Here is a 288358-nt window from a genome sequence, read left to right as displayed (position 1 = left end):
TGGCAGAACCCAATACATTTAACCTGGACAAAACTTTCAGGGTTTTAGCCCTACTTGAATATTAAAAATAAAACAACAACAACAAACAAACACAAAAAAGTAAACTAAAATCCTGAAACTTTTTCCTACATGTACAGCTAAAGTTTTCCCATAGTCATGTCTTTTCTGCCAATACTCCATACAATAAATAGACCCTGTAGTCCTTCATATCTAATAAACCTGTCAATTATTTTTAAGTGAAGTCTTAGCAGCCTAAAAATTTGTAGTTACAAGAGTATCATGTTCTAATATCAACAAGTTCCCTCTTCCACTGGAAAGACAACTGGAGTGTAACATTAGCAAGTAGTAAGAAGAGCACATATTATAGATGCTTGTAACTCCTGAAAGAAGTGCTTGCGAATACAACCAGCGTCACAGTGAAGTCCTCTGCAATTATCTACATACTTCATGGGTAAGCTACTCACTGGTGATGAAGCCCACACTCCCTCCTTTTCCATGACATTTGAGCTGAAATTGAGAGAAACAACCACACACTATTTTTTTTTTTAAGTGGAAAAGATGTTACTCAATTCATTCATCTTAACCAGTAATGTACCACAGCTTCTGAGTATTAAAACACATTCTGTTTCAGGCTCTAATCCCATAAAATCTAGAGCTGCAAAGCCCAGAGAAACTTTACCGATCAAATTCTATAAATGGTGCAACGCCTCTTTCAGTTTTGCTAATTCTCAGTGTGGGTGTTACTTTCAGTGAAAGAAAGGGAAAAAGCATGAGGAACAGATATGTAATTCAACAGAACAGTTTTTAATCCTCAAAACATTGACAGCTATTACGTGCTCCAGAGTCATCCGCCAGCCTACGGATTCCAGTGAAAAAAAGACACCAACTTCTTACCCTGTCTTTGGACAAATGAACTAAAACCACCACGTGTGCAGGTCACATTTTGAAAACACTGGCAGTCTAGGCTTCATTTAGAGGTGAAATTCGAGCAAGAGTGCTCCACAGCTTCTTTACAGGACCAAGCAGATACTTCCATATACTTTCAATACTGAAGGACTAAGAAGAGTGCCACTACCTCATTTTCTGATGGTTTAAAAACACAGACCGTCTTAAACAGGCTCTCCAGCAAAAGCTGAACTCTGATAAACCAGCATGAGTACAACCTTAACCAAAATATTTACTGAGCTTATCTACATAGACCTCTATAAGTAAATCCTTAGCATGCTGATAACATTCATCAAGTCCTCTTTAAAAAAAGATTTGTGCCTTGATGTTAGAAGGACTGCAGCAAGTTGTGAAGGAGATGTGAGGAAATATATCAGTACTTCCAATATCTGGAAATGTGTGATCTAGCCTGTAAGGTAAGGGAGGCCGGATAACTGCAGCAAGTATCTCTAGGTGGCTCCATTCACATACTTCTATATTCACTTGTATGAGTCTTTACTCGATCTCTTCAGTTTCTCTTAAGTAGAAACCATAGGGCTGCCAAATTCCATGTTTTAGTGAAATGATGCTGATATACACTGATAATTTTTAATATGAAAGCCACCTAACAAGATTCAAAAGGTACTGTGAAAAAAAAAACAGTCTTTCACACTATTGGAGATTAGTGAGCAATTTATCAGGTTGTTACACTCATTATTAGCAAGTTTCCCCACCTGCTTTTGTAGGCCAAGCTTAATCGCTGCTGATTAATTGGGTTGAAATGGAGAGATGATTAAATGTTTTTCAAATATGATAAACATCCATAGTTATTTCATGGGAAACTTGATTTTCAAGAGGGAGGGAAAAGGTCAGCCAAAAAGGACAGGTATTGATATTTAGCAGCTGTAGGAAAGAAGGTCTGGCAAAACCCAAACTCTAAGCTAGTAATACACAACGCAACTTCCTTTAAAAGAGGAAAAAAGGCACACAACGGGCTCTAGGGATACCGAAGCACCTACACAGGCCACCCCACTTCCCCAAGCAGGTAAACACACGCAGCTCCGCAGGCCGGCACCGTCCCTTCCTCATTCCCCCGGCACAGCGGCAAGTGGGGGAAAAGTTCAGCGGCGGCACCGTCCACGCAGCCGCCCGAGCAACGGCCCCCGGTCCTCACCGTCCCCAAGGAGCCGCGGGGAGCGGCTGGAGGGCGGACGAACCCGCGGGGGCCGGACGGGCGTGTCCCGGGGAGTTACCCGGTACCGCCACCCTGCACCCGAGTGTCCTTCCCCGGCACGGGGCGGCCGCTTGCCCGGGACGGGGGTAGCTCCTCAGGCGACCCCCGGCGGAGGGCAGCGCCGGGGGTGCGCGGCTTCGCGTCTCACGCCCGAGCGAGGCCGCCGCGGCCTTTCCTCCAGCCCCGCTCGCCTGCCGCCGGCAGAGGGGCGCTGGGGGCGTTAGAAAACAAGAAATAGGCGGCGGCGCCCCCGCAGACCCCCGCCGCGGCGGTCACTGCGCGGCCTCGCCCCGCTCCCCCCGCTGGCGCTACAGGTACTGCCTGCGAGGACAGGGGCTGCCCCCCGCCAGCTACAAGCCGGAGGACAGGGAAGCCAAAGGCACCGCTCCCCTGCAGTGGCTCCGGTCTCCCCCCCCGCCCCTTATAACGCCGGCGGTGCCGTCGGGTGGGGGTGCGGGAATCGCCCCCCAGCAGCCAGGCAGACACCACAGGAGCGGCCCCTCCTGGGAAAGGCGCTGCTCAAGGCATCGCTGCAAGGGGCTGTTTTTTGGCTGCGGCGGGGGAGGAGAGCAGGTGCCCGCCTCCACGTTCGCTCCGGGAAAAGGGACGCAGACGGTTTCAGGCAGCAGGAAGGGGGCGGGCAGTGGGGGGCGAGCGGAGCGGCGGTCATGGCGGGGAGGCACGCCGCACACCTGGCAGCAGGTGCATGCAGGCGGGGACGCCGGCGAGGACGCCCGGGAAGGGGAGGAAGAAACTAGCAAGGCTTGTTCGGAGAACAGCGAATGTTGTGCAGCCGTGGGGGGGACGGGACACGCAGGTGCCTGTCACCAGGAAGGGGGCGACGATGCAGAGGAGGGAAGAAGGTAGATGCAAGCGCTGTTTCGCAGGCAGGCGAGCCAAGCGCACGTTACTCACCGGCAGCTCCACGTTGACTTCGGTCCCGTCCAGGAGCAGGACGCGGCACTGCAGCACCGGCTTACTGCCGCCAGCCGCCGGGATGTGGACGGGGGCTCCGGCGCTGTGCACGACCCCTCCGGGGTGCGGCGAGGAGGGGAAGCCTCCCGAGCCGACGGCAGCGGCGGCGGCGGCTCCTCGCAGCCCCCCGTCCCGCTCGTCCCCCTCGCCGCCGAGCCCACTTCGCCCGGCTCCTCGCCCGTAGCGCTGCATCGACCGCCGGCCAAAGGTCCTGCGCAGGAACCGCAGCATCCTGGGGGCGCCCTGCCCGGCCGCTCACACCCCCGAGCCCGCAGCTCCGCGCCCGGCCCCGCGGCGCCTCCCAGAGCAACGCAGCAGCGCCGCCCGCCGGGAGCCAGCCCGCGCCGGGCGCCGGCCGGCCCGCCCCTGCCGCCCGCTCCGCCCTCTGCAGCGCCGCCCGCCGCCGGCACGGCCCCTCCTGCCGCGCTGAGGCGGGTGAAGCCGAGCGGCGGGCAGGGGGAGCTGCTGAGGCGGGCCACGGGCAGCCACCTGTGGTAGTGGCCGCGGTGGTGGCGGGGCCGGAGGGCTCGCCCTCGGCGCGCCGGCTCCCTCCGCCTCAGCTCGGATCGCCGCCGGCCGCAGCGCAGCAGCGCGGTGCGGGGAAGCGCCAAGCCGCGCCGCGCCGCTCCTCCTGCAACTGCCCAGGCTCCGCGGCAGGTGGGACGATCGCTCCGGCCGGTGGGGCGGCGTCTGCGCGGTGGCTGCCCCTCGCCACCGCCCCCGGGATGCGACAGGGGCGGCGGGGAGGGGGCGCTCCCGGTCTCACCTGCGGAGCTGCGGGGCCTCCCCCGGCCGGGCCTGCCGCCTGCCCTGCGGCCTCAGGGCGCCCCCTCTGCTCCGGAATGCGGCCCGTGGGGACCCGCCGCCCGGCCGCGCACGCACGGGGGCCGGGAGCGGCCCGTCCTTTACACCGAGCTCGCTGCTCTGGCTCCGCTGCCCCACGTTTGCCCCCTGTCTGCCGCATGCGGCCCTTGGGACGGGCCGGAGAAGGGCTGCGGGAAGTTAACAGCCAGCTAAGAAGCGACACGGGGTGGACGGCGAACTAACGAGCCCGGGCGCAGCCAGCAGGACACGTCCCGCATGTGCTGGGGAAGCCCGAAGCGGCGGGTCCCGAAGGGAGGGGCTGGAGCACCTCTCCGGTTCCCCCGCCGTGCACAAACACGGCTGCCCGGTGGGTGAAAGTGCTCCCGCATTTGCCTTTGAGATCACTGTGGGCTGGTGGTTTAAGGAAACAGATATGAGAACGTGGCCCTGTGGAAAAATCAGACCCTCCAGAGCTTCCAGGGGTTTTGCTTCCTTTCGTTTCTGCAGCCATAAACGAGGCTGAGTATGGGTTTATTTAAGTGTCATAGCAAATCCATAGGTACAAATTGTCACACCACGTAATTGGCAGTCGCTCAGCCAGTAAGTTAAATATTTATGTATTCTGGCTCGGGTGGGAGCACTTGTGCTGAATTGCTATGTATAAAATACTTGATGTGAATCATGTCTCGTGGAAACAATCAGTGGGACTAATTCTGTCACTCGATGGTCAGATGTAATCTAAGGGGCTTTGAACTGAAATAATTTGCTGCTTCTGAAATTTTCTTCTGTTGTGGATTTATTTCCCTTAACCTTGCTTCCAGGCCAGTTTACACAGGCATTGTCCTATTAGGTATTCTGAAAGCCTGCCAAAATGTCTCACCTTGTCATTTTTTATTGAGACTTGATAGTATTAGGTAACTGCCTGCTGCTTCTGCATCCTTTTCTGTGTTTCTTCAGGGCACTGGATCAGGTCTGAAGTATCTCATCAGCCAAGACTGTCACTAAACTGCATGATCTTTGGCACAGTTACATCCACAGCCCTTCTGCGCTGTATAGCAGCATAAAAGAGCTTATAGAAACAGGTTGAAAAGGTGCTAATCTTTGCCTGCTATGTTCACAATCCAGAGCAGACTTTTTTTTGTTGTTGTTGTTAACAGATTTTTTTCTTTTGCACTGGAAGCAGAATTGGAAATTTCTTTCAGATCCTGAGTGGTGCAGCATACCTTGGGGTTCTTTTACTGCTTTGAACACTGTAAAGGTATCACAGTCCCATGAAGCTCGCTTGTGTGCCATAAGCAGCACAAATGATCTTAAGGGCTGGAAATTCAACACACATACCGTTGTCTCTTGAGGGAGCTACAGCAATTCTGGTGCAAAGGAGAGTGGAGTGTAAAGGAGGTCTGGCATTACTCAGGACTGGCCTGGCAGAAAACCGAGCAAGTCTTTTGCAATGCTATAGTCTTTACTCAGCTGTGAGGCTTCAGCCCTTTGTCTTTTTCAACATCTGACATGAAGACAGAAGTTTAATACTTTAAAATACGTAAAGCTAGGCTTGCTTGACTTGTATTAACAGTACACAAATAACGCAGGCCAGTGGCCATACCAGAGAAGCAGTCCCGTGTTTAGATAACAGCCATAGAGAGTCTGAGGTCCCATTAAATCTCATATTAAGCAATAGAAGACAAGGCTCACAGTAAAGGATCTTCTGGAAGGAGGTGGTGTTGGCAGGAAATAAAGCTGGTTCCTTAGTACCCAGCCTCTCTTGGAGTAAAACAATTCCACTGTTATTTTGTCTCATGTTACCAGCAGAGCTATCTTTAGCCCTGAAAAAAGATCCTTGAGCAACTGTGGGTCCTCAGGATGCCGCATTACGTTAATTGCAAGATGAGAGGTATTTAACCTAGTATTTACATTTGGGTTTGTACTTTTACATTCCACCCATCTACATACTCTCTTGAGATGGGCAAGCCCTAGAGCAGGGGTGTCAAACTCATTTTCAGCAGGGGCCATATCAGCCTCGCGGTTGCCTTGAAATGGCCGAACGTAATTTTAGGACTATGTAAATATAACTACTCCTACATTTGTACAGTCCCAAAATTACATTCAGCCCTCACCTGTGCTGTAGTTACGAGCATTGCTTTTCAATCTTTGTCAAAATAGCCCTCCACTCCAACATCTACCTCCTGTGGACTACTCCAGTCTCCCCTGGGAGTCCTACAAGAGGAAAGGTGGTGACCTGGGTGAACCATTTGTACTAACCCATACTGCAGTTGTGGTAGCAACCCCTGCAAGTAACCAGCCTTACCCATGATTTTGCCATAGCGCTAAGCAGGATGTAAATGGGAGAGTATTTATCAAAATCATTGCTGACATTTGTGTAGTAGCAGCAAGATGGAAGATCTGTAACTGTTGTAGACACTGTTGCTGGTCGTGGCTAAATAACTCAATAAAAATGTGATAAGCGCTTTTTTCTTGCCCTCTCATTCAGAGTTTTCGTTTTGTTCAAATCTTGTCAGTTTGCTTTTGGAAACCTTTGTAGTGGAGGCAGCCACCTAATGGGGATGGGGAGCAAACCACTGACCATCCTGCAAAGAGACTTCTCCTGCGCTGGGTGCACACGTGCTGCCTGGACATCAGAGACCTCTTTCTTATTTTACTTTCTGTCACTGCAATCATATTTATGGATTTTTCTTGGTCTGCCAGACTTTAACTATCTGCAAAGGAGAGATCTAAATTTAATTTGCGTGCAGATAGATTTCCTGCAGTTTTGAAGAAATGTTATCTTTACTGAGTAACTTAAGCAGGCTTATATTTTACAAGCCTCTGCTGCGATATATTTTATTACAGTCATTACTAAAGGAAACTTATATAAGAGGATTCAAAGAGCAAGTATTGATGTGAACACAAATGTCTCTGTTAATTTTGGGGAAAAAGAAACTTGAGAAGGTATGACATACATTTACCAGGCTTTGTTTCCTGAACCGATAAATTAGATTAAATTGTTTTGTCAAAAATTCATTAAAGGGGATACTTTTCAGCACGAACATTCCTTGGATTGCAATATTCATATAGCAGTTGGCAGTCCAATCTGTTCATTTTCCCCAAAAGCATATCAGTTATATGAGCACACCTAATGTCACTGTTTTCAGGATTGCTTTCTATAGAGGTACAGATCAAGAACAAAATGCAAAGGTAATTCTGAGTTACACAGCTGAGAATAATTTGCATTTCTGTGCCATCTTTCAGCTAGAGAAATCCCAAAGCACTTTCACTAAAAAAGAGGAAAATAATATGTAGAATTGTTTCACCAACACTGAAATGCAGCAGCTGTTTAACAGCAAAGAAAAATACTAAGATTCTCTCTTATACAATTGTAATGGAAATATGAAAGGGGATAGGCAGAAAGTTATTATGCAAATCGTGTGGCCATGATACTGGGGCTAGTGGATGTGTTCCTGCAAAAGGCACCACATGATCATAGGTAGTCAGGGTTTTCCTTTGTAGTACATCAACTGCCTCCTTGAAGTATTACAAAATAACTTCATGAAGAAAGACATTTAATACTTCTCCATTTAGAATAATATCAGTCTTACAGTAGGCATGAATTTTGGAAGATATTGCTGTTTATGTTAATACTTCTATTCTGGAAAAAAAAAATCTGCTGGAGTAAATAAAAAAAGTAACTCATTGCAGAATAAGTGTGTCCACTCCAAGAGCTGTTCTAGTATATGCAGAGAGGTTTGTTGATAAAGATGTAAGAGCACTTTCCATTAGAAAATCTACAGAAAGAAAATGCTTCTTGCTGAGTGAACACTTTGCAATGCATCCTGACTACCTAATAAGCAGGTTCAATATGACTGAATCAGATATTCTTTACTTTAGTTGGATTTCATCAGGTTTGTACTGGCCTCGATGCATAGAAATTATTTCTATTTGAACCTATTATTAGGTTTAAAGCATTAAAGAAAACGTTTTCAATGCTGTGTTAAAAGAAGCTTTAGTCAAATGCTCAAGAGTTTTTACTCCCCTACCACAAGGTTATGCTGGCAGCAGAAAGGAGATCCTCTCCTCATGCAGACGGACTCTTCATCTCTTGGACTTCTTCAGAGTCAGAGAACAAGGGACAGAAGAAGGACAGGGTGCTGTACTTACAAGAGGAGGAACTTGTTGGAGACAAGACAGTCAATAAATGAAGAGCTGAGTCAAGAAAAGTATTTCTAAGGGAACAGAAAGGGAAAAGCAACAAAAAAGGAAAATATGCAGCCACTGACATGGCTACTGAGTCAGTTTATTTCTCCTGTGTCTACCACTAACAAGAACACAGGAAGGAAAAATCAGGACTGAAAAACTGAACCGTCAGTGCCCATAGTTTAAACAATTTTTTTTTTTTTTTAAATAATACCATGTTTATTTCCAAATGGTAAACTTATATTGTCTAGCACAGTCTTTGCTGAAACCCGAGGGATGTGGAACCAAACTACTGAATTATTGAAAAGGTGCTTCATAAAGTAGAAATGTTCTGTAACTCTTGTTTTTTAGAAACTGAATTTTCCTAGACAGTATACAGCTCCTTTTAGAATATAAAATATATATTAATTAAAATGTAGTCTGTATCTGTCTGATAACCTGAGTATAAAATGAAATAACACCATCTACTCCCCACTGAACAAGAATCTGCCACACAGGTAGAACTTTCTTTGATGTTTAAAAGAGGAAAATCAAAGGTGGACTGAATCACTTATTCACCCCATAGCACTGTTTTTCATTGCTGTTGCATGGCATATTGATGAAGCAGCATACAGTCCTCTCTTGTGTGTATATGGACTTTAACTTCCCAGATTGATTGTCAGACACAAATCCAAGTTTATTTTACAGTAAAAAAAAACCATGGTAGGGTTGGAGAGCAGTATGTCTTTGTAGTATATGACCTGGAGGGGAAAAATATTTTAAAGATGTTAAATGACGTAACAGCTACTTGTTTTCTGACATGCTGCTTTCCGACTGTGTTTGTGGGGGTTTTGTTTCATAAGAAGTACAGCGCTAGCTGAAGGAAGCATTTTCTGAATCCTTCTCCTTTCCTTCCTCTCTTCTGTCAAATATCAATATGTACATAAACTGTCAACAGAGGTTCCTTCTTGCCCAACATTTTCCTCTTGTTCTTTCGTTGTGCTGTGCTATGCACGCTGTCCTATGCAGTCTTGGAAGAATGGCATCAAAGCGCTCTAATGCCCTTCTGAGAATGTTTTCTTTCTCTGGTCCCATAAATGCAGTTTTATTCTCCCTAGATCTTCTGTCAGATGATGGCAGTGTAAGGTGGAGAGGTGATTAGGCCACAGAAAGAATCATGATGCTGCTGGGGGTAGAAAAGGGTTCTTCTTCCTCTTGAGATCTTCCCATGCTTATGGGAAATCATACCATACTAGTTGGAGTCATTGGGCAAAACTTCTGGCAGATTTTCAGAAGCCCTTTCCCAAAAGCAAAAGTTGAGTGATGTAGACTGGCTGGAGCATGCAGAAAGATCAGAAAGATCCTCCTTACATCACTGGAAGGAAATATGTACCCCATTAATTTCATCAGGAGAAAAGGCAGTGAGTCCCGAGCATGCAGAGAAATTAATTTATTTGTCTTACCTTTCAGAAGTCAGAGTGTGATAGAGAAAGACATGTTTTCTCTAAAAAACAAACGTCGAAAGACATTTGATGAAGGACTGCTTCTGGTCAGAAGGCATGGTGGCATAATGGCATACAGCAAAGTGCTGGGTACCACATCTCGATGAGGGCAAGTTAAACAAAAAAAAGGATGATTAATTGCGGATGGGTTTCTATTAGATGGAGATTTGTTACTGAACTAGCCAGGCCCAAAGGAATTTCAAGACCACCTCGGAAAGCTGAAAACAGGACCTGCTGTGGTGGTGAGGCAGTTCTACAATAACAGGGCCTCAACACGACGTAAATCAATGAACCTATCAGCAGTGAGACTCCAGTGCGTGGACAGCTCGTGAACATAGATGATATCCAATTAGCGAATGCATGCTTGGAGCGTGGACGCGTGATCAGAGAATAGTTGCATATATAAGGAGGCTTGTTTCTGTAATAAATGGCTCTAGCGTGATTCACATTGAATCAGAGTGCAGGGTCCTTTATTCGCTCCAACAATTAATGTTATAGATATCCCAATACTCAGTTATAAATAAATGCTTTTATTATATTTTCATAAGAAAGCTTGATAACTTTGACAACATTATAACACATTGCTGAAAAGACAGAAACAACTATTTCTGTGTTTGCCTAAATTTCTCTTAGGTGTAGTTCAAGTCAAGGCATACAAGAAATCTGTCTAAAAATGAAGTCACTCTAAAAAACCCCATGGCTGACAAAGCAAATTCTGCCTGAAATGAAGAAAACCATTTACACACCTTCATTTTTTATAAGAACAATAAGCCCCATAGGTATTTTCTCTGAAATACTTGGCATTTTTTCAGCCGCACCTGAACTCAGTTGACTGGGTGCAGATATATTTCAAACGCAGTGGCCTGACTCTTTTACAAGTTTGAACATATGAATTCTTCTAACAGCTGCAGTGCAGAAAACATCTGTCTTAAACCCTGATAGATGGGGCCACTTACAGATGTGGCAAAGTCACTGCGTGGCTTGAGGTGAAGCCTGGAGATTCAAGGAGCATTCTTTTCTTGTTCACTGGTGTGAAGCCATGCAGAGAGAAGTTTGCTGGGCTAGACAGGATTTTTTTTACACTGGCAGCTCATGAAAGAATAAGACATGCGTCATCCAAATTATTAATATATAGTGAAAATAATTGTAAGCCTATTTAAATGTAGGTTCTTTTATATTGTGTGTAGGATCATTGTGTTAAAACACTTAGCAATTAAAAAAAAAAAAAATCCAAGCCAGAAATAAAGAAAATGTTAATAGTTGTGCATCACTGCAATCACTTCTCCTGCTGAAAGCACAACAGATGTTTGATTCCCATGTTTACAGTTTTGGAGGCAGGCATAAAAATGTTGTCCTAACAGGCAGGCAACCAAAAGTATTCTCTGTTTGTATATTTAAGTATTCTCACCATCACAGCTGAGCAAAATGAAATGGGAAAATAGACTGGGCTGTAAACATTTGTCCATTGAGGCTGGCCTGCATGGAGCAATGCAGAGGATCGGTGATACACAGCAAAGATTTCTAGTTGCTTCACTGAAACAGAGCCTGTGGCAGGCAGTGAGGGTTATTGGCTGCTCCCCTCCTTTGCTCTGGGGAGATGAGGGGGCCTCTTGAAGTGGGAAGAAAATGTCCCAACCTCCATTGTATTCAGACTGGGATCCTATTTAATGGAGAACTGGAGCCAATATATTTTATTTGACCTGAGTGAAAAAGTTTCAGTGTGCTACTGGTATGTCTCTTGAATGTGGGATTTTGGAAAATGGACTTTTGTCAAGAGCTCTAGTGTCTTCTCAGGCTTTGCTGGGAGATTAAATTTAAAAATGAAAAAAACAGAGTTTTGTGGTTTTTCAGTGTCTTTTGAAACGGCTGAGCAGGTTTATACAGTTATCCCGAAAATGTAAACAGAAAGTTGCTGATTTACGTTTACATGTAGACATTGAGATAAAGCATTACGATTAAAATCTTGCTTTCACCATCTCTCTTAAATGTTAGCAACTGGTGTTGTGTATTCTCAGCAATTAATGCTTCACTGCATTTGAAAACTGGAGCACAGAGAATCTCAAACACAAGGCTGCAACAATTACGCAGTATGACAGAAGCCACAAAAACCCAGGTCAGAACTGAAGCAGAGACAGAAGCTGATCACAGTGATGGGGTCAGAAACGGTGGCAGAGCACGGGCTGGAGGCAGCTGTTGGATGTGGTGGTAGGCCGGAATCGGGATCAGAGTGTGGGAACACCAGAGCTACCTTTGCATAATGGTGCAAGCTAATATTAGGAGCAGCTGGGCTCCTGAGAAGGAGTTTACCCAGGGTTCCATCACTGTGGGAAGAAGACTTACCTCTCAGGTTAAAAAAAATGCAACAGAGATGTGCGTTTACTTTTTGATGCACAAGTTCTTTGAAAGACCAGCTTATCAGAAAATTGTGTTTCGGATGAATGTGCCCAGCCCCCTCAGTCAGTCAGTGTCTGTGAAAGACCTGCTTAGGCACGGAGAGAAAAGATGTTCCCATTTTATTTTCCAAGGGCAACAGAAGAAAGGGGACTGTGCCTAGCCCTTACCTAGTGCCCAAATCACTGTGCATCTGTGTGCTCTCTCTGAATGTTGTGCTGTGGCCTGTTGTGCATTGCCCTTCCCTCAAACACTGAAACTAAGCATGCATTTATTCTTTCTGTGGCCCAATGATCACAATTTGAGTTTTTCATTAAGGGTGAAAACTCATTGAACAGAAACATCTTCCTCTAGAGTCAGATAACTCAGATAGGAACATTGCCTGAACTGAGATGTAGCTCTGGAAAACTGCCTCTTATCTATCTACATAACAAGAGCCATCCCTCTCTTGCACAGTGAAGTAACTCCCTGCTTGCCAAGATCAAATGTGTAGTTGAGTTATATATTCAGTTCCTAAAGTGTGCCTACACCTGCCTGGAGGCACATCTACACAGACCATGGAGCTGTTTACATAAAAACAAGGAAGAGCACTCAGAGTGATATAGCCTCCTCTGGTAACATGTCAGACAAAAAAATCCCACTTACTCATAAGAACCGAAAAACCTTCAGACCTGGCTTCAGGCAAAACACCTCCAAAGATAAGATAAACCTGGCAGCAGTCCCAAACTGGATCCCAAACTGGAGCTGTGCCCAGCCAATTGGGAGAGCTGGGAGCCATCCAGGGGTAATACCTCCCACTCTGAGATACAGAGCTAGTGTCAGGAGGAGTGAGAAGAGCTCCCCGGCTGCTTCTGCAGCTGGCAGGGGAAAAGGGTGAGCAGAGAGGTAGCCACAGTGCTGATCATAAATAACCTTACTACAGAGTAAAACCACCGATTGAGCACATACTACAACCTGTGAGACACCAATGCTGATTTTTCCACATCAGGAGTACATAATGACAGACAGGCAGCCAGGCTGCTGCTGGTCTATGGGTGACCTTGAAATCCAGTCCCAGGTAAAGTGCATCCCCAATGACAGTGCAGGACAGAGCTAATGATCATGCTAACAAGGATGACGCTCTGTATTTGGCTTTCTGACTTCCGTCTTCCTACTGCCTCCTTTGGCAAGCATAGTTAATAGTGTAATTATAGATATCAGCTAATGTATAATTTTACAAATCTCAATCAGCGGTTGATGAGAGCCCCACTGCCAGCATGAAACCTGGCTCTCCACCCATCAAGCAGCAGGGTTGTCTAACATGCCACATCACAGCAGGAAAAGGGCCCCTTCTAGTCTTCCTGAAACAGAGAGATTTGGAGGAGACATTTGGAGGTATAAGACCATTCAAAATGAAAGAAATTAAAAATAATTCAAAATAAAATCCCAAATAATTTGAAATAAAATTATCACACTATTTTAAAAATAAAATAAAATAAATTAATCTGACAGTATGAACATGGCAAAGAAAATACCAGAGCTCATAGGACTGCTTTCTATTCTCCCTCATGGCTACCTGGTGTTGTAGAAGCATGGAAGTGAGTTAAAGCCATGCTGGTCTCCCTCCCCAGAAGCATCAGAGGATATGGGTGCCTGTCCCACCCCTGTGCCTGTAGGGAGCTGAACTGCTATTGCTTCCCATCCATCCAGAGGTGGGCAAGGTCCAATGTCCCATCTACAAGCGGATGGGGATGAGTCATGTTCAGCTTGCTTGCCTAACAGGATGGCCAATCACTTTTAGTTGGTTCAGAAACGTCTTTATTCGTTCATAGGGAAGAGGAAAGGTTGCACCCTGGGAGCCTGGTTGGTTGCTAGCTTGAAGCTGATGCTGACCCTGAAAGCAACATGCTGGGGTGTATCTGCTCATCAGACCTCTCTCTGGGGGAAGGCTGGTTCTCTGCCTCCCCCTAGCTCTGCTTAGGAAGACCAGGGTGTTTTGTGGGTTGCTCTGTCTCCCCTGTGAGGGGAAAGGGCTCCCATGTGTGGCTGTAGAGGAGTTACTGTTCTCTTCTCTCCCACAAACATAAGAATTGATGTAGGGAGACATGTTGTGGGGTGAAGGCTACGTTTGAATAGTAGGGCTCTTTTATCAAATACAAAGCAACTACAGCTTTGTTATACTTCCATTTGCCTTATTTAGATGGAATTAACAGAGTTCATATGCACCCCCCTCAGTGTATTTCTGGGCTGTGTCGATGTAACTAAACTCTCACACAGGTTTGGGCCCAGATCCCATAAGAGTATTCTGGCCAGATTTGAAGGTTAGGTGAAGGTCACAAGGAAACAGAAGTAAATATACAGCCAGGAGCATGCTGGTGACAGAAGAATGGACTGAATGCCTTTGCTAATGATGGGATCTGCAATTTTATCTGGCTTGGCTGTTCAGGGAAAAGTAACAGGAATGTTTGAGAGCTACCCACTCAGTATGCCAATAAGCAGACACCTTTGTTTTTCTGAGCTAGGGCTCTGTCATCTGATGACACCCAAAAATTATAAAATAAAATGAATCAAACCCCAGATATAAAAACTCACAGCAGCATTGAACTTTGCACAGTTTAATCAAAATGCCTAATTGGATTAGCAAGCAACAATTTGGATTATTGGATTTGCCACACAATAGTTTTCAAATGCATGACAAATCTCAACAAGTGCAAATACTCTCTGTTAAGTGGGGCAGCAGTTGGAGTTCTCTTATTCTTCCTATATCTTGGAAACATTTTCATTAAAAACAAAGAAAAAAGAGGAGCAAAGTGTTTCTCAGGAACACTTCAAACAAACAAACAAAACCAAAGAACAACAACGACAACTTTGCCCTAAGTCTGTGATTATCAATTGCATCTACTAATTTGTTATGCCTGACTTGTAGCTCACTTCAGCAGCTTGATATTTCAGGCTGGACTAAGCATCTCTCACACATGTCCATGTGTAGGGATCTAAACTGAGCAGCGACATCAAACATTTAAAATCATTAGTCTTGGTCTGCAATCATTGCTCTGACTCTCGATCTGCTGCTCTGAACAATGTTGCCTAAAAATTAAAAAAAGATGTGCTAATGCTTAATCTTGAGAATACTTGGGAGTCAAGGGATCTGTAGTAGAATCAGCAAATAAACAGCATGGATTTAGCTAGATAAGTGGCTGCTGATTTTTCCAGACAATAATCTTTCATATCTAAAAAAAAAAAAGAAAACTGTTTTAGATGTCTGACATTTTGCAAACATGGTTAAAATTTAAAGAATGGAAAGCCAGGGAATAAGTCTGGCACTTGTCAGAAGAGAAAACCCCAAAGCCAGTCGGATGTCTAATTCCTAAAGAAATGCTTAAGAATTAGAAATGCTGCAGATTGATTTGCACCATAGAAGCTTGCTGAAAATGTCACCAAAATATGATTCCCAGTAATGATTTGTAGCCCTGGACAAGTATCATTGTTCCTGACCAGCAGTGTGAAAGTAACATAAAGTGAATATGTGGAATTCTGTCTAAAACAAACAGCTCAACATTATTTGCTCAGCTAGAGAGGAGCATTGTTCCTGCGAATACCAGCTGTAATAGAAGTGTGAGCACAATATTTCAATAACAGCTTAAATAATCCTTGATCAAAGAGCAACGAGTTGGTATTAAGAGCCAGACTGATTAAATCTTTCTCCAAGAAGCATATGGAGTCCCAAGCCTCACCACTGCTCCAGATGAATTAACTGGAGGGTCTGGTCCTTTCTCATGCTCCTGGTGAACGAGCAGGGAAGGAGAAAAGCAGAGCGACTGTCCCTGAACAAGGCTGCAGTGCCACCTCCACCTCTGTAGGTGTAGAAGAAGGACAGTGACGGGTCCCCACAGAGAGGCATGTTGTCCTTGTGATGGCCTGCCTCCAGCCATTTGAGGGACCAGAGGCACAGCTTCATCCTGAATTACCTTTGGCTGTCAGATTGGAAGTGCTGGTCCTAGTCCTACTTGTTGTGGGAATGCCTTGCTTTGTCCACTTACTCAATTGTTCAGTGCAGCTCACAGCAGTAAAGTCTTTCTTAGCCCCAAAAGTACAAAAGGAATTGGAGGAAAGATGTGAGGATGACAGAGTTATCAAACACTGCCTGCTGTAAGGTGCAAAATGAAAGGCAGTGTCTGGGTAGACTTATACCTGCAAGACACTGGTTTTATGCTATAGCCACCCCTCTGCTGAGTGCTGCCAGAAGCCCAAAGCCTTGCTGGATGGCTTCCCAGCATAATGAAGAGAGTGACATGAATGCCAAGCATATATGAAGAGTCAGAGACAGCAGGCAGGGCAGTCCCTTCCATCTCACTGCAGCCTACTGTGGAGAGCCGCTTATGAGAAACTGTCTCAGCCACCTTACCTGAGTTACAGCCCAAGGCAGAGAAGGGTCCATGGCTGTGTGGTGACAGCGAAACAGCCATGCAACCCTAGGATTAGCAAGCAACAATTCCCACTAAGGAAAAGGCGTTTGGATGCAATGTTGTCACCTTGTAATACTCCCATGGCAATACAGAAATTGTTTTGATTCCTGCCTTTAATGCATATGTACCTGTGGCTTTCCTTATATTCAGAAACAGGGGATCAGAAAAGACATTCTGCATTCAGTCCTTGGTACTGCAGACTATCCCACCATCTGGCTTTGTACCTCATTTTAAGTTGGCTTTTGGTAAATTGAAGTTGTTTGCTGTCTGTGAAATACAGGAAAAGAAAGTGGGCAGTGAATGTAAGTGCTGTGCACCAGTATGCTTAGGAAAAGGCACTCCCACACTGAATCCTGCCTGCCCAAGACCCAAGCCCTGCAATGCTTATCTTTGAAGGCATACAAAATGACAATCTGTAGTGTGTACATACACATCCTGAGTTATTCGGGCAAGTCTGGCAGTACCGCATCAGCCAGCTTAACCAAATAATCTACTCGTTCTTAGTGCTTTCCCTCATTAAAGCATTTTACAAACCCTGCCTTAATTAAAGTTCACAGCAGTCCTGTGAGTTAGTAAAATGTCATTATCCCAATTTTACAGATGAAAAAATTGCAACAGAGAGGTGAAATGCTGTGCTTGAGGCCACAGGAGACAGTTTTAGGGGCAGAATTAGCCATTGGGAGCTCTTTGTGCAACAAAGCCAGCCTCTGAAGGCGCTGAACGGACTCTCAGAGAGATGCTAAAAACACTGCTCCCGCCTTAGGGTTCCATTACAACCTCTGTATTCTGTCTTTAAGTTGACAAAGGCGACTGATCTGGGCTCTGACATCTCTTCTTATCCCATATTCATTTTCCAGAAGTGCGCCATGTCGGGTGTGTACTACACAGAAGGAAGAAATCAGCAATGTGACCTTGCTCAGGCTATTGTGGAGTCTCAGACAGCTGCCCTGTGAACAAAAATGGGCCACAAACAAGTTACAGCAGCCTCTGAGGCTGGACCAGGCCACAGCAGGCACTGTACCACCTTTGACCGCTGCTGGGTTCAGGGGTGGCTCAGGACTGAATTCCCAAACCATGCTGCCTCCCTGAGCCAAAAACATAATGGTGAGCGCAAACCTATCAAGGATGCTTAACAAGCTGATGCAAACGTTGACCCAATGGTGTGCCGTTTGCAGCTCATCTGGAGTGATGCAGGATGCAAACTTCTACTCTGACTCATGAAGTAGAGACTTGAAGCTGGGTCTCACACCTTTGAGCCACCACCCTAGCCAGAAGGCTCAGATGGGTGCAGCTGACACTCCTACACCTCCCATTTTCATGTAAATGTTCAAAAGGTTTCATTTTTCCCAATAAGAAAGGAAAACCCCTTTCCACATGTTAAAAAAGGAAACCACCACAAAGCAGGGTCATCACCCACCTACTCAGATGAAGGAAAATATTTAGGTCAAAAGACACAAAAGGTCCCACCTCCTGTTCCAAGCAGGGTCAGCTCTGAGGATGGAGATTGCATAACAACCCTGGGCAACCTGATCCAATGCCTAATTTTCTTATGGTGATTCGTTTTCCCTTATATCCAGTTGGAACCAGTTGGACTGTTGTCCTGGAAAGAAGCGTGTCATTTCACCTAGTTGTGGCCACCCTCAGTAATTTTTTCCTTTGTTTAAAAATAATGAACAAAAAAAGACCACAGAAACTTTTCAGTATGGATTTTAGCACAGTAGCGCACTGTCAGGATCTCATGTTGCAGGCTCATGATTACATCAGAAATCTGATAAGAACGGGGTTTTTTTGTTTGGTTTTTTTTGTGGTTGTTGTTGTTGTTGTTTTTTTTTTGTCAGCAGAATGCAGCTGCTTTTTAAAGACTCAAGTGTTATTTCCTTTTTTCCCCCTTGTTTTAATGAGATACTGCTTTCAGATACCTGTAATCAGACATCTCTAAATCTCTCAAGTTTACATCATGTCTTAATACCCTAAGGCATAGGTATCATGGTTGTGATTTACTGCTGAAGTTCACCTATTATATTCATGTTGCATTGGTAATATTAGTCACCGGTTACTTTCTGGAAAGTCTTTTATAAAAACATAGTTCTCAAATTTTCTTGTGGAGTTATTTCTGTATTTACTTTTCTGACCTGGAGAGGGAGGTGGAGGGGGTAGAAAAAAATGTAGGGCAGGATCTCAACTTCACCTGTATCACCCCTTGGTAGTTATACTTAAACCGAAGCCAGGAGCTCAGTATGCCATGGTCTCAGGTGAGTGAAGGAGGAACATGGGTCTCATTTGTCTTTGACTGTTGTAACAAACTGCACCATAATTCTGTGTCTGAATAACCCTAAGCATCAAGCTGGTTGTGCCTGTAACTGCATATCTCATAGCTGTGAAATACTCCACTGTGTTTACTTTGTCCTGTGTGCCCGAATCATAGAATCACAGAATAGTTTGGGTTGGAAGGGACCTTCAAAGGTCATCTAGTCCAGCCCCGCTGCAATGAGCAGGGACATCTTCAACTAGATCAGGTTGCTCAGAGCCCAGTCCAGCCTGGCCTGGTATGTTTCCAGGAATGGGGCATCTACCACGTCTCTGAGCAACCTGGGCCAGTGTTTCACCAACCTCAGGAGTTACGGTACCACCTGCCAGCCTGCCTGGGGACCCACTGGCACCTGAGCATGCACAATAGCTGCAGCCACAGCTCCCAGTGGGAGGACCATAAGGTTTTTCACTTCCATGGGATGTTCAATGCTGATGTTTGGAGAAGTGCTGAAGGGAGAAAAAATTACTTGTTTAGCCCCCTGGTATTTTCCTTTGTCTGGTTAACAAGGCCAAAATGGTACCAGAAATCAATGGACGTGTAAGGAGTTGGGTGTAACTGATGCAGGGGGGAGACAAAAATGAGGACAGGCTATTCTGCCATTGATATCTTCTGGGACAGGGTTAATGAAAGGATACTTCACATTAAATGAAAAGTGGAGGGGTACCGTGCTACAGCTAGCATGGTTCAGCCTTCAGACGCTGCTGTATGCTCATATATCTCAAGGTCCATGGTCTCCTACACCTCAGATGCTGAAAATGAAAGACTAGTAACCAGTGGCCACACTTACCAGTGATTGCTGAAACCCCAGCATGAGTCATCCAAGACTTTGCTCTGCTTTCTCCTCCCTTGTGAGCTCCTCTCTGCTGCCACTATCTTTCCCCTCTCTCTCAGCTTTCATTTGATCTGCTCTGCATCAGCAGGAGAAAAACATTCAGGGCAGCCAGCTCTGCCACGCCTGGAAAAGAGAAATGAAACAGGGAAGCCTGATCAGACCAATGAACTGATGACCCTGAGTAGCAAAGGGAGTTAGAGTCCTAACCTGTGGCTCACCCGTTAGCCCGAAGCAGCTGCTGTGACTGCCCTTGTTCTGGAAAATACTGATTTGTATAATATTCACTGTTCCTTTTCACCCCCAGCCCTCCCTGCACCCCCCCCATTTTTTTTTTTTTTCTTTTTTTCTGTTTGCACTGGTTCTTCACCTTGGTTAGAGTCAGAGAGACAAAGCTATGAGCTGGCTTAGGCACTCTTTGGACCAGAGGTGTGGTGATGATGCTGCCCAAGGACCTGGCTGATAGGAGAGAGAAATCTGCACTGAGCTCCCTGCTGCCAGGTCAGGCCTGGGAGCAGAATCCAGCCAGTGAGGTGAAGCCTAACTCAAGTTTACTCACGCGACCTGCAGTGACTGCAGCGTAGACATATGGTCTGTTTTCCTGGAGGCCAAAACTTAACATTATTTATATCTCAGTCTTAAGCATGAGACCAGACTCTTATTTCTCACCGAAATGTTTAAGATGGAACAAGAGGCTTTTATGCTCATAATATTTTTCCTCCTCTCCCTTTCCAAAAGAAGGATTTTAATTGTTTTCTATTATGTTTGGTTTGAACAATCATGTGGTTTCAGTGTGAAAGCGTCTGATGTGAAAAATACCTGTCTATACTCTGACAGAAGTTGACTAATATCTCAGTAGGATGAAGTCCCTGCATTTGTAAGCACAGCATTGGTGTTTTCTGTTAAAAGTTGCACAGCCATATAACCACTAGTGTTTCACTGAAAATTAATATGGAAATTCTTACCTGCTTCTGTGCACATGGCAACTTTGGACAAAATGGTCGAGGAGAGCCCCCATCTTTTAAAAAGCAGGCAGTTGCTCCATTGGAATTACATCCTGGTAAGTGGGACACAGAGTCTAATCATTTTGTTATCCTTCTAGAGAGAAGTGAAATTGAATAAAGTGCTGAGAAGAAAAAGAAATCAATAGAGTATTGTGGACTTTCCCCTAAATTTAGCCGGAAGGTTCTTATTTGTGCTAGAAGCTTCAGCCTGCTGTCCCAGGCATCTCACTCCAGTGCCCCAAATGCACTCAAAGCACAGGAAAATCTTCACTCAAGCTTCTAAATGGGGCAGGGCAGCACATTGATCAGGACCTAGAAATCTACAAGAGATAGGAATGGTGTACACAGCATCTTGCAAGAAATGTGCTACTGGTGATTCTTGTAGCCTCAAAAGAAGAGTTGATGTTGATTTTCCTCCCTCCTATGTTAAGAAATAGCTAGGAAGCAGCACCAAACACACTGATGACTGTCACCCACAGAGGTGCACAGGGCTTTCCCCAAACACAGCTCAAATGAAATTTTTGCTGTGATTATATAGGTTGTGCCTGAAGCCAGATTTTGACTGCTGAGTGGGTACGTGCACTGTGAGCAGACTCCTTGAAGTCACCAGGAGTCCACACAGAGTAATGTGTTACCCACCATGAGTAAACATATCACAACATGTTTCAAATAATATCCAAGGGCCCAAATCCAAAAAGTACATCTCCAGCTGCTAGAAACTGCATCAGAACATAAGTCTCCCTGATTTCAATGGCATCACCTGCAAGGATAGAATTGCCCACATCTGTAAGTCAGATCAGGGCTTTGAAGCATATTTCTCCTGGGGCAAGGAGTGCATGTCTGCATTTTGTGAGCAAAATTGGATATTCTGCCTGTGCTGAAATCACAATAATAGACCAAATCTCTCAAATCTGGAAGAAGACTCGTAGGTCTGCTTTCTTGTCTTTATTTTTGTAGGCCAAACACCTGCTATAGGAAAAATACGCAAAAAAACCAGCAAAAGCCCATAACTTCCACTTTGAGTACTGCTACAAATGTTCCAGTTTTCAAAGGTTTGCTCCATAAATAGTAATTAGGGGCATTCTCAGTCCATAAGATGTGTATTGAAAGCAAGCAAATTATTTGTCTCTCCACAAACATAAAGGTTTTTTTTTCAGTAAGCAAACACATCAGGGTTTGAATCCTACCACTATTTTATTAAAAACGTTATTTGGATTCTATATTATTTTCATATCTGTGGTGAACTATTTTTAGTTAGGAAAGAAGATTTATGTAAGCAAGAGCATATACTTGTAAATCCATAGTGTCGGGGCATATAGGATATATTAGACACTTGTTCATTGAAGTTACAGATTTTCTCCCTCAGTCTGAGGAAGGCATGTGTTGGGAAACAGTTATCAGAGAAAGTATCTATCACAAAACAACATCTCTAATACTAAAACACTAGCAGTTTCAACAATGAAGTTTGAGAAAGATGATTTCCTTTTCTTCCCTTTCCCAAAATTGCCACGTATTTAATTCCTGTTCAAAGGTGGAAGGTATCAGCTGGCTTTGAACTCTAACAGGAAGAACTCGGAAGCAAATGAAAAGATATAAAGGACATGTTTAATAGATAATTAATGTATCCTCAAACAGGTGGAGCCTGGAGAAGCACAGGCCAGCAATGAGCGTGAGCTCTAGAAACTCCACCTTCCTGCAGTGGTACATAATTTGCATTAATTTTGTCTGTAGCCATCACACCTGGCACTAGCTTGGGCTTGTCTAGGCAAATGGGGAGATAACATAGTTGTATCAAGAGTTTTGCTTTGTCTGTCAGTGAATTGGGCTTTGTATTTGAGCAGAGTGACCTTTTATCAGGTGTTCAATGGTCATGTTTTTCAAGGCTGATTTCGCAGCGAAGGCTCTCTATTTAAAATGTTAAACATTTCCCATGGAGCATTCTGCAACCTGGAAGTGATTACACATTTGAAGGCATTTAAACAGTGTTTGAAATGCTGCGTCGCATTTTGATATGTAAGATTTGCAAGTTGTGGTTAGTTATACATACCAAAAATAGCTTTTCAAGGATGTTCAGCCAAATGGTTTGCTTTTACACTAAAATGTAGATGGAGAGCAAACCAACAAATGTTCAAATTTAGTTAGGAAGTTATTGCTTAAAAATAATGCAAAAATTTCATAACCTGCAATGTGAGATAAAGAAAAAATCTTGATGTGATTTTGCTATGAAGCTTTCTTAGCAGTTCTTTGAATTTTTTCCTTCTCCCCATGGATAACTGTGAAGTCCTGCAAAACATCTGCCTTATTATACTGGCAAGTGTCCTGCAACACACCATCTGCACTGGCCTGCAATGTAGAACTTCTTGGGACTTTCTGCTCTGAGGCAAAATGACTGTAATAACAATTTACCTGCTTCATGGTACATTTTATATATTTAAAAAAATGTGTAAAATGTATTATATAATTACATAAACTATAATATATAATGTAGTCTATACAAAATATAGGAAAAAATATGGAAAACTGAGTATGCTATCTGCAGACCTTCTAAAGGGAGAGAGTGTTCTGACACACAGGAACTTAAGGAATCCTCTGTTCTTTAGGTATCTATTTTCTAAACATTTGAGTGGCTATTTCCACAGTGATTCTCAGGCTAAAAGTGGGTAAAACGTAACCATTTTTACTACTACCCGAAACAGAATAATTGTTCCTGATCCATTTAATATATTCATGAATATGTGTGCACTACTACTTCATTCACAAAATAGAAGAAATGTGAGAAAAATAACTTTTGTCTCCAGAATACGTTAGATATTTCACTTATGGGAATCTGTAAAGACAGATTTTTTTTCTCTCCTGGATTCTACAGATAACACAAATTGGTTCAGTGCACACTCTTCAGAGGAAAGGTGTTTGGCATAGTTGCAAAGCTGGTCTGTCTAATAATAATGCATACATAGATAATGCAGATGTGCATATAGACATATAATAGAGTGCCATTGGTGGCGAGAGCTATTGGAAGCATATTCAGCATTTCACTTGGGCCTGCCTGACCTAGTGCTGAGAAGAGCTGCCAGAGATGTCAGGAAGTGAAAGAGAGAGACCCACAGAGAACTGCAAAACCACACACAGCGCCATCTATCAATTAGCCCTAGTTAGTTATGCATAATAAAGAGGACCGTCAATCCTACACCCGGTTGTATCAGTGAGCATCAAAGTCGATCCAAGCTGATGGTTTGAAGAAGAATATGTTCCTTATGGTTTTTAGTTCTTCCTATCTGCCAGTTTTCTTCTCGGCTCCCCATCCCCAGGAGACATTTTCTGGTATGGGAGAAAATTGTGCTGCTGTTGCAGGAATTGAGAAACAGGCTGTCACCCATCCCAGTAGGAGCTGCTGTTGCCTACCTGACCAGCCTACCAACCAGTGGGGACATGCAGCATGTTTTTAGTGCTGCTGCTATCAGTGCTGACTGCCTCGCTTGTTTAAAAATGAGCCTGCAAAATCTATTAGATGGAACCATCTGCTTCTCAGCCATTCTCCTACAATAACCCTGACAGTGGCTGACTGCAGAGAATTTACAGCAGTGGGTGTGAGTCAATTGTAGTTCTGATCTCTGATCCAGAGCTGCTGGAGCCCTTACAGTGCAACTTGGAGTATCTGGTAACACACCTCTTTTGAACTTTTGGCGTGTAGAGTAAATATCCACAGTAACTTTTACTTTGCTCCTTGCAAGAGCCAGGAAAGGAGTTAAAGGTTTGTAATTGCTATTGTTAATCGAGCTAACAAAGGAGGAGCTTCACCTTAATAGCCCTGTGGTTTTCTTTTGTTTTTAAAAGGAACCTGTTCAAAGATCATTTGGAACTTTTTGAGATGCAGCTGCTGATTTCAATAGGTTTTGAATATGGCTGTGAGTGTATGTTCTTTGAATGAGGAGTTTTCATTAACTGATTCCAGCCTGAAACATGCCTTTTTTGGTTATAAACGTATAATCTTTATGGCAAAATGACTTTTGGTTGTGAATGCTTCTTTGACTATGTTTATTCCATTACTAACGAAAACTGAAAACATTGTGGTTTTTTTTTTTTTCCTGATGTTTACCTGATGTGAAAGTCAGCTGCAAAAAATTAAAAAGTTTTATCAAAACAAGAGAAGAAATCACTTTGATTCACTTGTATTGCAAAAGAAATGTATTAATTCCTTCCACTCCAGATCTAAAAAAGAAACTGTATGTCCTAAACCTGGGCTAATTTTCAAGCGATACCAGTTGATATAAGAATAATACTTTTGCCTGCAAACCTCAGATAGCAAAATATGGACTCTCTTGAAGTTCATCAGTGATTTAAGGCAGCAACATAACTAGTTTGTTTCAGCTCTCTGACAAACGAAACAGGTGCAAGAAGTTGCTACCATTTCTAAAAGCAGATTCACATGTCCGCAGGAGTTAAAGGTTACCTGCTGCATATTCTGTGTATATTCTTGGTAGGTGTTTGTGGAGGAAGCCATTCAGGAGCAACAAGAAGCACCAGCAGCAGCTCAGCAGAGAGAGAAGCCCTTGGGCTAGCTGCTGTGTGAGGCTCTCATTGAACACGGGTGCCTACCCTAGAAGTGCTCACATGCTCGGTGGTGCACACAAGTTCTGCTAAATTGGATCTTCTTCCATCAGTGGACTGCATCAAAAGAAGCGTGGCCAGCAGGCTGAGGGAAGTGATTCTGCCCCTCTGGTGACACCTTGCCTGGAGTCCTGCATCCAGCTCTGGAGCCCTGAGCACAGGAAGACATGGACCTGTTGGAGAGGGTCCAGAGGAGGCCACAAAACTGATCAGCAGGCTGGAACAGCTCTCCTATGAGGACAGGCTGAGAGAGTTGGGGTTATTCAGCCTGGAGAAGAGAAGGCTCTGGGGAGACTTGTGGCCTTCCAATACTGAAAGGGGGCTGATAAGAAAGATGGGGACAGATTTTTAGCAGTGATTCTTATGATAGGACAGGAGGTAATGGTTTTAAACTAAAGGAGGGGAGATTCAGGCTAGACATGAGAAAGGAATTTTGTACAATGAGGGTGGTGAAACACTGGAACAGGTTGTGCAGAGGGGTGCTAGATGCCCCACCCCTGAAGACATTCAAGGTCAGGCTGGATGGGGCTCTGAGCAACCTAATCTAGTTGAAGATGTCCCTGCTCATTGCAGGGAGGTTGGACTTGATGACCTTTGAAGGTCCTTTCCAACTCAAACTATTCCATGATTCTATTCTATAATTAGCCTGCCTGTCCTTGCCAAGGGCCTGTCTTAACCCTGGGCTGGCTGGCTGCCCCTCTTCTCCTGGCAAGCAGCAGGCCACTGGCATCTTACTGGTCAAGCAGCCACCAATGACTGGCTGTGAAATATAACTCCTCCTTGAGCTGTGTACATCCCTTTGCATGGCTCATGGGCTCTATCTGCCTGATGCCTTGCTGGTGCTGCTGGCAAGGCCACCCACGGGCTGGAAAACAGAGAGTGTGGTTAGACCGAAACTGGGCAGCGCCCTCTCTGTGTTGGCTGCCACCACCATGGCCTGTATGACCAGTGCTTGCTTTCTTGGGGGCTTGTTTCATATGCCACTGTGTGGTCAGCTGCTCTTCTCTATTTTAGAATCCTCTGTGAGTGGTAGCTGAGATCATTCACATTTAAGAAGATATAAGTCCCAGGCAGGGCAGCGCCCAGGTTGACTTAGTGACCCATACTGCAGCTGGTGGGTGTTGGAGGAGTCACTGTGCCTACCGAGAAGCTTACAAAGTAACCCAAATAAAACATTTAGGAGAGGGAATGCTTTAAGCCATGTCCATCTCAGGGCAGAGTGCCAGGATCTATCACTCTTAAAAGTTTGCAAGACTCTACTATCTTCTGGAAATGAATGCTTAAAATTGTGTTTTCCTCCCTTTGGTATTTTTGAAGTGTTTTGGTGTTTTGAATATGTCAGTAGCTGGCTCATGCAGCCAGGTGGCAAAAGGCTCCCCTGCTCAAGATATCTTAGGTCAGTGTCTCCTGCGTCCCCAGGCTGTAACACACAGAGAGATGGGACTTGGTGCACTCACGCCTCTCCTGGAGAAGCTGTCACTCTTTTCATGGCATTGCTAAACACCAAGTGGAAGAGAGAAAGAGTTCACGGGTGACCCAGAGACAACACAGCCACAGCATTCCTCTGGGGTCAGAGGACGGGCTGCACTCCAAGCCCTTCCCCTGGAGCACATCTCAGATCCTGTTTCCCCATGCACAAACTCACCAGCTGTAACTCTGGCTTTGTGGCAAGTTCATTCTTGTGCTCTTTCTTGCCCTCAATAGGCATTTATTTGTTCCATACAAAGGGGACCAGCATTAATAGGGGACTGTGCTTTCCTGTAGAAAGGTGATGTACACCTGGCTATTGTGGCACTTTCCTGGGCAGGAGATTGATGTTGCCCTTGAATTAGGCTCTGCTGGTGGGACAGGCAGAGGAGCACCTGGCCGGTGACACCCCAGGGAAGCAAGGTGTGAGATAAGAGACCAGCCCTGCGCTGCTCAGCATTGTCAAGACAGGAGCACAAGACAGGGCGTGCTGAGAAGCAGAACATGAAGACCCTGAAAAATGCCAGTTTGGGAAATACTAACATATTCAAAATGGAGATACTACATCAATTTTGGGGAAAAGAAGAGCTACAGGAATAGTTCATCTATTGTTTGAGAGTAGTTTGTGGTATCAGGAAGTGCAAAGTAGATACAGTGAAACCAATAAGTATTTGTACATTGTTAGATTAGGTCACTAGAGAACGTGAGAAAGAAACATAATGTTATACTGAGCAATGCAACTGGGTGTTGATTATATTTCTAAGCCTACAAGACACAAATGAGTGATTTATTAAAGAAAGAGAAGAAAAATCTTATCTGTTGGAATTGCTGCAATGTCATGAAAGCAATTTGCAGAACTACCCACAACTCACCAAGAAATATCGCCTGGGTATCATCCCATCCATAGCAGTAGAAAGCTGGCATGTGTGAGAGTTCTTGTTAAAAGCACTGAGCACATCCTCCTCCTTGTTCTGCCTAGCCTGGTGGCATAGCGAAGCACTTTTAGCTTTTACCAAAATCAAGAGTTTAGATCATTTAACATTTACCTGAACTGTTTTGCATCTTGCAAAATTAGGTACTATGGGCTTTTTAAATTATTATTTTGTGGTACACTCTGGAGCAGCTCTAGCTCCAGCAATATGTGTTTTCTTTTTATAGCAGCACCTTTCCCTGTGGTATCTTAGCACTTGCTAAGAGGTAATCTCAGAGAGTAAATACATGTCCACTTCCCTGAGTTTTTCCTTTAATTCCATGTTCTGGTGGGATTGCTTATGTAATGGATTTTTTTTCTTAGTTAAAGTAAGGTTATAATTCCATGGTATGGAGAATTAGACATACATTTCATGTAATAAAACTACAGCTTGTGGGTGTAATGGGCTTTGGGCCAGCATCTCTGAACAGTATTTTTTTTTTTTTTTTGTCATTTTAAAGAGTTAGAAAATCAGACAGATTGCACAGAGATGAGAAATAGTAAATGTGTTTCATTAAAAAATATTTTCTCAAGATGGTTACAACAAAAATATTGAATATTGGAAATGTCATTACACCTTTTTCAGCATTGCAAATTTAGGCCACGAGACTTGCTTTAAAGGACTAAGGAGGAGGAACAGAAAGAAAAGTACATAAAATGCTTCCAAAAATCCCAAATGTGTATATATTTATTAGACAAACAATCAGTTTAGCACACATATTGGTGGAGAGGATGATTTCCTACAAAAATAAAAACACTTTCTGTTCAGAAGGACTTTGCATGCACAGTTCTGAATGGCTGCATAGTGTCATTTTGGTGTCTTGTGTTGGGGGGGCACACTGAGGAGCAGTGAGAACCACCTGTGAGCAAGCCGGTGAGCTGCCCTCACTGATTCTTCCCGGAAATGCTCATCAGGCCGTAGGGTAGTGTCCTCTTTCTGTAGATCTGGCAGCATCTCCAGAGTCTAAATGGGAGCAGCTCCCCATGCAAAGAGAGACACCCCACCAATCCCTGGCAGGATGTTTTATTCTAGTACCCCTCTTTTATCCATTTTCTTTTTACCTTGGGCTTGGAGGACAAAATTAGCACAAACCAGACAGTCCCACTTGCCCTTGCCAGCCCTGCAACTAGAAAAGTCAAATCTTTGGCTCATGGTAGAGGGGCTCTGTGGCTTTCCTCTCCTCAGTGGCTTCGAGATCAGCCGTCCCACTCAGTTGGGAGGCCGTATGACTAGGGTTGATGGCACAGGGAGCCAGTGTCACCTCCCAGAAACAGCCAAGCCAAAGAGGCACATGAGCGGATTTTTAAGTGGTGTGAAGCAAGGCCAACACTGCCTTTCAAAGAGAAGTGATTAATTGGCTGCCCAGGCAGCGTTTGTTTACCTCTGCAACGTAATCTCTCCTTCAGAGCTGGGAGACACACTGCTGATGGTGCTTTATCGCTCATTCAGGATGCCAATGTACAGGCTCACCGCAGCCCTGGGAGGACAGCTGGGGCTTGGGAGGGTGATGCCAGACTCCTGCACTGTTGTTCAATCTCCAACAAGTTTGCTGTGGGGCCACAAGCTGGTCACTTCCATCTTTCTGCCTTCATTTGCCTACCTGAATGTGTTAAAAGATGGGCTTTGTGGATTAGTTTAATAAATTCTATTGTGCTTTAAGTGTGCAGCACATGATTTAAGCATCCCTGTGGCTGCGCACATTCATTAAAAGCCCAGGAGTGGTTGTATTACAACAGGTGAGTGTATTTTGGCAGCCCTAGTTCCACAGATGCATCAGGTTGCAAACAGAATTTAATGTGATTTCAAATAAACCATCTTAAAATGTTACTAGCTCTCCCATTTGTTTGGATTAGCATAAGCTCTTCTTCCTCTCATCTCATTTCCTGCATGTTTAAACTACAAATACAGCTGAATTTAAATGTAATCCTCATGTCTTTACCAACTCATCTTCACTGACAAAAGCACATCATTAAGAAATAGTGTAAGGGGGGTAATAGCCCCCAGTTTCCAAATGTGATAAAAGCAAACCCATCCAAAACTGTGCTAGTGATTTAAATTTATCCCTAAAGTGCAATAAAATCAGTATCACAAAGCTAGCAGATAAAAAAACCTCTAGGTTTAGGTTTAACCAAAGCATTTCTGTAGTTTCAGGATGCCTTCCTCATTATGTGTAAGCAGACCCAGTGCCTGAAGAAAACGTGCAGTTTAATCTATTATTGATTATTTTTACAAGCTTCAAAAGCAGCCAGAGTGTATCTTGGGGCAGAAACAGAGAAGCTGAATATGCAGTGCATGCCCTGGGGAGCTGCCAGTGCCAGGTTCACCTGTGAAGTAACAAGGGATTGATCCAAGCCCAGTGCTCCTGGGACAGGAGAGTGGTCGTAACCTGATAACCTGATTCAGTAGCAGTGTGCAGTCAAACAGCATATGCTTTTGGGGGATGTTGGGGTTTTTTGTGGTTGGTACAAGACAGGGTCCTGCAAGAGCCATTACTTTTAGCTGGACGATTGTCTAGGACCTGAAGCAACTCATCACTTGGAAGCTGTGGAGAAAACCCTGAAAAATGGTCTGTCTGTGGCTTGCTTTGCACTGACAGAGGCTGGGACTGTGGGAACTACAACCAAAGTGCCATCAACCAGACCTGAAAGTGGTTTTCAGAACAAGGGGAGGAAACTACGAACAGGTGGAGGAAACTGAGAATCAATTTTCAGGAAGACTTCCTACCAGAAAGAAGATGCAAGTGCTAAGATCTTTAGAAAAAAAACTCTCTCTTTTTCTACAATTTAGATACTCAGTTTCCTCTCTGTTATTTCCTGCCCTGCCTTGGAGAAGATAGTGACCATTGGAAGAGACAGTCACTGGAGGCACAGAAACATGTAGTTTGATCATGACCAGGTGTCTCAAGAAAAGCAGAGACAAGGAAAGGACCAGGAGTGACCTGGTGCAGCTCTTGTGCTGTGGCAACAGGAACTTATGGAGTACTAAGGAAGCTGAAGGAATACTAAGAAAGTTTGCCAATGACAAAAAATTGGGAAGAGCTGTTGACACTCTCGAGGGCAGAGAGGCCCTGCAGAGGGATCTGGACAATCACCCATCGCATGAAGTTCAACAAGGGCAAGTGCCGGATTTTGCACCTGGGACATGGCAACCCTGGCTGTACATACAGACTGGGGGATGAGATGCTGGAAAGCAGCTCTGTGGAGAGGGATCTGGGGGTTCTGGTCTATGGCAAGTTGGACATGAGCCAACAGTGTCCTGGGGTGCATCAAGCACAGCATTGCCAGCCGGGTGAGGGAGGTGATTGTCCCGCTCTGCTCTGCACTGGTGCGGCCTCACCTGAGCACTGTGTGCAGTTCTGGGTGCCACAGGATAAAAAATATATAAAGCTACTGGAGAGTGTCCAGAAGAGGGCTATGAGTTGGTGAAGGGTCTGGAAGGGAAGCTGTACAAGGAGCAGCTAAAGTCTTCTGGTTTGTTCAGCTTGGAGAAGAGGAGACCTCATCACGGTCTACAGATTCCTCACAAGGGGAGGAGGAGGAGCAGGTGCCGATCTCTTCTTTCTGGAGACCAACAACAAAAACTGAGGGAATGGCAGAAAGATGTGCAAGAGGAGGTTTAGGTTGGACATTAGGAAAAGGTTCTTCACCCAGAGGGTGGTGGAGCACTGGAACAGGCTCCCTAGGGAGGTGTCATGGCTCCAAGCCTGACAGTGTTCAAGAAGAGACTGGACAATGCTTTCAGACACATGGTGTGAACCGTGGGGTTGCCATATGCAGGGACAGGAGTTGGACTCGATGATTCTTGTGGGTGCCTTCCAACTCAGGACATTCTATGATTCTATGACTGTGGCAAGAGGAAATGTACAGGGAAACCTGTGGCATGTATACATTGTCTCAGACATCAGAGTGGCCGTACTGAGTCAGACTATTTGTCAGTTTCGCCCAGTATTTAGCCTCTGATCACGGTCGTAGCGGACACATAAGCAAGAACAGGTTAGGCATGTTTTCCCAGAATATTCTTCCAGCCTTTGAAAATTTGCAGCTCCTAATCCAGAAGGGTTATTCTCGTATTGAAATGCCTGCAGTGTATGTTTGTGAATCCACCCAGTTGTTTTTTATCGAATGTGAGTGTTTTACCCCATCTCTGTGAAGAGTCATTTTCTTTTGCCAGTTCTGTCCTGGCCACCCTCTGGTGTCACCAGGTCGCAGTGGGACATCAAGTTCACATGGGACAAACAACAGTCATTCCCTACCCACCTTCCCATGCCACTTGGTGGACCTCTAGCACATCTATCCTTGGACATGTCCTTTCCTCGACTGGAGACTCCTGGTCTCTTTGGCTACTCCTGGTGTAAAAGCCATTCCACACCTCTGAAGATCCTGGTTACCCTTCTCTGAATCTTTTTCTATCTTCTCATGTTTGTGATGAGGATGGATGTGCCCTCTGCTGAGTGATACCACAGTTATGAGGTGTCAGCACTATCTCCATAGATGTGAGACCAGCCTTGTGTCCAGGATTAGTCAGAGCAGGCCTGCCTGACTTCCTCTGCCCCACTTCTCCTCCTCTTCCTTTCCTCTAACCATTCTGCTTTATCTGTGGCTGGGAATGCTGCACTTGGATTCCTCTTCCTGTCACCTCTTCTGATGATGCCCATCACCTCTGCAGCTGAGGACCAGAGCACAGCCGGGCTGCAGGGCACTTACCAGCCCCCCTGCAGCAGCAGGTGCCCCGGGAACCCTGACTGGGGTGGACAATTCTGCCACTACTGCTCCTCCTGGGATGGAGTTGACCCCAGGAGCAGTTGACCCCAGGAGCAGGTCCCTTCTCCCAAAATTGGAAGAGCTGTGTGCAGGGGCAGAACTCAGCAAGGCAGGTGTGTGAGAGAGAAAACCTTCACTCTGAGATCACCATCCCCTTCTTCACAAGTTTAATACTTGATGGCATAGCAATGGTCTTTTTTTTTTTCCCCAGCATGTCAGTGCTGTGAGGTGAATGTCACCATTCTCATGTTGCCCAGACTCACAACCATAAGCCTTGCTCTTACAAACTGCCCTGTCTTTTCGCCATGCCACACTGTGAGCTTACAGATGGATCCCTGGCTTTGCCCTACGTCATCCCCTCCAGCACTTTTCCAACATTGCTGCTTTGCAAACACCTTCAGCTCTGTCAAACAGCTACACATTTCTTTATTTCTTCTGCGTGTATTAGCTTGTGTTGTCCAGGTTGGATTTTATTACTATATCCTCCAGATAAGGCTACTGCCTGCATGATAAAGTCTTTGCCTCCTACTATGAGATTAGCAGCAAATTTAACTTGAGAGCTATTCATCCCCTCTTGATACCTACCATTAACAACAATAAAAGTAGAATTCAACAACTGAGATTCCCAGCACCCTTCGGGTACATGTCCTTATTTCAGTACATGGTTGTTGATTGTTGGGTTTTATCTATTTACAGTCCTTCAAGTAGTGTTCAGTATACAGAGCTGCTCTCTGACACACTATTAATCACCTTCTTTGAAATGACTGTAGAAAAGATATTGGGCTGTGAGCCAGTACTTTTGGGATCATGTTAACGGTTTACTGCCGTATTTCAATCACTTGCGCTGTGCAAAATAACCCAAGACGTCCCTCCCTCAGGGTATTAAGTAAAGATTGCAGCCCTTGCGATCAGGGAAGATTCTGACAAGCATTAATCTGCAGGGAGCGGTTCATCAGGAAATAAAGGGCAAGAGCGTCGTCAAATGGCCTTTTCTTGTGCAGGGTGTGCTTTCTGTTGGTACACACAAATTTTTTGAGGAATGCTGTTTCCCCAGCATTCTCTCATTACTATGAATATCAGGGTGCATTTGTGTGGTTTTCGTTATCCAGAGCTTTCAGTTTATGCAGATTTAGAAAATCCTTAATTAAAGAACAGAAGGCATATTATCCTGTCTCCTTTCATCAGCTTGGTATCCATCAACTACAGCTGGCACAAACCAATTATCCCTGTGGCAACCACAGCTTTTGACAGCTCTTGACACAGACCGCTTTCAAGTTGTAGGCACCCCATGCTATTTTTGTGCCTGTGCAGATGACTGAAGGCTGTGCTGTGTACCTCCTTTTCTTTGGGGAAGAGTTGCTGGCCTTCTACAGTGATGGCAGTCAGAAGAGGGCCTTCAAGACTGCTCTTAACCAAGAGCAGCAGCTGGCAGCAATGGTGCACCATAGGAGAAGTTTGCCATCGTCATACTTGGGAAGGAGGATGTTTTCATCAGGTTAAAGGTGATGCTCCAGCTCTCTTATGGTGGCTGTCATTCCCTGCAGCCCATTGCTGCCAAGATTGGTGATGGATACCCTGAGATAAACCACTGTTGTGGGGCAGCCCTCCTGTTGTACCTTAGGAACATGATGGAAATGGAAATGTATGTATCACTGGAAATGTATGCATAAAGACAGTCCTACCGTGCAGGCTCTGAGAGATGGGATATTGTCTCAGGCTGCCTACAAAGTGCTGTGATCACCTGTAGTGTGTGGAACAGTACACAAGGCAAGAGAAAGCTGTTGCAATGTGTGAGAGGAGGGGGAAAAAAACATATAGTACCGGGAAGTCTTTCAAGGCACCAATGTCATTTCATGACTAATTAGAAGGCAGGAAGCTTCCTGGGCTGGTGACCAGACTGTCTCTGCTTCACAGCTGCTCTGCAGCTGAGAACACACTGTAGGTGTCGGGAACCTCAGGCACTGGTCTGGGTATCTCCACCCTGCTCGACAGCAAAGCTGACCAGCAGCCTGGCACTTACTTCCCACACAAAGATGGTCTCCTGTCTCAAGAGGGGATTTAGAATTTTTCTTAGTTTGATCCACTTATCCCTCTCCAAGAGCCTGAGCCAGAAGGTATCGACTTAAAGGAGCTTTGCGTCTGTTTCCTAGTTTGTTGGAAAGAGGCACAGATGAAATAGTCCCAAATGTCCTCATGTATAAAAATATTACTTATTTTCCCTCTGTGCTTAATTTCATGGCTGATCTAAAAAAAAAAAAAAAAAAAAAAGTAAAGCATGTAGTAGGACATAGTCACTGTCTTAAGGACAAAAATTTGTATTTTTCTTCACAACACCTCCCCACATTTTTATTCCAAATCTCCTCTCTCTCATGGAAATCAATGTGCATTTTAGAAGTGAGATCAAGGAGGATCCAGAGCAGAGTCCCTCAGCACTTCCTGTTTACCTCAATAAGCTATGCCTCTGGTCTGCAAACCTGGTTTTAGGTTTGCATACTTTTCTCCATTCTTTTAACAGAAACCTTTGCTGGCATAATTTCTGGATAAATCTGCAATATATAGGCTTTTGAAGAATCAGTCTAGATATTGTCAAAGTGTCAAGAGTCTGACTTCCCCCACACACAGATGTTAGGTTTTTTTTTGGGGGGGGGATGAGAAGCAGAATACCCAGTACCTGTCAGAGGGGTAGGAAAACAATTTTATAACTGAATGAAGAACATTATCAAATTCCTGAAGTTTACATTTAAAAGCAGATGACTAAGAACTTGAGGTTGGTATTTTATATGTTGCATTGGGGGGTGTTTTCTGAAAAGAGCTTCTAGGGAAATTTTTCCCAAAGTACCTCATGTGTAGTTAACTGAAACGGCCTTTTAAAATTGTCTCTTCTGTAAAAAGGTAACATTTTGTTAAATTCTATGTTAAAATTGTATGGATTTTTGTGAAGTCTGGAGACACCATCAGATGTTTGGATACCTCCTTAAAACTCTGGTAATTTAGGCTCTATAATTTTAGCCACTGGAGGGCTCCCCAATTTTTTAATTAATTTATTAGGACATACACTATGAAAGAATGGAGGAAGCAGCTAAAGCAGGGTGACCCTAGTGTCTACTACAATCTCTACAAATACTAAATTTAATGCAAATTTCAGATATTCTGCTGTGTATTTCTCAACTGAAATAATGGAAGAAAATAATTTCAGTATTTCTAAGAGAATAAGAGTGTGTGTAACTGGCTAGCCAGATACGCACAAAAATACAAGAAAATGAAGGTTTCAGGATTTGGTAGCATCACACAATCAGTCAAGTTCCTCAACAAATTTTACTTTAATATATCAGTCACCTATTTTAATATATCATTTTTTTCCAGTGAATGATTTACATCATCATTGTAAACAGCCCCATACTCACAGCCTGCCAACTCACCCCTGTGCTGCCATTTGACTGATATGATCCTCAGAGGCAGCTGGCCAGAGAAACTGTCTTGGGTTTTTTTTTTTAACAATTACATACATTTTCTATACTGAAGATGGTTGCTCATGGCCGGATCAGGTTGCAGCACAAAACAGAGTCTACTCCTGCATCCTGCTCTGGCCATTGTGCTCTGAGCATTAAGCAAACCATCTTCCAAGAGCCTGTTCTTCACACACGGAATTGCTTTCCTTTAAATGGAAGAAATAGAGGAGAGCAAACAGAAGAAAAGAGACATCCCAAGATGAAACCATATTAAGAGTGCCTGGTGAACCAAGAACATCCTGCTTTTCCAGAAGTGGAGATGTCCCAGACTGTGCAGGGCACAGACTCCTGCAGTCACATATGCAACTTCTGTTCTGTTGGTACATGGGTGACTATGGAGGTGGCACCACTGTTTCACCCCTCTGGATGCAAAATCCACTCAAGAAACTAACTGAAAGCTTGGCTTCAGCTTCACAGATTTAAGCCACAGAAAAAAGCAGTATTTCCCCCAATAGTGGTGCTTACCTATACCTGCTGTGTTCAAGGGACCTACTATATCCATGCCTGATCTTGTCAGAGACCTGGTGGCCTGCCTCTTGCCAGAGCTCACTGCACTTGAGTTCCCTACAGAAGGAGAGGCCAATAACCCTTTGCAACGAAACGTGCTAGTGAATACAGGAAGACGAATTCTGTGCACGCCTGTCCCACTGCCAACCACCTTGTCGGACCTAGGCTTGAACTACTTTTATATATAGTGTTGCAAACCTCTCCATCCTACTGACCTGCCAGCTGACTTGCCAGCACCATCCTGATCAGGCACAGACCCAACAGTCTGGTGCCATTAGGATGATGCAGCTACATAGAGCTACATAGAGGCTGGTATGTACTGGGCTACAAGGTTGGCATGTATTAGGACTATGAAGTTGGTGAAGGGTTTGGAGGGGAAGCTGTATGAGGAGCAGCTAGTCACTGGGTTTGTTCAGCCTGGAGAAGAGGAGACTAAGAGGAGACCTCATTGCAGTCTACAGCTTCCTCACAAGGGGAGGGGGAAGGTTAAGCGCCGAACTCTTCTCTGTGATGACCAATGACAGAACCCAAGGCACTGGCAGGAAGATGTGCCAGAGGAAGTTTAGGTTGGACATTAGGAAAAGGTTCTTCCCCCAGAGGGTGGTGGAGCACTGGAACAGACTCCCCAGGGAGGTGTCACAGCCCCAAGCCTGACAGTGTTCAAGAAGAGACTGGACAACACCCTCCTACACATGGTGTGAACTGTGGGGTTGTCATATGCAGGAACAGGAGTTCGACTTGGTGATCCTTGTGGGTGCCTTCCAACTCAGGACATTCTATGATTCTATGATTCTACTGCAGAAAGCAACATGAATGGGGAAAATGATGAATTACGTAGCTCAGACTTGCAAATCAAGAAACAGAGAATGCAAGCTCCCACCAATGTGGATGTGTTCAGTCCGTCCTTAAACAAGAAGAAACGAGTGGCATCTACGTTTCCCTTGATTCTTTGTCTTTCGTACTACCTTTGTGCAAGGCCATCCATAGTCCGGCTCTCACCATGGTGAACAGTAGTTGTAGACTCCTTAGAAGAGAGGCATATTTGCTGCTAATAAAATATTAACCCAGATGAAGGGCTGGTAAAATATTTAAATATAAGACATTCCTCTACTCCTCAGCTTCCCACTTAGCACTAATCACTGCCATGATTTGGAATCTGATCAAACATGTTTCATAGGTACAAAGAGACTCATTTATAAAGAAGGCTTAATCTCTCTACAAGATCAGGCTAGCTGGAATTTCTCTTTCCCCTTTTCATGCTGCAAGGCTCTCAAACATGACTTACAGCCTTTTGAGGCCACGTGTTGTAAGTGAGAGACCCAGCAGCTGAAAATTCCTATTTATCCATGAAGCAAGTACTACTTTGCCCGTGGCACCATGAGCATCTTTGCAGTAACCCTTCAACATACTTCAAGCTTGACCCATAGAAGGGCAGGCAAAGTCACAGCAAGCCCTGGGACCAGAAGAGATGAGTAGCAAAGGTGGCAAGTCACACCACATGTAGTGCAGATACCTAGATGTGGAGCAAACAAAGTTCCCTTGGGGCACAGGAAGTGAGTAGAAACAAGAGGAAGTCACGACGATCTTCACCTCATGTAATGGAGGTACACATACCATGGTAATGAAGGCCACATTCCAATTACAGGTGGTGTGGAACAGTGTTACTTTTTGTTTTAAATGGGCTGCCTCATCATTTTGATGGGTGCCCCTTAGCACTACGTGAGAAATTGTGAATTATCATTTCCTATGCCTCTTTCTCCCACATTTTCTGAGCATGAAGGCTTCTGTCACTTTTTCCTCACTTCTCCATCAAGAATCCTCATAAATTTTGTATGTCCTCACTGACAGCATCAATACACTGAGAAAATACAACTGAAGTTGTAACAAAGTGTTTCGGCACTGTGGAATCAGAGTTTGGGATTGATTGTTTTCTCTTACCCAGCTTATCTCCTTAAATTACTATTTCTCACTTCCAACAGGAGCTAACTGACTTCAGAGCAAAGCTGTGTTAAGCCTGTTGAGCTCACCTGCAGAGGCACAGCCCATGTGTTACAAACTTTTTCATCTAAATAACCAGAGACAGAGGGTGGGAAAAGGGAAGCAATAGTATAACTGCTCTGGAAGGGGAAATGGCCTCAAAACTGTGCGAGAGGTGATTTGCTAGATCAAGCTGTAGAAGTTTCTGTGGATCTTTATCTGTTGAACAACTCTCCCCACGCACACTCTCACACCCCTTGCCCAAGCAAGGGGTTCCCTGCTGCGATGCCTCCCCCTGGGTCCCTTGCCTGCTGTGCCAGCTCTGCAGGGAGTTCCTTCTGCCCCACACCTCAAGCACAGAGATGGAAATCCCTCTACTTGCCCCATCCTGGTGTTGCTGGTTGACCTCCCCATCTTCTCTCCCCTAAACTGAAAGGAGCCAACTTAGCTGACACTGAAACACCAAAGACACCCAGCAATGCTTTAAGCAAAAGCCATTTCTTCTTTGCTGTGGGCATGTCTGGGTCTTTTCTTGCATTTTGAAGAAAGATGCCCTCCCACTCTGTTCTGGAAGCAGACCCAGTTGGCACCAAATAAATGATATCGAAGTAACTCTGTGATCTGGAAAGGGGTACTCTTCACCTCATCCAGAGCCAACTGCCTACCCAGATTGCCCAAGTGCCCTGGGACAAGCCCTGTGTCCCACCACATGCCTGATTTTAGTCATCACCATAGTAGACGCCCCCCCCCCACCCCGATGCATCTTCCAGACATGTGTGTTGATCATTAGTTAAATAAATTAATTTAAACAACAATTTGGCATTAGAACTATCATGGAACTTTTAAATCATTAAGTGTTCAATTATTTCCTAGGAAAGCTTTGAAGTGGTGCTTTTAAATTCAGCTCTCCAGCTGCTATCAGTGAGCTGCAGAATAGGGCATTTGCATACCATGGCTTGGATGCTGGCAGCCTTCCTGTCTATTATTTTATTGGGTCTTGATGCAGATTGTGACAATAATGTAAAGGTTTGTCAAAGTGTTTTTTACTGTTTGGTTTTAAATTTACATTACAAACGCCTCTTAAAAGAGATCCACTTAATCTCAGCTTGGCCTGTTGCCTGGGAAATTTTCTGTGTGGTGTTTAATATTAAATATAGCTCTTCAAGATTTCTTTGTTTGTTGAAGTGTTTGTAATTATTTCTGTTTTAATCACAGTTTGAAATTGGTTATTTAATGAATACACAGGTAAGAATGAGATTCTTCCTATGCTTCATGCAAAAATCACCATCATTTTGTTAATCATTAAAAAGCTATTGCTAATACATTAGCCTGCAGAAGATGAGAACGGGAGAACTGAAAGGTTTCTGTAAGACTGCCTAAAGAAATGGCAGAAACACGATACAGCTTTCAAACACAGACAAGGCTTCATTCTTTCTGTCTTGTTTGATAAAAAATGAACTACATAGTGAATGCTGTAGCTTCATGTTACTCCTGTCAAATCGTTAGTAAGTGGGTATCCAGGGAATTAGATCATAAGCGGAGGGAATGTTCCTCTCATTTGAAAGGTTTCTTATTGTATTTATTAATTTAACCATTGATGTTAAGAAGGCAAAATGTGCTGTTTTCAAAAAGATTCAATGAAGTGAGATCCACCTGACCCCTTTATAGGCTATTCTAAGAGATGCTTATCCTATGTATCAATGGAAATATCCAGAGAGAATACATGTAATATAATTATTCATAAAAGAGAACTAAATCACTGAGCAGTTACACATCACTTAGGCTGAAAATATCTTCAATTAAAGTAGGAATGAAGTAATATCACATTTTATGCAAGTTCCCATCACTAAGGCTGACACATGCCAGCTCCCATTTAATAACATATTTTACTTCTTATAATTCTCCCTTTTTTCCTGGTTCAAAAAATGTGCTTATAGGAGGAATTTAAAATTTCATGTTTTAGGGTAAAGAATAATCCCCATCTGAGGAGGCTAGGATATGTTTTCCCATTTGGAATGGAGTACCAGCATCACTGGGATGCCTCATCACCAGACACAGGAGATGGGACAAGAGGGAGCATTGGTTAAAACCAGCTTGACAAGTCCTGTGATTCACACACCTCCGTTTCTGTCCCCAAAACATTTAGGAGGTCCTTTCTGTCTGAGCCAGTGATGGTTGTCTCCTATAAGTAAAGTCAAATATGTATGCAGTTCTGGCACATAAGTATTTTCCAAGTGTTAGGTTTTCTCAAATTACATGAAAAAAAACCCACACAATTTTGTCCTGAGTAGCAACTGGGGAGAGAGAGGAGTCAAAATCAAGGTTCAGGAGATGGGTTAGGACGGTGGGGTCATCCTGAGTGGTGGGCTTTGGGCAACCAGAGCACCATTTCCAGCCCAAGCAAGACACTGCAGTTGGTGAGCAGGACAGATGAGGCTCTTTGATGCTGTTGAGCATCATAAATCCTGCTCTGTGTGGACTGCAGGGATGCGCTGCACGTAATCCCAGCACCTGGATCTCAGTGTCTGCAGCACAGAGAGAAACCAGGCTGGGAAGGGAACCAAGAACACCTAGGAGCTGTTCCCGTGGGGAGCCTGATTAAATCCAACCCCACACAAGCACACTCAGGAAAAAGAAGGGCTGTAGCTCCTGTCAGGCAGCTCTAACAGCAGTGCAGAAAAAAAGCCAAGCCATGGAGCAGCAGCACTTAGGAAGCAATTGCAAGGCTGCAAAAGCGGCAACGTGGGCAGCAGCAGCTAGAAACCTGAATTTCCACGTCAATGTCTCATGTTTCTCTCCCTCCATTATTTCCCTCAGTAAGGGGGTTGCAAATTAGGGTTCAGCCCTTCAGGTGTTTAGTGCCGTTTCAGGCACCCTCGGGTAGCAGAGAGGTCTGCACAGCACTGGCAGGTCCCTGGAAGCTCTGCTTCTCTGGACCAGCCGCTGGAGGCAAGGTGGGAGAGCAGAAAACATCCCAAAAGGCATTGCGCCCCCATGTCAGGCAGCTAACTCAAGGTAAACTCAGAGAAATCCAAACAGATGCACAAATCTAGAATTAAAGGAACGAAAGGTAAAATCCAACAAATTATCAACTCTGCCCTAAATGTAGTTTGTATAAGCATACACATACAAATATGTTTGTATACATTTGTACAAAGAAATGAAAATGAAAAATAAAATATTTTTATAAAGTGGTGGATTGTTACATGTTGTGAGAAATAACACTTTAAATCAGTTGGGTGCTCTCTGAGCAAATTCCACATAACAAACACCTTTACTGAGATGTTTTCTGATGCACTGAACCAATTCTGGCCTTCCAGGAGACACTCAGATCTGGCAACCTATGTATCAGGAATTCTTTTGTTGTTTTTTATGGCTATTTTTTGTGTATTGTAAAATGACAGCCCCAAGTACATCTTCACCTCCCACCTTCACCCCCACCACACAGGAATAAACTTACTTCTCAGTTGCAATCACAGTGCTGTGAAGTTTCTTAGGGTTTTAAGATTTATGAAGAGTGGAAGCAGAACCTGAGCCTTTCTTGTCTTGTTAAAACCTATTCATATTGCTACACTCTGCTTTGATATTGCCCTTCTCTATCTCGCTGAAATTTTCTAGCAGACCAGTTCTCCCAGTGCTCATAAAGAAAAAATGGAAGCAAGACAGACCAAGGAAGCTGCAAATTAATACTGATGAAAACTTTAGAGGACAGAGGGTCTTGCCGTAAGTCTTTCCTATTCCTCCCAGGATGTGCTCCAACAGAGAACTAACCTGACCCTCCAAACTGCAATCTAACAAATGCAGGATTTGTTTCTGACTATACCCAGAAATCCAGAACTGTAACTCTGTTATATGCATAAAAGATATCATTCTTCAGGAATGTGATGATTTCTTACGTATATCATTTGCAAGAAGTCAAAAAGTTTAGGCAGAAGAGATTCCCACTGAATGTTTTATGGGAATTTACATTACATTTTGTATGACATAACTGAAAATGAAACTAACCACTAAGGTAAAGAAAAAAAAGGGGTTTGTCTTGCTAAAACATGACTCATAAGAAAATTATTAAGTACCAAGTCAACATTTCCCAGGAATTTTAGGTAGTGTTAAATTTGAAATTTTTGTCTCTTGGTTCCAAATTAGAAGGATTTTTTCCCTGCCTTAAACGTCTGTCCTTGGAAAAGACGTTCAGGTCACTCGCAAGCTCTGCTATTGCATTGTTCACCTGTACTTCCAGCCTCCTGAGCTAAACAAATACAATTTTCTTTATTGACTCTGCTCTCATTGGCATAAGTTGGTTGGCTTCAGCTGTGCAGGAGCCACTTAAAAAGTGTAAGCTGTCGCTGAGCAGAGGCAGTGACTTTCCTCTACCATGCATTACACCACATCTTCATGAAGGGCAGAGGAAGCAATTTCAGTATTATACTTCTTGAATAACATTAGAAAGCTTTATGGTCTGCAAACGTACACTCACCTCTCTCTGTGCAGCCTCTGGATACAACTTTAACAAATACACCTGCATTTACTGGCCTGTAAACTGGCTTAAAATACCCTCAGATAACCCCTCCCAGCTGCCCTCCATCTCTGTTCTGTTATATTCATGTGGTTTGGAACAAATGCTCCTGATTTCTCTGGAGCTATGGAATCTTGTAAATGAAGTGTGAATGTGATTTTGCACCAAATGTTTGATTCTATAAAAATAGTGACCTAATGCTTGACATTTGTTTATATCTGAAATATATAGGCCTTTACACTGACAACATGGACAAAGCCCACCAGGATGAAGGCCAGTGTGTTGTAACATGCAGCTCTAAAGAGCAAGGCTGCAGAAATGGGGTTGCTGTTAGACTAGCTGGGAAGTCCTGGAGAGAAACACGAGGGCACATGCAATGCACCCCATGAGCTGTGGCCTGAACACAGTTCAAATGCACTGGCTTGACTGCGTTTGCAGGTAGTGCATGACACAAGCTGTTCATCTGATCTGCCTGTCCCTGTAAGCTGATCAGCACATGCAGAGCTTGCCTGTCTGGTGTTTCTGGACCTCTGCAGGCAGGTCACAGCAACTGCTACCACTCCAATTTCCCAGGTGTGGCTGGACAGTGTGTCCAGATTCTCCAAAGGATGCTCAGAGTTTGTGACTGGACACGTGCGGGACAGTTCAGGCAAGTGGTAGCACTATAGAGTTGCCAACAAAATGAAAAGTAAATTATGACATATGAAATCTCAGGCTAGATGCCATCATGCTTAATGTAGGGACAGCTGTGGCTGCGGTCCTGGTTCCTGGATGGATGACCCAACTCTGTTCACTAATGGTGTGGGAGAGCCGTCCAGTGGGAATGGCTTACACTGGGCTTCATACAAGATGGGGAGGCAGCTGTGCATCAGGAAATGCCGAGGATGTGCATAAACTCTTCAGGGGAAAGAGCATAAACTATTGCAGGAACCCACAAGACACTTTTCACATGTGTGAGGAGTTGGTGCTGTGCTCTGCCACCCTGCACCAGTGAGTTTTTAAGCAGCCTGGACAGAGAAGCAGCTTCAATCCTGCCAGCAGCAGATAAAATGGGATGAGTGGAATGACTCCCTTGGAGCTAGCTGTCCTGCTCCTCTCTCAATGCTGCCCTGGCAGGGACAGGGAACGGCTCCCAAATAAGCTACTGAGTGGTTGTGAGTTTTCAGCCTAGCCTGATAAAGCAAGATGTGAGGGGCGACTGGGAGGTAAAAACAGCTTCACCTTTAATGTGCTGCTGGTGAATGAAAGTGGGACTCCCAAGGCAAGCTCTTGGTTGGAGATTTTGTCACGGGACCCTCCTTGTTGCCTGACTGCAGCTGAAGGACCTGATATTTGTTTCTGTGGAAAATTCTGCCTTGTCAGGAGCTCCTCATCCACAGTGGCTGCCTTGGCTCCAGCAAAAAGCTTTGCATTTCGATGCCAGGGGAATTGGCCCTCAGGGATACAGGATGCTGGTGTTGGTGGCCCTCATCAGGGGCTCAAATGGCCAAAAAGCCAAAAAAAACAGAGAGCATGTGACTCAGAGTTTAAAACCTCTGTGGTTCTGTAAGGTAAACATTATTTTTAATGTAGTGACTATTTTTTCATGGGCAGTACACACTCTGAGAAGTTCCCATATGAGTCCACTTACCACAAATTGTTGCTTTAGTTCTGATGCAACATGTTATATAAACACAGTACAAACAAAATCTATAGTGAGAGAGTGCAATGTTATAAGTTTTACGATAAAGGAAAGAATTAATAGGAACACCAAAACAACTCTTTAAAAACCTCCTAAAGCAAAACCAGATTGAAAAACCTTAGTTAAAATACCAATTCAATTCCAGTTTAACTCCATTATAACTGAGAAATTACCCATAACTGACAAAGTGTTTGTTGCACACCAGAAAGTTCAGATAACATCAGGTTATGTTAGCTTTTCTCACATTATCTATATGGAATACAGCTCAGCCTTTTAATGGAGATGAGGTCTGACCCCGACATTGCTCAGTTCCAGACTACAATATCTCCTGTTGGTGTGTTGTAATTGCTAGGTATTTTTCACTGCAGATACACAGTCAGTTCCTTCTACATTTACATTTAAAGTTTTTATGGACAAATACAAAGTCTTATAAAATGGTACTATAGAATCTGTGATTGCATGTGAGTTCACACATCCCCTGATTAACAGTGGAAAGTATTTGTTTGAGCTTCAGCAGTCTCTGACATTATTCATTACCTACTGGCAGTTTTGTTTGCGCTGTATCCTAGAGTGTGCAGGAATGCCTGTTTTACATTTTCCGAGAGGCTGCATTTTTATTTCAGCACACCTATACACACTGTCAAACACCCAAGTTCAGCTTGAATTTTTTTTCATATCAGTGAGTTTTTATTTGTTTCCTTTTTTATAATAGTTCAGAAGAAAAGAAAACAAACAAACAAACAAACAAAATCCCACCCAAAGTGCACAAAATTATAAAATAGGCATACATAACCACTTGTATCTTGTCAAGATTAGAAAGCAAGCTCCCAAAAGCGTTTGGAAGGAAATAAAGAGACAAGGCTATCCTTGAATCAAATTATGACTCCTTTCAGCAGGGTTAGTAAGTGATTTTCTGCAATATGAATAGTTTCCCCTTTTCCAGGACCATTTTTTAAATGTTTGGTTCTGCTCTGAAAAGTACCTAATATTAGGCCTACATCCAATTTATCCAAATCTAATCTCTCTGTCACTGATGTCACCTGTTTGCTTCAGGAAAAAAAATAAAAATCTATGTTTTGAATAGCGGGCCTCTAATTTGAACTTAGAAAAGCCTGCTCTGCACGCCTGTGTGTGTGCAAACATGCACACGTGCCTGCACTTAGGTGAGGGGACATGGCCAGGAAGGCGATCAGATAATTAAGCAGCTGGGGAAATATCTCTAACAGCCCTCCCTCAGACCTTGGCCATTTCCCCACTGCCACTGAAGCCCCCGGGGTACTTGTCAGAGCAGTTCCCCCACATTGCTGGGAGCAAAGCTTACCACAGGCTGTCAGGAAAACTCACCTGCAGGCTGGGGGAGTGTCAAGAGCACTGATGGGAAGCCCACAGAGAACCCTGTAACTCTGACCAAGGCTTCAAGCCAGGATGAAAACAGAAACTGGGTACAAAATCCAACTCTGAATTTGGTAGTTAGTGCAAATGGCATAAGCTGACGCTGGTCAGAAACATGTCATGTCTCCAGCTGGATATTAAGTTCCTCTCAGGGACATTTACACAGACTGAGAGGGAAGGGTGGGGATCACCTGCAGTCACTCAGGGAGCGCCCTGCTGAAGTTCAGAGGGTGGGCATGAAACTTGGTAGGATTTTTCAAGTACTGTGAAGGTCCTGTTTATGGGGGCAGGTGTGCAGTGACGCTGCACACCCTACCTGCATCTGCCATCATCCTCATGGGGGCAAGCGTCTGTCTGGCTCCATCAGAGGAGGACCAGGCAGCAAGTCTTCCCTGAGAGGGGTTAACCCTCTTTAAGCTTTTGATTTTGGCCCAGAGCTTTCCTGGTGGTTTCACTGGCAGCACTGGGAGGAACAGTGGGGACATAGTATGTCATATGATGGCAATCAGCTGCCTCTTGTTGGATCCCATGTCAGCTGTCTCAGTTCTCAGTATTGCATCAGTTGTTTCCTGGGTGCTGTGGGAAAGGGAAGCAGAGACCTGTGGCTCATGGCTGCTCAGAGAGTTTGTGTGACCTGTTCTAACCTCCAGTAAAGGTGTCATCCAAAGGTGGGCTGCTGACAGATCGTGTGTAGGGAAGGTACTTGGAGCAATCTTCATCTTAAATTAAGATTTTTTTTTTTCCTGTAATTATCAATTACCATAACAAAGAAACTGAAGGGGCTGATCTGATTTGTATTGAGAACAGTTTTGTTTCCACCTCTTTTCTCTTGTCTTGGGAATAAAACATTCAAAGTGTCAGCAAAGAAACTTTCTAATAAATTGTTGAATTATAACTAAGCATCTGAAAGATTACATACATATCTGTGTGCACATGGATATGTATGTAGGAAAGCACAGAAAAGCATGAATTTGACAGACCGTATTTGTCTTACCTTATGACTAACAATCCCCCTGAAAAGTGACAAGCTGTATCTTTTTCCCTTCCTGTATTTTACCATCATAATTTCTCTTACCCTCAACTGCCTGCCCCTGCAAGCCAAGCTAGTGAGCCAAAATCTGGAGATTGCCAAAGAATCCTAACCATTGTGCCCCACTGCTCAGGGCAGACAGTGAGACACTTGCACTTTGTGATGCTCTTTGGGTTTTATCCCAATTGTTATAATGGTAGTAACGTCAGAGTCTTAAAAACACAGATGAGGTAATACCTGCCTTCTCCTTTTCTTCTGCTTAACTTGTGATCAAAGCTGTTCCAGTTTCTACCCTGACTACTCTTAGGACCTCTCTAATATGGCACATGTGCCATGGAGCTGCTGCATGCTGGCACCCTGCTGCCAGCTGTGGTTTTCTGGAAGTGTCACATCCATCAAGCAGGGTGCACAGTAGCTGTGCAAGCCACCACTGGGTTTATGTGGCAAGGTTTTTGTAGCAGGGGGTGGGTGGCAGCATCAGCTTTCCATGTGGTGCCACCAACCTGGAGTCTGCAGGGTCAGGAACCTTGGGGATCCTGGTGCCTCTGGTCAAGCCAAGTGGAGTCCAGAAACATTGAACTGTTAAGCTGTAACAGATTTTTAGGAAGAAGAAAGTAAGGGGTATACCCAGGGAAACATGGGCTAATCTGTGATTTTGTAAGCTGCAGTTTCTTCCTCCTGGCTTTCTTTCTTTATCTCTTAGATGTTTGAGCTGCATCAAGGATTTCTTTCGATCGCTGACTTTTTCATTTCACTTCATAGGTCATTTTAGGCCCGTGAACTAGTTTCCCTTTTTCTATCTAACATTTGACATAACTTCAAAGCATTCAGTTAGGTTTCTGTTCTTATATTCTCTATCATATTTTTTCCAGACTTTTCTAACTTCTCACTGATGCCCTAACTCTTCCCCGATGCCTCTTATAGTGGCAGTGCCCTCCTTGGAAATTAGCTCCTGCCATGTACCTTACCTGTTTTCCCCTCTTCTCCCCGTCCAGTTCTAGTAAATCCACTTTCTTTAGGATGTATTCCTGTGACAGAAACTGTGCCTCTTCTTTGCTCCTCAGCATTATATTTCTTGGGCTTCCTTCTATCAAAAAGTCTTCAGGGGAAAAAGCTTCTCTTCACTGCTCTGTGCACTTTAGTCGGTAAAGCTCCAATTCACACCTGCTTAAAGAAGTTTAAGTAATTCATACACGGGCAGCAAGAGCATTGTAAACATCATTTTTCATAAAAATGTGCACGAGGGAATACAAGGTTCATAGGTAGCTCCGTATTTACATTATTGGGAAAGTGTGCTTAAAGGAATGAGTGATAAATACTTACAGTGCTGTTATGAACTCTGGCTACAGTAAGAAGTACTTATTTTGCTGCACTGATATACCCATGCTGAGCAGCTGAGAATGTAAACTTGACTGGGTGTGGGTGTGTCGATACCAAACTCTGTCTTCTTGTTTGTCTGCAGAGACTCATTCTGGAGACAACTAGCTTTTCTAAAATAAGTTATGAAAGTAGGGAAAATATCAGTTTGTTTGGCACCAAGAATTAAAAAAAAAATAGGCATTTTTTTACAATCTTAGTCAATTTAGCTCTGTTTTCTTTTGAAGGTTCTCATTAACTAGTAACCACATTTGAAAAATAGTCTGATTAAGAAACATCCACGAATTAGAGGGGAGAGAGAACGCTTTGAAACAGCTGGTAATTGTTAATAGTTTTTTTACAAGCACATTTTAAGTCTCTGTCATTTGCCACAGCTGTGGAGTTGTAACATCTGAGCCTTGACTTTTACATGAGAAGCAATCCTACCTTCCATTCTTGTATAGGTGGTGAACAGTCCATTTTAATTTCTTTTGGTAGCTGACCAGCAGTCCTCCACACAGCCAAGGGGCTATTACTTATTCACTTTAGCTACACCCATTTTAGATGTGAGGAACATGCTTTCTGCTCCTGAGATTTGAGACCAAGAACTTACAGGCATATTGTGAAATAGCCTCTTCAAACACTTTATCTGCTTTAGACAAAGAGGATTTTAGAGATTACTCCAAAGCCTACTTTTTGTATTTCTGCAGTTCTTTACTACTTTTGCTATTCTTCCTAGGCTACTTACACTTCATTTTCTCAAACAATTCTATCCTTTCTCACAGTTACTTTCCTTCCTCTTCTTTCTTATCCTCTGTATCCACCAGCTATTATCCCCATTAACATCACCCACCTGATATTGGAGCCTTCTTTTGGGGACAACAATTAGGAACATACATAAATAGGAGGAAAACCCATGTTTTTGTGATGGTGCCTGGTGTCATTATATGTATATATTTGTCGTTGTTGTTTATTTTTTGTGAACTCTACATATTGTTGACAAATGCCATCTCAAGTTCACCATCACATTTATGTAGGTCTCACTTCTGTTTGTGAGTCAGAAATCAACCTGTCAGGCGTTATGAAGATGCTACAAAACCACTGGAAATTAGAGCTCATAAAACAGTTGGGCCACTCATGGCAGAGTGTTGGGACTCTCTGTTTCTGGTCATCCTTTTCCCATTCCATGCTGAGTCAGGTGGACTTGTCAGGACACCATGAACTTCTCTTAAGAGATTTTCTGATATTTAGAGCTGTTCTATTTTAGAAGGAGATTTTTATTTTTTAGGGGCAGCATTTCAGTATTTTCGAGGTTTGGTTGTTCATCTCCTTTCAGGAACAGCTCAGAGTTAGAAAAAAAAACCTCTCCAGAGGGGAAATACAGCACAAGGGATTTCTCAGCTATCCCTTGTGTATAGCATCTAAGAGGAATCAGAAAAAACAATTGGAGAAAATACTGTTTGCTCTTTTGTGGTCTACCCAAATATATCTGTGAAAACGGGGTGCCAAACTAAATGGCATATGTATGCAGCATATATGAAGTAATACTGGTACGTAGTTATTTTGTAAGTCTTTTCAAAGAAAATCTGTCAGCTAGGTGAAACAGAAAATTTCCATGGAAAGGTTTGTTTAACTCAGTGTATTGATCCAAAAGGCTTACTAGGCCCAGAAAAGATTCCAGGGGTAAAAGAGACTGAGGTTCATATCAACTCATACTCAAGGGTTAAAGCATTCTTCTGAGAAGCAGAAGACTCAAACTGAAATTCACACCTCTGTTTTTAGACTGATAAATATGTGGTTAAATATATAAAATAGGATAATTCCTTCTGGGAGAGAAAGATATTTCTTCATATACCTGTTTGTCCAAAAAGCTGCCTGGGTCTTGGGGAGCACAGCCAGACATTTATGTTACCATCTCATTCAGCTGATTTCTGTCCACAGAGTAATTTCCAGGTTATCATTGTACAGGAGGACATTCTTGTATTCTGTTACTTATGTTCTCTTTTCTAAGAAAAATGGTTTTCTTTTCACTCTGTTCAGAAAGGAAAGTGTTAAGCTCCCAATTTTTTAAACAAAGCAAAGCTCCTCAGTTTTCTGGCCTGAGCCAAGTTAGATCTACCTGAATATCTAAAGCCACCAGAATACCACATTCTACTGGTATACCGCTCACAAAGCTGGACCTACCAAACCTGCATAGTATGCCTATATTTTCTACAAATGTGCTTGAATTTGGATTTCTATGTTTTTCATAATACTTAAAATATTTTGAATTTTACTGTTCTTCATTACTCACAGCAATTTTATGTACTGCTTTTCATTTATCCTCTGGCCAGGATGAAATTCTCTGATAATGAGAACGAGGACTTTGTGATCCTTTCTGACAGCTGATGCTCCCAGTTCCACATATGGCCCTGAGACATATGTCCAGAGAGAGATCTTGTAGCAGGCATACACTCACAGGAATGCCCAAATATCGGCAGCTCGTGTGAGAGAATGCATTTGAAAACAAGATGGGTAAACCCATACTGGAAAAAAAACTGCACTATTGGGGACAAACACCTTCCAAGAGCTAAGGAGTCTTTGGCCTGAGTAGCAACGATGCATTTGGTTGATATGCTCTTACTTGTCCTAGATAAGTCCTCTAAATCTATTAACTGAACCTTTGTTTTCAGTGTTAGCATTAAAAGACTTAAATATGAAATGAGGTAAAATTAGTTGCTGACACATTCAGACACTGATCTGTTATTGAAATACGTGCCTCTCCCCAAGTCTAATTGGGAGTCATCATGCATTTCAGAGGTAAATATCACCTGTGGTGAACACTGAATCCAGCCAGCAGGAGCAAAGAGTGTTTATTAAGTCAGCAAATGTGTTGAGGTGCTTCCAGCAAAACCAGATAAATGAGGCCGCTTGTCCTTTGTGGGACCTCTCTTGAGATCCTCTCTTTGATGTGCTCTTAAAGACCTGAGTTATTATAATGACCCACACAATCTGTTGAATTTGAGACTTAGTATTTAACTGTATTGACTTGTTGGTAGCTAAGTCACAGGCAGATCCTTGATCCTATCTTGACAATGGGAACTGGAAACAAAAAAAAGGATGGCTGAGATCCATTTGATAAGAGTGTCATCTTAAACAGTACTTGTGTTTGCATTTTTAGAATGGGGAACATTCTAAAGTCCATCCTCCATTTTAGAGATCCAGGATGAACGATGCTACTAAAGCAAGAGCACGTCTCACTGTACACTGGCTGTGAACTTAAACCCTACCTGCATTGTAGTAAAATTCGCCTGTGTCTCACCAGATGGCAGATTTCTACATGTATTGACATGGAAATAAAGTTTAAGGAGATACATGTTATACTTGCTTGTACATGCATACACACATTGCTAGAGGAACTGAATTCTGCTTTCTAAATGCTGTATTTAAAGTAAGCAAGCAGAACCATAGCACAGCTACCAAGTGGCTTAGTGAAGAGCATACCAGAAAAGCAGAAGGATATCTCACCTCCCAATTTGATTCTAATTTGTCATAGAAGACTTTGAATGACTTTAATCAAATTGCTACATCTTTCTGTGCCTCATATTCTCCATCTCTATCAAATGTGGTTAAAGACATCTCCTGTAGGATGTTTGAGGCACAGATTTGCTGTCAGTCTGTGCATTACTTCATTAGGAAATACTGTTATTTTTCAAAAATGAGCATTCGAAGTGTGTAAACATTGTAAGTTCCTGTCAAAAAAAAACACAATCAAAGAAACAGAAAAAAATATTTCAGAAATATTCAAGACTTTTATAGTGCTGGAGTTGCTGTGAGGATGTGGCTGGGTGTACTTTTAAAGACCAAAGCTTTGTGCAATGCTTGACAAGTCCCTTATTTCTTCACGACTATGATTCTTACCTTGATTTGAAACTAGTGGTAATTAAGTATCAGAGCATCATGTTCTCAGGGCTGAAGGTGGCTATCCCAGAGTACTCAGAGATCAAATAGCACAGCTGATTGCCTTCATTAGCGAGTGCAATCTGACATCTCCAGCAAGAGACCACCTCTGGTTTCAAGACCAGCAGTTTAGCAAGATATGATGGAGAAGAAATGGTGCTTTTTTCATAGCACTGCTGTGTAACCCCTGTGTTGCTGCATCACGCATCCCTCTGGTCGTCTCAAATCATGCGGAAGAGTTTCAGAGTGATGGTGAGCATGCAAATGTGATGAGTGGGGAAGGTTAGCCTGGGTACAAACAGGTGGGGACAGGTCAAAGGGAAGTCAGGAACAGCAGAGAAGGTAGGAAGGGGACACTAAAGCCATGCAAGGAAAGACTTCAGGTTGTTGTTCCCTTAATTAGAGTGGGAGCTCACTGACACAAGAACTCAGTGAGTCACTCACAAGATAATTGAGCTGTTGTAGGTGGCAGATTTTGGAAGAGGTGCAAAACCTGTTTCAGACCACAAGCTGATTTTGGATTACTGAGGGCCTGCACCTAACATGGGTGCACATTGCTCCAGGTTTACACAGTTCTTACACACCAAAACCACATTACCTCATCTACAACAAGACCCTAAACCAGAAAGATAGCTGGATCTATCCAGCCAGATCACTCACAGAGGTTGTAGGAATAGCATTTTCGGCAGTGAACATAAAATTTGGGTGAGTAACAGAATTGGCTTTTGTCATTAATTGCAATGAAACCCAGGTGACTCAACTACCCTCAAAAATTTATTTCTATGATACTCTCAGTGTCATTTTCGATTGTGAAAGGTTCAAGTGAATCATTTATGAACATATTCTAGCAGCTCAGCCAAAGGTTATTCTTCCAAGCCTGGTTTCTTGATAAGACAGAAGTGGAAAATGAAAAACCGTATTCTGATCAACAAAAGATTCATCCAAAATTTCACCTGAGCCCAGGAAAATACAGTTCAAAGTTCTGCTCTGGTCTGGAGCCAGTGATTCAAACTTAATGTCTCTGCCTGTCAGAAAGGATAACGTATAATTATCTACCTCACCAGGGTTTTGCAAAAATTAGTTACTATTTGCATAGAGTGGTTGAATAATTTAAAAGTCTCCATCTCTGCTTTTGTGAAAGACTGTCTTTCTAAAGCAAAATGAAGTATTAGTAATTTCAAAGTGGTAGTAGGGAAGAAGGCAGACTCCAGAGCACAGCTTGAGTAATTCAGTGATGCCAAAAAAGAAACAGGCAGGTGCTGGGGAATAGCTGTGATACATCATGCAGCAGGCCTGGACAGCAGGCTTCTGTAGCAGGCTTCTTCTGACAGGGTCTGCAACTACCTATTTGTTGTTCAGATGGAAGGTGCCTTCCATCCAGTCAAGGCACGCTACACAATATTTTAAGAAGACAGAACCAGTAACTAAAGAAAACATCAGGAAGTTTTTTTGTTCAGTGTTGTTTTTTCTTTTCAGTCCAACTTTTATCAGAGCTTTCCCTCTTTTCTTGGATAACCACGGCACCCCTTTGCCTTCCAAGGTTACAAAGGATGCCTATGCCCCAACTGCAGTGCGAAGATGTGCATCCTCTGCTCACCTCCCTGGATATTGTGCTGCTTTCACCTGACACAGCAGAATTGCTGTGAGAGGGAAGTTATAATTTGGCTTTGGTATTTAGAATGCACTTATCAAAACAGTTAATTTGCATTCACAGTCTCACCCTTGATTGCACCTGGCATTTTAAGTCCATTATGTTTGAAAGTGTCTTGTCTGTCATTTGCAAGATAGGAGAAGCAGGGTGTTCTCTGTTCCCAAAAATTGCAAGGCAAAGGACACTTCTGTCCACATTCTTCTTCAATTCACTGTTAGCTTGCACTTCCATCAGCTATAATGGATCTAACACATCAGAACTGAGCAGAGCTAAGCAGCAGAGATCTGCTCCAATTATTTTTTAAGTGCTGTACTGCAGCATCAGCAACTGTGATCAAGACCCCATGCACTGTGCACCACATGCACACATGCCAAGGACACTGTTTGTGCATTTGTTTCTTTGGGGTAGGGGCTTTCCTGCTGGGATGTATCTGGGCTATACAGTGGCAAGAAAGACTTACTAGAATTTTTTCCTTGGTTTGTCTGATTTGAATGGGAACACTCATAATTTGAATAATAAGACACCTCTGCTATAAATCAAGTTATTTAAAATTGGTATCCAGGTTTCCTCCATCTTTAAAATAGATGGCCCCTTGTCCACACAGGGTGTGACCACTTGTTTTGTCAAGTTGAGATATATTACACAAGATTGCAGATACAGTGCCTTGGATAGGTTTGCAAGAAGAAACAAAATGATGGCCAAACCCCTAACAAAGCTTTTTCATTTATATTTTATTGCCTGAACGTTCCCTAGCTACCTAACCACTCTTAAATCCCTACATAAAGGGTGAGGGAAGGAGACCAGAATAGGATTACCCTGAAGATATGGTGTTGAGGAGTCTCCCTGAGGTCTGGGAATGACAACTTGGTCTCTTAGGCTTGTGCTGTCCATTCAAGTATCACCTTTTGTGATTTCATCTGCAGAGCCACTTGCGTCTTTAAGAGAGAAAAAATATAGTAAATACAGATATTTTTACTTCCAAGGGAAGGCTCACAGGTATGGTTGGGATTGATCATAACACACATTTATTTGTATCAAAACATCCTTCTGGTTAGGAATTTCCCAACTGAGACAGGCATGTATCATCATGTACCACAGTGTAGTGAAGCATCCCGCTATGAGCATGCATGCAGTCAGTGTGCTTGAACGGCTGCATTTGTGCTTCGCTCTTCAGTCCAGGATTTCTCGAAGAAATAACAAGATGAATAAAACAAGGAAGCAAAAGGGAACATAAGGAGAAGAAAAAATGAGTTGTGTGCTAACCCTGCCAGCCACTGGGGAATGTTCTTTCCTATTTGCATAAGTATTAGTTTTATTATTTTAACTCGCTACTTCTCTCTCTCTCTCCTTAGTTTTGTTTGGGGTTGGGATTAATTAGCATAAAATGTTACAGAATATGAATTGCAGCAGACTTCTGCTTTGTTCCTCAGCTGGGGTGACCAAGACATGAAAAAGCAACTTCTCATTGATACTTCTGGGAAAAGATTCAGGAAGTATTTTAACCTATGTACTTTTGATGTGTAACAGGAACTAAAGGAAAATGGATTACATTAAAAGAAAAAGATGGCCTTCTCTACCCACCCAATCTTTCAACAGTTCATTTCAATTATTTATATAATGAAAGACAACAGTTCCAACAGAGAGGGCAATGTACTATGAATTTTTCACTTCTGCGTATATGCCTCCTGTGGTGAAATTTGGAGCAATGACAAAGAAGCTACTAAAAAAACCCAACTTTTGGTCTAATTTTGTGTTTTAGTTTTGGTTTGTTTTTATTTTTTTTTTTTTTTTACATTCAAAATATAATTTATAACTGAAATCCCTTTGAACGTTATTAAGGCATTCCAGCAACCATTTTTGCTACAGTTTCCTGCTGACATCAGCCCAGACTAACAAATTAGAAGCAACTACCTTATGCATGTAAATGTCCATGGATAGACTCATTCACATGAGAGCCCTGGCTCTGCAGGAATATAACCAACGGACAATAGAATGGTGAAAAGATCTGTAAGAGTGCTTTTTGAAAAGCAACAGCAGCTGAATGTGTTCTCGCTAATAAGTGTTTGAAGCTAGATTTCAGAACTAGAAGATCTTCTGAAACTGTCTTGGTTACATAGAGATCTGTGTGGCTGGTGAAAAAGAATGTGGGAACCCCAAATGTCCCCTTCCATAAAAGGTCCCCTTTATTCTCTTCCTTTTGTAATAGAAGATGCTCCCTTTTCTTTTTTCTTTTTTTTTATTTTTTTTTTTTCCAAAAGCCATTTCCTCCCTCTTCTTTGTATCCACAAGTGAAGAATGCACTCATTTAAAGCCACGAGATCTACATTTCTTCATTAAAAGTGTATTAAAAAACACATACCAGAATTATATTGTGCATAATGCAGTCCTTATCGCATTATAAAATGCCAGCAACAAGAAATATTGTCTTCAACACTATCTTATATTCATTAAACAAATACTGCTGGAGACACTGCTCAGATTTTCTTCATTTTTATATTATATGATCCATCGGACTTTATTTTCTTGTGATTATGGAAACAACTGAACATTACACCTATAAGTTCTAGTTGCTTGCTCCATCATTTTCTTTTAATAGGTTTCAACAGCAAAGAGAAAATTAAACCAGGGAAATCTTGTAGCAGAAAATGAAGAATACCTGATTGTGTGCATATGGCAAGTACTGAGGGAGAGTAGCTCATTTTAAGCTATGCCTGTAGGGCACTTTCACCATTTTAGTTCCTAGGCACAAAATTTACTACTTACTCATGTATTGTGGACACATTTCACACAGAAGTCTGACTCCTCGCAAGATAGTGCTTTGATGCACACTTATCCAAAAGGGAACAGGGACTGGATTTGCATTTTATCCAACAAATGCAAATGGACAAAGGCTGCAGCACTTCAATTCAGCTACAGCCAAAACGATACCTCTGACACCCTGACTGTCACTGCCTTGAAGGTGACTGGGTCTACCCTGTCTGACATGAAAAACTGCTTATGCTCTGGACATAACCCTGTGCCACAAGGTGCTCCTCTCTTGGCTAGGCTAAGCAATCATGCCCTTTGCTTCTGCTGAAACCTACTGAAATCTGGGAGCTGAGGGTGCTTCTGCCCATGGGAAGGGATGAGCTCCCTCCAGTCATCATTGCCTGAGCCTGCTGGACCGAAGGAACAGAGCACAGCACAAAAACCAGCAGCTGACATTGAGAGCAGTGGTACGAGTTGTTGCACTGTCCCTTTCCATGCCCCTAGACCTTTCCAAAGTGTAAAGGTCACAGTGTTTGCTTAAGAGTGGGACAACTGCCCTCAGGGATTCAGTTGCCAACAAGAGCATCTCAATCAGCAGGTTGCACCTCCCTGTCGAGGCTGTGCCATCTTGCTGGGAAAGAGTTTAAGATTAACCAAAATGGGGAGCATGCACAAGTCTGTATTGTCAATGGGGCATTCAGCTGAGAAGTTGCCTTTGATTCCTGAGGACTTTGAGGTTTACAGTTGGACTTGATGATTTTAGGGGTCTTTTCAAACCTAAATGATTCTATGACTGCTACTGTATTTTATGTAGTAACAGCAAAAATAATCAAACACACAAAACCAACCAGCCAAAGAAAACCCTACCACTAAGCAACTCTTGCTCTGCTCTAGGATTTTCTTTCATAAGGCATAGATATAAGGTGCCTTCACTCATGATAATTTCCTACACAGCAGATGGAACTTCTCCCCTGTAGCCCCTGGTCAGTGCCTAAAGCATTGGCTGACTGATGCAACAGGATGCAAAATTGGCTGGTTGTAGGTGACTTTGCTGCTCCCCACTCAGGCTAGGACAGATGCTATTAACTCATCAGTGTAAGAAGGATGGACACACAGGTCTCTCCTCCAACACAGAGAGGTTCTTGTATGTTAGGTGCTGCAAAGGTCCCATTTAGCCTTTGTTCTCTTGCTACTAGCCTCTGGGGCCTCTCTGGCAGCACAGAAGTACCTTTAAAAGTGGTTGCAAGTGAAATTTCAGTTCCTTCTGAGTAGTTGCAGCAACATAAAGAAGACTGACTCTAAATGAGAGCCAGGCATAAGAAGACACATACACAAAAGCTTTGCAGATAATAAAAGCATTCTTTGTTTCCACCACAACAGCTGGAGATGAACTACCACCGTTCAGTTCCTTCCAGGGCAAAGATAGCCTAGTTAATCTGAGCTGCCCTCAGTCCATATCCCAGATGGAGATATTGTGCTGTAAGAAATTAAAATGTTCTGTGGAGTATAAAATAATTGAGCTACACATTGACCTGTCTCCATAACAGCAGCTACGTGCTGATTTTTCCCTCTAAAATTGTCAGTGTTTTAACATCTACCTAGAATCACTAAATGAGCATCATTTGGGCCTGTAACTGGAAAGAACAGGGTCTTACTTGCTTCATGCAGAGGGAACACAAGGCTCTTTGTTGCTGGCAAATGTCTCACAGATGAGAAGGACATGTTGTGGTGCATTAAGAAAAGTGTGACCAGCAGGTTGAGGGAGGTTCTCCTCCCATTCTGCTCTGCCCTGGTGAGGCCACATCTGGAGTATTGTGTCTCAGTTCTGGGCTCCCGAGTTTAAGAAGGACAAGGAATTACTGAAGGGAGTCCAGTGGCAGCCACAAAGACGATTAGGGGCCTAGAGCACCTTTCTTATGAAGAGAGACTAAAAGAGCTGGATCTGTTCAGCCTGGAGAAGCCTGAGAGGGGATCTCATAAATGTTTATCAATGTCTCAAAAGTGTGTGTCAAGAGGATGGGACCAGACTCCTTTCAGTGGTGCCCAGTGATAGGATGAGGGGCACAGACTGAAGCACAGGAGGTTCCATCTGAATATGAGAATAAACTTCTTTACTTTGAGGGTGCCAGAGAACTGGAACAGGCTGCCCAGAGAGGTTGTGGATCTCCTTCTCTGGAGACCTTTAAGACCTGCCTGTACACATTCCTGTGCAATCTACTCTAGGTGAACATGCTTTAGCAGGTAGGTTGGACAAGGTGGTCTCCAGAGGTCCCTTCCAACCCCAGCTGTTCAGTGTTTCTGTTGTCAAAGTGACAGACCAGATGATAACCCCATGTCCAGAAAAACATGCCATAAACTAACACTGGTCAACTTAAAGAGACAGCAAAGAGAAGTTTGTGCTAAAGCAGCTTGCTACTGTACATCTCAGATTGCCAATCCCACTTTGAACCCTCTGTGAGAAATGAAACTGCATTTCAGTGGTGCTGACTAAGACAAAGAACAGCTCATGGATAAGCAGCCTCACACTGAGAACTTTTTTGACCACCTCACTGGTGTAAGGCAGATTAGCCTGAAACCCCACAAAGACCTTGTGTACCAGTGAGAGTGTGACCAGAGTGACCTAGAAATCCAAATGCCACACTACAGCCTGGCTTTAGAGAAGTGCAGTGACCTAAGATTAAGGGGTCTTAGTGCATGTTTTGTAAGATTTCCCACCCTGTCTTTGGATGCTGCAAGAACTCCAACCCTCTGTCAGGCACATATCTCCAGGGGGTGTTCAAGGACCATCTATGCAGGCAGTTTCTTTACCAAACTGCCATGCTTTGCAATCTGGGAGAGCTTGTTTCTTTCTTTATTTTCCCCAATAGGGAATTATTCATGCACATTACTGTGGTCATGTAAGAAAAGGAAACATTCAGCTCCAAGTGTACATGCACCCTTTCCTCTGCCACTGGTCTGCATGAGTGCATGACCCACTATTTCTTTTAATCACATATGACCACAGGCTGCTCCCCAAATGCTGCCTTTAAAATCAACTTGTGCGTGTGGAGAAATATAAGGTAAGCAGCACAGCCAGATTTACTGGGAGGGTTGTAACTAACTACTGGTGAAGTAATCAAACTTCAGCACAGTCCCCTCTATTCTGCCTCTTGCCTCTGTTGCAGCTTAAGCCATATCCTGCCTCCTGCTCTGTTGCAATGCCAGCTTCAGTCAGAGGTTACCTGTATGGTAATTCACAGCTAGTTATGGTAGCAGCACTACTTTTGTAGCATAACATAGCATGAATCCTAGCCCCATGATAGGAGCAGATGCACAGTGAAATCATGGAAGTTGTTTTGTTAAAAACTAACAAAAAGTAACATGTGCCATACAGAGACCAGATGCATCCAGTGCCTGATTTTGGACCTCAAGCTTTCAGCATGACCCGTGAAGGTACACTGTCTCAGACCACACAGGTGGCAGAATGTTCTCTCATTTGAACTCTGGAAGATCAGCAGATTCCTAGAAATTCCTGCCTTATGTGTTTTGTCTTGTTTCTATGTGCCCCATTGTTCTTTCTGTTTTGCTTTTCCATGTCCATTTGTATTCCTTTATCTAGAATATTTTTCCACAATTTCTTATACATGCCAGTGGCCAGTGCATCATAACAGAGCTTGATCGGCCCACAATCAACTCTTCATAATAAAAATCACATACTGTTGTCTGATATGTTGTAAGTCGTAGACTGTGGAGAATAATTCACTGCTTTTTCTCTCTGTCATGCCAATAAATTTGAGGATGCTTTGGTACTCCTGCCGTAACGCTGTGTATCACTTCAGAGACCTTCAGAGACCACTGAGTTACAAATAGCTGCCAATTTGTAATACTTGAACAAGCTTTATGTAGCAGTTTGGCGTGTAGCATTACTGCAATCAGCACTAATTTAACCTATAAACAGGTGCTGTGACCCATTCTTGAGGGATTTCTTTGGTGGGAGGAAGTATATTAAAAATTGACACTCTTAGTTTTGCAATTATCTCAGAAATCAAGTTCAAAATACATTTTTAAGAGTAGCTCTTTAGTGGCAATGGATTTTGCATCAAACTGTCTCCTCTGTTCTGTGTAGATTCTCTATTTAAGCAGTGTAGTATGGTATCACTTTCTGAGTTAACTGAGATTTTTGAATTAAACGTCTTTGCTGCATAAACTTCCAAATCCTCCTCTCCATTTCCTTGTCCTAGTGTTCCTACAGTACAGGCTGCCTTTTCCAGCAGGTTGCAGTCTTCAGCAATCAGATCATACACTTCAGTGATACAAAGCCCCAGCGCTACAAAATTCAGATGTAACCTTGATGGTGTGAAGATGTATCAGTCTCCTTTAAAAAAAAAAAAAAAGTCAAACTTTACACCAAACAAAGCATTCTTAGCTTGGAAATTCGTACTAAAATAGGAGAAACAAACCTTTGCCCCTCCAAGAGTGCTGTATTACTTGAAAGCTGCCATTACCTAGGGAGACAAAGGAGTTATGTTTTATCCCTCATTGCAAAGACCACAAAGGCATCTCAGTGTGAGATTCTCTCTTTACAACACTTTTGCAAGGAGTATTGGTAGATCTTTTTCCACTAATTCCTTCTTCAGTGGTGCTGCTGTCACTTCTAGGAAAAGTGTTGAGCTGACACCAGACTTTAAAAACTAACCTCGCTAAGTGCAATGCAGTAAGGTGAGATAGGAAGCAAACTTGTCTTCTGGACATTTAGTCAGCAAGAGCAATACTGTGAGAAGAAAAAGCCAGGCACCAGTCATTATGGCTTAGCATTATTCAAAGTGTGAAGTAAAACTGGAGAGTTAGCCAAGAAGTGAAGTCATGCTGAACAGCACAAGGTCACCTTCTAAACCAAAGCCTTATATGACACAACTGTTAGTATATCCCATCCAGATAAAGTCCTGGAGAACTAGCCCACCATCCTATCAGTAGTGGTTTTTCTTGATCCCATGCAGGTCAAACATTTTATACACAATGAACAGGACTAATCTGACTCATGAGCACTAACATGACGGAGCTTTTCAGATAAAGGTTTCTAGAATTTCTGTCTCACTTTTGGAAATGGCTAAACTGTATCAGATGAGATTATGTACCTCCTGTCTCGAAACAAGTAAATACAAACAAGTTAATCTGAGGCATCCTTGTAGCATGGAAAAATCTCATCCCCATATTTACTGACAGGGCTAAAATAATTGTTCATATCAACACTAGCAAGAACCTAACCAGTAGGATGTGCCTTCAATCACAATTGCTGAACAAGAAGTCCATCAAACACTGCTGCAGCTAGGGTGAACATTCAACATAGAAATGTCTCATATTCCTTTTTTTCTCAGTTTCCTCTGTGCTTAGGCCAGCTTGTGGTTTGGTTTGGGGGCAGCTCAGTCCCAGTATTAGACGTACACTGACCAAAGCTGCCCCTGTAACTCAGGCAATACCATCTGGCTTTGCTGTAATGATTTTTGGCTTGGGCTGGTGGCTGAGTGGAAAGGGTCCCACTTGAATTAACTTGTCTCTTCTGCTATTCTCTGAGGCACCAGGCAGGATCCTGCTAGATCTGACACTCACTAAAAGAGTCATCTCGGTGCCGCCTTCCACCCCAGATCCATCCAAGATCACAGGTCCTCACTGAACACCAAAATCATCAGGAATCCAGGATTTCAGTCCCTCTTATGATTAGTTAAGCTACTAAACCAATTCTGATTTTGCAAATATTTCTGATATCCCCCAACACAACAAGCAAGAGAGATTCTGGGGAAAAAAAAGATGTTTTCTGTAGTTGTCTTGCTCAGTGCTCACCTGTTGTGGGAGGCAACGAAATCTGTATTTCTATAGCTTCAGGCCACATGGCTTAGCTCAGCAGTCAGCTTTCCAAGTCACAATGATAAGGGTTGCTAACTAACTATTCATTGATATTATCTGTCACTAGATGCTAATTTGGGGTAGAGCTTGTACATTAGGGTTTTTTTGGAGGATGCGAATGATACAATGGTAGGGGAGGGGAAGCTTTTGATGCCACAATAACTGAAGAAATAGAAATGAAGCCAAAATGTTGTAAACCAATAATAAATCTAACAAACCAACACAATCAAGTGGAACAAAAATCACTTAGGGCGACTTTGTATTTGCATTCACCATCAAGGTCTTATTCATGCAATTATTATTTGTAATACTGTATTAAACCTTTTGCAACCTTTTGTAGTGAACCTTTTTGAACCTTCCCTGATTTTTTTTAAAAAGAAGATTATAAAAATGTAAAAAATTAATACCCTTGTAAACAGGGAATATTTAAAAAACTTTTCACCATCCTGAAGGCTAGAGCTCAACTATTTACCAGTAATGGATCAGATACTAAAACTCACTCTGGCCATCCAAATCACTTATGAGAAAGAATGGATTTGCACAAAATTTCCTTCCTTTGCCTTAGAGCTGTTTCCTGCATTGTATAGGCATGTGTAGATATAAGAAGTGGACAAGATTTTTGGAAGCACTGGTTTCCTAAAGAAACTGATTCTGCATTTAAGGAGGTTTTCTGAAATAGCTTGTAATTTGTTTCTGTGGGTTTCAGCTCAATGTGATACCTCTGCAGACCTTACCAGGTATGTATTTGAATCCCAAATGTTCTCGAAAATATACACCAGCCACCTCTCAGTTTGTGACACTGGGAATTTTATGATTTATCTGCATTTTAAACTCCTTACCACACACTTTAATTAAATTCATTTCCTTAAAACAGGTTTCAGGGATGAGATAAGTACATTTCTGACAAACTGTAAGAGGTTCCAGGCAGATCTGTCTCAAACAGATTATTCTGGTTTTCTTTCCACATGGGAAAATGGTACCAGTTTGTCGTTTCAGGCTCTGCTGGTCTTCTGAGACATGGAGAGTTTGTGCCCAACAAGTATGCAGTGCTTGCCACTGATTCCACAAAGTCAGCATATATTTTACAATTTTTAACACAGGTAAACAGAACAAGCTTTTATGGTATTCCAGCATGTCATAATGCAAGTCAGCCTGTCAATCATGCCCCCACACAGATTTATTATGCCTTTTGATTGCCAGATACAAGCAAATTGAAAACAGAGGCTCCTAAAATGGTTTCATTGCTCTTCTTGTAAGTAATCGATTACTCCTAAATTGCTTAATAAAGATATGATCTTATGATGTCTCTTTAACCACCTCCCTCTCCACTCTGTCCAAATGCTCAAAATATACGGCTTCCCTATAAATTCCCATCCTTGCAGGCAGCACAGAATGATCTTCAACCAGCAGCTGATTGCTTCCAGCACAAAGTAATCTTGATACAGCAGTGGGCTTTGGTAGTCAGCTCTGATCCAGGTAGTCCCAGCAATCCCTCTGTGCACTGAAATCGCTGAATTTCAGACAAGGCTGTGAGGAACTTGATTATTGTTACAATATACTCAGCAGCCCCTGACAGGAACAGAGACGGCAGCGCTGTGATGGCAATGAAATATCGGTACTTTGATTAGGCATGAACAGAACATTCTTGTTGAAAGATAATTGGTGAAATAGTTGTAATCCAGCATGTAATGGACAGATCAAAACCTGAACTTCATATTGTTTGGATGTGACTTGCCCCACAAACAAGGTCATAGCTCGAATGGACCGATTCTGCTAAGTATATGGGAATAACTTTGTATTGATGTGGAGGCTGCAATTTCAGTTTAACCTCATCTAAGGCTGCTGAAAATAATGTCTTGTTCCCTCTTCCAACTTGTGGTTTCAGGTCTCTGTGCCTGCCTCACAGTCATGCAAGTAGGAGGGCAGTAAAACACGAGGGGACACCCCTTCTGACAGTGCATCTCAGTGCAGAGCAATAGCCAGGCTGCCTGCTGAAGTGGCAACCTGGAGGGACAGAAGTCCTCTGCTGTCTGCAGGCCAAAGAGGATCAAATACACAGAGAAGAATCTTACTGAAAGTCTTCAAACTAGTAATAGCACAAATTAGTGGATGCACTGCAGGAGCAGCACAAATCTTTTCTAAGCAGCGAGCACTCCTGCACGTTTTAGAGGATGTTGGACAGGCAGAAGTTGTTTCGACCAAGAATCAGAGATTTAACAGCAGCAGGTAGACACTGAACCTGACCTCTGTAAATAGATGAGACCTAGTTAAGATTGATGGCTGAAGCTCAGCCATCTTCTTGTGGTTCTGCCTGTGAAAGTTTCACGATGGGAAAGAACAGCAGGTAAAATCCAAGCTACACTTAGGCAGTGTGATGCTAAATTATTCTATACAAAGGAAATTAAACTCCTTCCCAAGTGCTGATCCATGAACATGTCCAATTTTTGTCCTCCTTCTAATGCATGACTTCAGAATATAGCCATGCCTTTCCACCTCCTTGGTCCTCTGCTTTGTGATTTCCCCATGTTGTGTCTGCCTAGTGTCCACACCCCCAGGGTGAAGCATTTGTGAGAGTTTAGTCCTGACAAAGGGTCATGCAGAGCAAGCATGGGAACCATGCTTACTCCCTCACAAGGGACCAAGTTAACATATGTGAGCAGCCCCGTGAGAAATGCCTGCAGTACCTTTCTCTTCACCTGGAGAGTACCTGGGTAAGGTAATTTAGGAGCTGAACTACTTCTCTGTCAGCTCAGAACAAATGCTGGTGCAGGGCAGTTTTGTGGGATGATATAACTCAGCGGGGTGAAGGCTACATGGGGTTTCATACAACCACAGAGACAGCCTATGTCTGCTTGAGACTGGCTTTGGGACAAATCCCATAGCAACAGTTTGAAGGCCTCAGTGCCATGGGCACTAAGCTTGAACTTTGCACTGGCAGCACATCCAAGCCTTACCAGAACATGGCCTTCTTGACTCTCTCATGAGATAAATGTCAGGTATTTAAGTCACCAACACCAGCGTCTAGACTTTCTCCTTGACGAAAAAAAAAATCGACAGCAAATATCCATATTCTGGAAAGATTTCACAGTGTCTTAAATGGCAGCTCAGGTGCTCATTGTATACCAACACATGGAGCTGTTGTAGTAGTTGCCGAGCTTTCTGTTACCTGGCCTGGTTTGCTGACCCTTGGACTTCAAGAGCTTGCTAAGTTTGCCTGTAATACATAATCAACAAGAAAAAAAGGAGAAACAGGAAAGCAGCTGCAGTTTCAGGGAAAGGTTGAAATCCACAGCAGCAATGCAGAGTCTCTGATGCTGTTTCTGAGTCTGAGGTGTTCATTATCTTGTTCTGCACAACAACATCTTTCCTATTCCTACCTGCTGCTGCAACCATTGCCTCTTTTATCATTCAGTTACTGCACAGTCTTTAGGAAAGGATGTTTATGAGATAATGCATCTTTCTTCATAAGCATAACAAAAATAAATTAATAACTACATTAATAAAGCAGCTGAAGTATTTTAAGTTATTTTCTTTGTTGTTAGTATAAATCATTAATACCCACCCCCTGCAATTATTCCTCATCAACTTCCAGAGTTCCATACCAACAGCTGGAATTTCTTTCATAATTACTTCCTGGAAAGTATTGTGAATGATGACTGTAGAAATCCTGTAACATTGAGAACTTCGACATGATGACAATTAATCTTCAATTTAGGAACACTGAAGCAAACAGTTGGGGAATGTTGGGCATGAGGTTTGAACTTAGGACTAGCATCACTTTTTCCCAGTAGTAATACCTGTACATATAGAGAAGAGAAACACACTGAATTCTTAAATATTTAACATTTGCAAATAGATATAATGCTCCTTCTGTGTGTTTTGGTGTAATTCCAAATGAAGCTACCAAAACCACTTCTATCTGGTGCTCAGGATATTTTACCTGCCTTTGCTTCTACATAGTGCATGACTGCTAGTCCCAATGCTAGGGGTGAGGGCAAACCATAAAATCTAGAAACATATTCAATTTTCCCCTTTGCTCTCTCTTTTAATTCTGGAAATCAGAAGGGTATTTCCTTTTCTTGATTTTCTTTGCCTGTGGCCAGTAGGTAAATCTATTCCAGCAAAAGAAGACATTTCACACACATTAACTTAATTTCAAGCATAATAATTAAATTTTTGGTAAAAACTGTATTAGTGAAGAATTTAATGACTGATCTTATGCAATGTGGATAGAAAAAAAATCCAAGAAATAACAGAATCTTTTCCATTAGTCAACCAGGATTTCTGATTTGGCACAGGAAGACAGTACATGACTACATTGTAGGATGTGTGGTATTCAAATGCTGAAATACTTGGAAAGACACAATGTCTGGAAACAAATTTATTTGCAAGTTAAGGGTTTTCACAGTCATTTGTTGCATGCCCAACATACTAAACCCAGCCTTTTGACATCTGCTTGGGAGAATGTGCCATGTTAACTCCTTTTCATTTTAATTCAGTCATAAATGAGTTTACTGGCAGCCAAAGATACCTAACATTCTGTTCTCAACTAGGAAAGACCCATTGAATTTGAAAGCCAACAATCTGCTGTTGTCTTTGAAGGTCAACGGCATGCTGGAGTTAAATGGGTAGCTATACCAAATGTCCTTTCCTTTCCTTTCCTTTCCTTTCCTTTCCTTTCCTTTCCTTTCCTTTCCTTTCCTTTCCTTTCCTTTCCTTTCCTTTCCTTTCCTTTCCTTTCCTTTCCTTCCCTTCCCTTCCCTTCCCTTCCCTTCCCTTCCCTTCCCTTCCCTTCCCTTCCCTTCCCTTCCCTTCCCTTCCCTTCCCTTCCCTTCCCTTCCCTTCCCTTCCCTTCCCTTCCCTTCCCTTCCCTTCCCTTCCCTTCCCTTTCCCCCAGCTCAGCCTGGTAATTGCCCAAAGTGGCAATGCCACACCTAGGTGCTCAGGAGGGCCCCAGATTTTCAGCAGGTCATGACTTTAGGTCTTATTTCTCTGATATGCTTGCCTTATAGGCAGTGCCTCTCTAGCACTCTCTTCTAATTCCAGCTTCTCCCCTTGAGTCTCAAGCAGAGAAGGAAAAGTGAATGAATCCTGCCCTTTGACACTGAAACTGTGATGCAACTTCCCTCAGCCAGGAAAGAGCAGGGAGCTCTGTGAATCTCAGACTCAGTCTCATTTTTCTCTACCCCTCTTTACATCAGAGAGGATGACAGTCAGCAGGGAAATATTTGCTGTCAGGTAGCCCTGGGCAGCTTCAGGGTGCTCAAGCCTTGCAGGATCTTTTCTTCTCGAGAGGCTTTGGCACTCACTCTGCCCCTCAAACCCCTTGGTCTACTTCTGTAAGGGAAAGGAATGCAAACGTCATTTCTCCAGAAAGAAGGCAGAGGGGAGAGGAGGTGAGAGATGGCTTTCACAGCTTCTTGAGGCCAGCCTTGAGGACAGGAGAGAGAGGACTGAGGACAGCCTTGCCATCTGTTCAGCTCACTCAACAGGCACCGACATATTGTGGTGGGATATGTTGAAATGAAAATACCTTTCATCTATTCTTCTAATGCAGTATGTTATGGGATCCCTCATTCCACCTCCACTCTTCCTTTCCCAGGAAAACGTAGGAATGGGCCTCACCAGCATGAAGGCTGTGTAAGGCAGTTTACTGCTTGCTTAATGGATTTACCTTACCTATAATGAGTTTAAGCACCTCTTCACGGAAGTTTAACTTGATCTTTTTTTCTTCAGGTCACTAAACCAATAAATGAAGATAAAGCTCAAGTACTAGAACCGTCAGTGAGCTGGTCATGGCTAAATTGGAACACCCATTAAAACCCAAACTAATGGCTTCAGGTAGGACTTCTAGTTATAGAACTATTAATTTAAGCATTTTGCAATGCTACCAAGGCCCATTTTTTCATGTACATAATAAAAATGAATCTATTAATCTTCAGGGTGCATATCTCCAGAAAGAAATGAACAGGAACATTTTAATTTTCAATCAGCATTTCTGGTGGATGAACACAATTAAGTACTATCATATAAAATATCTGTGATAGCTTAAGAGTTCAGAGTGAAACTACATGAATAAATTAAAGAACCAGTTAATGAATCATAAAAACTTACAGCTAAACCACAGAATTCTTATTTAAAATAATAAATCATCATAAGCACATGCACATATTTGTGTGCATGTATCTGTGTGCTCAACTTGCATTTCTAATCCCTTCACAAACATCCACCTCTATTTGAACCACCATGCACACATACAGTTGTGTGATGCTATTCCTGTGTGGCAGGCAAGATGAGGACAGAGTATGGAGATCAGATGAAGACTGGATGGGATTCACCAAGCAAATGTGGATCAAAGGCAAATGACAAGACTTGAAAAGATTTCTGTAGAGAGGTCCCACCAAATGAAGACGTGTTATAAGATGATGGTGATGGTGAAAGAAAAAAAGAGATAAATCATATTCCTAAGTGTAAATTTATTCAGGTTTCACAACATATATTTAGTAAAGGTGGGATTAATTTGCCATTTCTGTTGAGCACTTGGATTCATTCCTTTTTTTTCTCTTTTTTAAAGTATTTTGGTGCGTAGTATTAATTCTCTGCATGCAGAAATTAACTGCTGAAAGATAAAAAGTATGAGCCAAAAAAGTGTTAATGAACTCCCCAGAGCTTTGAGAAAAAGTGAGTAACAGCCACGAAAACAAATACCATCCGCTGAAGAATATTCTTAAACCAGCTTGTTCACTGAAGACTTTTCCTAGTCATATTTATTGTAAAATACACTATGAAGTTGTTTGTTTGGATTTTGAAGGGAAATGGCCTGAAAGAAAAATCATAACCAAAAGTGTAATAAAAAGATTAAAATTGTTCAAACAGGCCATATTAAAACTTCCTTATTACATTTTAGGATCATCAGAAAGCTGTTTGCTGCATATTTCTTCTCTTCTGATGATAAATCTACATTTTATTTTTCCTTTCTGTCAAATCTATTTCACTCACAGTCTTTGTAGCTGAAACACTTTCTCAGCGGCAGCGATTTTATTAATATTTCTCTGTTGTCTCATTTTTTGCTTCCTTTCAGGTGCAGGTTTTACCTGTGACAGTGTAAAGCCAAATGTGCTTGAAGGTTGTTTCATAAGATTTATGGGTGGTTTAGATTTTAATTAAAGGTTTCTTTATTCTGCTGAATAAATGTACTATTTCAACAGTTTGAGAAAAAATTCACGCATACACAAAACAGTAGAAGAACCACTATCAATATTTTCATAATTAAGAATGGATTTGTGATGGGCTACTCAAAATAACTATTTGCCTTATTTTTAATAGTGTGAGGATGCTTAAATTTACAGGTCTGTCTTGTATTGAATTGACTAAAGAGTAATATTTCTATAAACAAACAAGATACTGATTCTCGAGTTGCACAACAAATCAAAAGTTCTTGTTCAAGTTCTAGTAGTGCAGGAAATGTAATCAAAGATATTTTATACTTTATGACATACACAACAACAGAAAGTAAAGTTTTCCTTAGTTAAAAGTCAAATCTTCTAGTTCCTGGTTGGAACATGCACATATACCTAATATGTGCAGCAGTGGCAAATGTCACAGTTTAATATTTAATGATCTCATGTCAAAATGGTTTTATATGTCCCATAAATTGCATTAATTATCATTAATTATTTTTAATATACTTTTTTAAAAAAAAACAAGTTACTAATGGGTGACGATGTCTATCAGTGCACTGTATATATTTTTGGGGGTCAACATTTGATGGCCAGTAGTGATGAGCTGTGTGCTACAGGAGACATGTTGATACTGAAAATAGAAACAAAGCTCCACCAAACTCTCCTCAAGTGGAGAGGAAAATTTGACACTGTCATCTACTGTCAGAAAAAATGATCTACATGTGAAAGGATGTGATGGGAAATGAAAAACAAAACAAAACATAAGAAAACAAATCAAAACAAAACCAACCAAACCAACACCAAAACAGGGAGTGAAATAAACGTCACTACTAGTTCTGATAAGAATGTCTTATTTTCCTAGTTTTTGCTGCTGGTTATTCCTTTGCAAATTTATTTCCCATCAAGACATCCTATGTGGAAGCATCTTCCCTGAAGTTGACTGTAAGAGTTCTTCACTCCAGTGGACAACATGGTCAGGAAAAGGAGTGGAAATATGACATGTCCTACCTGTCCACAGCAAAATTAGGAGTTCCCTAGGTGAAGTATTCTTCATCTAAACTAGAAGTTTTTTGAGTGTTGCATTGTTTGAAATGATAATATGAAATCTACTTACCTTCTGCCAAAGTCAGTCACTTGTGGAGCTCTGCAGCTCTGACTTGCCAAACACTGACTCATTCAACCTTGCAGTAATATCCCTGAGACAAGATCTCCACAGAAATCATAACAGCTTTGAAATACAGTGTTATGCTCCTCCACAAATATCATTAAAGCAAATGGTCTGTGCATCTCATTTCAGCAAATCCTCAACAACAACTTTGGGGCCTGAAGTGTGGAAATGGTCTAACAAGCAGCTCTCAATTTGGTATCCTCGGCACTGCTGCATCTTCCCGAAGGAAGAAGTTCTCTGTCTCACAGTTACCTTTGTTTTTGTTTCTCTGAATGGCAAGTGGATGCAATGTCCAGTGTGAGCAAGATGTGATGCTTGGGCTGACTGGCCATTTGCAGGTGGACTGTGGGAGCAGCAGGAGAATTATCCCACACTGCCCCTTCATGAACAAAATCACATATGAAGCCATAATGACAGTACAGAAAACACAAAGCCCATGATGAAGCGCACTTGACATTTCCAGAAAGATGAGGTGAAAGCCCCGGCTCCCAGGAAGATGCACACTATTGCTGAGCACACACACAGAAATGAGGCATTAGACAAGGAAGGGGGTTGTGTGGTGCTTGTACCCAACACAGGTGTGTGAAGGAAATTGCTCTGTAGGACTCACGCCCATCTCTCTCCAGATAAAATTTGATGGAGAAATTGCCTCCATCCCCCAAGGATGGAAAAATTACATCCCCTCCCAAAGATGGGGGGGAAATATGAATGTGCGTCTATAATTTTCACAAGGAACTGACAATTATTAATAGTTAGACTTTAGATAGCACTTTACAATTACAAATCTCAGTACAAACTGTATTTAATTAATGATAAGTCCTTAAATACACTGGAGTTGAACTAATGCAGCTTAGAATGACTGATGCATGCAGACAGAAGAATCGTTAACCTTAATGAATCATGTTTGGGACAGTGGATGGAATATGTATTAGAAATATACTTGGACAGTGTGTGACAGGCTGGTAAGATAAAAATCTAGTCATCTGACACAAGCTGTTTTGTAGTCTTCCAGCTTGCGAGTGTTTTCTTGGTAGATCAATAGCCATGAGGGAAGATGGAATTGTGCTGTGCAGTGATAAGCAGATGCACAGTGCTTCCTCATGGTGCCACAGGCACTGGTTTTCTTTGAATAGTACCAGTACTGCCAACAGAGTTACTTACTGTTCCCTGGTGGTTTTCACAGATGCAGAAGCAAGCCTAAGAGTAACCACCAAAACACAGTCACTTTCAGGCTTCTGAGAAGTGGCACAGTGTAGTTTTAGTAATTAATGGGTAGCAGAGCTTGAATGAAAGACCTGGATGAAGACGATCACCTGCTCAAGCAGATGACTTCCATGATTTTGTGGCATGAAATTACTCGGGGTGAAACAGTAACATCCCAAGTCAAGCTGAGAGTGATTCTCTTCTGGGTAGAACATCACTTCAAAAGCCTTGACTATCAGCATTGCATCCTCACAGAAACCCTGCAACTCACTGGCTCTGTGCCCTGCATTTCTTTTTGGAAATACCAGATGCTATCTCAATATAATGCATTTGCATTTTGAATATCTCTACAGTGACTGGCAGACAGATAATTTCTTTTATAAAAGTGACTTTTCGATATTAAAAAACTCGGACTTAGCAGTCTGCATTTAAATTTTCCTTTAATATATTGCTCTTAGACTTTCTGTGTCTGCTTCAGTACTATTATTCCACGTCCACATAAGCACCATTCATCTTCTATTATGTTTTCGCATCCTTAACCTCTCGAATTGAGGGAAATGGCTGGCACAGCTGCTTCAGAGGTAGCCAGCAGAGGCTGCAGCAGAGGAACAGGTCATCACCCATCCTTGCACTCGCGGGGTGCCTGCAGGGCTCCTCTCAACCTTTCTGCTTAAGCTTGCTTATCGCCACTGAGGCAAAAGCTGGGTTTGAATGACGTGTTACTGACTCCAGAATTCTTGCATCAGCATGAAAGTCCTCAAAAGGCTGTAAAAACAAAACCAAAACCAAACACTTTCTCAGCTGCACAACTCTTATTTAGCCGTGCAAAAAGAAATTACCTGCACCAGGACAACAAAGTGCAGGTATAACCATACAGAATATTGAGGTTGTGTGTCTTCCTGTGTGTCAAACCTATATGCTATTACTAATAATATCATAAAGTATCTTGTCATTATTCTTGTTTCTTAAAATGATCTGCCACATTAAAACAATGCTTATTCCTTCAGTCAGGTAAGATATTGAGACTTTGCTCCTTTATGGCCACACTGATTAGTTTCCCCCTACAGAAGCAAATGAGAAAATGACACAGTTTTTGCTGTACATATAGGTAGCCTAGTAGATATAGTAGCAAGCTGTTTTGGAAATAAGAGTGCTACAGGTTAAACAGAGCAAAATAAACACAGATTTGTTTACTAGTAACCTGCTGTGATAAACAGAAATGAAAAGGATTAGGTGTTCTTTTGGGAAATGTGTTTCTTCTTCATATTAATTACACTGACAGTAGCTTATTAATGCTGTGTCAACTTGTGGTTACAGTTTTAACAGGAAGAAAGATAATTGATACAACAGAACGTGAATGTAAATACAATTATTTGTTCGCATTTTTAAATGGGTATTTAAATAAACAAATCAAGATACCCTCACCATTATGAGGCAAAGTAGAAGTACTAAACTAAAATCACAACAGAAAGCTGTCAAACTCTCACATTGTGCTGCATTGGGAATGCATAATGCAGGTAACATTTTCTCTGTGAAACTGGAAAGTCACATTACACTGCTCACCATCACTCTCATTTTCCCCAGTGAGCTTTTGGTTTAAGTTTTTTGGGGGCAACGTGAAGAGTTCTAGATCTGTGAGCAGCCACCCTTCTTGTTCTTTTGCTCAGCTGTAAAAATCATTATAAAATAATCTGAATTGGTCACCTCTGAGACATTTATGTTCCAGAGTCCCTGGGAAATGCACATAACCCCATTCCCAACACAGCAGGAGAGATCCAGACCAACATTGTGCTGTTACACGTATGCTCCTACCACATTGAGTGGAAACTGCTTGGGTTTTATAAACAATGTGACACCAAATTGTTTTGTTTAAGAGAAGAAAATACTAAGAAAATGGCTAAAGAAACATTTTGTGTTTGAAAGAGAAAAGAAACCTAATGCTTGATCAGACTTCTGTTCTAATATTTATATGTACAAAAACCTGCTCTTCCTCAATTTTGTGCATAGCCGTGACAGCAGCTCCATTGGGATCCTTAAGTGAGTAGTGAAAAAAGTCAGTGAGCAAGAGTATTACACCATAAAAACCTCATTTCCTTCCTTCTTTTTTTTCTGTTCAGTCACTTAATTCTTCTCCAGGTCTCTGATCTTTTATTTTCTCCCTCAAGAGCTTATTGATTTCTCTTCCTTACCCTGCCTCTGTCCAGATGGGAGTACCAGGGCTCCCAGCGATGGGTACTTCACTCACTAAGTTAGGATCTTCAAACAGAAAATGCAATCTATAATTTTATAGCAGTCTGCCCTGCTTGGGACATTAATCATGCATTGTTTGTGGCGGTTAGGACTTAGTGCCTTATCACAGACCAAATGCTAAAAATAAATGTTTCAGTAATAAAAATACCCTGGCCAGCCAACTTGTGCTGCTGAGGTTAGCTGTTGGAGGTACAGGGTGAAGCTGTTGGGACCAAAATCTGTATCCCTGAGGTGTCCCTGGCACGTTTCCTCTGATGCTCTTGGCGTCACAGTGAGTCAGCCGCCTCTCCTCGATTTCCAAAACTGCGTCAGCTGCCTGAGGTTAGTCAGAGAGAGACCAAGGGAGACAGACGGCTGTCCCTCCCCAGCTGCTATCATTAAATAGGCTGTGGCCCTGAATACAGAAGTGGCACTGTGATGGAAGGGTGACCAGGCCCTCAGGAGGCTCTGGGTGACCTACTTAGATGATGGCTGATGGTCCACAGCTTCATGTAGCTTGTTTGTTCCTAACTGCCACCCTCCTGCCACCTCTGTCCTACCTGCGTCACAGGGTGTCCCGGGGGCTAACCCCCCCACCAGCTGTTGGAGGCACAACCTGAAAGTGCCATCCTGTGTCCAGGAATGGGTGGGGGTCTCAGGAGCTTCATGGCTTTTTGTTGTGCCATCTGGCATGCCAGGGTGCACCTCCATCCCAGCAAGGCAGAGCATCCGTGTCCACCACCCCAACAACTCACAGCCTTGCACCCCTGGTACCATGGAGATGCAGGCTGATGCTTCAGAGATGGACGTGAACACCCAAATTTCTGGAAATCCAAAGGGCCTTAGCCTTCTACAGAAGTGGCCTTTCTCTAGAAACACCCAGATTATTCTGGCAAATAATACAGCTTCCTTTTAGAAAGGCTGTGAAAGGCAATACAGCAGGGTGTGTGTTTGCACACATATGCTAATGTTGTAAAACAGATGTTGGAACCCCATGATTTGATCTCATATTAATGTTTATAATGTTACCTAGTTAGGTGCAGGTGAGCATTGCTGCTTCAACACTTAAATGCATGTTTGGTTGCATTCCTATATATTGATAACATCTACTGCTCATTACAACAAACAGCTGGGTTAAATAAATAAATAAAATGAAATAGGAAATTATTTCTCTAGAGCTTACTTTTTCTCCTATTACTTGTCACATGCAGCAAGAAGGCTTTCAAAAGTGTTCCATATGTTGCTAGTGGTGTGTTATGTTTAGAATTTTGATAACTTTGTTTTAGTGTTTTGTTATTTTAAGATTATACAGACATAAAATATCAATATAGTGATAGTGAACATTTACCATTTCTGTAGCTGGTTTAATGCACAGAAGTCCAACTGCTTAATTTCTGTTTTACTCATATTTAAGTAGATGTTCTGGCACAGATTAAAAAACCTGACCTGGCTGTACCTCAGGCAGCTGGGTCTACTTCTTCTAGGTCTAGACTAACATTCATTACATATAGGAAATAAACCATGGATTGTCAACATAATTTTTCTTGTCTTAAGTTGCCATATATGTCCACAGCATATAGAATAAGGAAAACTTAAAGGAATGGTTAGAGAGTGCACACTGGAAAATGTAGAAATGTTAATTTAGCTAAAATCTCAGAAAAAAACCCCAAAATATTTTGAAGTAGAAAACTTCACAAGTCGGATCCCTTCAATGATAACACAACATCACCAACGACAACTGCGTCCTGTGTAGACTCATTAAGGAGAACGCCCACAGAAGAATACTTGTACCCTCTTTTTAGACACAGAACAATCTGGTCATCAGGCAATAATCAGCCTGACAGTAATCACTCCAGAGAGCTGGGGAACTTTTCATAGCACCATATGAAAGAAACAGCCTTCTGATGCTCAGCATTTAGCCTTGCCGTTGTCAAGGTGACTGGAAAAGAATGGCACATAGAGTGGGATAAAACAGCAAAAAATAGACATAACTTATTTCATGGAAAAAAAAAAATTAGAGAAACCAAATATTGTTTTTAAGTCATATCAATCATGCCAAAATTTACTGCAACTACTTGAAATAAAACAAAGTGTTTGGTTTTATCTGGCTGTGAAAGAATATAAAATTTAGGACAAAGCTGAAGTCTGACATGACAAAATGTTTACAAAGTTGTTTTCTCTATTCTAGTCAGCTTTAAATAAGGGAGAAAAGGAAATGCCTTGGTTGAAGGAAAAGGGGAAAAATAACAGATAATGGTATTTTTAAGTATTTTTAAGCTCCTAGTCTGCAGGGTTTATATAGTGCAGCACTTTTCATGGGTATCCAGCTGCAGACCAGGTGCTACCACAATGCTACCCACTGCCTGAGTGTCCTACCCCGTTGTTGACTTAGTGCAAGATGACACTAAAAGCTGTCATGACCCTACAGCTTCCTAGAAGGGCATTTCCTTGACTTCAGGCACTAAGCCAGAGCAAAGACACTGTGTTTAAGGCCCAGCACTGTAGCACATGAATTTGAACGAGTCCTTGAATGAGCCCATGTGATGTGAATGGGACCTTGTTTTGTCCCTGAGCAGTGGTGAAGGGGAAGAGGAAAGGTCCTTGCATTTTCCCATTCATATTTTAAAAGCCTAAGACAGGATATATCACCTACAATTAGGTGATAAAAGGGTAGAACTACTCTGTGTTCTAAACTAAAATGCATCTGGTACATTTAAAAAAAAAAAACCTTTCAAAGTAAAATGCTAAACCTTAGCTATGTTAACACTGAAATCACCAAAGACATTGAAAATTACTCGACTTCCCTACCTTCTGGTGAGGAACCAGCTTGCTAATTGTCTCTATCACATCTCCTGTGTTTTCCAGAGAACTCTGGTCTTATCTCCCACCCAGGATAGACCAGTCTATGGAGCTGCTGCTTTTAAGATGCAACTTTTCACCTCTGATTAAAGCAACAGTCTATGGGAAAACAGCAAAGCAAGTCATGCAGGAGAATGGTCCCCTTTGCCCTGTTCAAGATTCCTGAATGAAGTTCCCAAGAGCTGATTTCTCTCCCTGCCCCTGCTGAAGAAGAAGACAAGCCCAGTTCTGCCATAGCCATGAACTGTGGAGTGACTATTGCCAAGGTGATGAGCTGGAGCCCCTGATGTGTGGATCATGTGGGTGCAGCAGAGGAGGCTGGAAGGCAGCCTTGCTCCTGCTGCACCCGAGGCTCATGCCATCAGCAAGCAGGACAACAGTGTTCATGCAAGGTTCTTCTTCCATCTACCTCTGCCACACTTCATCTGATAGGAGTGAGGAGGGTCCCTTTCTGACCTGAAGGACCACAGTAAAAATAGCATTTGTCAAAAGCTAAAAACTGTAGTCATAAATGCCACATAATGGCCAACAAAGAAAATAATATGTTTTGTTTTTTTTTTTTTTTCAGAACTGAGCTTATACAGCATTTGGTAAATAAAAACAAAAGGACAACAAAAATTGTAAGATTACTCATAAAATTGATACCATCCGCTTTGTGTGCCAGCCAGAGCTTTGTGGAAATAAAACTGTGCAGTCATGCAATAACAGGTTGGTGTCATCTGCACAAGGGGAGCAACAACCCCCTACTTTCTATCACTGTAGTTCATTACTTGGCGAGCATCACAGCCCTTTAGCTCTGCCTGCTGTGTACAATTGCCTCATATATTGCCATTTCCTGACTCAGCACAGGATGTGCTCACTGAAGGAATAAATACTGCAAGAAGGCATTTTTCACCAAAGTGAAAAAGAAATGGAAATGAGGACAGAGAAATGGTGCAAATTTCTAGGGTACCTCCAGGTGGTGACAGTCTTACCAAGCAGCTGTCAATATTGCCCATGGATAATAACCTGTGCTTGCTGGGGCTGCAGCCATGTCCAGGTCCTGGGGAACTGAAATGATGTAACAATGGATGAGGGTAGAGAAAGAGACTCAAATTTGGTCAAGACAAACTTAAAGCATATGATCTGTTTTCATTTTTTGGCTAAAACACCTCACTGAAAATGTGTTATGTGATGACAGAAAAAGGGAAATTGCCATCTGCCAGTATCCAACACAGCCAACAATATTTTCCTATCCAAGCACCAAAACTGCTTTTGTGCCACATATACTCAAGCAGCTGGCAATCGTAGCAGAGCAACAAGCTGCTTCAGTGCTTTGACACACAGTTAAAGGAAAACAAGAGACAGTGAGAAGAAATTGGTAAATGGTTAGAAACTGGCAAGTTTCTGGGGTCTTCACCTAGACCCCAGATCCTCAGTAGCTATGGGACAAGTAGATATGTGGTTTGGTTTACTTCCTGCAGGAATGCAAAATTCAGCTTCTTTCCCACACTCAGGGTACCCAGCTGACAGGCACTGGAATCACCTCCAACCCAACTGATTTTGCATGTCTCTGTGCATATGTTGTGCTTATGCTTCCAAGTGACCTGGTACCCGGAACAATTTGTTCTTACCCCTCAAGGGGATCTCCTCAGCTGCAGGGCAGAAGAATTTCAGTTTGCTCTTCACATGCAACTGTGGCACTCACTAACCTTGTTGACATTAGTTACTATGGATGATCAGGAGGCCACAGATGCTCCTGCAGTGTCATTTGTGTCTTTCTATCACTGATGGTTGTGCAAGAAATGCAGGATGAAAGCAGGTGGAGACTCTGGGGAAGCAACCTTTGTAAAGCTGATGAACCAGTAGATGCCACCTAGTATGTCATTCACATTTCAAGAACTTTTCTAATATTGAGGCAATCTTCATAAGACAAGGCTGTCTGACCCTGTTGTTTCTGGTAAATGCTTTAAGCACTGCGTCTGTATTGTTTTGGTTTTGGTTTTGGTTTTGGTTTTGGTTTATGAATGTCCCAGTGATGTTTTTTCCAATGCTGGTGTTTTTGATAGCAAATCTCTCTGAGGCTTCTTGCTTGCTTCTGCTGCTGACATCTCATCTCAGTAGATCAGAAATGTGTGTGTGTGTGTGTGTGTGTGTGTGTGTGTACTGATATAACCAAAGTGCCTTCAAGCACAAGGTGAACTTCCAAAGCTTCTTATTTCTCTACTTTTTACCTCTCTAATAATTATTTTCCTTTTATCCTTCTGTCAGTTCCCCTAGTGACTCATTGTGAACTTGTTTGAAATAATCTAAGCTGGTCTGGCCTGGGAAAAGACAAGCGACAAAAGGCATAACCTGAAAAAAAAAAATCATGTTGTTTTCTTATGTGTGGGAGAGGAAAATTGGGCCAGTTTTCACCTCCTTCAATGGGAGATACCACTTGTTTCTTTTCTGCATTTGCAGATGTCAAAAATGTCAGAGGTTTGCCTATCACAGATCAAAGAGAAAGACAGTGTGTTAAGGTGGATGGTGGAGGCATTTTGGTTTCCAATAGCCCTTTGTTCTGTATAACCCATTTTTCAGCATCCTGCTGCAATGTGCTTTTTGCTGACAAATGAGAGACACTCTTACACAGTTTCACTTTTCAGCCTAAATCCCTTCCTAGACATGAATACAAACTGCAGCTATACCTGGGATTTCAAACACTATTGTGGAGAAATCTCCTATTGACACAAAAACTGAAGAGAAACTCTCTGTGTCTGGGGAAATAAATAAATACATACATACATAAATAAAGTTTGTAGCTTACTTGAAGAGCCAGAATAACAGGAGCTTTCAAAATACTCCATTCTCAGGCATTTGCAAGCTTCATCTGGGTCTGTGTTTCAAATACTGTTGGTGTATCTCCTCCTATTCCATACCTGCAAAAACTCCCAGAGCTGAGGCTATCGAAGAAGGGGTAGTTGGCTGCTAGAGCATACTGTGGAGGGGATCCAGTTACACAAACATGGGCTTTTGTTGCCTTTAGAGATATTATAGAGTCTCTTCGGTAGGGACAGAACTATCCATCTAGTAGGAACGGGATTAGCAGGACATGACTCAAAACTCACAGGAGACCCCCACACTTCTGGAGGAGTGGCTGACTTTAGGTATAGTACCTGAAATGATACAGAATCATAGAATATCAGGTTGGAAGGGACCTCAAGGATTATCTGGTCCAATTTGTCTTGGTAAAAAGACATTCTAGACAAGATGGCCCTGTCCAGCTGAATCTTGAAAGTGTCCAATGTTGGGCAATCCACCACTTTCCTGGGGAGAATATTCCAGTAGCTGGTTGTTCTCATTGTGAAAGATTTTCCTCCTGTGTCCAGTTGGAATCTCATAAGTCAGGCTTCCCAGTCCTTTGACCATATTTGTGGCCCTTCTCTGGACTCTCCATCCTGCCCACATATTTTTTGTATAGCAGGGACCAAAACCGAACACAGTATTCCAGGTGTGGCCTGACAAGCTCTGAGTAGAGTGGGATAATGACTTTTTTGTCTCTGCTGGTGATGCCCAGCATGATACCAATGCAGCCCAGCACCCTGTTGGCTTTCTTTGCCACAGCAGCACAGTTTTCACTCGTATTGAGCTTAGTATTCACCAGGACTCCCAGGTCCCTTTCCACAGAGCTGTTCTCCAGCTGGGTAGACCCCAGCTTGTGCTCCACTCCTGGACTTTGTTTTCCCATGTGCAAGACCCTACACTTGTCCTTGTTGAACATCATAAGGTTCTTTTTAGCCCACTCTTCCAGACTATCCAGGTCTTCCTGCAGGGTGGCGCTTGCTTCTGAAATGTCCACTTCCCCACTCAGTTTGGTATCATCAGTAAACTTCATCAGGGTGAGCTTGCTCCCATCATCCAGACCACTTAGGAAGATATTAAACAGTGTTAGGTCCAGTAGTGATCCCTGGGGGTTCCCACTTGTAAAAGGTTGGCAGTTCTAAGAAGAGCTATTTACCAGGATGTCTGTATGTGGAGAATGGGGCTGAGCCTTGTAGTCTGCATTATACACAGTTGCTTTGATTTTTTTTTCTTTCTTTCTAGAATTTGTTTTCAACTGTATTAGGCAATAGTTTCTGTGTTACCTCAAAGTATGTTTGCCTCCAGTAATTTTATTTCAAAAGCCTTTCATTTTGGGGTAGGATTAATCCCACTTTGATTACGTATGTCTGAGAAATAAGCACTGAAAAGTTACTTGTTCTGATCCCTATAGTCCCTATAGCCTATCTATGATCCACAAACAAAGACAAGCACTGTCAACAGGCAGTCTACTCCCTTCTTAAGATGAGAAGGATGAATTGTTACCTGAAACTACCTGCCATTCTTCACTATCTACGGGAGAAACCCAGAGAATTAGCTTAGACTAGACCCTCACTTCAAGCAGTTTGAACTTAAATTAGGAGTATTCACCACTTTTGAGTCAAAGATTACAAATAAAACCTTCTGTGCTCCATTTTGATATTGAGTCCTAGTGTTTGTACAAGTTGCAACAGAAGCCTCACTCTTCAAAGGCAATGCGAACCCTCTGCTTATATTTTGGGAAACTACACAGCTCTTTAATCCATTGCCTTGCTAACTTCATTATAACCCCTAATAGGAAATTCAGATGTATCAATATAAAACCTTTCAGCTCATTAGTTAAGGGAGGTGCATTCACATTTCTACGAACACAAATAACACAGTGCTGTCTCTGCAGATGTTGATTAGACCTTGAATGAGGAAGAGAAAATTGGATCTTACATTCCTGGAATGATAGGAAGAGCTTAATTTGAAAAACTCATCTGTGAAGTGAATACCTACTTTCTATTTCTTGAGATGCAAGTTACTTTTACTGAGGAACATTAATGGCTGTTATTGAAAGTGGTCATTCTGGCATGCTTCTTGTGATTTTCCAGACTTTTAGAAGGTGACTTAAGATACACAAAGGGTTGGGCAGCTTTTAAGCTTCCACCTTTTTCTTTATTTAACAGCACAAAGAGTGAAGTTGTCAGAAGCTCCTGAACAACATAGGAACGCATGGGCTATTTTGAAAGGAGACACAGGGCTTAGATTCATGATTAAATTATGATAATTTAATAAGTTTTGCTGCTGCTTTTCACAGGTAAGGGATGCACGTTCAGCTGGGCATGGAGACTTGGCTGACACATGGATGTCATCGGAATGTGCATCTGAAGTCTCAGCCTTCCTGGATCATGAGAAGCTGTGCAAATCAGCAGGACTCCTCATCAGTTCTGAAAGTGGGGCTTGGCATTTTAGCATGGTTAGATGTCTAACTCTACTCTTAATTATTTAGGCATTTTAATCGAAAGGGAATATGTGTTTCACACTTGTGACTAGATTGGGCATACAAGGAACTCTTCCATCACAAAATTATGATCTTGACACAGTACTGCAATGCTCATAGAAACTCAAATAGTCTTTTAGTCCATCTTTAAGCTCTGAGGAAAGAGCATAGAGCACTGCTGATAGATGTCTGCCTGCTAGATGGTTATCAGATAAAGTCATTAAATAAAAATGTCCCAAGTAATCATCCCAAATAATCATTGCCGAAATAGGAGTAGGAATGAAGTTCACAATGATTCATAACATTTCAGTTTTGAAAAGAAGAACTGTTTTGCTAAAAAAGTTCCATCTCATGCAAAGCTAGAATTCAAATCCACACCTACACAGTGTATTACAAGAACTACCTACACCAGGTGACTTTGGTCCATCAGCATCATTGAGGCTTTGGGTCACCTCAATAAGCACATTTTAATTTACTCCCCCCTCCTTTTTTTTTTTTTTTTTTTTTTTTTTTTTTCTCTAATGTGTCTACTGAGACATCTAGATGCTTACATTTGTGACAGGTAGCAAGATGGAAGGCAACATGTGTAACTAACAGACATTCACCTCTCTGTGATTTTACCCGTGCAAAAATCCAGAACACATCTTACACACTTCTGTAGACTCCAGCTCCATAGCAGGCGCTCTTAGCTACAGGGTACACACCATAAAAACAAATGCTGATAGTCAGTAGCTTATTCTGACAAGTAATTTCCACTTAAAGAGCAACTATGCGCTCAACTGCAACCTTTCGCAGAAGCTCCCTGGCCATAGAAGATGGTTACTGGTTGTCTCTGCAGCAGGAAGCCTGCAATATTTGTCAAGACAAATAAATGGGAGGAGATGCAAAGTACCTAACAGCTTATATGTGAAAACCTATTTCCAAATTTCCTATTACAGACTCTTTCCAAAAAGGTCCTCTCAGGAAAATGGGGCTGTCATTTACTTAATATAATTATCTCAGAGCATGCTTTGTTTTGCTATATCAATAAATGCTGTGTTGGTGAGTGTGCTTGAAAAACGAGTACACAGAAACGTGATATTTTACAGGAAGCTATTACTGCTATTGAAAACCTTTCAGAAAAAAAATAATAGCTGTAACATGTGCAAACTCATTGTAATGTGGAATAAATTAACCCAGGAATACTATATTTAAAAACTGGATAAATCTATATGAAAATTGTGTATTAAATTGTAAATTTATTTTGTGTGATATCAATTATTATTGATAGTAACATCAAGCAGACAAGCAGATGAATCAAAATTATTATTCTTCTTCCCATATATTTTTAAACACATATAATATACTAAGTGTAATAATTATTTAGACTATAATAAATATTTTGACACAAAAATGACAATGTGTCAATAAGGCTTGACTGGCAGGTAGTATATCCACTACACTACCAGTAAAGAGGAACATGGACCTGAAGCCACCTCATAGCAGGCACCTGCTTTCATGCCAGCCACATGAAAAACCTCTTGCCTAGCTGATACATGTACCATATCACTTTTTCTCCACCCCATTATGTTCCACTTGTCAGCTTTTGGCAGGTCCTTCCTAAATCCCACCCTTGTCACAGGCAGACCAGACTATTACTCCTCCCCAAGTAGTTCTGAAAAATCCAACTTCTTCTAGCTCAGAGACAGTGGTGCTGAAAAACTGGCAGTGGGGTAAGAGTAAAGCACAGTGTGGTAAGTACAGTGTAATAAGTACAAGTACAGTGTAGGAAGGCAACTAGTGTCAGATGTAGGACTGGAAGGAGAAGGGACCCAGTAAATTAACTTCTTAGTTATTCATTTGTGTTAACCTTGGCCAGCAGCCAGATGACCACCCAGCCACTCTATCATTCTCCCTCCTCAACAGGCAGCAGGGGGAGAAAATAGGATGAAAAAGCTTGTGGGCTGAGATAAAAGCAAGAAGATCACTTATCGGCTACCAGCACAAGCAAAGCAGACTTGACTTAAGGATAGTCAGCTTAATTTATTGCCACTTAAAATAGATTTGGGTAATGAGAAACGAAGAAAAATGAAGAAAAAAAAAAAAAAAAAAAAAAAAAGAAAACTACTCTTTCTCCCTACCCACAACCCCATTTTTTCCCAGACTCCATTTCTTCATGCCTGACTCTTTTATGTCCCACCACAAGCAGCACAAAGAGCTGCACTGTCCCCAGTGTGCCCACCCATGGCTGATGGGCTCGGCCGTGTCCTGTGGTAGGTCCATTGCAGAGGTGGCTGGGACTGGCTATGTCCAGTGCAGGGCAGCCCATGGCATCTTCTTACTGTGTTTTTAAGAAGGCTTTAATCAGGTAATAGACCCAGGCCCCCTCTTGCTGTCAACACCTTGCCACCTATACCAAATACACATTGCAATTGGTTTTGCTTAACATTTCCAAACACTGAAGCTCAATTTAACAAAGCGGTAAGGTGAAAAGAGTTAGGGCATCGTATTGCATTGCTATAACAAAGCAGCAATCTCTAGGACAGATTTTATGGAGAATATCAGCTTGTTCTTCCTTGCTGCCCTTCATTGTCATTAATAGCCATAATGCAAAACAGCCATTCAGCAACCTTATACCACTGTTTACACAACTGAGCCTAAAAAGGTTTTAGGATCTCATCATCTGCTTTTTGCTTAGCCTTACTGTGTCATTGCAATGACACTTGTCATTACCATTACTGTTCCCTGGCACAGAACCCAAAGTGCCATTTGCAAAGGTACCTATGTCTCAGTCAAGGCAGGATGCAGCCAGAAAACAACACCACAAAGTGCTGAATTTGAGTTTATTATGTGCAACATGTGCAGAATCCCCTTAAGTACTGCAAGATGGAGTCCTCCTAACTCCCTTCTGATTTAGTGCCTCCACCTCCTAGAGCAAAAACAAATATCTATTACCTCTTAAATGAAGTAGATGAGAATTTTTTTGCTTTAGGGATCTTGACAAATATACTCAAGTTTTCCCAGTGGAATATCTGCAATGGTTCATTTTTTCTTAAATGAGCACTCATGTGCTGATTTATATTTACAGCATCTGGTTATGTAAATTTTTAATATAAATCTGTATTGAGTAGGAAAACAACACCTATCACTATAAAGAGTTTTGCATGGATGCAAAGCTTTCCCTCTAGGGATTTCAAACATGTCTCATTTGCACTTACTACGGCTTATCCCTAGGGACCTGACCTCTCTATGACACTGAAGGAAGTCAGAGGCTTGGCTGCATTAGCACTGATACATGTGGGCAAATGTAGTCACGACTATGCCTGGATGATTTTGATTTACAAAACTAGGTTGGAGGTATTCATCTGCCTCCAGAGAAGTGCACAGCTACTGTTCAATGGCAGCAGCTTGTCACTGCTTTTAACATCCCCCTTTCTGAGTAGGGAGTAAATACATTATGTTGAATGTTGCAAGATGAGTACTCATAGTGGGGAAACACATTTTCTTTTCTTATAACTTGTACTTCTCTGTACTCTTGGGTGAGCTCTTAGCACAACCTTACTTAATCCATATGTTGTTGGATTTTTTTCCCTTCAGCTACATCCTTCTCTCCAGCTCGTGCTCACAGGTGTACCTGTTTTCCTCCTTCAGCATAGATTTTAGAAGTCAAACTATGTCTTTTGAGTTTCCTCTGTCCCTCTGGAATGGCTCTGCCTTCTACTTCCTCTGAACATTTGCAATTCCATCATTTACCCAGCAGTAGGTTGTGTCCACCCTTATCTGGGCTTCCAATAACAGGAAAAGTATTCTAGAAAGAAAGTCTTTGTTCCCACCAAAATATGCAGTCCAACATCTGTTTAAAGAAAGTGAACGTTTGGTACAGGGTGCTATGGCTTCGAGTGGCAATCAGACAGTGCAACATGGAAGAGAGGGTTTAGCTTCCAGAGACAACTCCTCCTGGTTCAGGCCAAGTCCATCCTGTGTAGGCAATGCAGAGGAGGCATGACCTCCAGGCCTGACTGCAGACACTCACCCTCTGGTCTTCAAGCAGTGAGCCTTGCAGAAGTAGGAGAAGACTGTCTCCTGCCTGCAGGATTTGTACACTACCGTTTGTGCTGTGCTACCTCTCCTCTTCTTGCATAAGTTCTCCAATGTTGATGGCTATAAAACAAAACGCAGCTGCCCTTCTACTGAAATTTTAATAATTTGATGTCCTCCGTTGTTTTATTACTGGTGCTAATAATGAGCCATTTGTTGTGGCACTGATGTAAGAGTTATCTTTTCCTGAAGAGAAGGAACTGCTTCTTTGAGGCGTTTAAATTGTTCTGGCCAGGCTAAACCACCAAGCTTGTTATTAATCCTTCATGTAGATTATTACCAACAACATTAGCATATTAACTATTCCTCTCTGAATTCCAATGATGTTAATCCAGCACATACTGCTAATTAAAGAGGGCACAGCCATGAAACTAAACAGAGACTAGAGTCTCATACCCAACAGAGTTTTCTGTTAGCTGACAAATAAGTCAGCTTTCATTACTTTTTTTGACACTGAGCTGGAAGGACTGCATGCCTTGACTCATCAACACACAGTGACTTCCCACAGAAAGCATGGCATCCTCAGGATTATCCCTGGTTTGCCCCCAAAATGTGGCCTCCTAGATATTACTATATAATCTAATTCTACTCTTTCCATTAATGGCTTGATCTGGAATTGGGAGACCAGGGAAAGTCTTCCATTTATCTTCTTGGGGACCTGAATTAGGCCATTAGCAATTCGAGACAGGCTGACCTTGGATTTGGCTTCTGTGTCATGCTGCATCCCATTACAGTGGTCTCCACCTCAAAACTCAGTTTCAGTTTTAGGGTTACTGCTTAAGACTTCAATTTCATGTACAAATAGTCTATCAATGAATCCGTGAGAAGAGCCACTGCTGCCACAACCAGGCTGCAGTCAGCTGGTATTGCCGAACTTCTCTTTTTCTTTCCCATTAAAGGATGTTCCCCAGTGTCTGGCAGGACCAGGAAAAACTCTGGTGGCCTGCAGGACTGTCCTTCAGAAGAGAGGAATTTCCCTAGACTGTCATGTGTATGGGGTGTTTCCAGATCTTCTCTGGTCAGACCAATATCCTATCAGAAGGGAGGCCCAAGCTCAAGTCTGAGACTCGGATTCAAGGTTCAGGGACTATTAGTTCTTGCATTTATACCAAATAGGTGCAGAGAATCCACATCTGCTTCTGATCTGATTCCCTGATTTGGCTAATTATTATGGCAGATTAGGGTGAATACATCTCCTTAAGATGCACTGGTTTACCACTCTCCATAACCATCTAATTTACCAAACTAGTAAACTTTGTGAAGAAAAACCCGAACTTCTGTGTCTCCCTTCTGTAACACATACTACAGGAGATGGGAAGCCCAATTGGTAGCTCCATGTAGCACCAGCCTGACCTGCATGACTTCTCACTCAAAATCTTAGAGCCTGATTAATCAGACTGCAGAGACAGGTGTATGTTAGAAGCCCTCCAGAACTTGTTTTGTCTCACTGTGCAAAAGACGGACTGACTAGGTCGAAAAATACCATTATTGTGAGCCATGAAAGAAGAGAAAGTACTCGTCAAAGTGTCACTGAGTGCATAGACTAGAAGGGCCAAAGTCTGCAAAACAGAACTGAACAAGCTTCCTGATCTCAGCCAAAATACAATTTTTCTTATTTGCCCTTTCTTTACTCAAGGTAATGTGAAGTTGTATTTAGGCTTGCTGGTAAAGAGGTCTGGGATCTTCTGATGAGGACTGCTGTAAAAAGTCCAAGGCATTGTCAAACTGGGAATTTTCTAAATCATGGGGAATTAACTAAAGAAGATAAAGCTATTAAAAACTCCATAACACAATTGGTTTGGAGGAAATGCTGAGAGATAATTGCTAGTGGGTTTTTTTTAGAAGACAGAAGGGTGAAGAAATGAAATACCACTAATACATCTTTTGTCCCTTAAATAAGAAAATTAATGTATCTAGAAAAAGCAGAATCCCTTTTTCTTATAAATAAAATGACAATTGCTAGAAAAAAAATCCCACATGCATGTTGTGCCTTCATAATTCCTAATAGGCCTTGAAAGCATGGTTTGAGAATTTTGTATTTTTGGTAAATTACATGCCAGTTTTAGATATCGGATGGAAAGATCCCCAGATTTAAGAGCATGAGCAAACTGCTTCATTTGGGGTATAGCTTTGCTTTGCAATAGCTTGAACAATATTGTTTCTATTGGTCAAATATAGCTGTTTAGGTGAGAACAGTGTTAAAAACAGACACATCGTGGCTCCCATAAAATGTCATTAGACTGGCATACACAGGTCTACCCGAAGAACAGAGGAGGGCATGTGAGCAGAACTATATCTTAGCTATTCTATCAAATAATGGTATTTTTTAAAAATCACCACAAGAATATTGTAGGTCCCAACTCCCTTATGAGTTCCTTCCCAGCAGAAAAAATGTGTAGGACAAATCAAGCCAGCAGAACCCCCTTGGCTTCATTACTGCTGCACTTGCTAAAGCAAATGCAGTCTTATTTTAGTACGTGCTCACTTTAAACCAATATCTATTTCCAGGTCTTCTTTCAGCTGCACTCAGTATTGTACTGACACCATGAAGTTATACCGTTCCTACATCAGCCTTACAGTTTGAAATAATGTAGGGAATCCTTATTAACACCTCACAGGCAAGATCACTGCAGTTCTTTATTCAAGCCATTTATCTAAGTACTGTGTTCCACTTCTTGCGATGAGATTTCATCTGAAAGATGGCAGAGTGCCTCTGTTTATCAATTCCACAATACTTTTTTTTAAAAAAGTAATGTTTCTCTTCTCACATATTCAGCTGGTTTTAAGATCATAGCTAAAGGACACATTTTCAGTCAAAACTGTGTGTGATCCCACTGAAAGTCATAAACCTCCCTAGCTTTAATTGTTCTACAAGAGTACTTATTTAGCTGCTATGGAAGCATAATGTAAAGACATTCATTGGGAAGCAAAGTTTATATCTGTTCAGCTGAAGCGAGCCCTTGGCTCAGCATAGCAAAATTGCTCTCTCTGCGTGTCGGCCCCACTCTGCTTTGAGACACTGACATCATTGCTGTGCTCCTTAGTGCTGCTGCAGTTTTGCTACTCCTCCTCCTTCTCAGTTCCCTACAGCACGTGGAAGACAGGAACAGAGAGACTGTAACAGAGGAGATCTACAGCTGTAAATGCCCCTAATCCAGGTTGTAAAAGACACAGAACAACCAAAATCCAGTTTAAGCATGACACAGAATATGGGTCCTGGAGCATTTTGGGCCTGCTTTCTTCTCTGCATGTGAAATCTCAATGAACAGCTAGTTTCCACCATCATCATGGGGAGCTTAGCTTGTAAACTGTCTGCCCAGAACAACAGAGAATCTGAATGAATGGAGGTCACACAGTTGACACACTAATAACTAGCATTTGCTACAGTCTTACAGTACATTTCATCCTCCAGATTTCCATCTGGAGGTTCCATAAGCTGCCAACACCAAACTTGCTGGCTACACTTTGGCTTGGACATAAACCCTGAACGAGAAGAGCGTATATAAAGAACCGACTATACCTCTAGGATGCATGGGTGGTCCTGCTTTTTGTTCAATCATACCTGATGTAATTTGTTTTTTCTGCCTGCTCCCTGTGCTCTGGGTTGGGGCAAAAACAGCTAGTGGAGTTTGCCTTCTTGCTCTCCAAGGTCTAAATGCAAAGTCTAAAGGCAAGCCAATTCTGTAAGGCAGGGTAAGAGTGCTTCTTCCTGCAACCCTCAGTCCCTGAATGGGGATGTACTGCTTGAAAAATAGTCCAGCCCTTGGAACATGTCTGTTTGGGCACTACAGATGGAGGGAGAATAGCCTCAGCATTTATAGAAAGAATTTTTTTGACTCATCAATGAGAATATATTTAGAGTTCAGTTCCGGAAAGGGTGCGGAAAATCTGATGATGAAGAGACAAAACTGACACAAAGAGGAAGAAGGATGCAGCTAAGGTATGCGTAATGCAAGCCTTAACTCTCTCTTCTAGGACAAACTGAACATGAAGCTTACTCGAAGCAAAAGAAAAAAAAAAAAGATGCCAATTTGCACAGTAAGAATGGAAAGACCTAATCATACAGTGATATTTCATCCACTTTCAGGGCTCTGGGTGAAGCTGTGGTATGATGTATCCACTGGTGGCTGCCAGTTTCAAGCTCCTCGTGGAGGGAAATGGCGAAACAGAGGGAAAATGAGAGACATATCCAAGAAGAATTTGTGTGTGTGTGTGTGTGTGGTGAGTTTTTTTGGTTTGTTTAGGTTTGGGTTTTTGTCTGTGTATGTGTGTGTGCATGTGTGGGGTTTTTTTACCCCTCTGCAGTCCTCAGCTTGCAAATGAGCTTCCTTCAGCTACATGTACCTGTTCCAGGCCTTGCTTTTGTTCCACACGGGGATTAACTCGGGAGCAGATCAAGCAGTCAAGCCCACATTCATTCATTCAGGGCTGAACTGCCTTGCCATCACTTCTAACCTTGTGCCCTGACACAGAAAAGCTCCCCTGACCCCATGCGCCCCAGCTGCACGGAAGCCTGCTGCTTGGCACCAGGAAGGATTCATACAATTAGAGGCCATGTTCAATAAACACAACGGAGTGGAAATGGCCAAGGTATACTAGTAACACTGCCAAAATAGGATTCATGGAGAACAGCAGTTTTATCAGCTTTGAAACAAACAGCAAAAGCCATCCTTAATGGAAAGGTCACTGTGCTCTCTGCATAGTGAGTGATGTGACAAGTTAAACAGTTTAACATTTCAAGAATGGTGCCCAGGAGAAGACGATGTGTCTGGCACCCAGCAGTGACCTTGTCACTGCCTGTGGACTTCCCATCGTAGAGCTGGCATCACTGTTCCCTACTTTCCCAAGGCAAGGCCACAAGAAAGGCTTGGGGAAGATGGTGGAGAACCAAGGTAACGCAGTGCTGGTGAGAAACATCCAAGTCAAACTCAACAGCTAAACATGGCACCTTGTGTAGATGAGGGTATGTTGCTGTAGTACTCCATAAACACACAATCAAGAGTTCACTTCAATGCAGTGTTGTCAAATTAAAGTATCACCAAACCCAAGCTAAAAGTCTTTGCATGTTCTAAGAGGGCCTTGTGCCTACAAGATACCATTTAGACCTATGGTAGATCAGTTCACTGCAAATTTCAATCCTAGTTTGGGCTGCAAGCATGTAATTTGCTCTGCGTGAGTAATACAGAAAGATTCACCAGAAGTCTATATCTTTCGGCGTCTTTTGCACTTGTATAAGATGGACCCTTTCTGATCTGGCAGGATTTTACACATAATTTGCATGAGCACTGAGGACTGCAGCAGAGATCAAGTCAAAGAAGAATCACTTTCTCTCTTATTTATGATTCAATTTCCCTTGGGTCTTTCTCAGTCTCATCAAATAGCCTGTAGAATTCTAATTTCTTTTCCACTTTAAGGAATCAAAATAAATACTTCATGGCTCATGATACCCTGTGTCCCATTTTCCAGCTATTTGTTGTAATGAAATTAGAGTCTTTTTTTCATTGTTGAAAGCTGATACTTCTAAATAATGGACAGGCCAAAACAAAAGCCTTAAAATAGTTACTGCCACAAGAGCATTTGCAGTGCACAGTGAACACCTCCCAGCTGTAGCCCATTCCTCCTGCTTGCCTGCGCAGTTACTCTGGCCAGTGCCAGGATCTTCTCCCTTTCAGCATCGAGGGCACAAACACCCTGAGTTGTCATAATTCAGGTTTATTTATGAATTAGAGTACTGGAAAAATGCAGTATCAGTGCATGTACTTGACATAGCTTGTTTCTCCTCCCCCAGCCAGTTCCATATAGACTGTTATCTCTGGAAAGTATATTGCCAGTGAGGGCTAGTGTGCAATGCTTCTGATGTCCTGATAGTGCGTACTCTCATTAGGCAAACCCCAAGGATAGCTCAGAAGTTAATGAGAATGGTTACAGATGCATTAACAAGGTCACTGATAAGAATATAGTCACAAATCACCTAATTAGGAGGGGATAAAAACATCCAGGCAAGCACTTCTATATTTCTGCCTTACAAGTGACCCTCTGCAGCCAGTTGCCAGCTATTGCTTCTCTTTCCCCTACCTGCATGGATAGCTGCCAAAATACCTCTCCCAGCCTTCGGCCCTGAAAAGAGAGGAAGAAGCAGGATCTCTTGAATTCTGGTACTTTGATCCTGTACCGACAATTAATTTGCAATTCTGGACATATCTTTTCAGGCCTGCTTCTCCTCTACCTTGAAGAGCTGCTCACATCCCTCTGACATGGGGGTTTCCCTACTCCTCCCCTGAGTCAGTCACATTCTGCACTGATTTTATGTCAAAGGACACTGAAGGTGATGCAGCACTCACAACACTGAATACAAAAGCCACAGAAACCAAGGGAAACATCTGTTGGGTTTTCATCAAATCAGACCTCACTCTATGAGAATTAGGGTGAGTGAAACTTCTCAGACCACTGGAAATTCTGATTTAGCCAGGTTCTGTTTGCTTGGTTATAACCAGGACATAAAAATAATTATTCCCTATGGGACCAAATAAAAAATTAACTTCATTCTGATTAAATAAATGGGCTAGAACCCCAAAGTTACATGATTCTGTCATTCGATAGGAAATATAAAATCAAACCCCATACGTAACCACCAGGTCAAAAAAAATAAAACAAACCCTTCAACTGCATGAAGACTAGTTGTTTCAATTCAACCAAGAGTTTTCGGCTTAGCTAAATCAGTACTTTTTGAGAAAAAAAAAAAATTCTTCAGAAAAGTTTTGACAAACTACAGAGACATGCAAAATAATGAAATGTCCTGAATCTGCAGCTGTACTCTAAGTACCTCCTTACTGTTACATCAGCAGGAGATCTATTCTACTAACAGTGAGAATTTACCTCTTAATATGTAAACTACTACAACCTTATGTATTAGGGGTTTACAATACAAATAATTTACAGACTAGTAATGATGTAGTATACACATAGGTACAATAATATGTGTACACATCCACAGAATTCTATAAATAGTGAACACACATGTTTATAATAGTCATACAAATGTGCCTAGATATAAACCCCTTACACCAGTCATACTGAATGTGTTTATATAAAAGGAGTATATATATACTAACTATTTGTAGTAGAGGATGATACCTTGAAAGCAAAGGTAGTGTGCAATCAGAATATGGCCTTAAAATAGAGATTTATCCTCCTCTCCATTAATATTCACCAAATACCGCTCACTCCTGCTCAGTATAATGAATTTCCCCACCATCCTTCATGAAGAGAGGCAACTTCATTCTTTCCTGGCACTTTCAAGGTTGCTTTCTGCTTGAACAAATGATATTTATACTACCTTTTCCCAACTTTTACAGAAATCACCTTGTCCTTCATGATCAGTGTGCAAATGTGTGTGCACTAATAAATAACAACACCGCTCATTCAGACAGTCTCCTTCACAGAAGTGCTTTCCAATACATTAGAATTAATAACAACAACAAACAAAACCCCTGCTAGCTGGTATATAAATATAAACCTCACATTGACTGCCTGAATCTGAAAAGAAATTAAGGTACAGAATAAACGTATGAATTTTACTCATATGTTTCTGAAAAAATTAAGCAAAGGTCCTTTATAACCTGGCAGCCAATGGCACCAGCAGCAACAGTGAAGCTTTCTTGGATGCCTTGGTGTCAGGTACCCCCTGCACACACAGGCACAGAGCATTGTGTATGCTGAGGACCTGCTGGTGGCAGGGACTTGGATAAAAGAGAGAGAAGTTATCTGGTTTTCTGGGTAGTCAGCAACACAGATACTCCCTGGAGAGAGGTTAAGTCAAGTCTTGTCCTCAGGCAGCTCTTAAGCCATGTCTGGGAGGCAGAGATGGAGGAGAGGAGCAGGGACTATGCCTATGGGAGACACATAACGAAGCATTTGCTGAAGTCTGCAGAGATCCACAAGAGTGGATCCACAAGCCTTTCAACTATTGCTGTAAAGGCTGGCTGCTTGGTTTGGTGTCAGTACCCAGGAGGCTTTGGCAGATGGTAGCTCTGAGGGTCTGTAATGTAGTCAAGCAGCTGCCCTGGAGTTTAGGTCTGACCTTGCTGCTGGTTGCAAGAGAACTTTAAAGCAATAGGAAAAGGAAGTTAAAAGGTAGCGAGAACCAATTCAATAATAGTAGTGTTTCAGTGCCAAAGTCCCAATTGTAATTTAAATAAATCAGTAGTTTAAGAAGAAAACAGTGTTTTTTTCCATTTTCAAAGATCTCCATGCCCTTTGGATGTGCCATGCATTCAAGTACACTATTTAGCCTGAATGACTGCAAACCAAAATATTAGCTTTAGAAAAAATATGTTTGATTTGAATGACAAGTACCACGGCTAGTGCTGCTCAGAACTACAGTGGCTTGGTGGAGACAAAGCAGGTAAAAGTCTCCACTGCAGCAAACAGCTTGATGATAAATGAGAAAACAAGGTGGCCTGCCCAAGGCCCTGAACAAAGCCCATCAGAAGGCACTAGAGAAAACGAAACATGATGGAATAGCAGCTTGAGAAAGCATAAAGCATAAATAAGAACCCACAGGACAAGCTTGAGTGCATTTGGGTGCCAGTCTTGAATGTCCCCCTCTCCACCCCCACTGACATAAAAAAATAGCACAAGACTTTAAAGCTGTAAAAATCGCAGTCACAACCTGTGGCCCAGCATTTCCAGTCACCTCCTCAGGCTCAGCAGCTGCTGCTGGCCAAGGGCACGCTGACTTAGTGGGGCAAGTAGGGCAGGACTTGGTGAAGAAGGTGGCAGCTGCCAGGGACCTGCCGTTTGCAGGGAATATGTCAGCAGCAACTTACTTGGCAGGCTCTAAGACAGCAGGCATATGCATAAATAACTCTGCATATTATTATTTTTTGTTCGAATTAGAAGATGAAAAGAGTAGGGAGTTCATCAGTGCAGAATAAGACAAAGAGTGAACTATCATGCCTGACAGCCACAGGTTTGTGGAAACTTCATGAACTATTGCTCCGAGTTACTTGTGGAGGTTTGCACCCACGTCCGTTCATTGCTACCGTGCAGCTCCCAACTGAGTTAATTCCAGGATGCTCCATTTATTCTCTGTAGTGTGTAAGAAAACCGAGGTATATTTGGGAGATTAGGTTCCTGCTGATTTTGTTAATAACAGAAAAGGCCAAACACTGTCTTTTGGGACTTGGAAAAAAACACCATTCTCTATCGGAAAATTCAGGCTGTGATTTAAGTGTTCTTTCCTCTTGTTTTCAAAGTCAGTGTATGTGCCTTGGTGTTTTCTGTAAGGGCTTCATAATCGAAGCTTTTGACTGATTTTGGAATACAGATGTGTAAGCCAAACAAAAAATCTTCAGGTTGTTTTTCAGGTTTTGTTTGTCTGGGTTTTTTTAGGGATAGATGTTTTAAACAATGTTACCTATAAGACTGGAATAAATAATATCTCTGTCTTGAGGCTGGCATGCAATAGGAACAATATATTCTAATTTAATCTGTCTGTCCAACTTGTATGGTTCTAGCTAATCAAATAGAAAATAAACTAATAATAATAATAATAATACTAAAAAATTGCAACTAGAACATCAATCCTTTCAAGTTACTGCTTTCTCCCTTCCTAAAACAGTGTGGGAGAGGTGAGACTACTTATTTATTTCAACACATACTTTACAGTTTGAGGGAAAAAAATATTTTACATTTATAAGACTCTTGCCAGCAGGAACAAATTCAGACTTCACATTAACCTTAGGCCTTCAAAACATTGGCTAAAAAAAAGGATGTAATGTGCTTCATGTATGAAGAATGCCCTGTTCTTCAAACTGAATCAGAGTTATTTTCACATATGGGTCAATATTTTATCTTGATTTGCCATATTTAGCTTTCCCACAATGAAAATAGACAAAATAGAAAATATTCTAATTATCACAGATTCTGTGTGAAGCTACAATGGCTGTATGTCACCTTGATAAGCAGCTTAGCCCGTACAAGAGAGCTGCATTCACAAATTAATGTAAATTATGTGAAAGCACCCAGGAGTGGAACACGGGGCTATTATTCACTGAAAGGAGTGACTCACAGTATTGCCACTGGAGTAGAGCACAGAACCGTGCTCTTCAAAATCCCTGCTTCAGTTTCATTTCACAAAATACTGTAATTCCATTTTCTAATGAAAGTAGCTTTGGCCTTCAATTCAATAGTCTTGCCATATTAAAAATGTATCATGTACAATTTAAATTAATATTTTATCCCCTTTTGTTCCCTGTGGCCTTTCCATTCTGGGAGTAGCTACACTCGGGTGTCGCATGCAACCGTGGTTTCTGCAGGCACCATCCCACCTGGGCTGCAGGAGCAGCGTGCTACATGAAGGCAGAGTTTCTGCCTGCTACACGTGGAAGAGTCCCCACATCCATTTTATAACTCTGTGGCAGGATATACGAAGGTTCATCCCGATGTCTTGCCCGGGAGACACAGCTGGTTGTGAGCTCCTCGCCCTGGGGAATGCACAGTAGTCACCAGACCCCAGCCCACCAGGCATCTCACAGGCTTTTGGGCTAAGGCCTTTCACCCTAATGCATGACAAAAATGGGTCTGGGGGAATTTTCTACCCAGAAGGGTTCAGCTTGGGGCCAATCGTCATTGCACAGAACTTCGCCTACTGAGGCACCAAGCTCAAATTTTGTCCAACACGAGCTGCAGAAGAGCTCTTCCAAGGACCAGCCCTGCAGAGGTGGCCAGGCCTGTCATCCAGGCAGCTAAATGAACCAAGACTACTTGTGTCTAATGCTTTACTAATTCCACGTGGTACTTCTTTTTTTTTAGTTTCACTTTACTTTTTTCCCTGAATTATCAAAACAGTTGGAAAACACTCTAATCACAGTAAAGTCATGCTTTATAGATGTTTTGGTTTTCATGTTTTAATTGTCAGTTGTTAATACAGAAATGCCTTGGAGTTTCACAAATGCAAACAGTGATCAGAAGCTGCAAGCAGGTGTCTTCCCTCTTCTGTTTAGAAATTCACTAACAGCTGGAAAGTTGCTGCCCTTTCTTTCAAATTGAAGGCAAAATTTAATTGTGGATGAGATGGTGTTTATTAAGCATGATTTGTCATGATCTTAGAAGAAAAAAAAAAACAACAAAACAACACAAGGTCTAAATCAGCATGTTCCAGCAAAAGTTCAAAGTCTGTCCATACTTTTATCTTCTGCCCTCAATAAGAAGAACCTCCATGTTGCTGTTAGACTTAAATACTTCAACCTTTATGTTAGGATTCAGCTCCAAACTGCCCACAGCCTCTTCATGGAGTGACTATAGTTCAATCCCAGCCTTTGTCTCAGTTTTTTGTCCTCTAGACCAGGCCTTGCCTCTGTTCCCGCACGTGTCAGTTCTGGGTCAAGAGGCTTCTTTAATTAACTCTTGTCAACTGCACAGCATTTTTGTGCCTCCTCACCTCTCCCATCTGGCCCACCCTCTTAATTCTCTGTTATCATATTTAATTTTAACTTTGTATGATTCAGCCTTTAAAATGCATTTTACAGCACAGTCTATAGACAGGCATTTGACAAAATAAAAAGCTGAAGTGCATTTCTTGGGAAACAAAGCAAAAAAAAAATCAAAAATGGTATGGTCTCTATTTAAGTTATTTACCATTTTTAAAATGCTTTTTCCTCTGCGGCAAAAGCTTCACCCACTCTTGCATTCCAGCCCACGGCCACTGTGAATAGTTTGGAGCACCCACACATGCACTCAACTTCCACAGGTCTAATCACAGAGTCCTTTTCACAGAATGATTTTCAGATCAACCTAGAAGGAAAAAAAAGAAAAAATAAACTCACAGTCCATTTAAAGTCTGGGAATTTTTCAGATGGTTCTGCAGGAGTCGGGACAGGCTCAACCACAAGATGAGCACTGTCACAGAGACATGATGTTGTGCCTACCTCCCTGGCATCAGCTGCCATGACTTTCCAGTCTTTGATCTTTGTGCACAAATTCCCTGCAATATTGCTGTGAACAGCCGGCACCAACAAATCTGGCTTGTTATTTCATTTTTATACCCTACACTGTCTTATCTTTTTACCAATGAATGTAATTACTGACAAATCAGCTCAGAAAGTAATGGCAATCACTTGCACAGTGGGAGGAGAAACGAAAGATAAAATCGTTTTTCTCCTATCTGTCTTTTTAATGACCGTGAAAAAAGCCTCTGAAATTAGCTGAATGAATCTTGGCATTCCTTTCTTGGCTGAGATCATCATTTCATGGTGAATTGTTCTGTATCTAAATTCTCTTTGCTTGCAGCTTCCATGAACTTCTATTGCTTTAGCAATATTCCTTAGTATCAGAAGTCTTGGTTTCTGTTTACCAGGGCAGCAATACACACACTCAGGACAATGTCTCAGCTTAACTTTGGACTGTATAACTTCAGGGTTTCTTTTATGCGCACAAGATAGAAGGTCAGGTAACATGTTTGTTCTAGCTGCATTATAGCTGTTGAGCAGTGTTACCACAGGAACAAATGAACTTTTGTTTCCCTTAAGGGTACAGCTAACTTGATATTAAAATCCGAGAAATTAGTTAAAGGAAGTTTCTGTCTCTTATCTTTGTCTGTTGCAATGCCAGCTGGGCATTCCCATTCTTTAAAATATGTTTTTCTCGTCTACTGCAGGGAGACACAAATTGAAAACTGGGTACAAAATATAATGAAATACTTACTCTGAAAATCTTAAAGTGTGTTTTTTTCCTTTTAATGTCTTTCAGTTAAATGTTATTTGCAGTAATAATTTTTTTTTTTAAATTCTGGTAGATGTGATTTTAAGCTGTGTGTCTCTAAAACATTGCATGCAGTAACTTATACGTTCCTACAAGTACTAATGAATTGATGTCAAAATACACCTCACACAACAGCTAACAAAAACTCTCTGCCCCAGAATCATTTAGCTATTGAAATCAGGGTCAGTGAAGAAAAAGAAAAATGTTCAGTCATTCTCCCCTTGCCTTATTTAGAAGTGGTTTTTCCTTGGCATTACAATTTACTGTGGGGAAAAAAAAAAAGTAATTGTCCGCATGAAGACAGTAATATTGAGTAGCAGGGACATGATCCTGTTCTCAAGTGTTGCTCTGGGAAGGTTCTCACCAATTTCAGGTGGATTCATGACTAATGAGTGAATGTGGATCAGGCCAAAGGCCTGTGTGACCACAGGCACTCGACCTTCAGGCAGTCTTCCTGCAGCTGCTGTCTTGCAGCTTTTTGCCTGTACAAAGAGTACCATGAGAGCTACGGGCTGGGGTCCCCCCCCCACCACAGACAGATGAGGTGGCTCTCATTTATCCTCGGCTTCAGAGGAAGCTGATGGTACTCCATGCACTGCAGGTTCAGGCTTTTAATCAGCTTTCTTCAACTTACAAGAGAAAATGTTTATCAACACTTAACACTTAATGTCCCTCCTCTCCTGCACACATTTGTCTAAGAGCGCATTGGTCTTTCATCAGGCACCAGCAGAGCTTGTTTTGACAACAGAGTTATTCATGGTGGTTCCCCCAAATGGAAACATTTCACAGCAAAGTTATTCATGCTCAGAATGAGATTTCTGAGTACAACCAATGCAACCACTAGGTGCTACCTGGACCACTAAGTAGCTGTTAATTGAATGATAATAAATGGGTTCAAATCTGACATGTTGCAGGGCAGAGGAAAGACTTGAACCTGGATTTTTTCACTTTAGATGAGTTTGCTAACCACTAGGTAGTTGGCTTTTCCAGGCTAAGAAACATTCTCACTTCTCAGAGCTAAATTTGCAGGTTTCTAGACAGGTAGAGTAGGAAATGTATTGAAATTAATATAATTTCTTTTCATGCGATGAGGTAGACTTTGTCTGTCCAATCTCTACAGCAGAAAACTGCTTCTTAGGTGATCTCCATAAGGAAACATACTGCATTGCTAATATGATTGCTATGAAGATAGTATGAGAGTGGTTCACTATAACAGCTTAGGAGCGATGTTCCTCTCAGCAGCACAAGCATCAGGATGTCCAACAGACCAGACAGACATGAAAAGATGCACCAGTGTGCTACCTGAGGATGCACCTCCTCATGATCTAATACCTCACTGTTCTCTGAACAAACTTTGTTTTCTTCTCTCTCTATGTGAAAATAATAGCTTTTTTATGGTAATATGGTAGACACTACTTATAATCCTACACATCTTCAGAGTGCAAACGGACATCAGCAGCTCCATGCTCCACACTGAAAAGTAAAGAAACCCCAAGAGGAGAGAGCCAGATAAAAAATAGTTATAACAAAAATAAAGTAGTCATAAATGACCATGATGGAAATTAAAGGTTTCTAACTATTGAAAAGGCAAAGTTCTGGAGCAGCTTTACAGAGAAATCCAGATTGGAGAAAAATGAAGTAAACAAAGAAAAAAATCCAGCCAAACAGGATAATGTTTGGCTATCGAGCTTCATAAAGTTAAGAAACTGTAGCCCTAGTACCACAGAGCTTGTCCTTTTGTTGAGTGTATTGACACGTTTTGGACTACCAGCTTCACTGACCTTAGAAACAAGCAAACTCCCAGTTGTTTCTCAATATTATTCACCATTTTTTCATTCCTTCTCTTCTTTTGCTATAGGCAATGTAATTGGGCAAATGAGTGTTTACAGGTATCAGATACAGGGATAGTGCCACAAGTCAAGGTAATACAGAGAATGTAGCTTTTAAAAAAGCTGTCAAGGAAAATCATTCTTAGGAAAGGGAGGAGGAGTATTTAAAAATAAAACTGAAACATTTCTCTATGCCAAAGTTCTATTGAAAAGAGGGAGTTTTTTTGCCACTTTCTTCCCCGCTGCTCCCCGCTCCCCGCCCCCCCCCCCACCCAGATACACATGCTGGGGGCCCAACTGAAAATGAACTATTAGAGAAGACTCATCTGGGCTGTTTTGATGTGGAAAGAAATGTCCCCACTGCTGGAAGGGCATTTCCTCCAGGTACGGCTCTACAGGAGAGCTTGCCAAGGCAGAAGCAAGTGAGCAGTTTTGGGGTTTGTGATGCCTTCATAACCAGAGAGTAACTTGGGAAACCCCTGTGTGTCCTGCCTGCACAGTGAGGCAGATGGATGCAAAAAATCCTTGTCATTGGTACTATTCATGACCTGTGGGAGACAGAAAAGGATATACAACAGGGAGCAGTGGGAAATCTATAAATTGTCCTGTGTGTAAGGCCCCTGTGTTTGGTGTTTCAGCATCACCGAGCAATACGATGGGAACAGAGCTGTATAGAAGTTTGCTTTCAGTGCTGCATGGTGTCTGAGAGTGTGCTGGCTTGCTGAGTTGCACTGCCAGTTCTTACAAATATGAATTATTTTCCCACTTGTTCATATTTCGGGGTCTTTTTTTTTTTCCTCTCTTTTTTCCTCATGGACACACAAATGTATGTATCATCAATGAAAGGCAACTGAGGGAAGTGAGGTGAAAAAAATACAGCTGATGACTTTTGAGTCCCTTCCCTTATTCTGTCAAGGGAAAAGCTCACTCAGCCAAGAAAGGGAACTGATAAACCTTTGAGTCTGACTAATTCATTCAGCCCACCAAAAGGCAAGAAGATACACACACAGCCCCATTCATCCTGGTGTCCTTGCTGTACGTTAATAAGAGATGTATTCACCCTTCCAGGGGCTCTCAGTACATCCTTTCATTTTGGACAGTGCCTCATTCACCTATTCCTGAGGCGCATCATTCCAGTAATATCAATCTAGGCGGCCATCAGCCCTGCATACTTGATCATTTCCAATTAAAACAGCAACACCTGCATTGTATAGGAAGTAAAAATGCTGGAAGATTAAAGAGGCCAGTACCTAAGTTTAGATATCAGAGGTGAACTGAATGTAACCTAATTTTAATGTGATGAAATTAGACCATTTGCCCTAATTTTCATGCCTTCAGTGTTGTCTCAAGAATACTGATAAGGATGGAGTGAGCACTTGAGAGCCGCCGGCAGGCAACATGGTCACTGTGCTGTGCTGCATGCAAAGTTTGCTTTCAAACAGAAAGCTAGATTTATAAAAATGAGAGATAAGGGTAAGATATCTGGCTCTCCAGCTTATTTAGGTGGGAAAGCGAGAATACCAGCACCCTGTCTTCTAAATCACAATGATTCCTTCTGCCTACTCTGGCTATATATTGAAATAAACTTGATACTGTTTGTCATTTCAGGGGAGAAGGTTGCTCTTTGAGAGGTGTTAGTGGGAAAATTGGGATGGGAGGGATTATTTGTTTGCATTTTCCTTTTTAATTAAATGAAGATAGGAAGAGGAAAGCATTGCTCTTTTGTCAGGCCATAAGTAATGAAGACATTGCTGGTTCCATCTATTGGTAGAAAGGCAAAAATGATGTTACTTACTTTCTAAAGAAAGGAATTCCAAGAATTTCTAGTGCCATCTATGAGTGAATACAGAGAACTGCCAGTATTCCTACCCTTGTTTTACACACACACATGTAAGAATATAATACAGAAGAGAGCATTGCTCATCTTGCCTTCTCTATATCCATATAATATCTTTGTGAATACAATCCTATTTCAATTATTTAATACACGCACTTAAATAAATCCAACTAGCAGCAGGAAAACTTTAAAGCTGACATTCAGTCTGCCATCATGATGCCAAATTCTTATGACAAAGCTCAAAGGAGGTACCTGGGCTCAGATGTCTAAACTTCCTTAATCACAATGGTCTAAAGTCAAAGTACACCTTTGACACAGTGCACACCAGAGAGCAATGCCTTCCCTGCTATAGCTCAGTTTTTCAGAAATGCATCCTAATGCAAAACCACCTGAAAATGGCAAGAGCTGCTGCAAAATCCACTTACCGTCCTCCACTCACTCCTAAAAAGGCAAGTACAATCTGCCTGGAATTCCCCCCTGAATCTTTCTGGGAAGCAATTTAAAACCTCAGAATGATAATTATCTTTTTGTGATATGCTATAGGTTGAATTTAAAATGCTATTGAAAACACATCATTAGAGACTGTCAGAAGAAGGGATGTGGGAAATCACATACTTTAACATTTCCTTTTTGAAGGTTCCCAGTTGTACCCATTTTAAAGTGCAAAACTTATCCCTGAGAGAGACTTTTTTATTTCTCCTCACCCCTGCCTCAGTCTGTTTCCCATTTTTTCTCTCCAAAGAGAACAGCAGCAAAGGAGAAGTGGCAATCCAGACAATAAAGACGCGTTATAATGGATTTCATTACAGAAAAGTATTAAGAAAAGGACTACAAAATATATTGAAAAACATATTCTTTTTCCCTAGAGAAAAAGTTCGGAGTTCACACTAAGGCTATATTCATTTGCAGAACTTTCTCAACAAAAATCCGCAACAGAAAATGTAAATGTTGTCATAAAAAGTGAAACACCAAGAAAATATTTCCTTCCGCCCCACCTTGTTTGTGGAAACAAACAAACAAACAAAAAACCCAAACAAACAAAACAAAACAACTGAACAACCAAAAAAAAAAGCCCAGCACACAAAGCACCAACAATACAAGCAGCTGTTTGGGTCAAAGTATTAAAAGCAAATCCCCAGCACTCAGAGGTGTGAATGTATAAGCTGCTTGGAGTCAGGGGGCTGTGGAGCCTCCACCTCTGGGGATGCTGAAGGACAGGTGAGAGGATGATGTTCACCTGTGCTCTTTGCACAGCTCAGGGCTGGCCACCCAGCAGTCTGTGGGTGGTATTGGACTCAGCATAATGAGGTGGCTCCTAAGGTGTACTGGCCAAAAGCAGACCAAGCAAACTGGGAACGTGTCTCTGGGTGTCTAGCAGGGAGGGATGCAGGTCAGATCTGGAAGCGTTTTCTAGACTGACTGCAATGTCATGCAGGCACACATGTTGTTCTGGCTACTAAAGACCTCCCTGGGAATTGAATCAACTCTGCAGTACACAGATGTCATTGCTCCCAAGCAGCAGAGCCCCTTATTAAGCAGAGCATGTTAGATTAGCTCAGCTTTACGGTTTCCTTTCAGGTCTTTGCAGGCATGTTTTTGCAACAGTAAAAGCAATGTGTGTATTTTCATTACAAAGTTACACATACATATTGGCTTAAGTCAAATAAGTATGATCACTTGGGCCAAAGAATTACCTGGGTTTTCATACGTAAGTGGACAGCATCTCATTATATTATGGAGAGATCTGCACAGGAGTAAAAATTGTAACATCTGCTCTGACTACAAAGTTATTTTTCGTTTTAGGACAAGATTCAAAGAAAAACCTTGTGGATTATGAGACAGTTTCTATGTTAATCAGTAAAGAAAGTGTAATATTTGTGTTGTGCTTCTTGCAGTTCCTCTAGAAAGTAGAGATTAAAGCAGGAGGTTTTCATTACCCAGGGAGTTGCATTCTCTTGACATCAGGTTTATGGTAAAAATACAGCTAAACATGGATTACTGAAAGAGCACTTAACCCAAGAATTACACCCCAAAAATGAGACTCCCAGCAAGCAATGTACATAATAGTGCATTTCTCATCACTGGAAGGCATCAACTGAAAATGTGAGGGGAATAGAGGGTGTCGTTACATCCATTGTATTTTCACCTAAATCTTTCCATCTGAATATTTTCTGATAGTTTTAAGATGACACCTGATTTACAGTAGACTTAAATGAACTAGGGAACATTTTCCATAATCAAGTGCAAGGGAGACCTATAAAACTAACAGCAGCATTTTCAAGGTAAAACATTTTAGCTCAGAGACCATGGGTGTATAAAAATATTAAAAGATATGTGTTTGGTTTCCAGTAGCCAAATGTCAGCAAATGATTAAGAAGGGCACAGCGTAATAGACTGTCTCCTGGACTGAGATCCTTTGTTTCAAAGCAGGTGTATCTCAGTGAGTAAGGGGCTGGACCTTGTAGGGGTTAGTACTATGTCACGGTGTTGTGAAACATGCCCGAAGCTGTATTGTCCTCTTCTGATCTTTCACTCATCCCTGTCATCCCTCACATTTCTGTGATGTATGTTCAGATGACAGTGTATTCCTAGGTTTTGTCTAAGGCTAAGGACACAATCCTTATTTCATATAGTGGAAAGTTGGGAAAGTATGCAAGTACCTCTGAATTCGGGCCTTCTTCACATGTCCCGAGGCAAAAAACTCTTCTAACAAATCCCTGTGTGTCAGTAATTAAAATATAACTGCACACAAGTATTTCCCATACAGAGTCTACTGCATGCCTCATTTTTTTCTAAGCCATGTATTACCAGACAGCAAAAACTTCGATTTCTTTACCCACAATTTCTCTATTTTTGCATGACAAGAATCTCTGTAGACACTCAGTGAGAAGCAATGGCATAACCGCTTGAAAATTTATCATAGGATGTGTTACTGAAATTTTAGCACATTTCCAAGAAATAGTGATAAGTTGGTTTTAACCAAAGTCCTCTATCTGACCTGTTTGCCTGAAGAATTACCTTTCTTTCTGTAATATACCACCATAGAAAGGACAAGGTGTGGCCCCTCAACTGGAAAAGGAGGATCTTCAATTATCTAATGTGCATTACTAGATACTTTTATTTTCCTAAAGGCTGATAAGTCTTTGTAGTTTTCTTTGGAGTATTTTTGTTTGATTTTTTTTGTTTGTTTTGTTTTGCTTCTTTTTGGGGGGAAGGGGGGCTGGTGGGGAGGGGGGAGTTGTGGGGCAGGGTTTTAGGGGAAGCAGAAAGGATGTGCTATGATATTAGGGGAAATTTGACTATATGGTAATTTCATGGTTACGATTTACCTACTGCTACTTGTGTGTGTGTGTTTAAATTGCACAAATAAAACAATTGAGAAAACAGTTGAATAAATGAAACAAAAAAATCACAACCGTATTTTAAGAAATGAAACAAAATAAAACATAAACAAAATAAACAAGCAAACAAAAAACGACGGGAGAGATTTCTAGGAAATACACTCCCAGGCAGCAACTACCACGTACATTCCTGCAGGGGAACTGAGCCCAGAAGATGCCCTTGGCTTTGCCCTTGAAAATAATCAGTCAAGGGAAGGAAATTTCAATTAACTAGAAAACAGAAGGACAAGTTTCTAGAAAATTCTTCTGAGAATTACAAAAATGGATCCTTATTTTTCTCTTTTTTTTTTTATTACTGGCTGCATTGATGTGGACATATAATAAAATCAACTAGAAACACAAATCTCTACTAAACCAAGCCAGAAATCCAGAACAAATCAAATTAACCCCATTTAACAAAAACAAGGGTGTTAGAGGAAGGATTCAGAAGAGTTAGACCAGTTTGTCTTGGCTTTCTCAATAAAACATTTTGGTTCAGTCCTTTCATATTTTCACCGGGGCATAGAATTTTTTAACATGAATTGTGAAAATTATTCCAAACTTCGTAGAGTAGATTTCATACAAAAGGCCTTATTTGGACTCAAACTGGTAGGCTTTTCCCCCTTCATTTTAAACTTTAAAAAGACCCCAACCAACCAACCAACCAACCAACCAATAAAACACCTGCAAGAGAATTATTTTCCTTTCAAAGTTTTTCTTCAGCTATCAATTACCCCCTCACCCCGCCAAGTTCCTTGCTCTGCTCCATTGATGACCTTTCTTTTTATTTTATTTTTTATTTTTTATTTTTTTTTTTAAAGAGGAAAAACAGGAAATAAGGTGAGAAATTGAAAATTCATGGAAAATAAGGCTGCCTGTTTGACTAATGCAAACATTCACAATCAAACCCCTGGAACTGATCAGCATATCAATTTGTTCCTGACGCTGCAGGTAGTATCTGAAACAATGATACCTCCCCCACTTGCTTGCAATTCAAACCCAGCATGTGTCATACCTCTGCGTACGTTGTTCTTCTACTCGGGCTGAAAAGGATGAACAATCGTAGTCTTATGAGTCAGTGTCTTCTCCGGGGACCCTTCAACTGTAGCATTGTAAAGGTAGTAGTTTCGTTAATTCAATCTCAAGAGTATTTGCCTTCAGCCACTAATGATGGTAAAGCGAGTAATTCCTTTCATATTTTAGGAAATTCATCTTTCACATCATCAACGGAGTGGGTTTTTTGGGGAGAGTTTGGCCAATCCGGTACCCACCAGGACCAATTTCCCCCTGGTTTTGGGTCCTTACCTGCACGCCTGGTTTGGCTCAGTCTCCTCATGCAGCTGAGAGTAATACAGCTGCCTGCTCTTACTAATATGAGATTGTAGTATATTTGTATTTATAACCTGGTAAATCAGAAGTGCCTGGGAAAAAAACCCAGGCTATTTCTACTTTTGAGAGTATTTCCATGGTTCAACGCAGTTTGTGTGTTAGCGGCTGGCATACCAGAGTGGGGCACTCATACGAATCCAGCTTGTTTCCAGGCTAATCCACATGTCTGGCAGCCCTTCATGGGGTTGTCTTCATGGCTTGTGCCAGGCAAAGCCTTAAAAGCTGAGGTCCCTATGCATGCCTGTGAACTAGCTCATCTGGCAGAAATAGACAAAATAAAAACCTGCTGGCATACATCAGAATGATCTTACTATTAAGTACTATTCAGTACTTAAAAGGGGCCTATAAGAAAGATGGGGACAGGCTATTCACCAGGGCCCATTGCAATAGGACAAGGGGTAATGGTTTTAAACTAAAGGAGGACACATTCAGGCTAGACAGAAGTAAGACATTTTCTACACCGAGGGTGGTGAAACATTGGCACAGGTTGCCCAGAGAGGTGGTAGATGCCCCATCCCTGGAGACATTCCAGGCCAGGCTGGACAGGGCTCTGAGCAACCTGATCTGGTTGAAGGTGTCCCTGCTCATTGCAGAGGAATTGGACTAGATGACCTCTCTTCTAACCCAAACTCTTCTATGATTCTATTTTCACTTATATTAAATGAGTTAATACTAGCTTGCACTAGTTGGAAAACTGGCCTTCAGCATGTAACTGATGACACATAGCAGCTGCTTTGGAGGAACAATAGATACTTCCCCCTTTCTTTATGAACAAGCTCTGTCCTTTAAAATGCTTGACAGATAACGATGACTCCAAAGAAGTCAATGCACATCATGTTTTAAGATCTCAGATATTCCACTAGTAGGTGATAATTTTATTTTAGCTTCAGCTGTCATCAGTTATTAATTCTAATGCTAACTAATGTTGCTACACTTGCGTTACTTTGGTATAACAAAGGGGTTGTTTCACACCAATCTGTGCTACTGTTTTGCTACTTGTGCTCTCAAGTAATTCTCAAGATACACTTTGTATTTAAAAGGCTCTTCTATACATCTAAGGGCTAGGAGTGTCGTCTTCAAAACAGGTGTGCTTTATTCCCATGGCTTGTGCAGCTGAAAGAGCAGAACCAGCAGCAAATAGTTACATCCAGCTCAGCTTGGTGTATATGGAACCTTTGTTAGTTATTTGTTCCCTGAAAAAGCTTATTGCAAAAAGATAGATGCAAGTTTATAGAAAATATTTATTTGTATTGTTAGCAAAGCATGTAGAAGTTGAAGTTGGGTCTATCTGCCATAACTGTCATCTCTAAGGGCTATGAGAGCTGATTTTAAGAGATGTCTGACACCCCAGCATCAGAAGAAACTAATGCTGGATGACTTATTGGAGTCGCCATCCTCAAATGTTTCCTTTCCACAGCCCATTTATGGTGACAAAACAGACAGCAAATCCTTTCATTTCAACAACTTCTGGCTTCAGCATTGCTATCTCAGCAGGATGTGAAGACAAGATAAAAAGGCCAGCAGTGACTTTGCCTGTAGATGGGTCAAAGAAATTTTTCACGAAAACAACTTTCATTTCATCCCTAGGATGAAGTTCAATGACTGCAGCACAGTCGGGTCCCAAGCTATTACACATGTAAGTAAACAGCTCAGAGGTTAATAGCTGAGAAAATCTGTGGCTTCCTTCCTTCCTTCCTTCCTTCCTTCCTTCCTTCCTTCCTTCCTTCCTTCCTTCCTTCCTTCCTTCCTTCCTTCCTTCCTTCCTTCCTTCCTTCCTTCCTTCCTTCCTTCCTTCCTTCCTTCCTCCCTCCCTCCCTCCCTCCCTCCCTCCCTCCCTCCTTCCCTCCTTCCCTCCTTCCCTCCTTCCCTCCTTCCCTCCTTCCCTCCTTCCCTCTTTTTCAGCTGAAAAATTATTCAGGATTTTGCATCTACAGACACATGGCACAAGCTGGGTTTCTACTCCAAATATTATAGGATTCCCTGTGATTCAGTCCTCAGGAGGGGAAGCCAAAGAAGATGGAAGATGTTGACTTCTGTAATACCTAACACCACCTTTTCCTGGCCCATTATTAGGGTACAGTAACCAGCAACCACTAAAGTAACACAGAGCAACATAGGACTGGCCCAGCCTTTCCCAAAACAATTGAAAATAGATAAAACAAGAGCCTAACATATAAGCTGTGTTTCAACAGAGGTAAATTTCAGAAAACAAGCTTGAGATTAGATAAGCCAATGCCCAGCTCATGATAGCTGAAGGTGAAAAGCTTGGAGACTCAGGGGCTGAGCAGTTGCTGAAACCATGGCTCTGCTGTACACACTTGGTGATCTGAAAGGTCTTTTCCAACCAAAAAGATGTTATGTTTCTGTGATTCCATGACATCGAGACCAGCAGAGGAGAAGGCTGGTGCTTCTGGATTATCTGCCTGTGAGCAGCTCCCACAGAATTGCCCAAGGAAATAGAATATTTTATGGATGGAATAACAGTGGTGCACAGGGGTGAGCAAGATTTGTCTCCTGCCACCCTCCAGCAGGCATCTAGCAGAGATCACCCAAACCCCAGGTTGGTGCAGCATCCAGAAGGCATTGAGGGTTGTTGAGAGATTTGCAGTGCATTTGCAGTGCAAGTGTCCTGTGCCCAGGACTTCATATTCAAGGCAGAGGAAGGGCAGACTGCCCACTGTTTTCTGTCCCTTTTTAACCCTCTGAGGACAGCTAATGGCATCAGAAGGGGACACAGATCATTTCTACCAGGCCAACCATGAGCAACAATGTGTATTTGGAAAGGGATTTCAGATAGATGCTGAAGTGAAGATGACCTTGCCTGCTGGGCTGTCCAACACACAGGAGCCATCTCTGAAGAGCCTGTCTGTAAAAGTGGCAGCCAATGTCAAACTCCTCATTCCTCCATGTCACAGCAGAACCACCATAAGGATGGCAATTAATTCAGGTCAACACGTGTATACATTTAACATGCATGTACATGTGCATGTCAGGTAAGGATATTTGCTTTATATTAAACTACTTTGTAACAATGATGTGTTCAGACCAATCTATCTGCACCAAAAGTGATCTGGGAACATAGAGATAAAGCTGAAGCTTTCTTATCAAAGATGCAATGTCTAAAGAATTACAAAAGTATTTTTCTGGATCATTGGGGTGGAGCTCTTAGACTGGAGCATTTTTCATCTACAAAGACTTCTATGCCCATCAGAGAGAAGCATTTCTATACATGTATCCAAACACAGACAACAGAATTGGGGAATTCTGAGCTGAACGTACAGACATGTTGCTAGCGTGTTCCCTGCATTATTAAATGGCCAAGAAAACTGCTCTTAATCCACTTTTACATCTAGATAGGAAATGTGTTTCTGTCAGAGAACTTGTTACCAAAAAATTATTCCTTGTTTCAAACAGGTTATTACATGACTATGTTGCAGATACCTCTGCTACAATCCTTTGTTACGTTTGTTTGAGCATTCATAGCTCATTCTCAGTTCAAGAACGGCAGTAACTTTCAGAGTTACTTATTAATCAATGTACACAAATTGCTGTGTCTTGAGTCCCGTAAGAGGAACAGAAGGAGGTAGCAGCTATTTTTGCATCGAAGTGGCTCAGGCATATTGCTCTACATGCTGAGCACTTTCTGTTTACCAGAGAGCATTCACACCTTCCTCTTTCAATGGCAGACCTCAGGAAAGTGCTCTTTCAGTTGAGCACACACTCCACAGATTTTCAACGTAAGCTTGAGAGAGGACATCTGAAAGTCCTACACCTAAAATGCATGACCTCGAATACTTGAAAAAGAGAGGTTTCCACATGTGTCAAAACACAAATCGTTCAGCCAGGAATTGTTGGTTTCAAAGCCAGAGCCTAGTTTTACTAATCTAGTGCTTCCACCTGGAAAAAGAAACATTAGAAGAAAACTGAAGATCACCAGCAAAGTGGAAAAAACAAACGAGCCAGTGTGGGCGCCCTGTGGCAGCTCGAGGGAAAGAAACATAACTGTGTATGAAGAAAAGTCTCAACATGTCAGGAAGAGAATGAATTGGGACAAAGACACTTTACCATTCTGACCTCCACAATCTAGAGGAATTACACAGGGGAGGCAAGTGGCAGGGGACAGGGCTGGAGACGTGTGCCTGGGAGGTGGCTCTCTGAGCCAAGAAAGACCCTAGAAGGTCTGTGGCCCATGAAAGACCCACACCAGGCAGAGCAGAAGTGGGTAGCATGGATCAGCAGAGAAAAACTGCTGTGCACTGGCCCCAGCGTCATGTGTCACCTGTCACCTCACTCAAGGGACGGGGCGGGGACTGTGTGCAACATGCAGTGAGAATAAGGGAAGTGTGGACTAGGAAAGGTGGAAGAGAAGTTTTGGACTGAAGCTGGGGATGGGGGAGGAAAGGAATTTCCATCAGTGTTTTATCACTTGGCATCTTATTTTTCTCCTCAGTAGCCAAATTAGTTATTTAAGTTTATGTTAATTGTGTGTGAATTAAATTAAATGAAATTTGCTGAGTCAAAGCCCTTTTGCCTGCAACAAGAGGTCTCCATTTATTTTCCATTTTCACACAGCTCTGGGCTGTTTTTTTTGCCAGTCACCAAAATGTGCTGATAGAGAAATATTTCTTCCTTAGGCCAGGGATGTTAGCACGCAACATGTGGTGTCCATGGAAGGGGGTTGTGGGGCTATGACAAGCTGCAGCTATTCCTGGACGTTGCCTGTTCTGAGGACATCATTTCTCTTTCCCCATTGTGGTGGAGGCTTGCTCAGGGACAAGTGACAAAAGCAGCTGTTCTCTAGCCAGTTTCTGAAAACTGAGCATGAAAGGAGGCTGCTGCTGTTGTAATGTTTCCTACAGCTTTGCTCCTGGCCAGGAGCAAAGAGGGACTTATCTGTGCACAAACACCAGCTTAGCTGGCTGCACCACCCACACCTTGTCTGTAGGCATTTAGGAAATCCAGCCTTCTCAAGATGCGTTCATGAACTGCTTGATCACAGCAAGATGCTAGATGCAGATACAGCAGTGGGACTCATTGCAAACAACGAAGAGTACCACCATTATAAAGCTGACAGTGACAAAACCCTTCCCTAATGCATATGATAAAGCCCAAAATAGCTTTTGTCTCTTGAAAAAAAATATGCATCTTTTTGGTCCACAAAGAAAACGCTGTCCTCTTGTTTCCATAAATTGTCATATCTCAAGAGAAACTAATACCTGCATAACAAAAGGAATACAAAATGTTCCTTATGGGCTCAGGAGGGTCCATAGCTTTTTAAATCAGCTCTTTGATATTTGCAATCTAGGCAATGTCCTAGGCCACTGGCTTATAGGTTAGAAAAATAACAGAAATATTTCTTAAGCTGGTTTTGAAATCTTTAAGTGTTTTGTGCAACAGGATGACCTGGCTCCAGGAGCAAGGGAGTCCCATCAGCCTGTCCATCAGCACAGGAGATGGCCTTCATGCAAGAAACATGAGTCTTTTGGGTGGGACCACAATGCAGGGTTATAGAGGATAACAGAGCTATGTGGAGCATGCCTTTATAGTTTGTTATTAACACCCAAAAACTAGCTTAAAACTGAAGCTGTATTGTTCTCAATTAACTGTTACATGATTAAAAAAAAAAAAAGGCTGGAAGACACCAAGGTTCATAAACTGTTCTCCATTATCTGGAACTGAGTTTCATTTCCAAGTTTTGCTGATGACACTGAGCTATTCTGGGTGTACTCCAGAGGGAACTGAAGAAAGGTGGAAAACCAGACATCACGTTGTCAGATTAAATGTATGCAATTTGAACTGTTTCCAAATGCTGAATTGAGTACATCAATTCAGAAGAGACACCGATGCATTTTAATAGACAATTTAGTTACAATATCTGGACAATCTGTCAGTAACCAAAACCAAACATAAAAACCAAAAGAAAACAAAATATTACAGAATAAGATAGAAAAGCATTCTACTAATACCTAGCTCATCATACAAATTACATTTACTTTGTTATGATAAATATAGCTGAGGCAGAATTTGAAGGCATCACAGGAGAACTGAGTCCCACAAGATTTTTGTGATGATTTAGACCACCTTTTTTAAAAGGTCCACTGCAGTAGCTATTACATGTGGCCTTGAAATGCTGACCTCATTAAAGAATGGCCTTGTTTGGGAGGGGTATCTGTCAGCACACAACATAAGACTTTTAAAGAAATCAAATTATATGAGTAGCTGAAGCATACTTTATTCCCTGACCTAGCAGAGCACTCTTTACCTTCAGAGAAATGTAAAGGACCAATGCTGCCTCAAAAGCTTCTGCCACTAAGCTCTGTCAGCCTCAGGAAGGTTCAGAGTGCCCAGGATGTTGAGAGATGTGGGAAAGGTACTTTTAGAGGGAAATTTACTTTGTCATATCTCACCCACAAAGGTAATGGCCTCAGAGAAGGTTCAGCCATTTACCTGGTAAGTTCATAGTCTCTAGGTCAAGGGAGCTATGACAAATGCTTACAGGGAGAAATCTTCTTTAGGATGGATCCCATTTAACATCAGCCTGAGTGACCTGGAAAAGATGAATAATATGCTCACGACATTTACGGATGCTGATTAATTAGAAAGTGAGGTAAAGAGCTAATACACAGGTGAAAGAAAACTAAATAATGGTGCAGTGAGGCACACACAGTCAACACACGTGTGTGTGCACATCTGCTGCCACACATACTGAAGGAAATTATTCTCTAAATGACTGTTTTTATTTACATTGGACTCATTCTGTTGGATGGCTGATTGAAAACATTTTTCCATCAAATGCAACCATCTAACATCTTTTACCACTGTGGGCAATGCCGCTGTTTGTTTCCACAAATGTGATTTTAGAACAGATTCCTGATAAATTTGTTTCCTCCTACCTTCTGTGTAAGGCTTTGTATATCTGTGTTATGAAAGCAGCATGTGAACGAATTACAGGTATATTTCAAACAGAAAAGGGTAAAAGTACAAATAAGTGTATTAAAAACTATTAATTTATACCTGAGAAAATAAAACTCTGGTTTGACACACGTCCCGGAGATGACCTTGTGGTGAGAGGAGGAAGTGAAAGGGTGTGATTGCGCCACATGAACAGCATTTGCAGCAACAGTCAGGGAGCCGGTTCTCTTTGCCAGACAAACACACTCAACTACTTCAAGTCCTTTCCAAGCCTGGCTTCCAGATTGGGCTGCCTGGCTGGACGTGATAGCAGGGGAATGGCAGCCAAGGCATGAACACCTTCCCACCTGTTTGAGGTCACTGGGGAAGCTCTTTTCTTTGCAATCACTCTGTGACCTGTGGAAAAAAAGTTTTTCATCTTTGACATCTTTCACTGGGAGTCAGAGCTGCCCACAGTCAGCTCAGGGTCAAACCACTGGATTATGGTTCACTTTCCATCTCTTCCTTCCCTTGGTAAAACAGCTCTGCCCTTTTTTCATATACTGCTTGAAAAATATCCTTTCCCGATTCATGGGTCAGCACCCAGGACACCTGCAGCAGGGCCATGCTAGGTCACAGCACAGAGGTGCCTGTCGTGCGTGCTGTGCTGTGCTGCCAGACAGACAGAGCATCCCTGCCTGGGGTCAGGGCTCCCCCAGGCAGGTGTGGGACCCCTGGCAGCATTGGGCTGTCCCAACAACACGTACGAGGTTGGCATGTTGTCTCCTAATGCAAATGAGGTCCAGCAGCATTCATGGGGTTTGGGCAAGAGAGACCAAGAGGTGGAAACAAAAGGACAAACTGTGTGTTGAGTACATGAGACCTGAGAGACCTGACCGCCCACTTAAACACTGCCTGCAAGTCTCGCCCTCACAACTAATTAACCTGATGCCTACCCCTGGGCTCCGTGTAGTCTCTCTGCTCTCAGGCAGTCCCTGTTTCCACTCACAGCTGTCAAGCATGTCTGCACACACACAAGGACGGGGTGGAGCCATGGGGTCACCTGCAGACAGCAGGGAGAAGTATCAGGAACATTGATCTACAATGTGCACTCACTGGCCCCACATTTTACACTCTGATACACTGTACCAGGGAGGCCTTGGTAAGCTAAAATGTATCACAGATTTGACCGGGGGCAGATTTTTAGTTCCTGAACATAAAAGCTAACAATATTTAAGGTTGGAGGGTTTTTTTTCCCTTTTTCAGGTACATCAATCTGCAGAGAAGAGGCTCCCTGGGGGAAACCAGCAACCCTCACACACACTCACAACTTCAGAATGGTTTGGATAAGTTTCTTCAAAAGATTTTTTCTTTAAATCTGTCTGCTTGTAAACCCAGACATGTATTCTATGTTAGCACTGCCCTGTGACAATTCATCCCCCAATTTACATGGGGTAAATGAGCCACTCAGCTCTGGTAGGACTGAGCCAGAAACTCCTGGCATTGGCATGTGTGCTGCTGATCTCCTGCTTCTTCCCTGTTCCTCATCTGTGGGCTGCTCCCCCAGTGCTCTCTCTGCAACACCTGTCCCGTGTGTAAATGGAAATGTAGGAGGAGAAGGAGCAACTTTGCCATTAGCTGGGTGATGAAGCCAGTTGATGTGGTACCCAGGGCAGCAGGTCAGATGGACTGTGAAGAAAATGATATCGGTTTTGCTTCACTGTGGTGTGGCCTGCCTGCAAGCCCAGGTTCATATAGCACACTGGGTGGCCTGCAGCATATCCTTTCCTACATCACAACCCTACTGTGTCATAAATGAGAAGAGCCTGCAATTCCCCTAGCATCGTTGCCACAGGAAAACATCTTGGCCTAATGAAGGTAATTCAGACATTTATTAAATGGTATGTACAGCTTTGCAAGAGAGGCTGCCAATTTGAATATAAGAAGCAGAATTAGCGTGAATTCCTCAGCCTCTTTCCAAGGCATCACAGCTCTGAGGAAGAGAAAGACTCATCAGTATGTCACTCTTGTAGCTCATTGGGTGTCAAATAGCTTCAAGCTTCTTTCAGAAGCCAAGAGAAAAGCAGCCATTAGCAAAGAGACCTCTGATAGCATTTGTGTCTCTCTAATAGTTTCAGATTGTGGCAGACAAAAGCCCCAGACTTTGCTCTGGCAATAGGTGTAATTGCATATCCAGTGCTTGGCCTTCCAGCTGCCAATGAGAGAACAGACACAAGGCGAAGGCATGGACAGAAACTCTGGGGAAATGCTACGTCAGCCTGCAGGAGCCACAGCTCTGCACCTGCCACTGCTGGGTTCCTGCCCACCTGCCTGCCCCACACACCCAGCCAGGCTCCATCCATGAGGCTGCCTGTGCCAGCTTCAGGCATCGCTGCCTGCTGACTCTGCTCCTTTACCTGCACACCTGCAGCAGAGCAGGACGTCTCTCACCCCATCCACCAGCATTCACAGCACAGCATCTTATTGCAAGACTGCATTCATCAGCCTACTGGTGCGCTGGTGTGGGAGAGAGAGCAGCTGCCTGATGGAAGGGAAAGGGATTGTGTTTGAGTGAACAAACTGAAACCCAAGTGCTTGAACCCAAGTCCAGTAGCTCGTTTATGATATAATGCCAAGATATGTCACAGAGATTCATGTTCCACTTTCCTCTGCCCACAGCCCAAGACATGGTGCATTTTTTACCCTCCTGGTGCAGCCAGAGCCCAAGCACAGCAGCTGCATCCTTGCGGCACATCCTCAGGCACAAAAAGCTTGTCTTTCTCTCACTACATAAACAACAGCAGTCCAGGAGCAGTATCTCCTACTACCACTGGAAAAGCAGCAGTGATGTTTGTGATTGAAACTCCTGAAAGGGAAATATTTCATGCTTGATCTGTAACACAGCAAAAGGTCCTTACTGCTTTGGAATGTATAGGTCTTAACCACTGTTTGAACTCTATATGGTACCAGGAGATGCACAGTACCCCAGAAATGTGGTGTTTCCCTACCTCTCATAGTTGTGTCATGTTGCATTTGCATCCTTCCTTCAGCAGGAATGCTTAAGATCTGTGCACTGTATTTACATTACCATCCATGTGGCTATGTGGAACTTAGTCAACTTAATATCAAATCCAGCACTCACAAGTCTGCCTGATCAAAACAAGTAGAGCTGAATGAATTGACAAAAAATAATCAGCTTAAGCTGTTCTGATACAAAAACATCTGAAGCTGATATGGGATCACATATCTGGATTATTATGGTGGCACTCAGAATATTGTGAATAATATGTGCTGGGTGCCCCAGTGAAAACCCTGAATCAGAGTAGTCATGACTGATGCTGATTTCTAGATGTGCATCATTCGAGGTCAGAAGGTCCCTCTGCACTCAACTTCGGATATGTTCAGATAACTCTGGGATCCTGGAGTCCACATGCAGCAATTCACAGAAACAAGAGACAGAAAACAAAAGCAGATATAATATTTAGTACAGTGCATGCCAGACAGCAGCTGGCCAGATGAATAATTTACCACAAGAGCGTGGGAAAAAGTTTTTCTTTAGAAAGACTTGATGAGACTTACGCACACCATTCATGATCCAGAGTCTGGCTTGACCTTCTAGAGCAGGCCACAGAGCCAGGGTCCAGGTCATTTCCTTGACACTCCGATTGAACTGGTCTGGGGCAAATGGGTCAGGATTCACCCCTGCCTTTTCGTTGTCCTACAAAACAGATAGTGGCCTAGCATGTCCCACAGAATCAGGAAAGGAAAAAGGATGATACCAGGTCTTTCTAGGACCAAAACTCAGATTATAAAAAAGAAAAATTTCTATTTTTTTTTTAAAGACTAACTAATGGAAATTTTCTTCTAAGAAGTAACAAAAAATGACCGACCAAACACAATATTCATCTGTAAATATTAGTGTAATGAGGCAAAGACAGAGCACAGAGCAAAACTGATCATTTTTTGAGACTCTGACTTCCTGTGGAGCAGGAGACTCTTAAGACCATTTAATTTCAGTTTCCATGTAATTAAAAGCATGATCAAATAAAGCCCAGGACACATGGATCTTTGCATTTGCAAATCTATACAAGTCACATGCAAACAAGAAACATGCAGGCCTGTGCTTTGTCCGAGATGAGAGTCACATAATAAAGTAACTGTAACAGCAAGCACAAAGAAAGTTGAGTGAATTCTCATCAACTTCCTATTATCAATGATGTGTTATACTATCAGCAGCAAAAAGGCATGCCAGGATCCCCAAGGCCTTTCAGAGAGGCAGGGCCCTCTGTCACAGCCCCACCAGGTCTCAGTGTAAATGCTGCAAGGCCCTTGCTCAAGCTAGAGGAAGGCAGCTTGCACACGAAGTGTGTGCTTCAGCAGATGACTGCTGAGACCTGATTTGCTCCTTTGAAAACATGCACACATTCCCATGGTCCCATGAAAGTGTGGGCTGCCAAAACAGTTTGCCTCAGCTAAGCTGGCCCAGCTCTTTCCCAGCAGAAAATAGGAATATCTGAGGGAACTGTGGCTCCTTTAGCCTGGAGAAAAGGAGGCTGAGGGGAGACCTTATTGCTCTCTACAGCTACCTGAAAGGAAGTTGTAGCATGGAGGCTGTTGGTCTCCCAAGTAGCAAGTGATAGGATGAGAGGACATGGCCTCAAGTTGCACCAGGGAAGGTTTAGATTGGATATTAGGAAAAATTTATTCACGGAAAGGGTTGTAAAGCACTGGAACAGGCTGCACAGGGAAGTGGTTGAGTCACCATCCCTGTAGGGGTTTAAAACATGTATAGATGAAGTTCTTAAGGACATGATTTAGTGCCAGAGTTTGGTTATGGTTGGACTCGATGATCTTGATGATCCCTTCCAACCAAAATGATTCTATGATTCCATCATTCTCAGATTCTGTTACACCTATCTCAACTCCTGCAAAGGCTGAAACCTATTCACATCTAAGGCATTGAATGGGCTCACGATTGCACCCCCACAAATGCTTGTAGGGTGAAGAGGCAAGATGATTTTACCTGGAAGTGTTCCTGCAAAAGGTGGCTACATTGTCCAAGTAAGCAGCCTGTGGGCTGGTTCTGCAAGAAGCCAGTAAATCTGCTCAATATATTAGTTCTGTTTTCTCAGGGCTTTTGGTTGCTTCCTTGGGCATAAACATTATCGTGCTTGTTGTTTTACAAGTCAGGAGGTGAGGTGCATCTGGCTGTAGGGAAACTGATAGGAGAAATGAAGTGCTCTCCTTCTAGTTTATCTAAATGCCAGGCTTTTTATGCAAAGGTACAGCCTGCAATGTGCTAACCTCACAGGCCTTGAAAAGTCATGAGCAAGTTATATGGCTTGCCAGATAGACTTTAAAAAAAAGCAAAAAAAGCTTAAACGCAACTGTGTTTAGTTATAATTTTGCCTTGCAACGGCGTAGTAACTCTCCCTTGAAGAGAAGGTATAATAATTCCTTGGGCTATGGAAAAGAAGGAATCTGGTACAGGCTCTTTCACAACACCGATGGTTGGTTTCCTTTCTCTAGAACAGTGTTAATCCATCCAGACCAAGTTCTGTAAAGAGACCTACAAGCCCAGGTTTCAGATGAGGACCCCAGAGTGCTTGGGAACACAGACACCAGTGTGTGTTTCTCTTACACTGCATGGAGCAGACTGGTGATCAGGCTGGGATCTTCCATAGTCCTTGCTGCACCTTGTCAATGGTGGTATCAGTAGGTGGCCCTGCTTGACTCTCTGTTTCTTCAGAGGAAGTTTTTAATCGTCAAAAAAAATATCGTAGTGTTAGGAATTGAGGCTTTTTTTTTTTTTTTAACTAAGGTGTCTTATTTTGAGAGAAATTGTGGCAGGAAGCTGGAAATTTGCTCTGAGATTAAGTGCCTATATTTAGAGAGAAAATCTGCAAAACCACAACTCTGGGCTCATAAGGAAGAACTTTCTCTGAGAAGCTGCTTCTTTGTACACTTCTTGAGATGACCTTTGCTTTAAAGCTAGTAAGTGTATATAAATGAAAGAAGGTGGGCTTTGAGTAGCTGACAGTCCAATTTGCTTTAGTACAAAGCAGTTCCAGAAGTTTGCTGTGATTTGGCCCAGTGCGAGGAGGAAAAGGAGAGTGGAAAGTCTGGAACATTTACACGGAACCCCTACATTTACCTGGGCCTGCAGAAGGACAACATACCAGCTTTGCGATTCTGTCATGTGTTATCTTTCTTCTTCCTCTAAGAGGTTATTTGTGCTTCTGTGGAAGAAAAGCCATTGTGACATTCAGCTTTTTATTGCAATGCCTTTCAATTCAAAAAATCAAGAATGTTTATATAGTGAAGCTTGTAGTCACTTGTACAGCTACAGCATGAAGGCACCTTGGGAGTGAAACAGTTTGTAACTAGAAAACCCTATACAATCACACTCCTCATCACCGAGGAGCTGGACCAAGGCTCTGGGTTTCATTCTGTGTGCAGCTGCTTGATTATTCAGTCCTGTGAATTTACAGGAGAGCACTGAGCAGCAGCACATTGTGCCAAACTGCTTTTGGGTCTGCTGGGAGAAGGAAGCCCTAAAATATAAGAAAAGAAGTCAGAAGTGCTGGGGAGAAATCGTGGGACTGGAGGAGATGCTGAGTGGAAGAGGGTGATGCAAGCACTCAAAAGTTACTGCTGAGTTATTTCGTGCAAATGGCCACCTCTGCTACCAAAGACTGGTTGGTGCTACAGCAGTTTAGGAAAACCCAGAGACTGGTTAGGTTCTTCAGAAGCGAACTGTCCTCTCATAGTCTAAACACTTGATAGCTGATGTAATTAAAGATTATGCATGCTAGAGAAAACCCATTACACCAACACAACTTAAGAAGATGAGAAAAACAAATGAGCCAAGAAGCCCACACCTCTCCACCTTATTCGGGGTAACTGTAAACAGAGCAAATCTTGGTCCTCAGAAACATGTCAAAAGGGAGGGGATGGAGCAAAGACTACATTTGTCTAGCTGGCATAATACAGCTGGAAAAATTATGCAGCTTAAAGGGCTCACTGAAAGGAGAACAAACCCCTAATAGCAGAGGTTTGACACAGCACCAGTTGCTTTATGTGTGATGACCAAGCAAGGGATGAGCTTCCTTCATTTGCATCCAAGCCAACAGACTCAGTAGAGACATCTCCTGATGTTAAGGAGGGGAATCCACCCTGGGCACTGCAAAAATGCTGATGAATGCTCTTTTCATAACACAATATCATCAGTCCCAGTAAGAGAAAGAAGCCCAGCTTCTCAAAGCAAATAATTACATTTCTCATCATCTTGACTAACAAAAACATAAAGGGGCTGTTCAAGACCCCAAACAAAAACCTCCGCTTTTTCTAAGCCATTTGGCTTCCACAGTGCTAGGATTCCCCTGGGCACTTGCTGGGGGGCTGTTACAAAGGCTCAGGCAGGATGGTATTTTCAAGTTGACAAGTGCAGGAGATTCTGGAGAGCAGACTCAGATCCAGAAATAAGCAAGGGCTACAAACATGTGAGATGCCATGTTAGTTTAGGAGCCTCTAGGCTCCCTTCCTTTCCTGAGAACACAGCTTCCAGACACGTGGAGCTTTGATATGAGCCCATGACCACTTTTCTGATTAGAGCTGGCCATTTGCAGGGCTCTCCAGGAGTTATTTTCTTCTTCTAGTCTTCCACGTGAGTAAGATAAGCCATCACATTAAGTGGCAGAAACTGCAGCAGAGCTATAAAAACCCCTGTCTGAAATTCCCCTTTGCTTACCCTTTGCTCCAAGGAAGGTCCTGCAATTACAAGTGACAAGGCAATTTGGCACAACAAGAGGGATTTACCACTTAGCAATTCTCATGATTACAGGCAATCAAGCGCATCCAGTTCCCAGTGGCAGAGTTCCCTTTCCGGCTCAACGGGAGCAACAGCAGTCACTAAAGTCAGCTGGTATGGCTGGCTGTAAGCTGAGCTGTAGGGACACATGTCACCCTTCAGCCACTCTTCTTCAAGGTGAGTGCATGTCTCCTGTTAAGTAGGAAGATTACATACACAGCAGAAATAGATTAAAGAATATTTAATGCAAGGAAACCTCGCAGAGAAGATGTTTTCTCTGCCTGCATCCCTTTCTCCAGCAGCAGCACATCTTAGCCCAGAAATAAATTATCCACATATTTCTAAGCACTGAAGCAAACACAAGGGCTTTTTACATCACTCCCAGCTCTGCCTTCTCCACACAACAGTTGTTTCTAGTTACAGCCAGCTTCCACCAGCATCTCTCACTCTCCTTGCTTGCAGGGGCCGATTTGGATACTGACTTTGTGTTTTCACCTTAGTTGGGCTGTGTGGGAGGAAAGGGGAAGGAAGAAAAAGTGAATGTGAATGTCAAGAACTTGCCTTAGATAAAATATTCAAATCTTACAGTGAATAATACATGGGGATGTAAGACAATTACCGAGCTACATCCAAGCCCAGTGCAGTGGAGCAGAGGACTGTACCAGCCTGGCTAGCAGCACCTGACAGAGGACCGAAGGAGGCAAAACCTTTTGCATTACTTCTGTTATTAATTAAATTCCCCTTCATCAGTCCAACAGCAAATGCAGATGCAGGCTATGCACACACACCAAAAAAATCCTTTACACTTCCTCTCTATCAGCACAGGTGTTGTGCTCACATGCAGCAAACCAACAGGCAAACATCTACAGAGGTCTCAGAGCAGCCTCAGCTGGAAGTTGGGTCATTCTGTGCTGCTGATGGGTAGAACTTCTCTCAAAATTATTAATAGAGGTTTGCCTCACAGCTGCCTTGTCACCTCCATCCTGTGCTCCTGTATTCCCCCCCACCCCACTCCCTGAGCTTCCTGGTGGCCATAGCAACATCCCCAGCATAACCTGGAGTACCAGCTCTTCCCTCCTTTCAAGCAGCCTCCACTCTAGAAAACAATCCTCTTGAGTAGCAAACCTGTGTGCCACTTAGAGCCATTTTAATCTATGACCATTTCACAGCAGGCTGGTTGCTGACATTTACTGGTTGCAATTGTCCCAGCGCATCCCCCTGGCCTTCCCCTGCCTGTCACCAACACTGATAGGTGCTGATTAGCTCCACAGGAGAGCAAAACTGCAACACACCAGTTGAAAGCATGTATGGCTTTACCTGCTGGCAACAGTTCTTAGCCACCCCCTCAATAGCCTCTTCTGCCTTTCATGGAGGTGACATCACTGTCCTTGCTGCAGAGCTCAGGTCTGCTTGTTGCATCCCAGAGGGCTGGGTCTCTCTTCATTCTGCTCTATCCAGAGGTTCATCTGGACTAAACCCCAGCAAGTCCTTTTGTAAGAGCTGCTGAATCAACCTGGGCACCATCTACAGTTGGGAAATGGGCATCTCACTGCACCAGATGTGCAAAAGCCCATCTAAGCACATATTGTAACCTGGGCAGTTTGAGCACCCATTTGTGTGGGTGCCATGCTGATGTGGGAGCTGCTTACCTCCCTGGTCTTACAAGTTACAGATGTTTGCTTTAGTGTTCTACTTTCAGGCACAAACTGCACAGAGACTGAAAAATAAGGACGCCTAAAGGATTTTGTGAAGCGCCCCAGGTGCAGCCTCCAGGAGACAGCATCCCTGCTGTCTCAAGATGCCATGAACATCTAGAAATCACTCTTTGGAAATCATAGTGGGGCCAAACAGGAGGGGAAAAGAAAGAAGGAAGGAGAGGGAAGACAGAAACCATCCCTTCCCTCACACAGGCTCCAGGGGACCCCTCAGCACTTGTACAAACCCAGGAACATGGACCCCTGCTCATAAACTGCCTGGCAGTTAATTCAGATAATGGCCTTGCCTGGTTGAAACTGCTGCGTTTCTCTTTCAAATTGCTGTTTGAACACACCTTGCTTCCAATGCACTTTTACTGTTAAAACAAAAAAAAACCCCCAGACTGTCTCTAAGACATATATACATAAGCATATATACAGCTTGAAGGAAAGATCATTTTAGTTTTTAAGCCCTTCAGTGCTTCCAGATCTAATTCATTTATGCGAGGAGATAAAATTCTACTTATTACAGGCCAGCGTAATTCCAGACAGATCTAATCATCATTAGCCTTTCTGATTACTAAGTAAACAACTCGCTCAAGTATTGATCATAAATCCACAATATCGCTTGGATTTGTTTTAGCTTTGGACATTAGCATCAGCTGTTGCAAGATGCAAATACAATAGATTCGTTTTCTCATTGTGCTTGCCAGAATATTGTGCATGTGCTACTTCAGTATCCCAGATATTGCATTCCTCCCCTAGGGTCTAGCAAACAAGGATTTCAAGAGGGCAGAAAATGAATTTCTAGCCCAAGGGAAAACATTTGATGAAAAAAGTCGCATTGTTAATAGTTTTCATGGAGAATGAGATGAAAGCGGGGATGAAAAAAGTAATACTGGGCTGTTTTTAGCTGTAAGTGCCACCGAGGGCCTGGTAAGAGCCGTAGTTTGATACTGTTGAGCCCAGTCTCTTCTGCATGCTGGGGCCCCCAGTCAGGTTTACACACGCCTCACTGGGCGTAGGGCAGAAGGAAGGCTGCTGGTCCCCACAGAAGTCAGGCAGGAGAGGCTGTCTGATAAAACACAAAATACAATTCAGGAAGCATTATGATATCTGGATTGACTACAAAATAATTATTTTTATTGGATGTACTCTTTTTCGTAAGGAGAAGTCCTTTATTCCTGTGGATAGCAGGCACTTTCCACAAGAACTGTGAAAGCCTGATACGTCCAAGAGAAATGTCAATGGAAATCATTCAGGTGAGCTTTCATAATACCACCTTTACTTTGCTTGCAGTTTTCAAAGCACATCTTCCTGTTTTATCCAGAAGGAATTGACGGCAGACAGGGCAGGCAGATCTCAGGGTTGGACAGCAAGTCATTTTTAGTGCACAGATCTGCTGTTCTGCTCATTGCTTCATCATCAGAACAGGGGAAAGATGTACCAATGTATTAGTCACTGCACACATTAACTACATTCCCTCCTTGAAACAGAGGGATGGTGAATGCAGAAATCCATCTTTATTGTTCATGGATTCACTACGAGTAGCAAACTGAAGTGCAAAAAAACCCCAAACCACAACAAAAAAACCCACATATAAAATCCAAGAAGGCTCAAAGTGCCAAGAGATCTTACAGGAGCTCCTGGCAAGGCAATGTGCAGCTGAGGTAACCAGCTTCTCCAACCTGCTAATTACCTGGATCCATTTTCAAGGAAAGGAATAAAATGTCACGATGACATATCTTACTTTAGCTAATCAATGCTGTGGGCTGCAAAGCAAAAGAAAATAGTGCCATGAATTCACAATAACCTTCTTCAGAAACCTTGTGGTTTTTTATGCTTAGCTACTGCAAAACAGAGGAGGTTAGACAATGAAAATGCAAGAGAAGCACTTGCTTCCATCTCTGCTGGGCAGCCCTTCAGAACAGGCACAGCTACGAGCTAAATGCTCTGTTATGATCAAAACCAGACACAGCAGTTCCCTCATGCTTCTCCACCAGCTGTATTTCTAGTGTTCACATCGGTCAAGTGTTCGGCTTTTTCATCTATCCCCAAAAAGCAGGGGCTGATGTTCACCAAGGAGCACTGAGCTAATGGTGTAGCAGCATTTGGACTCAGGATGGTTGGGAGCCTCAGGGGGTGAGAAGGACATGTCAAGCCATTTCCTGTGTGCTTCTTCAAAGAGCTGGATGAATGAGCCAAGTCCAAGCTCTTTAACAAAGGCAGAGCTTGCGGGTATTCGGGGGCGGGTGGGTGTCCTGGTGTCCTGTCCTTCCTCTTTCCCAAACCTGTCAGATCACCACAGATACGAACGTGCTCTCCCTGCCTCACTGGCACACCCAGATGCTTCTTCCAACCCTTTGTATCAGACTCACTCTGTACTCCAGATCACGCGTGCGCTGAGAGTGGAAAGAGAGCAGCTTTCCTAGAACAAATGTAACCATCAAAGTGAATCTCCGTGAACTTAGAAGACTTTCAGCACTTTAAAATTTTTTTTTTAATAAAAACACTCTGTGGAAAACTTTCCTGTAAAAACCAAATAGACTAGTTGAAAAGGAATTTAAGTAATTGATTAGAAAACGATTAGAAAGTAATTAGAATATCACAATAGCTTGTTAGGTGACACATGTGACTGGACTATTATTGAGTAAGTTTATAGTTGTTTAGGAAGGGCCAACAAGAAAAAAATAAGTTTGGTGTATCAGTGAATCTTTTCACTTATTTTTATATTCTGTCTTTATTCTAATAGGACACAAGGATAAACTCAAAAGTCTCGACTTAGTAATGAAAATGAAAGAAGCATCATGGGACACACCAGGGGTTTGCTACAGGTCATCTAACAAGGAGCATTAGGCAGACAGTTTCTATTTTTTTGTAATGTTTTTTAGGTCATTAGTTGGAGACTTAGGTAGCCTTCTCCTTTAACAACAGAAAGCTATGAAACAGGCAAGAGGCTCAAGAGCTTCTTGGGATATGATGGCAGAGATTCTCTGGAAAGTTAAATGGAAGAGGGAGTTTTGGAGGGTGGGTAGCTCTCTAAAGAAACTGTATTAAAAGCACACACACGCTATGCCAGTGCGGAGGAAGCATAGCAGGAGAGCAACTTGGCTCTGTCAGAGGCTGTGCAACAGCCTGAAACTTGAGAGGAATAAGAAAAATAGGAAATAGGGTAAGTTATTCAGGAGAAAGATGACAGAAGAGCATGAATTTGTAAGGGTAAAATCAAGGGCCAAAGACACAGAACAGATCCAGAGAACAGCAACATTAACAGGAAAGTATGTAAATTACTGTTAGCAAGACAATAATGATCACATCTCAGTGGGAAGGGAGCAGCTGGCCATGAGGATCAGAGCAATTAATGCCATTTGGCTTTATTATTCACTGAAAAGGATCCGGCTAGGATGCAGATGGGCAGAAGAATAATGCCCAGGGAAGGGGTGAAAGAGCAAAGATGATACCAGAAAAGGAGCAAGCCAAAGAGTAGTCTGGTAAGGCAGAAAACACTTAAGCTTATTAATCTGGCTGTACCTGAGGAAATGCACCCAGGGAGCTGGTCAGCCTGCAGGGGAACACATCAGAACTGCTAGAAGCTTTTGTTGAGCTCTTGGAGAAAGAATGGCACTGCATAATGGGAGAGACAAGCAAGATGTTCATCTTTAAAGGACGGAAATGTCCAAGGGATAACAGAGCAAACGGCAAATGGCTACAATTTAAATTCCTAGAAAAGCACTGGAACAAATTATCTAATTATATGTGAACAGGCAGTAAGCAACCAAGATACAAGCAACCACCATCACCAACTGATCAAAACCAATCACTTCAAATAAATCTAGTTTTTAACTCTTTGCCATACCAGGATGTAAAACCGAAGGGAAATTTTTTGTTTGTTCACAGTTTTGTTTGTTTGTTTTCTCTGTTGCTTTAGTTTTCAGAAGGAATTTTTTGTTCCACATTCAGCTAGGTTTGGAAAGGAGAAATAATCAGTCGCCATGTGAAACAGACCAACCTTGTGGGTCTTCAGAAGTACGGGAGTTAAATAATGTGCCATGAAATAAGATCTATTTAATGTGCATTTTTATTTATTTTACACTCTCTGTTCTATATCTTTGCATATCCAGACCACATGAGATGGCTCCCCACTGTGACACTAGCCCTACAAAGTATTTCTTTAAACCACATGGTAAGAGTAAGATTTACACAGCACCCTGGGGTTCACAAATGCCGGATGAATGTAAACACACATTTCTGCGTGCACATGAGAGCGCACTGCAGTGGCATCCAAAGCTGATTTAAAAATAATTATCTGCATTAGTCATGGGGTTGAGCACAGAACACTTTTATAAAGGCGGAGTTGTCAGCCTCCATCCACACGCAGCAGAGCGTGGGGAGGTGCAGGCAGCGCTTTAATCTATTAAACCAGTTGATAAATACCTTACACCACTCAACATGAAAAATTAAGCTGTGAACTATACAACACACGTGAATTATCTTCTAATTTTATTACACAGGAGCTCACAGTATGATGTGACTGAGAAGGCATTAAAGCTTGAGTTGCAACTCCTAAGAAGTCAGACTCTTTGCTGCAGAACTGAAGAAGGGAATTTGGTGCCTACTGTCAATATCACAGGTCTTCAAGGGACATCTGCAATTCTTTTTCATACAAAAAAGTTCACGAGCTGTTCAACATGAATACTCTACCTCCTCCTCCATGTTTTGCCAGATCTTCCCCCACATAGATCAAAATCGCTTTAGCTAAAAAAAACCCATATCCACCACAAATGAAACACTACAACAAAAAGTACTTTATCAAGATATTCATTATGGCTACAGAAAAAGGTTCTTAAAAAATCCTACGCCCAACAAACCAACCTTGGATGCTCTTTGTAAAGGAAAACCATTAGTACAGATGGGTTGACTGGGATCTCACAGGACACATCAAACCACCTCAAAACCCAACACAGCCACAAATCCAGGAGCCAAGCATGGCCCATTACAGGTCACCAATGCCGTAGGGGTGATTTGCCAGCTGTTGCCCTCAATGGCTCCTTTGCACGTTCTTTAATTTGTTCCCTCTACGGAGAGGGGGATCTTCAAGGACAGGGGCAGGGCACGCCAGTCCCTGGGGCAGGGACCAGATGGTCACTATGCCAGCAGCTAGTGAGGAACCTCTGAGTGCTGGAGCTGCTTGAGGAGGGACGTGTGGGCTTGGGGAAGTTCAGGTGAGAGGCAGGATGCCATGAGATTTTGGGGATACATGTGAGAAGAAACCTGGGTGGCTGCAGGCTTTTCACTGTGAGGGAAAGAGGCAATCTTGCAGGCTGTGGTACCATGTTGGGCAGCCAAGGTGTGAGTGGCAGGTGATCTGAGTGAGGATCTTGGTTGCAGTAAGTGATGGGGACATAACAGAGGAGATAACACCTGCAAGTTGTGGACTGTGGTCCAGAAATCTGGCTACTTTCAAGTTACTGAGAGACAGAAAATAACTAGTTAGATTCCTCTCCTCTTAACCATCCTGTCATGATACCTTGGCCCAATGAACCAAGTTCTCCTCATCTAAATAAACCAAACAACTGGCAACTACTTGTCACTGAAAAAAAAAATAAACTGACCTCAGCTTTCGAACTGTACTGCCCCCAATAAGTAAGAGAAAACTAACAAATCTTCCTTAACAAAACCTCCAAATTATCCCCTTTTCCCTTAGCAACCACCTACAGCACATGCACATAGCTGGTGGCTGCACTGCAGACGCCATCTGTTCCAGCACAACAGCAACTCACCCACTTCTACCCACTCGGCCTGACCAGAATTTAACACTGCCTGCTGTGTGCACAGGGGAGGCACATGTGTTGCAAGTGATGGAGAAGAGTAAACTAGGATAAGGAAGAGATAGTCACTGGTAGAGGGGGAGCAAGGTGCAGCTGAGATGAACCCTTCTCTTTGGGAGGACACTGAGTTGGCTCTACTCAAGAAGGGGGGGGAAATTCAAACTGGGAAAACCAAATGTTTCACTATCTTGTAAGCTGCTTAGTCTTGATGCAGCCACCCAACCCTATTGCTACCTTACCACCAGCTGCAAACAGCAATACAATTGTTTTTGGTGTGAAACTTCTCCAGTGCAGAACTCCACTGAATCATTCTGAGAGCTGGCATCAGCCCTGGCATGGGCAGAGGAACACAACTTAGCCTGCAAGTTCAGTTTCCTGATCCAACAGTTTTGCTCTGTGGCTGTGAGCACCAGACAGTCTCTGCACCTAACCTTATTTATATTGTTCTCTGAATGGGTAACTGCATCTCACACTATTGTAAACAAAACTTTGCTTGGCAACAAGATACAAGATGTTCACAGTCCATTAGGTGCTATACAAAAAAATGTATTCTCTTTTGCAAAAGTTCAGCCATCGCTATCTCCCCCCCCCATAAATAGGGAACAAGAAAGTTAGCAAGATCCCTGCATTAGAAAAGTAGATTTATTTATTTTTTTAAATGAACTTTTTAAACGATTAGTGCAGTTCCATCAAAATCCTGTTTCTGTGAAGCAACAGGATCACAGTGAGGACAAGTTCTTTGTCCAGGGTTTCAGTTCTCTTTCCAGGAAGGGCTCTGCACCTCATGGGCTTCCTCTTGAGGCACATTGCCAATGCTTTACTTCCAGTTTCTATGATTTCCTTCTTGCTTGCTATACTTGGGTAATCCAGGCTCCATGCAATACCATTCCTTTTGTGCTTGGATGCTTCAGAAACTCTCTCAGTTCACATGGCTCAATTTCTGCTTCTAAAATGTCTACTGAAATTGTTTGTGGCATCATTTCTATTACTGAGCAGTTATTAAAACAGAGTACATTTACTTGTTTCCATATTTAGCCGTACTAAGAGGAGGCTGCCATACACCTGCTTCCTTATATACCATACTTTCGTTGACCGTGCATGTATAAACTGTTTTGTCTCTCCTCTGAATTGGCTTGAAAACTTTTTAAAAGTGGGATTGCGTTTGACAGTTACTTACACAGTATCAAGCACCCTAATTGTATCAGGTAATAAACTTGAATAATAATTGGTTTTATTAAGGAAACAAGACATGATATATAATTCAGTCTGTTTAAATATATGCTGAATGCAACCATGGCTACATAAAGAATTTTATTTTTCCTATTCTCTGCCATCTAAACTCTGCCAAATATCAAGAAATCACTTTCAGTCATTAGCCTTAAAAAGTCCTCTATTTACATAACCTTGTAATGAGAAAAAAGCAAACAGTTTCTACAGATGGCAATAAAGCAAGCAACATTCAGTGTTAATTGAACAAGTAAATCTATGCATTACAGGAATCTGCAAAAGCAAGCACTATGCATTTAAATAACAAAACCAAGTTATATACAGTTTTTTCTTCAGTTGTGTGAATCAAGATTTTACTTTAATAAAAAGATTACTATGGCACAGCAGAAAAAAACACTACTTATTTATACATTGTTTATATTACCTGTATTGCTACCTTCATTTTAGAGTCCCCCCTTTTTAATTCTTTTCATAGTTGAGAGGTCAAACTGAATTTATGACTTCTCTGTCCTTTTTGGAGCTACTTCTGTTGTTCACTTGTATCTTCTATTTCATATAAATATATATATGCACACATGCACATGCATCTCTCTCTATATACCCGTTTGATAAAGGGACAGTATTTGAAAGCAATGCCACTTAAGCAAATCTTTAAGATCCCTCTTGTAATAGCAGTTGCTAAGATAGGGATTCTTAGTTACACAGCTCAGGAGCTTCAACTATTTTCCCTTTTTTAACCAGGCCAGTTCTGAGTACTCACAGCTGTGGGGTTGCTGGTACCAGAAGGACTTTAAAAGCTTGCCTTGTGCGCAGGAATGGAATACCTTGGTGCTTTGCACTGCCTGAAATCACCCATAACACATTAAGGTCCTCTTCTCCCCACGAGCAATCAGCTGTGAAAGTCTTGGTGAAGCAACCGTGGGCTTGGAGTCTGCTTCTGCCTTATATCCTCCAAAAGATGCTTCTGCACGGAGTCTTGCCAACAAGCTGCAAAGACACTGGCACATCTGTTTTCGATGGATTTCCAGCAAAACTTTTGTCTTGGCGGCTCTCTATACACCTGTAAGAGATTCCAGCGTGCACACATACCCCTTGTCAGAGCTGCCTGGCTGGCTGGTTGACAGCCACCCTGGAGCAACAGAGGGTGTAGAAGATATGACTACTTGGACACCTCCGGGAAGTACTGTGAGATGTGGGAGATCCCAAAAGGTAGGATAGTCTGCACGTTTTATACATAGTAGCAAAAAAGGAAATCTATGCTCAAAATGTGGCCTTGCATCCCATGAGTGCAAAGGTTTAATGGCCTAATTAATTGAAACAATCCTCTTTTATAAAAATCGTTGCAAGTGAAATATTCCTAAGAATTCGTGGCTTACTTGGTTGCTTTACTTCCCCAGCAAGAGATTTATGAAAGAATTACACACTGTATCTATATGGAGCAGACACTTTCCATACATATTTGCTTGATTAGATAAAATTCAAGCTGCAGCCATGTGTTTTGTTTTTTTTTTTAAGAATTAAAAAGCTCAGTAACTTTTTCTGCAATCCTTATTGTTTTCTTGAATAAAGCCACAGTAAAACCATATAGCCAAAAATGCTTTATTTCATCATTAGCTATATAACCAGTAAGAATAAAATGGTGGCTGTAATATTTTTGTTCAAAATCGTTCCAAAACCCAAGAAAAATATACTGAAAACATTAACCAATACTTTATTCCTATAAAAATAACAAGAAAAATGATACATTCATTTCAAGAAGTGTCTACATTTTTAAACAATAAATTAAGCTTTGTAATAACAACATTGATTTACATCTTAAATGATTTAAAAGAAAAGTACAGCTTAGGATACAAAATAAACTCTGTCCTTACCTTCCAAATACATTCTTTTATTCCTTTAATGCACTGGCACCTAAGATCTCAGAAAAAGAAACTATCGAGTGCTACAGAAACCACCATTAAAACAAAAAATAGCCCAAGTCGCTCAATGCATATTGTCTTTGCTTCTTCTACATCTCTGAAAAAAATGCTAACATGTATGAAAATACAGACTTAGTGACCAGAATAGTGGAATCTTTTGCACATCTTGCAAAAAAACTCCCAACTTTGGCTTTCCCAGCTGTTATGCAATTTATTCCCGTACTATTAAGCACATTTTTGTACCAGTTGCAATGAAGGTCAGTTTTAACCAATCACATTTGTTATTATGAATGCCTGGCAGATTTTCAAAGCCTTGATAGGACTGCCCTCACTATTTATCTTGTTTTTCTCTATTAAGGCTACACAATGAAGTGTGAAAATCTAAATTATGTTGAGTATTCACTGCACAGGTCACTGGAATATAAGCATTGATACTCATAATTGATTTTGCAAAATCTGGATTTGAAATACATCTACATTTGAGCACATATACTAATTTGCCACCTAATTTCTACAGAAAGTAATTTAATTTCTATTAAAAACTAGGAAAGCAACGGTTATACCATATTTTTATTCATGTATGTGAATCTCTGAATTAGAAGGGCACTGATCAAGAATAACTCAACAGTTACCAAGCTAACCTGCTGCTTAATTGAAGCAAATTAACCCCATGAAAATTAACACCCCTGGTCCGAGACTTTTTCCCCTGCAAAATGAACATTTTGCTTCGCTGTTCTTGCAAACTCATGTAGATACACTTGACTGTACACGAAACTGGGCTGCTCCGGTTAGTTAATACAGGTACAACCCCACTAAGGCCAAGAGAGACTGCTGGTTTACTGAGCAGGTTTTCGATCTCTTCCCGAAGGAAGGCAGCCCTTTCTCCTTCCATTCTGCAGCCAGAACTTCTGAACCAGAGTTGCAACCAACCCTTCACAACAAAGTTGAGAAATTAATCAGCTATCTAGGGCAATATCGACTTCTCTGTGCTTTAGTGGCCATACTGCTTACCAGTTGAGAACTGTTTTAGTTTATGACTACACAGATGCAGCCACAAAGAAGATTGTAAGCTGCTAGAAATTATTATTATTATTATTATTATTTTTTTAAACAGAGAAACTATTTTTTCTTTGTAAAAGGCATAAGTGTGTTTTTTATAGATTTGGGTAAACAAACCTTTCTTACTTGAAGATCCAGACTTTAATTTAATTTTATTTACTTATTTTCTTATGCATCAGTTCTAGGTCAGCATAAGAAGACTTCCTAATGCTCAGGAGAGCAAGCTCCAAAGATTCCCCATTTACAAAATGGTTATTTGGCAAAAGGCTGACAGAAACATGATGCTAGACTGGTTTCAGTTGGTAAGTGATGTTAGGCAATGGATTTAGTAGATCTAGCAAAGCCTCTTAACATGTGTGGCATCCTCACTACTTATCCAGCCACAATCAGGTTCCATTTATGTCTCGGAAAAAGATGTGAAATGAAAACAGCCCAAGTAAGTTTTAGAAGGAATAGATTTGAGTTTTGTTTAATGTTACTTAAAAACACAAAGCAGTAAATGGGGAAAAAAATTCAGCTTAAAATTATTTTCTAGGTCAGTCTGACAAAAATTAAAACCTATCAACAGTAGGGCTCTTTACTAAAGAAATTGTTCTAAAGGAAACGATGCATTTAAAACATAGAAAAGTGTTTTGCAAAGGGAAAAAAAAATATTGCATTTCCTACACCTACCTTAGCTGTTAAAAACATTTCATCATTTTTTATTTTTAAATTTTAAAGAAGAACCAGGTCTTATCTGCCCTGAACAAAACATTTCCTACATGCTTTTTTGAGATATCTCTGATTTTTACCACTGTTAGCAGCATTGTTTGAATTCCTCAGAAAGCAGCTCAGTTGAGGTTGGTCTGAACACCCCATAACACCTTCAGCAGGTTAAGTAATATCGTATCTTAAGCAACAGCAACATCACTTAGCCTGTCTGCAACAAAGCCAGTTTTACAGCTGTGGGAAACCTCAGGATGTTTTTATATGGTAAAATAATGACAACTCAAGAAACAACATCATCAAAGCCAAGAAAACAGAAGTTGAGCAACTAACAGTAAACTGAAGTGTTTCATTAATGTCTATTAAAATCAATGCTTTAATATTTCAAAGAAGAATTTAATGAGATTAAAAACCTGCAGTTAAACTCAAAATACCACAAAATCTAAGACTCTTATCCAAGTCTCCCACCCAAGTAGTCTGCAACAAAATCAGGAGAGTCAATAAAGGCACATTCTACTCCCCATTCCCAAAGTCAGCTCTTAAGATGAATGTCTTTTAAAAAGCAAGACAAAATAAAACAAAACCTCACAATAGTTTCTAGTCTGTTAAAGACAGCCGAAACTAAACAAATGGTGTCAGCAGTCCACACAATCTGCTTTTTCTATTATTTTCTTGGTCCTCAACAGTTGCTCTGCATAGTAGTGGTCAAATCAGACCACCACTGTCACAGGGTTAGTCTGAACTGAGAAATGGTTAAATCCATCAATATCATGTGCAATATCATCAATATAAAATTGCATTAGATTGCTATATTTCAACTGTTACTATAATACTATTGTTAAAGCAGAGTCACCTGAGACGGCTTAACACTATCAGTGTCAGAACTTAAATGCGAGATAATCCATTTAATCAAAACATTATGTTTTATACAATGAATTAATCATTCACTTGGCTTTCAACTTCTTTTGAACAAAGTATTTCATGACACAACTTTACCTTCTGTATAGTTTCAATTAATAAATGCTTTTAACCAAGTAGACTAATTGCAGGTTACCAACTGAAACACAAACATTTCCCAGTGCACATTCTTCCTGGAAAGGTTTTATGTGAATGAGTAAAATAAACTTGCACTTGAATGCTACATTTCAAGACATAACAATAAAGTAATTATCAGTGAAATAACTATGTTTAAATTTTAATTGACTGAATATGAACCACGTGTATTTTTCACACTTTCAATCAGTGGACCATTTATGCATTTAGTCTGACACATAAGAACATTATCTACAGGGAAGAACTTTTGTTGCAAAACCAGTATCATATAATGCTTGTAATAAAGCAAATGCACAGTTCTTTAGATATTTCAGAACCACAAATGTGTAAATATATATTTAACCAACTATTGCACAGCAGAAAAAAGGAATGGGAAACAGAGAACCAATTGTTAAAAAAATGAGTGTATATGAAGAGCTATTGCTGAATTCTTAAGTACATTCTGATTGCATATAATTTAGTATCAACACTTAAAAGACAGGATTAGTGAGGGCAAAGCTCTGGAATAATTTTTTGATTATTTTTCAAAACACCACCACTATTCAAGATTTGGTTGTGTTTTAATGATTCATATTTCATACGTCCTGTTACACAAAAGGCATCCAAGGTTTACGGCACCATTTTCTTATTTTCAACACATGGTAAGATCTGTGCCTCCCACCCCCATCTCAGAAGTGTTCCACTGTAATACTTCTGAAGACACTATGAATAGGCATTTTAGTTACTTTTGCATCAAATATAAAGCCACTTAGTTAAAATTTGTTTAATTTTGAAGAATAAATGTCAGTGTATTTCAGAGTCATGAAAAACCCCAAAGGCTTATTCCTCCATCTTTATCCACTGCCATGCTAGAAATTTTGAACGCTGTCATGAGTACAAAAGCACAGGTAAAAATTGAAGGTTAAACTCTTTATGAAGGTTATACAGAATCTTGACTTCACAGCATTTTCTTCTATTTGTCAATTGCTTGAGAGTTAAAAATTTTGTGTTGAGTTCTACTGCCCCACCCCCCCAAAAAAAAAAAAAAAAAATCAAAATCACCTGTCTTTTTAATTTCCTAATTCTTGTAGAAAGACAATCCAGCATGAAGAAAATGCTTTCATAATTACGCTTTCATCGCCGTATCAGATCTAAGGCATACATCATCCAGTGCAAAGTCATCACATACTAGAGAGAGAAGACAAAACTCCCTTCATTGTCCCCTGTGGACCCTACAGGTACATGTGCAAAACCCAGCGAGACTGAAATAAAGATGGACACAATTTACAAGATACTTGCGTAATCAATATTTGCTCTATGGTTTTACAAAAAAAAAAAAAAAAAAAAAAAGAAAAATAATCAAATATTACAGAGATTACTATTTTTATAGCTTTGAGTAGTCTCTCAGTGGCCAGCAATTTCAAACAAGTTATTCAAATCTAAATAAGAGTTCATGAATGGTATTACCTAAACCATGTAAGTTTACCACAACAAGAGCAGCATTCGTTGTCAGAATATGACCATCATCATTTAAACACACACATACTAATGTAAGTCAAGCCTCTACCATGTATCTTGACACTGGAGTTATAAACGGAATAAATGTACAGTGTTTTGGTAAATACATATTCAACATGAAGAAACATAAATAGCAATAGGAATATAGCTATAACCTTGAACACAAACAGTAAGTTTAATCAAGTACTTCCATGAAAGAAACAGATCGAAAAAGACAGGCTCTCAATATTTTCTTATTATTTATTGCCTTGCCTTTTTCCTCCTTGCCTTTTTCACTTCTTGACAAACTATTAACTGCAAGTCATGGCAACTGCAAGGGATGACTTTGAGACCTGGGAACAGCAAAACTTAAAAAGAAAGAAGAGACATTTTAACAGAAAGGCACACACATAACAAAAGGGAGGCTTTTGTTAACCACCCAATCAGCAGGCACAGGTTCTTTAGTGTCCACTGCTCCTCCAGCAGGAAAGGGTCACTCTGTTTTCTCACTGCTCAACATTCTCTCCAACAGCAGCAGGCAGACAGCCCTTGTACAACACTTTTCCACTCTCATTAAAAAAAGAAAAAAAAGTCTCCTGAGCAACATGTGGATGTCCAGTATCATTTTACATTTGGGGTCACAGACAGATTGAGTGACCTGATACAGTTTAGCAAGTTAAAAGTGAACCAGAGTTACGGTCTCTTGCCTTCCAATCTGTGTCCAGTCAAGGAAGAGGATGATGGTCCAAAATATTACAAAAACTTCAGTGAAAGTGAAATCTGGAATGCAGTTTTTATGAATGAGCGAAAAACCTATTCAGCCTTCAGCCTAACAAAGCCAAGAAGCTTTCCACGTTGCCAATTACCCTGCACGTTCCAATTAAAACTCTTTTGATCAATAAATAGTAACCAGGTATCTTCTTTACCTATAACTAATAATGTAATCTTGAAGAAATGACTAATCCTACCGAAAAGTCAGCAATTTTGCACATCCTACATTCACTTTTCAGCTCTCTTCTGGGAAAAAACATAACCTTCTGGTAACGTGAGAGATGCATGTTGCAGAGCTGTGGCAGTTTCTACAATGAAACTCCAGATATAAATGATAATATCCATAATAGAAACCATAATTCTAAAATATATCTGAATAAGTGTGTATATATACCTAAAAAGAAAATCTAATTTTCTCTTTTCTACACATATAAACATCTGGCTAATATGCACCATAATTTTTTTTCCCTATTTAGGACTAATCTTTTAAATAACAGAGTTTTAAACAGTTCCTCCGAATATTTTTTTAAACACTATTCAAAAATGAAGAACTATCTCAGGGTAATCAAAAAGCACACACAAAATAAATTAACATCATACAAATGTGGTTATATTGTTCAGAAAGTCCAATTCTCCCATTTGAAATGAAATGGAGACCAGTGTACCTTAGGGTGAATTATTCATCAATATACAAATTCATTCTCTCTTTCTATGTAAATCTTCATGTGAATTTAGCTGCATTTCCATAAAGCAAGAAAGACAGTAAATCCACAGAACTCTTGCAAAAGGGAGTTGTGTTTCACTGGATAAAAGCAGTTTTTACTGAAGGGCAGCAAGTCAACATTTTAACACCATCTGAACACCAGCAACAGCTGTGCCCTTGTAAGCTTCACACCTTGAATTAGCAGCAACATAATTTATGGGTTCAGTAGTAATTTTTCTTCCAGTATTGGGTTAGACTACTTCGCATATACAGTAAATCGAAAGTCTAGGACTTGTGTGCAACATTAATCCACATTTACATCTGAGAACTCATAAATACACATGGAAACAAAGGTGACAAAGAATTAAACCTCATTTTAAGTTAAAATGTTTTCAGTCTGCCTATAGAGACAGTAGTGAAAAACAAGTATAAAGGAATGGACAGCAGAAACAGAACAAAAGGAGTAAAATAACTAAAACTGTAAGAAGGAGGTCACTGCTAAAAGGGCAACTTGCAATTAAAATTGATCAACAGAAGATGTAGATTGTACCATCTGCAGAAATGCTTAAATGCAGCATTATTTTGCACATCACATACAGTAGATGTGATTCCTAAGAAGCATATTATAACAACTGGCATACTTACTAATAGATTTATGGTAACTGAATACTTACTTTCTCCAGCTCTTAATATACAGTAGTTATGCATTAGCCTTTAAAGCTCTTCGTCAGCCTTTTAGAAGTCAAGGTTACATTTCCATGAATATATAGTGTCCCAATAAGAAAGTTACAAATATTCACCTTCAGTGAACTTTCATACAATAAAAATATATTAAATACCCTCTTAAGCTGAATCATTTCAATACTGTTAGCTTTCTTTTTGCTATTTCAAAGGAAACACAAGGATCTTCGTAACTTCTAAAGTAAAGGATGTTTTAAGGCAGTAAAAGATATGTATTAAGGTTTCCATGATTGTTTATGGTTGTCTATGTGAATAAAGCGTATTACACACAATTGCTCTCATATATTTATCTACATGACTCCGTTATACTGTACATGATTTAGCAATCTTCTTGAGAAATTTAAAGTGCCACAGTTCAAATGTGCTCATCTGTCTTTTCATGGGCTTCTAGTCCATTCTAGTTGCTTTCAGAAAAAAGCCCCTGATTTACTTAAAGAGCAGTCTTTTAGGTGAAAAAATAATTCATCCCTCACTGCTGTGCTAACTGGAATCCAGTGGTCGAACCAATCCTTCTTTGTAAACACGAAGAATAGCTTCACAAACAAATTTGTATTGACTCTGTATAAGAAAGAAAAAACAAAACCATTTATGAATAATTAGTTAAACTCCTGATTATATAGTAGTATTTAATAGGACTAACAGTCCCACTGCTTCCTTTTCTTCTGGACAATGACAGGAGAGGAGATACAAAGAATGAAGGAGAAAATCCAGCTCTCCTGGCTGTGTTCACAGCATACACAGGTAACATTTGCTCTTCTATGAAGGACAAGCATCAAAAAAATCTCACACCATCTATTTTTTTTTGTTACTGTTAATCTGATTATTACAAGTATTCTAACCTTACCAATTCTGCAGTTACATATTACTGAACACATTAAAGTTATGTGACCAAAAATGCATTTAAAATTACAATACAGGACATATAGGCCCCATTGCCTTGCTAAAAACTTTTTTTTAAACCAACTACACTATTGCAGAAGACATAGTTGCTTTATTTCCAATTTGCGATCAGACCACACATTTCCTTTTATAACAGAATGGGATCAAAGTGTTTAGAATTAATATTTTTGAAGATCAGCAGCCACATTAATTTTTTCTGTCGTCCAACCTTTTTCACTCATTTAGTTCTTATAAAGTCTCCAGAAATTAGATTACTGTTTCTTTTCTGAATTATACTATTAGAAAGACTATTTCTTTCATGATCTTGTGATGTACCCATTTGTTAAAAGCAATTGGGCTGTGAGGCTCTTTCTGAAAAGTGATACAAGGATACATTAGTAATAGGACTAGTGCAGAACTTAAAGGCCACATAGCCTAAATAATATTTTTTGATTAGCACAATCCCAAGAACAGAGGATGATGGAAATGTAAAAGAAATTACAAAGATCAAAGTATACATCTCCTCTGAAAGTACTTCCCACTACTGCCAAAGCCCCCAAATGAACACCTTTCTCAAAAGCTCGATGTCATACATTCAGAGATGCGTAGCTTCGCATTTTCTAAATCCCTTTTTACATCTTTGAAATCTTTTCCCAGCTGGCCTTGTATGTCAGCTCTCATCCAGGAGCCTCTGGAAACACTCTCCCAATATCTCCCAAAGGACAGGGCTAAAAGATACCACTTGGACTGTGAAGGACCTTAGGTTGCATTTAAATACCACTAGTTAGGAATGTTATTCTCCGTAACCTTTTATCTTAAGTACATAAAAACCTAAAGAAAACTTGGGCATGGAAATTAATTTTCTGTATCTTGATTTTCCTGCCTTTTCTTCAACCTTTCAGTCAATTACTCCCACCTTCAATATCACTCTGTTCTTTTGTCTTTATGTCTTAATTACCTTGACTTTTCATTGTTATTGTCATTTGTGTATTTCTACTGCCTGAACAAGCCAAGTGTGATATTTAGAGCTCTGTTCAATACTTTGTTAACTCCTTTGTGTCATCAAGTTACTGAACAAATAGGAATGAACACCTGAGCTTTGCTTCCTCTGACTCAGATTCTGACTACTTGTTTTCTTATCTGTAATGTGTATTCTTACTGCTCACTCAGCTGATAACTAGTCCTGTTTGTACATCCTAAAGCACTGCTTTCTGTACTGTTTAGTATCTCTAATTGCTCTTTGATGGAACATAATGGTTAATTTATTTTTTTTTTAATTTTCTTTTTAAATGAAAGGCCATACAGTTACAGAAATTTTGTTGTAGCCTTATTATTTTGGTCAAAGATTTTGCTTTGCTTTTCCTGATGACCAAATTACAGGTCTTTGAGAAACTACAGCTTTCAACGTGATTAACAGCAGACACTAAACTGACCAGTTCATAGTTCTGATGAGTCCATTCTTACCATCCCCTGTCTGATGGTATCTCATAACATGCATCTGGCTATGCGTATCATCTTAGAACTGGAGCATACACACGATCCCCCCAGGGCAGCTGAACAAGCTTCAGGCAAGGCTATTACAGCTGAACAATGCCTAATCGCCTCTCTCAGAAGCCCACAGCCACATATCAAATCTGAAGCAGTGGGGCTAGCTGGAATGCAGGCATGGGAATGCGACTGAGCACCCAGGACAAATAAAAATGGGAATATGCAGTTCTTCGGTATTCTGCTTTCTCACAGTTTAGTGCTTGCTTCTGTGTCTCATTTACAGCACAGTTATGCCAGTTCTGCTTATTGGCTTTTGACAACAGTATCTGCACTCTTCAGAAATAACAAGAGAATTTAATTTCACAGTATTGCTGCTACACATCATCCCTCTCCTGATTGTGCTGATAGTAAACTGTGGAACACAGCCAGTGAGGTAAACAATCCTATTTTAGATACTCAGTTTCCCACATTTGGGATCTGTCTGTCAGTGTATTTATTGCTATTCCCCACATTCTTCAATTATGTCAAAGTGTAAAGTGCAAGAACAATTTCTGCTGATTCCTGTTCTAATGGGAGGTAACTTGGCCTTTTGGCAAGGTGAAGTTTATTTCAGGTTCTTATGTCTGATTGTCAAAAAGGCAATCACTTCTACAAAGTTTAAACCTGAGCTTGCTCAGTTCATTTTCGAAACTGAGGGGCTTAGACAGGTACAACTTCATAAGTCAACGTTCGGCTCCCTTAACCTTGAGACTAACCTTTCTCCTGTCATGACATCTTGTGTCTTAAGCTCGACTTTCATTTCTGCAAGGAACTGGCAGGGGACTCTTCAGAGAACTCCCTCCTCAGCCATACAGTCCCAATGCACATCCAGAGAGTGCACTCATACTGCAGTGAACAAGAATCCCAGCAGCAAGCATGAGCAACCTCTGCTCACAGAGCACTCTAATGATACACTGACACTTTCACACCCTTTGATAACACAAGACTTTTTCCCCATCTAGTCAATCATAGTGCTTGCTCCTGTAGTCATTAATCTGTTAATGAATAGAATTTGTCTTCTCAAGTTACCTTCTTCCTTCCCTTGATGATCAAGTGGAAATCAAGGCATTTTCTTTTGAGAATGAGACACAGAAATGCTCATTTTAACTGTTGACTTTGTCGGTCTAAACCCCTTTACTCCTATTAAAGTACTAGAGAGAGTGCAGAGGAGGGTGACAAAGCTGGTGAGGGGCCCGGAGCACAAGAGTGACGAGGAGCGGCTGAGGGAACTGGGGCTGTTTAGCCTGGAGAAAAGGAGGCTGAGGGGAGACCTGATTGCTGTCTGCAACTACCTGAAAGGAGGTTGTAGCATGGAGAGGGTTGGTCTCTTCTCCCAAGTAGCAAGTGATAGGACGAGAGGAAATGGCCTCAAGTTGCACCAGGGGAGGTTTAGATTGGATATTAGGAAAAATTTCTTCACAAAAAGGGTTGTCAGGCATTGGAACAGGCTGCCCATGGAAGTGGTGGAGTCACCATCCCTGAAGGTGTTTAAAAGGCATTTAGACGAGGTTCTTATGGACACGGTTTAGTGCTAGAGTTAGGGTAGTTTACGGTTGGACTCTATGATCCTGAGGGTCTCTTCCGATTGAAATGATTCTATGATTTGTCATAGGGCATTTAACTCTCCAAGATAATCCGTACTTCATATTCTGTCATCCAACCTCTACTCAAGAAAGTAGAGCCTCCCAGCCTTCATTGTTGGTCTCTAATGTCAATATGTTCATTTTCAAAGCCAACACAAAATTGCCCTTATGATCTCAAATTATCTTTGAACCACTTCCATCTTAAAATCACCTTATACTTTCATATATCAGCTACTGATACTACCCAGCTTTTCCTGAATTTCATTCTTGCCCTTTTTTTTAACAAACTGGAGTAGTGACATGATTTTAAAAAAATGCATATATTGTTCTTATTGATTTTCTATACCTAAAGCAGTCTCTTGAAAAGCCACATCCTCTGTTCAAATCATACCCCAAAACCTTTAAATTAACCTTCAGTTTAATAACTTCCTAAAAGGCTCTGTACTAAGAGTTAAAAAAAAATATTCTAGCTTCTTGCAGAGAATTTAGACAAAGAACTATAAACAGATGATTTGGGCAAGTTGATTCTAACTACTTGAAATATATAGGAATCAATTGTCTTTTAAGGGCACAGTAAGACATATTTACAAAAAAGTTAAATACACACTTCACAGGCAAAGCAGCCATTGCTGCATATGTTATGCTAAATGTAGGAAGCATGAAATATAATGGCAACCGAAGATTCATACAACTAGATAATTTTAAACTATTTTGTAACTGGTTTAGAACTGGAGAAGTGCAGTATATAAACAGAGGAAGAGGTTTCTCCATTACTTACTGATGTTTGCACCATCATAGCTCGCTGGTCTCGCATTTTTCGTACAATATCCAGTGGATAAACAGGCTGGTTTCTTTCAATTAAGCACATGGCTGTTTCCATAGTGACCAATACACCAGTGCGACCGATTCCAGCGCTGTGAAATGTAGCAGAAAAATAGGCTATCAAATCAGGTTTTTGCAACGTACCCAATTCATACCACAGACTTAATATTAGGATGCTAAATAGCTTTACAAATTACAGGAAGACCTTAATAAAATCAGAACAGAGTGTGAAGCTTACCTTTTAAGCAACTTCAGTAGTATTTCCTAACAATTATTAAAAAGAAAAGATTTTTTAATAAAAATTAAATCTCACTTAAAGTGGAAGGATTTTTAACAATTATAACTGCTTACAAATCTAAAAGTACTGGTTTGGTATTTTTGACTAATGAAGGTAAGAGCTAACAGACAGCTTTTTGACAAGGACTTGAACAGTAGGAAAAAACTTTGCAGTACCATTGAAAATGAGGTTACAGCAGTGGTAGAGGATAAAAACGGAGAACACTTATACTGCAGATTATCAGCTCTGTGACAATTATGTGACTAAGATATTTCACCAAAAGGTTGCAGGAGAAAGGGAGAGAAAAGAAACTTGTCCTTTAGATACAACACCAGTGCTTCTGTCTCCATCAGTGAATGCTGGTGTTGCACAGTTCAACATTTTCATCTAATTCAAGGAACCTCCTGTCTTGCAGACAAACTTTTCAAAGCAAATGATATTCTAAAGGTGAAGCAAATCTACAATCAGAATTTTAAAGTACCTGCAGTGAACAAGGACCGGCTCATTCTCTACTCTCTTTGGCCTCATACAGTTCACAAACTCCAAGAAGTCCATGGAGTCATCAGGAACACCATGATCAGGCCAAGCAACGTACTGGAGATGAGTGACGGTGTGTTGTTGTTCTGTCTAAAATACAGTAAGATTTTCAAAAAAGCATTCAGAGTTATGACTCCTGTATTGATGTTTAATAGATACAAGTCATACTTTTCTCTCTAAGCATATTCTGCAGGTGCTGTAAGATGCATATGGCATAGAAAATATTTGTCATTTTAAAATTCACGATAAAGTATAAACACGTAAACCTTAAAATCATGCAAAGGCATAACATTTTCTAACTAAATGAGATGTCAAGCTTTATTTCTGTCCAGATTTTCTGGTTTTTAATTTGACTGTTGACCTATTCTACCTTGACATCAGTGGTTGACCTGATGTTAAACGCTACGAGACTTATACATAATAGTACTATATAATAGTTCAGAACAGGATGGAAGAAACAGCTGAAAACAGCAGAACTATTCAGGACATCAAAATAACAGGAGTCTTGGGACTAAACAATCACAGCTCAACAGGATGGTAATGATATTATACATACACTGATTATACATACACTATAGCATCGAGAAACGCTATGCTTGCATACTGTTTCAATGCTGTAAGGTGCTTATCACCTGTTCATTATCTGCAGTACATTAGGTCCTCCCATTAAAAAAAAAAAATTGAATGCCATTTTTCTCTCATTCTGCAATCCAGATCAATCTCTCAAAGTAGAGCTGCAGATCTATTTTCAATATGTCTGTGTGCACTTTCAGATGCAGTTACAATATAAAGTTGCCTGTAACATTTGCTAACTCTGGTTTCTGTTAGAAAACAACATCTATGTTGTTCTTACATACATATTCATTGTACATATATGAATGATTTCTGTATGATCCACAGAATATTTTTCTTTAAGAAAGGAATATAAATAGTTAAAATGTTCTGTTGTATGAATAGCTATTTTTTCATTCAATTATACCTAAAAAAATGGTTTTACAGAAGCTCTTTCAGTTTAGCTCTTTGTTAACTTTGATTACGAAATCAATCAATCAATCAATCAATCATCTTTGCCTTCAGATTGGGCTCAACTGCTGCATTAGAGATGTAACCAATGATTAGGGTGGGAAGGAAAAAACCTAAGACACCCCTGAGCTCTGCTGCATCACACAATGAGGATCTCTCACTCCTGACAAACTGACACAAGTCTTCGCATTGTTCCTTTACTTCTTCCACATGTTTAGCAACAGTTAAGCTGTTAGCTGCATTTTATCAATGTCCATTACTAGACAACATTTGACACCCTACTAAAATATAAGTCTCCTTTATCACCATATTAGTCTATAAAAGCTGGCCTCTCCCTAGTGGTCCACGCAAGGATGTTTCCATGATGCTAGTGACTTTAAGAGGTTTTTGTTCCTTTTCTCCTAAGTGTACAACTACTGAGATATATGACCTGTTTTAAATGCCTTCAACTGCTTGCTATCCTCTTCCACTTGAGGAAGTGGTTTCACTCCCATTACTGTTATAAAATCACGCTTTATTAGTCCTGCTTTATAAGTCTAAACTTACAGAAAGTGAGATGGCAAGAGTTGCTCATGGCTTGGTTGCTATGTTGTTCCAAAAAAATTTAATGTTTTTTGTACTCACATGGACTAATTTCAATTGAATTTATGTATTTGGTATTTCTACAAATCAGCTTAAAAATGGTGGATTGAAAAAAATGAGTCCACACAACTTACAGACTCCAGTGACACTTCTGGATTACATAATTTGCCCAGTTTATCATCAGCCATTTGGCCAACATTTACTTGGCAAGCGTATACAGAGGCCTAAGACATCGTATCTGTCCTAGAGTTATTAGTTGCTGTCCTTCAGATGATGGTTAAATGTCAGAAGAAAAAAAAGAAAGAGAGATGTACTTGTATCTACCCCTTCTATGCAAATGCAAGACATCTACTGCAAATGCAACTTCATTGTGGTTAAGCTAGAATCTTGGATTTTGCTCAAAAAGGCAAGGTAAAGACACATGATCTTTTTTAATAAGTATGCTATTGGGATTGCATCTCCAAAGTCTAGGGCTCTCAGAGGTAATGCCTCAAATGGCTGCTGTAACACTTGCAAAACAATCTCATTGTCAAGACCTTCAGCCACAAAAATAGCCATTCTTCATCTTTCTGCAGTTTGCAGCCTTGCTTATTGTAATTGAACCAAAATGCAGGTGTCCTCATTTAATTCTCCTAAAATGACTCCCTCATTAATAAAAGAATCGGGTATTCTATAGGAAAACAGCAGACACAGCTTAGAATGATAATACTCATACAAAAAGAAGGAGTTTAGGCTTAAAAGGTCAACCTTAATTTTGACTTTTCTTAAAATCTAAGCAATTGATTTCACATTTCATCTTTTCATTTAATGTCCTTTTTGGTCTAGGTTATAACATGACCTTCAATTAACAAAAAATGAAAACCATGAAAACCATGTAGAACTACATTAACCTTGAAATGGTTCTATTATCTTCTGAGCAGGAAAAGGTATGCTCTTTGCTAGCGGGCTCCACAAATATACCTGGAAAGCTGAAACTCACTGATCAGGGTTAAAGGGGAGTTTCTGAAGAGTAGATACTTTCACAGTGGTTATTTCTTTGGACAACTGTTCCCATCTCATTATGCTTCTGCACACCCTTGCCATGACACCTTTAATCTACTTCTGTTCTTCAGCTCTTTAGTATTCAAAACAAACTCATTTTCTTCTGCCACGAGTATTTGACAGAACAGAACATGTTCAGTGCAGAGACTTTTCAGAGACGCCTTTGAAATACCTCTGCAGCATGACAGCTTTGTTCGAGACATTTATGACATGGTCAAATATATATAAAACTCCTTGGAAAGAAAATATACAAGGTCTTGTTTGATTTGTGGAAGCAAAAGTTTCAGTGACTCGATCTAAGAATCTTTGACATGAGCAAACTCAACATTTACCCCACAAACTCTTATGTGACACATATCTGGCAAGGAAGACAAATGGCATGGAAAGCCTGAGCCCAAACAATTAAGAGGTGTATAAAGTACAGTTTCTATTTTCAGCTGTTTATAGCAAAAAGTGTGGGCAATTTCCTCACTAATTGTTGCCTTTTTTTCATCTAATAGCATTTTAACACAGTCACTAGAAGGCCTAAATGCTGGTCACTCATAAACAGAAAGATACCTGTCATTCTTTATCTTGCAATTTTACCTCCTCCCTTCAGCAAAGAGCAATATCCTTCCTTAGGAAAATTAATTTATGCTTAATCTTCCATCTGTTTGAATTGCTGCATCAATTTATTTTCTTTTTTTCTTTAAGCCATCACCTCCATCATTGTGATGTCCATGGAAGGTGATAGCTTTTAAATTAAAGAGAAGTTTATCTCCCAAAATCCTTCTATTTGCATTGTCACTGTCTGTACATTCATGCTAAATAGTCCATATCATGACACAAGGTATTGTCTTAATTACCTTGACCTGGGTTGTTTATGAGGGCTAAGTGCTTTCTTGGCACTCACTCCTTATTCATTATAGCAATGGTATAACCTGTCTTTAAAGGATGAAGTTTAATCCATCTTTAAACATCTTGAATTTTTTTCTTTTTGTTTGAATGATTTAGTTTAGTTGATAAAACTAATCAGGTGAGAGAATGACAGGGCACTTTGGAAACAACTAACAAGTTGTGGCAAACACTAACATAAGATGTGGCAGACTAAAGATAAAAAAAACCCAAGAAATCCCCCCAAAATAAACAGGCAAAATTATAGATCTTCAAAGTTATGTGAATTATATGCTTCAGCAAGTATTGTCTCCACAGTCTTACTAAGTTCCATGGCTGAGTTCTAGTTACACTTAATTGACATCAAGAGATGCTTGTTAAAACAAGGGAAAGCAGCAAAAAAGTTTGTTTCAAAACATAACGGGATGAAATTGGTGAAATCTAATGGGCAATGATATGTTGCAAGGCAATTATCTTAAAGGAAACTGAATGAAAGTTTGCTTCAGGCTTCCCATGATATTTTTTCAATGATTAAAAAGAAATATTTGTCTTGTTTTACAAAATAGTGCACTGTGTGATCAATTTTGCACTCACAGTACACCATTTCTTTCCTTTGGTCTGTTATTTCTTGTCCTCAAAGCGTTCTGATGCTCTTCTAATAAATAGATAAATAAATACCTCAAAAAAAACCTTCAGTACTTTTTTTAAAATTATTTTTTATTTTATTTTGCTACAGAATACCTTTCAATCTTGGTCTCGAAAAGGCAGGAAATTAATCCTTATTTCATTTCATGAGGCTTATAAAGGTTACAAATATTTCACACGTTTGCAGTCATTTGCTGATCCTCATTTTCAGGTAAAGAGGCATCGAATCAAAGTGCATCAGAAAAATTCTAAAAAGTTTCTTGTTCCTCCAAGTCTCCTGAACGTACACAAACAAAAGGCAAAGGGCATCATTTCCCCTAAAGGCGGATTTGAAATCTGTGTAACTTATTTCACAGGAAACTCACAAATGCATCTTTCCAACAGAAATCAAGTCTCTTGTGAGTCTGGAAGCTTTATCTGTCTTAGTATTAAAAGCTGCTTGTCTTCATAAAGACCAGTCTGACGATGTTCACGTTATTTCAGGGAATAATAGAAAGCTGTTTTGAATTCAGATGGCTTTTTAATGTATTCTTCAAAGAATACAACAATATCTGTGAGAGGTAGTACATATAAAGCTTTGCAAAGTCTACTCAAATGCAAGATGCCTCCAAAATTATACATTTGGTCAGCTTTAAGAAAGCAGCTCAAGTGACATGTAAAACTAGGAGATACTTTGGTGTTTCAGAGAATTCTTTCACTATGTTTTAACAAGCTACAAAGGATTTCACTTCCATCTGAAACACCAGATGGAGACACAGCTATCAACTATTAGGGTCATATTTTTACTGTATGGGACAGCTCAACATTGAGTGTTCTTCTGAGTGTGGCCACTTTGTCAAATAAACTTGCCTTTAACGAAAAAAACAAACCAAAACACCACAAAAACAAACAAACAAAAAAACCCCCTCAAAACAACCTTGCCCTTATGCCAACAAACACACATCCACCTAGAACTAGCTTTAGCATGCTTTTGTCTAACCCAGAGAAATGTATGAATGCATAGGCCTTTGCATTAGAAGGGATGTTCTCAACAGAGATCTATCATGAGACAACTTACACAGCCAAAGATTCTTAAAAAATTTCGCATCTGTTAACATATCTACAATGATACACTACGTGCTTACACAACTTTATCTCAAAAAGAATTAACTTGTATTAAAAAAAATGGCCTGCCTCATTCTCATTAGGATTTTGACTCATCATGTGCTAGTAAACCAACACCTGAAGTGAAAACACATACTGAATACAGTCCCTGGTGAAGTTACTCACAATTACCTATCAGTTTTATAAATACTAACCAAGAAAAAGAACAAGTATTTGAAAAGAGTAAACTAAAATTTACAAGAAGCATTAGCTAACCAAAGCAAATTGGCAATCAACCAACTTGAGTGACAGGGACTAAATGTTTGCCTACATATACTCAGCAGTGCTGCTTTAGTGAGGTTAGTTTCTTCTGTGCTGACATTAAAGTTTAGCACTTATAGATTAATTGGCTTAAAAACAGAACTGCAAAACACACTGCTCCCTGACTGGATGGTTTCTCACAGTGAGAAACTGAAACACTGTAAACAATCTTAACTGACAGACCTTTAAGGATTGGCATCTCACATGTTTATGACTACAAAGGAAATCTTAATCACATTAAAACAAATTTGGAAGTACTGTCAAGTGAAAGATTCAGTTACAAATTTATGAGACTGAAGGTTTGTTCATCTTGCTGCAAAACATCAATGAAATGTTACATTTCAAAACAGATATTTCATGTTTCTTACTACACGCAATTCTAGTAACAATAAAATCTGCTTAACTATACAGAAGTTTAAAAGACTGACTAGTGTTAAAATATATATTAGCATTTGGTTAATACACAGTGATTTCTTACACATGTATCTTATGATAGCACAAACCCTTCATCCTTTTAGAAAATATATGTGACTACAGAATTTTGGAAGGAAGGAAACATGTAAGAAATGTAGGACAACTTACAAAGAAAAGCCACACTTCTTCCCCTATATTCAGGTTGTGAGAAGTCTAGATGTGATCTGAACATAGATTTCACAGCACAAGCTGCTACAAGAAGAACTCCATGCATTTATCTTTCTGTTTGCTTTATAATCTTTCATTAGCATAAAGTATTAACTTCTAAGGAATGTAAGTACTTTACATAAATTGAGCATATTTTGATTGAGATATATAAGGATTTTTTTCTTCTTAAAAAGTCTGACTAAAGATGAGGAAAAGGAGCTGGTGAGATCACAGAATCACAGAAAGTTGGGGATTGGAAGGGACCTCAAAAGATCATCCAGTCCAATCCCCCTGCCGGAGCAGGAACACCTAGATGAGGTTACACAGGAATGTGTCCAGGCGGGTTTTGAATGTCTCCAGAGTAGGAGACTCCACAACCTCCCTGGGCAGCCTGTTCCAGTGTTCTGGCACCCTCACTGAGAAGAAGTTTCTTCTCAAATTTAAGTGGAACCTCTTGTGTTTCAGTTTGCACCCATTACCCCTTGTCTTACCATTGGTTGTCACTGAGAGGAGCCTGGCTCCATCCTTGTGACACTCACCTTTTATATATTTATAAACATTAACAAGGTCACACCTCAGTCTCCTCTTCTCCAAACTAAAGAGACCCAGCTCACTCAGCCTTTCCTCATAAGGGAGATGCTCCACTCCCTTAATCATCTTCGTTGCTCTGTGCTGGACTCTCCCCAGCAGTTCCCTGTCCTTCTTGAACTGAGGGGCCCAGAACTGGACACAATATTCCAGGTGTGCTCTCGCCGGGGCAGAGTAGAGGGGAAGGACAACCTCTCTTGACCTAATAACCATACCCCTTGTAATACACCCGAGGATGCCATTGGCCTTCCTGGCCACAAGGGCACAGTGCTGGCTCATGGTCATTCTGCTGTCCACCAGGACCCCCAGGTCCCTTTCCCCTACGCTGCTCTCTAGCAGGTCGTTCCCCAGCTTATACTGGAACCTGGGGTTGTTCCTGCCTGGATGCAAGACTCTACACTTTCCCTTGTTATATTTCATTAAATTTTTCCCCACCCAACTCCCCAGCATGTCCAGGTCTCACTGGATGGCAGCACAGCCTTCTGGCGTGTCAGCCACTCTTCCCAGTTTGGTGTCATCAGCAAACTTGCTGATAGTATACTCTATTCCCTCATCCAAGTCATTGATAAATATAGTGAATAGTGCTGCTCCAAGTACTGACCCCTGAGGCACTCCACTAGATACAGGCCTCCAACTAGACTCTGTCCCATTGACCACAACTCTCTGGCTTCTTTCCTTCAGCCAGTTCACAGTCCACCTCACTACCTGATCGTCCAGACCACACTTCCTCAGTTTAGCAGCAAGGATGCTATGGGAGAGATCTTGCATCTCTTCTCAAAACAACATAATGATTCACTTCTTTGTTACATTTCCTCACTGCATATGTCATTAATCAAGTGACCCATATTTCATCCTTGAAGGAGCACAGTTACTTAGAAAAAAAATCTCTCATTTGAAATCTAAATACTCATGAAGAGTTAGTGACTGAAAAACCATTTACAGAAAAGCACTAAACTTCTTTATGAAATGTATTACAGTACCCATACAGCACAATGTATTAATGTACTATAGAACTTCAATAAGTATGTTTTTGAAGAAGCACTAAACAAATATTCATACTATGTTGATTCATATAATACATTCTTTTTACAAAAATGTGTATATATACACATATTTGTATATTCACACACAGAGAGGTACATGCTCAGACTGAGATTCTATATCTAGCTATTCATATATGTAAGCATTCAGCTTGCTTTGGGATAATTAAAGATAACAGGCATTTACCTCGACTTTTGTAATCACCATTTCTCTAACAACGTAAGCAATGGTACAATCTTCAGAGTGGCACCTGACACGAAAGCTGCCATATTCCATTACATCTGGTGGATCAGGCCAGTACTGATGACATTTGGTCTGTAAAGAAAATCAAGCACACATCAAGTCTTTATAGAAGCACTTTTGTTTGCATGCTATGGTTCAGGGAATTCAAGGGGCAGTATAAAATCTATTCTGGTTTGTTGGTGAGCTGCTTACAACCAAATTGGAAAATAACATGAAAAAATAGAATGAATTCTCTATAAACTTGTGCTTTAATAATTTCAATAAAAATTCAGGTAAACTGTATACAAGATGCTTTATATCTGGCACTAAACTACAATCACTAAAGCTGGGGTATCAAACTCATTTTCCCCCTGGGGGCCACATTGGCCTCACACTTGCCTTCAAAGGGCCAAATGTAATTTTAGGACCGTATAAATGTAACTACCCCTACGTTTAAACATTTCTAAAATTACATTCAGCCCTTTGTAGGCAACTGTGAGGCCAATGTTGCCCCAGGGGGAAAATGAGTTTGACACCCCAGCACTAAAGTTACTTCTCCAAGCATAATGTAGGAGAAGAAACACATGGATTTGTTCCATCTTATAAAGAAAATTGTAGGGATGAAGTTCATAACTAACTCCAGCCACCTAACAGCAGGTTATAGCAAAATCAGCACCACACTTTTCTTGAAAGAAAACAATGAAAGGACAAGAGGCGACTGAAAAAAAAACCCACCATCTGATGACACGCTGGCAAAAACTATTTCTCTGAGGATGGTCAAGCACAGAAACAAGCTGCTCTATGAGGGTGTGGAATCTCCAAACGATGGAAATAACCAAAACTTAACTGAAGTGACGCTGTACAACTTGTCTGAACTTCAAAGGTACCCCTGCTTTGAGCAGAGAGGAGTGGACCAGATCCCTCCACAGGTCACTTCAAATATGAATTATTCTTAGGCATTTAAGCAAGATCATGCTGGAATGCAGAAAATAGTGCAAACCGGCCTTTCGCCCCCCAATTCTAACACTGCAGTCTCCCAATGGAGGGAAAGAGCAAGGTAGGCTCTGTTTCAGGGGGCACCAAGAGATAACTCATTCTGCAGAGAGAGAGGGAGATGGATCTTCAGATCCCTACCACTCTACTACTGAAATTATAAAGTCTTCCTTTTTCTGGTTCAGCTTCCAATGGCAGATAGATAGGCACATCTAGCCAGTGTACATGTAACTTCTGTAGAAACAATCCTAATGCCAATATCTATTCCTCAATTTAAAAGATAAGCTTAGATCAGCACTGATGACAGTAGGTTTGACACCTCATTTCCCATCTCAAAGGCTGAAATGTGGAACAGACTGAACTTGAAAAAGTATTCTAGTGAGATATTAGTTCAATGAAATCCTTGTCCACTGAAGACAGCTCAAGTTTATCCATCAACATAAAGGTTATAACATTTCACCCTAGTAATTAAATATTCTCATCTTCCACTTCGGCAACTCCAGTCTTGGAAATAATTGTCTTCGTGTAACAACTGTAAACCAAGTAGTTTCTAAGTACGAGTCCACTGGACTTATGAAAAAACCATACCAAAGTCTAGCTGAGCTACAAGAAAATCCAAGGGAGTAATCAAAAAACATCTTGACATAACTCCCCAGACACTGTACTTAAAACTTTATTTAATTGTGTGCAACCACAACATCTGAGCTATAATTGTCCTCTCTACTGCCTAAACTTTTTAATAATTCTTACTAGCCCCAAAAGAACCCCAAAATATTCATATTCCCAACATGTTTGTATTTCAGCTTTAGATCAAATTATCAATATTGCTTGTGCCATCTATAACATTTTTCGTCTATAACATAGTTTTAAAGCTAATCTATAGTGACAAGAGCTGGAAATTTTGAAATGCTAAAATTAATTAGTTCTGCCTTTCTTAGGGCTCAATTTTCAATGTCTTAAAATCCAAATTTTAACCACTATACCTGAAACTTTTACTGTAGTAACCTATGTGAAATACTTCCCCCTAAGTATAAGTCAAAAAAACATATCAGTTTCTAAAACATGAACACTACTGGGGGAAAACCTAAAAAAAATAATGTTTCTACATTTGTACTATAGGATAAAAAACATTGAAAAGAGATTTTTAGAATATAAAACCTCCAGGGTTTGGGAAAAGTTTTGGCATTTGTCAGTTGTCCTTTTATAAACAGTCAGTAAAAAAGTCATAAATGATCAAATATCCTATGAAGATTATTACAGAACATTGTGCACAAATTTAGTCAGCAAATTTGACAATAAAGAAAGCATTGAAAGGCTAGTTCATATCTCTTCAGTTACTGTTTCAATAGCCAAGAGACTCATGGTTGCTGCATTGCAACCAGTGCTGTGGATTTGGGAAAACAGCTATGAACCATAGTCCATTATTCCTTAGAAAAGAACATATATCTTCTGTTCCTGAGAATTCACCAACAAACTGGGCAAACACAAAACACTGCTGAAAGTAAACAAAACCCAGAAAAAGTGTCTGGTATGTAAATATACCAGCAGGACAGTTGGAAGTTAATGACAAATTGCCTTGAATCTTTCAACTCACTGGGCAAAGCACAGACCAGCATGAACCTGTGTTTCTCCTCAATGTAAGGTAAAGCAAGTGGGAAGCTCTTTTGACACCAATACAGTTGAAAATGAAGGGAGCATTTTTGTGCCAAATGATGTTCAGTAGTGTCTGTTTCCATGAATAGCTGTGTAACCTGACCATGGTTAAACTCTGTTGTTTTTCAGGTTTCATACTTGTTTCACACATTTCAATGAGGAATTCCATTGCTGCTTAACTGTCCCTATTTACGTCTCAATCATTAAGCTGTTTAGCATCTGAAGTACTTGCTCTCTTGCTTTCCAAAAAACATTGTTTTTTGACTGGGATGCCAGATGAATTTGATAGTGCAGGACAGATCACACAGGAAATACAGATAAAGGCTACAGTGAAGGCATACCATCTTCTTCACCTCTTAAAAACTGTTAGGATTTCAGCTTCTAAAATTTCAAAACCAATCCCTTTATGTACATTAATAATCTAAAATTTTCATATTTAAAACTACAAAGGATATTTAAAGTACATGAGAATATACCAGATTTTGCTTTCGTTTTAACTGAAATTCTGAAACAAATGGAGTGCTGGAGTTTATTTAAACAGAATTAAAAGAATTATTAGAACAATTCCAGGAAAGAACCTATGACATAAATAAAAGTAAGCAGGTTAAATTCTGAAACACCAGCATGCTAGAACTAGTAAGTTCTTCAAAGACAGACTCTTTTAAAGCCAGACTTCAAGTTCCACTCAACCCGCTCAACGTTTCCAGAATCATTAGGAGAACAACTGCAACATGGAGCCCAGTTCCCCGGGGGGCGGTGCAAAAAGTAAAGCACATAGTACCTGGCTGATCAGCAAAATCAAGTCAATGCAGTGATTTCTGTTTATCAGACTACTGGTTTGTTTTCAAAGAAGCATAAAAAAAAAAAAAAAAGTTGTAGAGTACCTGTTTCTCTAAGTAATTCAGAAAGCCTGGCCTTCAGAAAATTATTCAACAGGATAAGCTGGTCTATTTTAGGGTTGTTTAGTCATAAAAATGGGAAAAAAAAAATCAAAGGCATAGTTCATTTCTTCAGCACACAAGGAACCTGAACACTTACCCGTCCTCGTTCAGTTAGAGTTGTTAACATGATGATCAGTGACAACTTGTGATCCCAGACTACTTGCCAGAAGTGTGCACATGTATGTGGAAGAGGCCCCTGAGTAGCAATGTACCTATTCACAATGCCCACAGAAGGAATTTCCATCTATAAAGAAAAATTCTATGTAAAGTTTGCTCTCATTACTCAAGTACTACTTTTCTTTAATTCAGCATTTCATTCAAACAGAGTTGAGGGAAGATTAAGGGGGCGAGATGACTAGTAAAACAATCAAGATGACAATTTGTTACGTGATGAACCCTTAAATATTTAATTTAAACCAGATGTACACAATAGACACTATAGTCCTTCATGCTGAACTAGGAAGAGATGACTAATAGCAAAAATGTATTTGAAAATTTGGAACTGTAAAGCTTTCCAAATTTTCTTTAATATTTAGTAAGGAACAATGGCCAGGTGTACCAACGGTACACTAGCAAAAGCTGTTTATTGCCAGATGCTAGACACAGAAAGTTAATAGTTGATTCTGTGATTTAGGTGTTTAACTCCGGTATCTGACAAAAACATACATATTTTTTCCCCTCTTCTCCCTGTCTCCCAGCCTACACATGTGATTAGGGTAATCAGGGCTCTAGTTTATCTTCTAGACCCTCCACCACATAACTGATAGGCCATAAGTGGTTCTTGAGGGGAAAATAAGCTTAGTTTTAAGCTATACGAGACAACCTCAGCTTTTGCAGTATTTGGAATGGTAAAACATCTTTTACATTACAAATCCCCAAAATATAAAATGAAAAATTTTTAATCCTTAAAAAGCCTAAATTAAATCTGCTATTGTAATATAGAAAGTAGGCAAATAAAGGTCTCTGTATGACTTACATTCACATAATTTGCATTAATATAATCTTCATCTCCTTGCAGTATTATCCTTGTGGCATCATCTGCATGCAAAAAAATAATAAAGAGGAAATCAAATTAGCAATTAAGGGGCATGCTTCCCTTGTATTAAGTCAAAAAAACCCAAGGAATTGCAAACTGCAGAATACAAACCAAAATAGATAACCTTTTGGAAAATAAAATGAACCATTATACAACTTTTATTATATAATGAAATCTTCAATCAAGAAGTTCAATATAACAGTTTTATAAGCTGTCATTTAAAGGATAAAGTAAAATAGGCAGAAAGCCTGTACTTAATACTCACAAGGCAGAACATCTTTGTATCTATTCTTGTCCATATTCTGAGGTACCTTTGCACATGTAACAGTCAGTCCTGGTTTCTTTCTATAAAGTTGCTGCAAGACAGAATGAAAGATGGGAAGATTTTGAGGGATGCGATTATGTTGGGCATACACATTAAATAGGTTCACGTGAAAATACAGAGACTGAAAAAAAATGTTATTTTCTTTAATATTTTTCCTAACCGTCTGCAAAATTCACCTGAGTGATTTTTATACTTTTTAACACAGCAAGAATTTGTGTTCTTGCTAGCCCACCATCATCTCTAGAAGAATCTCTAGAAAGTAAAAAAATAGAAAGTTTAAGAGTCATTGATACAAACAGTTTCCCTGCAAAGTTGCCTTTTTCTTATAAAACTGTGTGCCAGAAGGAAAACAGAGGTTTAGTGTGGAAGTACAGAGCAATAAAAGGTATCAGAAGAAAAAAATAGCTGCAGACTGATATTTTCTGGAATCAAAGGTACTACAAGAAATTAAACTTCTGTTCTCTGGACTAAAACCACCATATTCAATCCTGAAAAAAACAAAGCTTCAGCGTATCACAATCTTGTAACATGTGACTCCTCTTCTTTTGGGTCAACCCCTATCTTGCAAACTTTATCTGGAATACATGTAGGCATACAAGTCTATAAGTGAAAATAAATTTTAAGATTAAAATGCACTAAGTGCATCCTACAAAACAAGGAAAGCTATGGAGAGGGAAAAATAACAACAAAAAAAAATCAAGAAAAACAATGATACAACTACAGATTTTCTGTATTAAATACAGATGAAAGTAACTTAGAACTGAGTTACTAACCTGGTTGTGCCAGAGTTTTGTGAATATCATTACCAAAGAACACACTATACCTTACATTTTTAACAAAGACTTAGAATTCAGTTCCATACATGAAATAGAATGAAACAAATAGGAGGCTAAAATCTCCTACTTTGGTTTAGAGAAAAGGAACATCACACAAAAAGCTTATTTTGCTGTGAGATTTATTGAATCCTAATACTTGGTATCACAGCTCACCATGTTTTTTAACCTGAACAGCATAAAGAAGGCACGTGAGAAGAGAACGCGATACTATACATAACTGAACAGCTTCTATCAGTCATAACTCAAGTTCCATTTTACTAGAGTCAAGTTGCAATTTCTGCTTCTTTGGGGAGACAAGGAAGAATAATTTAACATTAAGAGACAATTCTGAAGCTTCATTATTGTTGCCTGGCAAAAAGTCATTTGCCATTGACAGACTTCAAAAATTCTGCTTAGGTGGAGGAAAATATTCTGGAAAAACTTGATTATTCATAGTCTATTGGCTAATTCTTTACTATTTTACTAATTTGAATAAAGAGTTTGAGAGCCAAAGTTGATGAGTTGATTCTGGAATTGTGTCGGCTTCTAAAGATCACTAAACAATGAACTCAAAGAAAGAAGGCCACTAAGCTGTCACCTAGTTTATTAGATTTCAAAATGGTTTTGCGCATTTTTGTAACATCAATAATTTCCTTTTATAAACAGTCAGTAAAAAAAGTCATAAATGATCAAATATCCTATGAAGATTATTACAGAACATTGTGCACAAATTTAGTCAGCAAATTTGACAATAAAGAAAGCATTGAAAGGCTAGTTCATATCTCTTCAGTTGCTGTTTCAATAGCCAAGAGACTCATGGTTGCTGCATTGCAACCAGTGCTGTGGATTTGGGAAAACAGCTATGAACCATAGTCCATTATTCCTTAGAAAAAAAGGGAATCTTAACTCTCAGAAACCTTGTAAACGAAGCAAACCTCATAAGGAGAGGTGCAATAAGCAATACCACAACTCTTCAGCAACCACCATTAAATCTTTTGAAAAAAACAGAAAGAAAAAATAATAAAAATGGGGAAAAATTTATTGCTGTTCTACAAGTTTTCAGCATGAGAAAAGGTTACTCCAGAACTCCAAAATGTGAAATTTATAAATCATAACAACCACGGTTTCTCCAAAGTTACTATAAATCTTTGGATCCACAACAGCAAGACAAGCACAAACATGCATACGCTGTGCTCCCTCACCATGAGAGAAGCAGCTACATTATCTTTTGGAAATTCTTAAGCTAACACTGAAGGAATTAATTTAATAAACTATAGAAACATTTTATTAGTCAGTTTTCTATGGCATTGCTTGCTAACATGTCAAAGAACATGACAAATATTAATTCATTTATCTATACAGCAGTTCTTCCAAGTCTCATGCTATATACAGGGGAATCTCACCTATGAAGTAATCTGCCCAAGAAGTAACCATCAGTGTTTCAGATTGCCAAGTAGAAAAACCGCAGAACTGGACATTACAAATGTCCTGCAGATGGAAATTAACATTCTAACACTTTCATATCAACCTCTAAGAGAAGAAGATGAGGAATGGTCACGTTTCTGTTATTCCACAAAAGAAGGCAAAACATGAGAACTTGAAATCCTAACTTAAAGTATAAAAGATGCTTTGGAAATGTCACTGAGTGGCATGGACAAAGAAATAAAGTACAACACTGACCTCTGTCAAAACCTCAGTATTCTACTCAACAAAATAATTAAGAAAAAAATATCAATTTAGTAAGTTTTGGGTACTTGAGCTAGAAACGTGTTAATTAAAACACAGTTTTCTCAGCAGATATTTTATCAAAGACTGGTAACTTGGTTTTCCCTGTCCTAAGTAGTGAAGGGTGAAACTGGTGGGCAAGTCACATTCTTGCTGTCTTGAGATAAGACTGAATGGGAGCAATGAGATTTTCAATTAATTAAGCCTTTACATTACTTGCTGGTCACAGCTACTGGTCTATATTAATGGCATTTGAGAGCTGAGTATTACCTACCTCAAACTGAATAAGGACAGTCCCACTTTCCAGCCCTTTCCTTAGCTGCTCCATAGACTCCTCCAGTGTATCACCACCATATTGGGAACAGACAGGAAGAAGAGATTCTGGGAGATTGTGGGAATCAGCTTCGTCTTCTGATTTAGGCTCCACAAACTGTTTAACTACTGAAAGATGTATTGAAAATTAAAATCCATTACATACATCATTAATGTGTTTACAACACATATTAAAATTTATTGGCTTGCAAGGACAACAAAGTTTGCTAAGACAAGATCTCAGGAAAACAAATAGCAACACATTTAACAGCATTTCTTTATCTACTATATTATTGTAGAAACTACTTAAGAGTAACATGTCCTTATGACCTTTCAGAAAATGAAACTCCTCAAGGTGTCTATCTGTGAAGGCAAAAAACTTGACTTCCAAGTACAAAGGGTTTTTTGCTGCAACCTTATCTTACAGAATGAACTGCTGAATAGGCTAATGAATCATAACATCCACCATGGTAAAAAACAAATGAGTTTTGCCTAAAAAAGTTTAAAGCATAATTAATGGAATATCTCTGTAAAAAGCTTGGATAAGTTTTAACCCCCCATAGCAAAACAAGCACAAACATACCTACATTGTACTCCCCTGCCACTAGAGAAGAAACTGAATGATCTTTTGCAATTTCTTATGCTAACACTGAAGGAGCTATCTTAACAAATTTAAAAAGAAATATTAGTCAGTTTTCTATGGCATTCCTTGTTAACATGTTGAAGAACATGACAAACATTAATGAATTAATCTACACAGCAGTTCTGTCCCTATGAAAGCTATTGCATCACCAAATGTGTCCAGCTGTGGCTATTCTCTGCCATGATCAGAATGGCTCACATCTGCCCAACTTCAGAAAATAGGGAGCTGTTCATACTCATGCCTATAAAAATGACATGAGGCCACAGGTTATCTTTAGCTGGGAGCAGACTTCTCTTATCTTCAAGTAGGAAAGGGACTAGAAAAGTTAAGGGAAGACTAAATGCGGCATAGAGACAGTGAAAAGGCCTGCAATAACAGGAGCAGGACTGTTCAGGGAAAACAAGGCCAAGAGCCCATCTGTCTTCCTAGAAACACAAGAAATTTTAAATCAAGTAAATGCTACAGAAATACATATCAAATAGGCAGTTTTATTCCCTCCTGTTTCCCAATGATGCACAATCCTTAACGTAATCAGAAACTGGGCAAAGCCCTTCCATGATCACGTTTGTTAAGGCCTTACCATAGCTCTTGAGGAAGGTAAACAATAAACTAGAAGTTTCACATCATCTGCAAGCTTTTGGGATCTGCATGTGTCTAAATATGGAACAAGCAAAACCAAGCTGGATGTTTTTTATTTTATTTTTTATTTTAAATATACAGGCTTAAGACACTGTATATTTCAGAGTTTGTCTCTTGTTTGCTGGTAGCAGTTTAGCAAGCAGCCAGCACAAATCAAGCTCAATAATGTCACAAAATGTCTATTCTAAGAATGGAAAGAGAGAAAAAAAGAAAAAGAAAAAAAAAGCTTATTTGACTTGTTTCATTGTAAAATTGTGCTGGGAAACAGCCGATGGGTATTCACAAACTCGCAACTGGGTATTTGTGAAAATATGCTATATGTACAAAAACAACCCCCAACAAGCATCACAACTTTTGCAAGGGGCTGTTTGTACTCCTAGATTTTTAAACTTAAAAAATAATAAATTCTAACTTGATACATTCCCTGTTGCAGTGGTGAGAACCTATACAGTAGCAACTATTTGTACTACTAATTCAAAAGCAGGGAGATCTGCTTTTTAGCACAGATGTATTCCCAGTGCAATGAGAATATATTCATGTAAACAGAAGAGGGTATACCACCAAGCATTAGAGCAACTTTATCAAAAAGATTAAAATGAATAAAATTAGCCCAGTTACCTTTCCTCCTGACCAAAAGTGCAAGCTCTCTCGTGTGAGATTCTCTGCTGGCTTTTATGAACATGACCACCTGGTCATGCGTGTGCTCTGAGATATCTCGACCATTAATTAATACTATCTGATCACCTTCATTCAGTTTTGGAATGCATTTATCAGCCTGTTTCAAGACCAAAGAAACACATTAGTGTTATTGCAGCCAGTCATGTAAGCAGGAACACTTCAGGATAATAAGCTCATCACGTCTTTGGAATTCTCCTCACAGGGTTTCATCTTCTGTGTCAGAAGTTCTACCAAAGGATGACATTCTAAAGCTGTCTTTCTTGCTTCAAAGCCTCTCAATGAAGACAAGAAACAGTTCAAACAGCATATTGATAGCTATAAAAATATTTTGTAGTTATCAAACAGTCATCATCAGATTGCTCTTAAAGATCTAAATTTCAGACTCCAAGCCTCAACAACCACTGGTTATAGCCATTTGCAAATGAATTTTTGGAAAAAGTGTTTTGGGCACATTAGAAAACACACTTCAGTTTTTATGCAGTCAGTACTGAGAAATCCAAACATTATTTTGATTACTGTAATTTAAGTAACATGACATTCCCCAGGCATGCACTTTTAAAATTTGATAATTTTGTTATTTATCAGATTCTTGTTTGGTGGATATCAAATGATATCTACAAATAGAGAACATTCTTCCTCGCTTCATTCACTGAAAGTTTTAGCAAGAAGATGCAGGTAAGTATTCAACCTATGATGCTCAAGTACCCTGCATTTGTGACAGTCTTTTGCTACCTGTGCTGCAGAGAACACTAAAGCAAAGTTTTCCCCATCTCAAATGAAAACTTACATTTTTTTTTTCTTGTCTTGGATGCAGCAATTTAGATTAACTGTTGAACCCTAGGGTTTGTTTGGCTTTTTTCTGCCACCCTTCTTTGTATTCTTAGCTCTAAGTTCAGTGCAAAGCAATTCAAGTTATGGCCAGAATATGACGATGATGCTATGAAGATGATTAAGGCACTTGAGCATCCTAGTATGAGGAAAGGCTGAGAAAGCTGGGAGTGTTTAGCTTAGAGAAGAGAAGGTTCAGGGGGAATCTTGTTGAGTTATATAAATACTTGAAGGGGAGGTGCAGAGAAGAGGGAGCTGGGCCCTCTTCAGTGGTGCCCAGTGACAGGACAAGAGGCAACTAAAACACAGGAGGCTCCACCTGAACATCAGGAAAGACTTTTTTTTTTTTACTGTGAGGGTTAGTGAGCACTGGAGTAGGTTGCCCAGAGATGTTGTGGAGTCAGAGAATAAAGTAAAACAAAAAAAACTTAAGACATGTATGAGTACCACAAAACGGGTAAAGAAGACAGACAAAAGACAGATGCATGCAAGAGGAAAACCTCCCAAGCAGAAAAGCTGGTTAAAAATTTTAAAAAAAGCAATAGTTTTCCCCAGCTTGTTCCAAAGAAATGTGGAAAGAAAATAATAAAAGAAAGATTGATAATGATTAGTTAAAAAGACAAATGTAAACAGAAAAATAATGGGAATTAGGAACAACCACAGTGTTGCTCAACACTGATTTAATTAGGTATTCACAGCTCCCCAAAATCTCCCTTTCCATATTTTGTACAATTGACAAAGGTAAGACTGAAGAATGCAGCTATGAATGACATTGATTTAATAACTCAGAAATATTTTTATTTGAGATATAAATTATTATTTCTGAACTACAATTATTTGAAAAAAGAAGTGATATAAAGACAATATCAGGTCAGCCTAGGAGAGCCAAGAAGTTCAAAAGAACATGGAGGGAATAGTTTCTGATCTCCTGTATTTGTGTATAATTTAGATTTCTTGGCTGTTTGCTGGCTTTCATTCTTTATTACAGAAAGACATTAACATCTTTGCTCAAAGAAACTTTTTAGTCATGTGACATGTTAATGGCTCATCTATCTTACTTGAATTATCTGACTAAATAAAATCTCTCTCAAAGGAGAATTAATTCCTTCCATGTAAGCATAATTTGTAGATTTTTTCAGATACCGAGCTTTTCCAGACAATTAATTATGTTAAAGGCTTCCTGTCCTATTGTACACACCCAATGTTTCATTTTATGCTAATCACCTTGTTATTGCTTCTAGAAGCATGCACCCTATTTTTCAATGAGAAGCTCTATTAAATAAAACCATAATGACTTCTTTAGTACCTTAGGACATTAATAACATTTGTGAAAAAAATCAGTATAGTACTTCAGTTTAAAAAAATACCAGATGCAATAAATGATTGTTCTTAGATTTAATGCTCTCCCACAACAACTTTGGCTACTCTGTCCTACAATCTTCCCTTGCTGCTGTATTAGAGGGGGATTTAAAAAATAAAGTTAGGACCTGAAAGAGCAAATACAGCCTTATTTTGGTGATATTTGCTTCCTCAGATCTTTTTGTAGGAGAGTGGGAAAAAGTGACCTCCAAAACTGAGAAATAATCTTAGCAAATAGTATTACCAAGCAGCATCCCTGAGACAATTTACAGGGTACTAAGTGAATCTAGAGCAAGATAAAATAGTAGCAAACACAATGAACAGAGCCATCATTGAACTATAATAACATAACAATGTATTCCATAGACTGCTTAACTTGAATTTCCAATTACAGCTACATTCCATTAAACAGTCAGGAACAGGTGAAATTTAGTTTATGGAAAACAATATAATCAATGTTAATATTACAATGCTCAAAAAATAAGTATTTTTTTTCTCCTTGCTGTAGCATGACATGAGTTCTACAACACTCGTGTTGAGTATATTGTATTGGATGACTGTTCCCAATTTATTCCCTGACCCTTGATAACTTGCTCACTTGGTGGCTATGCCACTAACTGGAGATGCTTAAATGAAGTGTGTAAGTTAGAAGTCCAGTCCTTTTCCAATCCAAGATAAAAAAAAACCCAGATCAATACTTTCCAGAAAACAATCTGAATCTGCCAAAAGAAATCACTGCCTCTGGAAAAGCATCTTTTATTCTCTGATCATGGAATGAGCCTGTTTGCCCTACATTAACTTCAGTATCTCAAATCACCCTCAAGAAGTTGTCTAGGTTGACCATGAAATATTTTAAGCACTGTTTTAATTTCACTTTGTGGATTTAAGGTATAATGATAATTTTCTACTATTTTATTCAAATAATTATTGTAGTTCATCATGGAGTACTATGCACTGCATAAGTCAAACCAGCAATCATAAATGTGACAAAAACTATTTCTCAAACAATCTGTTTTAGCCTGATTTACATAATGACATTTAGATATCAGCCCTGTGACTGCTTATCATATTCCAAAAGAGTCTAAAATGTGAAGAGTACATTGGATTTTTGCGATTAAGTCAGCAATATTTCCTATCAAGATTGCACTGAAATGATTTTATGACAGTTGTGAAATACACTTTGGAAGAAGGTGAGAGGAAAAAAAATTGAGATAACATATGCCCTCACAAATTTACATACTAATTATTTAGAAAAAAGTTACCAAGATGTTATATTAGTATTATTAGTTCACAGTTCAGCAAGAGTCCTCAATGGCTTTGTTAATTCTCATGAATGTTCCACCTAGTTCATAAATATTTCCATCAGCAAAAATCCATGGCAAAATAGGAACAGAGAAAACATTGTTCTGCACCCTTTCTCCCTCTCCTGCCAAGTACTCTCCCATCTTATAAATATTTTTAACCCTAAGGATTTCCTCAGCCTGTTGTGGTTTGTCTAGTCAGCAACTGTCAGAAGGTTTTTCTCCCAAGGTTTGTCCTCTCCTGACCACCCACACAACTATTTTAACCACAGCATCCTTTGTCAAGGAATTTCACAGGTATACTATCTTATGCATGAAGAACTGCTTCACTAAGCATGAAGAACCTGACTTCCACTAACTTGCTTTGGTAGCCTGTAGTTCTTTGACTGGAATTCTCTGCTCACAATGCTCCTAATCTTACAGATCTCTGCTACATCTCCCTTAAACTAAATATCTTTTTTTTTTTCCCTAGGCTGCAGAGGCCCAGACTACTCCTTTAATAGACACTGTTTCAAATCTTTAATCATTGCTCTTGCCCCTCATCAAACATTTTCCATTTCAAGATGCACTTTTTGAGATGGCAGGGGAAAAATATGTTTTCTGCTGGTAATTTGTTTGGCTAACACTTCCAGATCTTTTAATCTGTGGTTTAAGAAACCACTGGTCAAGTCAGTTTTGAAAGACAACAGCTCATACTGCTTATGTTGGTGGAGGGAATAGTAAAGGAAGGGATTAAAAATCTTAAGAATTTACTTACAGGCGATCCTGGAGTTATTCTTGATACCACTAATGGCATTTTTTGATCTACACCACCCTAGAGGGATGTCAAGTAAATAACAACAATAAATTTACCATTATAATAAGCATAAGCAGTATTTAAAACATGTAATCACTTTTGTTTTTATACAAAATTTATGCTCTGTCATTATAGGCAGGGCTGATAAAAAGGAATTTTCATCAGTAAATGGGGGTGGGAAGGTGCAGTATCTTTAAAGCTACCAATGTCTGGTAAACTAGACCTAGGGCCTTCGCTTGGCCATATATTTTAGTATGCAATAAACAGATCAAATGCAGCATTTATTCTAACTCTACCATTCAAGCAAGTGTAATTCAACACTTGAATTTGCAAGGTGGACAGTGTTCCGAGACGTTGTGACGAACCTGCAAAGGGATTAGGTAGGATCACAGCTCCAGACAACTGTACTCCCTTACTCTCTCTTTACATGACGTTCTATCACAGCCCCATCAATAAAATGCCCAGGGTGAAAAGATCAAACTCTGCCCTGATTTTAATATTATGGCTGCTTCACACTACTCTGTCAGCTTAAATGGAATTTCAGTGAGGGAATGTAATAAATTTACAAGTCATTTATCAATAGTAATTTCAATTTTCTTCATAAATTAATTTGCACCTTTCAACTATTATTTTTTAATGGATATCTTCATTTGGATAGCACAAACTATCTAACTTGTTTTATAATACAGAGGTCTAATTTTCCAAAAGTTGATGCTTTAAATTAGGCTTTCAAGTTCATATTTAAGCTGCCAAATAGGCATTCTGCTTTGGAAATGTGCCATGCCCATAGTATATGCAACTAAAACCCACAGAACTGGTAAAGGCTCATTTCTGTAAATGATGTTTTAGCATTTAATGATTAGGCTGCCACTTCTAAAAACTCTGCGCATAAGAAATTCCTGTAAAATATATTGCTTTTCTCAAAGCATTGCATTAAAAATGAAGAATAATCATTAAATCAAAGCATAGTATTTCTATAAAGCATTTAAAAATAACTACAAGATTGCTGGTTTACCTTTAGATTAAATCCGAACTTCCCGTCTTCATCTGGTATGATACGCACCAGAAGTAAATCTCCCTCAATTACGTCATTCTGCAATATATAGAAAAAAAAAAGTTTCCTAATTTTTAAAAGAAAGTTGCAGCAAATTAGAAAATAGTACATCCAAATTCCAAATTTAGATGTGAACAAGAATACGTAAATCCATATTTAAAATATGAAGAAGCTAAAGTTACAGAATATGCTCATGATCATAACTTTTTAAATTGTAAAAATAGCAACATACGTAACAGCAAACATGTTCTCTGCTTGCTCTGCCCTAACACTGTTACTCTCACATTAGCTTTCTCAAATGATAGCTTCTATTAAAATTTTCAACGTGTTGTCTTTACTAAAGGTGACTTAAAAGAAAAAAAAAAAGTTAGGTGCAACGCATTTGAATCAAATCTACTCTGAAGACCATGAAGTGACTACTTTTCCCCAGTTTTTCTCCTCTAAGTGGGTGCATTAATATCTTCTGCAAGAGATCCGCAAGACAGAAGGATTAAAAGTTGGCAGCAGCTACTGGACAGGCAGGTTAGGAAGCTGTTTAGCACCCCTCTGGAACAGGCTGGAGAAATGGGGGAAATAAGGTAACACCAGCAGGGAGCTGCTGCGCTCTTGTCAGTGCAGAATACAAAGGATGATGTTTAGCCACCCTGATGAAGAGATGTCTTGGATAAAGCAGAGTTGTGCCTGATATCAAGACAGAGAGCAACGTGAGTTATCTGATCTTTCCCCTTGGAGGAAATGCATGGATTCCCATTCCACTAGGAACTTCCCCTGCAGATGCTTCTGGAAGCTCAGACACTGTGAAAATCAATGCAGCTGGCAGGCTTGCCTGCCATGTTTTGTACATGATCTTGATAAATTCGAGTAGTAAGACAAGATTTATTCTTGTTACTGCATAAAATACACTCATCCTGAAATACAAGCAAAATTTTTGTGCATTCTTAGTCTACAGTTCAAAGCCACTTTCAGTACTAGTTTTGACTTTAAAAGCATACAATTGGACATACCTTATCACAGTAGTACTGACTGGAATCTTCTGTTAAGTTACTTTTTGTAATGTTGTCATATGTTTCTAAGAACTGCTTATCCACCCCTTCCAACGGGTAAGAGCTGGAAATGTTACCAACTCCATTGGGAGACTCAGCGAAGGCTTTAGGTGAGATATGGGTCAGAGGTTTCTGCACTGGACTGTTTCCCAATACATTCCTTCATTTAAAAAGGATAAATAAATATTACAAAGGTATTGTTATCCAGATTTTTAAATTAAATAGTACAACGTAAAAATGTACTGCCCAGTTAAAAGAGCAAACCAACCTTAGATATAACACCACTTCTTGAGATGCAAGATAAGACAACGGGAGTATGATTGAAGCCTATCATTTGATCAGTGGATATCCAGAAGAATGGACAAAACAAAACCAGAGTAGCAATAACACTTAAAACAAAATATTTGGATGTCATAGTGGTACAGGAAATCACAGTAATGTGAAGAGAGCCAAACCCCAGGGGAAAAGCACTTCAGTTGCCAATCCTACCCATGAAAAGCTTCTGCCGTGATTCCACTGTCTTTCTTGCAAAGCACTTTTATTTTCATTCCTCCCTCTCATGAGTGCTATCTCAACCTTAGCCCTCTGGGAGGAGGTGGTTTGCAGAAAAGCCACAGCAAATTGTCAGAAAAATAGGAAATGAAGTGACAATGAAAGGTTTAATTACAGTTAATATATTGTGCAATTGAGGTAGTTATAACCATGTAGAAGGACCCAGAATTAAACTGGGGCGCAGACCTGGTCTACTGATTCAAGAACCTTAACATTCAAGGATAACAAAAGTCTTTTTTTTTTAATATCTCAAATCTTAGAATCTTAGAAATCTTAGTTTTGAATATCTCAAATCTTAGAATTGGCCAAGTTACCTGGTGGTGCTCCAGTACCTTTCAGACATTCTTTTAGCACATGCCCTCTTATGAAAAGGATGAAATACAGTCCTGTTAGACAACTAAAGCCCTTCTTTAATTGGACCAAACTCACAGATACCACACAAACTAAGTGCTCCGTCTTTATAAATGCTACATAACACTGTGAAAAATCTCTGTCCTGGAGAAAGCTCAGGTATAGCTAAGACATTGTTTTCTGCCACTAACATACAGTGCTCTGTATGGCACAGAGTTCTAGCCACTTGTACTACCCCACTGCAGACAGACCTTTCTTTCACTTCCATGACAAATCCCATGCTCAGTGGCAGTACATTTTGCAAGGAAACTCTGCACTGCTACTGATGACAACCCAGCACCACAATGGAGCATGTTTGATCCTTGGAAGTACAAGTACTGTTAGTTGCTTGTTGCAGTTTATCCCTAAAAGCAACATCAAATTCTGACAGGGTTCAAGTAGCAGAAGTACAGCCAAGTAAACCTTGACAGCAAAATTTGTAAATTCAAACATTTATTTCTGCTCTGGTACTAGTGTAACTATATATTTGAGCTTTTCTGAACCATTTCCAGCCACCACGGCTGTCTGTCAATGAAGAAGTAATACTACACTATAGAGTAATATAACTTAGGCTTTTAACATACAGGTTAGCATTGCAGCAAACTCTAGTAATGCAAACACTTATTTCTCGGCTTGTGGAAATCTGACTGCAATAAATGCGAACATTCTGAAAGGTGCTATCAAGCAAATGTATTCTTGCCATAATATTTCTGATGTTCAGTTATACTACCCGTACTTAGTAATGGGGATGAAGTGTTCTGCGCAACATTTGCAGAATTTGCAGTTATTACAGAAAATATTTCCCAGTGTTCAGGAGACATTATCCACCTGGCTCTCTGAGTAAGTGGAAAACACTTTGAAGTAGTGAACTGTAATGACACTTAGAGGAATTATACTGTCAAAATTTTGTTTTTATCTGATACCTTCCAGGACCTTTCGTAATTCCTGTGAGGTCAATATCAAGCAAGAAGGAACACTGTATATGTAAATACATCGTAAGTTTTTCAGACCACAGCAATTTAAGCATTAACGTTTCACTTGCAAGCTGAGATTACAGTCCATAATGATTTTCCAGTGTAGAAAAAATTTTACATACCAGAAAAATATGACAAATTATTTCAGTTAATGACTTTTGGTATAATATAGAGAGTTACCAGATAAACTTACTAGTGGATTTTTGCCTCAGTTTTACAACCATTTTTGAATACCTTTTTTATTATTAGTGATTAGGGGTGTATTAGGACTTAAGACCTCCCACATTCTGATCCAAACACCTAATTTTTTCAAAAAAAATCTTTACAGTCTTCGTTGGTTTATACCTTTATGGTTATCTTCTAACCATACAAGACCACTACTTTGAGAAATCAGTTCAAGCTATATATTTTATTCCATATCTTAAAGCTAAAGTAGTAGAAAGCATAAAGAAAACTCACTTTGGTGATTCTTGTTCAGATGACCTGTTAAAAAACCAAAATGGTAAATGAACATAAGTTAAAGCTTCAGGAAAATAAGAGCTGAACTCTAATAAAAAGTAAAATGCCTGCATAAAAGCCAAAAGGTGTGCTCACAGTAAACCAAAGAATATTTAATCCTACGCTGAAAATCTGAAACAGACAATTATGGAATCTATGAAACACTTAAAAATCCCAGGGAGCTCTAACAACTCACTTCCACTTTTGGCACAAGCCCAATTACAGACAACGCACATCTGCTACTGCAACTTAAACTATGTAGGAGTTTACAGAGGCAATTATTTAGCAAGACACACCATGTCACTTAAGGAAGCTTTAGATGTGGAACACAGTGACTGCAGCCATCACTCACTGTATTTTGCAAAAAGTCAAATGCGGCAAAAATCTTTATGCATAGGTAACAAGAAAAGAGCACAGGTGGCTTCAGAAGCATGAGGTTTCTGACAGTCTCAATGTGAGAGCAGAACAGATGTTGACAGAGAACTTTAAGACAAAGCATAACTGAAGCAGAGGTGGTTACACAGATGAAGAAAATCTATCATGGAAAAGAAATCAAAATTTGCAGTACATAGCATTTTCCAAGGCATTCAGTTAGCTTCATCAGAGATCACCTGAAACAGTGAGCTAAACTATACTACATCAATTTAAACAATAGTTGTAATACTAAGATAAAATTGAAAGTAGAAGTTATCAAAAAGGTGCTTGCAAAGCAAAGTGAATTTAAGACAGATGGGATACCTTTACAAATTTAATTAAGCAGTGACCAAAAAACCTGGATTAATATAAGTCCATGCTGGAAAAATACAAACATGAAGTAGTTTGGTCTGAATGTAGAGTTGCTGAATTGTCAAATTATAGGCAACAATTCACAGCATACAGTTAAAATTTCAATTCTTGTTCTCTAAGACAACTTCAATACTAAGAATTATTTACTATGCTTCATCCAAACTACAGTAAGAATAGCAGTATCAGTTCAGATGCATTTTCCTGTATGTATTCTACAACATGAAGAAGTTATTCTTTTTTTTCTTTTGTAAAGCACTAAACTCCTTCGATTTTTACTGCCATCATGCCCCTCTTCTGTTTCTACTGACATCCACCTCCATTCTCCCACAAATGCCTCTGGTTCTCCTTGTTTGCAATCCCCACAGTATTTTTAGCCCCTAAGTGCCAGCAGTGCACTGCAGATCCTTTGGGAACGTGCACTCATTGCCTGACCATCCCACGCCTAAATTGATCAGAGAACCACTGAACTTGTACTGTAATTGCTCAGTGAGAAGAAAATGCCAGTTTAAGGTGCCTTTCACTAATCTTGTAGAAAACTTTGCATTGTTGAAAACCTGACTCCTACATTAGATTTGACTGCAATTCTCCAACATTCTCCAGCAGGAACAGAGGCAGATGGGCAGTGCAATGACATAAGTCTTATTTCCTCAGGAAGGCACGCTAAAAATAAAGAAATATTGAATTTATTTTCATTTCAGCTAATTGATTTCCTTGTGAGGCAAAGAACAATGAAACTGTACATCCTTTCTATGTTTCGCTGCTGTAGAGCAAATTCTCTGTAGAAATTCTCTGTAGAAACCAGGCTGTTGTAAGTTAATCCTTGCAAAAGCCCTCATCAAAAATTTACACACATAGAATTACATTGCATCACATTTTAATATATTATCTCCCCTCTTTCCTCCCAGTAGAGTGAAGATGTTAGTGACAGAAAAAAACTTGGGCTTCCATTCATATACTGTGTGTAAACATACAGCAAATATTTCACCATCTCAATATATTTGAAGACTTAAATGTGGGATATTAATTCTTAGTAATATTTGCTGAAGGTTGATCTGTTGAATTATTGCACTTTAATTCAAACATATCAGCTCTCAAAGAGTTACTGACTCATTTTGTAACCTTTTAAAATGGAAAAAGGTAACGAAAAATTTAACTTAGAAAGTGACCAAATTCAAAGCTTAAAATAATTCACTGGGGACAATGCAGCTCTGTCGTCCTGAAGTCCTTAGTAGCTCAGCACACTAGAGCTGCAGAATTTTGTTCTGCAACTCAGTTAGATAGTATTTATAGCATTTAATTACACACCAAGATGATAAAGTACCTTAAACAGGAATAACTAGATCTTTTCTGGCTATGCAGTATTCCATTTTACGAACGTATCTCCCTCATTTTACAATGTATGACAAGGAGCATATTTTAAGTCAATAAAAGCAACACTCACCAGACCAGCCATTCAACTTTTTCATCGAGAAAGAGAGCCCTTCCTTGCAAGGAGATTAAGCTTTCCATTGGTGCAGCTAACAAGTAGACACTTCAAAACTGCATGTACTTTCTTTTTCTTACTCCACAATCTATCTAAAATGATGCCATTTCAATTTTCCACTCAATATAGGTTTCTATGTTGGTGCTGATCTTCATAATAAAACTCTTTGCCCTGAAAAGTCTTAACTCTCCTGTCAGGAGGAGAGAAAGGAAAGGTCATAAAGAAAGATCCCTCCTCCCCAATTTGCTGTGCCCTACCAGGGAATTCTGCTGTTCTGAGAACTGAGTACGATGAAATACAGTGGAGTAAAACCCCAAGAGAAAAGGGACAACTGAAACAATAGCACGGTAGCAAAACTCCCTCTTTACAAACAACTGAAGGAAACATCTGTAGGTTTTGCCCTTGTGCTGTTCTTGAGGTTCTTAAAGCTTCTTTTATTGTAACACCTGCTAAGGAGACTGAATGTGTCAACACTTCCATTATCACCTCTTTTCTGAGAACTCACCATTAAAACTGGGATTGTTATTCATAAGCCAAACAAGTGGAGGATATTTGCAGCAACACCTTTTTGTTGCCTTTTAGATAAATTTATATACAGATTATTCAGCATTGCTATGAACAGAAAGACTGTAAAAATGACATGTAAACTTTTTGTGCTGCATACCTAAGAGTACCATTAGAGAAAAACGTGAGGACTTAATGGTACACACAAGTTTCTTAGTGATTTTCTATAAATTCCAAACATTCACATTTGTAAGCTGCTGCCATCACCCATAAAAAGATACTTTCATGTACTCTGCATTAACTCTATTGACCGTATTCTAGTTTACTGACTTTCCATGAAACTTTCATGTATTCTGATACTCTGCGACTTCTTGGCTTGCTGCAAAATTTGCCTTATCACAGATTTGCAATTCAACGTTGAGACTTTCTTTTTGGATGCAAGATGATTGGTTTTTGAATTGGCAAGAAAAGTGTAGTACATTTTAATAAGGATATATATTTAAAAAGAAAGAGTTACATGTAAGCAATGTTCTATTTGAATGTATATTTGAGTGGAAGGGCACAGAAAAACTCATAAAAGTCTATTAGCAGCAGTCTTAAACCACTAATTTGAAATTAACTGAAATGTTCTCAGATCCATTGCCTAGTACTAGAAAGAATTCTTCCTTGCGAATAACTGAAGTACACAAACAAGAACAACAGACTTGTGGAAGGCAACAGATTTTAAGAACAAGAAATTGACCATCTGTATATGATTAAAAACTACGGATAAATAGTTTAAAATTATTATTTATATTATTTGCAATTTTCTACCAGGAAAGTAGTCACTAGGATTAGGGTGGATAAATTGGAATGGTACTTTCATCAACAGTAATGCTTCAAAAATTTTGTTCACAAAAGGAATTATATTTTAGTTAAAATAATGATGTGTTCCCATAGCACATTCACTAAAGCTCACCATGCAGCTACAGTTTATTGTCTATCAAAATGCTAAGCTGAAAGAATTGAACAAATGCAGCATACGTTCAGGAAATCTATTTTCAGTGCAATAGCTTCACCAGATGATGCATCACACTTATACCAGGAGTGTATATGCACTTCCAGAAATTCATAGCACAGTGTAAGTGAATTTCCTTTTTCTATACTAGTTCATCATTTCATTTCCTTCCCCTTCAACTCTGTGACTGTACACATTATGCCATCTATATCACCAGCAAAAGATAGTTTTAGAATGCAAGTTAAAGAGGTTTATAGCTTTGCAAACATGTTTAACTTTAAGAGAAAAAGCTTATGCAGGAATATGTTGCATTTCTAACAAGCAGAATTGTAGACTCAAAGTAATTTAGGTTGGAAGGGAACTTGAGAGATCATCTAAACTCCTGCTCAAAGAACAGCCAACAATGTTAGATGAGGATCACAGTATCACAGTATGTTTGGGATTGGAAGGGACCTCAAAAGATCATCTAGTCCAATCCCCCTGCTGGAGCAGGAACACCTAGGTGAGGTCGCACAGGAACATGTCCAGGCGGGTTTTGAATGTCTCCAGAGAAGGAGACTCCACAACTTCCCTGGGCAGCCTGTTCCAGTGTTCTGTCACCCTCACTGAGAAGAAGTTTCTTCTCAAATTTAAGTGGAACCTCTTGTGTTCCAGCTTGATCCCATTACCCCTTGTCCTATCATTGTTTGCCACCGAGAAGAGCCTGGCTCCATCCTCATGGCACTCACCCTTTATATATTTATAAACATTAATAAGGTCCCCCCTTAGTCTCCTCCAAACTAAAGAGACCCAGCTCCCTCAGCCTTTCTTCATAAGGGAGGTGCTCCACTCCCTTAATCATCTTCGTTGCCCTACGCTGGACCCTCTCCAGCAGTTCCCTGTCCTTCTTGAACTGAGGGGCCCAGAACTGAACACAATATTCCAGATGTGGTCTCACCAGGGTGGAGTAGAGGGGAAGGAGGACCTCTCTCGATCTACTAACCACCCCCCTTCTAATACACCCCAGGATGCCATTGGCCTTCCTGGCCACAAGGGCACAGTGCTGGCTCATGGTCATCCTGTTGTCCACCAGGACCCCCAGGTCCCTTTCCCCTACACTGCTCTCTAATATGTAATCTCCCAACCTATACTGGAACCTGGGGTTGTTACTGCCCAGGTGCAGGACTCTACACTTTCCCTTGTTAAATTTCATTAGGTTATTCCCCGCCCAACTCTCCAGCCTGTCCAGGTCCCGCTGGATGGCAGCACAGCCCTCCGGCGTGTCAGCCACTCCTCCCAGCTTAGTGTCATCAGCAAACTTGCTGATAGTACACTCAATTCCCTCGTCCAAGTCGTTAATGAATATATTGAATAATATGTTCAGGTCCTTGCCGTGTTGCATTATGATGTTCTCCAAGGGTGGAAACAACTCTGCCTTTCTGTCAATGTGTACAAGGGTTTAACTAATCTCAGTATGATTTTTTTATTTTCTCAGTGTCTTTTAAGCCTTTCTCTTGCTATAACTTGTGTCCTTTGCCTCACAAGCTTTTGCTGTGTGCCTCCAAGAAGAGTTGGCTCCATATTCTTGGTAACTCTCTTTTGGCAAAGACGAGACCAACCTCTCCTCAACCCACCCAGCCTTCTGGTTTTCCTCATACAGCACACACTCACATCTATGAATAACTAGCCAGATTTATCTCATCAATCAAGATACGACTCTAAATATAAGATCTATAAAGCCTCACCTGTCAGTAAGTTTTTCTTACTGACTCATACTATACCTTAGCACTTAGAAATGTGTTTTACAATAATCCTTTTGGTTAAACAGAAAATTTCACAGCTAATCTTTTCTTGTCAGGCCATTGAATCTAGTGTAAAAAACTACCAAAATGCTTGTTCCTATGCCGTCTGATATTGCAAACCAAACATATATCTTTGGTTTATTTAATTACAGAGTGAACAAAAGAAACTGAGTACAGTTCAAGTAGCAAGACCCTCCACACACCTTTATCAGGTTATTTTTCCAAGCCAATAATTCAGTTATTTTTTCCCTTATGATAGCACCTTATGTAAATAAATTTATATATTCTTACCAACAAGTACCCTTCCCACTCAGAAAAGGGTGTTCAAAACATGAAAAAAAGGCATTAAGAGGGCGAGCAACAGCTATATTAACACTCCAAACTATTCCACCTACAGTACAAAAAACATTTTAAAAAAGCGCAAACCATGAAACCTGAATGTACAAGTTCAAAAATTAGCTCTGCTCCCCATTATAAAGGAGAAATTGGTCCTGCATGGGTAACATGAATAAGATTATCCTGAACCACAATGAAACCTGTTTGTTTCAACAACCCTTTGCATCTAACACTTCCTTGTCTGAAAGAAACACCAGTTTATTTAATGAGACAACATTCAGTCAGGGGGCAAGTGTGGGTGTTGGCAACAAGGCATGGTATTCTCACAAAACCAGATTAAAATTCAAATTCACAAACAGGAAAGAGTGGTGGACACCCTTCCCTTTTCATACTGAGCAGTGGAAAACCACACAGCTTCCCACAGCTGCGGTCTCAGAGGTTAAGACCATTAAACAACACAGTGGTTTGCAGTTTTTGTTTCTTGTCATTCATTCACTTTCATTTCTCATTGCACTGTGAAGTGTGAACATCTGATTCACACCTCAGGTACCAGAGGATGCTTGAGAAAAAGGAATCGAACAGGCAGGGAAAACTGAAGTTCAAAGCTCCTTAAATACTATTTGATTTCATGTCTTTACATTTTCATGGCGAACCTTGGACTTTGGTATTTTAAGTTCCTGAAGTGTTTAAAATGTGTGTTATTGAAACATTTATATCTGAAGATTTTTATTTTACAACAAATACTTGAACATAAGGAAAGAAGCAAACTCATTTTAGCCATTTAAATTTTCACTTATTTTCTTGAAGGTAAAGAGTAAACTAGTTTCTTTTTAAGTTTATTTTCTGTTCTTTTAACAGCTCATCAGCAAAGAATCCTATGCATGAATTAGTGGGCACAATAACCCCTAGGCTTTTTAAAAATATATCAATACCAAGAACCAGAAGTTAAGTTGGAGATGTACAGTGCAGCCTTTCAAGAACAGAACTAACATCTGATGCAAGAGCAAACATGTCAGAGTACATGATACTAAAATGTAATCTGTCTATTGCCCCAGTTAAAGCCAACTTAGATTTGAAGGTTACTGCTTAAATCAAAAGTATTTTAGAATTTCCCAACCTGGTCTTGAAACAATGTCACAAACTTCAATATGACTACTTCATTTTCACTGTAGCCTTTTGCCCTTAAATGACAGCAGCATACAGATTGCACTAGTCTCACAGAAAGGCAAATCAATAATGATGATTTGCTCCTCTCCACCACTGAGGGTTTCCTTATTCCAAATTTGGAAAGTGTCACAGTACCTTCATCAAGACAGACTGCAATGGTGGTAAATCTTCAGGTACTAGAGCAGGCTAATAAAAGGAAAAATTGCAATCAAAAAGAATGCCCTGCACAAGTCCATTAGCCTGCATTTAAAAATCAGCTGCTATGGTTTAAACCTGTTGCACTGAAAGGGAAACATTTTTCAAGGGCAGCCTCTTCCAGGAGCTCTATCCAGGCTACCTATCAAGACAGCAGATGGTCAGGACAGGTTGATGCCAGGTGGCCTGTTGGTATGACAGGACTTTGGAAAAAACACCGAAATTAAAGCAGCTTTTCCACAGAAATAACTTTAGAAATAAAAAAGCCTCATGATATAACTTATTTTCTGTCTTAAAGGAAAGCCACAAGACCCTCTTTTCATTTTGCTCCCCTAATACATATCTTGGTGTTCAAGGACATCTGAAGATATGTAACCTTATAGAACAGAGAGAAATTTTCTACTTCTCTTAAAATAAGAAATGTAGCAAATGCAAATCTCTCAAGAACAACATTTTCAGTGAAGCTGAATTCAAGACTAGGGAAAGTCAATTTTAACTGAAAAACAGTTATAAAACAAGTGCATTTACTAATTAGTATGTTTTATCTCAATTACTATCCTTGAAATAATTTTAAAAACAAAACAGTAGTAGTATCATGTGCATACGCATATAGACATGGGATAAATACAGTGACAGAGTACAGCACACAGTCAGAAGATAGACTGGGTTACCTGTTCTGAACTGGTGAGGCACAGCCATAACACTGTGGTATAACACAGAAAGCAACCTATGAGACTTTGAAAGGCTCGGTGTGGGCTCCATGTCTATGTTAGTGTTAATTGTCTAGTGGCAGTTACAATCAGATGAGATGCACAGCAGTAGAGCAACAAAGAGGAGAAAGAACTAACAGGGGAGGCTTTCTTCACAAAGGCTGGGGAGCCCTGGGCTAAAAAAATTTCCTCTTGAAGTCCTCTTCAGCATTGTCTTTGATGACAGGTTTTATGTGCAGCTGTGATTTGAGACAGTTGGCTTAGACAGGCAAACCTATTCATGCCCTGTGAATAAAGCTCTATTTAAAATACATTAATTTGGGATTAGAGCAATTTTTTGTCCATAATACATATGTAATAGACAGCTCCAATCTTTTCTGCAGACACTAATCTGGGAGAGAAAAATTGCTTCTTTTCACTATGTCTGAGCCTCATATTGTACTTGAATATGAAAGTAACTTAGATAATTTTGGTAGCATAAGCAGTCTAGCTACACCAAACACAAGACTCATGAGCTTGCCCTGGTTTCTGTAGCTCACCTATGCACATGGTTTGCTTTGTTTTCTACTCTCTTTTTTTTTTTTCGAGTTACAGCCTGTAGGATATAGCTCATAAATTTCAGTTAGAAGCTAGAATGTTCGCACAAAGCACATTTTAAAAACAATCACTGTGTTCTTCTGAGAAACAATATAATAAATAACAAAATATTCTTGACCCTCATCTCCAGCATGCTCATTTAAAGTATTTAACAATAAATAGGTGTTGACATGTTGATACAGTACAATGCATTTAAAGAAGTGGAAGAAGAAATGTTAATAACTGATACGTTTTATGCTCTCTAAACAGAGCTGTAACACATAATTTGTTTTCTAAATTGTGTACTGTTTTAAAGAAAGAAAATAGAACTTGATTGATTCTCTTAAGTGAGTAAACACAGCAAGGAAGAAATTCAGTTATTAAGAAAGTAATTATATTCAGTATTGTCAAGAAGAAAAAAAAAGGCGTATAGGGAAATAAATGCAGGTGTATGTACTTTGCCAGCAGTGGTGGCTCCTATAGATCTGATACCCACCAAGGTTCCAAACATGCCTCTGTAGGATTAAGTACACAGCAAGTCGTTATATGAGTTTTACCTACGTATTTGTCTCAAAAAGCACTATATCAGAACAGATCAGTTTGATATCCAGCACATATTGCAGCTTGCACAGTCTTGAGCTCCAGATACAGTAAATGAAATAGATGCGAACATATTTATTTATAAAAATCAAGCAGCTGCATGATTATAATTAAGACTTTAGGTCCCAGACATAACAATTCAGTGATTAAAAATTAGCATCTTACAGTGTTTTCTAGAAGCTCTCAAAAAATGTTTCAGATTATTTTTTTTTTTATACCAAAGCTATTCATTAGTTATAATGAGCATTAACTAACACCTTTTTTGATAGTCTCAGACAGCAGGCTAGGCAGTAAAAAAAGAGCCCTCTAAAGACAATGAATATTAGCAGGACTATGAGAAGATACTTTCTCTCTAATGAAAAAGAAATACTGAAATTGCAAATCTGTTTTTTTTTCCCTGACACATTTTAATTATGTCAGTTCAAATCCACTGAAGACCAGCATGGCAAAAATGGGTAAGTTGGATTGAAGTGATTCATCAGTACACTGCAAGGCGTTTTATAGTTAATATCTAAATATTCCTGAACTGTGGTAAAAGTCCAGGACAAGTGTCCATATTTAATATCGAAGATAAGTTAAACTTTTTTGTTATAAAACAGATTTAGCTGATAGGGTCAGAGTCCCTCTTTCAAGAAAGCATTCAGGGCAAGAAAGATTTACTACATATATATACACTTAATTTTTACGTTTTTCAACAAGGGGAGTGAGGCAAGTAATTAATACTGTAAGAATAAAAAAGAAGAAAAAACTGGAACGTGGACTAACAAACTATTGAAAGTGTCTGTGTATGATTACTGTATATTTTACCTCAACTGTTAAAAAGTATTAATTACCATTTTACTTCATGAAAGTCTAACACTCAGCCCAACAAAGGACCATTCATTCCATGTGTTACATTTTCCTTGCAAAACACACGCTTCTAATTTAAATTCATCAGATTTATGCAAGCATTTTTTCAGTTACCTAGCAAGTATAAGATATTACAGACATATCTAAAAGAACAAGAATGTGTTGGGAATAAGACAGAGAAAATTTGGTTTATATCAGGTAATAACAGTCATCTTCTCCACAGTGAGTGATATTACTGAGATATAGCATAGCCATTTAGTGTTCAGAAAATAAACAAATGTGCTATTATCAAATTTAGACTATCCTGTTTTCACTGTCTGAGAAACAGCACACAAGCAGGCTGTCCCACTCCATTCTCAGTAGGCACAGGCGAGGTGAAACAGGAAGGAAAGGAAAAAAAGCAAAACTATGGGGGAAGAAATAAAAAGGAAAATAAAAGAAAAAACCCAACACGTACTAACTGGCAGGACACAATCTCCCAGTCATAGAACAGTGGTTAGACTGCTGCAGGGGAGAATAAACTTGGTCTTCAAAGAACACAACAAAAGTGCCTTAAGGCAAAAAGCAGAGACTGCCTGTAGACAAGCAATCTACAGTTCCTCAGAAGAAAAGATGTGTGACCACTGGCATTATCATGTTCTAGTGTTTACTCAAATGTAGGACCTCTTCCAACTGACAATTCTGAGCTGATCTTAAGAGTTCAGTAAGCCTTCCTCCCTCCCAAAAAGGAAGAATTTATAACAGGTAGGAAAGTGTTACAGAAGTTACTAGGAAACTGAATACTACAGATATTAACAGCTTATCTAATTTTACTGAAAACTCAACTACTGAGAACTGTTTAGGGATGAAGGGTTGGTTTCTTTTTAACTTGTCATTTTGTATATCACAGCATTTGCAGTTTAGCAATTTGTCAAAACAGATCTTATGCAAACACAAAACTGTTTGAACTCATTTTAATATTATAACTAAAGATGTTTGTTTTATAGTAAAACTATTTGGGTTTTGTTTGGTGGTTGTTTTTTTTTTTAAAATCAAAATAGATGAGTTGTTTGTAGAAGTCCTTACCTCCTCTGTGGACTACGGTTCTGAGAGAACTCTGAATCACTGTCCTTCGATGTTGGAGAGCCCTTATATGTATAAAAAACATCCTCTGTTTCAGTAATATAACTAATTTCATTTGTAAGGTTATCTACAGATGAGTGTCGTGGTTTACGAATTTCATGACGTAGTCTAGGACTCCGCCTTAAAAATAAACACAAACACAAGTTGCAGGATCAGAATAATTCATAAAAATTTATCAAAGTGAAATACCTATATACCTATCCTATTGCAACCTGTGTCCTGAAATCTTCACGACAGGCCTATAGATCTCACTTTAAATAACCGATTTTCAAATATTTTGGATAGTATACTAGGCAATCATGCACTGCTAGGTTCAGTACACTGAACTGATTTGGTTTTCTTCCCACCTCGAGAATGCTACCTGTACTGTTAAAGTTATAATCATAGGATAACTCAGGCTGAAAGGGACCTATGGAGATCATCTAGTTCAACCTTCTGCTCAAAACAAGGTCAACTAAGGTCAGAGCAGATTTCTTAAGGCTTTATCCAGTCAGATCTCAAGAAACTTGAAAAATGGATACCCTACAGCTTCTCTAAGCAACCAATGCTCAGCTGTCCTGGTGCTAAAGCAGTTTTTCATAATATCCAGACAGAACATCTCTTGTTTCAACATATACCTGTTGCCTCATCCTGCCACACCACCATGTGACACTGAAGAACCTGACCTCATTCTCTAGCTAGCCTCCTCCTAAGTATTGCCAGGCTGTTATTAGGCATCTGGGAAATGCCTGCTTCTCTGGACTGAACAAGCACATTTTTCTCAGCTTCTCCTCACAGGGAAAGCGCTCCAGCCTCCTGACTACCTTGGTGGCTACTACTTTGCTGAGCTCCCTCCAGTTCACCAGTGTCTTTCTTCTGTTACTGAACACAGAGGTGGCTGCAGCATTCTAATAAGGTCTAATGAGTGCTGAGCAAAAGAGGGATAATCACTTCTCTTGATTTAACATCCATGCTGCTGTTAATACTGCCAGGTTCCTCTGATGACTTTGCTGCCAGGGCACACCAGATAATTCATGTACAGCTTGATGCCTATGAAGATTACCAGGTCCTTTTCCAGAGAGTTGCATCACAAGCAGTACTGTTGCACTGGATTCTTTTTTTCCCAGGATTTCGTATTTGTCTTCATTAAATTTCCTATTGGCCCATTTCTCCAGACTATCAAGGTCCCTTTGGATAAAAGCCCTACCCCCAAGCTTATTGACTTATCCCCTAAACTGCTGTCATCTGCAAACTTTATAAGCAAGCACTTCAAGTCAAAAAAACACCAAGCAGGACAGATCCCAGGACAGACCCCTGCAGTAGTCCACTTGTTATTGGCCTCCAGGTAGAGTATGGAGTATGGGAAAGGCTGAAACTAGATTTACCAATTAGGGGTAACAGGAGGTGATCGAGAAGGAAGGCTTTTGGTCTCTAGATGCTCAACAGATAAAGATCGTCTCATAGATGGGTTCCAAACCATCCCGCCTATAACTTTTCTGCAGTACTGGCTATTTACAGATCTGAAAAGAAAAAAAAAAAAAAGCATATGTGAATTATTCTGCACAGAAAACAAAAAGGAAATAAAATATGCTTATGAAAGTCAATTTTATGATTAATGTGTTCTAAAGAGTCCCCTGTGCTTACCCTTCCTCACTTCTGCATTTCCAGTCTCACAGAGCCATTTGCTGTCCTTCATCTGTGGCAATCAAACTGTTTGTTAACCCCTGATACAACGCTAATCACAAGCCTGGGTAAAAATACTTTTTTTTTCTGGGAGTTATTTTTAACCCAATTGTGTTTAAGTAGATGGAGGGGAAAACAGGAAATTTGGTATGTCCTATTGGCACTGAGTGCCTGAAAAAACATGGTTCACATACAGGCAAAAGATTCCAGATGTTCCCTGTTAAAACTCATATAGGGGTAACAATTTACTAACAGCTTCACTGAGTACAGCACTATTTTAACCATCTACCTGCTGCCTCAGCAAATAAGAGCTACACCAGACCACTCTCTGTTTCCAGAAGGAAACCACATTTGAGTGAAGTGTTCCTTATAGGAATAAGTCATTAACAAAAGATCTGACATGTAAAGGGATCCCCAAGTCTAAACTGTTTCTTGTGACAAGAAGCTGACAAAGCAAGGGTTGCATCAGAACCTCAGCGAGGAAAGCAATAAAAATATCTTACTAGTGGAATTATACAGCACAAATACATTTTTAAAGTAGATCAAAATTGATATAAACTACCTTTTTACATAGCATTCCACAAGACAAGCAGAGAGAGAAGCTGCTCATCCTCAAGTTCATAGGCCTAGGACTCTTCATGGAAAAGAAGCAATTTATGAGTTACAGAGAACCCACCTTTGGCTCACTATGTCCTGAGCTGAACATAATGGGTGGCTGGGATAGCAGAGCATGGAGCTGAAATGTCTTAATATTAAATAGCATTAAAAAAAAAAAAAAAAGTTGTTTATGCTGTGGTTATTCCTCATGCTAATATCAAACCTTAAGTATGCTTTGCACTGTACTGCTTTTGTTTATACAAAACAAAAAGCAATCCAAAACTTTTTGTATTCTGAAGTATCTTATATGCCTTGTTCATTATTTTAAAGCAAATTAATTCCTTCAACATCTAAATTTGTACTTTTAAAGCTTCTCCCAGCATAAAAACCAAGAGGGAAGACTTAATATGAAGCATCTACACATTAAAATCAGTCGCCTACATTAAACTTAGCAAACACAGTCCATGAATTCAGGAGAAGCTTTTGCCTGTATTATCCATTTTATTTCTGTAAGTCTCTTCTGTAAGACCAACTCCTCTGGTTTTCTACAAAAACAAAGAGCTCTTTCAAAGAAGCCTTACATGGGTAGAATAGAGAGGGAAAGTGGAAAAAGAGGATGTATTATGAAATATGCATCTTGAAGAATTCCACAAATTGTGCATTAATCAGCTTTCCTTTTTTACAAGTGCCTATTCATGCATCTTCCAATGCAGGTGACTTCTGAGGTGCAATGTAACTTGTGTGATGGAAGCCAGAGCCCTAACCCCAAACTCTAACCACAGAATCACTTTATATTTTCTAGATATTTCAGTTAAGGTATATAACAATCTCCTGAACTCCAAGCAGCTGCTCTTCAGATGTCAAATATGAGGATATTTCTCAGCAAACATACTGAGAGGCTGCCAATGTCTTTCTGGATTGGGCTGTAATATCTTGAGTTGCTCCCATTTATTACCAAGGTTATCCTTTCTGGAAAAAGTATGTACACTTCTTGCTTTTCAGCAAGGAATAATAATGTGCCTAGGAGAGGTTATTCAGCATCCAGTCCAGAAATGCTGAAAGAACTTCCCTTTCAGAATCTGGGAGAAGTGATTCCGCCTCCCCTTAGAATAGGGCTTACAGGTGATTTATACAACTCAGCAGCCTAATTTAAATGGAACTTCACTAGTACCTTAACCTAAGAGAACGTAGAAGGTCACAGAAATGTACTTACAGGAAGTTGTACTAAAGGGTTCCAAGAGTTGAACTATTTGAACTGATGCAATAAATGCTAGGATATCTGCCTCACATGTGTAAAAGAACACAGTACAAGAAAGCTACAAATTCCAGATGAAAACTTGTGATACTTAACATGGTAAAACCTGAATGTAACCCCCTTCAAAGACGAAAATAATCACTGAAGCCAAGTGGATCCTAAAACCTCCACAATTGTATGACATCGTTGGTGGGGATTTTGTTTTTTTCAATGCAAAATTTTGGTCCCCTTCATAATGGAGACTGCATAATTCCTTTTTTTTTTTGGTTGCACAGCTTCCACATGAGTTCAGAGCCATCCCTGAAAAGGGACATGGAAACTCATGTTGTCTCTTACAGCATTCACTAGTCAAACAAGTAGAAAAGTAAAAATCATCAATATATAACAGATGACTTCAGAAGTGATATGTTCACACCTTTTTTTAAAACTTTTGAGAAAATTTCCTGAGTGACAGTGACCATGCTGACAGGAACTACTAAAAGACTTCCAAAATGACTGTTGTTTATGTACTTTAGCAGTCTCTCATAGCAAAGGTTGTCAACTCATTTCTGCCTCATGTAGATCCTAAATTTCACACTTGTTGCTGCATTAATAAGGCCAAGGAATGCATTAGCACCAGGGATATCATTAAGCTGATGGATGGTATCACAATGAATCGTTCTCCCTAGAAATTCCTTAAGAGCCTAAATAAACAATTCACCACAGATAATGCCTCAGAAAATGAACTTACTTGAAACCCAGTTTTTCTTAGTAACTCCATTAAACAATGAAAGCTATCCTGCATGCTACAGGCTTTTAAGACATTTTAACAGTAAATTTATCAAAAAAACAGGGGTTGGGTAAAAATTTGAATGATACTAAACTGGTACCCTTTGGAACTCATACTATTTTCTTTCTTAATATTACAGGGGCTGTGCAATGCCTGTGCATGCACGTGTATATAAAAGCATCAGGATTTTCAATCTGTTTGCAAGTCTGAGAGAAATAAAGGACTCCAAGACATGGTAATCCTACAAGCTTTGAGAAATTCATCTCCTCTAAACCTTCACTACAGCAAGTCCATATCACTCCATAGAGGAGCTAATTCTCAAAATACAGGTCTGTAAAACATTAGAAAATTAGATTAGTATTTATATAACTACTTGTTTTCACTTGCTTCAGTTATGATCTAGTACTAGGTAAAATTATGGAATTCCACTCTAATGGAAAACAACATTTTATCAACCTTCTTACTGTTGGATAGCCTGCATGGGTTAACTGCTTCATTTACAATCAAAATTCCACTTGATATGAATTTCCACAGTATCTAGAGAGACATGACAGTATGAGAAGCCAGCCAGCCACTAAGGTCTAGGAAGCTATCTGAAGTATGATACCATTCAAAAGCTGAAGCTTATCTACATAGGAAAGAGAGAATCAGTCTGACAAACTAAATGTAAAGTTAAACTGTTAAGGGAATACACTGAAGAAAAAAAAAAAAAAAACACAAACAAAAAACACACCACAAACAAAAACAATAAAATACCTCTCTCAAAAAAAAAAATCATCAGAACAAGCAGGTTTCTAGAGAGTCTACAGAGACTATAGATGATCAAGGACCAAAGAACTCTCCAAAATGTCACATTCAGAGAAGACAATGACATAACACTTTCTTTTTCATTCACTATTAGTATGAAATATTTTTGATATGTTTTGTGAAAGTATTTTTTTCAGGGGTAGGTGGGGACAGGACATAGACAAGACGATAACACACAACATGACACATCTGTAGCTGAATTGCTGATAAATGAAACAACAGAACAAATCAACAGAAAACTCTGAGACAGATACTTATTAAAAAAAAAAGTCTAAAAGCCTCTAAGATGAAACAGCAGAACTATGTGAGTATAACCTCCCACTTTAAACTAGTGATTTAATCTATGTAAGATTTCAAAAAGACAATTCACAAGGTCCCTTAAACCCATAAAGAAACTCAAGAGCTAGGGAGTAGGGTCCTCACTTGTAGGAGTTACCTATTCACTCGTGACATCAAAGAGAATAGAAAAAAAGTTTTAGATTATAGTGAAAAAATATCAGCAGTGAAGTCTTAAAGAGATATCAGTTTGGGGCAAAAATAAAGGTCAATTGTGAAGAAATGCAGAAGGACAATATTACCTCAGGTGACTAGACAATAAACTGGCAGATTAAGTTTAATGGAGTTAGGGCCCAGTTGGTGCATATGGGAAGTAACAACCCCAACCTCATATAGCAAAATGACAGGCTTGATGCTTTACTTTAAGGGAACTATATCTTAGATACTACTGTGAAACTACCACACCCATGACCAACAGAACTCAATGAGGAAAATAAAAGAGTAGAAATGTCACAAAGGTGATATCTTGAATGCTTGGGTGAGACATCGCAATGTCAGTAATAAGTGCTTGGTGTGATGCACTCCAGAAATTGCCTAACATATTAAATAGACTGTGTGTATGCCCTAGTGGGTAAAGAGTTCAAAATAAATCTGTTGTGCAAACTCTTATTGGATCAGTAGCTACTTAACATTTTTACTTTCTAGTGTTTTTATACCCCAAACAGCAAGTTTTAAAAATACCTCTAAAATATAATAATGTTCAAGTATCTTTTTAGGAAATTATAAGAAAAACTCTATTGTAATGATGTCACATTGCAGAAACTGAAACCACAGTTATATAACTTGTCAAATAGTTCACATACAGATTGGGACACAGGTGCGGACAGAACTGAACTCTTGACACTCTAACTTGAGCTATCCCTGACACAAATACTTCTGTTCCCATTATAAAGCAAAGTATGCTTTCACACCATACTTACTTTGCTGGATTTCTAGAACCCAGGGTCCAATAATGTGATAGTATCTTTTTTTCATGAGGTAGTGACTTCTTTGCCTGAAAAAATGTGTGATGCTCTACGCAAGATTTCCATAGATTTTTGCATGCTCTGTAATTTAACATGTTGAAGGCAACAATATGCTCTCTGGATTCATTCTGTAACAGTAGGAAACACCATGTTCAACAAGCAGATCAAACACAGTAAACAAGGTCACAAACCGACAATAAAATTACCCTTAACTTAAAAAGAAAAAATGCATTTAGGAAAACAAAAAAAAAAATCAACGTATAGTAGATTTTGAGCTGGAGATGGCCAAAATAGCCCTGTGACTACATGACATTCTAAACCTGCAAAATGAACACTTTAAAAGTTTGAGCAATACTGAAAAATGATTAAGTTTTTTCAGTTCCTAATCCTTAGAATGTTAACGAAATATTTAAGTTGAGAGTGGTAAATATTTTGTATATACCAGTGTAATATTAAACTATCAAATATAGTTTCGGATTTCGAGTCAGGTCTTGATCTCCTATGACAAAACTCTTTAAAACATTCCATTAAAGGTGCAATGTAGAAAGGAAAATACCCCTCAATCTTTGAATTCAAACTCTTCACACAAGGCTTCAATTCAATAATGTTCTTTCAAGAGCCTTAGCATGCAAAATGCATCAGCTTGATATTCTTTTAGAAGATACTAAATATGTTAACAGTGATCCATCTTGTGGGAAAGACAGTAGTTGTGATGGGACTGGAGGTGCCGCTACTGCTGTTGAAATCCAGTCCTGCTTTCTGGATGATAACATGAGGCCACGACGAGGAGATCAAAAGGAAGCAGAATACAAAGCTGTGCGTCTTGGCGCAAACTGTCATTTGTAACTTCAGTGCCAAAGTGCCAGTGAAATTCAGGTGTAACACAAGTGTGTCATCCATGTTTATGCCCTTGCCAGCTGTAGCACTTGTTAAGTTATATCAGATCCCAAGATACTTTTGCACATGATAAATGGTTAGTTAATATAGTTATTGATGCAAAAAAAGTGGAACTAAGAGTAAAGCAAAGAAAGGAAGATAACATGCAACATGAGATAATTGCTATCACAGCTCAGCATGTCAGTGAAAAAGATCAAGTTTTTTATTTCATTGCTTATGTTTTCCACTTGCTCTGAATTATGACTGAATTTTGACATCTCAGCATATAACCAGGCAGGCAAACATATCAGTAAATTCTAGCTCATACTTTGGAGAAAGTCAGGATTTGTGTTGCAAAGACTTTTTATTCAAAGACTCAGAAAGATCTAATAAAGCTCTTTCTAACACCGTCCAGCAAGGAATAGAGGTCCCACCCGAATAACACCTCAGTTTCTAGTTGACATTGTCCTTCTGTTTGTTCACAGCAACAATCCCATAAAGAAGTAACTAGAGACCATTTTGGCTAGAATACTCTATTTTTCTTATATCCTTTCTATTTCTAGGCAAAGTTTACAAATGTCATGCATCAGAGATCAATGCCATATTCTGCAAATCACTTTATGACTAATTTAGGGAATCCATGCCTGAAATAATTATTTTAGAAAACTGATGAGCATCTCAAGGGAAAGATAACAAGGACGTGCCTCTTGATTTTATATAGGCACTGCAAAACTTTTAACTGATTGCAACCTTTCAGGTACATTTTCTCTCTAGTAAAACATCTTTTTAAATACTTTTTTCTTTTTTATTTTTTTACAAATAGGGTTTATTATTTGAGCCTCACACATACTGGAACCAATTCTTCTTTGTTAGTTTGCCACAGTTGCTTCTAATTAGCTTATACAAAATGAAGCATACAAGCATAGTAGAAGTTTAACTCAGAATTTCTTGCAATATAAAAAGCATACATCAAAGATTTAATGACAAATAGCATTTCTGACATACTCAGTTGGTTGAGTATGACTTGAAGTGCTTTACTACTCCATAAGACAAACAAAAAAGGAAGCATATAGATATTTTTGCTATCCTAGAGCACTGTCCTTTCAGTTGCCACAAAAATAATTTTTTTCAAACATCTCAATGATACTGAAAAGCCATAGTGTAAAGACAATGAATTAAGTACACCAAATATTCTGGTTTTAAATTTAGGTTTGAAAATAGTAATGAATCTTGCTCTCTACATCACAAGGGTGTTCTTCCAACTGCTGTCACAGAAACTTCTATGTAGCTCCTAAGAGGGCTAAAAGTTTAAATATGGACTTAAACTAGGATAAATACTTTCAGGAGTTTCAGAAAAACTTACTCAATTTTTAAATTAACAAAATCTTTTGTTAACATAACCATCTGGCTCACTAACTGGCCACCTTGCAAGTCATGCTACTGAATCTATGCACTGTTTTAAAGGTGAAGAGAGTTCTAGCAGGATCCAACGATCTAATGTCCATCATACTTCAACTTAAATTCAAAAAGAATGGCATTTTAATAATTATCAAGAATTTGAAATTATCTACAAGCAGAGCAAATAAAAATATATTTTAATATGCAGAAAATGAAGTTGGTTTTAAGCATTAGATAAGCACATTGGAAATAAAGTTTAATTTCTGGATGCTTTAAAATGCTGCCTGTAAATCAGCATAGTTCCTATTTTGACGTTAAATCTTGTACCCTTCATAAAGTCTACACATCATGAGCTTTTATAGCATCAGACATTCACTGATTCATCAGTCTTGCTCCCCGGTCCTTAAGCAGCTCTTCAGCAGAAACAGAAATATTGCCTAGTTCTAGCAAATAGCTGATCAACAGACTGAAGCAGTGGGAAGGTAAAAAAGGAGAGAATGAGATAAGGCAAACTGAGTCTTCAGAACAGGGACATAAGGAAAGAAAATAAGAAGAGAAATAAGGAGAATAAATCATTGAAACACAGCACATCTCGGATGACTGCAAATCCATAGCCTTTGAGAACATTCTGTAGATTTTGTAAAGAAATCTAAATATAACACACAAAACTCTGAAATGTTATAGCATTGTCACCACCTTTCACAGAATGGTTGGGGTTGGAAGGGACCTCTGGAGATCATCTAGTCCAACCCACCTGCTACAGCAGGTTCACCCAGAAAAGATCGCACAGGGATGTCTCCAAGGCGGGTCCTGAATGTCTCCAAAGAAGGAGACTCCACAACCTCTCTGGGCAGCCTGTTCCAGTGCTCTGGCACCCTCAAAGTAAAGAAGTTCTCCTCCTATTCAGATAGAACCTTCTATGCTTCAGCCTGCACCCGTTGCCCCTCATCTTATCTTTGGGCAACACTGAAAGGAGTCCCGTCTCATCCTCTTGACATCCACACTTGAGATACTGATTAACATTGATGAGATCCCCTCTCAGCCTTATCTTCTCTAGGCTGAACAGACCCAGCTCCCTCAGTGTCTCCTCATAAGAAAGGTGCTCTAGCCCCTCATCTTAGTAGTGCGCTGCTGGACTCCCTTTAATAAAACCCTGCCTATGAATACATAGTATCTGCTCTGCTTCCCCAACATTCTTCCATCTTCCCTGCTTTCAGCCTCATTTACCTATTTCCTCATGTATTTCCAAGCAATAATCTGGTCAAGCCAAAGACTGACACCACCTCAGTCATCTGCCCACACAAACCCCTCATGAGACCCACCATTCCGAAGAAAACCCCTAGTAGTCCAGCTACCCACTCCCATTGCACTGCAGCAGCAAGCTTTCCAAGCAATACCACTGAAGTACTGCAGGTGTGCTACCCTAAATTTCAAGCCAAGGGGCCCCACTGACACAGATGGATATATATATAGATTTAATAGCACACTTAGTCTGCATTTTCATATCTGTTTTGAAAGAGTAAAAAGGTCATGCAGCTAGCCCTATTTTTCCTACAGTTCTGTCGCTTTAAGCATGATACAGTGTGCATTACTGTAATCTTAGTGTGTTATGAAATAAAGAACTATGATCATGTAAGAGGAGATTAACTAAAAGTATCAAGGGCCTTGAACTGTCATCATTTATCAAACACTTAACCGAACAAACTTCAAGAATGCAGCCCTCTTCAAAGGTGACACTGTCTCCAGAAATTCAATTTCTGACAGCAGTCAAATCTTTGTAACAAACACATTTTATATGATCTTTAAGTCCAGGAACTGTTATATATTGACACTTAATTCTTCCATATTAAAAAAAAAAATAATAATCCTGTAAGTACACTCACTTTACTATCCACTGTTACTAATCACTGCCAGGGAGAGTTCTGTTCATGTGTTTATTCTCACAGACACATTTGGAAATTGCTGTCCATAAGTTTGCCCATATTTGTACACATGAAGATATTTATAATTTAAAATGAATGCTTCTCAGTGAATTTTTAATCCACAAATCCAGAAGTAGATAAGTACAATTACATATAATATGTAATACAATTACACTGAGTTAAATACAAATACAATTACACTCACAAGATAACAGAATGGTTTCCCAACCACTCATTTCTTCATACAGCAAAATATATATATGAACAGACTGAGACAAGTTTGCATATAAACAGTATATTTGCAAGCTTACAGCTTGCAAAAAAACTTAAGACACCTCTACAGTGGGTTAGGACACACTCTTTCAAAAGAGAAAACTGTCATTTGTGCATACTATAGTGTTATTGCACTAAGCTTACACATATCTCTAAATCCTAACTTTGTTTACACATGAGCCCTGAAAAGTAAGAACATGTACATAGATGCACACTCCTCAAATTTGGAAGATACCCACCAAACTGCAAGGGGATAAAGAGAAAAAAAAAAAAAAAAAAAAAAAAAAAAGAGAAAAGAGATGAAAACATTCTCCTTTTGGGTAAAAAAGCCTCCCTAGCAATCTTTGTTCAGCAGACCCTCTAATCAGTGCAGGTCAAGAGGTCATCTTGTTACAGAGTCACAGAATGGTCAAGGTTGGAAGGGACCTCTTGGAGATCATCTAGTCCAACCCACCTGCTAAAGCAGGTTCACCCAGAACAGATCACACAGGAATGCGTCCAGGCGGGTTTTGAATGTCTCCAGAGAAGGAGACTCTACAACCTCTCTGGGCAGCCTGTTCCAGTGCTCTGGCACCCTCAAAGTAAAGAAGTTTCTCATCATATTCAGACGGAACCTCACATGTTTCTATGCCCACTGCTTCTCATCCTATTGTTGGGCACCACTGAAAAGAGTCTGGTCCCACGCTCTTGACAACCACCCTGGAGATATTTATAAGCATTGATGAGATCCCCTCTCAACCTTCTCTTCTCCAGGTTGAATAGACCCAGAGCTGGGTCTATTCTCAGTCTCTCCTCATAAGAAAGATGATCCAGACCCCTCATCATCTTCATAGCCATCCGCTGGATTCCTTCCAGTAATTCCTCATCCTTCTTAAACTGGGGAGCCCAGAAACGGACACAGTACTCCAGATGCAGCCTCATCAGGGCAGAGCAGAGTGGAGGATAGCCTCCCTCGACCTACTGGCCACATTCCCCCTAATGCACATATGATGTGCACTAGGACACCAACAGGGCACTCTGCTAGCCTGGGAGTTATCCATGAAACAGGAGCCTGGCATCCCTTAAAGAACCCTTGGAACCACCACCCAGTCCCCAAGGAGAAGTAGCACAAAACAAGACACAGTGGCCAAGTCTCCTGCAGGGAGGGGAGGGAGGTCTGAGAGTTTGCTAGGTCAGAAGGACCCCAGCTACACAGCTCCTATCAGTTTAAGAGCTCATTTACTACCAGTAAGAGACTTCATAAAGTTTATGTGTAATTTAACATTTACCTTTTACTATCTATTTGAGTTCTGTCCTTAACTAAATTAAGATATTTATGTATCTACAGATCACTAATTTTGGTGCTTTTTGTGTCATATTAAATATTCTTCTCTCTTTATAAAAAGATAACTTACCTGTTCACATTGTGGCAGCACAATACTGTAATCAAGATTTTTTTTTTTACTTAGTAGATAAACTAATATTACAAATGTTCTGAAAAAGCACACAGCATTATAAACACAACTCTTAACAGCAGAAAAATTTTATACCACTTTTATCAACTATCTTCACATATTTTGACAACTTCAAAACCCCTCTGTGTTACACACAGCAGGAGGTGTACTGTCCCCCTTTCCAAACACATGTCTTTCAGGTGCAAAACTCCTCTTTTCTCCAGGAACCTTCCTTTCTCTCAGAACTCTGAGCCCCATAAGCAGAAGAGACCTCACAAAGTCCACCTAGATGGGTTAAGCAGCTGTTTAGTAGTTTGACAGCATTGAGGAACTCTACAGAGCAGAGTGCATCAAAGAAAAGAATAGCAGATGCTGGCAAGAAAAGGGAAACATATTGGGTTATAAGTACTGGAGAAAGGATGAAGATCTGCATGTTCCTCAAATCTCCATGGAAGGAAAAACTTGCATGGAAAAGATACAGTCCAATAGACTGAATATGGAAGGATTCTAGAAGGGAAAATAAAATGTGAAACAGAGCAAGGATAAGAGAAGAAGAAAAGCAAAGGCAACTTAATGAAACAGAATTTCAAAGGCAAGTTACCACAGAGACTTTTGATCAGCATTTGTTGTTTTAACATTTAAGAAAAAACAAACAAACAAACAAACAAAACCCCACATGACCACTGGAGCAATATAAAATTAAATGCCTACTTACATGTTTTTGCCGTTGTTGTATAAAAAACTTTTTCCTTTTAAAGGAAATTTTTAATATGTTCACCCTAAAAGAAACAGACCATGAAATACTAATCAATGTTTAGTGGGATAAAATAATGAAAAATAATAAAGTGTACAGCAAGCCTAAAAGATTATAGCTGTTAGATGTTCAATGAATAATATGCAGGCACCTCCTGTTTTGAGTGGTAGATAAATGTCAAGAAACTCAGAAGAAAAACTTTAGCCAAGAAGGAAAGGCCTTTTTCAAATCGAGATTCTTCCTCATTTACTCTTTAAATAGTTCACATAGCAATTCTCTCCCACCAAATCTATTCTTGCAGGAAAAACTTGATGACATCCTTTACTAAACTGCACAAACGTTAAATGTGTCAAGTTTGTGTAACTTAAAAATCAGATGACAACTGTGACTCAAGGAAAAAAATTTAAGACCCTAATGACATGACAAGGCTGGTCATACAACATCTGAAATTTCCCAGAGATTTCACAGAATTGGCTTCATAATGTGCAAAGTATCATGCACTTGTGTGAACAACTCAAACTTTGCAGTTAAAATCCTAATTGTAGAAGGATAAAAACTGTAAGAATGAGTGTTAATATATTTTTCACTTCAATTATTAACATTGCTACATAATTTGTGGTAATTTCATAGAGAACTGAACACCTCTTTCCTATATATACATAGTATGAATAAAGATTTTCTAAGGTAAGCATTACAATTGAAAGTGGTGTGTATCAGTTTTGCTAAATTAAACAAACTTCTACACCTTCCTACAGCAAAACAAGATTTGTCTAAAATATCTAAATTCTGTCTGCAATACATCAACAACTGAAAACCTACACATTCTGGAAAAAGAAATCTGTGATCAGTTGGAATTAAATGGATGCCTTGGGAAAGCTATTTAAGGTCTGATCAAGTCATATTTGCCTGAAAAAACACCATGACAGGGTTTTGGAAGGTTGCTGCTAAAAGTGTCAGAAGTGATAATGTTTCACAGCACCTTAGATCTCATCAGGTATGAACTATATCGAAGGTCATCTCTGTTCTTACCCCAGTTTTTGCATCACTCTCAACAAGTGGACAATGGCATATCATTCATTCCTCACTGCCCATGAGAGAGATACACCTCAGTTATAGAGCAATGTCCTCCATTGACATACAGTGTATTTGCCAGTTATGAACAAGAGAGGTGATGGAATGAACAATCCCCCTCTTGCACAAAAGAAGTGGAAAACCGAATGTGTGCCCATTTCTGAAAATTCTTTTCTCTTTCAATTACAGAACCACAAAGAACCAGGAATTTCATTAACACTACTCTTTGGCAACCAGGCAAATTATTGTACAAGTTAATGGAAACTTGAAATCATATCTGCCTCTCCTGTTAGGCCAGCTCTTGAAATACTTGTGCCATTTTACTTTCTGCCTCAAACAGTAAAGAACTGAACTGCTCATCTAAAAGTTCTGCATTCTGAACTTCCCAATAAATTATATAAACTTTGAGTTTTATTTACTGAGATGCAACTCATTTATTAAAAAAAAAAAAATAATAATCCTTTCTTAAGCCTAGTGCTACTCTGCCTAAACCAGTACCAGTCAAGCTTTGTGCTACTGCTTCTTTCTTGCCACATTTCTTTGACTACCAAAACTCTCTCAGTCTCTCTCCTCTCCACCCCCCGCTACCCGTTTTTTATAAAACATGATTCACTGTATGACCACATAATCACTTCAAGCCAAATCAGGGCTTTAAGTCTCTTTATTTTGACTCTCCCCTAAATACAGCATCCCTCTCAATTCCATTCATTCTTCTTAAAGTACAACTAAACCTATTTATTAATTCAGTGACAAAGAACACTTGCTTATCTGTCAGATTTAACATTAACTAAAAACCATTTGCAATGTTACGCCTACAAGTCGAGTGAATGTTCACATATAACAGAATCCACAAAAAAATCCAAGAGATTAAGGCATCAAATGATTTAGATTTAACAAGTGCTTGAAGATGTCACATCCAAAACATGATCTGGATAGAATGCAGTTACTCTTATTCTAACTGGTGGCTCAGCTGCCCTATCACTCACCAATAATCTGTTCAGTGACTACTCAACATTCACAAATAATTAAATTTCACCATTTATTTGTAAAATGCTCAATACCATAGCATATTAATAATGATAAATATTTTGGGTCCCATCTTCCTATCATTCACAAGGGTCAAAACAGATGTCACTTAGTAGGCAACAGAATTATTCATTTCTGATCAAATTGGCAGTTCTGTCCCAGTACTTAGTGCTAACAGCTAGTATTTTTGCCTTGAAGCAAAAATGTTTCTTCAAGCTCTAAGTCTTATACTTTGCCACTTTTCAGCAGGAAAGGTTCTGTCAAATTTGCTATGTAAGACTATCAAGTTGTTTTTTGAATTTTAACTAGCAATGTATTTCTTTAGCAGTTTTGCTGAAGTTTTCAAAGCAAAGAAACTGCTTATGACTAGCATTTAATACACAACCTTAGCTGCTGATATAGAGAGTGCTTGTATGTTTTTTTCCATTAAGATAATATTTTACTTGCAAAAAAAAAAAAAAAAATTAGAAGTTATCACAAAACAGTTGAGCTCCCCCAAGAATAACTTTCCAGAGCATATAAAACACTGCTTTAAATCCAGAGCTATTTTTTAAACCTGTCTTGACTTGCATTGCCTCTGACTGATCAGTCATCATATGTAGGTTGCTTTGATTGAAAATCCTCTTTTTGCCAAGGCAGTACTCTTGCACTGCCTCTGCTCCTGAAAACTTTTGGTCCCCTTTGACTACTACCATATGGCATAGTTGTACTGTTGTCATCCACTAATGTTGCAGAGTATTTTACTCAGTTTTGAAGAGTGCTTTGATGGTGTTTGCTGCCACCTGGAGTTCTACCATGTTTACGGCAAAGCCTGCTGAGCCCATGGGAAAAACTCCTTACTACGAATGGTGTTACATAAAAAGTCTAAATACCATTTCAATTATCTTTTTTTTTTTTTTTTTCTTTTTTGCATTCTCAGGCATATACTGTTCTGTAAGGAATTTCCATACCTGCACACCTTCAGCCCAACTAAGATACATTAAAACTCCAGGTGTTACAGAAATATATCCTGCTTTGAGGGCTAAAAAGAAATACAAAGTATCTACTACAAATAGAGCACAACCTCATCTGCTCTGGTGACTTTTCTTGTTTGCTTTTTTCTTTTTATTTGTTTTTGGGGGGGAGTGCGGCAGTGGGCAGGGAATGGACAGTGTTCCTGCATGGAGGATTATGACTAACTCATTCAAGAAGCCAGAAAGAAAATATGAAAAATTTATCCCCTATGTAGTGAATTTTTGCTCCTTTCAAGTCGAGAAAATATTTTTAGAGGGAGAGTAGGAAAGCTTGGAACAATTGCATTAGCTGTCAGCTCAAAATATTGCTGCCTAAACATCACATTTCAGAGTGGTAATTGTTAGAACTGAAAAATCTGTGGGTTTTTTCCCCTCAATTTCTTTTTGTGAATGATGTTTTATTATAGCATCTCTGCTTTATTCCTCTGTACTGGTTTTATAATAGCATCTGTGCTTTATTCTTCTGTGGTCTCCAGAAGTAAAAGTAGCAGAGGAAGCTGTGAATTCCTCCTGTCTTGTGTGCTATAAAGCTCTCTTTCCCTTCCCTAACAAATCATATAGTGCTGCATTTTAAAATGCCAACGCTGTGGCTTTCAGGAATACCTATTATCCATTCATACCTTAGGTCACTAAGTTGACAGAACAAGACTCGCAGAAGACAGAAAATGTGCCTCCAGCTGGCACTTTTTAAAACCTGCAGCTGTTTAAAGAAGCTGATTAACATCTGAAAGGGCAGAGCTCAGGGCACAAAGATGAAAGACAGAAGTTTTATATGTTTTATTGTGCACCAGAAATGGAAAAATACAAGATATCACTGAGCTGGATGACAGCATAATTGACATACATTTAAGATGGTTATAGTACATTCAAGTGAGTTGAAACATCACTGACTGCAAAGAAAAAAAGAAAAATCCAGAGACTCTGCAATACATTTTCCACTAAAATTTAGATTGAAACCAATGCTTTTGCTTTCTTACAGGATATACCTGTTAGGTTGGGTTCAGTATAAAAGGATGGAATGACTGAAGTATTTAAGAAATATCGCTTAGAAGGACCTTTTTGTATAATTAAGGAGCACAAACCATTAGAACGCACTTTTCTGTCATGATTAAGAACACTACACCACCTTACTGAAAATGTTCTCCAGAAATACCGTTACAAATTATACAAGGAAATCATGCATAACATGATAAATCTATATTTTATCAAGGATACAAAACAAGCCCATACTTATTTTAAAAAAGAAACACTGAAAAAATTATTCCTGGTCCAATCAGAAAACCTTATGGAAATGCCCAACCTCCATGTAATTTCTAATTTATGTTATCGTTTTTAGTATAGTATAACTAATAAAGCCCATAAGTACTATAAATACTTATAGCTTAACTAATTTCCAATGTCATTCACATTATAGTCCTTGTGCATGTTGCTTCTTCATATACATTATTTTCTACAGTGCTATCATGCATTCTAATGTTTTTTAGTATCACAGAATAATGCAAAGGTCTGTCCCCCAGAGACTCCAGAATTTGCTAACGTTATATAGCCTTGTTTGATGACATTTAAAAATTTGTGTAAATCATATTATCCTAGTTCCAGTAAATCTGAAATTCCAAATAACTCATTTTACATTTCTTTTCTGAGAACCAAGTATCTTCTTGCTGAATGTCAGGATAAAATGATCAGACCATTAGCTGTTGAGCTTTGCTAGTAATAATCTTTTTATAAAAACCATAGAACTGGGTATAACAGCTGCAAATCTCTAAGACTACAGGGTCCTCCTAATCATGTACTCACACTTCTGTGTAAATTAACTTGATCAAGACTTCACACAGTGCAAGGAGTTCAAAAGTCTTAGAGAATTAAAAGCTCAGGCAACAGGTTTCATTTTTATCCCAATACAAAGAAATACCATGATACCCCATAAAGAACAAATTTTTGTACTGTAGGCTTCTTTGGAATAAATGTTAAAGCAAACAGAAATAAGATTTAAAAGCCCAGACATAGTTCTTTACTAGTAAAGGAATTTACCAGGGATAGAAGCTTGTGCAGATGAGTTTTCTATATACAGCAATTCCACTGGATGCAATCCCAATCATGAGATCTAGATTATGGAGATCCTGCAAAAGAAAAATACTGTTAAGAATGCAGACGCAGTTTGTGTCATTGCCATTTATCTACTTATAGATTAATTTTCAAGTTTTAAATACTTAAATTTCTACTCCTGATGCAAAAACTCAATCACATATTTGGATTTATTTTCTCATGCACGTCTTTCCTTTGATGTTGTCTACTAGGTATTATGAAGTTTCACTCATTAACACACCTTGTAATGTTTACCTTACTATACTAGATACTCTTTAGGTCAGTATCAGACTAAATTTTCAAATCCAGCCATATTAATTTAACCATGGGAAAGAAGTTAAAGCATGTCCCAAGATCAGTAAAGTAAACATAACAGAAATTTGGGAACTGTACAAAAATGACATGATTGTAAGCTGTTCAAAAAGACACAGGAAATTTTTCCTTTTTTTTTTTTTTTTTTTTTTTTTCCCTCCCCCAAAAAGGTCTTACCAATAAATACTGGCCAGGAGGTGACCACTATTCTGCATATGAGAGTATGCTAGAGGAATATACACATGTACACGAATATGGGATACACCGAACTGAATCCATTGTTAACTAAACCAAAAACTAGACATTAGCTCAACACACTCAACTGGAAAAACAAATCCATCAATTTACAATCCTTTATAGTTATTGAGATACTCAAGAGGTAACACATGCTTTCATATAAGCAAACACTCGAGTTAAAAGAAGAAAAAAAAAGTTCAGGGTGAGGACACTGAATGGTCCATTTGAGACTAAATCCAAACTGATATTACAAAAGTTACAAACCTTGGCTTCCTGTTTCTCTATGATTGACACATACTAAGATGTTATTACACAGATTTCTAAACAGAGCTGACCATGTTCATACATCTACATGTAAGCATAGAATCCATTGGTTAAAACATCAGCTTTGACTCAAAAGTAATTTCAGACTATTTTGTAATGCACAGTCAAAGATAATGGATTCTCTTAAGGCCTTCAGTAGCTTAGCTGCTCCTCTAGATGGTAGTCTGTGCTCAGTTAATATACAGTTTTCTTGTATGCCCAATCCCAATTTCTTTATGTTAGTAAGGTACAGAAGAATAGAACAGGTAGCATGAGCTCTAGCAATACTGCAGAAAGCCTACAATAAATCCTTTAAAAAATAGTTATAAGAAAGGCATATGAATGAATGAAGCTGAACCTAATTTGCAATGTGATTTGTAAACAAACCTCCAGTGAAATACCACAGCAGTTCATAGAGTATGAGCATAAACTATATAATACATAGTGCCATAACAGTGAATATTGACAAGATGAGAGCAATAGTCAGATCTCTGAGAATATAATAAAAGAAAATCTTTAGGTGGGTAACAGTCTGAATACACTCAAGGTAGCCCAGAATCAGCTGAAATAATTAATAATCCTCAGCAATCTGCTGCTCCACTTTGCCAAGAACTGCTGCTAGAGGAGCTTGCTGAATCTCCATCAGAAGCAGCTCCTAAACTGGCAGTTTATGCCAGCATAATACAGGAACCCAGAATCAACACCCCGTTATTTTAATACTTGGGGAGAAAATGAAGGTATTTCAGGAGATGAATCACATGGAATTTATCTGCCCCTGCCAATGATACAGCCAACCTAAAGCAGTGCAGAAACCTGTACTACTACACACTTGTAATTTATTCCAGGTTTCTGCTTTAAACAAAAAAACCAAAAAACAAAAACACACAAATAACCCCCCAAAACAAGCAGAACAACAAACAAAACACCCCCCCCCAAATGAACCAAACACACACAAAAAAATCCAACCAACCAAAAAAAAACCAAATAAAACAAAAAACAAACAAAAACCCCAAACAAAACAAAACAAAACAAAGAAAAACCCACACCTGTGAAGGAAAAAAAAAAAAAAAATCAGCTTTAGGAGAAAAAAAGGAAAACCTACATGATTTAGAAGAAATAAAGGATTAGCTAAACACTTGATAGGGATTAATTAGGCTAAACTACTCTATTTTCTCCAGGAGCTTTGTCAGAACAAAGTTCATTCCCTACCCCCCTTTGCCTCAGTCCAAAACACTGATTTCCCATGTTATTTGTTGTAATGAATTCTCTTGTGTTAAACCTAAGAAATCCAAACCCAAGATTTTGGACAAGCATAAAGAAACAGGGTCTCCCAAAAGAAAGGTGATGTAGATCTGCAGTTATTTCCTTTTCAAAACATCTATGTTATTAAATTGCACAACTAAGAAAAAACATTCATATATTTTTCTTTTTACCTGTTTCTTTTTATAATTTTTAAATGATTTTTATAGATAAAAAATATCAAGCCAGGCATCTAGCTAGTTAAATACTGATTCATATTTGATTTCATGTACAATTACCATCTGGACTTATGCAGATATGAAAATAATATTAATTCCACAAATTTCCTTCCTTCATCTCTCTGAGTAAAAATGAAATATGAGTTAATATCAGACTAATTATTGAGCAGATGAGATAGTGGTCCAGAATCAAAAGGAGATTACGACTTCAAGAAATCTCAGTACAGTTGTAAGGTCTTGAATTCACTCTCCTGCCTGTCTTAACAGTATTTCATTTTTGAATATTACAATTTTAGCAGTTCAGATCTGTCCTCAGAGAAAGTAGTGATGAAAACTGAGCTCAGATTACTTCACTAATGGAAGTTTCATGTTTAGTAAGTTACCAAAAAGAAAGCTCGCTATCCAACTTTGTACCATAAAACATTAAAATTAAGGCAACCAGGTATTAATTTGTATAAACGTATCCTACTCAACCACCAGTGCAGAAGCACCAGCTTCTTTTGGCCATTAGTTACCAAGGTGATACCTGGTTCCTCTGCTATACACAATCTAAGAGGACTAAGACAATTTTAGCAGCAAAGAGATGAAACCTAAGGATCCACAGAGATAAACCCTTTCAAAAAGCCATAGTTTAACTGGTCGCTGCTAAATCTGTTCAAACCACTGGAATCTGACAAAACTGGAGGAGTGATTTAAGAGCAGTACTAAGCAGGGGGGAGCATATCAGCAGACATGGCAAATATCCCTGCCAAAGTTGGGGAGTAAGGTGGTCATCTCTTAAGCAGCAGCATATTGGTGGGAGGTATCTAACTTTCACTAAAAAAAATTCAGAAATGAACTGTTTCAAACTTCAGAAAAGTGTAATTTACAGCCAACATGGGCTACCAGATAAGACCAAATGTTGAGGACTAATCTTCTGCAGGACTACTGCAGCACAGGCAAAACACTCACAAATGGAAGACTATGTCGAGAATGTCCACTTTGATATAATTCACTGCTGTCACAGGCCTTCAGGGGCATAATCAATGATAATATGTTGGTTGAAAGGTTTGCCTCATGGCATTTAGTCCAAACAACAACTTGTAATCAATGTTTTAGAAGTACAAAGCTTCAGAGACTTGAAAAACAAAACAAAACAAAACAAACAAACAAAAACCCCCTCACACATCTACTAATAAACCTTCTTCTCAGCTTCTGGTAGTTTAAAGCTAGAGGATATCCAGGATCAGAAGCTTTTGGTATGTTTAATGGAGTCTAGTGAATCATTCTTCCACTGAACTACCTAATTGTTCTTGATACCTATTTCACCTCAGGTATCCATTAAAATAGCAGAAACCCCCACAGTTCAGTTGTATCCATATAGAAAAAGTTCCTTTTGCTTAAACGTATCTTTTTCTAGGGAGACTGAAGCTCCTTAGATCTTATGCTACCAAACCAAAAAAAAAGCCCCATTCAGTATTCATGTTCTCCATGCTGCTCACCTGGTACAGAAGGCTTTTCCCTAAAACATTAATGATAGTTATCCTTCTCTGTACTTTTCTTACCCACTTTGAGATAAAGAAGAGGAACAAAACTCGACATCCACATTATATCAAAACACGATTTAAAAGGTGGCATGACATTTTATATTTTGCTTTCTGCTTCCTTCCTAGTAGCTTCTAGATGCCTAGATGTTCACTTCAAGTTCTAGAGAAAACAGACCACTTCAAACATTTTAATCCTTCAAAAAAATTGAATTGTGATAAAAATATTAATTTGGATTGAAACTGTAGCAAGATGGTCTGCATGTTAGCAGCCTGGAATAGAAAAGGCTTTGATTCAAATCTATACTCCATTCGATTCAGATCACACAGTTTGGTGTCAGGCAGAGTAGGGGCTCATGACTAATATTCTGACAACCCATGAGTCCCAGGTCACTGAATATGAAACAATGTATGGGGGAAAAAAAAGTACAATGTTTAAGCAGTCATGTCCAGAAGGTGTTTTACTCAGAGCTAACCAGTACACTGCAATGAAATTTCATTTAGTTGAAAATGTCTGAACCCACTTTAAACTACCCTCACTACCAGGCACTGGTATGACCACTACTGACATCCTGCAAGTAGGTCGGTGGCCTACAACTAGGCTTGCTACATCCTAGGAATGATGTGGGAAATTGAAGAACTTCCAGAAACAGCACCTTATCAACAGTATCCTCCTGGACAAGATGTCCAGCACACAGCTGGATCAACACACAATGCAGTGGGTGAGCAACTGGCTGATGGGCCAGGCTCAAAAGGTTCTAGTAAATGGGGTTATGTTGGGCTGCTGACCAGTTACTAGCGGGGGTTCTGCAGGGATCCATCTTAGGCCCAGTACTCTTTAATATCTTTATAAATGACTTAGACTCAGGACTTGAGGGATTACTTAGTAAGTTTGCTGATGACACAAAATTGGGAGGAGCTGTGAACAGTCTCGAGGGCAGAGAGGCCCTGCAGAGGGATCTGGGCAAATTGAAGAACTGGGCAATCACCAACCACATGAAGTTCAACAAGGGCTAGTGCTGGATTTTGCACCTGGGACACGGCAACCCTGGCTGTACATACAGACTGGGGGACAAGATGCTGTAAAGCAGCTCTGTGCTAGGGGTTCTGGTAGATGGCAAGTTGAACACGAGCCAACAGTGTCCCTGGCAGCCAAGAGGGCCACCCGTGTCCTGGGGTGCATCAAGCACAGCATTGCCAGCCGGGTGAGGGAGGTGATTGTACTGCTCTGCTCTGCACTGGTGCGGCCTCACCTGGAGCACTGTGTGCAGTTCTGGGTGCTATGGTATAGAAAAGATATTAAGCTACTGGAGAATGCCCAGAAGAGGGCTATGAGTTGGTGAAGGGTTTAGAGGGGAAGCCATATAAACAGTGGCTAAAGTCACTCGATTTGTTCAGGTTGGAGGATACTGAGTGGAGACCTCATGGTAGCCTACAGCTTCCTCACAAGATGGGGAGGAGGCGGAGGGGCTGATCTCTTCTCTCTGGTGACCAATGACAGAACCCAAGGGAATGGCAGGAAGATGTGCCAGGAGAGGTTTAGGTTGGACGTTAGGAAAAGGTTCTTCACCCGGAGGGTGGTGGAACACTGGAAAACAGGTTCCCCAGGGAGGCAGTCACATGCTCAAGTCTGACAACATTCAAGAAGAGATTGGACAACACCCTCAGACACATGGTGTGAATTTTGGGGTTGCCCTATGCAGGGACAGGAGTTGGACTCTATGATCCTTGTGGGTCCCTTCCAACTCAGGACATTCTATGATTCATGAATATTAAGAGAATAGTTGCATGGTGAAAGTCTTGGGACTTAAGTTGGCTTACCAAAATACTAGGCTACAACAGAAGTTAAAAGGCATAGAGTAATCAAGTTAAGTGCATATAGTGAAATCTCCAGTGTGATGGTAAAGGGTTCTTCAATACAACAGAAAAGTGACAGATGACCAGATAACAAACCTGGACCAAGTCAGATTTAATAAGATGTCTGTTTACTATTTAAAGGTAATCACCTTATAAGTTGGGAAGGCTTTTACATTGTTAGAAGACACAAGAATACATGAAATTTGTTCATGTATGCTAGATTACTTACCCTCAACCAATGCATGTGAACCAGGATATATGATCACCTTTAACAGTTGTCACATAACAGTTGCCTCTCCTGATACTCAGATGGTATGAACACTGACAGTCCACATTTTGATCACTTTTGTTATTTCCTCCTTTCGTTATACTTTTCCCCATCCTTAAAAAAGGTCTCTACTGTTTGAGTATTATGTTTCATGAATATAAATGTAATTACAGTGGTTTTATACAGGAGTACTTTAGGAAATTGTAGAAATCTTATGCAACGCTCACTTATTTGTGGTAGCATAAAGAAAAACCAGAAAAAATATCATGCTGAAGAAAATGACGTTTTCTATCCCTTTCATCATTACAGAAATGGATCGTTTTTCACTAAAATTCTCAGTGTCAGGATTATTAACAAATCTTAGAAAAATATTAGGAAAAACAGTAGTCACTTTCATTTAGGAAATCAGTCATCTGCATTACACTTCATTGAATTTTTATGCTACAAGCTTTATATCAAAATAGCTTGCTATTACGTAAAAGCACAAATGATAGCTTGCACACTAGGATGCAATTAAAAAGAAAAAAAAGGTATTTCAGGCATTCGTCTCGAATAGCTCGTGTTATCAAGCAACTAAATCCCAGTAGCTAGTGAAGTACTAAGACATGTTTTTTATCAATGAGCACCCTGTATCTGAAAGATCTGAAATGCATTTTTAGTGGTCATCTTCCACGCTGTTAAATACTGCTTAGATCTAACCTGGAGTTAGGGAATACAGGAATAATAATAATAATAATAATAAAATCTCTATACTCTTAACACTGCATTGGAAAATTTAGAGAAAGTAAACTCTTAAAACACCTGCCAACCACATCACACCACTACACAAAGCATTCATTTTCTTTCATGCTAACACATTCATAAACTTTAGTAAGATTATTAAGTAAAATGTATTGCAGTATTTAAATAATTTATCTTAAAAATGCTTTGCTACTGTTTCAAGGAGTTTAGGTTTGGTTGAAATTCCAGCATGTATGTTACACAGAATTTATTGAAAAATTACTCAAATCTTGAATTAAAAATAACACAACAAAGTCAATACTTAAATGCTACTGGTTTTACTGCTATTTAATTTATATTAAATAGGCATCTTTTTCCCCAAGTGAAAAATCACAATGTAAACATACTCTACCACTGTGCAATTCCACTCCATAGAATTCAAGTGTTCGTGCTATATTTATGTAGCAGGATTCTGCTTCAGATTGCTTGAGGCCACTAAAAGAGGGGGGGAAAGAAAAAAATGGACCATAGTCAAAGATAAAAGACATGATGACAGATTTATTCCAAATATAGAAAAAAGAATCCAACTGCCTTGTGTCTGATAAATAAACCACATCATCTAGTGCTGCAGATTCTTCACTGGTTAAAGCCCTCCTAAACTTCTCTCAAAAAAAAATCAAGCAGATTATACAAGATGTTATTACCTTAGCCATTCTAGAACAGTTCTTTCCAGAAAAAAAATCATTCTTATCTGTTTTATTTTACGCTATAAAAGCTTTTTTTATGTGTAAATATTCTATATTGCTCAGTCTCTCAGAAGGAAGTAATTTAGAGGAAAGATTAGGATCGGGAATGTGCTAAAAATGAGGAGAGAGAATATTAAATAAGTTAAAGTTACGACACTCACTGAGGAAAAGCCATCTGATTTTATCTACAATCTGTATGTCCTAAAATATTTTTTTCTCCCACTGCTAGATGTGAAATGTGCTGCAAGACCTACAAGGAATTTATTTTCTGGTCTTCTAGAAAGCCTCACTTTCAAGACTTTTCCTTCCAGAGACAAAAACTCAAAAATCCCTACACCTCAAATAAACAGATTATATATTTTCATGAAAGGGCTACAGAGAATCTATCAGGAGTTTTAAAAAACAAAGAATCCAAAAGTAAACCCTACCTAGATTGTTCTCCCATGCAGCCTACCATTTATTCATCTGAGAGGAATGCAAAGTGGCCTAAACAAGATTCCTTTAGGCTTGATAACAAAAGCAGCCCCTTTCAATAAGCTGCAAGGCCAAGACCAGTCAAGAACCAATCAAACAAGTGGCAGGTCTAACCTGGGATCTGTCAGAGCCCATTGACACTGTGCTGTGCCCACAGCGATCCTGGTCTCACAGCACAGATCAGTGGCTCAGGCACTACAGCAAGTTAGAGTCACTGTAAGAACAGAAGCTGAGGGTTGTATGCAATATCTACACACGTTTAAGTAGAAAAGACATCCAATATCATCCTTTCACACCTGCAACCAAGGGCAGGGCAGGTGAAAATAGCTCTTTGCTAGGTGAGCTTCCAAAATGACACACATAAAATTACACTAAACAAGTGCAATTTAAATACAACCTGTAAAAAGCTGACATAACATTGTATTATGTTGAAAACTCCAGATACAAAGTCATTCAACATAAGGCAATAATTCTCTTTTTTAAAAGGGTCTTTACCTCAAAAGGTGGACGTCTATTGCTTCTAATTAATATCCATCCTTTCCAATTCCAAGTCACCAAAATACTATACCCTGAAACAGCCCCTCTAGGAGATATTACATCACGCTTCATGAAACTGAAAGTTACCTTGAACTGGAAAGCCCCTACCAGCAGTGTGGCTTGTCGATGTCACAATATTGGAAAAAAGAGCAAAGATAAAAAAAGAGCTGTTTGTCACAATCCAGAGATAAACTGTTTACTCAGATCCACATCTACAGTGATTACTTGTCACCTTGATTTTGAAAAATATTAGCAGACTTTATCTCTTCCACTGTATTGGAATGGTACAGAGAAAAATTACAAAATTACCATTTTACTAATGCCTGCAAATTTTAATTCTCAATTTGCCTACACCATCTACACCTGACCAATCAAGCCTTGTGTCTTGAAGGGACACAAGAAAAATATCTCAGCACAGACTTAGGGGTTTTTTTCTTGTTGTTGTTGCATCTCTCTAATCAACTAGAGATGAAATGAAACCTTTAGATCCCTAAGTAGGTGGTAGTTACTCAGAAAGACAGACAGTCAAGAGGTAACCAGTCTTGGTTTCTCCTTCCAACTTTTATAGCACTTGATACCCAAGTCCTAACAAACATCATCTGAAATATAAGCATTATCTGAAGTTTTGAATGTGTCCTTCTCCTCAAACTGATGGTTAGATCTAGCAAGCACTAAGAAAACATTACAAATTTGGATAATAGCCTGAGGTTTTAGGATGTGGATATTTATGTATTTAGCAAAAAAAGGTAAGAACCTTGTTAGAAAAAACTACACACAGAAATCCACTATTATGGATTTAGGGATGAACAGAAAAAGAAAATTTCTAAAGCTATACCAGTTCAATATTGCAACAGTTGCTTTCTCAACAGCTATGTCCACTAAATAGTGCCTGATATGAATGTGTTCATAGCACTACTTTCTCAGATTTTGCAAAACAACATACAAACTGGCTATAGAAACCTTGCATTGAACTACAACATACAAGACATAACATGGCTTCTTAAGCCTGTATTGTGTTTCAGCAATTCCAGCCTTCTAATTTTCCTTTGTGAAAGCTTCCCAAAGGACAGACCCTAAAGAATGAAAAAGAAGAGACGTTTATAGGGCTGGCTTTGCAATCTCAATCTAAGAATGTCAATTTAAAAGGGATAATAATTTACATATATCCCCTATGGTTTACAGCAAATATTATTTAATCCAGATCAGCAGAAATCTCATTCCAAAACAATACTGTTCTCAAATTGTAAGAAGATAATTTATCCTTTTCTGTCTTTCCTTCACAGTAGGCCTGGTGAACACCAGAACCATTCTTGTCAACTATGCTAATGGTATTGGTCTAGTCAATACCATGTATTCACTATGAATGCCAAACGAAGATGCAAAAAATGCTTCCAGAATATGCGAAAACTCATCTGCCTCTCCCTGCACTCTGAAATAAATAGGCCTGAAGAGCTAAGTTTCAAAAACATGCTAAAACTATAAAGAAATATTTTTTCACAGTCCAGTCTACTCAAGTATTTTTATTCAGAACTTTGATTACCACCACCTATGTGGTGGTAATTCAAATGTGAATTCAAACACAGCAGTTAAACTTCTCAGTCATCAAGGTTTCTCTCTACCAAAAACACTCAATGAAAGCATCAATTTCACTGAAAGGACCCAGAAAACAAAGGAGGCTTTCATACAGACCCCACCACACCTTTTCTGGAACAACAGTAACTTCTAGCCTGTTCTCTGCAGGACGTAACCAGTTTTATACCTCTGGCTATGACAGCACTAAATACATGAGTCCAACACAACCACTTCAAGACTCTTCTCAGTGGTCTGTGAGATGATAGCTTCCTAAAGACAAGCAGATTTATTCATGCTTGTCTACAAGGCCACCTCTAAAAACTCCTGAACCTATTGGAAACTGCAAATTAATTTGGGAGGAATAGAGGCCTCAAGTGTTGTGTTCCTGAACATGAACTGCTGGGAAAGCAGTTCAGATTATCACCTACACAGAAGGAATGGTTGCAGTTAGGGTTCAATAGTTCTCTGTTTCGTCACATAAATGACAAAGCAATATGCATGTTCTGGTAGGTAGGTCACATGAAGTTCAGAACTACTCACTACATCCACTAGCAGTAAAGAAACAAGAAGGGGAGGTGAAAGTACTGAAAGCTGACAAAGGAAGTGGAGGAATATTAGAGGAAAATGAAAATGGAGGTATTTCAGGCTATAAATCAAATAAACTACGAGAGAGGGGAACTAGTTCTGCTGCAGTAAAGATACAGACAAAGATAATAAGTCCATATAGATTCAGATTTCATTTGCTCAAGTACTCATACAGAATTCCCTAGGCTGGTATATTTGCATTTATCTTGTGAGTACCCAATCAACTTCACTGATTCTAAAGCTGCTGTCTTACAAGAGACAAATCAACAGGGTCAGAAAGAGTAATTGGCAGTAGACTGACTCGAATAATCTGTTGTAGCCTTTATATTGCACCCAGGAGACAAAAATAAAAGTCTATAGCATTTGAAAAATAGTCATATGGCCTTGATCAAAAAAAACTCCTCAAACATCTAATACAGTGCTCTAGATGGTTTCCATAAGTGATGTATAATGCTAACTGATCTACTCGTTGTTATAGCTAGAAATGTATTTAAACTTTTTAACACATTGGCATCATACTCTCAATGTGATTAGTCTAGCGCCTACATGACAAAACAAAATATTTCATTTAATAGAACCTTTAGAAACTAAAACTGTCTGTTGTACTGGAACAACTATGAACTTGTGTCTTCCTTTTGCTCTCTTTTTTTTTTTTTTTTTGTTTAAAAATCTCAAGAGGTGAGAGACAACTGAAAGTTAATGTTACCTGTGTTGCTCATGTAGCGATTCTACTTTGATAAGAAAATCTTTGTTCTGTTCTGGTATAAACTTGTAATTTGACAGATATCCTGGACGATGCACTGAAGCATTATAGTCTCCAAGTTGTGCTGTTAGGAAACAAGAAAAACAGACACAATATTTTCATAGTTAATTGATAACTATTTAGAAGGAATCCCTTTTTCTCAATAAAACACAAATATAGGGAAATGCGGGAATTATTAATTAATTCCCAATGACCAAGCAGTGTCGAATACAGGGATATGTATGGTATCAGTGAAGAAAGATTTTTTTCAAAATATGCTTACCATAACTATAATCTCAGACACTGAATGAATTTATTTAGTTACTTATATAGCCCCATTTTTGCATCAGAAGCTGTAACACCACCAGACAGGCATTACACACCATGTCAGCACAGATGTGCAGTACTGTAACATTAGAGGAATCCAAATTGCTTCAGAAAGAGATGGCAAATTAAATCAATTTGATATACATTTACTTGATTGTAACATACTAGAAGTTCTGTCACTTAGAAAGCATTTACTCTTCACATGGTCAGGTAAAAATTGTTCTGACTACCAGCTGCAGCTCTGTCCCAAAAATTCAGTCATTAATCTTGCCTCGGTTGAACACAAATTACTTAACATAGCATGAGAAACAACTGCTGATTTACACATAACAGTACTAAGGTCCTACCAACAGTAAATACATGTTTACAGTAAAAAAAAATAAGGGAAAAATAAAAGGTTCCCTACAACTTTATCCCTTCAGAAATTATGTTAATTAGCAGGTACTTTAAAATAGTTACTAGATGAAAGCTAATTCTTATACATAGTTGTTAGTTTATCTGAAAAGAAATGCAAGTATAAATGACCAAAACTGTATAGCCTTAGTCCACGAAAGTTTTCTTCAAAAGCCAGGTCAGTACTTATACCGGAAAATATACATAAATATATCCTGGAAAATATACACAAACATCCTACTTGTCGTAAAGATGCAAAGTTTGGAGCAGCAGGGAAGTTGCTTCAAATAAAGTACTTGCCCATTTGCCACAAATTTACCTAGTTTCCATTAAGCAAGTAACTCAAACCACATAATTCATGAATCTGTGTTTTTTTTTAAATAGTTCAAGAGATTAATAAAAAAATATGTATGTTTAAGCAAATCAATAGAACCTGTACTATTCTGTCTTCCCTAAGGAGCATGAAAGAGTTATTATAAAGTATTAAAGTTTCTCAGAAGTTGTTTGTATAACTTGTGAATTAACACAAAGGAAAGTAATTGTATAGACTGCAAACAATTCGGCATAGAAAGTCCCTCAACTAGATCAAAATTAAAGAGTATACTGCTAGGAACAGTGCCGCTATTTTCCAGAAAACACAGACTTTATAAGAATGATTTAAATGATTCGGATTGGAGGTGAAGGGGATGAAGAAGTTGTGAACTTCAGAAACAATGGCTACAGTTAACTATGGAGTATCTGTAATGCAGGGGAACTAATATTTGCCACTTACATATTCAAAAACCATGATTTCTATGGCCTAGAAAACAAAACTACTGTGATACAAAACAATTCCTAGGCAAATGTGGTCAGAAGCTAATATAGTTGCAAATCGAATTGTCAGCATTAAGGGGAATATTTAAATAAAAAAAGTGAACTGATAAACAGTAAGTAATTGATTTTGAATGCAGATGTTCCTGCAATGCTCAGCCATTTTTTCTTTGATTTTTTTAAATTAGTTAGTAACCTGGATGACAAAATACTAAATATTTATCATTAGAACCAAAACACATATTTGAACAATTCTATCAAACAATACATCTCTGAGGAAGAAAAATATACCAAGAAAAAGACGGAAGATCCAGAAGTATAACAAAAAACTGCAGTAATTTTTAGGAATATCTGTATAATAAAAGTCTAAGCTTCTGCCAAGACTAAGGCTAAGACAATAACAATAATACAAAAAATAAAAACTTTTTGAACAAAGTATGTTAATAACAGCATAAAAATAAAACAGATCACAGATGACAGTAGCTGACTGAAGACTTTTTCCTTTATTAACCATTAACGCAACCCATCTTTTCTATGAAACACTGCCTACAATTTTAAGGTTTGTTGCAGCTAGCTTGAATGACTTTCTTGTCAAAGCGAAGAGACCAGATTTCCAAGCATAAGACAATGTAATTGTCCATTTCAATTTTATTTTCATTAGGTAAAAATATCTTTCACTGTAGTTTTACCTTCTCTAAAGAGGGCAACTGCTGTTCCTTCATGCATTATGAGGTAGGGTCTTCTTGCTCATCTTCCAAATGTGGAGGTTGCTCTGGTCTTTTTTTTCCTCTTCCTCCTAGCTACCTGAGGTCATGTCAACAAGGGGTGCAGTTTAGAGTACTACTTGCTTCTCCAATTCCCCAGCCAACTGTCACAGTTGAAGAGAAACTATAAATGCTGATTAGTAGACATCTTGGAAGACTAATGATCTTGTGCATGATTTAATTATCCAAGGAGGAAAAAAAAGGGCATATCAAGGCCTCATTAAGAAGAAAAACCCATGAAGTTTCTACCTCTTTACTGGATTTCTCCAGAAGAGAGCAGAGGGGAAAGGAAATATAAGAGACCTATTTCTAACCTGAATTTTTCCTGACAGCTTCTGCTCTGATAACATGAGTCAGCAGATACTGACTCAATTAAAATACTGTAAAGAAAAAAAAAAAAGCATGTTTTTACCTTTCTCCATTCTAGCCAACTGTTGCTCTTGAATTCACTATAACTGGGAAAGAATATAAAGTAAAATGAAAGAAAACAAAACCAAGGAGGAATAAAAAAAAAAAAAAAATTAAAATCAGTTATTTGAATACCAGAGTCTCATATTTTAGAGTTCTATATCTAATATGAAAGACTTAAAAGAACGGAACCATTCATTTTAGGCCATATTCAATAAAAAGAGGACATTTTATAAGTCTTTGTAAAACAATAGTGCAATAGTCAAGTAGTCATGGAATAATTTTCCATGGATGAGGTCCCATGTTGACCTGCCAAAATAGCTCTCAATACAGTAAGAATTTATAAATGCTTGAAAAACAAAAATCTTGAGATCATATATGTTTACACAAGATATGAACAGCCTATGCTTTACTGAAACTTAAACAAGCCATCTTCAGACTTTTTAAAAATAATTTGTTCAGTTAGAACAATGTGGTAGGCATAAATTTTTTGTCTCTTTCTCACTGTAGCAGAAAGACTTTTGTGTATGAAGGCATCAAAGAAAATGACTAATTCAAACAAAAAAAAAAAAAGTACACATTTTTACAAGATTAAGATACAGAGGCAGGGAAGACCAGGAATATATGTTATTTATGTAGCACCAATAGATTTCGATGGGAATGCTATGGATACACATGCATCTTCCCTAGAAAGAGAAGCTCAGGATATATTGCTGCATTAACAGGGGGACCATGGTGGGGAGAAAGAGCTTTGTAGAAGGAAGATCTGATACATAACTAAGCAAAAAAAGCCATTGAAGTCAATAACTCTTAGGGTAATTACTAAGGCTTCATTTATTCCGTGGTTTCTTCCAAAAAACCACTGGTCAGTCGGCTTATATATTGGGGTAAGGCAGCACTGAACTCATTTCTGTCTTCTACTACCCCCAAGACAGGGTGCAAGAAAGACAGAGCCAGACTGTTCTTTGAGTTGCAAACCAAAAGGATGACAGAGAACAGAAATTTCAGCACTGGAAATGCCAAACTGAACTGGAAAGGCTCTGAGCAACCTCATCTGACTTTGATGAAGCCCCTTCCAAGCTAAATTTGCCTATGGTTCTTACTTATGTGAAATTATTTTTGACATCCAAGCTTTCTGCTACACAACCGAGATAATTATTTGTCTGGCTCTAGTTTTAGAAATCTTTTTTTTGTTGTTGTTTTTGAATGTTAACAGTACCAAAATACCACCATTTCAATCTGGCCCAGTTTCCACAGACAGCCCCAGAAAGTGTAGTAGTAGAAACGATAAGCCTTTAGCTTCGTATAACTTAAAGCGTGACTGTTTTATACTTCCCAGCTATGTGTTATCCTTCAGGAAACAGAAGATAAGCTGGTCTCCAATTCTAAAAAAGTTTGCTTGCAAACAAAACAATAAAAAGAGTTTGCCCCAGAAGCTACTTCTGCATATGGGTATTCCAAGTAACTTCAGATGTCAGAAGGCAAATGTATGAATGGTCCATTGGCTAAGTTTAATGGGGAATCAGCTATAGATAACCTGGACAATTTGGTCCAAAGGAATGGCTAGAAGAGTTTATCCCCGAGAACAGGTTTAATATCAACTTTCTAAAGACCTGAGAAGTGCACCAGGAAAAAAAAAAAAAGGCAGTTTCACACTGAATTCATAACTTTTTGCAGGTTTGAATATTTAGGTGACATCATCACAAAATGAGTGGAGTTGCTTGGTTTTAAAAGAGGATAATTACATAAGCAGATAAGGTTCCCAGTGGAACAGAAAACAACCAAACAATGGGACAAGTCTAGCATACATGTTCTACAACGAATTTAACTTTTCTCAATAATTAAAAATACTAAGAGATAAAATTGCAATCCAGGATTATAATACAGTTAGGGCCTTCTGATCAGCGTCCAAATGAAGACAGCAACAGCAACTGACACGCTGAGCGTGAAACATGAAAGCTAATGACATACTTATCTTCCTATGAACATTGACGTAGAAAAAGAAAGATACTTCCTAATTTGTACAGTTCAATCAGTTTAGACATTTTAGAGATCACTTCTTGCCTCAAATAGAAAAAAGAAGAATGATGATGTGCTACATAACATAAACTAAAGCAGTTACTTTTGAGAAACAGTAACTACAAAGTATTTGTGTATGAAAATGCTTCTGGAATCAGAAAATAATCCACTACAGCAGAGTTCAGTTTTGAAGAACCAACATAAAAGTGTAGACACTGAATAAAAAGACACTAAAAGGAAGCCCTGAAATGAAGTAATGAAGTAATGCTTCACACTCAAGAGCCCTTAAAAAAAAAGGTTCAATCTAGAGATGACTGTAAATAGCTGCTTGTGACCACTTATGACAGCTAGTCACATTGTGGTAAAACAGAATGAGAAATATGCATTAATAAAACAAAGGAACATTTGTAGAAAAAAGGGACAATTATCCATACACAATGATAGTCTCCCAAGTTCTCTTACCACTTCAGAATGGAAAAGGGAGTCATGGAAAAAAAAAAAAAGGAAAAAAAAAAAATAAAAAAAAAATCAGTAACTCATAAGGCAGCCAGAGATTAAAAACCAAACAAACAAAACCTCCACACAACACAAAAAATAAATAAATCAGAAACCAAACTCTAGTGAGTTGCTTTTTCTGCATCTCAAAAATGTACTTCAGAAGCCATACAGTCACAATCAGAAAAAGTATTGAGAAAAGCAAAGCACAACCCAAAGTACAAAGACTATTCATTTTGGAAAAATGAAGTGGATAGGAGCAAGAAATAGGATAAAAGACCTAAAGGGAATAATTATCAGTAGTCCCAAAACATTGTGTTATAGAACTAATGGATCTGAACACTGCTGATCTTCTGTCACATATGTTGTCTCTCGGCAGTCACTACTAATTATCATAATACTGCACTACATGGACCTTGACTGGGGTAACTGTTCTTTTCTCCATTTTAGTTATGTTACACAGAAATATCTAATAGGTTCATCCACCTTAAAATACAGAAGAACAGTAGCCACCATGGCTACGAGGCATTGTAGAAAGTCAGCTCCTTCAGCTACAGAGTTCTCGACTGAAGGGATTAGAGCACTGTACTTTGTTTTGAAGTGTTACAGATTAAAACAATTATTTGTAGGATCATGGAAGAACACGAGAAAAACTTGAAGTAATGATGTCCTGGAATGGCCTCTGTATTGCTCATGACAAGTGTTAAATATAATTAAGAGAAAGAAGTTCAAAACATCTGGAGAGCTGCCATACATAAATTATCAGGACAGTCTTAGAAGAGCTATTGTACAAAGATATGTTGGCAATTTCAAGAGCAGCAATCTAGACCACAGTGAAGCACGTGGAAGAAAGTGGGCATGTTTTTCAATTAATCTTTTTACGTAGACTCTTGTATTGACGGTTTCATCACCATCACACAGATAACACTCTGGTACTGCTGGTGACAGGTACTGTAAGACATGATAAGAGGTACCTGTGACCAAACAGCATTGCTGTAGGCTTCAGAGGAACAGATGGGACATGCACACAACCCTCAGACTACCCAACACATGTGGTAAATAATATCAACCACTGGAGATTCAGGTCAAAGTTCGCTTTGTTCATCTAGTCTGATTTTGATTCTCAGGCATAAGGGCTACAAGTGCCCTGGAGAGCAGCAGGAACCTGACAGACCTCCCAGCAAATCTCTCAGCTTTCATAATGTACTTCTGAGCACTATTTCACTTAAAAAAAGTGTGGATGGGGAGCACACACACAGAAAAAATCCCCAAATGCTAGCCATGAAAAAGGCAGGTCTCTGTAAATTAGGAAGTTTGAGGCTTCAATGTAATTTCTATGAAAAGAGTGAGGGGCAAAACGAAGGCAAGTTAGAAGAGTCGGGCAAGAAGAAAGATCATGGGAGAATTATGTGGTGTGAATCTCACTGTGGAGCTGCTGTTGATTTTCCTCTAAATCTTACAGCCCACCTCCTTGGGATCTCAGCCTTCTGGCATTCCTTACATTTTAACAAACTCTTATGCCTAGCTCCAGAGGGCCTTGCACACTAAGCTCAGCTTTCCTCGAATCCTCATCCTTGCCAGCCTTCCTTTTCTTAGAAGAGGTTAAAGCCCATTTGAATCCCAAGCAACCAGTCAGCCCCTTCCTAAGCAAACTCTCAGACAGCAACAAGCTAGAGAAACCTCCTGGTTGTCAAAGCAGAGGTGAGAAGGGAACAATATCACAGGAGATAAGAGAAAGACCCCAGTCAAAATGAATCACTGAGCAACTGATGCTCAGGAAAAACAAAAACCTTTGAAGTATTCATAACATCTTTTTGGATTTGTTGTCATGCTTTAGATTCAAGTCTCAACCCAGCAAAGGATTTACTCACAGAAGAGCATATTCCCAACAAACCCTTCTTACATACTGATAGTCATTTAAATACTGTTCTGGAAATGGGAAGTTACTATAGACAAAGTGATAAAAAACAAGTGGTGCTGAATCAGTTATGTGACAAGTTTAAATAAAAAATGCAATACACACACTGCATGGGTCCCTTCCTTAATTTTACAAACTGTACAACATTCCCATTTTACACTAGTAAAAAACAAATTCACAATCATTAGATTGTGAATTTAATAAAATGGTATCCTTCAGACTCAATGACTTCAAAGTTATTCGAAATGGACCTTAGTAAATTCTCTTCAAAAAAGAATTTCAAAATCCACTGATCACTTCTGTCACAAAGCACATTTACTGACAATAAACTAACAACTTATTCTCCAAGTGTCTGAACCGTGTTTGTAATGCAGTTTAGTCACACGCTATTGAGACAGTGTTCACACCCACTTGTATTCCCTGGTAACTTAGCACCACCAGACAACACAGGGTGTGCCACAGTGGGACAGTGCAACACATCAGAGCTTCATTTCAGAACTGCAGTGCTGAACCCAACCACCTGCGCAAAGGGCAACGCAGAGACGCAGAACTCCAGTGGCACAACACCCACCTCCACACACTGTCCCTTCACGAAGCTCAAACCAAGCAACTGCCACATGTAAAACCCCTAGTTGAAAAGTAAGAGCAAACTTCATGCACCATTAAGGACACCTCAGCCCACCCCCCAGTGACAACAGCTCCACATTTTAAATAAATAACCATAAGCTTGTCAGAAAACGATTATTTCCACCTGCATTATGGTAGCCTGAAAACTACCAGGAAGTGGCAGTAATAAGAAACAGCTCAGGTAGAACTGACCCATAGCAGCTTCAGATAATCACTTTTTAATAAGTAGATATCTCATATCCAAGAACTTCAACTCTCCTTAAAAGAGGTATGATCAGAAATTAAAATACTAAAAAAACCTCCTTATTTAAAACATTTTAAGTTGACAAGAATCTTAGTAAACATAACTCAATAAGGAGACCTAGAAACTCGGATTTCCAGTGATCTTTTCTATGCCATCATCTTCAGGTAGATGGCAACAACCTGGTAGCAAAACAAAAAACATGGTTTTTTTTTCTTTAAAGAGAATACGTCTTTCTATTCAATGTTTCATTATTTGCCGATGCAGAGAATTAATTTAGGCATCATACAAACAGCAACAGAAAGGCCATCAGGTAACAGAAGACACAGGTGTTTTTTTTTAAATTTAGGAAAAAAAAAATGGTAATAATAGCACTATCATGAGTTAGGAGAACCAGGCAAATAGCTTCATGAGAAATTCCAGAATCCATCAGGACAAAGAAAGATTAAAACATACTAGCACCCTTCCATGATCTTCATTGACCTTCTCCTTTAGTACAAAGAACCACATCAGTAGGTATCCAAAGCACTAAAAAAGGAATTCTCGTAAAACTGAAGGGAAAACAGGAATTACTCTGGGATTTAGGGTACACTACCTGTGACATAATTAATTTTAAATATCATGTTAAGCCTGATTTTGTGATAAAATATTTGCACTCTTCCATATACCTTTACATTTCTGAGTTTTAGCAAAATTGGGGTCAGCAACACTGTATTTAACAATCCTAAAGGTACAGAGTGTTTCAGGCTTAACATGCCCGACTGTGCCCAGGGATACAGGAGCTGGGACACATTTCCTCTGGGACTCCCACCTACTACGGAAACTTATTCTGGTTTCAATCATTCTAAGCTTGAATGTGGTCAAGGTTCCATTTAATAAAAGGGCCCAACATAGAATATACTAATACTTAAACATAAAAATGAATGTTTCATAGCCACTCGGGAAGTTCATAGATACCACCAACTTATCACTTTCTCCTATGAAAATGATATTTTAATTTTTTAGTTTTGTCCTTATTTCAAGCAAAAATTACCTTAGTGATTTCTGTGGACCTTGTGAGCCTTTCCATAAAGAAATGGGATAAACATCCATAAGCCAAATAATTACACAACTATCCTAGTATGCCTTCCCCTGTGAATCATTTTTACAAATATATAAACTCCATGAAACCATCAACCATTTTTTTGTTTGTTTAATGAGAAAGGGGATCCTCCAGCTGTTTTTCACTATTCGTTTAGGGTGCTTGTAAGGCATGGCATCGGGCTTTATTTTGGTACAGGAGATATTTTTCTATATAATATCACCATTAGAATTTCTTTTTGACAGTTGCAGGCAGTTGAGGAGATAAGTTCTTGCATGTAGAGTCACCTTAAATATATTAAAAAATGCCAGACAGTTTTTCCTATCTAACAAATCAAATTCCCTAAAAAAAAAAAAAAAATCACATAAGAACACTGAAGTTTCTTAGTTGAGTTTACCTTCACCTTAACTGTTCTCTTATTTCCCTGAATGCTTTCCTTGTAACATGCAGTAAGTTTCATTATTTTGTTTCCAGTAACAATGAAAACCTGCCCTTTTTGTCAGCAGTACAAGCACACGTAAATAAGAACATGTATTCTTGTATCAACATTTTTTTTGATAGACCTAATAAATACACTTGTTCTACTTATACTGTCTGAAGGCTGCTTTAATAGCCTGTATGTTCTTTACAAAGTATAATCTGTTGTGTTTTGAATACTCCACACAAATAGATAAGGAAAGAAATCTTTCCTTATTTTTCAGTGCCAAAGAGCAGAGAAGGTTGTTGGTCAAATACATTTATTAACAAAATAACAATTGGTTGTTACTTACATTGTACTGCATACGATGCCAGGACAACAGCAGAACTAATGGGGCATGACAACCTGGAAAGAGAGGAAAATATTTTTATTTAGGCATATATATAAGTGTATTGTTAACAATACCTCTGCAATTAGTTCAGTATGTGAAGATTCTTATCTTCAAAGAATATCTGTTTTTTTTCTTACAAAGTTTAATTGTCAAAGAACAGCAGGACTGGACATTAAAAGGTAGTTGCTGTGTAACAGCTGCTTAGGTGAATGGAAATAACTAGTCCTAAAAAGATATGTTCTTATTCTTGCTGAATGCTTATTCAGGAAAGTAAAAGGAGGAGGGATTTTTATGGGGCTCTGGACATGATTTTAATAGCTGTAGTCTAGCGTATTTAAAACTAGACACAAAAACTAAAATTAGCCAAATGCCAAGGACAAAGACAGCTCTGATCTCACAACCAAAACTGGTTCCATTGAAGAAAAAAAGCCAACACTTGCTATGAAATTCTAAAGTCTATTTACCTTTGGCAGCAAATACTCAGAACACTATTTTTAAAATGTAGAAATGCACAGGAACCACAGGCAAAGGAACTACTAGGTATATGCTCACTGTGGAGGGAACATAACCCTGATATCGTGAGAAACAACAGCATGAACTGTGCTTTGCTACTCCCTCCCTGACTACAACAGTAGACAGCAAGTCCCCAAGTTTGGCAAACTATGCCTGGCACACTGTGTCTTACATAACGAAGATCTCTCAAGTTGACATCATACCTATAGACACATGGCATCCCCTACAGCCCATTCACAACAGACTCCTAAACTGTTCTTAGTAAGTGAACTATGTGAATTTTTATAACATTTCCTAGCAACTTCATTTTATTTTAAAAAAATATTTCACAATGTACATTTTTATAGGCATGATACCCTCAGAAAAACACTTAAAAAAATTATTTTAAAAATAACTATGGAAAAATTGAAGATTCTTATTACCTTCCTTCCACAATATCAGTCTTCAATTGCAAGAAGAATAAGTGCCTAGAAAACAATTTTTGGAAAGAAACAAACATTTGTTTCCACATTTAAAAGGTGTAGTTTAAAGGGCTACACATACTAATTTTATTTTATTAGATTTCCTGGCAAACTATACAAACAGATGAGTAAAGCTTAGTGGCACTTAAAAATATACAATCACACACCCATCCACTCTCACAACAGTTTAAAGATCTTGGCAGTCTGTACTCCAACTCCAGGACCACAGTATTAACGCCACAATGAACACTACAAAAACTAAACCATTACATAACCTGGGCTCTTTGTCCCACGAATATTCATGTTGGATGTATAGATCTTTGCATGTTACGAGTAATGGCCAAACTAGAAAATAAGAACTGTTATCTGTTCTTCCTGAAACAAAATAAACCACACCCTCCCACACCCTCAGCATTAAATACTACACATGTTCAAAACTGAGTCAGTGTTGATATAAAACTTCTAACATAGACTTAGGGTATGCAGACAGCTTAATCATTGAACTTCCCTATTTTTTAATCATTGCGTTTGTTTAATTGTGGTTTAGAAAAGGAGAAAACACACAATAGGCAAGTACTTCAACAGATGAAGGGCTGAAAAAAAGTGGAACCCAAGGGGCAAAAAACCACACGGCCATCTTTGTACCAGCTTATACCCTGCTGTGTTTTAGAGTTGTGTGCTGTGTGTAGCAGAAAACATTCATAATAAGCATCACATCAAGCTGTTAATCCCAAACACATTAAATACAAAGAGTTATATAAAGTTAACTACCTAATAAAGCAGAGTTTGACAAGCTGTGAGATGGGAAAGAAGGCCTGGACACATTTTGAGTTCACATAAGCAAACATCAAACAGAAGTTACCTGGTTTGTTCTTGCTGAAGTGTGTTAGGATCAGGTATAAAAAACCTTACGCGAAAACGAAGGGTGCATGGAAAACCTCCTGCAATATTTTAGAAAAGCAAATCAATTTTTTGCTTAGGAAATCCAAGGTTTTATTTCTATATTTATAGAAAAACTATATGAACAATCACATAGAAATCTCATGCTTTTTTCTCACTAAATAAAAAGAAACCATGAGAAGTCTCTCCTGATCCCCCAACACCAACAAGATAATACTCAAACATTGTGATGCTTTCAGTTAATACCTTGTATATGCTACTTTAGATAAAAGGCACTATTTAGTTATCTTTGCCTCATAGGTATTAGAAGATAAAAAGCAGCAAATATATTTGAAGTATCTGAATTGTGATAATGCTCAATTCTAAGTACAAAAAAAATAATTCAGAATGTTAATGTATTATTTTTTCTATTCGTACAGAATCTACAGCATATGGTAGAAATAAGAGAGCTTAATAACACAGCTCAGGATGCACAGCACAAACTGGGACAGTGTCACTCAGTCCTCCTGAACTGCTATCTGGCAGGGTCACGCTGACTGGCCTGCCCTCAAGCTTTCCTTTCTTTTGGTAAGCATTCTCTACTACCCAATGCTGTTCATAAATAAGACATACTAGAACACATACACTTGGAAGCGTGTGCTGGTGTTTTTTTGTTTGTTTGGGTTTTAATAAAAACAAGTATACAAATTTTTTTTCTTATTCTATTTGAGATAAGAAATTGTCAGAACCTATATATGAAAGTGGCTCCATTTCCTTCTACCAAAAGCCCTCTTCTTTATCTTCCCCATCAGGAGGAATTTACTGACATCATAATATGACTACTACTTTCATGGCTATGATGTCCAAGACTGTTCAGAAGCCAGGTTTGGATGCTATTGCAGCATCAAAGTTAGTGACCTTCCAGGTCTCATGATCATTCAGGTAGCAGTAAGATATGTGGAAATCTCTGCTGAAAAGACTGGCAGAGATAAGACAGGCTCTTAAAGAAAAGCTATCAACTGGATGCACTAGTTTGCAAGACCTGTATTTATTCTAGTCATAAGAACACAGAAAAGCAGGACTATACAGTTACAATTAAGATATTAAAAACAAGTCTTACCTTTTAACTGTTTTCTAATAGGTTTGTTTGGTTCAAGCCATCGCTGTGAAATGAAAAACTATTAGATGGATTAAAATGTTTACAAATAAACACTGTTTATTTATGTGTGTGTTTGTGTATATATATATAGATATATACATGCACACACATTTATTATTTACTGTACTTACAGGTGAATCTACCAAGCTTTCGTTCTGCTGTAAACCAAAATATTCCTTCTCTGTCACACCCAACTGGTTATAGGTCATATCCAACAAAATCTGTCCAGTGTCTTGTTTCTGAAAACAAGAAAACTTTAGAAGTGAAACTCTGCAACGCTTACACATTTTAAGATACAATTAATGGAAATTATTTTGGTTTTTAAAGAAGTGTAACTCAAAAATAGCTGTTAATCCATTGGTTCAAAGTTTCTCAGCAATAAGAACTATATATATATTTTTTTTTTAAAAGAGGCTTTCTTTCCAAAATACATTAGGCACATGAAGTCTCACAATATGAATTGACATTAACTCAAGCCCTTGAGGTCAGTCCAGCAGTTTAGTTTTAAGCAAACAGGCTCTCCCTTGACCAGAGCCTTTCGGAGCCATGCCGCTATCCAGAGGTGCAGCCTGGAAGGATGGCTCACAGCCACATGGGGCTGCCCCAGTCCCTGCAGTGACCACCAAAGCAGCTGGATATGTTCCCATGTCAGCTGTCAAAGGGCAAAGTCTGTGCACACTAGGATGGGGAAAAAATTATGAGGATGCTGTGCTCCAGCCATAAGATCCTGTACTTCAACTCCCACCTGCCCCTCAGCCTCCATACACTCAGCTGTCATTCACCCACCCCACTTTCTGCCTAGACATCCCTCAAGACAGGTACCCCAGAAAAACTGGTGTAATTGAGGAATTACACAGACAGCAGAGACCCAGAAGGGTAAGCATGGTATAATTTTCCCCAAACCAAACAAGTATCACCAACTTGTGCCAAAGAACACTGCGAATCATTTCTACAAAAAAAAAACAAAACAAAAAAACAAAAAAAAAAAAAAAAACCAAAAAAAAACAACCACAAACACAAGGAAAATCCCCTCAACAAGAATACAATCCCAAATATGCAAATACATATGAGTTTGCAAAACTATATGGTATTTTAGGTCTAGATTTTTATATACAAAATTGCTGGACAGAACAAAAATCAGGCTGGTTTGCTTGGTATCTTGTCTGTTCAAAAAATTATAGCAAATTAATTTTTCATATGATCTTCCAAATATCACTCTTAAAAGTGGAAATAAACTGCACACATTATAAAAAGAAGAGGAAAAATATTTAGACTATAAAGACAAGAACTTTGTTCTGAAACAAATTTCTCAAGTTCTGTTTTCTTAAACAAATTTCTTAGTTTTTTTTAAACAATCTCTTGAAATAAAGGACTTAATATATACACATGATAGTGACCACATTTTTGTGCATGGCCCCAGTTTCACTCAGTGCATAAGAGTGTCACTTAATAAGCCAAGAACACAATAGTGTATACAATCCTCTTTGTCTAGACCCTGTTTATTATATCACACTCTAGTCCTGTTCAGAAGACAGGGTACCACACTGTTGTAATTAACTGCTTTAAATTGTAACATATTCCAGAGTCTTCCCTTATCTCATAAAAGCATTCTTCCTATTTAAAAGATGGGAAAAGAAGAACAAAGATTCTAGCAAAAGACATCCACCTGACCACCTTAATTTGGAGGATGGAATATCACCCACCAATAATGCTAGAGCAGAACTCCCGCTAGGTCGTTTGTGATCTGAATATTCACTGTTTCTACATCCGGCCTCAGATGCAAGGTAAGGTAACTGACAGTCAACTACTGGCCTTTTGTGAAAAGCTGTGCCCATTTTTCTGGAGCAAAGTCACATATGAAGGAAACAATGTAGGCAACACTGGACTGTCTTCTGTATGAGACTACCCTTTCCCCTCCAAAAGTCTCCCATCGTGTTTACTTTTCACAACAAACAGTTGAAGTCTTGCAATAAACGTGAGTCAACTCAGGCTTGTGAGTCTGTGCTACCATCCAAAGCAGCTGCTCTGTCTCCTTCTTCTTCCCCAGCTGCACATTCCTACTCCCCTACTTTCAAATGGGCTATTGTTTCTTGGCGTATTCAAACCACTGATCAAACCCAATTTTGTTCTGAAATAGCATAGACCTAGACCCAGGTAAGAAACTGAAATCTCAGTGACACGTAAGGACCACGCAACCAAGCATTCCTCATCACACCCAGCCACAGTGCCCTGCACCTCTCAAGCAGCTCTGCCCAGCACCATCAGTGAGGTTGGCTCTGCTATGAAGACACTTGCTATCAGAGATTACACACATATGTACACACGAGGGCCCTACAAAAACAGCAGATACCACCTTAACCCTCTGAGACAACAGGCATTTCCTGACTTGAATACATTCATCTTCAGTACTGCCTTACTATACATACCATATTTGGCTCCCCAGGGTTGTGTTTTCATAAGCAGAACATTAAAAAACTTTCGAGTGACATCACAACACCTGTACAACTAGAAAGCATAATTACACATATATGGCACATACTTCTGACAGGAGCTAAACAAGCAACTAAAGTTATATTGTGACCAAAAGCAGTAATTACAGGGGATGCGACATACACTTTACTGAAAGAAAGTGTTCAGGCATCTCAGGTTTCATTACAAATGAGGCAGGAGAAGACCACAGAGGGCAGATTCTTCTGCTAATTTTCTCTCTGAATTTCCATGCTTCTGATGCCCTGCAGCTTCCTTTCTTTGCAACAGCGTTATCTCCTATTTCCCTTCTCCTTTCTCATGCTTCTGGCCCTTCATCCCAATTCAGATGCCTTCACTTTCTCCCTCCCCACTCTCTCACAATTGCCCTGGCACACATAAATTGCTAAGCCTTCTCACTGCTGCCCTGTAAAGACAAGCAGCCTCTCTGCTACAAAATTCTTTCTCAGCAGTTGCAGTTCTCTCTTTGCAATGGCCCCATGGGTCTCTCAACCCTAAACCCAGCTGCTTAACCAGTAGTAGTCTCTTCCATCTGCCTGCCTACCTAACTACCATTTTCTTCTCCTCCTCCCCATATTTCCCTATCACAAGCAATTTTCAGCACTACTTTTCTACAGTTGCAGCTCTTCGTCTCTATTATTAAAAGAACAAAGTTTCTTCTGCAGCGCCTAGACCACTCACCCACTCCAGAAATCTAAGCTAAGTAAAAAATGTCATTTTAAATTGTTAAAATTCCCGAAGTTGAAGGGTTTTGTTGTTTTTCCCTCAACAAAATCTGAATTTCCTTGGCTTTATGAAACACCTAAATTATTTTTCAGCCTATAGACCTAAAAATAAAGATGCCACACAGCCCACGCTGCACAATCTTTCATCTGTTTTGCACATAAACTGTTTTGAGATCTAGGTGTAAAGTGAGGCAGGCTAAGTACTTTTCATCACTGCAACACAGTCCAAAGCCACAGTGGACTCTAATACTACAATGTGTCAACTGCTTTACAGGACATTATATTTTCACTCCCCTCTGCCATAAGAAGGCAAAACAACATGAACACTGCTCAGCTAAAGCGGACATTAGAACCAAGTTCACCTTAACCCTGTCAACCATTACAGCAAGTTGTTAAGACATTCTTACTAAATTTCTTGCCTTTCTACAAGGAGATAAAAATTTCCAAACTAGACTACTCTATTACAATGACACAAGCTCTTAAGGTATCTTAAGCATTTAAAAGTTTGTGGGGTTTTTTTACCAAACAAATATTCTCAGAGGTTTGCTTGTTTCTACCCTGAAAAGAAATTTCCATTTGTTTTATCTTCCTGATATCTACCAATCCTTATTCTGACTGTTAAATGCTTTGCATCAACCACCTCATAACCACACACCAGTCACCTCTGTTTAAATCTGCCTTGAAATATATTTCACCTCAAGTCTGGTAGGCCAAAAATTAATATTTAAAGCAGTCATAACTCAGAACTAACACTAACACTCAGAACTAACGTTCTACCTATGCTACAATAATTTCCTGCTATATTTAGGGAATTTAGATAAGTAAAGTTTAATTTCTAGTAAGCTATATGATTTTGAAGAGAAATAATTTCTTTATTATTTTTATTGTAAAGTACTGCCTAGAAGTTGGGGTGATCAAGACCCACTGTCCTAAGAACTACATGAACATATAAATGAAAGCTGTTAGTTCTTTGGAATGGAGTGGTAAACCAGAAAGTAATCTTTTCAGTTTGTTAACTTCTAGAAGGTAAGTAGTAAAGAGTGACACTTTAAGAGGACAGCACAACATAAAGCACATGTCCCTGTCCCTTTCCTCTGCAAGAGCTTTGCCCCCACTTTTTGGCAATGATAACCTCACAGTTAAGCACCACCTAAGCTTTTGCTAATTTAGTGTCACTTTGGACACAATACCCATTGCCCCTCATGTGCTGTTTGAGGTCATCCTTTCCTAATTTAGCCTGTAACAGTCATCCACCACCAAACAGCTTGTGTCCTTTGGTCCCAATATGCCTATGAGTTTGAACAAAGTGCTACACTTTCTTTTAATTTCCCCACTAATTTTAGACACAGCTAATTTATTTTCTCTTCTGCTAACTCTGTCATTTTCTCTTCCTGGAATTTATTTAGTAACCTGATGCTTATTCAGAGCATGCAAGATTTTGTCTAGCTACAATAAACAGAACAGCCTCTTCTTTCCTTAGGTCCAGATTTTTGCAGAGCATCCTAGTTGTACTTTCTGTGACTGCCTGACTGGAACTTCCCTCTTTCGTCTGCAAGTAGCCAGGATCCACATGTGACATTCCCCGCAGGGTGGCCTCAATGCCAAGACTAACCCTGTTAATGTTTCCTTGACACTGGCTGAAGATTCCTGCCTGGTGCGTAATAGCGCTCACCTTTTTCAGAACGATAACACATGAGCAGCTTGGCCTGTAAACTACCAGTGTTCTCTTCCTCGATTGTTTGCAACTGAAAATTGAGCTTAAAAAAACATTACCTCATCTTATGAAAGTTTACACTACTGATTTCCCTCACAGCAATTACTCCTTGGTCAAGATAACCTATCTGCTACCTCAAATTCCTGTATCTTTTTTATTGTTAATAATGCCTCACACCTTACATTTTTGATGTACTGAAAAATATTCAATACCAACATGCTAATGAAATTTGATAGCTGAGAACTCCATTAATGTCCTTGCACTGTTTAACATCTCTTTTTTCAGCAAGATCTACTTCCACTTCTTGAGCCAACTCCCTGCCCATGCTGTAACTCGTTTAGATTCCATACACTCCAGCACAGTATTTTCCTACATAAAGGTCACACGAAATATTTTTCTAAGCCCACAGAGTCTTGACCCACTGCATCTCCCCTGCCTCAAAAATGTTTTAAAACAAACATATACACGAGGTTAGTCATCCCAGTTCTAACTTTGGAAAAATCTCCCATCCACTAATTCTTTCCTTCAGCATTTATTATGAAGTCAGGCCCCAGGGCTAAGACTAACAAGGCTGCTGTAGGTCAGATCACTTTCTCACTGTCCTCAAAGGCATCATCAAGTTTCATACTGTCTTACTGTTTTCCAGTCACAGAATATACTGATCTGCCTCAATATAAAACTAAATATTTGTTGCCAGTCTGAAACTTCATGCAGCAGTTCTTTCAGCATACAGGGACACAGATTAGCACTAAACTGTCCTGTATTATCAAACAATATCTGATAGGAAAACATAGTGACAAGGATACAACAATTCTGCATAATTGTATTTTATTACAAGCTGTTTGAAATTATAAAACTCACACCAACAATTAAAAAAAACCTTTAAGACTTGTATCTCTTCCCATCATTTTAAACATACTCATAGTAATTGTTGGTGTTAATTGTAACCATCATGTTCCTTCTCAAATACTGGAAGAAGGAGCTTAATTGAGATGGTGGGGAAGAAAAAAAAATCCTTACTATTTGCATTTCAAGTTGTGCAGCTTTTCTCATTATTACTACCTCATCATTTTATTTCTAGAAAGAAACTATTACTAAAAGCCAACTAGTCTAAACGTGAAAATCACAGGTACTAAGACATAAGTGTCAACCCAGAAAGATGATGCAATACAGAAATGATCTGACACAGTAAATTTTAACCTTTCACAAAATTCAATTTGCGGGAAATGGAAAGACATACTTCCCAAGTGGTCATTCTTGGTAAATGAGTCAAAACAGAACAAGAATGGAAAGCTCCTGCATGTTTATACCAGAAGTTGCAAATAAATTTGTATTATTGCTCAATATACACCTATTAAACACACCTAAACATGGTATGTGAGCACATTCTATATATGCTAGAATGACAACTAACATTTTCCCCATGTAGGTAGAGGTAACTTCAGAGACAGAAGTGAATTAACCATATCAGAATATTCAAACACCTGAAATTTATTGGGAGGCTTCAAGAAAATATGGTTATAATTAAAGTCAAGTGCAAGCCTCCCTACCAAGTGCAGTCTAGCCTTTGTCTCAAATGAGTTTTTGAAACAAGAATGTTTGCAACTCTTAGCTTACATGCATCTTTATTCTTTCCCTGGACTTTGGACATGTTCCATCTAAATACTGAAACCCATAATGAGGGAAAGACAACAAAGGCCATTTGAAGCTTGTGGAGTTAACATACACTTCTATTTGAACTGAAAGCAATGTAGTGGAATGTATCTGTCTGTACTCTCATGTGAACTTTCTTGATAATGATGACCTAAGAAAAGCACACACCATAAGCTATAGTGATTAACTCTTTGTGATACCATCAATACAAATTTCAGATTCACCAAAACTAGAAAGCAATGAACATAAAACGGTAACACGCCACTATTCTACCAAATCCAAAAATGCAGGAGAAAAATGGCATTGTTTTCCTGAAATTAAATCTTTTTTTTACAGTTGGTCAGGGTACTGATATTCTTTGGGAAAAGTGCTTAATAAGAACGAATTCACAGGAATCAAACTAAGCAGCTGACTTTTGGTTTCTCAGTAGATAAAAAGTCCCTCAGATTATTTCCATAAGCAAAATCCACCTTCCTTCTTCCTTTGCCCAGTCTTAGGATGATCAGTTTTCATTCACAGTGCTACAGATACAACCACTGGGAAGTACCATCTAGCAGAATGATGGAGACCTACAGCTACCAATGGGAAAGTTTCATGAGCCCATGCAATTTGCTAACAAAGTTTGATGGAAATCAACTGTGTGGGCTTTATAGAGATCCTGTTGCTACAGAATTAAAAGAAAATCATATCTCCTCTCCCTATTCCCTAAAAGGTTCAGTATTTGGTGATAGCATTAATGTTCTGCCATCACTCTAAAGATGTCACTTACTACAAGTCCAAAATTTCAAAATACATGAATTTTTCTATTCAGTGTGTGAATAGGTTGTAAGCTTACACTATTCAATCTACCATATTTGTATTAAATTTAATTTATCTCACATTCACTCTTTAACATCTGTGCAGTGCCAAAAATATTAGAAATTATGACTTAGGGATATCTATTTGCTTAAATTCAAAGCGAGATTCTCTCAAGCACTTTCTTATCCTTGATGGGTTTTTTTGGCACTTTATTTCCTTCTTTAATGCCCCTATGCCTTCGAAAGAAAGAAATCCTCTCACAGTAAGAATTCTGTGTTCAGATAGCTGCTACATGACAAAGCGATGCTCACTATTTTCCAGTTAGTTTGTGTTGGAACAAAAAGACTCTTCAATTCCATTTATCCTATTACATGGAAGAAGGCCAAGCTTTGTTTTCTGCTTTTTCCGATTCACTTTCTGCTATTTGTGGCAGAAAAGTATAATCCTCTCTATGAACATAAAGCATACATATGCATACATGAATATTAGCCATACATACAAACTTAGAGCCTTCATAAATCATAACCAGGAACCACTAGCCTACAAACATGCAACACTAAAAAATTCCCAATCTTAATTTTCCACAGATATAATACAGTTCTTTTAAAGAGAAAATGCTACACACTTTGCTTTGAAAGAGGTGATCCTGTTTGTTTCAGTTCTCCAAACTCAGACAGGAGCAAAAACTGAACAGATTTCAGCAATAACAGTAAAAAATGAGAAAGCAAAACATTAGAAAATGTATTTACAACAGATTAAAAGACATGGTATGTCTTCTGAATATGTATCTTGCACTTATATCTAGTCATTTCAGAAAAAAACTTCATTTTAATAAAGCATTATTACATTATTGAATATGTTTCTGTTTATTTGTCATACAGATAATCATGTCATGCATTCACATTACACTGAATGTCTTAAAAATACAAGTATCAATTGATCTGGCATCTAGAAATGAATAAAGCATCAAGCAAAATCAGATCTATAAATCATTGTCTTGATATGAAAAAGTTTCTCTACAGAAACATAGAAAGATTTCACTAGTGGGGAAAATGTGCTGAGATCAAAACTTATTTTCCCTTAATCCATGCCTAGCTGGTTCCCAGACTGACCACAGACCTGAGTTAGTCTTTGCTCCAGACATAAAACCAAATGATGCTGGCAATTACAATAAAAACACACACATTTGGGCATAAACTTCAGTAAGCTGAATTCTTCTGTTAACGTAAGTAGAACTTGGACGCAAATTTTCCACAGCTGACTTCAAACCCTTTTGAGAACTTTACCTTGTGACACAACCAGAGAGAGGCAAAGCCTGTTCCTAGGTAGTCGTCAAGGTTAGATAATCAGGAAGGGCCATCCTGGCAGATAAGCACAGGCTCCCTAAGTACTGGTATGAAAGCTCAGTACTCAAAGAACATAAATCTTCTGGTAAACTTCTTCCTTGTGTTAGCCCATTACATGGTGGGGTAGCCATGCTCACCATTTCTTTTCAGTAAAGCAATAACGGGTCCTGCATCACCCCTACAGCAGTTAAGCATCACAGCTGCAGTAAAGGAGGCCCTTCTGATTCCCAGCTGGAGGCAGCAGGGTTACCCTGGGGATATGCTGAAGGCAGGGAGAGAAATCAGCTGGGTCTGGAGTTTCAAAACAGCTCCCATTTATCCTATTGCACTCACTTCTTAAGGGATGAAATGTGAAGCACAAGGTTTACCCGTACAGTACTGGACTTCAGGTCAAGCGCTAAATCTAAAGCTGTGTAAATGCTTGTTTACAAAGGAGAATATACCACTCTGCATGGATTTCAAAAGGTTTTAAATTCCTCATTTGTCAAAGGTCCTTGTGGGGGAGGGGAGGGCAATTATGCTAGCTCACTGACAGAGAAGGCAATCCTATAGGGCAGGGGTGTCAAACTCATTTTCACCAGGGGCCACATCAGTCTTGTGGTTGCTTTCAAAGGGCCCTGGTCTAAGATCCAACAACACAGCTTCCTCAGCAAAATGCTGCTTCTCAATTAGGGTAAATTGGATAAAGCAAGTATCATATACATAAACTCACACAATTATACTTAAATTCATCCACAGTTTTTCTGCATGATCAGATAATTCTACTGAAAATTGACTGAGTGACAGTATTTCCTTTGTTTTCATTTAAAAATGGACTAATACTTTTTTAATCAGTACTGAAGGTTATAAACCAAAATATTAACAAAATAAAATACAGTGCAAATGTAGAGTACAAACCCCCCATTAATCCCCTTTCCCTCCCCGCTCCTAGTTAGAGACTACACTGAAGTACGAAAGACTGAACAAACTGTCCTACTAAGCCATGATGCCTTCACTATTTACATAATCTTTGCATTTCAGAAAATATGTACTGACATCACTACAGGAATCTACAAGGTCTTCTCCTTTTAGTACTTCCAGTACTTCGATAGGAGAAAGGGAAGAGCACATCAAAATTTGGGAGTGCCCTTTAAAAATTAATTACTTATACATAGCTGGTAACCGTCACTGTATCTGTTTCTTCATGGCTTCCATATCATACAGAAGACCTTTTTCCAGATACAAATTGCATGCCATGATTTTATGACGTTTCAGTTGGTTGACTTTAAAGAAAATTAAAATAGCACTTTATAAATACATTTCATAACCAGTAATTTTGCAATTTGTAAATGGCAAAGCTATATCTTCAACAGTTTTTGGAAATCCCATGCCTCAGGGTCCCACAATTGATCTTCAGTGTGTAAACAAATTTTTATGTATTTAGGAAAAAGCAGTTTTCCAAACTTACATTGACTTTGAAGCTTTGTACTGAGCCATCCAAAAAGTGGACGTTACAGATTATCTCTGATCGGGTTTTCTCTTTTGGTAGTTCTGATGCTCGTATGTTATTAATCCTCCCACCTAAGGCTCGTAAACGGGAGTTCATAACTATTGCTGAATAACCTATAAAACAAAAAATAGGTTTAATAACAGTTCTTATAATTCACTGTGTTTCATCTTCATTTTTTTCAGAGAAATCCACAACACCATGAAGGCCTCGTTACACCTCAAATACCTACAGTAACAAATGCTTCTCATATAAAAGAACAAGTTTTAAAATTAGCAAACTGTAAACCAGAACATCAATGTATACATAGAGGGGCTTCCATGTTCTAAATGTACCCAGTTTAAGAGAAACCTCTGCACAATATATACTTAGATTAGGCATGGGACATTCTCTTAGTTTAAATCAGTAAAAAACTAAAACACCTACTGTAAAACAGGAAGGCAGTGTCAAGACAAGTTTTTATCAACTGTTAACTAGTAAATCCCTCACCCTCATACATTTCCTACATATTTCTACATTTACCACACAGGTTTCACTACAATGAAACAATTCTGTTTACTCTCAACTGACAAGAGTCTTGAGTTAATGCAGATTGTGTTATGTCAAAGAGTATTTTGTTTCAGGAATATATATATATGCACATAAGCATCATATGTAAGGCAGCCAGGATCAACATTAAAAGCATGTCAATATTTTACAGTCTAGCATACATAAATTCCTGAAGCAAGAAATTTATATCTGAGAAGAACATCCCTCCCCCCAAAAAGTTGTTTTGTTGGAGCTTTTTTTCTCTTTTGGAAAAACCTTCATGAACACCAAAACTCTGAAAATGAGTTTTCACAAATAGAAAAAAAAGAATCCCATCAAACAGAAAAAGCCATTCATTGAAATAAGAGTTGAATTAAATACAGTCAAGCCTGTAAACACTTCAAGTCTCCCTTCACTGGATCAGTTTACCAATTAACAACACATCATATAAAGCCAGTTGGCAAGCGAAGCAAAGGGTAGTTTTCCAGGTTAATTACCATACCAATTACCAAATCATACCTCACTTATTAGAGGCTAACTACAAAGAGACTTGCATAGTATAAGTGTTTCCCAGACAGCTGTCCAAGCTAGACAGGATCAACATCAGGATTATTTTGCAATCTCCTCTTATTTATGTATCTGCCTTAAAATATAGGGTGGCTTTTCTTTTCAGCAGCTAAAGAAACTGAACAATTTAGATTAAAATAACTTAAAATTCTGAAACATTGTATCTATTCACACATCACTACAAAAAGCAAATTTGAAATGCATGACGAGCCATGAGATTGTATAGAGCACCAAAGCCAAAACAGCGCAGGGATCCATCCTTGTTTAATGATGCATAATCTATACATAGAAACAGCTAAAGCAATTCCCTTCTCACAGAAAATTCAGAAGTCAGACACACAAAACCATTCAACAAGTAGTCTCGCACATGTTCTTTTTTGTCAGCCCATTGACAGTCTGCTACTGTATATTTTCTGAAATCAAAACATTATGTAAGTTGTCAAGACTTATTTATTTAGCCATCACATTGCATTTTTTCCTAGGAGATCAGCAGTATTTTCCTTCCATTCTTTCCCAAAGGTGTGAGTTTAGGGGTTAGTTTTTTCTGTTTTCTTTTATTTTTAAAGGAGGGGAAAAAACGCAGAGGTGATCTTTAGGTGAATTCTGAACAGTATTTCCAGTTAAAACACTATACATGCCTATTGCTTTGAAATTGTTCTTGATATACACTGTGCAGTTAATTATAGTAAGTTAATATTTTATCCAGAAAATGAGCTTTCTTATTCAGCAATGGTTATTGCTAAAGAAAACATGCAGTTATCTAATTATGAAAGACATATAAAAAGGTGAGGACAGACTGCAACTGGATGTGAAACCTTCATTCTCACATTCTCTAATTTTCAAGCAGCTGAATTTTAAACTGTTTATTCAGCACTGTTTTATCTTTTACCAGAAAGCCAGTTGACTAATTGAATTATACTGCAGTCTTTTCTACCCTTTCCACCCTCAGAGGTCAAAAAAAAAAAAAAAAGTTTCACTTGCAGAAATAGCTCTCTACACACTAGTCCACTGATTGGTAAAAGGAGAACGTTATTCTTTGCTGTGGGACAGCTTTTGGTAGCCAGATTCAAAGCTTTGGCAGTCTTTCATGCTCTGGCCTTCGGGTCTCAGTCTGCATTGCAACACCCAATGCTTCTGGAACTTACAGACTTCTCTACTCTTGGGAAGATGCCATTTGACCCTTCTGCTCACATTCCTCAACCTTTCTCACCTGCCACCCCCAATGTTTCCTATCTTACACTTGCGCTATTGGCTTTTTCTAAGTACATTCTACTTCTCTTCTACCTTGGTCAGGCTTCAGCAGAGAACAATGATCACAGGAGTCTCCAGCACTCGCCTCCAGATCTTCCCGGAGAAATCAAAAGAATCATGTTCAGCCCCTGAACTCCTAGTGCAGAGTATGATGCAGGTCAAGCCATGCTTGGAGACCTTGCAGTAATTTTGATGGCTAATCCTAATCACTTTCCAGCAGAGCATTATAGCTAGGTCTTGCCTCTCACCTGCTCAAGCTTCAAATACAGAAACCAATAAAACAACATCAATAACATTTATACGTGTGTTTGCTATCCAGAAACAATCAAACAAAAAACAAAAGAAAACCAAATCAACAAAAAAAAGCCCTCTGACTGGGAAAAAATAAACCTGAAGAAAACAAATTTATTATTTTTATTTAACTGACTGTGGAATAATAATAATGAAAATTGTGAATGCTATCAAAGAGATTGTACATTATGCATTGTTGTCGCTGAACTTCCACATGTCCTCCAGCAAGTCAGACCTGCTCTTTTCTACACCACAGGCCCGTTAATGGTCTGTTTCCCAGCATCCATAGAAGCTATCCAAGAACTAACAGTAACACGTACTTACATACTGCCGTTCATTATACAATCTGAGAGGTGCTTAGTTTCACATTAAAGTCATGGTTGTTTTTTTATGCTATTTCTTCACAGTTACATTTGTTTTAATACCTTCAGGTTACATGCTGGATGACCCAACTGAAATAGTAACTCGGAAACCCATCACAAGAACTTGAAACCTGTTAGTATGATCAGTTCGCTTCAAGTTCACAAATAAAAACTTGAAATCCATTGATTTTTACAATTTTATGTAAAATCAAACCACTAACACAGTCACAGTTCACAGTTCGTGTTTACCGTGTGCAAAGAGCCCCAGCTGGGGCTGCCCTTGACAGAGCCAGCTGACGATGGAAACTGTGCCAAGGCTGGGATAAAGGGCTGAGTGTTCGGACACCACAGCCATTAGTCAACTAGAGCTCAAATGGCCACCTCAAGCCCCAGAAAACCACCACCAGCTGGGAGTTCTGAGCAGAGAAAGCCAGATTCTCTGCTTCCCACCTGCATGGCCTTCAACATTACTCTGCAGCCAGTAAGCTCCTGAGGAAGCTGTTTAATAAGTGTCACACCATAGGCACCAGACTAAGTCATTTTGTATGTCCCAGCTTAACATGCCAAATTCCCACTAAGTCTGTAAGGAAACAACTTTGCAAATACCTAGTCTAAAGGGCAAGGGCAGGAGAACAGAAGAGAGGTGAGCAGCTGAGTTATTAGCACCTGATCTACTACTTTTGCTCCAAAATGTGCCCTTGTGGCCAAGAAAGCCAATGGTATCCTGGGGTGCATACAGAAGAGTGTGACCAGCAGGTCAAGCAAGGTTCTCCTACCCCTCTACTCTGCCCTGGTGAGGCCACATCTGGAGTACTGTGTCTCAGTTCTCAGCTCACCAGTTTAGGAAGGACAAGGAATTACTGCAGGGAGTCCGGAGTCCCCCACCTGGAGCAATCCCATGCAATCTACTCTAGGTCTACCTACTTTAGCAGGTGAGTTGGACTAGATGATCTCCAGAGGCCACTTCCAATGTCAACCATTCTGAGATTCTGTGATATATGACCTGTGCTTAAAGCTGTATTTAAATGGGCCCGGATTACTGAAATGGCTTGTCAAGCCCGTGCAATATAAAGAGGTATATGGAAGCACATTAAGTGCACTGGCAACTGCTTTTGGAATAGGCAGAGGATCACTGAGATCTCAGGCAAGACCAGATGCCAGATCTCAACACCAGCAATCAACCTCCAGCCCTGAGCAACCAGGACCAGCCATTACATGCAAATTCAGCTCCCACTTTGTAGCCTTGGGCAGGAGGCTAATTAACAAAACAAAGTAGTAAATAAGACCAAATATGAACATTATCAGTAAGTGAATACCTGAACAATATTCCCCTTTCCCTACAATAAACATCTTCAATCCAGAAACTTGAGTTATGTTTTAATTACAACAAAAAAATAAACAAACCCACCCCCAAAACACAGTTATTTTCACCCTAAGGTATAAAACAAGCACATGGAATTCCATCCCATAATCAAACTCACAGAAGCAACAAATATAGCTACAGAAAGAAGTTAATGTTTTCCAAGTACATTAAACACATTTCTGGACAAGTTTGGTTATGCATGCCTTCTCCTACAGTAATGCTGCAGTCAAGCAGAACAAAAATAACATGTTTTCCTCATCTTTTCTATTGAAGACTGACTTTTTAAAAGACCTTTTCTGTGCCAGTTTCTTTCCAACTCACTTAGGAATTGTTGGTAAAGAAACTTGTGGCCTGATTCTTAGTATACCATTTGGTATATTACCATTAACATGTTCGTTACCAAGGAATTAAATCAAGAGATTTGCTGAGTACATACTCAAGGATCTTCTATATATATAATCATACCATATATAACTGTGATTTTTTTTTAAATAAATCATTCATTTTATCACCATTTCATTGTGTTAATGTGGATATTTCTACTCCTGCAAGTGGCTGCACTCATTTTTTTTCTCGAAGGGGAGTGCCACACTATAAGTATTCTCAGAGTTTCTTTAGAGTCAGGACTGAAACTTGGGCTCTTGAAAATGGAAAATATTGCAGAGTCTGTGGGAATGTCATTTATGAAAGGACAGTGCTTCTAACCCACTTTCGTTGAGTGACCATCCCGTCAACAAAAGGAACAACTGTAGTACTAAAGACATGGTCAAGTCTTAAATGTACTTTCAATAATAGTTACATTTTATGGTTACTTATTGCTTTATTTAGAAGATACAAAATAAAGTAAATGAGAAAACAAAGACGTAGAACAAATTAAAGGTGTCTTTGTATCAACATATAGCCCTAAGACAATCAACAGAAATGCTCTTCAGCATGCATCAGCTTTCCCTATTTGCTAGTTAAAATAATCTCCCAAATTATCATCAGAAAAAAAACCCACTAGTGAACCTGAAATTTTTGTAGTAATTAATATATGTTCTGGTTATTCTTCCCATGTATTTAAGAATTATTTACACACCTCAAGGCCGTATTTATTATCAATGCAGCTTAATGAGGGTTATATTATCCAGCCAGGTTTTCAAAATAGAAGACCGAAATTTAACTCAACACCCATGAAAAACAGATTCTGTTTTCACCTTCTGCAGAGGAAACCCACCATCTTTTCTACATTCCCAATGAGAATCTAGATGTCTCCTCATTAAGCTAAAATGCAATTGATATTTTGCAGGAAAACCCCATGAAGTATTTAACGACAATACAATATTTGCAAGTTTCTATACAAATTATGGGGCATTACTAAAGCAGCAACCAAAGTATTCATAAAAGATAAACTTCATTTTGAGCAATGTGTCCAGGTTATCACTTGGTCCTTGTAGTTATTTACCACAAGCTTTTCCTGACATATTGATCATAAATCATACAGAAAGTCAATTTGACAGCCAGAAGCATAATGATGTGATAAAACTTCACAGCACTTGGAAAAAAATCAATTAAACTATGAATATTAGCAAGCATGAAGGCCTTAGACAATTAAGCATTACAGCTTATCATGTAAAAATACCTCCAAATTGAGGTACAAAGAATAAAAATAAAATCTTGCCGCATTTTCTTACTTAGAATGAGAATAAAGGTTAATATCTATGTTGAAAGTCTGTGTGTGTGTAGACACACAAGTAATCTCTAAAGCATTAGCTGCACGTTTTCCAGCTGTCACTCTTAAGACTGATTGCAATATCTTTATCATGGAAGCTTTTCATCCCAAAATTAAAATCAACATGAAAAAATAAAGATTCAGCTTTCTTATATTTGTTTCCAGTGGCTAACATTTGTAATATATTCTACCAGAAGAAAATTATTTACCTGTTATATAAATAATGAATAGGTCTAGCAAAGCATTCTGAGAATATTTGTTATAAAAAAATTGCAAGAACAAGGTTTCAATCATTCCAGTTATCATCTTATGTTTTCCAGAAAAACAGATCATACAGACATTCTTTACAGAAAATGAGTCCATTAAGTAAAAAAAAATAGTTATAGGCGTAGGTGTTTTAAAGTTGTACCTTAAATAGGTATGAAAGTACCTATATTAAGATATATTCTTGCACATATTGCCAGCCCAATATTTACCAGAACTAGTACAGAATAAAGAAAGAAAAAGTCTTCCATAGTAAAATATGGTCCCTCTTCTTTCATCTGACAGCTCTTTATGCTGAAGTTCATCCACAAATAAGACTGCAGGGTAGATGGTATACACATTGATATCTCTATTTGCTTATTTAGAATGTAGTTGAAATCATTTTAGTTTCAATGAAGGTAGTTACATGGAAAAAAAAATCCTCAATTTAAAAAAAAGCAAAACCACAAGTAATTTTGAATAGTCTTTCCTTTGCTAACCTCCACAAAATGGGAACTTAAAATTTTACTTTTAAAAGTCAATAAGTAGACAAACTAGATTGTTCCTGTGTCTAGAAATCAGGTGCCTACCTACTGCTTAGTAGTCAGTGCCTCTAAGAGAAAAATCCAATATATGCAGTTGAAGAAACTGAAAAAATCCCCATACCACTACAAGAAGCCAGGTGCCTAATTAGCACATAAGACTGAGTTATTAAGTGCTTTGCAAGCCTTCCCTGCAATCCATTTAGCTTTCCATTGTAATGTATCTCTGGTAAACTCATATTGCAAAGTGTTTTTAAGAGAAATCCAGCTATTTTGAACACTGGATTCAGCAAGACCACACATGAATGTCAAAGGTAGAATGGAGGAGGTGGGTGGGAGAGAAAATAAGCCTGAATTTCAATTCTAGCATTACATACTATCTTGGTTGACATGTTCCCAAGATCCCACTAAGTCAATAACATACTAAAGGTAATGCAAGCACTGTGAGAAGCTGCAAATACCTGGTGCAGATAAGCCATGCAGCACAGTAAGCCACCCACTCTTCATTCAGTTCGGCTGCCTGGTGTGTATGTACACTCATACAGCTGGACTGGGGACAACACTTCTGTCAGGGACCACCCAGCCTCTCGATGGATGGCAGAGAGGGACTTGATGACAGACTCAGTGTCCTCAAAATGCTGTATAGGTGTAACAGAAAAGGCTCTACTCTCTCCAGACTATTAATTATACATTAATATTGGTTAAGTTACAGAAAGCAGAGCTGCATTTACAGTTACAGAGTAACAACACAAAGTAAATTAATTATCCTTAAAAAAAGAAATACTCTGTTAAATGTCATTTCTGTATAGATATTATACATATATATATATATATGTATTCACTTTGAAAGAAGTTTTACAGACAAATACTCTACTTCAACTTTTCTGAGATACTTCTTCCCTTTCCTCCTTTCCTTTTTTCCAAAGGTTTGCACTACTTGCACCTACAGATTTTTGCCTGCAAAGTCTTAAAATGAGCACAGGCTCAGGCATAACAGAAGTTCTTGCTTTAAGACTGAAGAGGATAAAGACTGGTTATCAATAAAGCATGACAGGATGCTGCTATAGGTTAACAGTGAGTATTTGGCCAAAATAGTCATATTGTTTACATAGTCATAGTCTTGACATGTAGGGGAACAAGGAATTATTAATACCCCAGCCTCTCATCAACATGTTCAACAGCAAGACTGGCCACCTGAAAGCTTAATCTTGAAATTGGATAACCTAAAGGTAATTAAATTCTAGAAGAGCCTGCTGGCAGAAAAACAATACTGACCATCGATTTCAGTACTCGAGTTCTTAAACAAGCTTTAATCCAGCTTCTGAGGAAAATACTTCAGTCACATTTTCAAAGGATCAAACCAGATTGTATGAATGACCTTTCAAACTTCAAAGGTGTGAATCTGGTCATGGCAACTTCACTGATGCTACTTCACAGACATAGAATTAAACCGCACGGCTAAGTCATGGCAGGATCCAATGTGTCATCTTAAAGTGTAAAGCATTACTGTTAGATCTTAGATACTGGATTAGCACTAATACAGAGATACCAGCTACTGCATGCAGAATGAGTCAGAGAAGAAAAACAAATAGGCGGAAAAAGCAACTGAAGTAACAGCGGATACTGCTCAAGTACTATATAATACAGATGAGAATGAGACACGCTTGTAATGCTTTCACGTTTTCAGTAGCTTTTAATCACTTGTGTAAGAGATACTGATGATGTTTACTTTTAAAAACCTATTTATAAAATAACACCTTAAGCCAGTGTGTTTAGGGCAATAACAGCTCATTGCTCCATTTCCTGCACTGAGCCAACTGAAGAATTCAGGAACTCTACAGCTTCCTGTATTGCCTGCCTCAGCTTTAAATGGCACCGCAACGCAAAAGAAAACCATCTCACCAAAAAATGCAAGAGCTATCACTAATTTATTTCCTATATAATGCCTTTTGGGGGCAACAAACAGTGCTGCATGAACTCAGATTAAAAACTGCACATTCAAAGTCTAAGTTCACATTCCTCACGTTGATAGTGTCTTATGTCAATGGCACTGAAGAGCAGAAGAACATGAAAAGATGAGTTAAAGTGGAAGCTTAGAATTGCAGTGCCCAGCTACCAACAATTCCCATAAACAGTTCAGGACAGAGTTAAGTATATGAAGGTAATTTTGGTTTGGTTTTGTTTGTTTTAAATTAACTGTCATGTTGTCAAATCAAATAATCAAATATGAAGCTGTGTTCACACCTACAGTATTTGGCTAACAAATAATGTCATTAGTTTATGTATAATAAATAATTTATGGCCTTAAATTTTCAAAACCAAATAAGTAAGCATTCACCACTGAATTTTACAAAGACAAGCTACTAAAATATTCTGAAACCTCAGGTATCAAGTTAATTACCATAATAAAATTTAAATACAAAAATACCTCATATTCTATTAGCAGGCAATAAGCTGTATTTCATTAAACTATTGTAGGACAGATGAGAACCATCAAGTCAATTTTAGTGCCAAGTGAAGTTGTGATAATTAAGAAGATTTTTAATTATCTGCATTACAGACTGAGGAAAAGATGTAGAAAAACAAGCAAAAGCTCTCTAAGGATTAAAATAGGTATGTCCAAAACACACTCTTAAAGGGGAAATGTTACTATTTTACTATATCCATAGCATGATACTAGTGAAGCAGTCTAGAAACTACCTGTGCTACTTCTACTGATTTCAAAAACACAGAAAAAAAACCTTAGAGTAAAAGAGAGATTATCCACACAAACGTCACACTATCCACCAGAGTTCACAGGTCAATACTAATCTCTAATCACATTTCATCACCTTTGTTTAGGGTAAAAAAAAAGGTTTAAGCTGTTTTTTTAAACCGCAGGAAAGAAGCAGCCTGTATGCAGCATAACAGAGTAGTGGATTCAACACAAGATGTGAATCTAAATGCCCTCACCAAGGGCATTTTTTGAACAGGTCACTTTTCCCCTCTCCAAATTGAACACAGATCATGACTCCAAACTGACTGCCAAAGAATACTTTTTAAAAACTTGTAAGAGCATGCAGCATGTTCTAGGCAACTAGATTGTGAATAAACAACTTAAGAGCTTGTTACAGTGCTAACAACTTCCATAGCAAGACTTTCTACAAAGAACTGAACAGAGCTTAAATGTGCTATTAATATATCCGATGATGCTGCCAACAGCAGTGACTGCCACCCATTGCAACAGAGGAAGGAGAACAAACACCTTAATCATGCCTGTGAGAGTATGAATGCCACAGAAAGCTAGCTCCACCTTTAAAGAAAATGGAAATTCCACATGAATTTCAGTGATACATTGTTACAAGACCTGAGAAATACCCTCCATTTACCCATGACTGAGGTTTCTTTCTTGCCTGGCACAGTTGACTAGTAGATCAAGATGGTGAAATCTACCGGCCACTTGAAAATAGGATGAAAAGCAAACAGAAAACAAAGAGCAAGTGGAACAACTTCAGAGCATCCTACACAGCAGTATGCAAAGCCTGCGCTGGTGAAGTTCCCACCTTAGAATACTTTTGTGTTTTCAGCAAAAGTCTACCTCATCTACACATTTAATCAACAAAATTGCAAAAAGTTTGGAAGTGCTGGGATCTCCAGCTGCCTGAGGTAATTTGAAGTAATCAGATATAAAACAAAGCAAGCCATTAGTAGCAATGTCTTCGCAAGCTTACACACATCCACCATCAGAAGGTCTCCCAATATCAAAAACAAAACTGCATATTTGCCCATCATTACTGTTCAAGATTTCTAATGTTGCCCAAACATTAGCTAAAACAGTTATTGCTTTCACAAACCCCAGAATCAGGCAAGCAACAGCCACCAAGACCAATGACAAAAGTTTTCTGCTACAAATGGTAGTCAGCTGACAAACTCAAACAGGTTAAGTAACTTCTAATGACATGCTAGATTTAGATCAGAACTTTTGATCCTATACTAGACAAACCCAAATTAAAGTTTTCCACTGTTACCCAGTATTTTGCATTGGTGGCCATTACTCAGTCTGTTTCTCAAAACAACGTAGGTCTATGTGCTATTCAAACTTGGGAAGAAAAAGTTTAATCACTGGCAGCAGAAAAAAAATAAACTAACACCAGTCCATATTTTCTGCAAGATCACATTCTTTTTTGAAGAAAGCCTGTCCCATAAACTGTGTTAATGAACTACTTTTTAGAACTACTGTGAATCGTCTTTCTACTCCCAGACTTTTCTTTCAGACCTTAAATCTTCAGACTTCATGGAACTGTTTTCTATACATTCATGCTTCATATATTTTATCATCCATGTTCTGCCATGAGCTTTTAAAATACATTCCCTCAGGCATGATGGAGGACTTCCTCTGCTATAAAGCTTACAGCCACAAAAGTTCCCCAAAGGGATCTGCAACAAAGCACTGAAAATCATGCAGTTAACCACAGAATACTATTGAAAATGATAAGATGGTAGAATAACTTAACCACAGCAATTCTTCCTTTAAAAAAGCAAAGGACACAATAGTCATAGGAATTATGTTATGGGGGGGAACTTAAAACTGACAACCTTGAAATATAAGTAGAGAAAAAAAAAATGCAGACATTATGGTTGTTTTGAATTTACCTTTCAGGACCGTTCAAAATGACACAAGTTCAGAAGATCCTAAAGTGTCACAAAACTAGTTTGTTTGAAGGAATTACACAAAGTTCTACCTCTTGACCTACAGGAAAGAGCTTGAAAATATGTCACAAAAGTCTTGTAACTCAGAGCCAGAATCTAAACAACATGATGAAATTAAAATACCTCCTGTTACATATTCAGATAAGCAAATCTGAAGGTGTTCACATATGAAGTTTATTTGCCATATCAGGGGAAGAAAGTTTACAAAGATGATATTTTGTAAGTCTTCAGAAAAAACCCAAATGCACACTGTGAAAAGCCAACCTACGAACATCTGCACTTTGTAACCAACTCTCAGGAAAGAACAGTTTTCTGCTACTCCTTCCTCTCTGTCTTCATCTCATCTTCCTCCCCATTTACAACTAGCTGACAAATTTATATTTTAAACTTACCAAAGCACACCTTTTTTTTTTTCTTTTTGGATTGTTGCAGAGACTTCAAAACATCTAGGATCACGTAAATTTCTTATCTTCTATCTAACAAGACCACACTCTTTGCCAGGACCTGCAGTGGCACTAACTGCATAGTTTTTGCACAAGTCCTATTCCTACATGAAGAAATTAGGCAAATAAAACAAACAACAACAACGAGTAACTGCCATTCAAAACAGCTAACCATTTTTCCAATCCTCACACATGCTAGTGTCTTTATTTTAAAAGAAGAAAGCAATTACTACATAGTGAAAAAAAAAAAAAGAGTAAACATACAGCAGAATACTTCATAGCTTGCAAACAATCTGTGCTGGTTTTCCATCAGCATTTCAACAGTACATGCTTTAGACCACTGAAATCTAAACATTTACCTCTTTACATTTCTGTTAGGCAATTTTTTCATCACCTTACAAAATTAACATGCACCTAGTGACCACAGTGTACTGTACCACACAGAAACCGCTCCGAAAAGGATCCATCTAAAACAGATGCTCCTGTGTCTTCCCTCAATCATACAGTGGTGGCTGCCTTTAGTCTTTTCTTTCAAGAAATTAATTCGTTTAAGCCCCCAAATAGTCAAAAAGCAGCCACTCTGTTGGTATCCGATGCAGCTCGGGTGCCAAACTCAGCCGCAGGCTGTCGGCTGGCTGGACAGCCGGGCCCCTGGCAGCACAGAACACCTCCCTGGACCGGGACAGGCAGAACACCCTTCCACCATCACAGAGTGGCTGAGAATATTGGGCCAACTTTCTAAATAGTGGCTGAGAATATTGGGCCAACATGCTAAACCTACCACCATGAAGCTACCAAAGTGATACACTTATTTGTCTCAGTTGTGTGAGCTTTTAATTCACAGTGCTGGCAAAGAGGTAATTCTGCCTATTCCAGCGCATACAAATGATGTGAACTGGCACTGTTCTGACAGCTGGTGTCCAGTCCCACATCAAGGAGAACATACTGGGAAGCTGAGGCCAGTGCAGGAGATACTGAAGGAGATACATCAGGAGGCCGAAGGAAGGCAGCCTGCATTCTCAGTGAGCAGGAGCCACAGAAGCCATGACTGGAGTTTCAGGGAGGAAAATGGAGCAGGGTAGAGGATGATCTTGGAAAGATGACTTGGTGAAGAGCTGCTTAGTCTTCAGTGGAGTACTCCTTTGGGTGCGTTTTTTTGCTGTTTTGTTTTAGGGATTTTTATGTTTTCTGGGTTTGCTGTTTTGTTTTATTGGTTGGTTGTTTTTTGTGGGGTTTTTTGGGGGGGTTGGTTTGTTTTTTTCTTGTGTGTTTTGTTTTTGTTTTTTTTTTTCTTCAATTTTCATACTAACATATAGTGTCTTCACAAGTAATTCAAGCCCACTTAGGTGCTTTTTTTGTTCATTTTTTAACACAGCTATCCAACGAATCAGTGTTTATAACAAAGCTTCCTAGTGTTATCTGAAGTAATGCAAGTCTCTTGAGCCCTTTATATACAAGCTTGTTAAAGCTCCCATGCACAGCCAGGCTCACATAATTTACAGAATTAAACCACCTCCTAGTTTGAGAATGCATCACTGCCATCCACCATATATCAACCGCTGCTATTTTTCAGAGATTTAAACGTGGAGGCTAGTTTCATTTTTAAGTTTCAAATCACTTAATACTCAAGACAATGCCAAGCATTCTTAAACACACACACACCAAATTTTGCCAAGTAGATCTGACATTCCCCAATCTTTCTTATTTCAGCTTTTGTATTCCTAGTTGGCAGGTAGAATATTTATCTACTTCCCTCAAAGCAATCTTAGCATGCTGTGGCAACCGATTACAGAGGAATGCAGGCACTGGGCCAGTGTTACTGGTTTATACTGAAACAGGAACAAAAAAAGGGGATAGCTTTGCTTGCAGTGCTGAGATCCAGTATCCCTCTCATAGCTCCCCCACCTTTAGGCGCTTTTGCATGGCAATGATAATTAGTAATGCTTCTCAACAGGCAAATTCCTCAAAACTTAATGTGGAAGAGCTGGGAAAGGCAAAGAGGGAGTTGACTGTAGCACCTTATCAGGTTAGAGCTATGACCACAGTACAGCTGGACTGAGAAACAGGACAGAAGTCCAGAACTATAAATGTTTTCTTTCTTCAGCATTTCTCTCACAACTCTGCAATACACTAGAAATATATTGTAAAGGAAAGGCATCAAAACAAAAAGTACTTGAAAACACAATATTGTGGTTTTGCTTAAGACAAGTCCATTGACAAAAAGCAAGCATCCTGGCTTGTATCAGAACTAGTGTGGTCAGTAGGACCAGGGAAGCAATTGTCTTCCTGTACTCAGCACTGGTGAGGCTGCACCTCAACTCTTGTGTTCAGTTATGGGCCTCTCATTGCAAGAAAAATTTTGGGGTGCCAGAGAGAGTTCAGAGAAGGACAACAAAGCTCATGAGGGGTCTGGAGCATGAGTCTGATGAGGAACAGCTGAGGGAACTGGGACTGTTTAGCCTTGAAAAAAGGAGGCTGAGGGGAGACCTGATCGCTGTCTACAACTACCTGAAAGGAGGTTGTAGCATGGAGGGGGTTGGTCTCTTTTCCCAAGTAACAAGTGATAGGACAAGAGGAAATGGTCTCAAGTTGCACCACAGAAGGTTTAGGTTGGATAACAGGAAAAATTTGTACATGGCAAGAGTTGTCAGGCATTGGAACAGGCTGCCCTATGGAAGTGGTTGAATCACCATCCATTGAGGTGTTTAAAACACATGTAGATGTGGTGTTTAAGGGCATGGTTTAGTGACAGTGTTAGGTTAAGGTGTGAGTCGATGATCTTGAGGGTCTCTTTCAACCAAAATGATTCTATGATATGGCAAATCAATGACAAAATAGTCCACTTCACTGGAAAAAAATGACTGTAATTAGAGCTTTAAAGGAGAAATTATTTTTAAATAAATTCTTCAAATAATGTTGCCAAGCTTATTTTACCTCAGTAACTGAATAAAGTGGATTAACAACTTGATTTTAAAAGCTATTAGCTTAGCTTTTATAGAGATTTCTAATATTTAAGCGTATGCTGTGATCAGTAACAAAGGTAATAACCTCTGTTGCAGATTGCATACCCTAAATTACACCGCTATAAAAAATACTTAGCTTAGTTTATTTAATCTTAATTGCTTTCCTAGTGCAAAATGTACCTTGTTATAACCATGTAAGTGGTCTGATTGCCACAAGAGCTTTCTGAATGTGACATCAATATTTACACGTGCTGAATGCACTCAATTCCCACCTGATCTTTGGAATCAAAGTACAAATTCTGGCCTATGCTATATACACTTTCCTACTATTAATAAAATCCATAATTTCACCTAAGCAAGTTTGTCCCTCTCAAAAATGGGGTGGAGATTCAGTTTTTGTATGTAATGGAAATAAATGGCCAAATCTAGCCAAAACTTCACTGAAATTGTTAAGCAAGGTATATAATATTTGACATGGGTAAATTAATGCAGGAGCATACAGTCCCCCTTTTGAAGTACAGAAGAACAAGAACAGAAATCCATTCCAAGTAAAGATACTTTGCAAGACTAGACAGAATTAAGTGGTACAAGAGTTTAGTTGGGGACTGAATGCAATGACAGGCTGGCTGCCACCCTGAGCCAGCAAACACAAAGCAGTCGAAGAGCAGCACAGCAGCATGCTTGGAAGGGAAGGGTAACAGAACTTCAGAGCAGAGCTCTGGCTGGAAAGCAGTTCAAAACCTTGCGGAAAAGTCACAAAGGGAACACCTCCTGGCTTGATTCTTATTGCATTTATGAAGAAAGGGCTTCCCTTTCTTAAGTTTCAGAAGCATTAGATCAGATAATGGTCAAACAAATTAAAAAAAAATCAGAACTGATAAGGCTAATTGAATCAATGATTAGTGCAGGCTCTGAAGAATACAGAGCTTCAAGTACAATAAGCAGAAGATGAGACATGAAAACAAGTACTGGATGAATAAAAGCATAATGGGATGGGTTGGAACAAAGCAAACAGTATGAAGAGTATGAGAGCAATGCAGAAGAGTGGAAAAAAAAAAAGAAATTAGATAAGATAGTTATTTGGTGTCTTTAAAACAATGAATAAAGTATGTTCCTAAGGAACTAGATCAAAGCAAGGAAAAGAAAAGTTTTAGGATGGGTGATGTTCTCATTTGTACAAATTCCTACTAGCATAATTAAAAAAAAAAAAAAAAAAAAAGGTTTAGACCATCATTACTGTGAAATACAAGACAGGGATTTGGGGTGGGGTTTTTTGTTGTGTTTTGGGGGTTTTCTTGTTTGTTTTTTTAAATGTCCTTTGAAGTTCCATCATCATTTGTGAGTTTCCCTTCATAAAATATTAGATAGTATGATTTCATGCTGAGCCTGAAATGTTTCCTTGACAGCACTGCTTTTTAGTCTTAGCCAATCTCAAACAATGTTATCTGCACAGTTGGGCAAGGAGTCTGATGCATCTCATTCAACTATTTGGCATTCTCTTACTGACAAATTTGTCATCTTTTCTCCAACATTACTGAAATACATAGTGTACAGACAGCTGACTAAGAGAGACCACATATGCACATTACTCTCTGTGCCAGACATGAACTACTACACTTAAATACAGATCTTAACTTCTTGTTTTCTAAACAGAAAAAGGTTTGACCTGCTGAAATATAGAATATTTTGCCAGCATTCACTTTTAACACTTCCAGACCAACTCCTTAGCTCCATCTAATTACCATCCCCAGAAAAAGATGGAAACTAAAACCTCAGAAGAACAAAGATAACAACTCTATGCAGCAGCATTATTACCATCATCATCATAGAATATGCTAAATACTTTCTTCCACCCCAAGCTTCCAAGCACATTTCAGCATATAACAGTTTATCAAATTGTCTTCTTGCTGCATCCAAAACTTTATGCTCAATGACCAATATTAAACTATTAAGGAAAAAACTGTCAGTATTATCAAAGATGCACAAAATTAAAGTAGTGTACTGTAGTGTACTAGTTCTGTAAGAAAGAAGTGTGTAGATACATGTGGACTATGTGCACTCTTAATTGAATAGGCTGAATCAGGAGTCCTACTGTAATATGCTCCATAAGAAACACAATGTTAATATAATTGTTTTGATGGATTAATCAAACATTTAGAAAGCCAAGAGAGCAGGATATCAAAACAGTTGAAGTCTTTCTGAGGCTGTAGCACTTTTTCCTAAATTTGAGTCCAGTTTGTAGTTTACTCCAGTTCCCTCTTCATCAACTCTACTGTTACCAAGTCTAAGAAATTCAGTATCAGAACACAATTCTCATTAAAAATGCAGTAAAGAAGAGATTTAAAATGTTTATAAGCAAAGGAGTCATGTATCTTTTGGAATAATGCTGAAAACCAAAATAAAGGAAATTAAAGGAAGATAGAAATTAATTTTGGTTTATTACAGCCAACTGAAGACCTCATTTGCAGCATTATTTAAGAGAAAAGAAAAATAAAAAACCCACACATTTTCAAAAATTCAAAATGCAGGTTTCAGATGGTCACTTGCCTCTGCTTTCCGGCCATACATGTCTCCAAAAATGGATCACAAACCAAGCTTTGGAAGTGAGCCGTGGCAGCTCTGGGCCCCCATCATCCCCCCAAAGAGAGTGGCTCCAGGGCCCTAAACCCTGGCACATCCCCACCCACGCCGCAGCAGCAGTCCCACACTGTCAAACCCACTGCCAAAACCAAATGTGGAGGTTCAAGCAACTCATTAACTTCACAGCCACAACTCCCCACCAGGGCATGAGAAGCAGCTTCAGGAACAACACCAAGAGACATGTTCCCAGAGCACCTGGAAGATGTGCTAACACAGGAGACTCGCAGCCTTGTTGCTGAGAACAAGCCCCAGGGGACTCCTGTGTCCTACCCACCTGGAGAAAATGGACTCATTGCCAGTAGCGGGCATTTAAAATCAACTTCTTTATTTTAGGGCTAGTCCATTTGAGGATCTTTTCTCCCCTTCTTCCCCACCCTGCCAAGGAAAACTCTCACCTACATCATTAAATCTGTAATTGTGCAAACAACAGTTAATTATACATCTAGCTATCAGTACAGAAAAGTGACAGCCCAGCAGTGCCTGAAGCAGCTCTATCTGTTTGAACACTGCCTGTGATGGCTGCAATTATGCTAAGGAGTCAGGAAAGAGCAAGAAACAGCTACATCCAACATCTCTTCTCACAGGCAAGTACAATGGCAACACCTTGCTCCCCACCTCAAGAACAGGTCCTAAAGTGGTTAGGTGCCAGGGAAAGGAAAAGGTATGGTTGATCTAAATACAAAGAAAAAGAAAAATATCAAACAGTAAAAGAAAAAAAAAAATCAACAGCAACAATACAGGAAACAAAAACAGAGTTTTTTAGCTTTTTGTTTTTGTTTTTGTTTTTTTTTTTTTTAATTTTAGAGACCTTATAACTGCTCTTTCCCTGCTAAAATGTTTTTACTAGCTAAGACAACTTAAAAAAAAAAATAAAAAGGAGAGCTTGAGAGTATCAAGCCGTTTTCAGAGGTCAGAGAGAAGGAGTCATTATAAAACAGGCTTATAAAGTATACCCATATATATGTATGTGGCTTTGATTGCGAAGCCTTTGAAACAGTATCCAAAAGTTGCTAAATAAATTCAACCCAAATCATAGCTAAGCCAAGTAGTCCCTACACTTAATTTTACATGCAAGTCAGTTACAGGTTAACACACAAAGTTTTGAATATTTAAATATGTTTTCCCATGAAGTAGCTTACAGGACTTCATTATCTCCAGTAAAAGACACTGAAGTTCCATTCTGAAAAGCAGGTCGAAATTTTTAGGTTTTTTGCTGCATTGTAGACATTTTATGTACTATATAGGCAGGCATCACCATGTAACACAGATTTTTGGATTATTTCCTGAACCAGTACACAGCAGAATTCCCTTGGCTCAATTTGAAAGGCCAGTTAGTATGCTGTTACACAGATTTTCAAAAGACTACACAGACTTTTGAATGATTTCTACAATGAACTGGCGGGACAAAACAGAAAAGACTTGATGGAGGAAGCTTGACCACTACAGTTGGCCATTTTGGGGGAGGAAAAAAACAGGAAAAAAATTAAAATAAAAACAAAAAAACCCACAATAAATAAATAAATCTGAAAAATAAATTTTAAAAAAATGACACACACACCAAAACCAACAGGATTTGTCTACTTCAAAGTGTCTTGAAACATATATCTCCACTATTTATAAGTTTGCCTTAACATGCTCAATTTGTTCTGCAACAAATATATCAATATTATGTGTCTATTTTTATATATATATATATATACACACTCAGCCATAACATAATCTTCATTAAGGTATTCATCATTTAAATATAACCAATAACAAAGAAAAGTGGGTATTTGGTCTACTAGTCAAATGCTTTCTGATTATATTTGAAACTAGGTTTTTAAACACTAGCCTAGCAGCATGGTGTACATCAAGTAAAATCCTATAGGAGGCAACCTGAGAGTTCTTTCCTCATTTTAGACTCTGCTCTCATGTAAATAAAAATAACTGAGTATCAGTATTATAGCTATTTCTCTAATATAGAAAAAACAGTGTCAGCTCCCTGAATATGGGTATCATTGTGTGGTGGTAAAGTTTTGCACTGGTGGACTAACTTATTTCCCACATTTATTTTCAGCAGAAAAAAAAAAAAAGAAATCTATTATTTTAACGAGATTAAGGTTATCTTCATTAAGCTATCACCAATATTTTAGAAAATTGTGGCTATATATGACCTAGATCACAGAATCATAGAAAAATCTAGGCTGGAAGGGATCTCTGGAGATCATCTGGTCTAACTGTTCTTGAAAGCAGGGCTTTAAAATAGTTTTTCCAAGGTCCCATCAAGTCAAACCTTGATTATTTCCAGCAAGGAAGACTCTACCACTTCTCTAGGCAACTTGTTCGAGGGTTTAATAGTTCAAGGTAAAGATTCTTCTTCCCCTTATATCCAAGAATCTAATTTAAAAAACACAAACAAAACACCCAGAAACCATATACACAAACAAAGAAAACAGCACAAAATCCCTCCACATAAAAGCAGAAATAAACAGGTATTTTAGTACACTAACAATTTCATCCTCAAATTTCAACACACTAACCTAATGTTAGCATATTGTCCAATAATATAGTCTAAGTATGATGACTGCAGAAACTATCCAACACTGGACAGCTGTCATGTCTTAGCACTAGCAATGCAGCAGAAGCCAACAAGCATTAGAAGTTAACGTCTGCAGAGTATTTATTTCAAGTAACTACAGTTTATGATATATGTAACTAATTAAGTTATTTATTTAATATTGAATAAATTGGTAATATATCAGTGATCCCTTTTGGTGGCTACCTCCAGCACCACTCACTGTCCCACTGAGGCCCACATAGGCATACCACGATGTCTCTGATCTTGTAATGTACTATAGCTGTCATCCCTTAGGATTCTAGGCTGCCACCTCTCCAAGTCTGAGCTCTTCTCTTCTGCTCCCAGATCCCAAGCCTTTGAGTCCCACATATGGCTCTGTACCACCCATTCCCTCTCTTGTCTTGCCCAGCCGTTAGTTAGAGGATGCAGAGTGAGGGAATGTAGGTCATGGTTGAACCCAAGTCTAGCGACTGCTCACTCATTACCCCCTGGGCAAAAAAATATATACACCTGCTGAGCCTCACCCTCAAGCTCTGTCCTTAGGGCAAGGACTAACCTTTTTATATAGTTCACAGCTTAATGTCTTTAAGACATCTCATTTTATTTTTTTATTTTTGTAAAATGTGTTGAAACTAATCAGCAGAGTCAGACAGCACTGGAGTAGGGATGGACAACCAGTATGCTGTTTAGACAACAAAACAGACTCAGGAGTTGAACATTCATTTGATCCAATGTTAGTTTAGGTCACCTGACACCAAAGTTAAAAGTACTGAAGAAACAGAATCTTTCACGTTGCTTACTTGTCACACATCAACTGCCAAAAGGGATCTCAGTGGATGGAAAAGAAGGAGACTAATAAAAGCCAGGCTTGTCACACTGTCTGGCCTTATCTGCTGGCAAGAGGCACATTTGCCGATCACCTTGAAGCCACCATCTAATCAATCCAGTAAAACAGGCTTTCTTTTATTACCCTTGTTAAGAGTTCAACTTTGCCTTACTACGTTCAGCAAATGGTTGTAAAGCCAGTTTTTCTCCTCACTGCCAGAAAGAAAAGCAAATGAGCTTCAGTGAACACCGCAAGCTGTCTCTAACCAAGAGGGGCCATCAGGCAGTTCTGAGTACGTGTACCTGGCAGCTGAGGAACGTCGATATGCACAGGACTGATCCAGTGCTGTGACCATCCATACAACCGAGGTGACACTTAGGAGAATGAGAATCCCTTCTTCACAGAGCAGCCATAACATTTGGCCTACAATCTCCTTTTGCAGAGAAAGTTATAAGGATAAGCATGTTATCTTGGGCTTAGAAGTAGTTTTATTTAGTAGAGTGGATAAAACCAAATCTGGCATTTCTGTTCATGTTTTCTGTTTGCAAATGTTTGGGGGATGGGAGGGAAAGGGAAAAACAGGGGACATACACACAAAACTACGTTTGCCTTTTGTAAATGAGGTGATAAAAAAGTTACAGCGTTGGGCACCTGGCAGACTAAGCAACATGCAGATTTATTTTCTTCATACCAAGCTAATACAGCTTGCATTTGTCTTTGGCTGCTTGCTTTGACACCCAAAGGAGAAATTTTAAACCAGTTCTCTTATACTAGAAGAGATTTAGTTCCTGGGTAAACAGAAAAACCAAACACAGATGACACTAGCACACAACATGACAATACTCCAAGTCAGTCAAACATAACACACGCTGGTTAACAAGTAACAGAGTTTGTAACTCATAATAGTAACAAAATCTCTTGCTCTGGAGAGTACCCAATGACAGCACTAACTTTAGACTCCAGTGCATCTGACTCTACAGGCTCACTTGTTAAGACTGCAGTTCAATTCATTAATTAACATCAGCAGATCCTATAGGAAAAGTATGTTATCCATCAAAATTCCTTTTAATAAAGGGTCAGAGTCCTCCTTCACAATGTAAGGAAAATGGGTAACACATTTTATATAGGAAACCAGCCTTATTCATAAAGATCAAAAATCCTGTACGTTTTGCTCCCAGAGGATTTTTTTTTGAAGTTTTCAGAATCAAGAATTCAACACAAGTAACAGCAAGTTATTCTAGTGATGAATTACCTTTATTACTAGGTCTATTCTGAATATACCCAGCTACATATTCCACTGACTCATGCTGTTTGTTTACCACAAAACCTTCGATTCCACACAAGTCAGATATATCTGTTTAGCAACCAAGTATAGTTCGGTAAGTGACACTTACTATAAAACCATATGTACCACTATCTCAGGATCTGAAGCCAATATACTCAGCTCAATATAAATTAAAAACAGGGTTTACCAATTTACCACAGATTTTAAACAACTCTGTAATTGTGTTGATCTGTTCATATTGATAAGGAGAACTGATTTTACATTACAAAACAGAGTTAAGTGTAGCACTTCCATCACACCAAAACAAAAGAATTTCACAATTAATAACAGAAAAGAAAAAAAAAAAATCCCCCAATGAGAGAGGCAGGAATGTGTTTCAGCAGCCAGGTCACAGTGAAAACCTGGAGTGGGCCTTCCAGCAGTTTTTGTTCTACACTCTGGTAACAAAACAAGTGATCCATGGAAAAAGGCAACAAACTTCCTAGAATGCTCAGTGAAATACTTGAATAGAAAAGAAAAAACAGGGTCTTCCACCTTTACCTAAGGAGTTTGAAATTAAGTATGTAAATTCACCTTCATGTTATGTAATACACTGATAATGAATTAAATCTCTAAGGAAATGGGGAAGAAAAGTATTCAAAGCACTGTATTTGTGCTGAAGTGTTTACCAAACATGTGAAACTTGTGTCAAAAGGGTAGTATCACAACACACAGTCCTCCTTTACTATTAAACACATAGACAGTTTCACTACACCAAGACGTCAAAGCCAGCAATGCAACTGTATAATAATATAATGACCAAATGCAACTGTATAATTATAAATAGGCAGTTGTGGGGGAGAGGTCGTGGTGGTGTGAATTGATATAGTATTGTACCAGAAAAGCACATGCTATTATTAAAAGTTGTCTGTTACCATTGCACTAGCAGATAGGTGTTAGTTTCACGCTTTGAAGCAACTTGATGTTGCAAGCCTGTGCATTCAGCCACAACTCAAGTATTGTGCTCCCTATTCATTCAAGGGAGACATTACCTGATATTCACAGAGCACTGGCTAGAAGCAGAATGTTCTTAGTCAATTAAGTGTTTCTTAATTGAATAGTAACAGCACTCTCACATGCTCCATCAGTTATTTGATATCTTGGGTCAAAGGTAGCACATATCAGGATAGAATGAAAAGTTTAAATATTTATCTGAAAAATAATAAAGTCATATCTGCTCAGAAAAGACATAAGACAAAGGAAAACACAATCTTTCTCATTATGAAACAGTGAATCACTGCCTAGTTACCAAGAAAACACTGTGTTCCCCTTAATGCTGGAGCCTTATCAGCTCCCAGGTGCCAAACCACCAGCTTCCTTCAGATGGATATCTTTCTCTCCAGGTGTGCATTTTCAATGTGAATAGGAAACATATATAAGCAAAGCTGGAGAATAAACTTAAATTCCACTGAATTTAATGAACAGAAAGCCACAATTAAGTCAGCTGCTTTACTACAAGACTATTGCAGGAGAGTTCTGAAATCTGTCCGGGATTTTTGGTCATTCGCCACATCAGTGGTGTGCCCTGACTGGCGCGGTCCCACAGACTTTCCCTCAGCTTATGAAATTTTCTGGCAGCTACTTCAAAGAACAACTGTGTTGCTAAAGTCAAACAAATCTGAAAGCAAGAATCAGTTGCTGAAGGTTTTTTTTGGTTTTTAATGAAAAAAAAAAAAGAGCTCCATTATGGCTGCAAATATATAAAAATTAAAAATAAAAAGACACTTGTGTGCAGTCTTATTAAAAGCTACTCATACATGGAGTACAGTATCACAAGTATTTTCACAGATGACGAGCTGCCCAATATTTACAAATCTGAATTTTCTCAGTGACACCTCAAATTGCTTTTACTTCTGGAGCAAAATGGAAAGTATTGATTCCCTCCCCAAAATTGTTCCCCATGATTACATACTGTAAAAAAAATCTGTGATTATATCACTGGCTTTCAAAACAGTAACAAACAGCCATCAAGTGCTGCATACCTCAATGATCAGCCATTTCTACCATTTTAAAATTATTTTATTAAATACATGGACAGCTTTAGTTCTTAACTAGCTATTCAAACTCACACATGACTGAATTCTTAATATTTTAAATGTCAAGAAAAACAAATTATATTTACAGAAACATATTTTGAAGGCGAAAAATGTTTATGATCCTGTAAAAGTATTCCCAAAAGACACAATCTTCTTTCAAACAAATCTTGAATAAAATACCAGAGAAGATGATTTTGAGAGCAGTTTATGCTTTACCCAAACTGAAGTTCATCATTGAGTTTCCATCAAGTGAAATCTGTGATGCCATTTTTACCAGGCATCTGAGAAAGCCATTGTTGGAGGTGAAAACGGACAGAACAGAGACTAAAATTGCAACCAGGCTCCACATATCATTCAAGTCAACAGAAGGACAGGTCTAATAAAATTATATCGATTGATAAATGAATTAAGAGAATCAAGATTTAAAACTGAGTTATGCAAGGGTGGAAATCCTAATCAAGCAAGAGTAGTCTAGAGCGTGCTGTGTGAAAGTAAACTAGCAGAGTTCAAGAACTTTATCTCCTTAAAGCATTCTGATAATTAACAAAATCCATTGATATACTGGATCCAAAAAGAAGTAGTCAGGGACACAATACAAATTCAAACTATACCATAACTGTGGAGTTGATCCACACTATAGGCCAGGATGTTAGCCAAGTTTTTTAAATTAGTTTCCAAGGTGATTTAATAAATCTCTACTGATATGTGTGTGTGTATGTGTGTATATATATATATACACACATACACACACACATCACTAGAAGTACCTGCAAAAACTAGAAACAGTCCCATCCTATAACAACCACTGAACACAAATGAGGACAACTTGTGCTCACTAAGTTGCTCAAAGACACTCTTCTGTCCTATAGTAAACATAGACTAACATATTCTGAAATAACAACATGAAGATAGGGCCAGGTGTACTTTAGCATGTGCTAGCTGATCTTCAACTTGACCAAAGTACAACCTGCTTTATCTACAGACTAGAGATATTTAATATGTTATTTAGAACATTAGCAACACATTCAAGAAGTTACCCTCTTCCACACAAACCACTGGTACTGAAGCAACCATAATACTCAAAAAATCCTTGCATGTGCTTAACTTCAGGTACATGTCCAAGTTTGCCGAGAACCAAAAGCTGTGCCTCTACCTATACCATTATAGTTCAAGAACTATCCCCATCTATGTAAGTATTCAAAGAAAAAAAGAAAAAAAGCAGAAAATTGCCCAAATTACTAAAAGCGTTTTACACTGATATAGATGTAGAAACAGAAGCCAACTGCACATAAATTCAATGCTTGGCATAAAAATATTAAGCTTTAAAAGAAACCACCAAAACTCAGTGAAAGAGCAGAGTCAGACCTCTGCATGCTGGGGTCCAGTCCCCAGGAGATGCCCAATGTTGAACAACAGGATCCATATTCACAAAACTGTAGGCAAAACAACACAAGAACAACAGTACATTACAAAATCCCACGTGTATACAAGTCACAGCTCAGGCTCCCAGCTTTGATTCATAAAATGCGTCATTCCACAAAGCGTAACTATATCACATAACTTGCTAAGGAAATAGCCATGGTTACTCATCACAGTTTGGTGTTATGAACCGTCTGCTTTCCATAACACTACACACACAAGATCAGAATCTATCTGGGGGTGGAGGGAGAACACAGTGGGAAATCAATGAACAAGATGTCAAATTGCAACTACTTTGGTACTTTAAAGTGCAAACAAAAGAGCATTTTACTTAGTAATGAAATACTGTTGATATCAGTTGCTTGCAACTGCTCTTTTTCCAATGCTATTTTTTAAAGTCCTGCTTAGATTAAAAAACAAACAGTGTAAATAACACATGATTCAAAAGAAAAAGAGCTGCTTGTTTCTTGATATACAAAAAAATTCAAAGGAAGCTTCACTTTGTGTATGTTACATTTTACTTTATATTAATACTTAAAACATATCAAGACATCCAGCCTTGGTTAGTACTACTGGCACCTGCCAGAAGCACTAAAATTAAAGCTGCTACCAAACCATTGGAACTGCATTTGCCAGCTACAAAGGTTGAAGCACTGTATGATTTCACACCAATTTTACTATTTCTCCTCTTTCAAAAAGAAAAAAATAAAACGAAGCACACTTCACTATTGTCCACCTTACCATTTCAGAAATGAAACCTTTTAGCTTGTTTGAAATATTATGTGAATTTAAAGGAAGAGTACATAATTAGTTTCATATTACATTACAATAGAAGAGCAAAGTAGAGTTAGAGTCACTTTCTGTACATCGTTTTCTTTTTCTTTCAGAGAACTTAAAAATCTATTGATTTTGTTTTCACCTTGAATTATGAAACACCTCTTGGACCCCTTGTAAAACTTTACCACCCACTATGATAACATACATGTACAGGTTTGAACTAGTGACTGGCTGTTTTTCCCCTTTTTCATTAATTTCCATGAGCAACATCACTAAATCTTAGTGTGGAAGTTCTAAAAAGAAAAACAAAAGATCCCTATGACTGGTAAGTTACTAACTTAACACTGCAGAGTATTGATTAAGAATAATTATCTAACCAGCTTCAGAGTGCACAGACAACTAGGTCAAATTAGGAAGATAAAAGATGGCTGTTGATAAAGATGATACAAAGTAGATGGCTGTGACAAGGGTTTCTACACTACCTCTTGAAACATACTGAATTGGTCAACAGACACAAGCATGCAACAAACCACTTTGGCTGTATTTCTATTCTGTGATGCAAGGAGAAGTATGTGTTTTGCTTTTGGAAAGTGACACCTTTCAAAAAGCCTCAAATTCCTTCTGCTAGGAAAGGGATTATGATCACTTAGCTTGAAGAGCTCTCCTGAATTTCAGATTCCAAAAAATATGGTTTCCTCAGCAGGGATTTTAGTCATACTTTAAAGCTTGGGACACACTATCCTCAATGTACATTGCCATAAGTGCTTGTATGAAACCTAAACTTGCCCAAAGAGGGAGCTGATGAAATCACAGCCAACATGGCAGATTAATGTATGGCTGGCTATACTATGTGCAAGCTTCACTGTTTCTTGTAGTTTCTGTTTTGTCTGTAAAACTGCATTTCTTCTCTACTATTCTTTAATCCTCATATCAATGATCTGAGGAAGTTTAACAAGGGGAATCTAGTAATCTAGCTGCAGAAATCAACCAGATTAGCCCAATCCTAATGACCTTCATTTCAAATGGAGGCAACTAGGATAATGTTCTGGCTTCAGACTAGGGGCCTACAGCCTGGAGAGATCCACCACATCCCTCATGCAGTGATACACTCTCCTGCTACATCAGTGGTGAGGATACTTGGACAGAGGAACTGAGTTTAATAAAAGGAAAGGTGTTACTATTGGACAAAGACACATGCCAAGATGAGACAACAATGCCACCTGAGAAGCAGAGAAGGCCTTTGAACTGCAGAAGTGTGTGAGCCAAAGCCAGAGAAATTCTCAGAATGGTGAAAATCTTTCTGCATGTATATTTTTCAACTTCTCTCTGGAACCTGATTAAAAAATACCTCACGTCTCATTGAGGAGGGCCAGATGGAGCATCTGTATTCTGAATGTATGCCCAGAGCCCAGATTTTGAGTAGAATTCTCAAAGTTGCAAGCCAAGAGCACATGGGAATCATTAGATGAACCACAGTGCAGCAGGGCTTCGGGCACCTATGATGTTTTGAAGTTTCTCTTGAATCTTCCTAGCCCAGCAGATGGGAACCTTTTGTTGCCATTACTTATTTGCAGTGTCTAGAAACCTAGAACATAAAATCTAGAAGATAGGCATGACCAGACTTCAGCATCATGGTGATTTCAACGTAGCTCAAGTGACAGAATTACGCAAGGAAGCATCAGCATTTTCCTTTAGGAGAAGACTCTTCAAGATTTTGAATGTAGTTCACCAACAGGAGTAATGTGAAAATTAAGACAAAAAAAGCTTTATAAAGCAAGTTATTGGATAATGTTTTCTATACTATCCATTTCCTAACATTTCATGAATTATTTTCTGTGCAAGGATATGAAAGGAAGAAAGAAAAGGAATACAAAGTCCTATACAGGACACGTGACTAAGCTTCATATTACAATGCTAATAATAGAAATAAGAATTCACAGTAAGGTTCAGTGCATGCTGATATGAAGGCAATGGTATCTTAGGGTATGGAGAGATTAGAATAAATTACCTCAAGATAAGTCAGGATGGAACTTGCAGCACATCTGTTACTCCACTCCAACTGCCTCTGCGCCTGCTCTTTCCCCTCAGTAAACAGCCCAACAGAAGAATAGATTACCTCCCATTAATTCACACTTGTCATGAGGTAAGACTGTACACACCTTCGGATTTTTAGGCCTTGATAACAAGAAAACACTATAGCTCATGAAAAGCATCCAGCTCCAAAACAAAACTGCAGGCAGAGTGATTCTGGCTGATACATTTCCACATAGCCTGGACTCAGTTGATTAAATTCTACCTTTCCTGTAGGCTTAAGATACAAGTCCAGCTTCGAATTACCTGTTGACTGATTTGGGTAGCTTCCTACTAAGGAGCGAGCCACCCTATGTTCTAGCCGAAGGTACCTGATGTTCCCATCAGGGGGATTCTCACCACAAGCCAGACACCTGCAAGCTGGATGCACTAGTGCTTATCAATATTGTGCCAAATCCCCCTTGTTGTTGACTGACCTCATGCACTTAACACTGCAGAACAAAATATACATTGCATTGCTATACCTAGGCAGCCAGAAGAGAAACCAATGGTATAAACTAACACTAACTAATACAAGGATAAATTAAAACAAATAAACTTTGCCTAATATATTCAAGGCTGTAGTCCTGGGAACAACTGAAAAATTTTGTTTTCTCACTTTTCCACTTTGGTGCAAACTTTTCAGTAGATGACCACATGTTCATGCCTCTGACAGCAAACAGCTCTCAATTTCACGGTTACAAAGCTTATGGAATTGGTTTGCATTCAGAAAACCACACCATAAGGTTTCTACAAACCTTATAATGCACAGTTACCGTAATTACAATAATATGGTTGGTAACAATGGTCCTCAGCACCATTAAGCTTCAGTTTACTTTTAACTGCTCAATTTGCAATGAACAAATAGCCATATGTATAGATGCCAGCATGGCAAGTGTTATTTGTGAACACACGAAGTGACAAAATAGAAGAACTGCTCACTGTACTTGCATTTAGTCCACCTTGGAGAATTTAACATTAACGGCTTCTTTATGCACCAGTTTTACTGTCATTACTATGTGAAGTTATTCTTTTTGTGTCCATGTAAAGCTATTATTTACCCATCAGTACAAAAAGTAGCTCACAGCTTAAAAATTTATAGGATCATAGAAACACTTAAGTTGGAAAAGACCCTTAAGATCATTGAGTCCAACCATAAACCTAATACTGCCAAGTCCACCACTAAACCATGTCCCTAAGCACCACATCTACACGTGTTTTAAACACCTCCAGGGACAGCAACTCAACCATCTCCCTGGGCAGCCTGTTCCAATGCCTGACAATCCCTTCCAGTGAAGAAGCTTTTACTAATATCCAACCTGAACATCCCCTTGCATAACTTGAGGCTATTCACTCATCCTATCATTGTTACCTGAAAGAAGAGACCAACACCCTCCATTCCACAACCTCCTTTCAGGTAGTTGTAGAGGGAGATAAGGTCTCTGAGACAGCTATATAGACAACTGTATGGACAACTGTCTCTATTATAATACTGACTGTTAAAAATCCCCACCCAGGATCTTTGGAAATGAGTTGCTATTTTAGATCACAGAAGTGGATGATAACAAAATTTATCACGTGACAAGTCACGAACATATGCAAGAAGGTGATGTTACTGCCATGCTAGCTTTTTCATTATCATCTTCTGCATTAAGCATATTATACCAATAGTAAGAATTGGTAAATTAAAAAGCAATTATGGAGCTTTCTGGTTATGCAATTAAATTTAAAAGTTCACTTAACCATAGTCTTATTACAGTCTTTATTTGTACTAGAAGTATTTTGGAGGTGTAGGGGTAAAAAGTTAAGTATTGTTACAGTACCACATGTCACTGCGATATTACCCAAAATATCTCTCCTGAAATCATGAACTAACTTTCCCAGTCTAAGAATATGCAAAAAAGGTGATCACAGACATATAAGAAACACTTATTAAATCACAGAGATGACAAGGGTTAAGAGTTTTTCCAGGAATCTATTGCCAGCAGTATAAGGGTTTTTAATCAACAAAATCAATCATAAGTTGGTTCTCCAGGTGACCTGTTTTGCTAAGTGTACTTAGAAATATGTGGAATATTACATTTTTCTTATGAACTAAAAAGCAAAGATAGATTAAACATTTGTCACCAACCCATCAAGACATTTTTGCCACAAGACTGTGCCTGAGAATGTCAGCATCATAACAATTTAATATTTGTATTTCATTAGCAAGTTTTTCCAGATATGGTAATGAACTTGACTTTTCTTCCCCACAGTCCTGTTTTTAAATGGTTTCCTTTACAATCAAAACTGCCCAGGTGATAGGGACAATTTCTTTCATCTACATATTAGTTTCAGATTAATTAAAAAAAAAAAAAAGTGAAAGTGTAACTCTCCTCCAAAGTTAAGTACTCTACACATCTAAATTCACTTTTTATAAACAATTTTCTATGCAATACTGTGCAAAATTAGTACTTCAGTAATATATATTTCTACCAAAAGATGTTTGGGATGATCAAAGTAGCAGTACCGGTATTTAATACTATCAAAGCACTAATTTGTTCTGATTTCAATCAGATAGGTATTAGAGCAGGAGCAATTTGTATGACAAGCTGTACAGTCACGACGGAAGCAACTATCCTAGCAGGGAAAACAAAACAAAACAAACAAAACCCCAAACAAACAACAACAAAAACAAACCAAACCAAACCCTGTATCTTTGAAAGAGAGGAGCAACAGAAGGCGACGCTGACTAATTACTTGAGATTATCTCAGTAAAGAGAGGAAATGAGAAATGCTGCAAGATTAATGGGAATTTTATATCAAGAGATGTTGTGTCTGTTTCACGACACCAATAAAATAACTTCTTTTCACACTTCATATATATTTATATACTTGCTAGATATATTATAGATATAGATATACTATATATTGGAGACTATTGTATCTCCACACTATCAGTCTGTAGCCAAAATGCTAAAAGTAACTACCGTGGAGACCCCGTAGCCTTTGGGGTGAGATAGCTCCACAAACTATAACACTTCTCTGAGTTCTGATGCCTTGGCAGACCCGTGCCGAGCAGCCGTCTGTCTGTCCGGTCGGCCGGCTGTCCGGGCGGACAGGGGCACAGGCAGAGCCGGCGGCGTTCCTCTCCTAAACCCGCCTAAGGCACCCGGACGAGATCGAAAAAAAACCCCTTAGGCGAGGTGCTCCGCCAAAGATTTGGGGGAAGAAAAGGTCGGATGAGGGAAGGAGTCAAACGAGCCCTATGAGACGACTCAGCAAAGTCAAGCTCAGGAGCGAGCGGGGACGGGACCTTCCCCCGTCTCCCTCCCGGGGGCCGGCGGTGCCCACCTGCCCAGCCGCAGCACCTTCGCACCCCACTGCAAACACAGGGCGCGGAGCGCAGCAGAAAACGGAGGGACCCCGCGGGGCGGCGCCGCGTCCCGGGGCGCCCCGAGCCGCCCGTTCCCCGCCGGCACTTCACAGCACGGTACGGCACGGCAGGCTACAGGCTGACAGCCAGCCCGGCACCACCGCTCACCTTCCCGTTCGCTTCCCCCCTCGCTCCCGCTCCAGCGCCTCCAGCCGCCGGGAGCAGCCCTCGCCCCCGCTCTCCCGCGGGGCCAGCTGCCCGCCCGGGCACTCCGCCGGCTGGAGGAGGAGGGAGGCGCGGGGGCGGCCCCGGCGGCGCCAACTTTCCCCACAAGCCCGGCTTCCGCGCCCCGCGCCGCTCCCGCCGCCCCGCCCGGTACCTGCCGCCGCCGCCGCCCCGCTGCCCCAGGGGGCGCGGAAGGCCGTTACGGCCGTTGCGGCCACCGCCCCCGTGCAGACCGAGGCGAGCAGGTGCGGAGCGCAAGACCACGGAACCGACCCCGCCGGCTCCCGCTCCCGAGCCTGGGCTGGGCGGGCGGGGCGGGGCTGCGAAGAGCGCGCCCGCCCGTCCGCCTCCGCCCCCTAGCGGAGCCACAGGCTGGGACCAACCCCCTCTCTCCCCACACACAACCCGACCTCAACTCCCCGCTTCGGCTTCACTCGGATTCTTTCGGCCCTTTCCGCCGCTTCCGGAAAGGGGAACGCGAGAGGCGGGGCGGGGGGTGAATAGGAGCGGAGTCACCCCGGGGGTGGCTGTTCCCTCACCCTCTGGCAGCCCGGCGGCGGGCGCGCATGCGCATTCTGCCCCGCGGGCACCTGTCCCCACACGGCGGGGCTGCCCGGGCGGCGGCCATGGCGGTGCCGCTGGGTCACCGGTCCCTGCGCTGCCCGGCGTGCGGGCTGTGCCTCCCGGCTGTGTACGGAGCTGCAGCACGAGGTTGACGAGCCCAGCCTCAGCCGCTTGAGGCAAATTCAGAGACGCGCGAAGGATCATCAAAGAAAGCGGTTTATAACGAACCCGCCACCCCTCGCTTCTCCTGAAGGGAGTGGACAAGTCTGGCCGGGGTCCGAGGTCCCCAAAAGTCGCGGGGTGGATGTGCCGTGCCTCCTGCTTCCCCCCGCTTCCCTGCTTCTTACAGAGCACTGTGCGGAGGGATTAGCTCGGGTCTTGGAAGTGGTGAAACTGTGTCAGGGCAACTCAATACCCGTGCTAATTAACTGAGTCTTTCAGCAGAGCTAATTAACTGAAGCAGAATACCAAGCAATCTGGTGGTGTGTTTTCTCCAGTGGCAAAGCCTGTTAAAGAAATTTCCAGATGCTTTTTCCTGCCCTCGTAGCACAGTTGTGCTGATGCAACTGTAAATTAGATCGATGGGACAGTCCCAGTTAAAACATGCACAAAAATTCTCCAAAAAATATGCGAAATCCAGACATTATTCTCCTGATGTGTTTTGGACTCTATCCTCGGACATCTCTGTTAACACAAATGGCAGGTGTGGGAGCAGGGAGAAAGTGATCTGTTGTGCCATAAGTTTCGTGCAAGAGACACAGATCCAGAGAAAACCAGAGACGCACCAGAGGAAAGCATATCAGTCTGTTCCTTGACATACCTATATTGTTTCAAATTCCAAAGTTACCCTTTCCAAAATTAATTTGAGGACTGCTGTGCTGCGTAGAATAAATACGCCTGCAGTGGAAATGTGGCTTTCCAAAATGCAACTTGGCTCTTGCAGTCTGCTTGCTCTGTTCTGCTCATATACTCAGCCATTCCTTGGTACAACAGGGGGCTGGCTAGTTTGCTTAAGTAATTTGAAGGTGGCAATTCCAGATACTACGTATCTAAAGTTGAGTACTGAGAGGAGCATAGCTGTATCACACATTTTCCCACCAGGGACAATGCACACTGCTGCTCAGCATGGCTGATTGACAGGGTCTTTCAAGTTTCCTGCAGGTTCCGTCCAGACAGTTCTGTCTCACGTTCATGAACATGTTCATCAATACCTACCCTGAAGTGTGATCTACCCAAAACACTCGACTGAGGAAGTAATCTAATAATCTAATCCCTCTTCATTTATAGAAGGGACATAGGCTTAATCTTCCACACATTTCAATCCTAATGAAGTATTCAAAGACAACCGGCTTCATTCTAGTTACCTGGTTCTGAGACTTAAAGTAGGAATAAGTTCATTTGTTAACTGTAAACATTCCTCTGGAAGTGTCAGAATATTTAAATCTGGAATGACACAGTTTGTAGAAAAGCGCTGGCATCCAAGATCAGCCCATTAGGTCAGTGTGTTTCCACCAGAACTTCTGCTTCTTAATGAGTGAGGATTAGACACCTCGAACACTTCGTGTGCCATGGAAGGAAGTTAAACTTCCTTTAAACTTACAGTCTGCATTTGCCAAACAGCGGAAGTACTTTGTAAGCAATAGTCATCACCCCTTCCTTTAGAGGGAATGCAGTAAAATGTGCTACATAGCAGGTATATGAAGTTAACACATGGTCAAAGGCCCAGCTGCTGACTTTCAGAGATTAAATGTGTGTATTAGGCATTTGATTTAGTTGTACAATTCCTATGTTTCCAACAGAACCAAAGCTGTGCAGCTAGACAACTCTTTCATTACAAGATGAGAAATTATGCTGATGGACCTTGAAGGAAATCAGTAATCCCTGTCTTCCTGTATGTTAAAACCATTACTTGTATCAAGTACTGTCAGTCATACCAGTGAAGAAGAGTATCCCCCACTCTGTTGACTGGGAGTTGCATATTTTATGGCAACAAGCAACAGTTTTCTATTACACACAATTACTTACAGCTCCAAAATTCTGTTTCTGGAAAGCACTTCCACAAATTCCTTGGTTGCATGGAAAGGCAGAGAATCCTGTACTGATTAAAAGCAGGGAAGACAAGGAGGAATATAATAGCTATGATGGCCACACACAGGATACCATAGGAGCACTAGTGAACTTCTCCTACCAACAGATGTTCCTCCCACCAAATGTGATATCAGCTAATAACAAAACAGCTATGCTTCAAAAACACTTCTGTATATTATGTTCCTACACATCACCTACTTGTTAGAAATGTGCCAAATTACATAGATATGAATTCACTACCTGTGAGTCTGTTAATTTCACCTTTTGTGGCAGAGGCAGCATTATTTTCTGTAATTACATAAGCACAATAGTTCACTAGTGTTTGCAGGATTGTCTCCCATTCACTGCATGTCTTAACAGCTGCCTTCACTGCACATGTTGACACCTCCAGAATGGATGGCTACTCTCATCCTGTTGAGTATCCAGCTGAAGGCATCTAGGACACAGGCTGCCCAGGGAAGTGGTGGAGTCACCATCCCTGAAGGTGTTTAAAAGACACATAGATGAGGGTCTTAGGGACATGGTTTAGTGCTAGAGTTAGGTTATGGTTGGACTCAATGATCTTATGGGTCTCTTCCAACCAAAATGATTCTATGATTCTATGAAACAGTTTTTCAACTCTCACTTCCCGTGTGTGCGTAGTCACATCTCCGAACACTTCTTTACGTAATTAAAAAAAAAAAAAAACAAACACAACAAAACAAGAACAACAACAACAAAACCCACCACAACCTGAACTTCTGTTCAGTTTACTCAGACAAGGAAAGTGCTCGGTTTCTGAGGGAAGAAGTCCTGCTGGAGTTAATTCCTCAGCATCACCCAGAAGTGCTGTGGCAGTAGATCACAGTTTGTGCATCTACTTAGCTGGGGATCAGGTACTGATTCAAACTAGATAAGGAAACAAATTGTGGGTAGTGTTACTATTAATATAGATAAGTTCTCCAGTTAGGTTAACTCATAGTGATATGAGGAAGAGTGTAGCACTGTAAAAAGTTGAGGGAGAAGGATGCTTATTTGAGTGGCGTAGCCAGCTTATGCTACCCCTTATCTTGAGAAGAGGAGACTGAGGGGTGACCTTATTAATGTTTACAAATATATAAAGGGTGAGTGTCACGAGGATGGAGCCACGCTCTTCTCAGTGACAGCCAACAGTAGGACAAGGGGTAATGGGTTCAAACTGGGACACAAGAGGTTCCACTTAAATATGAGAAGAAACTTCTTCTCAGTGATGGTGACAGAGCACTGGAACAGGCTGCCCAGGGGGGCTGTGGAGTCTCCTAGTCTGGAGACATTCAAAACCCCCCTGGACACATTCCTGTGTAACCTCATCTGGGTGTTCCTGCTCCGGCAGGGGGATTGGACTAAATGATCTTTCGAGGTCCCTTCCAATCCCTAACATTCTGTGATTCTTAGCAAGTTCAAAAATCCACAGCCTGATTTCACAGTTTAGACTGGCTTTCTTTTCCTAGTGTTAGTAGCCATGGAAAAAATAGCAGGAAAAAGTCCTGTTTGCTGTTCAGCTCTGACTTAGATGGAGGTAAAGCACAGAGCATGTTTTAAGAGAGGTATAAAGTGTTTCTGCTATACTTAGTGCCCAGTTTTAGACAACCTAGGGGAAAGAAGTATGAATAACTGATCTAGCAAACAAGTTTAATTGTGAAAAGTTAAAGATTTGGACGGGCTAAGTGTTAAGGAAGTAAGGTTGGGCACAAGATAACAAAATAGTTGTCTCCAGTCATGTACAATGTCCCCTGTGGCTGGGCTGAAGTGCAAACAGCTCAATTCAAACTGAAGATTACAATTAAATGTTAGAATAAATCTTTCTAGATATAAACCAAGCTACCAAGGCAAATGGCAGAAACACTTTCACTGCATGTTTTAAGTGCAGCTTAAGTAAATAACCTGTATCTAGGAACTGATATCTTATTAGAAAGGAGTGAAGACTTCCTGGGGTCTCTATCAACCCATGTCTGTAGTCTGTATGGCCTGTGGATGAAGAAAGCTTTAGACTTGTGTTGTCAAGCTCAGCAAGCCTCTACTGAGTAAATATATTTGTATGTGTGTGTATATATGTATATGTATATGCACACACAGAGATTTTCAGAAGTTAATCAGTCAAATTTAAGAGGATTTCTTTCAAGTCAGCAAAAGACTCCTTGCTGTCGGAATCACGAACATGCTAAAGCTTCTCAATAGATAGATAATAAGAGGGAGTTTGTGTGTTTGTTTTTAGTTAGTAATTCTTTACCCTAGCTCTTCTTCTTGAAAAGGCTAAATTATGCTTAAACTCAGTTCAGCCTGAGGCAGAAGCTCATGATGGTAAACTTCAACCCAAATAAGTTCTGGCACAGTTGTAACTGAAACTGGATCTTCATAAGGAAAATGTTTGGCAACCCGAGCTGTAGACACTGTGGTCACTCTGCCGTATAGATCCGAATACATGTGCACCAAATGAGCTTCACTCCACTTTCAGAGACACAGAAGTTCTAACAACTGTCCTTATCTCAAATTCATGAGATATATTTGAAGTCTCTATCTTTTAAAAACATAAAACAACAGTGAACTTTCCAACAAGTGACCTGAGGTATGTTCGCACTATCACAAAATGCTGATTTAAGTGAACACGGACTGGGAGTACCCACATGGGCAGTGGATGTTGCTCAGCAGTTCAGCAGTGCCTTGTCTGGCTAAAGTAATTTATGTGCTTGCACAGTGCTCAAGGGTCTTATCCTCCTCCCACACTTCAGATGAAATTGTCAAAAATGCCTACATTTACTCACAGGCATGTATGAAGCATGTCATGCTATGTGCCAGTTCGTGAAATATGCATCATGAAATATTGGTTAAACAGAGTGGGAGGGTACAGAAAAGAATTGACACTGGGGGCATACCTACAAGGTTGCACTTAGTCCTAAGCAGTGAAAATGTACCAGACTGGAAAAATATGTTTCTAAGGGAAAGAGTGAAAGTACAATCAACTCAACAATTTCAACTTGGGCAGAACTTTGTTGATTAAATGTATTGCTGGGAAATTACTCTGTGCATACAGGTATAGAAAACTAAGTAATCATTTTTATCTTTACTTTGATTATCTGATCAGTCATATAGTTAATATGTATTCACATGAATATTGGCCTTTCTGTCGCTGACAAGCATATATCTCAAATTATCTTTTTGGCTTGGTCTTCCTTTACTCCCCCTTATGGTTAGTCAATGATTTCCTTTTATCAGCCACATAATGATTTTAAATTATGAGAGAGGGAGACACATTGTTGTAACTCATATATTTTCCTTGCATTCACCTATAACACTATTTCCCTACTTCAGGACATATCTTTTTGAATCTAAAAAAAATATGATTCATAGGAAAGGAGTGTCAAATAATTTTTTCTTTGTCTAAAATTTGCAAATGTTTTACATTTAGCAATTAACCATGAAAAGCATATTTAAATGGATCTTATTTAAATGAACGCAGTATATATATTTAATATAGCTGCACAAGAGAAACAACATGGCACTATGCTAATTTTCCATAAAACATATTTTGTTTCTTTCAAAATTACCACTCCCTAAAGTATAACAGGAGCCCATTTTAAGTTCTGTGTCATTTGAATTTGAGATGGAACATTGAAGAAAGCTGCTTTAATTGAAGCTTGAAAGATATGGAACTGAGCCTTCAGGGAGTGTTGGGCACTTTTCTTGTCATTCTGGTTGATTGATTTGCATGATGTGGGTGGGGAATGTTGTTGATCAGGCTGTCCATTTTAATTTTGTACTGGTTGTGTCAACTTCAAACTGAAGTACGAGCTCTGCTTTAAAGAGAGGGGCAAGCATACAAGCTTTAGAACAGACACCACTGCAGGCTAAAGTAAGTAAATCGTGTCATTTACACTCTTTTAAAAAGTGTGATACTCCAAGTGAACTAAGAGTATTGTATACAGTAATACATTATCATTAGTCTCCTGTATTGAATAAGTGCCTTCTCTTATTTGGTTTCCTGATTCACGTGTATATAAACAAGCTGGAAGAAAAATCTTTAAACTTAACACTCTACTTTCCTGATTCCGTGAGAAATATTACTCTGAATTTAACAGACAACCAACAAGCCTTCATGATGAGACTTCATATGTCCCCTAGAGGAAAACGAAAATACAAAGCTTATTTTACTGTTCTGTTTTACTTTGCAATGTGTGCCAAACTAACCTGGTTACCATCAGATCACCTTGTCCTGCTGCTGCTTGATTTTCTGTTGAATCATTCTATTTAAGAGGGGTTGAATCAGTCTCCTAATTTGTTGCTACATGCACACTTATTGCAATTAGAATTTCTTTTTAAAAAAAATAAAAAATAAAAACAACTCTACACTTACTGTTTTTCTGTGAACCGTTTCTGATTTCTGCCCAGACTGTTTCACTGGGTAACTGTTCTTGCTGTGTTGCTGGTAGTACTGCTGTGACCATCAAGAAAACCAAAAGCACCAACAGATGGCATATAGGCCAATTAATGACATTAGTGCTTCTGCATTATATGGTGTTCTACATAAATGGAACAAATAGAATTCCTTTTTGCCTGCGTTATCATACAGCAATGTTCCTTAATGCTCTCAAAAATGGAAAAAACAAATCAGGTCCCTCTTCCTACCCACTCCCCACCCCCTGCCAAGGAAACCATATGTTTCAGGAGATCAGTAATAGAGCAAGTTCTTTCTGAAGGTCACAATTAATGCAAAAAATAAAACCTTAACTATACTTCTTTTAAGAGGTGGTTAATGAAATGCACAAATGCCTCAGCATTTTTGCATTCAGCACAATTCAGTCCACTAGCACACAGGGTTATAATGTATCTAAGGGGAGAAGACATAAAGAATTAGGTCTGGAGTCTGGGGATCGGAAGGCAGCAGCTTGAGTAGACTAATTGATTTCCAGACTGACGTTTTAAAAATCTATACAGTGAAAATACTAATGAGGCCCTGTTTTGGAAGGAGGAGAAGAAGTTCTAAATTTAGCGATAAACTTTCAGTTACTATGAGGTCTCGTGTTCCAGGTATTTAGGATTTAAAGCAGCTAGAGCAGTTTTCTTCCTGTGAGCCCTCCAAACATATCTTCTATATGTCTGGCTTTATTGGTTGTAACATGCACAAGAAGCAGTATGTGTCAAAGGACTAAAATACTGGATGTTGTAGCCTTGAACTTCCAGATGCCCAGTTCTGGAGTAAAATCAGGACTCCTACATGCAGCTCTTGGGCTGCTTCAACAGAGTATGTAGGAAAAGTTTTCCAGCTCATGTTGTGTTAGGGAACTGCCAACACACTGGATCGGGAGGTCTTGGTCAACTTCTTCAGCAGAAAGATGCCAGTGTTAGGGATGGGAATTGCTCCCTACACAGATACTTCTGCCTCAGGTGCTTCAGCGAGGCATCTCTCTTCACTTGGGATCTATTTCCTGGAAGTGTGCTCCTGAACACAAGTGAAATTTGGGTCCCTTATTCCTGGATTCTAATCGGGACCAAGTATTACCTGTGTTGTGGTTTCACAGCCCTGTTGGTGCAAATATGAGTTTCTGCAGGAGTGCAACTCAAGGGACATAGACTAGAATCAGGTGCCTTTAAAGTCTCTGATGTGCTGTCTTGTAAACACTAAGGGTTATAATGCAGGAGTTTTAAATTTACTTCAAGTCCCACCCTAGGCTTCCTAAACACCCATGTTGTATCTGGCCTTTCACGCTGTTCGTACTTATCCTGACTCCCATGAGAAATGGTCTGAAGCTCTGAAAAGGCTGTCATCATTCTGTAGATTACACACAGAGAAGAATTAAAAGACAGCATGCAGCTTGCATAGTTATGCACCCCCAAGCTAGGAAATATCAGTGTTTAAATCATTCACAGGTTCATAATTCTGCCCTCCTATTAAAGTTCTCAATTACAGGTTCCCATGTATTATTGGAATGTTGCATATTCCCTGTCACAAAGGTATCTTTTGGGGGGTTACTGAACTGTTTGAAATATAGTCCAGTTTTAAGAAGAAACACAACCTCCTGATTTTTTCATCTTTGTTGCAAAACCATGTCTCAAATTCAACATGATTTCTCAAAAGCTAGAATTTGGAACAGTACCAGACAGCAGTGCTTAGTTTTCCTCTTCCTGAATCACCACCTCATGGGGTTTGTGGTGACACTGGTGTCCTTACAAGACAAAAAATAAGAAAACATGTCCAGAGAGAAGGAAAAGATGGTTTTGTCACAGCCTTGCCTTGGATTGGCCTTGGCTGCCCTGGCTGTGTGCTGAGTAAATGTTTGTGGATACTGAAGTCTGTTGGGTCAGGAGAGGTAGTAGGAGGGCAAGGACAGGAAAGAGGAGGAAGGGATAACAGCCTTTGAAATTTCTTGTAGTAAACAATTTGGAACGGGGATGTTCTTGATGTTATTTTCCACTGGCTATTTCTTTCATTCATGCGTAATAGAGGCTTGGTTGGTTTTAGTCTGCTCTGAATGTTTCTATTGCTCTTCTCTACGGAGTGGGCCAAGGGATGCAAGTACCCTACTGCTATTTTTGACTCTTAGTGCTGTACTTCAGATCCTTAGATTGACTTGTTCCTTTCTGCAGTAAGGAGGAATGAGTTTTGTTATCCAGGTCCCAGGACTGCAATCAGGTGCTCTCATTCCTAATTATTCCAAGCAGAGCAAGACACATTCCCCAGAGTGACCAGATGCCTAAGAAACCTTTTTGAATTGCTTTAGTTAGAGAAAGAAGTAAAATCATTATTTCCTACTTTCCTAGTAAAGGATCAAGGCCAGCATTTCTAGACTAAATATGGTAAGAGTGGCATCTAATGGCTCTGAAAACCTCAGGATGGTGGGGGAGTGCATACTCATTTGTTAAGGATCACATATAGATGTTTTGCCACTTTTATTAGGAAATGCAGGAACAAGTCAAGGATTTGGGTGGCTACCAGGCATCTAGTTCCACTGGGAACTGCAGCTGTTGATACCCAGGTGCATGTGGATCCTGTGTGGAGCTAGCTTGCCGATATGGACAGTTTGGTACTTTTGGTTAACTACCATTTCTATAAATAAACAACTGTATAACACCATCACATGTTCTTCCTTTCTTGCCTTCCACTCACATATTCTAGAATTACAAATATGACGTAACCACCAACACTTCCGTTGGTAACATTACTATCTCTGTAAAACCTGATAGCTAACAAAAACTGTTTTCAAAGCAGAGCTGATCTCATTGCTGATGCTTGTACATAAAGATGTTTTGGCATTATGAGATTCTGTATAAACTGATCTGTTTGTTATTGAAACATATCTTAAGTTTTCATATCTATTCAAAAGGAAAAAGAAAATAAGAAAAAATAAGATAGCAACTTCTTCCCTGGATGGAAATGGCAATGCAAAAGGATTTTTGAAATCTTTCGGTTGCTGAAAGACTATTTAAAGTATGGAAAGAAACAAATTAAGATGATAAGATTAGTCTATTTGGCCTTTATGCAAATAAAAGTTCAGTTGTTTCACTACAGCAGAACTGTACCCCTCCTGATGCTTCTCCTCCAGATGTTTCTTTATGAGTAAATAGCTCCAAGTAGTTAACAGCAAACACTGCTGTAACCCCTGTGCTACTATCTGGAAATTTCAGATTATATGCTGTCAAAAAAACTGTCAAAGAATGGACAACAATATAAAGGGGGGAATTGCTTACAGTGGGTTAGAGACTGCCGTTCTATTAAGAGAATTAATTAGAGCAAAATAACTACAATTATAAGTAGGAACTATAATGGGAACATGAATGAATTATATATAGTTATATGACCCACTAATGACTGCACAGAAAGCCATAAGAATAATGAGTCACTGAGTTTTAAATATAGTTCCCTGCTGCAACAGTTTTATCATCATACAAGTCTCCACTTGAATTAAAGGGGAACAAGGGCTATATGATGGGGTCCTGCAGTCATGCCTCAGTGATTCGTACACTGACAGCAAAGGCAGAGGCTGCACAAGTAGTTTCTATTGTAAGTGATGTAAGAGAGAAATGTTTGGAAAGGGATGACTCACTGATCAGAGGGCTTTCAGTTTGACTGTGATACAGTGGTTCGGATAAATGCGCTCATTATTTTCTATAGCCTGTGACCTTTTCTGCTTCATAAATAGTAACATTTATTTTTCTGCACAATATTTATTTTAACATCGTCACTATTGATTTCACTGTATTTCATCAGTTGTTCCAATTGTAAAGTTAGGCTCGCTTGCTAATATAAGATCAGCAACTTTCTAAAGGCAAAGAAAATAGCAAAGAGGTGCTACAATTTTAACAGCTGGCAACAGAAATAGCCTTTGACACAATGCTTTTAGAGTGTTTTTTTTACTGCATGACACAATTTGTTTTTAAAGAACTGTGATGTGTCTTACAGACACAGGTCTGGCAAAGCAAAGTCATGAGAGGGGTAAAACAAACAAAATGACCTCTGCTCTGCTGGCCACCAAAACAGCACAGGCAAGGAAGTGAAGAATTTTACAAGGTCCTTTGGAAACATAAACCCAGAGACTATATTGCAAATGTTCTTACTATCATTTGCAGTGCTGTCTCTGAAGGTCATTTCTAATTTCAGCCACAATTTCCATGAAGGAAGAAATTCAGATAGCCTGCTAAAATGTTTGTGGGTTTTTGGGACCACACATTGCTACAAGGAGCTTTTGAGAGCTTATATACAAAAGAGCATCTCACCACTTCAAGACATTTTCTTCGTACATCTGAAAAAGTGAAAGGAAACTTCAAAATAATGATAAGAAATGATAACCTATTTCTTCTTTTTCCCATTTTCCCTCTCCTGCACCACATATGCATACTCCTAAAGACATAAGAGGAAGAAACTTCATTGCCACTGTTCTGCAAACGTTCATAGATACAAACTTAAACAACGATTTATTTCTCAAAATAAATAAAATAGAGAGCAGCCTTCTTTCCCTGTAAAAATTTGGCCTAATTTTCTGATATGAAACCACAAAAAGCATCTGGTATTTAAAAGCTATTAAGAACCCAGCCCAGCCAGCCTTTCTCGTGTCTATAGCTCAAATAAATTGGCTTATTCTTCAGAGTGAACATGGGATGAGCACACAGGGCTTGCCTCCCGGTGTGGTTGACTGCTGCACACTATTGCCTGAGCTCATCCTGTCAAAGCAATAGAGCTGAGAGTTTAAGCTGCAATTCAATCCCTAGTTAAGCACAACCTGTTTACAAACTCCCCAGTAGCTTGTAGCACACCACCATTTACATTGGCTATAATGACATCAAAGGAGTAATTAAGAGGGAAAATTTTAACTGTACCTGAATTTAACTTGTCCTTTGTTTCTATTTGGATCATCTGATGTGCATAGAACCTCACAATGAAAACATAGATGTAAAAATAGGAGGTTCATAGATAAAAGTAGTCCAGAAATATAACAGTATTATACGTGAGAATGTGCAGGTCTGGCTAATTTGTTCCTGTCAATAGCAAAAGAACTGTAACCTGCACAGAGTTTCTTTGAGTTAGCATTTTCAATAAAATCAACCCTGGCAACAGTGCGGATGTCCAGCACTAGGGTTACAGACCATACATCCATAGCAATATCTTCTCCCATCTATTGTGAAATTCTGGCAGTGCAGGTCAGAGAAATGGCAGAGAGATAGCAGGCCTGAAGCAATTGATGAAGAGCTTGCAATCTCCCTGTGCTTATTTATGTGATGAGTCCTAACAAGTTGGCATTTCCAGCAAGTCACGTGTGCCTGGGAGTCTTTGGAGATTTGTGGCAGAGTGATGCATCCTTTCATTTGTAAGCTGGGCATGCCTTTTAGGAGTTTCATTGGTCTATGCAGGGATCCCTCGCAGTTAAATTTCTTATTGTCTCTTCCACACACTGAGGCAATTGCCACAATGGAAGATGTGTGTTATACATTTAGATATATATTTATGAAAAGTTTAGTATTTTTAAATCCATGCATTTTCAAATAACCTGCTTTCATACTGTTCACAGCTTAGTGTAGAATTAAATAGGATTTGCAGTCCATGCTAGAATAGGAGTATTTAGAATATGAACTGTTTTGTGGGATATTAATTGTAGACCGCCACTATCTTTGCAAGGCCAAACTTGATGGAAAAGTTTGGTTGATACCCTCAATATCAAACGTCAAAATATTAATGGTAGTAGCACAGATTTTCACATCAAAAGCACGAAAATGTTCAGAACTATTTAGTTATCTTTTATAGTAAAGACCTAGGAAATGTCTTAAGTAAAATATTATAACGGTATGGGGTAATTATGGGGAGCTTGGTAAAGTTTTTTAAAGGATTATTTTAAAAAATTGACAGCAGTAATTTATTTTACATCGGAGAGAATCTTATGTTATTTTCATATAAAAGTAGAACCCTTAAAAATATCTTTTTTCTGTTCTGTGTGCCAAAGAGAACTTGTATCAATGCAATACTTTACTGCTGAATATAATATTTTGCCAAGGATGTAAAATGTAGTATGACATGAAGATCAATTCTCATGAAATTTTTCAGACAGGCAGACCTTGGTATATACCAGAAATCAATAACCATTTTAGTCTCTTTTAAATCTTGTTTTTTGTTTCAATTCGAATAGAGGGAGGGAATAAGAAGACCCCTGGTGACAAAACTAATATCTTTGTATTGAAATGCATATTAAACCAGCACAGTATGGACTTAGGGACTCTAAACTGCAGATGCTTGTGTGCTTTGTTCTGTGCCCATAAAGAGTCCCACGGAAACTGAAGGGGACTGTTCATGTGCGTAAAGTTAAAGCATGTTCCTAAGCACTTGTAAGCTGAAGGGCTAGTTTAATAAACACATTAAGGATCCATCACCTTTTCCTCTTAACGCTTATATCTCCAGTGAAAAGAACATTTCGTATCTTATATCTTTGTCAGCAGAAAAAAACCTGCACAGTAACTCTACACATCATAGGACAAGAAATGACATGCAGGAAATAAAAATCACTGTCAGCTCAGTTGTACATAAGTTTACCGTGGGACATATTCTTTCAATACCTTAAAGCCACTCCTCCAGGCTGGATTTCAGGGGACAATATGAGAATATAAGCTTAGAAAGTGACACCAGGGCTCTGAGCACTGGAAAGCATTGGCTGTCAGTCACATCTGAGGACAGCTTGAAAAGGATTAATGCAACAAAATAAATCGAGGATGAATTCAAATTACCTGAATCAGAGCAAAATTTCTATGATGTTGACTGCCTGGGAAACCAGGCCTTGCTGTTTCGTGATTATATCATCTACTTTGTTAAAAAAACCAACAGCATGTGTTATGGTTTTCTGGTAATGGCAAAAATCTCCTTTTACATCGAAGACTGAGATTTTGTGATTTAATAGCCCACTTCAAAAGGCAGGTGGAAGACCATCCCTGCCCACAAACTGTGTTTTTGAATTATTTTATCATTTGCAGAAGTAGACCATTACAGAAGAAATAGCTTGAAAGGAAAAATGACAGTCAGACCCATAGATGGGTGGTGTTCCAGACTTAATTCTGTTTTTTGTTTTTTTTTTTTTTCTGAAAGGAAAGGACCTTATAGTTAATATAAGGTGGTATGATCAACCTAATAAAATTTTCCATTCTGAAACTGCTGCCTGATTGTTTGGAGTGTATGGAAGAGGGGAAAACACTTTTAATATGATCATACATTTAGCTGAGAATGAGAAAATAGATTATATTTAAAGAATGCTTTTTTCTGGTGGCTGGGACTGATGTTCAGAAACAAATCCCTTAAAGTGCTATTATTAGCCATCTCAGAGGAGAGAGATATTTTATCTGACTCTGCCCCAGTTTGAAGACCTCTCAGTAATACGGAGAAATTGAAGTAAAACTATATGAAAGTCATTTGTCCTAATTTCTAGTGCCTACTAAAGTGATCTGTATTGAAAGTCTAATCTAAAGAATGATGCTTTAAAGGACTAGTTCCCTGCTCCCAAACATAAACCATTCTTCCCATCAGCTTCTCCTTTGCCATAGAGAGGCTCTTGTGATTTTGTTTTATAGTTCCAATATAAATGTAAGGTTTAATAGGAGCTAAGATTGTTCAAAATTCAAGACACAGTTTCTATGCATAATGGCAGAATTGTATTGGGTCACAATCTACAACCATCACTTTATTTTCTTGTTAATTCACTTGGTGGCAGGTTGGTTGCAGGTTTGACTTATATTCAGTCAAATGGCTAAAAAAAAAGCCTAGAAATTAATCTGATGAGGTGATAACCCTTCAGAAAAGCCTGTCCTTGAGAAAACTGCCTCCTGGAAAAAGGATGGAAAATACCTTAAGGAATGAAAATTACTGGAAGAGTGTGGCAATTAAAAACAAAACAAAACAAAAAACCATTAAGAAATGTGTGAAACTGTAGCACATTATTTCCTATGATGGCATCAAAAGTACATGAAGATTTAAGAGAAAAAAAATGAAACAAATCTCGAGGTGTCCTGAATATTGTTGAAGGAGTTTGAGCCAGGAAAGCCACTAGTCATTTACAGCCAAAAATACTGTGGATTTCTGCCAACCTTGTCTTTCTAGGTTTGTGTCAGTCCATATTTTCCCTGTCTTTCTGTTGGCTACTTGCCTTTTCAGTAATTTAACTAAAGGGTAAGAAATAAAGCTATACTTGGCCAGCAGACTGTACTGATGAGTCAATACGCTGCTTCCTTGGAAGCCAAAAATACCTTTCACATGATGTAATAATGGATTTTTATTTTAATTGACAAGTAGTACTTATAGTAAATGTCTATGCTAAAAACTAATGATCTGGATAGTTGAGGCACAGAGGTGCAGTGGAGACAGAGGAGCTCTCGTAATCATTACTTACCAGGGACATCCAGTCAAATGCCTGTACAAGGCAGCTGCAAAGATTACAGGTTTCTATTGGATTCTGAAGGGTAAAGTTCAAGAAGGTAGAATTTGAAGAGAGAAGTAAGATTTTATTAGATAAACTGATAAATTAGGTCAAAGTGTGCTGTGCTTGGTCATGGAATCTCATGGCTATAGCTTATACCAGCAAGGTGTGTAGTGTCTTTCTAAACCTAAAAGATGTTGCTTCCCTTTCTGCCTGCATTACATGGCTTTTAACCCCGTATTTACAAGTAATTTACAGTGCTTGATGATTAAGGAGACCAGGATAAGGCTCCTGCTCAGCACTGCTCACTTTCTTGCCCTAGCAGAAATAATGAACAGTACAATCTCATTTTGGATGCAAAAAGAAATACCTGTTGAGTAAAGTCAACACTTTAACTGAAGAGAGGGTGTGAACAACAGTAGGTAGGTATTTCTGAGTAACTTGGTGTGTGAATGTGCTGGCTGGGAGAGCGGAGTGCTTTGTTGCAGGTGAGCAACTCATGGATGAGTCAGGAGCAACTCTCGTGACAAACCATCAGGAAGTGTAATTCGCATAAACCCTTCACATGAAAACTGCCTTTAAAGGGATGTATGTCTGTGACACCAAATACTCTACATATCCACAGCAAAGAAAATCTTCACAAGTCAGAGATCTGAGATCAGTCAGACCACAAGAGCCAAGCCTGTAAAAATGGCCCGAAGTTACCAAAAGCACATAAGAAAGTCACAAACAAAATGATCATTCTCAAAAAGACCTGGAGGGATAAAAAAGAAAACAAACAACAACAAAAATATTTCAAACCTCTAGCACTTCTGAGAGTCCATAAGGTTATGGAAACGCTGCTGCATTTTGTTTGTTGTTTGCTGTTTGTTTGTTTAGTTTGTTTTTGTTTGTTTTTGGTTTTTTTTTTCTGTTGAAAAGGCCTGAGATCATAAAATAAAAATAAAATTAGCTTTTAACCCGAAAAAAATCGATTCATTTGTAGCTTGGCTTTGATAGAATTGGACACTTATTTCCTGTTTGACGATTATCAATTTTTTAAGGCTGTTTTTGCCCCCGTTCTGCCGGAGGGAACCGTGCTCCCCTGCTCTTCCGCAGGGCCTGCGCTCCCTCTGGCGGCCGCAGCCCGGTCCGGCTCCCGCAGCTGCGCCCTCCGCGGGGCAGCGGTGCCCGGGGGGGGCGAAGGGAAAAGGACCAAAACCCGACCATTGCTACACAAAAGTGCTGATCCTGCCCGTCCTTCTCGGTTCACAGTGGGTGGTACTTACAGAGACTTGCACCTCCTGAGCAACGCATCCCTTCGTTTGCTGTGGTTGTGCCCTTTAGGTGGAAATGGACCAGAGTGTCCCCGGTTCCTCTTGGAACAAAGGAGCTTTCATGAAGCTGCAAATTTGCAGCCCTTGGGCTTTCCATTTCCTGTAGAAATGTCCCGGTCTTGAAGCTCTCAGTCAAACGAGAAGCTGGAAACTGGATGCCTGGGACTCCAAGCCCAGCACAGCCCTTCTTGCGTCCAACGCCTTTGGAAGACTTCCACGCTGCTGTTTGCATTGCAGGACAGCCTACCAGCCTTAGTCACGGGCCAGGAACCTGTTTACACTAGGTTACAGCACAGTAATAATCATTTACAACTTCTGGAAATGAAGGGGTTTTGATTTGGGTGGCTTTTTGTTTTTGTTGAGTTTTTTGTTGTTGTTGTTTTTAACCCATGTGACATTAGCTGTAAAGAAAACAGTGGAACTCCCAGCTGCAACAGCCTTGGTAAACTGACCTAAGAGTTTGTTGTTGCTTGTGCTCCTGTGGTTTCTGGTGTGTTGACACTGAAATCATGTGCAGTAATAACCAAAATACTTAAACACAAAATACAAATCCCATCGCTAAGGATCTCATTCCGTAGCTCTGTTTTTCATCTCTCCTCAAATCCCTTTCTACTGTTCATTGCAACCTTCCCACTGCACAGTTCTTTCTTTTGAGGTTATCTTCAAGAGTTTTGCCTTTTTCTACAGAAAGCAGCTTATGGTTTCCCAAGGATGCTCCCAAACACTCCACATCTCTTTCACTGCTTATCTTTGTTATGATGATGCACTCTTATAAGCGTGTTTGAGCATTACAATGTAGATCAAATTAGATTCCCTGCAGAGAGGAAGTGATGTAAATTAAGATGAGGGCAAACGGAAGAACAAGCATGCGATACGTGTTGTGTACTGAGCTGCTGAAGGTAGCTGGCTGCTCAGCAGCAAGCAGAGCTCAAAACCGAGACTGAACAGAGGAGAGGAGTTGATAGCAGACAGCAGAGCTTGGAGCACAGAGAGAAAGAGGAGGAATCAGAGTGTGACCACTCCATCATGTGGCATGTTCCTGTCTGTGTCTCGCATGATGGGAGGAGGAATGTTACTGAGCAAGCCATACTTTTTCTTATTGCCTATAATTACAGATACACCCATAGGTGCACACACAAGCTTATCACAGAGGATTTCACCTCCCTTTGGACATGAGCAATGCTACTATAGCTTCTGTTACAGGCAGTACCTTTGTGCAGGTGCAGTTCAGTGGAATTCTCTGGAAAGCAGTAAAGTCTTAATTTTAGTTTTCAAGCCCCTGTGTTAAGCTGGTCTAAATTATTCAGTGCTGCAGCCCAGATACCATTATACCCAGACACCATCACATGAGGTGACCCTCTCTACTCTCAGAAATCCAGCAGTATATTTGGACACATACGGACATAATTGAAGGTTATATGCATGATAGCCCTGTCTCTGTCTCCTTACTGTTTATACACGTGCAGAGCCTGAGGAAAAAAAGCAACTTATGAGTCACATGTAAATCACCTGAGTTTGGGCAATGCCACACAGTTCAGCTTCTGCCACACACACTGAGATTGCAAGGCTGGCTATTGCTCTATCCACCTTGTTGGTAGGACCAAGGATTCGCATCCTCTGTAGCTCTGAGGAGATTCAAATCCTAGCTCCAAATAAGGCATATTGGAAAAAACAAACAACAACAACAAAGAAACACCACCAAACCTCAGTATCCTCTATAAGCTGAGAGCAGAAACTCTAAGACCTGCAAGCTGTAACTGCTTGTGTTAGTGAAGACTTGACCTGACTTACACGCCCATATCCAAGAAAGTGTCCATGGCTGTAATTCTTCCAGCCAAAAGATATAATAGCTTCTTAGCTTTCTCCCAACTGCTGACTGAGTCCTTGAGCCTCTCCTTGGCATTTCCTACTGTGATAACCATTTGGCTCCTTGATCAGAAACACAGCATTCAATATGCATAAGGGCTTGCTGGACTGAGGGCTTGGGGTTGGATTCACCTCTCCTCTGAAGGCAAGAAAGAGCTTCTTCCTGACAGCACTAGAAGTGCAAAGGGGCTACATATATCTAGCTAAGGCAAAATGAGGGAAAATACACCCCACACGTTCTTTCACAGCATTTTCCCTCCTCAAAACTGGATTAAGCAGTTGCTCTTCACCATTGAGCACTGAAATAATCACAGCTAGAAAAAATTAATATTCTTTCATGACGCTTAAGGAAGCACAGATGGATCAGCAACAGGTATCAACAACAGGCTTGACCAAGTATTTATGACACTCACTGTAATTTTCTAGTTATATTTTCACTTTTCCCTGAGATAGTTTAAGTGGATTGGAACAAGGTAAATACAAGCACAAACTTCCAACATCCTATTTGTTCAAAAAAAAGTGTGTTCCACTAATTTAGTATGGGTTTTAGATGTTAATTTATGACTATCTCTTTGATGAAGTGATCTTTCAATCGTAAGTCTCACACAGTCAACTTCAAACATTCTTGCTGAATTTTGCCTGTGACTTCAACAAAGCTGTAATTTTGATTCTTACTTAAGCACTGAAATAAAGAAACATTAGTAACTGGGATAGTGAACGGGTGCTTTATGTATCCCCATACCAAAGATACTTCTGCTTTCTTTCAACATAAGTCATTCAAGATCCCCTGAGCCTGAAAGTTCCCTCCCATTTCTTCTTAATCCTCTCCTACGCACTTGTTTTCATCCATGCCCAAATATCAAGGCATACAAAGTCTGTTTATGTGGGTTGAGATAAATGGCAAAGACATGAGCAGTTTGAAGGTTGCTACCCTGCTGACTTCTGGATTTTAGATTGAAGTTCAATTTTAAGCTCTTCCAGTTGCTGATTCTGAGATAACAGTTATTCCTCTTACTTTTAGCCATGAATATCTTTGAAATTAACATTTATTTGGTGATGAATCTTGCATTTGTTTCCAGCAGCAGAATAAGATTTTCCACACATGCATTTGGCTGTGTTGAACCTTAATTAGAAAAAGGAAAGAACAGATACACATCTTTGAGAATTCAGTTAGCATTTGCTTGCATTTCATTCTCTAATGCCAAATGCAGGAAGGAAGTAAACATTACATTCTTCAAGAAAATTAATGTATTAAAGTGCATTACAGTGTGGAAAAAATAACATAGGAAACATTATCACAGGCAGAAAGTGTATTATTCCAGCTCTGATGCTGGAGAAGGAGAAGGAAAGCAAACTATAACTTCCGTTTCAGTCAGCTCATGCCATTCCCAGTGTTTTTTTACAGTAGTATTTGAAATGTGGTTGTTTCCAGAGAAATGAATTCTGGGTCTGGATTTACCCTTATTTTCCCGGGATGCACTGCCACTGCCTGTGGTAGCAGTGATTTGAGCTCTGCCTGCTTGCGCTCTGCTTGCAGACGCAGACGACGTGCTGGAAAGGTGCTGGTCACCCTGGCTGCACTGTTGTCACTGCAGCTGCTGCTGCTGCTGAGCTCTGGGTGACCTGTGTGGACGTGGCCACCTGTGGCTTCCCAGAGCTGTGATGCTTTTATGCACAACAGCGTCTAGAATGTGCTGCAGATAACCAAGCGCTGCAATCAGCTGTCAGCATCTAAGC

At 39.7% G+C, this 288358-nt stretch overlaps 2 protein-coding genes across 4 annotated transcripts in view; both read right to left on the bottom strand.

The window, feature by feature from the left end:
- EPB41L4B (erythrocyte membrane protein band 4.1 like 4B) overlaps positions 1-3364 on the bottom strand; it is a gene marked incomplete at its 5' end in the record, with an annotated part of 95429 nt that extends 92065 nt beyond the window's left edge. Inside the window, one exon of the mRNA XM_082045840.1 lies at positions 3074-3364. Within this exon, the coding sequence (XP_081901966.1) occupies positions 3074-3364 (291 nt within the window). The remainder of the gene's footprint in view (positions 1-3073) is intronic.
- A 133595-nt stretch (positions 3365-136959) lies between these two features.
- Positions 136960-268167, bottom strand: PTPN3 (protein tyrosine phosphatase non-receptor type 3). 3 transcript variants are annotated; one of them, XM_082045732.1, is made up of 27 exons: positions 268046-268167; positions 235668-235822; positions 225629-225736; positions 225459-225501; positions 224322-224400; positions 223421-223465; positions 222447-222499; positions 212558-212678; positions 208345-208432; positions 201186-201274; positions 196006-196069; positions 189344-189516; positions 184362-184496; positions 182941-183117; positions 171853-171876; positions 169439-169637; positions 168396-168473; positions 167342-167398; positions 163037-163193; positions 161099-161265; positions 158225-158315; positions 157900-157961; positions 157021-157167; positions 153301-153429; positions 145241-145386; positions 144439-144574; positions 136960-140229 (listed from the first exon to the last, which is right to left on the bottom strand). In XM_082045732.1, exons 2-27 carry the CDS (start codon positions 235803-235805, stop codon positions 140152-140154), a joined length of 2784 nt encoding a protein of 927 aa, XP_081901858.1. In that variant the 5' UTR covers positions 235806-235822; positions 268046-268167; the 3' UTR covers positions 136960-140151. The 3 variants fall into 3 exon arrangements, with proteins under 3 accessions (XP_081901858.1, XP_081901859.1, XP_081901860.1); XM_082045733.1 differs by lacking the exons at positions 222447-222499; positions 223421-223465; positions 224322-224400; ... (2 more) ...; positions 235668-235822; positions 268046-268167 and adding an exon at positions 214813-214909; XM_082045734.1 differs by lacking the exons at positions 222447-222499; positions 223421-223465; positions 224322-224400; ... (2 more) ...; positions 235668-235822; positions 268046-268167 and having other exon boundaries at positions 208350-208432.
- Between the last annotated feature and the right edge of the window lie 20191 nt (positions 268168-288358).

This window comes from Streptopelia decaocto (genome assembly GCF_964273445.1).
Source record: "Streptopelia decaocto genome assembly, chromosome: 2".
In the NCBI taxonomy this organism is placed as follows: domain Eukaryota; kingdom Metazoa; phylum Chordata; class Aves; order Columbiformes; family Columbidae; genus Streptopelia; species Streptopelia decaocto.
Note: the sequence above shows the minus strand (reverse complement) of the source record. Positions and strands in the feature narration are given on the sequence as shown.

Coding starts and splice junctions, on each gene's coding strand:
- PTPN3 (XM_082045732.1), bottom strand. CDS start 235,805: ATGAACTCCCGTTTACGAGCCTTAGGTGGGAGGATTAATAACATACGA. Junction 168,474..169,438: donor GTCAGTACTACTGTGATAAG/GTATGTCCAATT, acceptor TATATATTGCAG/AATGACGTAATTGAGGGAGA. Junction 145,387..153,300: donor TGGTGATTACAAAAGTCGAG/GTAAATGCCTGT, acceptor ACTGTATTTTAG/ACAGAACAACAACACACCGT.